Here is a 288,358-nt window from a genome sequence, read left to right on the forward strand (position 1 = left end):
AGCCCTTTGGGTGGGGCCTATAGTAGATAAATGGGTGTAACATAGCCCTGAGCCTATGACTAAGAAAGACATGTATACTATTGTAATAGGGTGTGGACCCAAAATATAGGATCACAAGGGCGGTAGCCCCTAAATGGCTCACTCAATTTTTATAGGATCTCGCAGTTAGAAGTGTTTTGCAAAACAGCAAGCTGCACCGGCAGTTGTTCCACCTGCCCACCCTCCCCCCATGCCGCCATCATATTCACCACCTCCTGTTTCCCCTACCCACGGGGATCAAATAGAAGTTTCTGTGTTAACCCCCAGAGGACAGGAGCCTGATTTAGTATCACCATCTAAGACTCCACAAGCCACCCAATTTGGACTGGGAGCCACATCCACAGCAGGGCAAGTTCCCTTGTGCGGACATCCTATAAGAGGCCAGGGGACTCCCTTGGCCTTGAGGCGTCCGATTCTAATTTCCCCACAGGAGCCCCAGGGAACTTTGACAGTGGGGAACGAGTTGATTGACTCTCCAATAGATACCACTCCCCAAACCCTCCCTGTTTATCTTAAGAGGCTTGTAAATATTAAACAAAGGGGAAACAAAGTCATCCTAGGAAAAACTTGCCTGTATCTTTGAGATGCAAATGTCCTTTCTGGTCTTCTCAGGAACTCTCATCTCTGCCATCTTTCTAAAATGCACCTTTTTGAAAGAGGGTAAAGTAATTTAGAAACTGACTTATCAAGGATAAATAAAAAACCTAAGTGTCTTTTCTGTAAAAATTCAGCCATCTAGACAAGTGAGTTGGATTTGTTCCATCTGCCAGAAACCTAATTTGAATCCAACCTCTTTTTCTAAACTGATGGGCTTCACATGGCTGTACCTGACTCAGTGCTGAAATTCTGAAATGACAACCATGACGTCTCTGTATGTTTGTGTCCTTGTATGTGTCTTTGTCTTTGGATAACATTGCTGAGGTTGATTTGTGGATGAGCTCTATTTAATTGGCTTAAAGAAAAGTAAGCACTTACACACCAAACTATTCTAAATACAAGAGAAACTGAGCTACATGAGCTTCAGGTTCATGTGAACTGGGAAATAGTCAGTATTAATTAAGACCTGGTATTAACGTTCGTTTGTTGATCTAATTAATATAGACATGCTGTTAGAGTCATCAACATTAAGTATAATACTTTTATTGTGCCTACGTTTAATATAAGCTAAATAAAATCTTGTTATATCTGTTGCAAATTTGTCAGCAAGGAAATAACTTGATGTGAAGAAACTTTTAAGGAAAGAAAAGGCAAATGAGGTAAGAGCTTTAGGTGAACTTTTTAAAATACTTATCTTTTAGGAAGGTCTATCTAAAATTAATCTCTCCAGATATTTGACCACTTGAAAGTCAGAATTGTGCTAAAGTAAGTGACAGAAGGTTTATGGAAAGTGGACCCTGAAAAAAAGAGTTCTGTACGTGGTCAGGACTAAGTTTAAAATAAGTTTAATTGAGTAAATACGTTTTAAAAGTAAGCTGGTGCACAACTTGAATTTCGCTTTTCTCTCTGTTAAGAAGACAAGGTTTCTTAAGATTTTGGACTGCCTTTGATACCAGATTTTAAGTTTTTCTACCTTTTAAGAGATCTGTTCTGTACTTGCCTTTGAAATCTTTTATTGTTACTTTGGCTAAGTGAATAACTATTGTTTCACAGTGACATGGGATCCTATCTGTTTTAAACCCTTTTCTTATTTTTTTGACAAAACTTCCCAAATCAAATTATAATGAAGTTCCTTTGACCTCTAGCTAACTTTGGGGTGCTTCAAAGGGCCCCTGAAACACCCCAAAGAGAGATATTAACTAATTAGGTTGAATGACACAGGAAGTGTTGTCAAATAAGCAATAAATCTTCTTAGGTTCTATTGTATGCCAAATGACACAGGTATTCTACAGATTATATGGAGTTCCTAAAATCTGGTATGTCCTGGTAAAATGTTACCAGTCAGAATTCTCTTTATTGTCTGAAAGTGTTGCATGTCACCGCAGTAACCACGTTACTTTCTCAATTGCACTGTAATCAGATTGAAACGTGCCTTCTTAAGTCTTTCACCATTGTACACAGTCATGGTTTCACTCTGATGCCTTTGCAAAAATGCTTCCTCTTCAAGAAGATTTATAGAAAGGACCTTTGCATAAATACAAGTTTCTGATTTTCAAACCATAAAGGTGAACTGGGTAAGAACTTGAAGAATTCTAATGGGAAACCTGATGGCTTCATAAAGCTGTTAACAAAAACGATTAGTTGCACATGCCTGGGTAAAAGGGTTATACTTATGGTTATAATTTTGGTTATAATTATGGTTATAATTTTTATGGTTTCTATCTGAAAAATGACTGTTTTAACTCTGTGTTTTCCATGTGTAAGCAAAACGCTCCCCTTAAACTCATTATGATTTACAGTCATTTGTTAAATTATACCCTTGTAAGCAGAATTGAAACATTTATCTTTTTCTCTCTACCTGGGTGATCCTGCCAGTAGCATATGCTTGTCTCAAAGATTAAGCCATGCACGTCTAAGTACGCACCGCTGGTACACTGAAACAGCGGATGGCTCACTAAATCAGTTATGGTACCTCTGGTCGCTCGCTATTGCAATTGGATTACAAGTAGTTATACTGATCATTGTTCTTTGTTTCCAGATTGTTTGCTCTTTGTGTCTCCCTGCTGTACTGTGTCTTTGTTAACGTTACTAGCTGCATTACTTATATCCTGTCTACTTTATAAGACTGGCGTCTCTTACAGTACCCAGTATGGAACCAGGCCTCCAACAATACTTCAATGGCTAAACATCTTGAGAAAATAGACCACATTTATAACATGAAATAATTGTAATAGTGTGATTCTAGGTATAGGAGGAAGCAACAAGGGAAAATGTCTCCTGGATCATAATTAGATAGAGGATCCAGAAGATCTTTAATTAGCAATAGGGCCTAATCCAAAAACTAGCACCTGGAGTGGCATATCAAGAATTCTCCCCTGACCTGGGATGAGCCTCCCAGCGCCGTGGGACAAAATTTGATCCTGAAACGTCTTCCAAATATGGGTCAAAATCCTGACCAAGAGGAGAGGATCTGAGAAATGGAATATTTCCTGACACATCAGTCATTAGCGACTGCAGCCCCCCAACGTGAGCCGGTGAGCCCTGACGAAACTCAGGATATGAGAATATAGGATACAGGCCCCGGATAGCTGAGGCACATATCAAATGACTGACTTCAGTGAGCCCAGACTCTGGCATCTTCCCGTCCATAGAAAAGTGCTGAATTCCTTAACTTGAGATGCTGCCTCCCAGGCTTGAAGCCCTCAAAATTCCCATCAAAGAGGTCGTAACTCTCAACTTTTAGGCTGAGAATATTTTTTTAAGGCTACAGGTGTAAAGGACACACTTTCCAGAGAGGAACAAAAAAAACAAAAACCCAACGTTTGGAACACTGGCACCAATGGTGGACACTCCCGGAAAGATCCATCTGATGAAGCAATTAGAAGGGCCGTCACCCCCTTTTATCCACAAGACTGTGGAATGGACATTGACAGTAGGGAACTGTAACAGGGAAGAGCCAAATAGGACTCCACATGGGATCTGTTCCTTTTACTTTAACCTTTGCCTTCTGCTGCTTTTGTTCACTAAAAGGATACTGTCTGTACCTGTACATAATGGCCTGCCTCGGGGAACCCTGTCCCTCTGTCTGAATGTTAAACCAAAGTGCCTTTGTTCAGGGAAACATATGGACTCCTTCCACCTGTGGATGGCTACAATTAAGAAGAAATTAACACATCTCCTCCCCGAGGCTGGCCATTCCAGGGGCTATTCGCACAACTTATGGCCTTCTTACTTTACCTCCTCATCTCCTCCCCGTCTCTGTATTATAAAAGAAACTGGCACCCAAACCCCGATAAGATGGTTATTTTGAGACTTTACTCTGCCATCTTCTCGGTCTGCTGGCTTTCTGAATAAGGTCATATTCCTTGCCTCAACACCTCATCTCCGATTTATGGCCTGTCGTGCGGCAAGCAGAGCAACCTTGGACTTGGTAACATCTTTACTCAGGACACGGTGTCACAAAGTGGGACACTGTTTTCTGTTTGTTTTGTTTTTGTTTTGGGCCGCGCCTAGTGGCTCGTGGGATCGTAGTTCCTCGACCAGAGATCCAACCCGCGCTCCCTGCAGTGGAAGCTCGGAGTCCTAACCAATGGACTCCCAGGGAATTCCCATGGGACACTGTTACCTGGCAGTCACGGCCCTCACCTTTGTGAGGCAGAGGTAGTAGTGTAGCAGGACTGAGAACGGTGTGACGTTTAAAGATTAGGTGGTGAAAGCAGGATTTCACAGGAAGTTAATCCAGTGATACTTGCGGAGAAATGTTGTCAATTCAGCGTTAAGAAGACTGTGGACAAGGTGTGGAGTTTGCAAATAAACTTCATTTTCTAGAGTCAAATCTGCCAAGGCTTCGACTAAATTTGCAGTTGTGGCTATAACCTTAAGACACCTGAGACAGGCAAAAGCAACTGAATCAAGTTGTATGCTGTAACAGGCAATAGGCCTGTGTTTACTACCATGCTCACACAGTTCTGCGCGGCCTGATTATGCCTTTCATGCACAAATAAAGGAAAAGGTTTTGAATAACCTAAAGTTAATCTATTAAGTAGAGATCTCTTTTCGAACTTAAAAGGGCTAATATACTTTGCCTCCAGTGGAGATCTCACCTTAAAGTATCCGGATCGGGCTTCCCTGGTGGCGCAGTGGTTGACAGTTCACCTGCCGATGCAGGGGACACGGGTTCGTGCCCCGATCCGGGAAGATCCCCCATGCCGCAGAGCGGCTGGGCCCGTGAGCCATGGCCGCTGAGCCTGCGTGTCCGGAGCCTGTGCTCCGCAACGGGAGAGGCCACAACAGTGAGAGGCCCGCGTACCGCAAAAAAAAAAAAAAAAGTTTCTGGATCAACCTGAACCTGATCATTTGGGTAACCCTAAGGCAGGCAGCTCTTGCAGTGCTTGTTTTAGCCTTATAAAAACCTGCTTGTGTTTATCTTCCCAAGCAAAGGATTCAGGAACTAAATCTTTAATAAGTTCACAGAGTGGAAGAGGTAACAGAAAAATTTGGAACCTAGAGCTTGCAATAACCAGCTAAACCTAGAAATCCACAATGCTAGCACTTAGTTGTGAGTCTAGGAAGTTCCTGTATCAGCCTAATTCTCTCTGGAGATAGCTGAATTCCTTCAGTGCTTAGATTACGTCCTAGGTAATGAACAGCGTCTACGGATAATTGTAATTTTTCCTTTGTTCTTTCTCAGCTAACTGTTGCAGCAAATAAATGGAATCTTTTATGAATGCCTTATGGAACCTTTACAGTAGCTGAGTACAGCAGGAGGTTATCTCCATATGGTAAAAAGGCTGATTTCTCAGGGAACTAGAGGGTACTTAAATCTTGGTGAAGTACTTGGGAGGAAAAAAGAAGGAGTCCCAGTGAACCCTTGAGGCATAAAAGTGCAGGTATATTGTTGATTGTTCCAAGTAAAGCCATGTAGATATTGGCTGTTGGGTCTCCGGGATGCTGAAGAAAGGTGAACAAAGGTCTCCAACTGTAAACCATTTCAAGTCAGTTCAAGCTTGTGACACAAGGGTGGCTAGGTTTGGAACAACAGGAAAACAGGGGAAAACTATTTTTATTAACAGCTCCCAAGTCCTGGACAAATCGCCATCCTGCCAGGTTTCCAACCAGGCAAGATTGGCATGCTGCAGGGACGAGTACACGAATGATTACCTCCTGGGCAATTAGGTCTTCTACAATAGCTATGGGACCTTGTATGACCGCAGGCTTTAATAGCTGTTGAGGAAACCTAGGGAGAGGTTTAGCTACATCTATCTGAATCTTTATAGGTTTGCATTTTTTTATTCTTCTCATGTTAACACTGTCAGAAGTAGCCCCCAAATTTGCAGGCATCCTGTCAGAAGTAGCCCCCAAATTTGCAGGCATCTCCATCCAATTAGGGAACTTTTGTTGAACTTCCGCTTTTAGGTCCAGGACAGATTGTAAGGAACATAACTGATCAGGTTCACGTTGATCAGGAAATTTTAAGGTGAGATCTCCACTGGAGGCAAAATGTACTGGCCCTTTGAAGTTAGAAAAGAGATCTCTACTGAATAGATTAACTGGGGCTATACTGCATAGCAGAAAGGAATCTTGGTTGAGATAAAAATTCTCTCTGAACTGTATTAGGTACTCCCACTATGGAAACATCCTCTTTACTCAGAGGCACCTGTTGTTCTTTGAGGGTGGGATTTAGAGTAGAAAGCACAGCTCTGGTTAGGGCTAGGGGTAGGGTGTTAAAGGGTTAGGTAATTATGTTTACAGTTAGGGTTAGAGTTTAATGTAGATTTCAAAGTAAAATATGAGAGTGGGGTTTCAAGTAGAAAGCATAGCTCCAGTATCAACTAAAATTTGGCCATTTTTCATTATATTTTCCTCTGGGCTGTTTAAGGTCATTGCTGCTAATAGTTTACCAGAGAACCTCTGGAGTTCTGCCAACTAGGGGAGAGGGTCATGGGGGGCCCTCCCTTTGAGACAGATATCAGAGCATTTGTGAAGAGTTTGCATAGGACCTTTGAGGACACCTCTTTTTCCAGTGTCCTCACTGATTACAAATGAAACATCAACTTTGGGTCATCAAATTGATCATGGACCCCTAGGAGGTTGTAATGGGGGAGGCCCAGGTGTCATTTTGTGTTCCTTGCCTTAGAGCTGTTGTAACTGTAAGGCTATGAGCTTGGTGGATTTCTGTTTGTGGTCTTGCTCCAAGGTCCTTTCAAAATGCTCAGCTATAGTCACGAGTTCAGTCAGGCCTATAGCCTCCCACCCTCTTTTCTGCCCTTTTATCAATCCACTCATCTCAGAAGATAATCCACTTACAAAGAGGGCAGTTAAAGCAGGCTGAGTGGCCTTTTTATTCCTTGGAACACCAACTGCTGTAAAAAGAGAGCCTCCAAACTGGCTCTAAAGTCTTCCACAGATTCACCCCTCTTTTGTTTGTATGAGTGAATAATAGAGCAATCATTAGGCCAATTAATAATAGACCAAGTGTGAGCAGGGAAGATTTTAGGAATAGCTTATAAAAGGTTAGTTGTTATTCTGCAAGCCTTTTTAGGTTGAGGATCTTGAATACCATCCTAGGGATTATGTCATTTTGCTTCCCACATCCATTCTGGGGCTTCCCCCAGTCCTACCAACATGTGTACAAGTGGATAAAGATCTAGCAGTTTGGGGACATACGCCCTGACAGTGACTCTAAGTTCTTTAAAAAATGTTGGGGGTTCCTCCAAGGTTTAGAGAATTCTTTGACTACAGCTCTCAGTTCAGTCTTTGACCAAGGGGTAAAGGACACCTGAGGGGGCTCACCTGCAACCTCAGGTAGTTTTACTTTAAATGGCAATTGTTAAATATTCTTTTTGGAATAGAGAAGTATTTCAGACAGGAAATGAGTAACACAAGAGTCCTCGGGTGACAACGGAAAGGGGGGGACAGTAGGAGGTGCGTCTGCAGTCACATCCGTCCTGCGGTCTTTTGTCTCAGGTACCTTTTGCCTCTTTAATTTTTCATTAGCTTTTTGTTCTAAGTCTCTAAACGAAGCTATTTTGGAATCTTGAAACCGTCTGTAAACTTTTACATACCAAGTAAAGCAGGCATCTCATTCTCCCTGTGCAATCTGTGAACCCGTGCTCTCTAGTGGTTTCCTTAAATGTACAATCTTGTCTAACTGGAACATGCCCCACAATGACCACTGTAATTCTAGATCAATATTAGTATAATTTTTCCATCTTTCTAAATATCTACAACCTCCAGGACCATAGTTCTTAAATATAAAATAAGCAGGTGTGCCAGAAGCTGGCATTCTCAACTCTTGGGCGATAAAGGATCTCATTTCCTTAGCTAGCCTTTGTCAACCCAAAAGAACACACAAAAAACCTGCGCCTTAATATATCAGCAGTAACAAAGAGATGTTACTATGTCCTGGACAAAAGAAGGCCTGGTATGCACCACCACCGATTCCCAGGGATCCTTGGACTGAGGAAAAAGATCCAAACGGCAAATCCCAAGGAAGGGGGACTGCAAACTGATTCCAAACAAAATGGAGAACTATAGCCACCACCAACAGCTCCAAGCATGGAAACTGGGGGCTGATTCCAAACAGATGGGCAAGTGCAGACTACACTGTCAGCAGTGCCCAGTGTGGAATCCAGGGAACAAAATTAGGGGCTATGGTTTACCACTCAAAAAATATACTGGCAATAACCAAGAGATGTTACTGTGTCCTGGGAATTTCCATCTGAAAGGCTAGGGGTTTGGCCTCAAGGAGAATCCTCTACCAGCCAAACTGACCTGCCCTGTAAAGGAAAGCCAGTTAGATTGGGAGCACAAACGCAAAGAGAATGGAGCTCAAACCAAGAGGAGCTTACCAACAACCTTCAGGAATGGCAAGAAAGACAGTGAACTCAAAGGAGTTGTGGGCACCACACCTGTTCCTCCTTGTCCCAAATGTTATCAGAAATTTGCTTCAGATCCCATCACTGCCACCAATATATTTACCTTTTTCTTTTTAAAAAGATAAGCATTTAATCATAAAATCATCTTGTTAGCAGTAGCAATCATAAGAGTGGATTTTAGAAAAGTGCACATACATATTTTTATACAGAACATTTCTGGAGGGATACATATTAAACTGTTAGTGGCCACCTCTGCATGCCCCCAATGTATTAAAAAACAAAATTTAACGGAGTAAATTGGAAGATTTACTTTGAATTTTGAATAAATTGGCCTTATTAAACGATTCATGAATCAGGCAGCATCTCATCTGATAGAAAGGGAGATACTCCAACGGGTTACACAACATGGAAGGCTTTCTTTTTTTTTGGCCATGCCACATGGCATGTGGAAATCTTAGTTCCCTGACCAGGGATCGAACCCATGCCCCGTGCATTGGAAGCGCGGAGTCTTGGCTGCTGGACCACCAGGGAAGTCCCAGAAGACTTGTATAGTAAGGAGGGTGGGACAAGGAAAGAAAGTCATCATCAAGGGAAAAAATGAAAGTTCACTGGAGGAAAGTAAAACTTCAGGTGACAACGGCGTCTCATTGGCTAAACTGCGGAATTTTCTATTAGCTATTTCTATTTTCTATTTCTTGTTGCTGGCCAGGAAGGAAGTCTTCCCTCCTCCAGCTGGGGTAGTAAAGTGGTTGCACTTCCTCTTTGGGGTCAGTAAATGACCTCTTCCTGTTGGGGTAATTGATGATGAGTGGCACGGCATGAGAGCTCCCTCTACGGGCCTTCCAGACTCCAATTCTAGTGCAGATTTCCTTTTGTTAACATTCACAGCATGTTTTATTGGCAGGAGGAGTCACAATGAGGGAGAAAAGGCCACAAGACTCACCATAAAGAAGGCTCAGAAATGCTTGGGTGGGTCCAAGGCAGGCACAAGGTGGCTGTGGGGTCAGCTGGTGGCTACAACGATCACATGGTTCCCTCTGATGGGTTTGCAGCTCGATGTGGAAGAGTGAATAAAAGGGTCAGTTCATGCTATCAGAGAAACATGAAACTGAGATAAGCTTCCCACTGCTAGAAGCATCTTGAGCCTTCAGAAAAGAACAGAGAACATGTCTAAAGGGTTTGGGAACATCAGAGCCACATCTCCTCAGAGTGGGACTCCCCAGGCTCTCCAGGTCTCAGTCCCCAACTCTCCCTCAGTGACAAAGCCTCCCTACCTCTGCCCTTGTCAGCTCAGTGATCCCTAGAGGTCCTGCCTATCCGTGAGGACTTAGGTTTCCATGAGACAGGTTGGTTGAGACCTAGTGATACAGTTGACCAGCCTGATATGCAACAGTTCCCACCACCCTGGGGCAGTTGGGCTCAGGGACACATGGCTCTGGACCCCATGTGGAGGGTGTCCTTGCACGTCCGCTGTGCCACAGAAGAGCCAGGAACGCCTGTAGCTGTCCAACTGATTCTCAGGGGGTTTTCCTGGGAGAGCCCTTGGTCATCTGACCTCCTATCCAGGAAGCCCCATGACTTTCTGATTGCTGCCTGTCATGCCAACAACACACCTGTGAAGGTTCTGCTCTGCATGGCCATCTGTCCGCCAGGCGCCCCCTTCTAGGGACCCAGATGCTAGGACCACACAAATGCTGAAGGAGTGTCCACCTGCCTAAGGTACAGACACCCCTGTATCCATCTGCATGATTTCTACTGGGAATCAACAACATTTGTGGGGATTCTCTGGCCCTAAAGAACAGACCAACCTGATAGGAGCAATGCAATGATTCACAATTACCAGGGTCAATGCACATATACAAGGGCCCATAGCCCCAGATGCCCCACTCACAATTCACATGAGGGTCCCATACGTACCCACCGATGCCCAAATATTCTTGCTTCATACATACACAATCCAAACACGCACATCAGTGGTACGCTGCTAAGTGCTTGATAAAAAGCTCTCCGAGAAAGGCGGGAAAGACTTCACTTATGGTATCTACATGGTATAAATATTCCCAGCAGGACCAATTTCAAGCTACCCACCTGACATCACTAAACACACAGCTGGGAAGAGATATGCACCATTGACTCTCCCAAGACAGTATGAACCAGTTCCAGCACATCCCATAACTTTTCCTGTGAATATGTGCACAGAATCCACTTACACCCCAAGGAGAACTCTCAACTCCCACCACAGATATATAACCAAAAGGACACCACATACACATTTGTGTTTGTACATATATATATATATATATATATATATATATATATATATCTCCTGAACACACACCCTCACCCTGAATAAATACACAAACAGACCACCTCTTACTACCTAAATTTTTACAGATGAAACCTTACTCACCCTGAATATTCACATTCCACTCTCACAACTATATATACACACACAACATGGGCCTGAAAACAAACATGTGCAACCAATATGCCATCCAGATGTACACACTGAGTACCTAAGCACACAGGGTCACCAAGTACACAACTGTCTCATGTGCAACCCAAAAAAAGACCCATATGCAATCCCACGGCCCTAAAATACATAGACTGCAGGACTCCTGCACACACACAGAACCCACACAGCCTACTGGTTTCCAAACACACAAACTAAACTCTCACGTCCCACAGAATACATACCCCAGAAGCCCCAGGAACTCAAACACACACACAGACACAAATAATCTATACTTATCAAAGACAGCTGACCCTTGAACAGCTTGGGGGTTAGGGCGCCAACCCTCCATGCAGTGGCTCTGCATCCATGGATCCTGTAGTAGTCCTGTAGTAGTTACTGAAAAAGAAATCCACTATAAGTGGACCCGTGTGGTTCAAACCCATGTTGTTCAAGGGTCAACTGTACATATAAGTCCACCTCACTAATACTGAGAACACACATACAAGCAACACCACTAAATTCTTCAGGCATTACATTTTGAAATAGACACATAGAGGACTCGAAGCCTCCTGCTACACTCACAAATCACAAATACACACATCCACAAACTACTCATGAGTATACACCCCAAATGCTCAGACACACTCAAAACAGAAAAACACCGACAACCTCTGCAGTCTTACTAAGATACATACACAATTCTCACACACCTATGGACACACACATGCAAATATTCCTAACCCCTGAACATATGGATCTCCTCCCAAACACTATACATTATGCTACCTCTCCAGAATACAAGCTCCCCACCACTACTCCAACATACAAACTGTATATGTGTGTGTGTGTGTGTATATACATTTCTACCCTCACCCTGAATATATAGACAGACCACCTCTTACTCCTACCAAACACATGTATAGACACCCTAGCGTTCTCCAAAGAAATACACTTTGAATACTCCTAACAACTCCATACCTTATGAACAAACTCTGATAATGCATGCACCTGATGATGGACACGCACACGGATTAGAATACACAAGTAAGATACATGGAAATATCTCCAGCAAACCATTTATGAAACAACTTCCATATATCAAATTATCCCTAGCTATCAGGAGCCAGCTCACACATATGCAAGTACTAACAAATACCCGTATCACATATTTCTAATACATACAAATGCAATTGTCCATCTTCCCTGTAGAAACATAGAACCCCACCTCTCTATCAGATACACATATACTCACTTCCCAAAATACATAAGCCTAAGAGGCTCCTACTGAAAATTACAAATGCACAGCCTCAGCAAATATTCCTCCAAGTGGCCATGCCCCTTGAATACACACACAAACTCATTTAACACACAACTCTCCACAAGTCCCAAATAGAACGACGATTACCCAGTACACTACAAATAGACAATAATGTCACCCTATACGCCCTTTGTTCCAAATACACATACAGTACCACACTACTGGCGTATACATAACCCCATATTCCCAACCTCTCACACAGAATGAACTCTGCCATCTTGCAGAATACAGGATCATACAAACACAACATACCTACACATTCAACATCCACCAGCCCCATAAAATAGTCACAGACTTGCCCTCTACACATCCAAATATACATACACAGCTCCTGAAAATGCACACCCACAAACACCCCATAACCATACAACATGCCCTGAATACACAAATGATCAGCCTACATTCCCCAAATATACAAAATTAACAGACTGGACACCCAAAGTAATATACACCACTACTTTTCCTGACATTGCCCTTACGCATATGCAGATAATCCTTCCAAATCCACCATTACACACACACAAATCCCCAAATTCAGGGGTGAAAAAAACACATGTAAACATATTCCCCAAACACCAAATTACAAACACCTAACCACCAACTCCTTGAGTATGCCTGCGTCATATCTCAACACCCTCCAAATACAACACTCTTACACACTCTCACAAAAACACAGGCATGACCTCCCTTCAAACACAAATATCCACGGACAAAACCAACCCACACATTTGACTACCTATCAGATTCCCACCAACCAATTAAGTATGTACAGACCCCATCTATGCTTGCAAATCAATCATGATTTGACACCAGACTACAAATACATGTTTATTACCACATTCAGCAAAGTTGCTCGCATCACCGACAAAAGAATGCAGTTTGAACCTAAGTGTTGACTGATGTTTTTATGATAAGAAGGAAGACACTAGTGAAACGATGAGTGTGTTCCTTCCATCTTCACTCATTTTCCAATCACCTGAGCTACACCTTCGGAACCAGATGAGGGTTTTCAACTCGCAAGAACTTCCCTCTAGCTTTTGGACTCTTCACAACGCGCAGACTAGAACGGCACCTGTTTAATAGCTCGCACACACTATTTAGCCCCACTGTAGGCCCCGCAATCACTGAACCCTTCATGCAGCCGGCTCCCCAGTGGTGCCGATAATCCTGGGGTAAACATCTCAAGGGAATCGAGCTCTATGGGGGCGTGAATCCACATTGTGGGGAGTCTCCTTACATGGACAAGGGCACAAATAACCCACAGGGTGAACAACAGTGCAGAGCGGTGACACCTGAGGGGTGAAAAGTCCCCGTACCCCTTACCTCAGGATTCCTAGAATTGACTCTACAGGCCGCCATGACAGGCCCCTCCCCCGCCGGACAGCCATTGGGGCCCCACCCTCCGCGCTCGCGCATGCGCTCCTGTCTTCCGGAGCAAACTGCCCCAGCAGACGCCGGGAGCTGTTGGAGGACGGCGGTCCGCCGTGCCCGAGAGCCCCGCCCCAGTGGGCGTGCGCGGGCGTGCAGGCACGGGGTGCGCGGGCCTAGGAGGTCTCTGCAGGAGAGGACAGAAATGGAGGGTCGGGCAAGCTGCGGAACTTCTCTGGCGACGCTCCTCGCTGGGAACCTTCGTGACGGTCTCTTCTTAAAACCAGCTCTTGGGAAATGTGCACTCGTGAGTTTTATATTGCACTCGTGAAACCCATGCACTTAGCTACAAAGAGTTCTGGAGAGCTCCGCTGTAAGCACAGTAGCCTCAAATTGGGGCAAGTACTTTCATGCCCTTTGGACTGCCGTTCCTTGGTTCTTGTTAATGCCTTTCAAAAAACAGTAGGTCCTTTCTCCTAGCACACCTGAAGTTTCCGTTAAAGAACAATGCTAGCAAAGAATTTCAGACCTGGGAAACACTCTTAAGATACTGTCTCCTGACTCCGTTCCTAGAGTTTTTCCAACGCATTTACTCTACTAGAATATTTTTTCTCCGTGTTCACAGGTGTTTCCTTTGTACGGTTTTGGGGTTTTTTTTAAAATAATTTTGAGAAAGAGTTGACAATCTGGGCCAATTTCAACAGGTAGTATGGGAACAATTTTATTTTCCCTCCCTCCTTTTTTATAATATCTTGCAGAATTTCAGTTGACAATAAAACAACAACAACAAAAATAGTAGCGGGATCAACTTACTGACCTGACTTTGTAATACTTCCCAAAGAAACTTCAATCATCAGATCCGCTTTCTGGTCAAATGCAAGATTAGAGCATTTCTCACTCAACAGGATGCCTCTGAAGACCCCTCACATGTAACAGCACTAAGCGCCTCCAAGTGCAGACTTGAAAACTCCACAAGACACAAACATGGTATCTCTTCGTTTCTTTAATGTTTCGTGATTGAGTGGAAGATCAACTGTCTTCTGAGGCTTGTGATGCATGTCCAGAGATGTTTTTTCTCAGTAGTCAATGCCCGCCCCCACCTTCTGTGCAGGAATAGTCAGAGATCATGATCCAAAGGACTTTTAGATACTCCCTTCTGTGACTGGTCTTCCCAAGTTACATTTGGGCTAATTTGATTATCTCTGTGGGGTGTAGGATTTTGAAGTATTACAAAAGTGATTGCAGTATTGGGACTGGCTAATTTTTGCACAGTGCAATTTTTGTATCAGTGGCCTTGAGAAGAGTCCTTCAAATACTGTATCAGAATTATGAGTGAGAATCTTGTAAATAATTGGTTGAATGACTGAACAAAGGGAGGAAGCAACAAGGAAGCCTGCCTTTCTCGAGTGCCTGGGTACAATATTTTGCCTCACCATTCCTCTAGTATGAAGTTATTGGTTGCAAATCATATAAGTTTTCCTTCATTATAAAAGCTCCAGGTGGCGCAGTGGTTGAGAGTCCGCCTGCCGATGCAGGGGACACGGGTTCGTGCCCCGGTCTGGGAAGATCCCCCATGCCGCGGAGCAGCTGGGACCGTGAGCCATGGCCGCTGAGCCTGCGCGCCCGGAGCCTGTGCTCCGCAACGGGAGAGGCCACAACAGTGAGAGGCCCGCGTACCGCAAAAAAAAAAAAAAAAAAAAAAAAAAACCTAGGTTGATGGATAAAGACGTGAAAGGAAGGGACTGTCATGCTCAACCTCGGTGCCGTGAATCAAAACAACAGTTTATAAACTGCCTAAAGAGGCACACGCCAATTGTGTTGCCACTGTGGGAGGTGGAAGGAACTTCCGGTTCTTGCCTACCTGCCAGAGCCCTCGTGGAATGTCCCCCCAGCGCACGCCACCCCGACCCACGTGCCCTCTGCCCCTCCCCCACCGCAGAACGGTTCAGCCCGCATTTTCCTCTTTACTTTCAAACGTGTCCCTCGTTGACTTGGATCCCGAGCGTTTGCTGAAGCAGGTCGCTCTCTGGCTCCTGGTCTTGACTTTTCTCATTGAGGCTACCAGGCAGCAGTAGTCCGTGCCCAAGCCTGCAGGATGGCTTCAATAGGAGGTAAGCCTATAGGCTGGGGGTGTGTTCTCAGAGACCCTGCCATCCTCACATCCTTCAGGTTCACACGTTACACTTAACTGTGGGCACCTAGTTGGACTGAAGTAGAGGGAGAAGAGAGCACTGGACGCACAAGGACATTTCACCTGGGGAGACTGGGGAGCCTGAAGAAACCTGAGACTGCCCTGGGGAGGAGGGGTCGTTGGAGGTGGATCCAGAGGAATTGCCCTGGCTATGGAGAAAGGATGGCAGCAGACAGTCTGATTCTTTCTAGAAGGGAGACAAGCCACTTTGAAACGTGTGTGTAAGGATGTGTGTGATGTCCTGGTGGTGACACAGGGAGGGTCATGAGGAAAGCCTAGAGCTGTATTGTGTTCCTGAGGCACCTGAAGCTTGCCTCACCGTATCTTTCAAAGGGGTTTGAACAGGAGCATACTGTATCTCAGGGGGCCGTGGGGAGAGATGGTCTTGGTGAGAAAACTATTCAATGGGGCTGTGTGTGGCCACACCTGCAGTGAAGTGTCCTCTCCGAGAGCTAGGCAGGGGGTTACTCTAACTGCCGCAGCCCACACCTCGTCCACTCCTCCCAGCCCAGAGCTCACTTGTCAGTTCAGGTAACTGTTGCCTTGGATTCAACAGGGGATGGGCAACCATTACGAGTAACTTCAGCCAAGAGAGGGCTCAGGTTCCTGAGTTGCTCTGAATTGTTCTTCCTTTTGTGGAATGGCAGTACTTCAGACCTACTTCATCTTGTCCAGTATCTCATGGTGGACCCTCAGGCTGCCTTGAGAGGAAGAGTTTGTTCCTATTTCAGGTCACTCCTTCATGGACAGGGAACAGATGTGGAGTGGGGTTGTTTCGGGTGGAATGTCTATGAAGCCTGCTTCCTCTTTTAAAGGGGGAAGGAGTGTAGCCCAGGATCAGGAAGATGATCTTCTGTGTTACTATTAAACGTCCTATGACATCTGTTCTGGTGAGTTAGGTGCACCGTGGTGTGTACCTTGTTCTCCTGAACGGGGATGTGTTTCAGACAACTTGATCGCCATGGCATCTGGCTTATGCCTGCATCTCAGATTGTCTCTCCGTTATTGGGAGCTGGAAGGGGAAGGACCACAGGCAGTCTATACTCCCACGACCAATGTAACATGACAATTCCCTGGCCCTTGTTTAATCCTCTGCAGCCATCACTGGCTGTGAAATGACAGAATCTAAGGGACACGCGCCTACTTCTCAGACCACCCCAAGCCCCTAGGAACAGAACTCCTGACTGATGACAGTGACTCTGGGCACTGGGGAAGGGGTGGCAGGACCTGGCCCATGTTACGTATCTGCTGTGGGTTGTTCGGAGATGCAGGTGCTTTCTGGGCCAGTGTCATGGGTTTGTATCAGGATTCCATTAGAGATATTTTCCAGCATTTTGTTTTGTTTTGTGAGGCTAGGAAAGAAAGAGGGGATTTATACTGAGCATCAGGAAAAGGAGGACTGAGGAGGAGGTGGGGCCCTAATATTTTACACAGTGCCTGTCCACAAAGGGCCTTTGGGGGCCTAGAACTTACCTTGCAGAAGGCCCCACCTGCTAGTACGCCGGCTGAGGGGCATTTCTCACAGAGCAGATGTCCACACAGCTCCAGGTCTTGGGAGACAGCCTGTGAGGGTGCCAGGGTGTGCCTTAGGGAGGCTCTCCAAGTGAGTGCTTGCTGAGGCAATTTCTTCTCGGCAGGCAGGGGTCAGGGAGCTTGGTGGATGGGCGTGGGGTCACCAGTGGAATAATTCTCAACTGGAGGTCAGGGCATGAAAATCACTTGAAGACATTTGCACGCTGCAGTTTCCCTTGTCCAAGAGTCTCTCATCTGTGGAGATTTACACTCTGATGCCACAGAAAGCCTCAGTCCCACTTGCCCATTCTCCTCCTCCATTCACTCCTTTCCTTTGCCTCAACAGCATCTGCAGTGCTGGGAACGGATGTCACCATGAACCCCGGTGCCTCCTTGTCTACTTTCATGGCAGTGTCCTTTCCTCCACCCATTCCTGGCACCCAGCACTGGCCACCCTGGGAGCAGCACCTGCCACCTCTCATCACCCCCGCATTCCCTCCTGGCAGCAGCCTGCGGCTGCCAGCTTTCCCCAGGATGCCTTTGGTGGCTAATGGTGGCTGTGGCCCCAGTGCCCCTGGGGCTTGCAACTTCACTGTACAAGTCAGGTCACAAGGGAGGCCAGTGCAGGCCCCCCAGACTCAGACCTTTATCGTTCCTCAGGGCCCCCTCAACTGGAGCGCTCCAGGGGCCCTCAGCGGGAGTGCTGCATGTCCTGCACCCATATTCTTAGCAACCCCTGCGATGGAGACCATTGTGACTGCTCCAGCTGTTGGAGTTACTCAGGCTGGCAAGCGAGGCTGGACCCCAGGCTTTCCTCCTCAAGCTCCACCACCAGCTGCCCAGATGGCCCCTAACATTCGCCCAGTGAACTCTGGGCCATGGCCACATGGCACTTCCAGGGAGGGCAGCCTGGACACCAACCAGCCCTATGCCTCGCAGGAGGACTGCTCTAACCACCAGAGCGTGTACAGTAACTTCCGACGGTGGCAGCGCCTCAAGCCACTGGCCCGGAGACACCTTCCCCAGAGTCCTGATGCAGAAGCTCTTTCCTGCTTTCTCATGTGAGTGAACGCTCAGGGGGTCATGAGCTTATCGGAGCTCTTAGATAAAGAGGAACTGGGGATGGACTCGCAGGTTAGGTTTCTAGGGATACTGGAAGCGAGGTGTGAGGGCGATGTCCACGCCAGGAGAAGGCACACTGTCAGTCATACGGGCGAGCCTGCCAGTCCATGACATCATGACTGAAATGTGCCTTATCTCAACTGACCCCACCCCCCTGTGAGTCTAGCCAGCTTGCTCTTCCATGATTCTCCTGGTAATACGGCCTGAAGACTTGCAGTCAGAGAGGGTCGTGGTGTAAGTTGAGGAGCCAAGGAGTGGATGCCACACTCTCCTGTGCTGACGTCTCCTTTCATACAGCACTTGAGTGTACGTGGCCGGGGGAGGTCACTTCGGAGAAGGGGGAGGAGCGCGGGGCCCAGGAGAGCGCTTCATGCACGCCTCGACTTTGTTGATGTGGAGAATTCCACTAGGAACAGGGTGATGGTAGAGCTCTCCTAAGGGCATGGGCTCTCTCCCACTAGAGCTGTGAGCCTGGCAGGCATTTCCATCCTAAACCTGCGGTCCCTCGTAAAAAGGGGACAATCACACTTCACCTTCAGAGGACCGTGCAGAAGACTCCTTGGGCTAATCTATGAAGTGTGAGCAGATTGCCTGGCACATGCCACGCCTCACTGATGATGGTGATTTTTATTATGAAAAGGCAGCCTTGAAGAGGAAAAGAGCTCCCCAGGGCACAGTGTCCCAGCTCTAGCCTGGGAGTGGATGGTCATCCTCGAGTGAGTGTGAGGCGGTGACAGCCGTAGCCGGGAAGCCTTGTCTCTGCTCTCCCAGACACCTGCCTCTCACTCTCCTGTTGCTCAGTCATGCTGTGTTGAGTGATGTGTGGTCCACATTGGTGGGTGGGGTCAGGCAGGTGGGGGCTGGGCTGGGCACAGAGACTGACCCCGAGTGCTTACAGCCCAGCGCTTCGATCCCTGGCCCGCCTGAAGCCCACCATGACACTGGAGGAGGGACTGTGCAGGGCCGTGCAGGAATGGCAGCACATTAGCAACTCTGACGGGATGATCTACTACAAGATGGCGCAAAAGTGAGTCAGCGTCCTGGGCCCAGGGGCTGCGTGGAGGGTGAGGCGAGTGGGTGAGGGCAGGGTCTGGCCGTGGGGGTGCTCATCAGAGAGGACAAAGGAGAAGGGCTGTCGCTCGGAACGGGGGGCCCGCAGCCCAGAGGCCCTACAGTCCTCCAGAAACCCCTCCCTCACCTTGAGAGTTTGGGTCTTCTGTCCTTCCTCCACCACGAGCTCTGCCCTCCCCTGAGTTTGACCTACCCTTGCCCTCACATGAAGGTCTCAGGACGGGGCAGGGTGAAGCTGTGAGTCCAGTAGGGGTCCAACTCCGGCCATATGGGCTGGGCTGGGGAAAGAGCTCCACCCGCCAGCCTGCTGCTTCCTTAGTGGTGGCTGGCTGGCGGCCACTGACATAGATTTGGGACCCCCTCTCCTCACGAAAAGTGGCCTGAGTGGGTACCCTGGCATCCCTCAAGAAGCTGGGGAAGCCAGCTGTCATCAGCCCAAGGGTCTCTGGCCCTTCCAGTGTTTGCTCCACGGTAATCCCCTCGGTTTAAGAAACAAAACCAAACAAACAAGCACCTCTCAGAGGAAAGGAAGGCCTGTCCTCTAAGCTCAGCATCCACATCGTCCAGCCTCTCCTGAGCCCTGTCTCCAGGTCTACGTTCCAGAACTCTCAGTCCCAACCCAGGGTCCTGGATTTGGGCAAGGACCCCTGTGGGGAACACATGCCTGTTCCAGCCTCTGGCTGTCAGCCCTTCATGTGGCTCTGGATGGGGGGCATGGGGACGGTGCCCCCTGGGTCAGCCACGTGTCCCGTTGACCTGGTTCAATGCAGCGACCTGGCTCTATGCTGTTGAATGCTCTCCAGTGCTGGTGAGGCAGGAAGGGTCCCAGATCTTGTATCAGTTCCAGGAGCAGCTCTCTGCTGTGGACAGCCCCAAGGCACATCCTCTCCCAATCCCTCATTCTTGGCTGCCTTTGTTGGGCTCCAGAACCCAGGCCATTTTCTCAGGATGGCCTGTGCCTCCGTCACACCCCAGGTTCATGCAATTTGAGGCAGAGGAGGAGATGCAGATCCAGCAGTTGCGGTGGATGCAGTGCGTGCAGGGCCTGCCTCCTCCAGCCCCACCGAAGCTGGATCCTCAGGGGCCCCCAGCCCCGAAAGTGGGCCTTCAGCCGGCCACCCAGGTTCCCAGTGGAGTTGAACGCACAGGTAACAGGGGCCCAGGGTTGGCCACTCTTCCCATGTGGATCATTTTCCTTCAAGACAGGGGCATTGGTCTTTCAAGCAAAACAGCCACCGAGGCGGGGGGTGGGGGGTGGGGTCTCAGATGCCCTTTGTTACTACGGGGTATTGACTTGGTCAATCTTGTAACTTCTCTCACGCCTCCCTGTCAAAGGACTGCACACAAAGTCTGCCTAAGAAGTGGGCTTGATGGGGACACCCCTAGAAAATTGGAGGTTCCCCACTTCCTTATATGTGACTCTCTTAGATGCCCCCTTACCTCCCCCCTCCAACTGTGCATGAAGCTTCAGGTGGTCCTGACCCCCCCACACCCACATCAATGTCCCCCAACAGTGCCCTCACCAGCGTGCGCTCGGTGGTCAGGAGGTGGACCGGGAGCCCCTCACCTTCCTTCCCTTCCTCCTGCTCTGCCGCAGCCTGTGCTCCCAGGATGTCCGGCCCCAGGGCCCAGCCCTCCCGCCCGAAGCCACACGGGTCCCAGCGACCCCCGGAGCCCAAGGCACCCGAGGACATTCCACCTGAGGCTGTGAGGGAGTATATGGACATCATGGAGGCGCTGGTGGGGCCCGTCCACTCAGCCACAGGCGACTCAGATGCAGAATGGGGAGAGGACGGAAATGAGCTGCAGCAGGAAGAGGACGGCACCTACTCGGACCCGGATCTCTTAAGCTGTATCGACAAGCTGTGTTCCCAGGAGGACTTTGTCACCAAAGTAGGCTAGGCCTGGAGACTGGGGTCTGCAAGATGCCAGGGCATGGAACTCTCAGCACCCAAGATCTGGGTTCTGCTCAGGCCGTTGGGACTTAAGCTCAGCTCCTTGTTCCTGAGCCTGGTGTTAGGGGAGGTTTACGCAGATGTTTGTGTGTATATGTTTGTGTCTATCTGTGTGTATGCCTTTGTGTCTGTGTTTGTGCCTCTGTATATGTGCTCTTTTGTGTGTGACTGTGTATGTGCATGTTTGCGTGTGTGTGTGTGTGTGTGTGTGCGCGCTGACCATCCCCGCCTTGTGGAGGAGAGTGGGGTGGGTCTCTGCTTTTCACTTTCCCTCCTGGCCTTCTTGTCTCACAGGCCACTCCTGGCCGAGGATGCTCACAGCCTCTTCTTTCTGTTCTAGGTGGAGGCAGTCATTCACCCTGGATTCCTGGCAGATTTGCTTTCCCCAGACCCACAGCTGGATCTCTTGGCCCTAGAGAAGGAGCTGGAGCAGGAGGAAGGGCTCACCCCCGAAGAAGTGAGACAGGGGAGGGAGAGGGACACTCAGGGAGCCAGGGGACCCCACGGGAGGGGGACCCCAGGTGATCCAGGGGACAGGGGAACCCAGATGACCCAGGGGAGCCAGAGGAGGGAGGGATCCCCGGTAGAACAGGGGACACAAGGGACACTCAGGAAGACCAGGGCACAGAGGGACCCCAGTGAACAGGGGAGAGGTAGGGCCCCAGAACAGGAGGGCCACATAGCGCTGTCCATCCCTCCCCTGCCTGGGACACCTGGCATGGGGAAGGGCCCGTTCTGGGGTGGGTGCAGTGCAGGGTGAAAGGAAGGAGAGGATAGGGAGCCGGGAGGGGAGGGAAGGTCACAAAGCTGGGAATCAGTTGCAGGAGAATGGCCGGACTGCCACAGTGTCTGTATTTGGATTCGAGTCCTGGGGTCGCCCATCCCCTCCTCCCCCCCAGGGCCATTGTCCCACTGCCCAGTGCTCCTCCTCTCACACGTGTGTGTGCAGCCGTCACTGTCCTCCTCCCTCCTACCAGCTGGTGCAGAAACGACTCCTGGCCTTGAAAGAGGACGACGGTGTGCGGGCAGCCCTGAGTCACAGTGCACCCGGAATGGCCTCAAGTCCTTCTGAGTCCGACGCCGGCCAAGGTGCCCAGAGGCACGACCAAGACCCCCATCTAGGGGTCAGTGATGAAGCCTGCCCACCAGAGATTGATTCTCAGGCTCTTCATAGGCTCATGCAAACAGACACTGCCCTGGGCAGGCCCGAAGTCTTTGTTCCCTCTGGAGGACGTCAGGAGTTCTCTATATTCCGGCCCGTACGGCTCTCCCCTCCCCAGGGTCAAAGGCGCACTGGCCCTCTACTGAGATCCAGGGATGCGTCTGTTCTCAGAAAGGCCTCTCCTCTTCGGGAGGCCCGAGTGCCCAGGGAAGGGTCCAGTGAGAACGAGGAGGTGCTCCAAAGCGTCTTCATCATAGACTCTCAGCATATACTGGTGCCTTTCGGGATGTCCCTCAGTCCTGCGCATGTCTCAGCCCTGGCTTCCTCTGGAGGTTGGGGGGCCCAGAGTGCTCCCCAGTCCCCCTCCTCTCAGAGAAGAGGCGTCAGCCCAGCTCCACCAGCCGCTCCCAAGTCGAGGAAGCGGGCTCTGTGTGGACGCCCAGCCGCTGCTGAGAAGCTGCCCATCCCCGGGGCTGGCCTCGGCGTCTCTGGGAGGCCAGCCTTGGCTCTGGGGCTGGCTCGCCCCTCACAGCTGAGAAAGAGAAAGCGTGACCCGTTTGACACAAAGAAGCGTGGGAAGAGGAGGAAGAAGCACTGCAGCCAGTAGGGAACAGCTGGGCCGGCCCTCCAGGGCGAGGCCCCAGGGCAGCCCCCTGGGGAGCCTAGGGGCTCCTCCTCCTCCTCCCAGTGCTGATCCTGGATGATGTGGGGGGAAGGGAGCGGGGCAGGACCACCAGGGTGGGGAGGGGGAGCGGGATTGTGGGGGGTTAGGGAGGTGGGGGAGGTGGGTGTGGCCAGGTGTGGGTGGGAGCAGGACCTTTGGAGTGATGTATGTAAATTGTGAACAAAGATCGTTTTCGTGGGAAATGCTCTCAGGCCACTGTCATCTTGTTGGTGTTGAGCTGCTCCACAGAGAGCGATCCTGAGAGGAAGGAAGGATGAGGGAGGTCACAGGAGCTCTGGGTCTACAGGTGGCCACACCTTTCCTCCACATAGACAAGGACTCCTCAGGCTGCCCCTGGGAACGCACAGCTCTCACTTTCCCCAGGGACCCCCTCATCAGCCCCTTCTCTAACGCCTGCTAGGCTAGGGCCCTTCTGGGGCATCTGTACCGTCTTCTGCATCCCTGAACCTTCTGGGGAGGCAGAGCTGCTCTTGTGCCTTTCAGCCCTCTGGACACTCACCAGTTTCTAGGATGGAGCCTGGAGACAGCCCTTGTCATTATGGAGCTTCTCTCTGCTTTCCTCATGTGGCCAGACGACGGCGCTGGGATGACCCTCCGCTCATCAAGGGTTTCCTGTGTGGGTGGCCTGACCAGAGACGAAAAGTCTTGGCCATGGGGACAGGACTGTCTGCCTCATCGTAGCGGGAGCATCCTCTAGTCCCACTGGGATTATTGCAATGTGGAGAGTGGTGGAGGCAGCTACCTCTTCATCCCAATGAGGATGCAACAAGGGGAATGGGTGTGGGGAGATTCATGGGGCCCCCGTTAAAGGTGTGTATAAGGGAAAGGACAGTCGGGCCCCTTTGTGGAACTTGTGGGATCTCTGTGCAGCAGCATCTCGTTCAACTGAGGGAGGAGGACCCATGTGGCTGTGGCCGTGGGGACTGGCGTCCGGGGCCTCCGGGTCTGCAAAGACACCCCAGAGCTACTGTCCCTTCCCTTTGCACCCATGGCTGGACGTGTGTGTGTACTGGTATCAACACTGGTTTGTATCCCCATAGGAAACAGGTCCTCCTAACAAACTATGACCACGTTTCACAAGAACAGCTTGCTCACAGGGGCGGCAGGGGGTGGGAGAGGTGTCTGTGGCCCCAGATCTGAGTGGGAGCTGGGATCCATGCTGAGGAGTGTGGAGGCCTCAGTCACCGTCCTGTGGGTGTCGGCAGAGGCTTCGAATCATCAGAGCAGGGGAAATGACCCCCTCATTAGAGTGAGACGAGCAAACAATGAGGGGCAGGGGGTAGACCCCTGCTGTCTCCCAGAAGTGCCTCCCCTCCCAGTCCGCTTAGCCTCTGTCACAGCCTGTGCTGGCCCACCTCTGAAGCCCCTTCCTCCTAAAGCACTGAGATGCTCTGATCTTTTATGGACCTGCCCTGGGCCTCACACCCCCTTCCCTGCTGGCCAAAGGCTCTTTTCCTGCTTCTGAGTTCTGATTCCTTCCCCAGGACCCAGGCAGGTGTTAGGACAACAGAGATTCCCCGAACATGACCCCTACACCACCAGCATGCAAAACTGGGGCCGCAGGCTTCCACAGGTGGCATGACTCTCTGCTGGACCCTGCAAAGAGCTTGGAGAAGAAAGGGGCTCATGTCTCTCCACCTCCACAGAATCTGTAGGTCAGCCTCACAGGTCCCCCTCTGTCCAGGTGGGCAGCACATGTGTGCTCCCAGCCCTCCTTGACCCTTTGTGAAAGAAAGTTTTTGCAGCTTAGTAGTCTGATATTAGGCAAGGTGTCTCAGGGCTTGTTCCTTTTGAAGCCCTACAGGAGAATCTGTTTCCTCTGCCTTTCTGTCTTCTAGAGGCTGCCTGCATTCCTTGGAATTAGTCCCTTCTTCCATCTTCAAAGTGCATCACTTTAATCTCTGCTTCCCTCATCACATGGTCTCTCCAACTCTGACTCTTCCTGTGTCCCTCCTACACAGCTCTTTGTGTTTATATATAGCCCACCCAGAAAATTTAGGATAATCTCTTCATCTCAAGATTTTTTACTTAGTCACAGCTGCAAAGTCCATTTTTCCATACAAGGTAACGTGCACATATTGTCATAGGAGGGGTTAAACACGGGCGTTTTGGGGGAACCAGAATTTACCCTACTAGAAGGAATCCACAAGAATACCTACCATCAGCATCCACATGAATAACAGACTATGACCAAGTGGCGTTTATTCCAGGGACGCAAGCCTTGTTCAATGGTAAACACTCACCAATGTAATCTACCAGATTGAGTCTAAAGAAAAAACACATACTGTTACACCAATTAACACAGAACAGGCACTGAACGAGATTCAACGCCCCTTCATATTAAAAGTGCTCAGGAAACTAGGAATAGAAGGGCACTACCTCAACCGAATAAAGAACCTCTACAGAAAACCTACTTCTAACATCACATGAAATGGTGAAAGAATGAATGCTTTTCCCTGAGTTCAAAACAAGGTTAGAAGGTCCACTCTTATCTTAGTTTTCAACTTAGTACTTTAGATGCTAGTCAGTGTAGTACAGCAAGAAAAGGAAAAAAGAGGCATACATATTAGAAAAGAAGAAATATAACTGTCATTCTTTACAGATGACATAACTGTCTACATAGAAAATTCCAAGGAAGGTATAAGTAGACTCATAATAAATTATAATAGCTTGCTTTAGCAGGATCTCAGAATATAAAATCAATACATAAACATTAATACACAACATTGATCATATTTCCATATACTAGTAACAAACTGAACAATTGAAAACCAAAATTTAAAACATATTAAATAGGTTCCAGTTCAAGATGGCAACATAGGAAGATCCTGAACCCACCTCCTCCCACAAACACACCAAAGCTACAGCTACATATGGAAAAATTTCCTCTGAAGAAAACTAAAAGATGGTGGAGCAACCCCTTCACATCAGGAAAACCAGAGGGAAACCACATCAAAACAGGTAGGAAAGGCTGAGACACAATTTTGCCATAAACCCCATCCTTGGTGTGGAGACACACAATTAGGAAGGAACTCAAAACCTGGAGCTTCTTCCTGAGAGGTGAAGGGTATGGACCCCACATTGGGCACTCCAAATTTTAAGGCTGGCACCTGAGAGATAGACCCTCAAAACATCTGACTTTGAAGACCAACAAGGCACATCCCATGAGACCCACAGGGCTGTGGTGAACTGAGGAACAGCTCTTAAAGGGCCTGTGCACAGACTCACCTGTCCCAGGGCCAAGTGTAGAAGCAGCCCTTTGAAAAGCACTCTGACTTTTGGTGAAAGAGACTCACTTCCCAATTTTAAAGCATTAATCTGAGGAACAGGGGCCTGCTGGAATACTCCCCAGGGACAGAGGCTGGCGGGTGCCATCTTCCTGCTCTCTCTCTGCCTTGATAAAACTGAAAGGTGCCATCTTTTTTCCCCTTTTTCCTTTCCTGCAGGTGACAGCTTTGTGCTCCAGCCAGCTGGCTCCTTCTTCCCTGCTCTTCCTCTGTCTTGCTATATATATATATATTTTTTCTTCTTTTCTTTTTTTCTTTTCCCTCTTTCCCTTTATTCAAATGGTGTCATCTTTGCACTCTTCCCACCGCCTCACTCAGCCAGTAAGCATCATCTTCACACTTTCCTTCTGATGTGCTCCAGAGAGCCAGAATCTCCAAGACAGGAGATCCCATTTTTGTGGCCTCCACTCAGGGGATGCTCCTTGATCACCTGGCTCTGGAGGCCAGGAGGGATTTCTTTTCTGGGTCCCATGGGACTGTAACAATTGGAGAGACAGTTCTTGGCAAGATACCACCCCCAGGATGTACCACTACACATCAGACTGAGACACAGCCCCAGCCTTTACATGAAAAAGGCCTATTTGCTAGTAGGGACAAGACTTAAGAGCAGGCTTCAGGTTCAGCACACATCTAGAGGCTATGGATGTGCTCTCGGGGAAGGTAGGCTGGGGGTGCCATCTCTCCACCCTCACTCTGCCTTACTACAGTCCACTGGTATCTCCCAGAATGGAGCTTGTACACTTATCTGAAGCACTGTTTTCTTGTGACTGCTCCCCAGGGAACACCTTCAGATTGCTTGCTTCTGGGGCGCAGCAGAGCTTCCACTTGCAATCTCACAAGACTAAATACATTTGCATTCTTTAAAAGCTGTTACCAAGTTTTCTGGCTTCCTATCAACCTGAATCTCGGTGCTGCCTGAGATCCTCCACTTTGGGTTGCCCATTTGTCTTGGCACACCCTCAACCGCTGGGATGGTGTGCCAGGTCTATTAAAAATAAACTGCTTAGACAATCACAAAGGTTTGAGAGGCAACCAAGAGTAGACGGGGTTAAATGACAAGGTTCATCTGTCACACAGCTCTTCAAGACTGGGAGATGTGGCTATTTCACTTAATGCATAGAAACCAACACAGAGAGTCAAGCAAAATGAAGAAAGGGAGGACTATACTCCAAAAAAAGAACAAAATAAAACCTCAGGAAAAAATCTTAATGAAATGAACATAAGTAATTTACTTGATAAAGAGTTCAAAGTTATGGTCATAAAAATGCTCACTGAACTCAGAAGGAAAATGGATGAAAACAGTGAGAACTTCAACGAAGAAATAGAAGATATAAGAAAGTTCCAAATAGAAGTCACGGAACTGGAGAATGCAATAACTGAACTTAGAAATACAGTAGATGAAGCACAAGAAAGAATAGGTGAACTCAAAGACAGGTCAGAGGAACTCATCCAATCAGAGAATAAGGAAGAAAAAAGAATGAAAATAATGAATATAGCTGAAGGGATTTATGGCACATCAAATGGAATAAAATTCACCTTATAGGAAACTCCAGAAGGAGAAGAGAAAACGGGGCAGAAAACATTTGTAGAAATAATATCTGAAAACTTTTCCTAACCTGGGGAAAGAAACAGACATCCAGATACAGGAAGCCCAGAGAGCTCCAAAGCAGATCAACCTAAAGAGATCCATACCAAGAAATATTAAAATTAAAATGTCAACGTTAAAGATAACAAGGGAATCTTAAAATCACCAAGAGAAATACAACTTGTTATATAACTTGTTATATACAACTTGTTATACAACTTGTTATATAACATCAACCTAAAAAGCTTCTACACAGAAAAATAAACAACAAAATGAAAGGGCAAGCTACAGAATGGGAGAAAATATTTGCAAATCATGTACGTGATAAGGTGTTAATATCCAAAATATATAAGGAACTCATACAATGGCTATATCTATATCTATATCTATATATAGATATAGATAGATATAGATTTTCAAACAATTCAATTAAAACTTGGGCAGAAGAACTGAATAAAAAATTTTCCAATGAAGACATCCAGATCACCAACAGGTTCATGAAAAGATGCTCTACATCACTAATCACCAGGGAAATGCAAATCAAAACTACAACGAGATATCACCTCAAAGAGACTAAGAGGTAACAAATGTTGACAAGGATGCAGAAAAGGAAACCCTTGTGCACTGTTGGTGGGAATGTAAATTGGTACAGCCGCTATGGTAAACAATATGGAGTCTCCTCAAAAAATTAAAAAGAAAACTACCATACATTAGCAATCCTGCTTTGGGTATATATATGTCCAAAGAAAATGAAATCACTATTTCAAAGAGATATCTGCACTCGCACGTTCATTGCAGCATTATTCACAATTGCCGAGAGATGGAAACAACCAAAGTGTCCATACATGGATAAATGGATATAGAAGATATGGTAGGTACATAGATGGAATATTATTCAGCCATGAAAAAGAAGAAAATCCTGCCACTTGCAACAACATTTATGGATCCTTGGGGCATTATGATGAGTGAAATAAGTCAGAGAGAGAAAAATAAATACTGTATGATGTAACTAAATTGTAGACTCTAAAACAGCCAAACCCAGAGAAACAGAGAATAGAATGGTTGTTGCTAGGGGTTGGGGTTGGGGGAAATGGGGAGATGTTGACCAAAGGGTAAAATATCCAGTTAGCACATGAATTTCTGGGAATCTAATCTACAGCATGGTGATTGCAGTTAACAGAACTGTATTATATACTTGAAAGTTGCTAAGAGACATCTTAAATGTTCTCACCAAAAAAAATGGTATTTATGCGAGGTAACGGAGGTGTGTTAACTAGCTCCGCTGTGGTAATCATTTCACAACATGTAACATACCAACAGGTTGTACACTTTAAACTCACACAATGCTATATGTCAATTACATCTCAATAAAGTTAGAAAAAATACAGAAAACAGACTGTTGCATAACATTCAAGCAAAAATACTAGTTTGGGACTGCTTTTTCTTGAATTTAGTCATTGTTCCTTCTTGAATCTGTTTTCTATCACATGATAGCAGACTCATACAGGCAGCTTACTTCTGATCAGGCGCAGCCAAAAAGAAGCAACTGATGGTATATGGAAGTTTAGGGATAAGCTATGAGATTTCTCCCTTTCTTCCTCTACTTTGTGAAGATTCTCAGGCAGCAACTGTGTAACTTCCACGGCTCCAACTCCAATGAGACAGAACTGCTATGGTCTGACATTGATGATCATTTAACCTGGCCCTGGACGCCTTTACAACCCTCTCCTTAACTTTGCCTTTCCAGCATAGGGGTACAAGTAAATTCCTATTCCTACTAATCACTCCATTATCTAGGTGGCCCTTCTTTACTTCTCAGAAGTTTCATCACTGGTGTTCTTAATACCCTGTATTAAATTTATTTGCAAAGACTTGAAACAATTTCTATTTTATTTGTTATGGGCAAATACAGTCTAATAAAATTTCCAAATATTAAAAAAATTAGAAGACACATGAAATCTCAAAATGGGGAAATGTTAGCCACGTTTAGGAAGAAAATGTACTAATATTATTGGAGGAGAGAATTCAGGAATTGGAAGATAACACTAATGAGTTTGGAAGGTATAAGACTGTGGAGAAGTTTGAATGGTGGGCTTCATGCCACAGGAAATAGGGAGTGATTCAAAGTTCTATAAAGATTGTGCTCACTTCAGCAGCACATATACAAAGTTTTATAAGATTAATATGAAAGTGGTAGGCAGTTTGGAGTATGTGATGGAGTGATGTCAAAGAAAAATTGCACCAGATGGTTAAACAGGCAAGGAGTACTTTACTCAAGATGATTCTGTAATAGGGGAGAGACAGTGAACTCCGTTCTGCTGAAACAAAAGGCATGGAAGTTTTTAGATGCCAGGATGAGCTGTAGGAAAAATAGTAGAGGATGCTGGGGAAGAGGTTGGTCAATATAATTAGACCATCTCTGTTTGCTTTGGCTCTTATCAAAGTTAGGCTCCTATACTCCCCACAGAGACTGGGAACTAGGGGCAATACCTTTCTTGAAGGTTATATTTCAAAGAGCTGACTCCCAGGTCCTTGAGAAAGACATTTCTGGGTTGGAAAATTATCAAGTGACTAGGAGAAAATTTACATCTCAAAGGGGCAGGGAAAGAATTTATAATTTCAAGCTTCTTAAAGTAAATGTTTTCAGAAAAGGGAGGTTAGGGGCCTATGGTAAAGAAAAATCCTGTCTGAAGTTTAGCCAAACTGAGGGACACATTAAGGCCATCTTGATCAGTAGTTAAAATTAGCATTACCTTCAGGAAGGTTATTTTATAAAGAAAAGCAATGCTTTAGGAACTTTCTCAGAAGAATCAAAAGTAACTGTCTGCTAGTTAGATACAGGTCAGGAATAATGAGAAAGGGCAGTTACCAAGTAAACTCAACTAATGTTCTCTGTGTTGTAGCTTTAATAAAGATGAAATAAGTAGAAAAAAAATAATCCATTGGTACACGGTGAGAGCCAATTGGATGGACTGCCCAATTAGAAATACTTCTTTATTTTCTAGTCATTATCAGTCACGGATTAACAAACCTACTTTTATTAGATATACTTCTGTCTAGGGATTGAGAAATATCAATTATTTAAACTTAATCACTACTTTATTTCTGTGAGATTTTTAAAAATATACTTTGGGGAAAAGTAATGGAAGAGTGATATAGCACTAAAACATTGAAGTGAATGACATAATAAGATCCTATCTTTCTCAATTTAAGGAGAAAAAAAGGGAGGGCAAAAGAAATGGGCAGAAAGTAAGTTTACCAACCAGTCATTGTGTCAAGTGTTTTCATATATTTCTCTAATTTAATACTCACAAAACAATGAGACATAAGGAAGATATTTATCCCATTCCATAGATGAAACTCTATTTACAAAGTAATATATCAACCATTTGTAGAGCTGACCCTTGAATTTAAGGCCTTACGTCTGTGGAAATGCAAGAGCCAAACCCTGCTAATACAAGGTGCTTAGAAGAGGTAGACTTCAGTGAGCAGGAAAATCAGAGCATGCGTGAACTGATGACAAGTTTTGCTGATCTAGTAGCTTTGTGAGATTTGTCTAGATTCAAAGGCCCTTGCTCTACTAAACCATCAAAGTAGAGGTGGTCTCCTTCTGAAACAACCAATATTTGCAGAGCTATTCAGACTTTGGGTCATGGTATTTTTTCAAGGATTAACTATTATCACTGGCTTTTCAAATTTTAACTTTAGAAAGTCCTTGCTTTTTTTTTTTTTTTTTTTTTTAAGTTTATTTATTTATTTTTTTAATTAGTTTCTGCTTTATAACAAAGTGAATCAGTCATACATATACATCTGTTCCCACATCCCTTCCCTCATGCATCTCCCTCCCTCCCACCCTCCCCATCCCACCCCTCCAGGCGGTCACAAAGCACCGAGCTGATCTCCCTGTGCTCTGCGGCTGCTTCCCACTATCTATCTACCTTACGTTTGGTAGTTGGAAGCAATGTTACATTTTGATGCAGTTGTTTGCAGGGATGAAACTTGGTCGCCCTCTGGAGGCTATTCTCAGGTCCGACTAGCATACCTTAATTTTGAGAAAGAAGTCAGGTCTTAACAATTTAACAAGTCATTTTAAATGTGTGGAAATTATGTATATACATTATACTTTTTTAGAAGTTACAAAACATTGAGTTCAAAATGCTCAAAATATTTTAAAATGCTGAATTAAACGATTTATGGCATAGCATGTTTTGAATTCCTGTTCTCCCTTTGGAAATGGAGATGGTCATCATTCTCCTTTTATCATGCAATATCTATACTGGGACTAAAACCGTTATTTTTTCCTCCCCTATTATAGGAACACATGGGCAATTAGTTCTATAAAATGAATAATAAAACATATGACACAATACTATACATTCAATTACTACCAAGATCTTCCATTTTAAGTTTTTAAAAAAAATCTCTAAATTTCCAATTAAAAAACTTTTTTTTCTTTCTCTCAGAGACAAAACATCAGAGCTTACAAGAACCCTTAAAAACAGAATGGCTCAAAGGATAAAAATGTTTTGCTCCCTAGTTCATTCTTGTTCAGTTTTCTTGTAGAAGGTGTATTATACCAGTTAGTGTAAATTATACAAGCAAAGTTCTTGCCATATATTGGTGACAGCTTTTCTACATAAAGTAAGCAGTTAAGGGGCTTCCCTGGTGGCGCAGTGGTTAAGAATCCACCTGCCAATGCAGGGGACACGGGTTCCAGCCCTGGTTCCCGAAGATCCCACATGCCGCGGAGCAACTAAGCCCATGTGCTGCTACTGAGCCTGCGCTCTAGAGTCCGTGTGCCACAACTATTGAGCCTGCGCTCTAGAGCCCATGCGCCACAACTACTGAAGCCCGCACACCTAGAGCCCATGCTCCGCAACGAGAAGCCACCGTGATGAGAAGCCCGCACACTGCAACAAAGAGTAGCCCCCACTCTCCGCAACTAGAGAAAGCTCGCGTGCAGCAACGAAGACCCAACACAGAGCCAAAAATAATAAATAAATAAATTTTTTAAAAAAAAGTAAGCAGTTATGAGCTGCTATAAACCTACTATTTCTTTACTTGATTTAAATGAATTTAATTCTTTAAATAACTGAGCAAGTAGAGAATTTAGACTCAGCCATTATTAGAGGTACCTTATACAACCAAAGTGGTATAAAAACCCTGTAACATGAAAGTGTTGTGGAGGTCCTTCTGGTCTTCTGAGACCGGGACACCTGTACCTTTATGTCCCATTTATAAATGCTCCTCTATAATGTTTGGGATGCTGAAATATTTGATGAGATAGATACCTCATGCCTATTACATGCCTTCCCTATATCTCTCTCAACTACATCCCTCTAATGAGTTGGTGCAGCTCCAAGGCTCTATCCAGTAACAAGGTAGTGTCAGGCAGTGCTTGTTGTACTCACTGGCTTTTAATCCTCCAACTGCCTTGTAATCTCCTCCTTCACACCTTGAGGCTTAGAAATGGCATATTTCCTGAGGAAGAGGTTTCTAGGGAGTCCTGTATACTTGCTTGAAATGGGGACAGGAGAATGGAGGAACAGAAGGGAAGATATACGGAAGATGAACGGATTTTTTTTAATATAAATTTTTCTGCCATAAAAACTATAGGTACCAAGCAAAGCAATCAGGGAAATTTATATTCATGCATTAATTTACCACTTACAACGATGAGTAGATAGAGGACATTAGATAGATTAAGGAAGTATCTAGGAGGTAAAATGGATAAGATTGATAATGGATAGGATATAGTGGCTGATGCGAGAGGCTGAACTCAAGGATTATTGTTAGGTGTCTGGTTTATACAACTGGGTGAATGGTGTCACTACACACTAAGACAAATGAAAATGAAGGAGGAGAGATTCGGCAGTTTAGGGAGACCATGAGTATTTAGCTTTATGTATATTTTAAATGAACAGATTTAGATGTTAATTAGGCAACTGGATTTACAGAATTCAGATTAGAGGTCTCAGGTACACAAATGTCCAAACTTGATGGAGTTGGTAACTGAAGCTGTGTGTTTCTGTGAAATCATATTATGAGTTCCAGAGTGAGAGGACATAATGGCCTAAAACTGAATTTTGAAGAATTTCAACATTTAATGTCTGAGGAGAAGGATACGTACCTGCAAAGAAGATAGAGAATGAACTGCCGCAGAGATGAGAAGAAAACCAGAGGAGTTTTTGGGTCAAGGAAAATCAAGTCTCAAAGACAGAAGCAAATCCTACTTACAGGTCAAGTAACTAGGAGATAAAATTTTCACATCGCATCCATGGATTTGGAAATAACTTATGAAGTACCTTTTTATTGGAGTAATAAAAGATGGATTCTATTGGGAGTGGGTTGAAGCATGAGAAGGAAGTCATAAAGTGAAGATATCAAATATAGATAAACATTTTAAAACAGCTTTATGGAGGTATAACTGATGCACAAAAAATGGCACATGCTTAATGTATACTATTTGATGAGTTTGGACATATGCATAAACCCATGAGACAATTAACACAATCAAGGTAATAGACATATCTGTCCCCTCCAAAAGCTTCCTTGTGTCCCATTTTTTCTGTGTGTGGTAAGAACACTTCACATGAAATTGACCCTCTTAACTAATTTTAAGTGCTTAACACTATTGTTAACTATAGACACTATTTGTACAGCAGATTTCTCAAATTTATTCATCTTGTATAACTGAAAATTCATACCTGTTGAACAACAGCTCCCCATTTCTCCCTTTCCCCAGCCCCTGGCAACCAACATTCTATTCTCTGCTTCCATGAGTCTGATTATTTTAGATACCTCATATAAATGGAATTATGCAGTATTTGTCCTTCTGTGACTGGCTTATTTACTTAGCATATTGTCCTCCAGGTTCATCCCTGTTGCCACAATGGTAGAACCCCCTTCTTCTTTTAAAGTTGAAAATATTCCATTGTAAATATATACTACATGCTTTGAACCATTCATCTGTTGATGAACATTTTGGGAAAAGCTTCTTGACACTGATCTTGGCAATGATTTATTGGCCATGACACCAAAAGCACAGACCACAGAAGCAAAAATAGACAAGTAGAACTACATCAAAATAAAAAGCTCCTGCACAGCAAAGGAAACAACCAACAGAATGGAAAGGTAACCAATGGAATGGGAGAAAATATTTGCAAATCATATATCTGGTAAGGGGTAAATATCCAAAATTTATAAGGAATTCCCACAACTAAGTAGCAAATAAACCAAATAACTCCATCAAGAAATGGGCAAAGAACTTGAATATACATTTTCCAAAGAACACATATGAATGGCCAAAATGTATATGAAAAGGTACTCAGCATCGCTAATCATCAGGGCAATGCAAATCAAAATCACGAAGAGATATCACCTCACACCTGTTAGGATGCTTAGTTTCAAAAATATAAAGGTAACAAGTACTGGGGAGAATATGGAGAAATTGGATCTCTTGTACACTGTTGGTGGGAATACAAAATGGTATATAGTCACTATGGAAAACAGTATGGAGGCTTCTCGAAAAATTAAAAATAGAACTATTATATGATTTAGCAATCCCACTTCTGAATGGATATATGTATATATATATGTATATATATATGTGTGTGTGTGTGTATATATATATATGTATAAGAGAACTGAAATCAGGATCTCAAAAATTGCACTCTCATGTTCATTGAAGCATTATTCACAATTGCCAAGATATAGAAAAACATTTTCAAGAATTATCTTAAAAACTGTGCCTTTGAAGAAGAGATAGTGTGGTAATTAGTAACAGAAGTCAGGTGGAGAAAGGTGAGTTTGATTTTGCTTTTCTTTTTTGCTTTACTCTTCTTTATTATTTTTCCCAATTTGGAAGATTTTAGAATGTTTAAAAAAGATAGTGGAAAAGATCCAGATTAGAGAAGGTATTGAACAAAATAAGGATCCTTAGAGAGTGCAAGGTGATGCAATCCAAATCAGGAGTAAGGGAATTGGGTTTAGTAGGAATAGAGCTCCTGTTCTGTTAAATTACCAAAGGAGATAAAGATGGCAGCAGATGTAGTAACTCTATTATGTTAATTAACAGGAAAGTTCTAATGTTTTTTCTTTTCTTTTCTGTGAATTAAGAGATTATCTCCTGATATTATAGCAAATGGTGGGGACATGCCATTTAAGAATAGTGCAATAGCTGAATCACTTTGTTATACAGCAGAAACTAACACAACATTGTAACGCAATTATACTCCAATAGAGATTAAAAAAAAAAAAGAATAGTGCAGAAAGAGAGAACAAAGTGTAAAGAGTGGGAAATGATGGGTCCAGATTAATGTAGCAGAATTAAAGGGCAATATTAAAGGACCTTTTAGGTTAGTTATCATGAATTTATAAAGGAAACAATCTAAACTATTATACACTTTACTTGGGAAGACTTTGAAAGCTGGAGATCAAGAAAAGAGAAAGCAATGGTTTGGGTTGATCCAGCATAATTAAAAGACACTGGAACAGGGCTAGGGACAAACACACTAGTAGATAATGGACATTGGAATGTAAGAGAGTAAGGGGAGATACAAAGGTAGTATCAGGAGAAAGCAAGGGAGTAAACAGACTTGCGTCAAAGTACTATCATAGTGGTGGGGTATTTGAACAAGTGGGTATTTGAACAAGTGAACTGGAATGTGAGAAGTTACTGTAAAGGGATGGCATATTTGTGTGAATAATTTTTAAAGACTATTTCTCTTTTTCCAGCTCTGATTTTTATTTTAGAGCACTGACTCCTGAAAACTCGGTTTCCCAGGATTCACTGACAACTAGCTTCCAATTAATTTTGAGTAAAGGAAGGACTGGTGAGAGTTTGGAGGAAGGGGATAAGGGAGAACCCAGAATGCCCTCTTTCTTTGAGTTGTACATACAACTGAGGCTTCGTCTCCCTCATGCGTCTAATTCCTGCTCAAGGGCTTCTCCCTCCATGTTCCCAGCACCCACCAGCAGTCTCTACATTCATTCCAGTTCTGCTTAGGGGATTCAGTCTTTCCAAAATCTAGGTTGCCTTCCTATTTCATTTGACTCCAGCTTTTATAACTTTTGAAACAAGCTCCTTTTATTAAAATCTACTTTCTAAACTTCCTGAAGCAGATTTCCTGTCCTGCATGAGTAATCCCAGGAAAAAGATGCTCAAGATGGGACTCTGGAATAAGGTTTTGAGCTTGAATGTAGTAGTGACTCCATTGCCAATGCAAAGACAAGTGCTTCTTCCGAGTAGTGGAAGCAATAAGTAAATTACCAGCAATATTTGCTTTGAACATATTGCCAGTTGAAGACAATACTTTTACATCTCAAGCAGCAGCTGATTTTGTCTATTACAGCAGTAATACCTACAAGCACCATGGGGACCATTAGCTGCTTCTTATAGCACCAGAGAGCTTACAAAATGAAAATGTTTACACTTAATGTTAAAAGGTGTTAGGTGTTTAAACTCTCAGATCGAGGCATGGGAAGACACAGAGAGCCACACTGAGGGCCTTAAAATTTTCTCATGTCTTAGAGCCACACAGCAGACATGGCTGAGGATCAAGTTTCAAATCTAAAAGTGTGGGTTGCAGAATGAAAATGCAAGTTCAACGTACATCTGTGCTAAGCCTCACAGATTAATATCAGGACACTGATCAGGAAGAGTTGGGTATTAAGATAAGGATATATTGAGTATTTAGGATAAGTGCAGGTAGGCAGACTCAGATTCATATGAAAATTTTTAACCCAAATCTTCCTGTGGTTTCCTCGCCAAAGGAAGCCACCCTTCTTCCTCCCCATTTGAGGAAACTAACCTTCCCTTACTTACTTAACATATCTCTAAAGACCTCATCTAAATAGGTTAGTTTTCAAGGAAATTTCTACTTTTCTCAAGACCCACCCACATCAGCACTTATTGCATCCTAATAACTACAGTCAGATTCTACCAGGCCCCAGTAGGCAAGTATAATGTCCACCCTGGTAGGAGTTAGCATATACATCAAAAGAAATGCTATATCCTGCTAACGTGTATCAGCAGAAACCTGTAGAATGTGTGTGTGGCATATTTTTTGGGGGGGTTTTTTGTTTGTTTTTTTGCGGTACGCGGGCCTCTCACTGTTGTGGCCTCTCCCGTTGTGGAGCACAGGCTCCGGACGCGCAGGCTCAGTGGCCATGGCTCACGGGCCCAGCCGCTCCGCGGCATGTGGGATCCTCCTGGACCGGGGCACGAACCCGTGTCCCCTGCATTGGCAGGTGGACTCTCAACCACTGTGCCACCAGGGAAGCCCTGGCATATATTTTATAAGTGTTAGACTGAGAAAGATCGAATATAAAGTTGCAAGGGGTTGAATTTATTATAAAGATGTTACCTGAGATTCAAAGTATTAGCTCTAGCTGATGGAATTGGCTCTAATCATTGGCTTGTTTGGCTGACTGAAACATAGATTCAATAGTCAGCAACATTCAAAGAGGGAAAGATGCCATAATTTATCTGACAGAATGTAGACAAAGGAATCCATGTACATAAAATGAGAATGTTGGAGTGGATTAATTATGTAAAACCCACTCAACTATCCCATAGTTATGCACCCACAGAGGTCACCGATAACATTCTTCTTCAAGACATTAAGACATTCTTTGATGAGAGAAATACAAGCATCCTTTTAAACCTCTGTGGCATCTGTCTTCTGTGGGCTAAAGATGACAATGCGGGATAGCACCAATGAAATGGCCCCCGTGCTTTTTAACAGGAACATTGGGTTACAAAGTAGCAGAGGTTAAGTGGTAGCATTTAATATGAGAAACAAGGTGAGTGCAATTATCATAAAGGTCAGCAGGGCAGAGTGGCAGTATTTTGACCCAAAGTGACTTCCAGCAGTAACAGATTAATCACATTTACACTGGGAATTACATTGATGAGCAGGCTTGAACTGTATAAATGAAAATAAAATTCAAGCACAATGAGCAGAAACCTGCATTGATTTTCCAGGAATGAAAATTACAGCCTCGCCCAGACCTAAACCAGAGATCAGGTGGCTACAACAGCTTCAGGAACTTTGCTGCAACACTGTCAAAAGTATAGAGTGTGATTATTTTTTTCCTCCAGGTCTACCTCAAAGGGGTTTACAATTTTCCAGGGGGAATGTTTAGAAAGAAAAGTGGAAAACTCAGAATTTTTCAGAGATTATTAAGATAAATTTATACACCTGAGGTTCCAAAACATCACTGTGGTCTTCAGGTCATAATAGGGCTTATGGAAGCCATGTGATAATTGGAATTTTGACACAAGTTCACCTCACTAGAAATCTTGTGCAGTGACCTACACTATATTTTCCCATATCTGAATGTATTTTTGGAGTACACATACTTGGAAAATGACAGAACTCTCAACCAAGGTCAGTGCTATTAAGAACGGCTACTGCCTGACATCCATTAGGATAGCTATTATTAATAACAATAATAAATAACAAGTATTCGCATGGATGTGTAGAAATCTGAACCCTTCTACATTGCAGTTCCTCAAAAAATTAAACAGAACTACCATACGATCTAGCTATTCTACTTCAGAGTATATATCCAAAGGAATTAAAAGCAGGGGCTTGAACAGATGTTTGTAATTTCACGTTCTTAGCAGCATTATTCACAATAGCCAAAAGATGGAAACAACCTAAATGTCCATCAACAGAGGAATGGATAAACAAAATGTAGTATATACATACAATGGAATATTAATGACCCTAAAAAGGTAAAAAATTCTGACACACACTACGATACGGATGAACTTTGAAGACATTATGCTAAATGAAATAAGCCAGAACCGAAAACACAAATACTGTGATTCCAGTCATATGAGGTACTAGAGTAGTCAAATTTATATAGACAGATAATAGAATGGTGATTGCCAGGGTCTGGGTGCAGTGATGAATGGAGAGGTGCTGTTTAATGGGTACAGAGTTTCAGTTTGGGAAGATGAAAAAAGTCCTGGAGATGAATGGTAATGATGGTTGCACAACAACGTGAATGTACTTAATGCCACTAAATGGTACACCTAAACATGGTTAAGATGGTAACTTTTATGTCATGCATATTTTGCCACAACTGGAAAAAAATACATAGGAAGGGCCAAGTGGAAGCTCCTGGAACTGTCCCTACATGAAAACGATACCAAAAAATAGCAATAGCACATATCTGGGGAATTGGCAGAGACTAAAATAACCATGCAGATGGGAATCTCCATCACCTGCCCCATTTAAATAATCTCTTTGGCCTGTAAAAAAGGCAAATAAGTCATGGACAATGATTGTTGATTATCATAAGATAATGAGGTACTAATTCTAATCAAAGCTGCTGGATGTTATGGGCCTTTTTTTCCTGGAACAAATCAAAACATCTCTTAACTCCTGATATACAGCTATTGATCTGGCGAATAGTTGTCTCCACATCAAACAGCAAAGATAATGGAGCAGTTCACTTCTATCTGACAGAGACAGAAGTACACTCAAACTCTGTCTTACTTAAGTGCTATGCCAAGTCTCCCGATGTCTATAATATTATAGTCCATAGGGAGATTAGTCATCTGGATATCACAAAAGCATTATGATAGTCCCTTGTATTGATGAGTTTATGGTGATTGGACATGAGAAAAGTAGGAAGTACTGAAGTTGTGTCAGTAAGATACATAGATGTCAGAGTGGGAAATAAACTCCATGAAAATTTAGGATGTCAAATATATCACAGCCTAAGTATGATAATGCACACAAACAGAAACCAACCTCCAGAAAGCACTGAAGATCATGTTGATTTGTTTTAAAGATGGAGGCAGCACACAGCTAGGATTCCGAAAGATTTGTTACACACTCCCTTTCCTAAATCCCATTCCTGATAGTGACTGCTCTTTCCTTTTACCTCTTCTCTCCTGTCCTCACCCTTCCTTTATTGTTCCCTATCCTTCTTACCCCTCTGCCCTCTTTCATTCTTCCTCATAGAGAATAGCCTGGGCTATTATTTGCATTCTTTACATTCTTTATATCTCTCTCCCATCCACCCCCCACCTCAACAAGGGCCTTGTACCAATTAAGAAAGTAAACATTTCAAGTCTTCAGAGTATTGAGAGGAGAAAGGTTATGGGGAAATAGCAAATCTTGACAATTTAAATATTCTCTATGTATCACATAAGTATATTTATTGTAAATAAATTCATACATGCAATAATAGTACAAATAGAAAATATTCACAAGCTACCAGACTGCCAAATTCTGCATGAGATACAAAATCACATACCTATACTATCTGCTTTTCAATTTATAATTAAAACCATGTTACCTCAGAATTTTAAAAATAGCATTTGGATAATTATAAAAAAAATTATAACTACATTAAAATTTTAAATTTCTGCACTTTTAAAGACACCATTAGAAAATGAAAGGGCAAGCCACAGATTGGAGAAAATATTCATGAGATATAGATATAGATATAGATATATACATAACATAGACTGGCATCCAGGATATGTAAGATGATCTTACAACTCCATAGTGAAGTAGTATTTGGGGGAAATACTACTTCAGAATTATAAGAAACAAATATTTGTGTTTAAGCCACCCATCCTATAGTATTTTTTATTGAGATATAGTTGAAATATAACATTATGTAAGTGCAAGGTGTACACTTGTTGGTTTGGTACATTTGTATATTGCAGTATGATTACCACCAGTACCATTAGCTAACACCTCTATCATGTCACACAATTATCATTTCTTTTTTTGTGGTGAGAATAATTATGATCTAGTCTCTTAGCAACTTTGAAGTTTATAGTACAGTATTGTTGACTGTAATCACTATGTTGTGCATTAAATCTCCAGGGCTTATTTATCTATCAATACCAGTTGCAAGTTTATATCATTTGACCAACATTTTTCCAATTTCCCCACCCCCAGCTCCTGGAAACCACCATTCTACTCTTTGCTTTTATGACTTTGGCTTTTTTAGATTCCATATATAAGTGATATAAGACAGAAAAAGACCGTCTATGGTATTTTTGTCATAGCAGACCAAACAAAGGAGTATTTGGGAGATGCCATATCATGTAAGCTTTTTAGTCAATGGTGAGAAATATTGATTTTATTCAATTACAATAGGATAGTGCAATGCAGAGTTGGGTTTGGAGGCTTAAACATGGGAGAAAAATGATCTAATTTAATTTTTAAAGATTATCTATGGGGGGAGGGCTTCCCTGGTGGCACAGTGGTTGAGAGTCCGCCTGCCGATGCAGGGGACACGGGTTCGCGTCCCGGTCCGGGAAGATCCCACATGCCGCGGAGCGGCTGGGCCCGCGAGCCATGGCCTCTGAGCCTGCGCATCCGGAGCCTGTGCTCCGCAACGGGAGAGGCCACAGCAGTGAGAGGCCCGTATACCACAAAAAAAAAAAAAAAAAAAAGAGATTATCTATGGGGAGTTTCCTATAGACAAGTAAACAAGGATTCAAGAAGAAACTTTAGAAGGCCCTTTTTAAGAGTCCAGGTAAGGGACAGCAGATTAAGGTGGTAAAAATAGAAAAACATTAACTAGCAATTAACTGAGAAATAGATTTTCAGGAACTAACCCCCACACATTTAGATAATTCATCTGAAACATGCTATTTGAAAATATAGCTTCTTAGGATGCATCATATCTCTGAAGGAAACGCTAAAATACCAATGGATTGATAGTCCAAGCAATGAAGATTTACTAAGTGTGTGTGTATGTGTGTGTGTGTGTTCCTCAACTGTCCTAGGTTCAAGGAAAGGCAAATAGAAATAAAACCTTCATGTTGGAATACTGTCCCACAGTGAGTAAAGGTATCATGTACTTTTAAAATTGTATCTATTTAAACAAAGCCTAATATAATGGGAAAAATAAACTAGACCTGGAATCAAAAGACCTGAGTTTGAATCGCAGCTTGATTAATTACCAGAATATTAAGTTCGGGCAAGTTGTCCACATTTGATCAATTTCAGGTTCCTTATTTACAAAATGGTAGGCTGGATGGAGTGATCACTAGGCTCCCTTCTTGCATGAGATTTTGTTATTCTACAACACCATATTGGTATTCTCATTAAAGTGAATTTCAAGTGTTTGGTCAAGAAGAGGCTCCGGCTTCCCTGGTGGTGCAGTGGTTGAGAATCTGCCTACTAATGCAGGGGACACGGGTTCGAGCCCTGGTCTGGGAGGATCCCACATGCCGCGGAGCAACTAGGCACGTGAGCCACAACTACTGAGCCTGCGCATCTGGAGCCTGTGCTCCGCAACGAGAGGCCGCGATAGTGAGAGGCCCGCGCACCGCGATGAAGAGTGGCCCCCGCTTGCCACAACTAGAGAGAGCCCTTGCACAGAAACGAAGACCTAACACAGCAAAAATAAATAAATAAATTACTAAACTCCTACCCCCAACATCTTAAAAAAAAAAAAAAAAGAAGAGGCTCATTCACTTCTTTTATTTCAAATTTAATAATAATGTAAGCCCTCATCCCATCAGGCAAAGAAGAAACTCTACCATTTCTCATCATTCAAGAATCCATTTCTTTCGTTAGGTCACATGAACATTCTAGAGGCTTAAAATAACCCTAGAAAGTGTGGGAGAGGCTCTGTATTTGGGCCTTAAACAAAAGATACATCTTGTTGAACTTTCATGGTGGCTTTAAATCTGCTGACTCTACTGCTTCACTGATAAACTGGAATAACAGGAAAGTTGGTGCCTGAACCCATATTACTTGCATGAAGTGCATAACCCCTGTTTCTGAAATCTTTCTGTACCTCTGGAGACATGCCCTATTTTCACATTGCCATAGTGAATGTTTAAGTTTTCTGCTACATGAAGATATGTCCCTCTCTCCAGCCTCGGGGACATCTATCCCTCTTCCTTTGGAGTCTCAATGGCTCTCCTCTGTTTCCTCTCTCTCTCTCTCACCTAACATTATTCTTTCAAAGTATTTGTGCTTTTCAAAGAACAAAGGAAAATCGGTCAATTCCAGGAAACACCAGCTTTTCACCCTAACACAAATCTCCCCTGAAGTAATTAACAGCAAAGGTTGACTACCATCTTGAAGTGGTGGTCATAGAGTTATTGGGGAAAACAAACACAAATTAGAGCTTCAATAAATTATACTGCCATAACTACAAATAATTAGCTCTTCAAGAAAACAGATTTATATATCGACAAAATCCTTGTTTTGGAGCCTCCTCACCAAATAGCCTTAGTCTTTAGGGGAACAATCAATGATCTGAAATCTATCCCCCACCAAGCATACTTTGAAAAGTTCATTCTACTATACAGCTCATTAGATCGAACTTGCAATAAATCTTAACAGACTCAGAGAAGAAAATGTTTACTTAAAGTGGTAAATTTTTCAAAACTTCACGTGAAGCCTGACGGGTATTTCCAAAGATCTGATTCCTGCATTTCGCTTCAGATCATCCCCAATCATTAGAGAGATCTCTATCCAAAAGGTATGTGTATCTTCTATGTTCATGTTGCCATATCTGACTACATATATATTCTTATTTAACACACACAAAAACTCATGTACACACTGTCTCTCGCTCTCTCTCTCACATACACACACAAACACACACACACACCCATCCCTTCAGTTCATATATTTGTAAACCTACATACTCTTTTTGTAACTGCAATTTATTTTTTAAATTCACATTATGTTATTATGATCCACCCATGTTAATACACACAAAAACATTTCATTCAATTTACCTATTGTATAATATTACTTTTGAGAACAAACCATAATTTATTTATCAATTACCTTTAAGAAGGGAATTTAGGTAACATCCATCTTATTATAAACAGCACTACATTAAGATTCCAATGCACCTAGCTTCTAATGTAGATAAATAAGAATTTCCTTAATGATAGAGAGGCTGACCTTTCTTTTATAAGTTTCGTGGCCACCCAGATTTATTCTTTTGTGTTTTTATTTGTCCATTTGTCTATACTGCTGTGGAAATGTTTCAATATGAATGTCATATAATCTGTTCAGCTTTTCTTCATACTTTGTGATTCTTTAAATGTTGTGTTTAAGAAACCTTTCCCTAACCTGACTTCATAAAGCTATATCCATATTTTGCTCCTAAAGTATTCATGTTTTTTCTTTCACATTTAATTTTTGATTTGAACTGGAATTTATTTTCTCATTTCTTTAAGATAGGGGTCTAATCCTTTGTCCATATGAATTTCCAATAATCTCAACACCATTTATTAAAAGGTTCATCCTTTCTCCACAAATCTGTAATGTTACCACATTAGTCTCTTTTTTAATCTATCTATGTTCCTGGGCCCTATATTCTGTTCAATTTTGTTTGTCTATACCTTTGCTGTGCCAGTACCACACTGTTCTAATTAATATGACTTTAAATGTTTGTATCAGGCAGCATAGGTTGCCCTTTCTTCATGTTTCTTAATGTTTTCATATCTTCTTCAGAATTTTTTGGCTACTTTCAACTCCCTACTTATACGTAATGGTCACCTTGGCTAAGACACGGTAACCAGACATTTGGTCAAACATGATTCATGATACTTGTGTGAAGAATTTTTTTAGATGAGATTAACATTTCACCCAATCAGTTGAAAGTCTTAATAGAAAAAAGACTGACGTCCCCTCAAAAAGAGGGAATTCTGCCAGCAGACTGCCTTTGGACTCACACTGCAATATCAGCTCTTCCCTGGGTCTCCAGCCTGTTGCCCTGCCCTGCAGATTTTTTGCACATACACATCTCCTATTGGCTCTGCTTCTGGTTCTCTGGAGAACTCTGCCTAATACACTTCTCTCCCATATAAACTTTAGATTTAGCTTGTCATGGCTTATGAAAATATCTATTGCAATTTTCATTGTGATAGCAATGCATACACAAGTTAGTGGCATGGTCAATTATAAAATATTGATTCATTTTTACAAAGAATATTATAAAGTGTTCCATTTAATTTTTTACATCCTTTAAGAAAGCATCATTTTCTCCATGAATATTTGACTCACGTTATGATATTTATTCTCAAATACCTGATATTTATTATTTTATTGTGAATGATATTTTTACTTAATAGTAAAAGTATTAATGGAATAGTATTTACTAATAGTAGTACATTTTCTTACTGGTTGTTGCTAATATTTTAAATTCTTATTGGTTTTTGTATGTCAGTCTTGTATCCAGCAAGTTCAGAGATTACAGATTTTCTTGTATTTTGTATGCAGACATTTTCCACCTCTTTTTTTGTTTTCAAATATATTTTCCACTGGCTTTTGCTTCTGTACATATAAATTAATCTTGTGTTAATATTTTATTTGGAATAGTTTTATTGATCTCTATAAATGGATGTGTTGTATATTTTATTTATTTATTTATTTTGGTTTGGCTATTGTATATTGAAAAAGTGAGTATACCCTCTTGTTTCACTCTCTGAAAAATTTTATATAAGATAAAAGTTAATTTGATCCCTGAAGGATTTGCAAAGCACTTTTAAAATGTCTGGTCCTGGTGTTTTTGTTTGCTGATTTCTAGACATTTGACCAGACTATCCTATTCATGTAAAAGTTGTTAGTATACTATGTTTCTCTATTTCCTCTTAAGACAATTTTGCTAATTTTATTTTTTAATTCAAGTTTTTATAAATTTTCATATTAATGGCATGATACTCTTTACTTTATTCCTATAATTAGTAAAACTCCAAATATATGTAAGTAAAACCCCTATTCTTTCATAGTTTTGTTTGTGCCTTCCTCTTCTATGAACATAAAAAAATACCATTCTTTATATTTTCAAAGAAACAAAATTGAAGTTTACTGATCCTATTGTCAATTTAGATCCCATTTTTTACTGACATATAATTCACATACCATAGAATTCACCTATTTATATATTTCAGTGATTTTGAGTATATTCACATATAAGTGCAACCATCATTACAGTCAATTTTGAACATTTTTATCACTTAAAAAAACAAATCTAATATTCTTTAGGCATCACCTCCCTATATTCCCACCCTACTTCCCACAAGCTCTAAGCAACCACTAATCTATCTTCTGTCCCTGTAGATTTCACTATTCTGGACATTTCATAGAAAGAGAATCATGCAATATAAGGTCTTTTGTGACTGACTTTTTTACTTAGCGTAATATTTTGAAGGTTCATCTAAGTGATAGCATGCATCAGTATTTCATTCCTTTTTATAGCGAAGTAATATTTCATTGTGTGGACATACCAATTCTGTTCATCCATTTATCAGTTGATGGACATTTTCGCTGTTTCCACTTGTTTGCTACTATGAAAAATGTTGCTATAAACATTCTTGTTTAATTGGTGTGAACATATGTTTTCATTTCTCTTGGGTATACATCTAGGAGCAGAATTGCTGGGTCATATGGTAATTTCATGTTTAATTGTTGGAGGAACTGCTTAGATGGTTTTCAATTGAGTGACGCCATTTTACTGTCCTACCACTATTGTTTTAAATAGTGTGAAGTGTGAGTCCTCCTACAAGTTGGAGATTATTGATACCCTCTATAGTTTGTTTTCTGTTTGTCCTACTTGTTTTATTAATTATCTCTTCTTCTATGGCACAATCTATTTAATTCTTATGTTGCAAACTTAATTTCTAATAAGTTTCCTTTCAAATATGTGTGTGTGTGTGTGTGTGTGTGTGTGTGTGACACAGATTACAAGTATTGATTTACAGGTTCCCAGCAAGGGTTTTTATAAAAATATTTATAAAAATAAAAATATTTTTATAAATATTTAGTAAATTCTGACAGAAATTGTCATTAAATAATAAAATAGAGCTTACAGTTTCAAACTTAATAGAGTCAAAGTAGACTGCTATAAATATTTCACGATTCCAGAAGAAAAAGAAAAATATGAAAGAATTTAGACAAGTAGGAAAAAAAGGAAGATTTAAACCAAATTAGTAACTACATTTAATGCAAATGGATTGGCTGCTCCAAATGAAAAGAAAATACGTGTCAGATTGTATAAAATTACATGTAACTATGTGCTATCTTCAAGAGACATACCCAAAGAAAGTGGAAGAAGTAAATAATAAATGCAAGAGCAGAAATTAATGACATAGAAAATAAACAATACAAATTCAAATGCTAACATTTGGCTCTTTGAAAATACTAATAAAAATGGCTATCTACTTGAGAGTCTTCTCAAGACCAAAAAAGAAAAAAAAAGATAGGACAAGAAGCCAATATCAGAAAGGTAAAAGGGTCATATATCACATACATGTTACAGACTTTACAAAGGAAAAAATGAACAGTGTTTTCAAATAAATTTTAAATTTTATAAAAATCACAGTCCCCTAGAAAAATATAATATCAAAATAGATTCAAACAGAAATAGAAATTTATACATACATTTATACATTACAGACACTGAATCAGCACTCACTACTCTCACCATGAAGAAAGCTGAAATCCAAGATTTTTCACTAGTGTGTTCTAAAGAAAGGAAGAATTCCAGTAGTACACAAACTCTTTGAGAATAGAAAGAGGGAACACTATTCAACTACTTTTTAATATTTTCTTCATTTCAAGACAGGAAAGGACAGTATAAGAAAGGATAATTAGAGGTGACCTTACCCAGGAAAACAGATGATAAATATAATATAAGCAAACTGAGTCCAACATAAAAAGCTAATTTCATGACAGACAACCAAAATTATTTTACATAAAAAAATTAATTAATAAAATTAAACATACAAAAAATTAAATCCAAAGTTTCTTATAATTTCAGCAGTCATGTATGATTTTACAAAAACCCGCAGCTAATCTTATCAAACTAGAAACAGAAACTTTCTTAAATGAAAATTAGCTATCTACCATAGAGTAACATTATAGATACAGGTGAGATGATTAAAGATTTAAAGATCAGGAAGAAGACAAGGATGCCCCCTGTCACCACTCTATTCAGTATTGTACTTGAGAGTTTAGCCAGTGGAGAAAGTCAAGAAAAAGAACTAAAATGTCTAAGGATTAGAAAAGAAAACACACAACTTGTTCTATTTAGATATGATATTGTTGTGTACAGAGAAAATACAAAATAATGTACAGGAAATTGCTAGGATTTGTAAGAGAGCTTCTTAAGATTTCTAGATAAAAATCAATAAAAATAAATTGTGTTTTTATATAATAGCATCAAACAGAAAGTGATAGTAAAAAGAAAGAAATCCTTTTAGATAGCACCAAAAAGCTGAAGTAGCAATAAATCCAATAAGATATACAAAGCCTTTACAGACAACATTATAATAGTTTTTCAAAGACCTTGAAGAAATCAGAAATGAATAGAGATATATTTTGTGTTTATAAGTTGGATATCTTAATAGTGAAAAGATGTTAAGTCTCTAAAAATTAAGTTATAGGGTAAGAAAAATCTAAGTGAAAATGCCAAAGATTTTGTTTTGGACCTGAAAAACTTCTTTAAAAATTTATACGGATTACAAAAGCCCACCACACACTTGAAGAATAATATAAATGTGGGAAAACTTGTTCTACTGAATATTTAGTGTTCTTATAAAGCTCTAGTAACAAAGAGGGTGCAGTTTTGATATAGAGACAAACAAATGAACCAAAAGAAGACTTAATAGAGACACAGAAAAACAAACCAAAACATATATTGTTAAAACAAAATCATATGTATATATATGTACACACACACACACACACACACATACATATGGCACCTCTGTATAACAGAGGTATCACAGCACCTCAACAAAGACATAACAAACTTTTCGATTAAAAAATGCTGAGCACTAGGGTATCCATAAAGAAAAAATAATTAAAATTGTATCATATTGTAAACAAAATTATTTCCAGATGGATTAATGACCTACATGTGAAATGGTACCAAATATATTTTAAAAGACAATATAGGAGGCTATCTTTAAGCCACAAAGTAGAAAGATGGAAAAAAGTATAAGCTTTAAAGGAAAAGATTGATGTATTTACCCACATTAAATTAAGAAATATTTTCCAACAAAAGAAAACACAAAGATAGTTAAAAGAGAGGTCATGCCACAGACCTGAAAAGATCATTGCAACATATAAAACCAATAGAGAGACTACTATTCAAAATATGAAAAGAACTTAAAAAGAATAAAGCTGGAGGTATCTCACGCCCTGACTTCAGACTCTAGTACAGACCTACAGTAAACAAAACAGTATGGTACTGACACCAAAACAGACATATGGAACAGAATAGAGAGACCAGAAATAAACCTATATACACTTATGGTCAATTAATCTAAGACAAAGGAGGCAAGAATGTTCAATAGGAAAAAGGTCTCTTCAATAAGTGGTGCTGGGAAAACTGGACAGCTACTTGTGAAACAATTAAATTAGAACACTTTCTCACATCATATACAAAAATAAATTCAAAATGGATTAAACACCTAAATACAAGATCAGAAACCATAAAACTCCTTGAAGAAAACATAGGCAAAACACTCTGACATAAATAATAGCAATATTATTTTGGATCTGTCTCCTAAGACAAAGGAAACCAAAGAAAAAATAAACAAATGGGACCTAAATAAACTTTAAAGCTTTTGCACTGAAAAGGAAACCACTGACAACATGAAAAGACAACCTACTAAAGGGCAGAAAATATTTGCAAATGATATGACCTATAAGAGGTTAATATCTAAAATACATGAACATCGCATAAAACTCAATATTAAAAAAACAATTAAAAATGGGCAGAAGACCTGAATAGACATGTTTCCAAAGAATACATACAGGTGGCCAATAGGCACATGAAAAGATGCACATCACTAATCAACAAAGAAATACAAATCAAAACCACAATGAGGTATCACTTCATACCTGTCAGAATGGCTATCATCAAAAAGACTACAAATAACAAATGTTGGCAAGGATGTGGAGAAAAGGGAACCCTAGTACACTGTTGGTAGGAATATGAATTGGTGCAGCCACTATGGAAAACAGTATGAAGGTTTCTCAAAAACTAAAATCAGAACTACCACAAGATCCAGCAATTCCACTCCTGGGTATATATCCAAAGAAAACGAAAATACTAATCCAAAAAGATGAATGCACCCAATGTTCACAGCAGCATTATGTACATTATTTACAATAGCCAAGATATGGAAGAAACCTAAGTGCCTGCTAACAGCCAAATGAATAAATAACATGTGGTATGATACACACACACGCACACACACACACACACACACAGAGAAATATTACTCAGCCATGAAAAAGAAAGAAATCCTGCCATTTGCAACAACATGGATGGACATGGAGGGTATTATGATTAGTGAAATAAGTCAGACAGAGAAAGACAATACTGTATGTTATCATTTATATGTGGAATCTAAAAAATAAAATGAATGACTATAACAAAACTGAAATAGACTCACAGTTATAGAGAACAGACTAGTGGTTACCAGTGGGGAAAGAGAAGGAGGAAGGGGCAAGATAGGGGTAGGGGATAAAGAGGTATAAAATGTGTAAAATAAATCAGCTACAAAGATATATTTACAGTTCAGGAAATATGGCCAATATTTTATAATAACTTTAAATGGAGTATAATCTATAAAAATATTGAATCACTATGTTCTACATCTGAAAGTAATATAATATTGTAAATCAACTATACTTCAACTAAAAAATGAAATAAACTCTTAAAAGCAAGAATAAAAAGGCAAATAACCAAATAGAAAAGTAGGCCAAAAATTCAATAGACCCTGCAAAAAACAGCAAATCCCAAAAGCCAATAACTATATTTAAAACTGTAAAATATTTATATTTTCAATAGTAATCATGAAAACTAAAATTCACACCATAATGAGGTACCACTACACACAGATTAGATAGGAAATATTAAAATAAATGATAACAACTAATGTCAAGGAATTTAAATATGAGTCACCACCACTGTTGGAAGTGTAAGTTGATTGGACCACTTGTCATTATCTTGTGGTTTAAGGACATATTTTCTCTGTGACTCAGCATCTCATTCCTGAAACTTCCCTGTAACCCAGTAGTTCACTCCCTAGAGAAACGTGTTCTCCTGTCTACTAGGATACATATATAAACATGTATCTTGTTCAGCATTGTTCATGACAGCCATAAATAGAAAACAACACAAATATCTATCAACAGTATTACAGGAATGTGCACATAAGTAATAAATCTACAAAGAAAAACAATGAATGGGTTAACATAAAAGTTAGGTAAGTGCTTATTGTTTGTGCTATGGGAGGGTTTTGTGATGATGCAAGGCATGGAGGGGATTCTTGGTTGTTGCCAATGTTCCATTTCTTGACCCGTGTGATTGTAACAATTGTTACTGCTTCATAATTTTCATTAAATGTACATAGAGTCTATAGATTTTCCATCTAAACTCACAAAGAGAAACAGCTATTGTGCTTACTACCTAGGGAGTTAAGTACACAGGAATGATGCTACAGATGAATACTTATGTCTCCACAGTGATGCTTGCTGGCCACAAAAGCTAAAGCACCAGGATAACTGCCTTTCCTTATTTTCAAATTCCAAGTCTCACATAAATGCACTGAGTTTGTGGAATTTCTTTTACATAAAGATCCCAAGCTGAAAGAGGGTTTGGGATTTTTTTTTCTTAACTTCTAACCTCTGCCTTAGGAAGGTATACTAGAAAATGCAGTAGCCCCCTTATCCTCAGGGTATACATTCCAAGACCCCAGTGGTTGCATGAAACAGCAGATAGCACCGAATCCTATATATACTGTGTTTTTTTCCTGTACTTACATACCTATGATAAAATTTATAAGATAGGCACAGTAAGAGGTTAACAATAACTAATAATAAAATGTAAAAATTATAGCAATATACTATAATAAAAGTTATGTGAATGTGGTCCCTTCCTCTCTCAAAATATCTTATTGTACAAATTTAATGCCTTTTCCATCTTAACTAAGCACTTACCATGCACTGTGGCCATAACTTTTGCAATTTGAGGTGTGACCGCAAAACTAGCATGAATTTATTTTTCCTTCTTCACAATTTCACATACAGAAGATTCATTCTTACCATAGATCTTAGCAACCTCAGCAAATGATTTTTTCTTTCCTTATTAAACCAAGAACTTTCACCTTTTCACCTAAAGACACTACTTTACAGCTTCTCTTTGGCATATCCAAATTGCCAGCATCACTCCTCTTTTGCTTTGGGGCCATTATTAAGTAAAATAAGGGTGACTTGGACACAAGCACTGTGATACTGAGAGTCAGTTCTATAACCAAGATGGCTACTAAGTGACTAAGGGGTGAGATATGCCAGACAAAGGGATGGTCCATATCCCGGTGGGTGGATGGATGATACAAGATTTCATCACGCTACTCAGAAATTTATGAATTGTTTATTTCTGGAAGTTTCTACTTAATATTTTTGGACTTCGGTTGACCGTGGGTAACTGAAACAGTAGAAAATGAAACCTCGAATAAAGGGAAATGACTATAGATCAAATAGATGCTGAATGCCAATCCACTTATTTCACTCTAGGAGTAATCTTGGATGAATCAATTATAATACCATCTGAACTCTCCAAATACCTTTAGTTCTTTCAGATTGGTAAGAAGTGGTCTTGTTAATGACATAGTAATTCTTTTTCCCCTTGTCAATAAACAACATGGTGCACATATTCACTGAAGTGTGTCAAAACTCACACCTGTTAAATGACATTTTCAAATTAACTTCCTTAAGGTGATCCTGCCCTTAGAGAAGTAACTTTTCTTGCTTTTTCAGAGTCCTTAACTCCAAGAATCAAGTTTATTATTTAACTATACCTACACTTCCAAATACTCTCACCAATAGCCACTGTCCACAAAGAGTTTAGACTCTAGTGTTACCCTGAAGCATTTTTTCAAAGGAAAAAAAATCTCCCTAGAAAAAAGTATTTATATTCTCTTTAGGTTTAGTCTTCCTATGGGTATCAAATAATATTCACTCCTTCCTTAAATCTAACACAGACAAAAAAATTCCTGAATCTATACCATGTCAACTTCTGAATTCTGAATTTGGGATACAGTAAATTAATGATTAATAGTTTCTTCTTCAACTTCCTTTAGTACAAACACACACACATCCTAATTTTCTTAGTCTTTTAAAATACCATCACAATTGAATAAGATTACTAACTTCGATACTACGATATCATAATATAGGATTTCCTACTATGGTACCATAAAACATTGATCTCTGATGGCTCAATCACACTGAAAAGCTCTACAAACTCTAGGGTTCTACAGCTGTAGTTCTCCTTTTGCACTGCTTATTGAGAGGAAAAATTTGTATTCATACCTTATAACTTCTCTTTAAACTTGCCTTCCATTCTTAGGTTACTTAAGATTTTGTATATTCAAATCTGTCCATAAATTGGAGTCAAATATTACTCTGATATTTGATTAGGTGCTAAAATCAGTGGAAAATATTGTTTAAGGGAGTAAAGTCAAAATTACCCTTGAAAATCTCTTAAATCAATCATAACATACACTGTCCACTAAATAATTTTTATCAGTTTCTCTAAAGCTTAATCAATTTCCCTTACCCATCCTCTCAATTAATTATTCAATGAATTATTTGAGAATGGCAGAGAATCATGAATTCCTAAATAATGCATTCTTCTTCTCACGTACCTACTGGCTGTCTTTTCACTAGTTTCAAGCCCTCTTTCAAATGTAGCTGGAGCCAAATACTCTATCAACTGCATTGCCCCCATCAATATTGCCATATCATTCAGGGACTTTTCCTCCGCCTTCATAAACAATCTAATTTCCCTTCTATCAGCCATTTTGGATGATGCAGACACACATATGACCTTCCCCAGACTTCTTCCCTCTCTTCATAGCCTGATAACAGCTTGTGAAATTTTCCTATGGGAAACTAATAAACTCACAAGAAAGCATTAACCTAGGCATTCATGTTAAACCATGCATTCTCTCCGCCAGTGCTTCCAGGCCAAGATTACTACTTTTCTCAAGTTACTCCCCTGCTGAAAGAGTATTCATTACATCAATTTACAAAAGCTGTGAGCACTCCCCTTCCTCAGCAACAATCTGGTAGTTTAGATAAACGGTGGAGTATTTCTTGGCTCATTTCTATGGTAGTCTTAGATGGAGGCACAGCCATATGTTATGTCACAGTACAGTAATCTCAGACAAGACCACAAGTATATAAATCCTTATTTATGTAGACTTGAATATCTGGAAGAGCATGAAAGTGGGTCTGTTACTAGAAGAAAAGCCTACTTTACAATACAAAACACATAGAGAACAGTGGAGAGCACGGATAGTGTTTTCCTCTTTTCCATTTAAAGTCTATACCGGTTTCAGCTTAAAGCTGCATCTCTGTAGGTTCTCCCTAACTTTTCTCCTCTTCACCATGACCTTGGTTTTTTCAGCTTTCTTCTTACTCTGCAAGGCTTGATTAGCAGTCAATAGGCTCCTTTCATCTTCTCAGCAAGATACGCTGTGGGAGAGGTCAGGTACCTTGAAGGTCCTACGGAAATATGTTTTAATCTTTCAGTTAAACATCTACAATCAAAATTTCCCTTGCAAATGTTGATAGCCTTTATTTGGTGTTATGATAATAGAGACTTTATTTTCTCATCTAAGCTAAGGCTCTCTTCTAGGAGGGGGAAATGACCAAAAAAAGGGAGGGGGGACTTGGAGAAAACAAATCTTGTCTTACTGCAGAACACTGAAGACAGGGAACAGAATTATATGGCACTTTTTCTTGAGGAGATGATGACATTGCACTGTGGTATTCTTTTTTCTTCTTTAATTAATTAATTTTTATTTATTTTTGGCTGCGTTGGGTCTTCATTGCTGCGCGTGGGCTTTCTCTAGTGGCGGCGAGTGGGGGTTACTCTTCATTGCGGTGTCTTCGCTTGTTGTGGAGCACGGGCTCTAGACACGTGGGCTTCAGTAGTTGTGCCATGCAGGCTCAGTAGTTATGGCACACTGGCTTAGTTGCTCTGGGCATGTGGGATCTTCCTGGACCAGGGCTCGCACCCATGTCCCCTGCCTTGGCAGGCGGATTCTTAGCCACTGCGCCACCACGCAAGTTCTGCACTGTGGTATTCTAATGAGAGAAGTGGAATTTTTTAAAATTGTTTTGCATAGAGGGAATTTACCACCATAGTGGTGATATCTGACTTCTCTTGTGTCTTAACTTCTGAGACCTAAAGCCATTCAGCAGTGTTTTCTTGGTAGCTCTTGAAATACCAGACTGTAGTAGAAGAAATTACAGACCTTTGTCCAATGTCTAAAGCCAGTTTATTAACCAGAAGCACAATTTAAGGACTCTGTACTTCAAATAAATCAAATCCTTATAGTCTCTAATTTATACATAATCTTTCAGTCCCATTATTTTTCATTTCCAAAGATAATTTTTTTTAAATCCACTAGGCTATATTTTCTACCTAAACTATATGTTCCATTAAAATAAAAGTATGGGGGTTGCTAAATGGGCCAAGATCCTCTCATGTTCTATCATGTATGTCATTAAAAATAATTTAGAAAGCAATGCCATGTTTATTATCAGATTATGTGTCTGTTATAAAAGATACATTGGAAAACCAGGTTAATCATATGTGGTTTGATTGAGAAATTCAATCTTGATGAAGTAAAGAAATTTAAATGTTTAATTTTTTTTCAGTAACTGCTACAAGGGAAATTTAATGCTTTTGCAGTCTAGACCAAAAACTACATCTAATTTTAAAGAATTCATTTAAGTCAATATATGGACATTTCATGTACTACTATTATTATGTTATTATTTTTATTGGGGGGATATTTGTTCAAAGCAACAACTCCAAATAGCCAAAAAGCTTCCCACATGCTCTTCTCTAAATTCCTGTTTTGTTTAATTATAACCCTGAGTTTAGAATTAAAAAGAAAAAGGGGAAAAGAGGGAGACCCTCCTCTGACTACAAGCACAATTAGCTGCCCATTAGCAGTTATGATCCTGGTCTTCTGCCTCTGGTATCAGTGGCCTCTAATAACATGGGATGGGTTCACTCTGTGGCTTCAGCATGGGAAGAGTTTATGGTTCATCCTCATTCTTGCCTCTTTTACAACAGAAGACACCCCAAAGTGGAAGCCGTGTCTTACTTTTGTCACTTCCAGCAATAACCCCCTCCAACTTATTCTCTGGGCTACTGTTCGACCACACTGAGTTCTCTTTTAAGCTCTCTGAGAGTGACACTGAACTAACTGGAGGACTGGTATTTTTATCATCTCTTACCCAGAAACACTGTTTCTTCTACCAGGTCTAACTGGTAGAACAAATGAAACAAATTTTCAAACAACAAAGTTTCAAACACACAAAACCTATCAAATGATTTGTTTGCTTTGTTTTGATCTCAATAACTGTAGCTTTCATCTCTAGAAGTTAAATTGGGTTCTTTTTTATATCTTCTATATTTCGACATAACTTTTTTTAACATGGGTGGTACAATTATAAAAGCTATTTTGACTTCCTTATCTTCTCATTCTAACATCTGTGCCAGTTTTGGGTCACTCTCAAGTGATTATTCTTATTATAGTTCATCTTTCCCTGACCCTTTGTATGCCTGGTGACCTTTGGTTGGATGCCATAACTTATTAATTTTGCCTTGTAGTAGTGATGAATATTTTTGTATTTCTATAAATATTATTGAGTTTTGCTCTGGAACATAGTCAAGTTACTTGGAAAGGTTTTCACCTTTTTGTGTCTTGCCTTGAAGATTTGTTCTGCTCTCAAAAACTTCATTAGTTAAATGTTTTATATCTATTGTTTAGATGATGAAAATGAAATTCCTAGAGAAAATGTAAAAGCCATGTACCTGGCTGTGGTAGGATCTCAAAAATTATCATTGAATAATTGGAATTCATACCCCTCTGATTCTAAAAACACCATGGTGTCACTCTTCACAACGTTCCTCTGTTTTTAATTAACTCACTTACTAGCTAGATGAAAAGTCCCTCAAAAGTTTCTTAAATATAAAATTTAAATACTGTGCTAAAAATATATATAATAATTTTCTTACCACTGGCTCTAACAATTTACTCATCTAATTCAGGCTTTTCACTTAACAGTAATTACATATGGTTATAATATGTGAGAATGTGCAACGAGAACTTACGTTGGAAAAATATCTGTTCTTACATTTCATATTATAAAAATGTTTTCACTGTACAGGAAAAGCCAGACATATTCTAAAATATTTATTTGCAGTAATGTCTTGGATATATATTTTCCTTTAATAATTAATAAAACTAAGAACTGACAATAACATTGATTGAGAAGGAGTATAATTTTGAGGTTCCTGCCTCAGAGACGATGTTAATCTTCATGTTCACACTTCATGTAGTTTAGTTCAGAAAAAAGTTTTCATTTTCCTCTTTGTAACTAAAAGAATCCCCATTCTGCATTCAGAACAGTCACAGTAAAAAACAAAGGCCTACTTTATATAAAGTCAGAATTTATAAACACACACCCCCATATATACATATATGTGTATGTGTGTGTGTGTGTGTCTGTGTATATATATGTGTGTGTGTGTGTGTGTGTGTGTATATATATATATATATATAACTTCCTTATTCTTGTTTCCAAAATATTATTGTAAAGAAAATTATGACTTATGTGGTATTTATTCATGAATAAACTCTAATGGAGAGCTCTACTCTTCGTTTTTGTCCAGTGTATGAACCCATATATAAGTTATGGAAATCCCCATCTTATGAGGAAGAATCTGTCTCTCGTTATTGAGATTGAAAATGCCAGCTACTTAATCTCTGAGTAACCTTTAGGGCCATAGGCTAGCATATGACCTTAGCTCTGACAATCAGTTATATCCATTCTGGAGACTGGACTAGAAGCTACTGACAAGAAGAAAAGACTGCTTAGAATATATTCTGGAAGTGGAAAGCACACACAGTTTTCAGTATCCAGAACAAATGTATCAGTGATTCATATTACTGTATTTAGCATCCCCTATCATTGATATTTGTAGTTCTAGCTGAAGTGTCTCTGCCCAGTGACTCTTGCACTAGGTTGTTCCCTGGACCAATTCTACAGCATGATTCCTAGGCATAAGTTTAAACTTCCAAACACCAATGCTGGTTGTTGAATCTTTTATTTAGAGATTCCATAAACTGTCCAATATCTTTTTAGTAGTTTATTTTCTACTTAATTAACCCAGAGTAAGTCATCTATTGCTCTAACATAAAAATTGATACCAGGAGAGATCAGAGACAACAGATCATTGAGGATATAGGGGAAACTGCCATCAGTTATCTAGCCTGCTTGGCACTGAAGACAGTAAATCCCTAGTTGGCAATAAGAAACAAATTGAGAAAAATTAACCTTAGAGTCTCCTGGAACTTAAAGCCTACTAGTGACCTGACTAGGGAAAATCAAGTAGTAACTCACATGTAAAAGGATGAAGGTCCTGGGACTTCCCTGGTGGTGCAGTCGTTAGGAATCCACCTGACAGTGCAAGGGACACGGGTTCGAGCCCTGGTCCAGGAAGCAACTAAGCCCACGAGCCACAACTACTGAGCCTGTGTGCCACAACTACTGAAGCCTATGAGCCTAGAGCCTGTGCTCTGCAACAAGAGAAGCCACCGCAATGAGAAGCCCGCACACTGCAATGAAGAGTAGCCCTCACTCGCCACAACTAGAGAAAGCCCGTGCACAGCAACGAAGACCCCATGGAGCCAAAAATAAATAAATAAATTTATCTTTTAAAAAAGTATGGAGGCCCTGAATATTCCAAATCTGTAGGGTGTCATGGTTACTTCTAAGGGCACTGGGAGAGCATCCTTTCCCAATTGTATTCTTAGCTCCTTTGTCAAAGATCAGTTGGCTGTATATGCATATGTTTATTTCTAGTCTCTCTATTCTGTTCCATTCGTCTGTCTTTTTGCCAGTACCATGCTGTTTTGAGTACTGTAGGTTTGTAATATATTTTTTGAAATCAGAAACTCTTATGCCTCCAACTTTGTTCTTTCTCAGAACTGACAAATGGTGTTGGTGAAATTGGATATCCACATGCAAAAGAATGAAACTGGACTCTTGTATCATACACAAAAATCAACTCTAAATGGATTAAAGACTTAAACATAAGATCTGAAACTGTAAAACTCCTAGAAGAAAACATAGGGGAAAAGATCCTTGACACTAATTTTGGCAATGATGTCCTAACTATATGACACCAAAAGCACAGGCAACAAAGCAAAAATGGGCAAGTAGAACTACATCAAACTAAAAACCTTCTGAACAGCAAAGGAAACAATCAACAAAATGAAAAGGCAGCCTATGGAAGAGAAGAAAATACTTGCAAACCCTGTATCAGATAAGGGCTTAATATTCAAAATTTATAAGAAACTCCTATGACTTAATAGCAAAAAACCCCCCAAATAACCCAATTTAAAAATGGGCAATGATGGGCTTGAACAGACATTTTTCCAAAGAAGATATATAAATGGTCAACAGATATATGAAAAGGTGCTCAACATCACTAACCATCAGGAAAATGTAAATCAAAACCACAATGAGGGAATTCCCTGGTGGTCCAGTGGTTAAGACTCTGTGCTTTCACTGCTGAGGGTGCAGGTTCAATCCCTGGTCAGGGAACTAAGATCCCACATGCCGCACAGCACAGACCAAAACAACCCCCAAAAAACAGCAAAAGAAAACACACAATGAGGTATCATCCTGAACCTGTTAGGATGGCTATTATAAAAATAAATAAAGTAAAGTATTGGTAAGGATGTGGAGAAATTGGAACTACTGGGTACTGTTGGTAAGAATGTAAAATGGTAGTTGCTATGAAATAGTATGGAGGGTCTTAAAAACCTTAAAAATAGAATTATCACGTGACCCAGCAATGCCACTTCTCTGTAGATAGTCTAAAGATTTGAAATCAAGATCTAAAAGATATTTCTGCACTACCATGCTCACTGTAGCATTATTCATGATAGCCAAGATATGGACAAAACGTATGAATACATTTTTAAAATGTGATATATACATACAATAGAATATTGTCCAGCCTTAAAAAAGAAGGAAAATCTGCCATGTGCAGTAACATAGATATATCTGAAGATGTTATGCTAAGTGAAATATGCCAGTCACAGAAGAACAAATACTGCATGATTCCACTTACATGAGATATCTAAAATAGTCAAACTCGTAGAAACAAAGAATAGAATGATAGTTGCCAGGGGCTGTATTATACACTTAAAAATGTGAGAGTAGATAACATATTGTTTTCTTACCACAATAAAATTTCTTTTCATACATTAATAAAATAAATTAAAAATAAAGACAACAGGATAAACCAATGTAATAAGAATGTAATATTCCAGTCTTAAATTCCCAGCTCAAGATAAGGCCAAATATCATTAACTTTCTGTGAATGTGATAAAAGTCTTACTTCTTGCATCCACAGGTTGAGATAGAATAACACTAAACATTTAATTCTGATGACTGCTTTATTATGAGAGTTTAATTGGCATCTTGGAATGGGGCACTGACTGAAAAAGAACTGGACTTCTTTGTAGTGGGATGAGGATATAATGGTAGATTCCAATAAAGAAAGGACTCTCCAACCCTCACTTGCCATCTTTCTAAAGAGAAGTCAATTTTACGATATATAGTAACATTTTTTTCGCCATGATTGGAGACATGTAATGACTTAGCCAAGACGAGTTACCTAGAAAATGGAAGTCAATTTTTCCCATCCCAACCTCTTTACCCTTCCCTGTATTGATTCTTGGTACCTTCGATACCACTATTCTCCACTAGTCAGGGTGGAGACATGAAGATGAAATGATAAATGGCAGTTTGACTTAAGTCTGCCTCCCAGTAGGACTACTAGGATGCCCCAAAATTCCATAAATATTTCACTAGTTTCTTAGTATATCATTAAAGTAGTACACTCAGCCACAAGCAGAATCACCATCTTGGCTGCATGTCTCAGGGAATAATATTTTTATTAGGAAGAGCTCAATAAAAGCCCCAAGAGCTTCCTCTATTTATTATAATAATATGTCAAAAGCATGATTAAATCCCTAAGAGAATCACAGTGATTAGTTTCACTACTGAAGATTTTACAAATTCAGGGTTGGTGATTTCTATCATATTCCCTTTTAAAATTTCAATTTGTCTAGTGTAGAAGTCAGAGTATTCAGGAGTAAAACAGAAGATTGTTATAAATTTGATCAGCTAGAGACAGCAAATTGAGGCCGTTGTTCTATATGTGGTCTCTTCACTAGAACAAATCAGTAAGGTTCTAAGGGACCTGCTTTGCTTTCTAAGTAATCAATAGTTATTGATTAGGCACATGCTTTTATTCCTTTACTCTAAAAAGCTGAGAACATCAGAACAATTTGCTTGCAAATCACAAGGCAGCAATATTAATTTCACTGTATTGTCTCAACTTTTTCATTCTACATCACAGCTTAGTTCATAGAGACCTTGACCTTCTGACATCACACTTATCCTCTATTTTAATGACATCATGCTCAGAGAACCTACAGATCAGTAAATAGACTATCCAAAGTGTCTTGGCAAGACCCATGTCTGCCTGAAAGTCATAGATAAATTGCATGAACCTTGTCCATTCCCTATGATTTAGGAATCTCCCCCTTTATGAGGCAAATCCACCTTTCACCATAGAAGCTAAACATCTCAAGTACTTGTTTTCTCAGCCTCCTTTGAAACTAGGGCATTAGCACAAAAACGGAATTCTATCAGTTGGATGCATATGCCCCAGATTTGCAATTAAAAGCTGCCAGTGAGTGAGTGGAAAACAGTAATTGTAGAGTCTATACTGGTCACACAAAAGAACCCTAGTGGAAGCAATACCCTCTTTCCAGCAGCATCTAAATTCTGTGTTTGTGAGCTCAGCATTACAATCTGCAGAGTAATCAAGTAATCCAGCAGTAGCGGCAATCTCGTCTTCACCACATCAGACCATGAAATAAGTTTAGACATTTCTCCTGGCTGATCGTTTAGACCCACGGTTCTCTGACTCTCCAAACCATTCTGTGAGCTACTCTGTATCACTGTAATAAATTCATTTTCTTAAAGTTATCTAAGTCATATCATGTTGCTTAAAACCAAGAGTTCTGCCGATACACCCAATTAGCATTTAGTAAGCATCTTCAACTGGCCTTATCAGACCCTAAAGGAAACTAGATAGATAGGATACAAACTCTGTTAGTGCATATGCTTGTGGGGGAAACTGTGATGGTGTTAGAGTACACACATATGTAATAAACCATGGGAGTATAGCTAAAATTTTGCTTTTCTTATGCTAATTGTGATTTCTTCTTTGTGGATTATTAAAGTAAAATGCTTAATTCCTGAACATTTGGATCTATTTTAAAATAATTTTTGTTACTGATTTCTAACTCAACATCTCAATGGTCAGAAAGCATATTTTATTGTATTTCAGTCTTTGAAATATGTTGAGACTTGCTTTATGTACAACCATATAAGTAATTTTGTAATATAGTCTATATATACTTGTGAAAAGTGTGATTTCCATCATTGTTGCATAGAGCGTTTTATATATTTCAAATTGATCAAGTTTGATATTTGTGTTAAAAATCTTCCATGGACTTTTGGCTGGTTGTTCTACCTACTACTGAGGGAGTTGTGTTAAAATCTCCCACGATGATTGTGGATTTACATATTTATTCTTCTTTTCCTGTCAAGTTTTGCTGTATGAATTTTTAAAAACATTACTGTTTGTAGGAAATCTTAGATTTATTACATTGTTTTAGAGAATTGATCTTTTAATCCTTATGGTATTTGAAACAAATTCTACAGGTAAGCCATTTGAATAAGATAATTTAACAAGGTTGCTGAATCCAAGGTCAATAGTTTTAAAAATCAATTGTATTTGTACAGACCAACAGCAAATAGGATATTCAGAAAACGATGCTCTTGATGGTAATATCTAAAAAGTGAAACACATAAAAATAAATCTAATGAGAGATACGAAGACTTCTATATGCAAAATTATGAAGCAGTACTGAGAAAAATTAACGAATACCTAGATAAAGGGATATACCATGTTCATGGACTGAGGGACTCAACTTATTAGAGAAATCAATACTCCACATATTAATCTCAGTTTCAACATAGTCAAGTCCCATTAATTTGGGGTTTTTTATTTTTGTTTTTGTGTTTGGCTGTTATATTTGTTGCATATTTGTTTGTCTGTTTGGTTTTTATTTCTTTGGGGAGATTAACAATGGTTTTAAAATCACTGGGAAGTGTGTCCTCCTACAATTTAAAACTGCTACTCTCTTCCTCATTGATGCTTAAAATTTCATATTTAGATATACATTCTATAACTTTACCTTTCTTTGCCCCTCTTAAATCTCACTCCTCACACTTCCCTGGGAGAGGCAGCACCTTAAGGCTTGTAAGCCATTTACATTTCAGTACAAGTTTGATACAAGTTTCCTAGAAGTTTTGGTAGGAGAAGGAGAGAACAGAGATAAAGAGGCACCAAAAAGGGCAAGGAAAAAAGAAAATGAGTTCAATAAAGACAACCACAGATTGGAGAAAGACCAGCCTTTTGCTATTTCTCAATCCTTCTTAGAACAGCTCTGTTGATTGACATTCAGAAAAACAGATGACTGCAGTATTTCTGCTTACTGATTTACTTTATATTCCAGTATAAGCCACTACCAATCAAGCAGTCATCATCTGCTTAATCCAAAGTTTTACTTTACAATTGTTTTTTATGTTGCTTTTTAAGTTGATATGACATCTGGATTCTAAAACATGACATTCTGTTCTCTTTTGGATACAGGAAAAAATATTTTGATGTTTGAGACTGTATGATTAATTTTCCAAATGGTGGAAAGAGTACTGGATTGAGAACAGAGATTTTAATACTTCTTAATATTTAATATGCAATCATCTATCTTTGGTAAATTCCTTAGCTAAGCAGGCTCATATTTTTCTCATTTGTAAAATGAAGGGACTCAAATATCTCATGAACCTGTTCTCAACCCCTTTAAGAGTACATGACTCTTAGTCAGATGTTCATTGGATCACTCAGCAAATTCTTTCTAAGAATAAGACAGTATAATTTTAGATGACACCTTTCTTTTAATAACATCAATTAATTTTTTCTCAAAAATTTCCAGTTAAGCAGTAGAGATAAATATCTTTTAGATATGGGGATATCAATAAAGACTGAAGTTTTACTAAGCTTACAGAGTTGAAAGTAAAAGGATAAGTAGTGTTAATATCAATATTATCATTTAGAAAATGCTTTTTACATCTTTTAGGTTTAGTTCAGAAACAAATAATGTTTTAAGTCATCTCCAAATGCTCAAAGGGCAAATAATTTATTCTATATATGACAATTATAATAACACAACACTTTGATTCCTTAAGTATGATTTGTAATTCAAACTTACCCCTCATTTATTATAAAAAAAAGTTTATTCCTTTGATCTAAATTTACTAAAATAGACATAAATTGTCTGTGTTACATAATATTTTCAAATGTAACTTCCTTGTCTTACAATACCCTCACTTGAGACAGGCAATATAATAGATGTATTATTAAAGTGCCTGCTCTTTCTACAATCTAATGGTTTTCAACATGACTTAGTCAATCAGTAAATACTTACATCAAAAGTTGCTGAGACCAGGGACTTCTCTGGTGGTCCAGTGGGTAAGACCCTGTGCTCCCAATGCAGGGGGCCCGGGTTTGATCCCTGGTCAGGGAACTAGATCCCGCATGCATGCTTCAACTAAGAGTCCACATTCTGCAACTAAGATTCCGCATGCCACAACTAAGAAGTCTGCATGCCACAACTAAGACCCAGTGCAGCCAAAAAAATAAATATTAAAAAAAAAGAAAAAAAGTTACTGAGACCAGGGGTTTTTAAATTGTAGTTCTTGGAGTTTGGGGATTTTGTCAAGGACATTTATGAGTTTATGAAAGAGCGGAGGGTACAAATAATCAAAGCCACACTTATTTTGTATTTCATAAAGTTATTGGGATTACATGTAAAATTTTGTTTGAAAGATGGGATATGTTCTATTAAACATCTGGATGTCACTGACTGTACAGACGCTTTTCAAATGTAGAGGTTAATAATAATAATAATAATAATGCATATTGAGCATTCATTAAATACCAGGCACTGTTTGAGTGCTTAAGACACACTAACTTATTTCATCCTAACATCAATCCAGTGATCATTATCTCAATTTTAAAGACGTAGAAACCGAGGCACAGAAAAATTAAATACCTGTCCCAGTTAGTAAATGAAAGAACAATAATCAAACTCAGGCTGTTTAACTCCAGTACATTCACTCTTACCCACAACATTAATTCACTTTCTTAGGACCTCCTTAGAATAGAAAAATGGACAATCTTAAAAGTCAGAAAAAAAGAGACAAAATAGACTAAATGAAGTTTCTGATCAGAAAAGCAGCAATACAAAAGTGGTATTAAAAATATTCATCTGGTAATTAATGTAAAATAAATAATAGGAGAACCTAACTTTGGGTATTTGGGCTCATTCATTTATTAATGAATATTAATTGAGCTACTTATCATCCTTTGTGATTAGGCTACATTAATGAACAAAGCATAAAGAAAATTCTGCCCCCTTGGACTTTCTAATGGATCCAGAGACTAGTTACCTTGGCCCAAAGACCTGGCCTAGGAGGATAGCAAGGAGCCTACAGAGTGTTAGTTGAAAAAACAGTCAAATTTTTTTCTATCTAAAGGCTATGGCAGAGATAGAAGAATGAGAAAATCAGAAAGAGGGACTAGGTTTGGAGAGAAAAATGATTTTGAATAGCTATCTTTCAAGGAACAGCAAGACATCCATTTATGAATATTTAGAAGGCAATTAGCAATACAAAGTTGGGGCTTTAGTGAGAGTACATTACATGGATACCCTAGCCATTTCCCACTGAGGTAATAGCCAATCCAATGGCAGGTTTTAGCTGGAAACATAAAATTCAATCAATAGTCTGATAGAGGAGAACCAGCACACAAAATACAGAAGTATGGTGAATTCCCAAAATAATGGAATGGGAAAAATCAAAAAGAAGCACTCAAAGTAACAAACTGATTTGCTAAATATGTGAAAAGAGTAACAGGTAGTACATAGTCAACACAATTACAGCAAAAAGATAAGAGTCATCTGTGAGGAGCAAAAAATCAAAGGCAATTGAGATTTTAAGGTAAATGAGACAGAAGAAAAACCTTTGAATTTGGAAATTATAAAGCCATTACTGATGTGGAAAATGAAATCTTGGTGCAATGTGGAATGAAAGCAGGGTGAATAGAGAACATAAAGAGTTCGTATATGTCATTTGTTTTGCACATATAGTACAAGGAAGGGGAGGAGTAGACCATTAGGAAGAAGGGCATGCTTCATTTTGGTGGTAACTGCATCAAGAACACTACAGGATTTTGAAACCACAAATTAGCTGATGACTAGAGAAAACTTTACTTAGCTTTGGAAAAGCTGTGCTTCAAATAGCTTACGGATAGCCCAACTAATTCCTTAGTCTTTCCACTACTATATGCTCCTTCCAATAGAGTAATACAAACCTGTCACTTGTTTTTAATAATGCTTGCTCATTTCCCCAGCAGTTTTCTCTTAATCTACTATCTTTGACTTCCTTGCCTTAGCTTACAGTAACATTTTAATACAGGGACTATAACAATAATGCTGGACTCATTTATAATTCTATCTCTTCAAACACACTTTCTCACATGAAATGTTGTTAGGATTAATTAAAAAGAAAGTAAAGTGACAAATAAGAAAACCCTCTTTCAAAAAGATTTTTTAAAAGACCTTTGCTCTGAAAGGCAGATATGAATCACTGACAGCAGACATTTGGATATTAGCTGGGTGTAATAAAGTTCTCACACTCTTTCACTCAAGCTTTGTTTCAGTCCAACTGTGCCCTCTACAGTCTTATCAAGTGAATGAAGGTGACTTTAGCTTGAAAGGAATCTGATAAGTCTCTGATACTCAGTCCACACTTTTCAGACAGGAAAGCAATATTTGATTCTTTATAAAAATTTCCGACCTATTTAATTTGGGGGAACTCTCTAAGATAAAAGGTAATTAAATTTAACAAGTGGATACATTTGCTTGGCTGTGTGATGACCACTGGAAGAGAAAATAAAGTTTTATATAGTCTAATTGTGTCCTTCGATACTGAAAACTATTATTAGTGACAATGTGGAATTTTACCTGAGCCCTCGAATCCTGGAAAACAGCAAAAGTTAAGATATCCCTCTGCCCTTTGTGTTGTGGAAAACAGCTTATTCCTAAGAACCACCACAGATGCCTCCTCTTGTTTACCTATGGCAATGCCAAAGATATTCCAAATTGCCATTTTTTTTGTCTCATAAATTATCATCTGAAGTGTTTATTCCTACTAATCAATTGGAACAAACTGCTTATTAATCCAACTGTAAAGTTTCACTCCTTCCTCCAGGCTCCAGAACTCGGACTCACTGTCAGACTGAGTCAACAGATAATCTCTCCTAAGAACAGGCTGACCTCAGGGTAAAATATTCTCTGATCTACCATCCACTCAAGCTACTCTTTTATCCCATTTGCCCACACCCTACCCTTAATACCCTTGTTACTTCCTCTCAAGAGAAGAAAAACCCCTTTTGATTAACCACTGAGAGGCTTGCAGATCTTAGGGTCACAGCATTCTCCCTAATGCGATAGTTCTCCTCCCCCAATTGCAATAGGCCCCTCCTCGCACTTACCCTTTTGAGTAAAGTTTCTCCTTACTATGCTGCTATTGTTTGGGTTTTTTTAGTTGACATTGGCAACTGATAGAAGAAGTAAATATTGCTGCATCTGGATATATGTGATAATGGGAGACTGAAAACTCTAAAATTTTTATTTGATTTTTATTGGAGTATAGTTCTTTTACAATGTTGTGTTAGTTTCTTGCTGTACAGCAAAGTGAATCAGTCATACATATACATATATCTGCTCTTTTTTAGATTTCCTTCCCATTTAGGTCACCACAGAGCACTGAGTAGAGTTCCCTGTGATATACAGTAGGTTCTCATTAGTTACCTATTTTATACATAGTAGTTATATATGTCAGTCCCAATCTCCCAATTCATCCCACCCACCCCTTCCCCCCTTGGTAACCGTAAGGTTGTTCTCTACATCTGTGACTCTATTTCTGCTTTGCAAATAAGTTCATCTCTACCATTTTTCTAGATTCCACACATAAATGGTACTGTACAATATTTGTCTTTCTCTGTCTGACTTACTTCACTCTGTATGACAATCTCTAGCTCCAACCACATCTCTGCAAATGGCACTATTTCATTCCTTTTTATGGCTGAGGAATATTCCATTGTATATATGTACCACATCTTCTTTATCCATTCTTCTGTTGATGGACATTTAGGTTCCTTCCACGTGCTGGCTATTATAAATAGTGCTGCAGTGAACATTGGGGTGCATTCATCCTTTCGAATTATGGTTTTCTTTGGATATATGCCTAGGAGTGGGATTGCTAGGTCATATGGTAGCTCTATCTTTAGTTTTTTAAGGAATCTCCATACTGTTCTCCATAGTGGCTGTACCAATTTACAGTTCCACCAACAGTGTTGGAGGGTACCCTTTTCTCCACACCCTCTCCAGCATTTATTGTCTGTAGATTTTTTGATGATGGCCATTCTGACTGGTATGAGGTGATACTTCACTGTCATTTTGATTTGCATTTCTCTAATGATTAGTGATGTTGAGCATCTTTTCATGTGTTTCTTGGCCACCTGTATGTCTTCTTTGGAGAAATGTCTATTTAGGTCTTCCACCCATTTTTTGATTGGGTTGTTTGTCTTTTTGATATTGAGCTGAATGAGCTGTTTGTGTATTTTGGAGATTAATCCGTTGTCAGTTGCTTTGTTTGAAAATATTTTCTCCCATTCTGAGGGTTGTCTTTTCAGTTTGTTTATGGTTTCCTTTGCTGTGCAAAAGCTTCTAAGTTTCATTAGGTCCCATTTATTTATTTTTGTTTTTATTTTCATTACTCTAGGCGGTGGGTCGAAAAAGATCATGCTGTGGAAAACTGTAAATATTAAATGATTTGGTTCATTCAGTGAATTATGAGTGTTAATGAATACATTAAACAGTCCACAAAGAGAGAGTCCTTTAAGCATCTGCTGTGTGCTAGGGTTTCCTCTACTAGGCCACAATTAGAAAAATCTGTTTGCTCAAAAAGCACATAGGTCAGTACAGAAGACTAACATAAAAAACCAGCATGAGATGCATTGATAGAAATGTACACAAAGTGCTATGTTTACATTTGATAAAGTCATTTACTATGAGTGCCTAGGGTCTATGGCAGGAAAATGATGTGACCAGAAAAGTTTTAGAGTAAAGGTGATATCTGAGAAGACCATCAAAGAATAAACACGACTCTGTCAGATGAACAAACTGTGAAGAATCTGTATTTGGCATTGGGAACAAAGTGATCACAAAAACCCCAAGTAATACCATGGTTCCTCTGGAGAGCAAAAGTAGTTGGAACTGACTCAACTGTAGCTCACATATGTAAGACAACTGAAGGGGAGCTGGAAAGATGAGCAGATACAAAGCAGCACAGCCTTTTACAACTATGAAAGTTGGGGACTGCACAACTCCAGTGGGTACCATTCATAATAATGTCAATGTGAATGACACAAGCTGGAGTTGTGTACAGCCCTGAGCAAGACCTCTGAGCAGGTACCAAATTAGTAGAGTATTTTTATGCCAAGTGTATAAGTTAGGATGCTTTTGGTAGCAAAAAAATGGAAACCCAATCTGTCTGTCTTCAACTTTAAGAGGATTTTGGAAAGAACATCAGGGCTCATATAACAGAGGAGGACCCTATGGGGCCTTCCTAGGATAGACCCCTCCCCCATATCCTCTACTTTAGCTCCTCTCTGAAGTACATAGATAACAGTATTTGATGCACATTTCCTGCTTTACAGATGCTAAAACTCCCACCAAATGGAAGGTTAACTACTTAATGACCATGAGCACATAGCCCCCAGGCCTACTGGAGCCAAAGAATTGATGACGTTAACCCCTGTGACACTGTCCTGAAACCTCACCATCAACCAAACAGAGAACTGTGCACAAGCTGATCACATACCCTGGGACTCCCCTCCCTCACCTTGCCTTTAAAAACACTTTGCTGAAACCCATCAGGAAAATGAGGCTTTTTGAGTACTAGCTGTCCGGACTCTTTGTATGGTGCCTTACAATAAAACACGGCACTTTAGTTCACCACAACCCAGTGTCAGTAGATTGGGTTTATTGCACGTGGATAAGTGGACCCAAGTCTGCTTCAGTGACACTCACAATACTGCTATGGGGCTTTTGCACAGCAATGGAAACCATAAACAAGACGAAAAAACAACCCTCAGAATGGGAGAAAATATGTGCAAATGAAGCAACTAACAAAGGATTAATCTCTAAAATTTGCAAGCAGCTCACACAGCTCAATATCAAAAAACAAACAAACTAATCCAAAAATGGGCGTAAGGCCTAAATAGACATTTCTCCAAAGAAGACATACAGACTGCCAACAAACACATGAAACGATGCTCAGCATCACTAATCATTAGAGAAATGCAAATCAAAGCTACAATGAGGTATCACCTCACACCGGTCAGAATGGCCATCATCAAAAAATCTACAGACAATAAATGCTGGAGAGGGTGTGGAGAAAAGGGAACCCTCCTACACTGTTGGTGGGACTGTAAATTGGTATAGCCACTATGGAGAACAGTATGGAGGTTCCTTAAAAAACTAAAAAAGAGAACTACCATACGACCCAGCAATCTCACTACTGGGCATATACACTGAGAAAGCCATAATTCAAAAAGAGTCATGGACCACAATGTTCATTGCAGCTGTATTTACAATAGCCACGACATGGAAGCAACCTAAATGTCCATCAACAGATGAATGGATAAAGAAGGTGTGGCACATATATACAATGGAATATTACTCAGCCATAGAAAGAAATGAAACTGAGTTATTTGTAGTGAGGTGGATGGACCTAGAGTCTGTCATACAGAGTGAAGGAAGTCAGAAAGAGAAAAACAAATACTGTATGCTAACACATATATATGGAATCTAAAAAAAAAGAGAAAGGTTCCGATAAACCAAGGAGCAGGACAGGAATAAACACACAGATGTAGAGAATGGACTTGAAGACACAAGGAAGGGGGAAGGTTAGGCTGGGACGCTGTGAGAGAGTAGCATGGACATATATACACTACCAAATACAGAATAATAGAGAGCTAGTGGGAAGCGGCCGCATAGCACAGGGAGATCAGCTAGGTGTTTTGTGACCACCTGGAGGGCTGGGATAGGGAGGGTGGGAGGGAGACGCAAGAGGGAGGGGATATGGGGATATATGTATACATATAGCTGATTCACTCTGTTATACAGCAGAAACTAACACACCATTGTAAAGCAATTATACTCCAAAAAAGATATTTAAAAAAAAGAAAAAGAAAATAATGGAGGGTTTGTAAAGAAAAGGGAAAAGCCAAAAAGTGCTGGATATAATTGAGGATTTCTGCATTAGGAATTCTGCAGCACTGTGAACTACAAGAAAATTGAGTAGGGGGATGAAGATTTAAGAATGTTCAACTTTTTATGAATTTAATTCCTTTTTTCACCTTTTTTTATGAGTAATGGTTAAAATTTGAATTCCTTTATAAATTACTTTTGGGTGATTAACTGTGTTTTTTAAAATGCATCTCTGTACAAAGACTCTCTCAAATTTATTATGGTGGCCTAAATAAATTAATACATCTTGAAGGTCTTAGTGGTAAATCACCATGTCTAATTCCAAGAGAATTTAAAAGGTAAAGAAAAATTAGTTTCAAAAATATTTTCAACAAGTTGACATTTATGAAAATTTTTGAAAGATGAGCAGCTATGGGCATACCACCTTATTTTAGCTGATGAACTAATGAATATAGACTTCACACATTTTCAAAGTACTGAACTGCCTTTTCTTCTATAGCAATCCGCAACATATACCAGGTTCAAAAAAACCAATAATCTTAAATCATGATTTCTTCCCTAAAATCCCCTTTCTACTCATTTATAAATCCTCCTTAATATTAATTTTTTCCTATCATATTTCTCAGCCTTGATTATTTCATGTATTTGATGTACAAATGTATTGAACACTTACAATATGTACAAGATACTTTTTTTTTAAAGCTACATGTTAGTTGACTCTTTCGTGCTTGGCACTGGAAGATACACTGTTGGAAGATTCAGCCCCTGCACTCAATTTCTCACAGGTTCAAGAAGATTCAGACAAGTAAATCCACAATTCAACACCCTACTATAAAAGGTATGAGAAAGGGTTGCCCAGGGGGTTTTGATTGTAAAGAGCAGGAGAAACTATCTTTTCCTGGGTATGGGAGGATTCCTAGAGATGTTACCTGAGAAAAGGAAGATGAGAAGAAATTGCTAGGTGAATAATGGATACTTTTTAGCTTTTATTTCTATTCAATTCTCACAAAAGAAGAAAAAGTCAAAAAAATAAATGAAGGTATGTGACTCTCAGAGCTCCTTAGGCTCTTTGGTATCTATATTTGTAGCTGGAGATACATGTGCCACAATTATGTTCTAAGTTAAGGGAGTCTGCGTGTGTCATGCATCAAGCATGTAGCACAAGCTCATGTTAATAAAAATAGCCAGTCAGGCATAATCAAGGTAGAAGAGCAACAACTCACTACATATTCACCGATACCTTTCCTCTAGTCTCCTCTCCTGTGTTCCTTTCACCCACCCAAATGTTTTGGTGTGTAAACTTTCCTCTCAAGACAATGGAGTCCACAGCATGGCCATCACAAGTTTGAGTGTTGAACAATAGGTGAGATCTCTAGTGAATAATTACACCCAGTTGGAGAAGACTAAACAGTGCTTGGAGCCAGGTGAGAGAAATAGCGTTTGGCTTATCTGCTCTGAAATAATATCTGAAAGACTCAATCCATAAAGTTTCCATATGGTTGAAAGCAAGTTGAAGAGTGAACACTGGGTCTTAACACGTACGTGTGTGTGTGTGTGTGTGTGTGTGTGTGTGTGTGTGTGTGTGTGTGTGTGTGTGTGTGTGTGTGTGTGTGTGTGTGTGTGTGTGTGTGTGTGTGTGTGTGTGTGTGTGTGTGTGTGTGTGTGTGTGTGTGTGTGTGTGTGTGTGTGTGTGTGTTTTGATTCATCAAATGTTAGGGAGAAACATTTTATGACAGAAAGAGCACTGGCCCCAGAGGCATGGGTTTAAAGTTCTGTATCTGTCACTCTCTTGACAGGCTTTTTAAAAAGCTCTTGTAATGACTCACTTAATGCTTTTTTACATATGAAAAAGAATGAGCCTTTTTCAAACTTAAAAGTTTGATGATTTCATGGTCACTTTTAGTCGCAGCTTTTTAAGATTCCCCATCTAAATAAACTCTTAGGCTCCATGACGTGTGCCCAACCTAGACATGCCGAAGGGGCTTTGAAATCCTGGCCTGCTTTCAGCCAACTTTATGCATTTATATCAGCTGATTTGTTACTTGATAAAAATGTTCAGGATAATGCAGTCACTTTTTTCAATGTTGTAGAAAAGACCACTTCAGAAACAGATTACAACAGCCATGATAATGGACCGGAGTCCTGAGGCATGGAGCTGAGAATTCCATCTCCCCCTGCATGAGAGAGGCAGGTTGTTACCCTCTACAGAATCTAAGTTGGGGATTTGATCCCTAACCCCCAACTCTGGCTAACAGCTTCCCATCAGCCTACCATCTGTGAATGAATCTGGACCTGCAGATTTATAGTCTCAGTTGGTACCGTGTCTTAGGATGTGGAGGACAGCTCGCTTATTATTCCCTAATGCTGCTGCTTCTCAATCTTAAGAGCTAACTCAAGATTTAGTGAATAATCTATACACACGTTACATGAGCTACTCAGATTCCCTCCCACATCGTGTCTTCCAGACTGAGGAGTTCTTCCAACTGCCTATTCTCAAACCCCCAACCTCACCCACACCTTCAGCTGAGGAGCTGCTTCCTCAGCTGCAATGGAAGGGGGAGGCTTCTGGAAGCCTTCCAGTGCCAAACGATGCAGGGGACACGGGTTCGTGCCCCGGACCGGGAGGATCCCACATGCCGCGGATCGGCTGGGCCCTTGAGCCATGGCTGCTGAGCCTGCACGTCCGGAGCCTGAGCTCCGAAGCAGGAGAGGAGACAACAGTGAGAGGCGCGCGCACAGAAAAAAAAAAAAAAAAAAAAAAAAAAACAGGGCCTCCCTGGTGGCGCAGTGGTTGAGAGTCCGCCTGCCGATGCAGGGGATACGGGTTCGTGCCCCGGTCTGGGAGGATCCCATATGCCGCGGAGCGGCTGGGCCCGTGAGCCATGGCCGCTGGGCCTGCGCATCCGGAGCCTGTGCTCCGCAACGGGAGAGGCCACAAGAGTGAGAGGCCCGCATACCGCAAAAAGAAAAAAAAAAAGAAAAAAAAAAAAAAAAAAAAAAACAAACACAGGAAAGCATTGGGGCAGTAAGACGGGCAGTGGACATGAACAGGCCCTTCATACAAAAACAGAAAGACACCAGTCTGAAAAGACCACAGAATGAAGGACTCCAACTACGTGACATTCTCGAAAGGGCAAAAATACACAGACAGTAACAAGACCAGCAGCTGTCGGGGGCCTGGGGGCACTGGTAGGATGTTCTGGTAGGGCACTGGTAGGGAAGGTGGCCCCCAGGGATGTTTCGGGCAGTGAAATGGTTCTGGGTGGCACTGCAGGGGTGGCTGCAGGTCATCACACCTGTCCAAACCTGAACAGTAGGACACAGAGAGTGAGCCTTGATATAAACTAAAGACTCCAGGGGAGAATTAGGTGTCAATGCCGATCCATCACTGAGATGACGCGCCACACAGGCCAGAGACGTTACCAAGGGAGGGAACCCAGAGGGACGGGTATAGGAAAGTGCTGTCTGCTGGATTCTGATTCTCCTATAACCCTAAAGCTGCGCTAAAGACTGTCCACCAATTAAAAAGAAGAAACGGCTTCTAAGCACGTGACAATACTCTCAACCTCATTCACGATTCAGAAAAACCCCGAGGGAACGTCCATACTGCTTACCGGGGCCTAGGATGAGCGGGAACACGCCGCGGCCTCGCCCCTTCCTGTCGGGCATCGCGCTGGAGCCCAGAGTCCCCCTGACTTGACCCACCGCACCCCACCCCGCGTTTCATGCCGTCCACAGTCTCTACACATGACATCTTTTGATCAGATGACTCACTGTCCCAATTACAAGGTTTCAGTTTCTGCACAGGAAGAAACCAAAACCAGCACAGAGGGGAGGCTCTTCAGTCAAACTCAGGGTCTGCCTGCCTTCACGTCCCACTCTTCCTGACGGGAGGCCCACATCCTAAGGAGGGAGGTCCTTACCAGCACCTCAGGAGCCTCATCCAGTCCACCTCACGCTGCTCTGAGAGCCTCGCCAACCTCTGCAGCTACCCAAGTCCTGGGCACTTGAGGGCCGTCCCCCTTCCCCGAGTCACTGAGCCACGTGCTCTGACAATGCATTTAAAACCAGGCTCTCGGACTTCCCTGGTCGCACACTGGTTAACAATCCGCCTGCCAATGGTGGGCACACGGGTTCGAACACTGGTCCGGGAAGATGCCACGTGCTGCGGAGCAACTAAGCCCGTGCACCACAACTACTGAGCCTGCGCTCTAGAGCCTGCGTGCCACAACTACTGAGCCCACGACCCGCAACTACTGAGGCCCGCATGCCTAGAAGCTGTGCTCCACAATAAGAGAAGCCACCGCAATGAGAAGCCCGCGCACTGCCACGAAGAGTAGCCCCGGCTCGCCGCAACTAGAGAACAAAGCCCGCGCGCAACAACAGAGACCCAACGCAGCCGAAACTGAATAAGTTAAATAGTAAACAAATAAAAAATTTAAATGAATGAATAAATAAATAAATAAAAGCAGGCTCTGCTTTGTCAGCACTCTGGAGTTCCCTATGTATCGACGGGCAGGATTCCCGAGCTCTCCTGTAATTATGTCTGTGAAGTGCCTTTCCCGAGGAGCACAGAAGCTCCTGGAAGCAGAGAATTGCTTCTTAAGATCACATGCAGAAACTGAAGACATTTGATGCTTATGTCAAAGATAAAAGACACAACACTAGATGGTGTGAAGGGTCCTCGAGGCCAAGAGCCAGGCAAGCAGGACACTTCCTCTGGGGACCCTTCCATCAGCAGAGAAGAAAATGTCCGTGGCCAGAACTGGCACTCAATTCGCTTTGAGCTGAGCAGCACCCGTGTAATTACACAGGCTCCCCAAAGAGTAATTACTCCCACATTTAAGAAAGGAGATGGCTTTTCAGGCAGGGAAGGCAAGTACAGTCTTCCCAGCTGGATGCACTGTGTGTGCTGATGGTCACGATGGAGCTGGGCCCCAGAGCTCTGCTCTCCCCTCAAATCCCCAACCTCACCCTCACCCTCAGCTGAGGAGCTGCTTCCCTGAGAACACAGAAGCCATCGGAGGGCTTCCCCACCTGCAACCCTGCTCAGCCATCCCCTCCCCACTCCAGGACCACGGGTAGCAGCTCTCCCCTCCCCCACACGCATCTACTGGATCATTCCCACTGTTATTTCTCCCATCACAACACAACACAACACAACACAACATCCTCCCCGGACCTCAGCTCCTACCCCAGCTACTGTCCAGTTTCTATTTTCCCCGTCACAGCAAAATGTCTTGAAAAAGTTGGGACCAGAACAAACACAGTTCTCCCACTCTTCTCTCCTAAGCCTCTCTGATCAGGATTTTACCCCACAGATCCATCCAAACGCATCATCGGCGAGTTAGGACCTCCCCGCAGTGCTGGGCTAGATGGTTATTGGCTCCGCGGAACGGCAACCTCGTTTGTCCAGTCACCCAGGGAACCTCTAAAGTGCTTCCCACATGCAGACAAAACGCTGTGATTAATATTTTAGGAGAAATACTCAGCGTGGAGAATACACTTGAGCTGCTGGAGGAAAGAGGTAGCGGCACAGAAAAGAAGTTTCTGTAACTACAGAAATGAACAGATAAGCTGTTTTAATGGTAGCAAGTATGGGATGAAGGAGAACGAATAAAAACCATTCAGAAGACGACATTAACAAGCCTCACACTACAACGTGGTAACAGAGGATGGAGAAGGCCTTTAGAATGAACTCATTTTTCTGGGCAGGTGACAGGCTGGATGATGCAACGATGAGCCGCCAGAGACAACAGGACAAGGCAAGGGGCAGGGGAGCTGTAAATAATCATTTCTGGATCTACTGGATCTAGTCATCCGAGGTGCCCTTTGGACAAACTCCATAGAGATGCTGGCAAGTGGCTGGACGGAGGCATCTGTCTGGTCCAGGTGGGAGAACTGACAGAGCTGGAGGTGAAAAGCACCAGAGGGTGAGATCAGACGGGGTGGAGAGTCATGGACCAAGGGTGAAACGACAACACACACAGAGGGCGGAAGACAGAGTCAGTCAGGAAGACAGCAAGGAGAGATCTGTCACAGAAACCAACAGCGCAGACTCTGCAGGTGGCAAGGCGACAGTGGTCTGAGGTGACGACTGGCAAATCTCCACTGCTTTGTATGCTGGATGCCAGGTCACCTCAACCGGATCAGGTTCCGTGGAGGGGCAGAACCAAGACCGCAGGCTGCACGAGACAATTCAGCTGGGAAACAAGAATCTTTGCCAGAGACCTCACTGCATGGTGTGTAGCGCGACCCTCTGAGATTGTAAGAGACAAAGAGCGCAATTTACTGGAAGGGTGACAAGGCTGTTCTTCCAGATGATCCTCATTGCATCCCTCGACTGAGCACTGAAAACAATGTACCTATGTGACAACGGTGTTCTACTGAACAGACAACTTATATGCACTGAGTGCTCCCTGGACAGCACGCTCTCGGCTTACAGGAAGCACAAGGAAGGCACCAACGTCAACACGTTAGGGGCTGTCTCTCAGGAAGGCTCGCGGCCTACAGCGGGATCCTCAGGGAAACCTTTTAACGCTCGAGAACAAAAGTGATTTGGCAGGACCATATAAGTCAAGCAAGGGATGGTGTTCTGCCACAAATGTCAAGAACACGAGGCTTGTACTGTGGCTCTAAGAGGATCGTGGGATCTACACGTAGAACTTGCCAGAAACACTTGGTGCTGACCTGCTCCTCTACACTTTATCTAACCACATCTTTTACCTACTCCTACTTTCCCATTTTAACTTTTGAACTATTCGCCTCCCAAGGTGTTATCACAAAAGAACAGCAGCAGGTAAATACGTAAACAGCAAAACTCACCAGAGGCTGACTCATTTTCCGCTGCTCTTGGAACAACGTGCAGGACTGTGACAGTGGAGGCGGACCTGGAGAAGGAAAACGCAGGCAGTGAAGCTACCACTGAAGCGGCTCGGGGTGCACGAGCACCCGCCCCGCGCTCCACAAGAGACACCTGTGGGAGACCCGTCCTTTCACCTTCAGAAGGGCCTGTGAGAATAAGGAGGGAGCAACCACCCTCAGGTCTGTAACTCCCACGTGACTCTGGTACCTGAGGGGATACTTTATTTTTCCATAGCGAGTGTACATTGAATCCTATTAAAATAAACCTCCGTCATTAAATATGAAATTAAAAAACGCTTATAGTTTATCTCTTCTCAGTCTGTTAACAACTTAGGTCAGAACATCCACAGGATACCCAGAATAAAGGGACACACTCAGGTGCGTTTCAGTCTTGCAATGATTTGTACAAACTTTACAAACTTAAGTGCGACGCTCAAAAACATCTTTTATTAAAGCTGACTTTAAGTGGACAGAACACCTGCCCTAGGAGTTTGGAGTCCTGTGAGCGACCCCACGTGCACACCCGGTGAGGGTCTAGGACAAGTCATCTCCTTTCTCAGGCCCCATCGCTTCCTTCCTCACCCGAGGCAGCAGGACAGAAGCCCTGCAGACTCATCCTGCACCGACTACACTGTGCGACTCCACAGGGCACAACCCAGGGGGGCGGCGGACGCTTACATTACACAACCAAGGTGCTGACGCGCCTTGAGACACACGTGCGAGATGCCGAGACGGCAACAGGAGGGGGAGGAGGAGGAGGAGGATCGGGGTTGGACGGAGGGGAGGACGCAGCACGTCCCGGCCGAGCCTGTGGACCCTGCTCCCCCAGGACACCCAGAGCTCACAAGTCCCAGGGGAGCCCCATCCGGAGCAGCCAGCCCTGTCCTCCAGCCCGGCCCCTCCACCTCCGGGAAGCGGTCAAACCCTCCAGGTGGCTCTACCGCGGGGCCCCGGGCGGACTACCCCAAGCCCTGCTCTTCAAGGGCCGCAGGCTCCACAACCAACTACAGGCCTGCAGACGCAACACCTACCCCGTCGGGACTCGCTCACCGGCCCCGGGCTCCCGAGGCTCCAGTCCGGGGGCTGCTCCTCGGGCGCGCTCCTCTCTCGGGGTCCCTCCGCTCCGCCTCCCGAGACCACTGGGCCAGAGAAGCCGGCGCTGGGCCCACGTCCCTCCCGGGACCTCGCTTGGCCCCGCGCTGCACATGGTCGGGCACTGCACCGCTGCCGGCCGCCCGGCCACTCCGGCCCAAACGCGGGCTCCGCGGCTCGAGCTCGGAGGTCACAGTTCCAGCCTCCGCCCGGCCCACGCGAACCCTCGCCCGCACAGCCCGCTCCCGCGGGCTGCCGGCCGGCCCGGACAGCGTACCGCCCCGCAGGCCCCCGAAACGCTCGCCCGCAAGAGGCCAAGGCGGGGGAACGACGGCCAGCGACGACCTGGGCACGCACAGGAAGCGAGGGCGGGGCGGCGACGGTGCGCGTGCGCCAACACGCACAAATCATGAGGCGCACCTGCGCAGGCGGACGCCCGAAGTCCGCCTGCCAAAGCCCGCCAGGAGCACGGGACAAGTACCCGGACTCCAGAAGCCTCCCAGAAGTCTCCGTGCCGTCAAGATAGTGAGCGTATGAAATGTCTCCTTCTCATCTGGCGCTCAAGTGCTGCTGTGCTGCGAGGGTGTGCCGCCTGGACCAGGGACTCCATTGCCCATTTGTCTTCACTCCTGTTAGGGATCAAGGAAAGGTGTGGCCTCAAGTGGGGGCTGTGTGATGGTCTCCAGGCTCCCTGGTCCTTTCCCGGCCCTGGGACATTTCGGGTTACATCTGAGATTCCACCACCACCAGGAGAGGGGAAGGAGGGTATCATGTTCGCTTAACTGAAACGCTACAACTTTCATTCAAATCCTAGAATACAATAAATGCCCAGCCATGACACAAACTAATATTGCCCACGGAAGGAAAAGAAAATAGAAACTGTAGCTGTTTAGATTACACAACCAACGCATTAAAAACTGTACGAAAATCAGAACGTACACACAAACCGAAAACAGAAAACAGATACCTGGGATCTTACCTCTTATACAGGATACTGTTTATGTCAGGTAAAAATATCATTTTTCAAAAATGGAATCAGAAGGGTAATGATTTATCACTATTTATCACTGGGGGTGAAATAATATAACTGTGTTCTTGGCCAACTGTTCCTTAAAAGCTGCTAGGGGAAAAGGTAAAAATAAAATCTCCAGGGACTTCCCTGGTGGTCCAGTGGTGAAGACTCCTAGTTTCCACTGCAGGGGGCACGTGTCTGACTCCTGGTTGGGGAACTAAGATCCCGCATGCTGTGCAGCACAGTCTCATTAATTAATTAATTAACGAACACACAAAATAAAAATAAAAAATCTCTCGCCAACCGAGAAAATCCTCTCCACAAATGTAGAGATAAAGAAAACGGTTTTACTGTTGAATAACCATTAAACCAGACTGTGCTGTGCACCCACAGGTGAACCACTAATGTTTGTGCAAATGAAATCAACCTCACCTTTTTTTTTTATAGCTCAGCAGATAAAATCTGTTGCATACAGGTTCTCAAGATAAACGGGAACTTGCCTCATGGGAATAGACTTGACACCACCATAAAAATGGCATACATTCTTTCAGAGTACATCCTAAATTCACCTGGTCATCTCGGTGGTTGTCCATGCTAGTTAATACCCTTTATCCAAAGGAGAAAGACAACTTCTCCTATCTCTAGGACAAGCACGTACTTATAGCTCAGAGGAAAGTGCCTAACACCTAGCCTAAACTCCCCTGGTGACAGAGAGATAAAGAAGATAGCTCTCAGGTCCTTAACATAAACATTCCTGGGTTGTAATGCTGGCAAGAGACTGATTTAGCTTTTAAAAAGATTTAGATACTTACGAAAGGGACAGAGGAAGTATTTCTATTACAAGCGTCTTGAGGAAATCCTCTAAAAACGGAAATAAGAAGTGATGATTCATGCAAATGAATAAGCACCTAACCCATTCCTGATTTCCCCAGCTGAACTGCCACATTAAATGAATCCTGCACAAAATGTGTGCTTCTCCAAAACTGCTCTTGGAAGTGGCTGCTTAGAGCCACGAATGGTCTTTTCCAGTTCTTGCTGCTGCTGACTGTGGCCTCTGCCTGAATTCTCACCGATGAAATGCTGCTTGTGTGGGAATGACAGCGACCACACCTCCTCTGAGCCTGAGCCTGGCAAACCTCCAGGGCGCATTTCTCGCATTTTCCAAGTTCACCACGTAAGGACATCAGCTACACGGAGTACCTTGCTGGGAAGCGCCTTGGAAGGGCAGTGCGCCCATGAGCACGCCACCAGGCCTCCAGTTCTCACCTCACCCACGTGCACTGACCATGTCTCAGCAGAAGACTGGGGTGGCCTGTGAACCCCAGCTGCTGTGCCCACCTCATCACCTCACTCTATCCCTCCAGCCCAGAGACATGCTGGGCTCCCCAGCCCCCTGCCCTGGACACTCTCTGGAAGTCTTTCTATTACAAGCTGTCTTCAGGAAATGCTCTAAAAAAGGGAATAATAAGTACGGAGTCATCCCAATGAACAGGATGTCCAGCAGTGAGCTGATGTCTCTCACGACTCACCCCTCTCTCCAAAAGGCGAAAAACTGTCATTTCATACATTTCCCCCTTTTTAAAGTTGTTGAAGCTAGGAGGGTAAACCTGGACCCTGCGATTTCACCTTGACCAGAAGCAGCAATGGCCACCTTTTAGTTTGCTTTCATTAAGATCTCTTCATATATATGGAGATTTACAATATAAAGCTTTCTCTTTTTGTATCTGCATTTCTATTAAATACAGATATTTTCCCTACTTTGTCACTTATCTATTTTTATTGAAGTATACTTCGTTTACAGTATTTCAGGTGTACAGCAAAGTGAATCAGTTACATGTATTTATGTAAGAATATATGTATTCTTTTTCAGGTTCTTTTTTCCATTATGGGTTATTACAAGATATTGAACATAGTTCCCTGGGCTATACAGTAGGTCCTTACTGTTTATCTATTTTACATATAAAAGTGTGTATCTGTCAATCCCTGTTCTTTATCTTTTTAACTTAATTTTTTACTCTCACATTCTGTTATACAGACACTTAAAAAGATATTTTGTGTTCAAATCTTTCACTTTCACTTCATACTTTTCATCAGCTTGGACACTGTACTTGAAGAAGCCTTTCCCATCCTGCATTTCCTAAGTAGTTGCCTGTGTTTTCTCCTGTTTATTTTGGGTCTCTTAACATACCAATTTTATCAAGATAACTGGCACCCATCTTCAGGATTTGTAAAATCATTTTCCTCTTAAAGTCTCTCAACCATTTTTTTCAACACTAACACATCTACCACAAACAGGAAACGCACTGTTTAAGAAGAAAACTCAAGTTTGTAATCTAACAGAAAAGGACAGGCTCTTCTTTGAAGCTCAGCGACACGTCTTAATTTAAAGGCAGGGGAGGGACTTCCCTGGTGTTCCAGTGGTAAAGAATCCGCCTTCTAATACAGGGTACGTGGGTTCAAAGCCTGGGAACACTGGTCCGGGAGCTAAGATCCCACACGCCACGGGGCAATTAAGCCCGCGTGCTGCAATTAGACACGATGCAGCCTAAGAGAGATAAATAATTTTTTACAAATAAAAATAAAAAAATAAAGGCAGGGGAAGCAGGAAAGTGACCGCCTCATGTGAATTCCTTCTTATTCAAAATACAGGTTGTAGCAGTTTACTTGGGCTGCGTCACAAAATACGACACACTGGCGGGCTTAAGCAACACAAATGCACTGTCCGACATTTACGCAGGCTGCAAGTCTGAGATCAAGGTGTCAGCAGGGTTGGTCCCCTCTGAGGGCTGTACGGGAGGATGTGCTCCAGGCTTCCTGGTGGAGAGGGCGGTTTCCTCACAAGCACATGCACTATGTATGTAGCAGGTAGGTGCCTGGGCTGAACTCCGATCCCAGGGCTGCTCATCCGCAGCAGCACCAGGCCTATGGAGGGCTTGTCACGGACCCGTTGGCAGGAGGACTGCAGGCTGACACAGACGTCTGCTCAGCTGTGGACCCATGGCCCGGCCACAGCCCTGCCGGAGGCTGCCTGGTTGAAATCCAGGTCACGGTTCACCTCCCTCCTGCTTATTGCATTCAACGATGCCTTGAAGACCCCCTACTGCACCAGCCTGGGTGGCACATCCCACCCAGTCATTTCCACATCAGAAGCATGTCCATTGAGAAGGTTAAAATTAGGCCCTGGCTCAGTGCTGTGGAATTAGAATCTGTGAGGCTGGGTCCAGGCATCTGTGTTGGAATATTTTCTCCACGGGACTCTCATGCCCAAAGGACTGTATTGACAAAGCCCTTCTGCTTCACCCCACTGATATTTCTGCACTAGAGCTACAGCCGTTGTTGTATTAAACTGCATCCGCAGGAGGAAGAGAGAGGAGGAGAGGTGACAGTTCTGCTGATCTCCAAACACGCTGTTACGGAACCACACTTGGGTCCACTCGCCCGCACGCACTAAAGCCCGTCTACGGACACGGGTCACGGTGAAGGAAAGTGCCGCGTTTATGGCGGGGCAACAAGCAAGGGGTCCAGGTATCTAGGGCTCAAAAGGCCCCCACTCCCCCGTGGCTTTCAGGGAAAGGTGTTTACAGATGGGGTGAGGCTGTTGGTGGGAATGTACACTGGTGCTGCCGCTATGCAGAACAGTGTGGAGGTTCCTCAAAACACTAAAGCTAGAGCTACCGTAGGACCCAGCAATCCCACTCCTGGGCATATACCCAGAGAAAACCATAATTCAAGAAGACACACGCACCCCAATATGTATAGCAGTACGATTTACAATAGCCAAGACATGGAAGCAACTTAAATGTCCATCGACAGAGGAATGGATAGGGAAGATGTGGTACATATGTGTGATGGAATACTACTCAGCCATAAAAAAGAATGAGATTATGCCATGTGCAGCAACATGGATGGACCTAGAGATTATCAGACTAAGTGAAGGATGTCAGACAAAGACAAATACCATATGCTACCACTCCTGTGTGGAATCTAAAACAGTGATACGAATGAACTTCTGAACAGAACGGAAACAGACTCACAGACATAGAAAAAAAACTTATGTTTACCAAAGGGAAAAGGTGGGGGAGAGGGATAGATCAGGAGGTTGGGGCTAACATATGCACACAACTATATATAAAACAGGAAATCAACAAGGACCTCCTGTAGAGCACAGGGATCTCTACTCAATATTCTGTATTAACCTAGGGAGTTCCCTGGTGGCCCAGAGGTTAGGATTCTGGTCTTTCACGGCCGTGGCCCGGGTTCAATCCCTGGTCAGGGAACTGAGATCCTACAAGCCACACAGCACCACGAAAAAAAAGCAAAATTCGGTAATAACCTAAATGGGGAAACAATCTGAAAAAGAATAGATATCTGTGTCCATATAACTGAATCACTTTGCTGTACACCGGAAACTAACACAACACTGTAAATCAACTATACTCCCAATATAAAATTTAAAAAATGTTTAAAGTGAATTACAAACGAGTGGGGTGAGGGAGAGGAGGTTGAGGGGTGTGTGGTCAGCTTGTGGACATTCTTCCGATTGGTTGGTGGTGAGGTAATCTAAGGTCAACATCATCAACCGGCTGGTTCCAGCTGGTCTGGGGTCTACGTGCTTGTGGGCAGCATGCAGTTACCTTCCTCCCCCCTGCTGGGGGCTTCAGTCTCTGCAAAACAGCTCCAAGGACGTGGCACAGAACAGTATCTACAGCCCTTGAGGAGGAACTAAAGGTCCTTGACTTTGTTTAACGGCTACACTAGTATTATTTGGTCTTTTGGGACTCTTTTCCTTTCTTTTGGCACTTTCTCCCTTCTCTGATTAAATTGTTTGTTTCCAACTCACGGAAGGCTAGGAGGCTAAAATTTTCTAAAGACAAGAAGCAGGCAGAAGACATGGGGAGAATCCGTCCCAGGAAGGCCCCACAAGGTCCTGCTCACTTACAACATCACATTCAATCTGGGCTGTTTACGCCATTTTGGGACAACATACCAACACATCTTAAGATGGGTCCCACCCGACTGTTGCACATTTGGACAAGGTGCGGTGGGGTGGGATTATGCAAATCCAGATCTGAAGACTAGATAAAGCAATCAGGGTATTTCACAGTATACAAGAGAAATTTTCATGGGGACAGAATACCAACCTTCTAATATTTGAAAGCCTGTTAGCCAAGAGGGAGAGTGAACTTCTGTTTTGTTATACAAGGACCCAATCAGCTGTGATGGTTGAAAGCATGATGAACGCAAATCTGAATTCATTTGCCTCCTAACAATGCAACGTCTACAGCAGAGGGACACAGGTCCTCAAGCAGCAGTGCTTTTCCCAGCAGTGCAGACCCTGAGGAGAGCCAGGCTTTGGCAGCTCTGGAGGACCTCAGACACTCTTTGCACGGCCTCTGAGACCTAGAACATCTCAGAAAGTCCACGAGTGCAAACCAAAGAGACACTCAGTCCCTGCACCTTGGATGAACTGATTTGACTCTACGTATGCATTGCTTGGGCTAATTAGAAATATGGAAGTGATCAGAAGACAGAATAAACCTCTGGGCACATCCTGAACAACAGAGATACTTCTCATCAAAGTCCAAACAATAATTCAAAAGCAAGATTCAGAGCCAAAATGTGGAAACAAACCAAGTGTTCACTGACAGATGAATGGATCAAGAAAATGTAGTGTGTATATTCACACAACAGATATTATTCACCCACAAACAGGAAGGAAAGTTTCTAATTGATACAAAGACCATTTATGTATTTTTCAAAGATTGACATTTCTTTGTATGAACAGTGAAAATTTAACAATTCCACTTTTAAGAGGAAAGGTTAGTGTTTCTTTGTAGAAACAATTAAGTCTCAGCAGTAGAGGCATAAGCACACACGTGCACACAGAGTAAACAGAAGAGCGCCCCGCTACCTCCCCGCAATCTGATCCCCCGATGAGCCCTGCTGATTCTCCCTCCAAATATAGAGAACCTGTTTACTTCTCTCCATCTTCTCAGACATCGTCTTCCTGGACTACCACGCCAAATTCCTAACCTTATCTGGGTCTCCCGACTTCCACTCTTACTGAATCCCCACCCCATCCATTTATGCAGCAGCCAAAATCAATTGTTCCTCTTTCAGTGCAAACTGGATCAGGACACCTCTCATTCACTGCTTTCCCACTGCACTTGGCAAACATCTGAACTTCTTCAGACCCACGGTTTTATTTCCTTCTCACTCACTGTGTACTGTCCACACTGGCTTTGGGGTCTAGGAAGGAAATTTTGACACAGGCTACCACACAGATGACAGGCGAAGACGTTAAGCTAAGTGGATAAGTCAGATACAAATGGACAAATGTTACATGATTCCACTTCTGTGAGGTCCCCAGATGGGTCAAATTCATAGAGACAGAAAGTGGAGTGGTGGGTGTCAGGGGCTGGGAGGGGGGTGGGGAGTCAGTGTTTAATGGGGACAGAGTTTCACTTGGACAGGATGAAAACATTCTGGAGATGGATGGTCGGGATGGTTGCACAACAATGAGAATTCTTGTTTTCCTTCCTTAAGATTTTTGTTTTACTTATTTTCGGCTGCGTTGGGTCTTCGTTGCTGGGCGCAGGCTTTCTCTAGTCGCGGCGAGCGGGGGCTACTCTTCGGTGCAGTGTGCAGGCTTCTCATTGAGGTGGCTTCTCTTTGCGGCAGAGCATGGGCCCTAGGCGCGTGGGCTCAGTAGTTGTGGCTCGCGGGCTGAGGAGTTATGGCTTGCAGGCTCAGTAGTTGTGGCGCACGGGCGTTAGGTGCTCCGCGGTATGTGGGATCTTCCCGGACCAGGGCTCGAACCTGTGTCCCCTGCATCGGCAGGCGGATTCTTGACCACTGTGCCACCAGGGAAACCCAAGAAAAAAGGCAAGACTCAGACCCCAAGGGGAGGAGTGGAAGTACGAGTTGGGAGGTTCAGAAGAAGCTTCCAGTGACACTGCATGACCCTGAGTTGGCTATTTTCTTCTCTGCATCTCGGCTACCATATACTTCCTACCCTCATAGAAAAATAACCTGTCTGGAATTGGAAATTTTTCCATTTAGTCTTTTTGTGCATGTGACATTTTTATTCAGAAGAATAATCTGTGTTGAACTGGAGTTTTTTCCATTTAGTATTTTGTACATGTGACATTTTTATTCAGGTAGTGAAATCTCTGGGTCAACAGTGATACCACATTCTCAAGATTTTGATAAGTAGACTAGAACTTCTTAACTGGAATCAAGGGGCAGGCTTTGGATAATCCATGGACTTTGTGACATCCAAAGGTGACCTTTTTGTGTGTGTGTGTGTGTTTGTAGACACCCTTTGAAGGGTGCGTGAGCACCTGTAGTTTTCTATGATTTTAGCTTCTCCAAATGGCTCTTGGACTCAAAGGTGCCTGAGGGGAGCGGACGTGTACTCCCCCAGTACAGAATTCTGAACGCAGTGTCAGTAAACATTCAGCCAAAGAGCTTTGCCAAATTGCGTGTTTTAACGTAACTTTTTAATCCACTGACTCGATGTACCTGGGATCTTTTTTTACATACTTATCTCACTCTTTATTTATTTTTTTTGGGGGGGTACGCGGGCCTCTCACGGTTGTGGCCTCTCCCGTTGCGGAGCACAGGCTCCGGACGCGCAGGCTCAGCGGCCATGGCTCATGGGCCCAGCCACTCCGCGGCATGTGGGATCTTCCCGAACCGGGGTACCAACCCGTGTCCCATGCATCGGCAGGTGGACTCTCAACCACTGCACCACCACGGAAGCCATTATCTCACTCTTATAAGGCAGAAACGTTGCTGCTTCCCCTAAGTTTCCTTGTCCCTCTCCCCACTCTCCCACCAGGCCGTGGAAGAGGAATGGGAGGGAGAGGGAGAGTCCACCAGGGAGAGGACAGTGCACCTGCTGGGAAGCGGTAAAGAGGGGTCCAGGGTGGGAGGGAGGGAGACACAAGAGGGAGGGGATATGGGAACAGGTGTATATGTATAACTGATTCGCTTTGTTATAAAGCAGAAACTAATACGCCATTGTGAATCAACTGTACCCCAATAAACTTGTAAAAAAAATTAGAACTACCATATGACACAGCATTTTCATTCCTGGATATATATCGAAAAAAATAAAACCAAAAAACATTAATTTGAAAAGATATATGCACCCTAATGTTCATGGCAGCATTATTTACAATTGACAACATATCGAAGCAAGCTAAGTGTTTATTAAGAGACGAATGGGTAAGGAAGATGTGATATATATATATATATACAATGGAATACTACTTAGCTAAAAAAAAATTTTGTTTGAATTGAAATTGTATCAAGTATCTTTTCCGACCTCAACGCTATGAGACTAGACATCAATTACAGGAAAAGAGCTGTAAAAAAATACAAACGCATGGAGGCTAAAGAATACACTACTCAATAACGAAGTGATCACTGAAGAAATCAAAGAGGAAATTAAAAAATACCTAGAAACAAATGACAATGGAGACACGACGACCCAAAACCTATGGGATGCAGCAAAAGCAGTTCTAAGAGGGAAGTTTATAGCAATACAATCCCACCTTAAGAAACAGGAAACATCTCGAATAAACAACCTAACCTTGCACCTAAAGTAATTAGAGAAAGAAGAACAAAAACATCCCAAAGTTAGCAGAAGGAAAGAAATCATAAAAATCAGATCAGAAATAAATGAAAAAGAAATGAAGGAAACGATAGCAAAGATCAATAAAACTAAAAGCTGGTTCTTTGAGAAGATAAACAAAATTGATAAACCATTAGCCAGACTCATCAAGAAAAAAAGGGAGAAGACTCAAATCAATAGAATTAGAAATGAAAAAGGAGAAGTAACAACTGACACTGCAGAAATACAAAAGATCAGGAGAGATTACTACAAGCAACTCTATGCCAATAAAATGGACAACCTGGAAGAAATGGACAAATTCTTAGAAATGCACAACCTGCAAAGACTGAATCAGGAAGAAATAGAAAATATGAACAGACCAATCACAAGCACTGAAATTGAAACTGTGATAAAAAATCTTCCAACAAACAAAAGCCCAGGACCAGATGGCTTCACAGGCGAATTCTATCAAGCATTTAGAGAAGAGCTAACACCTATCCTTCTGAAACTCTTCCAAAATATAGCAGAGGGAGGAACACTCCCAAACTCATTCTACGAGGCCACCATCACCTTGATACCAAAACCAGACAAGGATGTCACAAAGAAAGAAAACTACAGGCCAATATCACTGATGAACATAGATGCAAAAATCCTCAACAAAATACTAGCAAACAGAATCCAACAGCACATTAAAAGGATCTTACACCATGATCAAGTGAGGTTTATTCCAGGAATGCAAGGATTCTTCAATATACGCAAATCAATCAATGTGATACACCATATTAACAAATTGAAGGAGAAAAACCATATGATCATCTCAATAGATGCAGAGAAAGCTTTCGACAAAATTCAACACCCATTTATGATAAAAACCCTGCAGAAAGTAGGCATAGAGGGAACTTTCCTCAACATAATAAAGGCCATATATGACAAACCCACAGCCAGCATCGTCCTCAATGGTGAAAAACTGAAACCATTTCCACTAAGATCAGGACCAAGACAAGGTTGCCCACTCTCACCACTCTTATTCAACCTAGTTTTGGAAGTTTTAGCCACAGCAATCAGAGAAGAAAAGGAAATAAAAGGAATCCAAATCAGAAAAGAAGAAGTAAAGCTGTCACTGTTTGCAGATGACATGATACTATACACAGAGAATCCCAAAGATGCTGCCAGAAGACTACTAGAGCTAATCAATGAATTTGGTAAAGTAGCAGGATACAAAATTAATGCAAAGAAATCTCTGGCATTCCTATATACTAATGATGAAAAATCTGAAAGTGAAATCAAGGAAACACTCCCATTTACCACTGCAACAAAAAGAATAAAATATCTAGGAATAAACCTACCTAAGGAGACAAAAGACCTGTATGCAGAAAATTATAAGACACTGATGAAAGAAATTAAAGATGATACAAATAGATGGAGAGATGTACCATGTTCTTGGATGGCAAGAATCAACATTGTGAAAATGACTCTACTACCCAAAGCAATCTACAGATTCAATGCAATCCCTATCAAACTACCACTGACATTTTTCACAGAACTAGAACAAAAAATTTCACAATTTGTATGGAAACACAAAAGACCCCGAATAGCCAAAGCAATCTTGAGGACGAAAAATGGAGCTGGAGGAATCAGGCTCCCTGACTTCAGACTATACTACAAAGCTACAGTAATCAAGACAGTGTGGTACTGGCACAAAAACAGAAAGATAGATCAATGGAACAGGATAGAAAGCCCAGAGATAAACCCACGCACATATGGTCACCTTATCTTTGATAAAGGAGGCAGGAATGTACAGTGGAGAAAGGACAATCTCTTCAATAAGTGGTGCTGGGAAAACTGGATAGGGACATGTAAAAGTATGAGATTCGATCACTCCCTAACACCATACACAAAAATAAGCTCAAAATGGATTAAAGACCTAAATGTAAGGCCAGAAACTATCAAACTCTTAGAGGAAAACATAGGCAGAACACTCTATGACATAAATCACAGCAAGATCCTTTTTGACCCTCCTCCTAGAGAAATGGAAATCAAAACAAAAATAAACAAATGGGACCTAATGAAACTTCAAAGCTTTTGCACAGCAAAGGAAACCATAAACAAGACCAAAAGACAACCCTCAGAATGGGAGAAAATATTTGCAAATGAAGCAACTGACAAAGGATTAATCTCCAAAATTTATAAGCAGCTCATGCAGCTCAATAACAAAAAAACAAACAAAATCCAAAAATGGGCAGAAGACCTAAATAGACATTTCTCCACAGAAGATATACAGACTGCCAACAAACACATGAAAGGATGCTCAACATCTTTACTCAGTAGAGAAATGCAAATCAAAACTACAATGAGATATCATCTCACACCAGTCAGAATGGCCATCATCAAAAAATCTAGAAACAATAAATGCTGGAGAGGGTGTGGAAAAAAGGGAACACTCTTGCACTGCTGGTGGGAATGTGAATTGGTACAGCCACTATGGAGAACGGTATGGAGGTTCGTTAAAAAACTACAAATAGAACTACCATATGACCTAGCAATCCCACTACTGGGCATATACCCTGAGAAAACCATAATTCAAAAAGAGACATGTACCAAAATGTTCATAGCAGCCCTATTTACAATAGCCCGGAGATGGAAACAACCTAAGTGTCCATCATCGGATGAATGGGTAAAGAAGATGTGGCACATATATACAATGGAATATTACTCAGCCATAAAAAGAAACGAAATTGAGCTATTTGTAATGAGGTGGATGGACCTAGAGCCTGTCATACAGAGCGAAGTAAGTCAGAAAGAGAAAGACAAATACTGGATGCTGACACATATATATGGAATTTAAGAAAAAAAAATGTCATGAAGAACATAGGGGTAAGACAGGAATAAAGACACAGACCTACTAGAGAATGGACTTGAAGATATGGGGAGGCGGATGGCTAAGCTGTGACAAAGTGAAAGAGCGGCATGGACATATATACACTACCAAACGTAAGGTAGATAGCTAGTGGGAAGCAGCCGCGTAGCACAGGGAGGTCAGCTCGGTGCTTTGGGACCGCCTGGAGGGGTGGGATAGGGAGGGTGGGAGGGAGACGCAAAAGGGAGGGGATATGGGAACATATGTATATATATAACTGATTAAATTTGTTATAAAGCAAAAAAAATAAAAAAATAAAGATGAAGAAAAAAAAAAAGAATAAAATTTTGCCATTTATGACAAAAAAAAAGAGGGGTCCGGATACCTTGAGGGGGGTTTTGGAGGACGGGCAGAGGTTGGGTCAGTGGCAGGAGATACCATTTACCCCGATCCCTGGGACAAGTGCACGCATAGGTCTGACAGTTACTTGTGTTTTCCTTCAAACTTGTTTCCTTCAAACTCTGATGATGACATCAGAGGCTTCCGACCTTCCCGATTGGATGGACCAGACTCCTTGGTGCTTGGCAGCAGTAGTAGACAACAGAATCTCGCCAGAGCTTCTCTCCACTGACAGTTGCCCCGCAGCTTGGAGAAGGGACGACCACTTGTGTTTAGCCCAAGTCCAGAAGAAGAGTTGGGACAAAGCAGAGTCTAGGCTTCGAGGAAGGGAAGAGTCTGGGAGACATCAGGGACAATTGTCAACCGACTTCCCAGGCTGAGGAGCTGAACTCCCAGTCCAGCTCTTCAGGGTACCCCATGGAGTTGACTGTCTATGAAGAAAGCCCAGGACCATCAGGTGAGGGAGCTGGCATGAGAAGGAATTTCAGAGATTTGACCAGTAAGGAGGAAAGGGTACAGAGGTCGGGAAGGAGCACCTGCATAAGGTGCCTATGAAAGAAAGGAGACATTCAGAGAGCCAGGGATTGAGGGAGGAGAGCACAGGAGCTGGGGACACGGAACACCTGGGGAGCAAGAAACAGGGTTAGGAGATGAGATCCAAGGATGAGAGAAGAGGAGAGAGGAAACAAGGGGAGGGTTCTTTTTTTTTATTCCTGGTGGGAGAAATTATCTACCATGAGAAAGAGTTTCGAGAACGGGAAGCTGGACAAATGACAAAGAGTCAGGGGAGGGATAGGTAGATATGGACAGAGAAAGATGGAAAGATGACTTGGGGCAAGGTCAGCGGTCTGTGAGACTGGAAAGCACGGGGGGGGAGGCGGAGTCGGGGTGGGGTTGGGTGGTCACCAGTGGCTGGATTCCCAAGACGAGAGCGTCATACTGCAGTCTCTTCTCCTTCGTCAGCTCCCTGGGCTGGTTGCAGCCCCCCGCCTCAGCATCCCGGCTGTAAGAGGAAGAGGTCAGTGGCGTTCAGAGCGGAGGTGGAGGGCAACACGGCCGCTGAGGCCCAGGACACCTGGGTCGTGGAGTCGTTCAGTGGGCTCAAGATGAAGCTCAAGCGACAGCGGGTGTCTTCAGTGCTGCCTGAGCACCACGAGGCCGACACCTGGGTCGTGGAGTCGTTCAGTGGGCTCAAGATGAAGCTGAAGCGAGAGCGGGTGTCTTCAGTGCTGCCTGAGCACCACGAGGCCGACACCTGGGTCGTGGAGTCGTTCAGTGAGCTCAAGATGAAGCTCAAGCGACAGCGGGTGTCTTCAGTGCTGCCTGAGCACCACGAGGTCTTCAAGTGGATGCTTGGTAAGGACCCACCGCCCTGCCCAGCAACCTCCAATCCTATACTTGAAAAACAAACAAACCAAAACTTCCCATGACTACACTTTCCCAGTGGAAAAGAATTCCCTGCTACTTGGTGCGCTCTCCGTCCCTGGCGGACTGTCTACGGATAAAGGATACGGGGGACACATAAAAGATACAGGATGAGGTTAGACTTAGAAATGATACAAGACTAGGTTAGATTTAGAAATGATACAGGATTAGGTTCCCTTGGTTTCAACTGTACCCGAGACTCTAGCTCTTACTGGCCTTTTGAATCTTACTGGCATGTTCGGGGTGGAGGGAGGAGGGGCTGACAAGCCATCTTCACCCCCTGACATGACTGTCAATTGAGACATTGGCTGAGAGTATCTTGATGCCCTCTGCAGGTACGTGAATGCATGATGAAGGGGCATCACTCCCTGTCACTCGGCCCCCCCAGAAGGGGAGTCACCCCCTTTCCTCCCACAGTGAATGGTCTTCCCTCCCCTCTTTCCGTCAGCTTCACCCTGGGCCACATCTTGGCATTTCCCCAGGGGGGCGCGGTTCACCCTCTTGGCTCTGGAATGCTCCCACGACAGCCCTGTTCCCACTGGCGACATCTGCCCTTTTTTCACAGAGGATCCCATCGTTAAGAAATTCCTCGCCTGGGACAAAAACCTGGAAGTATCTGACAAGGTAAGTCACCCACTGAGATGGATTCCTGCTCCAGCGCCTGTTCTAGGTGGGCGCGCTGGGTGCTTTCTACACCCACGTTTCCACTCCCCTCCTAACCTCATGCCTTGTCAACACTTCCCTCCAGGGGCCTCGAGGTCCCCTCTGGGATCTGAGCCCCAGGAGTGCCCCTTTGGTGGTTGCTGCCTAAGTCCCCTCTCCTCTCAGATCCTGGGGACTCACCTTGGCTCCGGTTCATCGAACACCGTCCTGTGCCCGCGGCCCTAAGTCCACGCCCTCAATCCCACAGCCTCCCACCCTTGGAGCGCCGCCAACTCTGACCTTCTGTCCTCTCCCCTTCCCCAAATAATCAGGCTCACCCCACACGCGGGTCTCTCCTCCAAGTGGCACCACCCATTCCTCGTCCCCTGCTCCCTTCTCCCTCCCACTCTTTCTCCTCTTCCAGGATGTGACCTCTCTCCTACGTTTTTTCCCCTCTTTCCATAAGTATCTCCTGTCGATGGTGATAGCGTATGTCAGCCGGGCCGGCCTCTTCTCCTGGCAATTCCAGATAATCCATTTCTTCATAGCTCTGTGAGTACCTTGCTCCATCCCCGCCATCAATATTCAACACCCTGGGAGGGCAGAGGGAGAGATGTGGGGCTCTGACCTTTCATCTATTTTTTTAAACCCCTTTGTACTGACTCTAGGTGTGAAAATGACAGGATTACGGTACCGTGGTTTCTTTTTCAAACCATGTTCTGTTTTTTATAGCATTCATTGTCAAAACAAACTACCCTAATGTCAATTAAAACACTGAAAGAAACAAAGCAAAACGCGAAACTTTCCTAAGAGGAGAGGAAGAAAGAACTGACACCATCCTGCCCCCGAGTAACAGACTTGAGACGTTTCCGGTTCGAATTCTCCGGTCTCAGGTCTTCCGACATCAGCACCAAGTGTGATTATCTTCCGTTTCTGCATTCCCACGACAAATGCCACAATCGGGGCCCGTATCACATAGCGCGGATTTGGTGTCAAATGCTCCCCACTGATGTTTCTTCCAAGTCTCCCAAGCCAGTTGGCTCTATTTGCCTGAACATCCTTCCAAAACACAGGTCTGACCGCTTCACACAATTTCATTGGCTAATGACATGCCAAATCAAGGCCAGAGTTCTGCGTTGGGATTTAACTCTCTCTGCAATCTCCAGCACACCGTCCTGATACTTTACTCCTGTGTTTCACTGCTCCTTCCAAATACCCTGCCCTCTAAGTTTCTATTGAGCTTTCTATCCAAGTATCTTTGCCATACATTTATCTGAAGAAAACGACCCTATCCTTAAAGTGGGTTCAAACACCAAAACCTTCACGATGCCCGATCTCCCTAACTTCTGCATCCCAGAGGCACTTTAGTTCAAATTGTATTATAATGTGATGCTTTGCATTATAGTCATTTCTTATCTCCCCCCTTCCCCTTCCCCGGTCCCACTAGACTAGACACCACGTGGAAGGCAGGTCTCGTCAAAATGTCAATGCATTCCCAAAACACTCAGCACAATTCTTTTCATTGGGCAAATGTTTGTTATTGTGAGACTTCTAGGTAATCAGTATTGCATTTGGCCATGAGATAAAATGTTCATTCATTCATTCATTCATTCATCTAACAAACCTTATAAAGTACACCCTACATGCTGGGGAATATGAGGTGGTGGGAACAGAGATTCACAAAAGGCTGTTGAATTCATGCATCAATATGAACCAAGCCCTAAATGTGTCATTTGCTAAGAGAGGGATGAATGCAGAAACAGATCAGATCAGCTCCTGCCCTCAGGAACTGTACATGTACCTACAACATAGGAAGAGAGGTGTGTGCACATAAAACAAGTTGAAGGGAACGGGGGGTTTGGATCGTGTCCTCATCATCAAGGTGTGAGAGGCACCCTTCTGAAGGTCCTGCCTGGCAGTGGCTCCCTGATGACTGGGCGGCTCCCGGTGACGCTGGGCAGGGCTGGGTGGGTCGTGTGAGGATGCTCAGCCTGCCTCTTTTCTGGGAAGCTGATCTCAAGTGGAGGCCCTTCCTGTCCTGATGACAGCGACCTGATGTCTTTCCCCAGCTATGTGGCCAGCGACATGGAAGAGAACAACCAGGCCCCCAAGCAGGCCATCGTTTCGTTCCTCTATGGAAAGAACAGCTCCCAGCATGCCTTGTTCCACAAACTGCGTTCCCAGTTCATCCGATCCATGGGCTGGAAGACATGGGTCACTCGGGAAGAGTGCGAGCAGGTGGGTGGGCTGTGGCGGTCTCGGGGAGGGGGAGGGACGGAGAGGAGGTGGGGATCATGGGGGACTCGGTTTGGGACCTGGGGACAGACGAGAAAGAACCGGAGGCGGGGCAACGGGAGGCAGCGGCATCCTCATTGCCAGGGGCTGTTTGTCTTTCCAGATCCAGGCTTTTGATCCAGAGCTCTGGGTGTGGGGAAGAGATCGCGCCCTCTTGCCCCAGAGGCCCCAGGACCACGCAGGCCTGAGGTCATCGGCCTGCGCAAAGGTAGGTCTGCGTGCGCAAAGGTGCGGGTGGAATGACGTGTTGTCTACTGAGGAAATCGGAGGAATCCCACTGCTGGACCCACATCACCTCTCACGCTGTGAAGGGGGCCAGCCAGGCACACAGCCATGTGCCGACTCTGCGCCAGCCACGGACTGACAGCCACACACAGACACCAGCACCGCGAGGCCCGTGGGCACCAGACATCGGGGAAACCAGTTTGTCCCAGAAGCATGGGTCTCACTGAAGTTATTTCACCCAAAGCAACTGGGTCCAAATAACAGCTTTGACGAGATGGTGATTCTTTTCCATATACTGTGTTTCCAGTTTCTCTTTTTCATTCATTTTTGGCCTTATATCCCTCAGGGTTATGGGTTCTAGCATTTAGCTACAACAGAGTAAATGTCTACAAACAGGATATTAGATAGAACAGCCCACACGTTCAATAAGAAAAGATGAATTATGACTAGCTTTATATTCATCCAAATTTACTTTCAAATTGCCTATGGCCAGATCACCTGTGACTCTTTATTCCCCCTGACTCACCACTTCTGGACCAATGATTCCTCTAGTACAATTCACCTTTTCCCCCTCACGTTTATGGTCAAGGGGGTTTATCACAACGACTGAAGGTTAAGGAATGCCAGCTTCAGCATGGCTTATTACAATTGACACATTAGAGTTCTAGATGTGGGCAGAGGATTGAGCAAACATTTGGGTTAAGTCTTGCAAACTAGCTGTCTTAGTCCATTCAACCTGCCCTACTACAGACCGCGTTGCTTAGAAACAACACAGCATGGTCTCTTTTACAAGGGCAATAATCTCATTCATGAGGGCTCTACCCCATGACCTAATAACCTCCCAAAGACCCCACCTCCTAAGACCAGCACCTTAGGGGTTAAGATTTTAAGATTTCAACATAAGAATTTTGGGGGACACAAACATTCAGCACATAACACTAACCAAGTTTAGGGCTGAGTATTATTTAAACATTAGGATCCAGGGACTTCCCTGTTGGCACAGTGGTTAAGAAACCGCCTGCCAATGCAGGGCACACAGGTTTGAGCGCTGGTCCGGGAAGACCCCACATGCCGCGGAGCAACTAAGCCCGTGCGCCACAACTACTGCACCTGCGCTCTAGAGCCCACGAGCCACAACTACTGAGCCTGCGTTCTAGAGCCCGCAAGTCGCAACTACTCAGCCTGTGCGCCTAGAGCCCGTGCTCCGTAACAAGAGAAGCCGTCAGGAGAAGCAACAGAGAGTAGTCCTCGCTCACCACAACTAGAGAAAGCCCACACACAGCAACAGAGACCCAATGCAGCCAAAAATAAAAGAAAGAAAATAAGTAAATAAATGAAAACTTAATAATAACATAGACATTAGGATGCAGGGTTAGGGTTAGGGATCCGGCCTCAGGTCTCCTGGTCCATGATGTTGACTTGTCAGTGATGTTTGTAGTGTGCTTCCAAGTTCAGAATTTAAGTGGTGCCAAAGGACCAAGGTGAGTTAAGACTAAAGCAGCATTCTCCAAATGCCAGCTCCCTGAGCAGAATCACCTGGAGTCTGGGCTATAAAGCAGATTACTGGGCCTGACCTTGGGTGTATTCAGTAGTTTTTGGAGTCAGGGTCACCAAAGTCCAAGAATCGCACTTGAAAACAATGAATGGTTCAGGACTGGGGTTCAGAATGGAGAATTTGAGATAAAACTCCAATCATAAATGAGTCTCAATTCTGGTTAGAATTGACTAAGAATGTGAAAACCTTTATATCTGGACAGTTGCCACTTTGAAATCTGACATCCTTGCTCCTTCTCTTACTTCCAGATCACAGAGCCCAGGAGAGATGAGGATGTTCAACAAGAAGTCAATCCAGACACTGACGACAGCCGTGAAGAAGGAAGGGAGAAGCCTCTTGTGCAGATCATCGAGAAGAAGCCAGCATCTTCTAGAATGAGCGGAGGCCAGTTTTCGTGTTATACTCCTAGGAGCGGGGCGTGCTTCTAGGAGTCTGTGGCAGGACAATAAGAAAACAGGGTTTATTCAGATTCTACCCTTTTGGAAGGCACCACCTCAATTTTCAGATCATTTCATTTCCATCTCCCCTGAGACGAACATTGGAGGTCCCATTTTTTGTACACTTGTTTGCCCCAGTCTAGAAGCATTTGAAGGTGGAGTGTAGCGGCTCAGAATAGGAGGGAATAACATTAAAATATATAATTAGAAAAAAATATATATATATATAATTACAGCCACAGGGTCATGACTCATGACTTAAGTTTCACTGGCTTATTTTGAAAATGTCACCTATAAAATTATTGTATTTTTATATTTTATGTTTATATATTTATTTTAAATAGTTTTGAAATAGTCTTCATTTTGAAACATCTTATTACTACAAACTTTTGTGATGAGAACTGTAGCTGTTGTATATTTACACATATATACAATTTTACTCACATTTTCAAGAGAGATTGTTGATTTTATCTATTACATAATATTTCCATTCTACTTATGGCATAGTGGGTATTTCCTCCCAATTCTTGTAAGCATAAATTTGTATTTTCTTAGTTCTCATTATTGAATTGTGGGAATTCAGTCCTAATTTTTTAACTTGCCTCAGCATGTTTGTATGTTATTTTAGATTGTTCAAGAGTACTGTGCGATGCAGCTTTTGGGGAACTACAATAAAGATGAAAGTCTTCTCATAGTCAGGATGTGTGTGGTCATTACCAGTTGGCTTCGCCTCTTTGCTGTCCAACGAGGTGTTGCTTAATGGCGTTGTGATTATCCAACCACATTTCTTAACTCTGAAAAATAGTCCTCAATTATTTTTCATGTAGAGAAAACTACAGAAGATGAGGCAGGTCTTGCATCATTCAGGACTCCAATACTGAGAGACAACTCTTGGGTAAAAGGAAAGATAGCTTTATTGAGGAAGCCGGCAGTCCAGAAGAGAGGTGGACTCATGTCCCGAAGAACCAACTCTCCCCTCCTGAAGTTTTGCTTGAGGACTATACAGGGAAAAGAGAAAGGGGCTACATGTTGAAGAGAGGGTTACAGGGTGCGTGATCAGCTCACGGTCATTCTTCTGATTGGTCAGTGGTGAGGTAACGGGGACTCAACATCATCAGCCTTCTGGTTCCAACTGGTCTGGGGTCTACGTGCTTGTGGGCAACATGCAGTTAACTTCTTCCACCTGCTGGGGGTTTCAGTCTCTGCCAAACAGCTCCAAGGACGTGGCTCAGAATATTACCCAATAGCCCTTGAGGAGGAACTAAAGGTCCTTGACTTTGTTTAACAGCCAAGAGATGATTATTTTGTCTTGGCTGTTTTTTCGGCCTCGCCACGCAGCTTGCAGGATCTTAGTTCCCTGATCAGGGATCGAAAACAGGCCTCTAGCAGTGGAAGCGCAGAATCCTAACCGCTGAAGTGCCAGGGAGTTCCTGACAGTAGACTTTAAAATAAAAAAAAAAAACAGACCAAAAGGAACACAGTTTTAAGGAAGCTTAACTTTCTCAGAAATGCAGAAATTTTGTTGTGCATTTATTTTCTTTCTTTTTTTCCCCCAATACATTTATTTATATATTTATTTATTTTTGTCTGCGTTGGGTCTTCGTTGTTGCACGTGGGCTTTCTTTAGTTGCAGTGGAGTGGGGGCGACTCTTCATTGCGGTGCGTCGGCGTCTCCATGCAGTGGCTTCTCTTGTTCCGGAGCATGGGATCTAGGCACGTCGATTCCAGTAGTTGTGGCTCACGGGCTCTAGAGGTTTTTTATGTTTTGCAAGTATTCATCAAATGTTTATTGCTTGAATGAATGACAAATAATTTCTTCCAACAATCTTCAAACTGCTTAACACTATGACAATATTTAGCGTTTCAAATTTCACATGACCTTAGTCTTTCTGTGCTCTAGTTTCTAAAAGCACGTGGGATCTTCCCGGACCAGGGCTTGAACCAGTGTGCCCTGCACTGGCGGGTGGATTCTTCACCAAGGAGCCACCAGGGAAGTCCCTGTACATTTATTTTCAAAAAAATAATAAGGCCGGATGAATTCAGAACTAGGTGCAGAAACCTCTTCCAGTGAGATACAGAATCTCTGCTGTTTAGGCAGATTTAGAGAACAACTTTTCCAACCACTTATTAAAGAGACCAATACTCCATGAAAAAAATTTATCATTTGTACAGAGAGAAAACCAAACTCCAGCTTTGCATCAATATAATATTTACTACTAAGAGAACCATAAGCTCTTTTTTGAAAATCTCTGGAATAAACATCAAAACTGAGCTGCCTTCGGCTCAGACAAATAAAATTCCCTTTCTACCCGTCTCCTACAACTTTCTATACTCATTCAGGTTGTGTCCTTCACTATCCTCTTTCTGGTGCTGGAACAATCAGTCATTTTACTTTAGGACCAAACTATTTTTGTTCCTGTTAATAAACAAAACTACATCGCATTATCTTGCATACAAAGTTGTACCACTCGGTTGCTGGAACCAAGGAGGACCATGCAGGGCCCTTCCATGTCCCCTGCCTCTTGTTTGTAAAATAGCTGCAGTCTCCCAGGCCTCCCCTGAGTCACCAAAGAACAGGTTCAAGCAGTTACTGATTAGGACAACAGCAGTCACAGAATCTTTAGTTCCTCCCGAAGGACGTAAGTAACAGTGTCAGACACACACTCCTAACTTGTTTTGCAGATACTAAAACCACTACAAGAGGAGAAAGCTAACTGTATGATGACCAGACTGGAGCTATGACACAAGCTGCTCCATCTTGAGCAGACCTGAACCAATGGCTTACACAATTCCAGGAACTGGCCTCAAGGAAATGGGAACAAACCAACACTGGAATTGAAGATTAACTGTGCCTGAAACAATCAACATGACACTGACCACACCGCTGCATGACCAATTTCAAGAGGATGGTCAGAGCTGACTGTGCTACTCTGCATGGAGCCCCCACCGGCACAGCCCAGAGACTTCCCGTCTTTTCCCTATCAACCCCTTTTCCCTCTCATTGGCAACTGGGAGATGGTATTGGGGACACTAGCCCACCATCTTCCCAGGTTGCCAGCTTCCTGAATAAAGCATCTTTCTTCTTCCACCAACCCTTGTCTCTGGAACACTGACTTCTGAGCGATGAGCAGCTGAACCTGAGTTCTGTTCCAGCCGATAACATCACTATGGGTCAAGTCTCATTCATAGTATATTAATACTAACTTTGAACCAAAGTTACTTCCATTTCACAAAGAAAACTAGGAGTGAATGATTGACAACTGCCCATCACACATCAGCATTTCAGGCTAGCAGAGCTCATGAACACACATAACACAACTTTACACAGCCACAAACATCCCTTACACAACTTATTCAAGTGGCAGAGACAAACACATTCATTAACACACCCACAGACAGAGCCTCTAGGTAACAAGTAAACATATGCAGCAAGAGCATATAACTTGAGATTATGCTTAGTAATCAATGCCTCAGGTTTCTGTCTTGCTTACAAATGACCTCGGTATCCAATGATTATCCAGTAAGTAGCACAACTTAGTACCAGTTCAAGGGTTTACGTAAACTGAAGATCTGGGAATTTATCGACAAGCTAACACAGTAGAAAACATAGTTACTGTTGAAAGAAAGTTTGTCAGAATAAAAACTAAATGTGGTTAAACACAAACTTACATTTTTCATAACCTTAAACATTAAGTAGAAGTAATATGAGCTTAGTTGATGGGCACACCTATATAAATTTAGGAAGAACACACCCAAGTAGAATTGTTTTAAATGTATGCCTAATACTGATAAATAAGATACGAATAACTTTTTATTAAACCAAAAATATTAAACTAGCTTCATGTGTCAAAGATTTACCTAAATTATGTAAACTTGAAGTCTTTAAATTTCTGAGTTGATTTTTTTTTTTGGCTGCACCGAGGGGCTTGCTGGATCTTAGGTTCCTGACCAGGGACTGAACCTGGACCCTGGCAGTGAAAGCACCGAGTCCTAACCACTGGACCGCTGGGGAATTCCCTGACTTGATTTCAATAAGAATATTTTTCTAGCACATTTAAAGTATTAGAAGTTCTAATTCCTTTCTCTCTGAGAATTTTAGGGATATATAATTTTTATAAGCACATTTGTATCTTTGTAAGCCAATCAGGACAGAAACCCTTTAATTTAACAGACTCTACAATCTACTTTAATAGATCCAGAAGTAGGAAAACATTACATATTCGCACTGTCAGAGGTAAAGACCTTTTTGAATTATAGACACACAGACATACAGAGAAATGGAACTTTTACCTGCAGCTTTAAGTCTTAGACTTGGGTCAGGAATAAACACTCACCAGTCTAGATACTAAAGAGCCATTCTCATCCCATTGGGCAAGAGATTCTTAATTGATTTGAGCTTGTCAAAGTAGACAAATAGACAAACAGAAAAGACTAAGAAAAGACTAACAAACTAGATCCTCTGTTACCTCTCACCTAACTGAGATCAGTTCTGTAGAAACTTAATCCCTTTAGAGACCATCAAGTCTTCAAACGACAGAGCCAAACTCAGAACCACTGCTGCCACCAATGGGGAACCACTTAGCTGGAATCTGAGAACAAAGGAGAAACACAAAAGTAATAGAAGGGGAAACTAAAGAAACAGAAAGTGAGCCAAGTTCAAAGGCTGCTTGGGTTCACCCCTGGGAGAGGAGACAAGATGTACCTGGGCTTCACTGGCTCATGAAATACACCACTTGTTGCTGGGCTTTTACGGCTTTATTTACGTAGAACTGATATACAAAATCTAGCCCATGTTTAATGTATATAACTTGATGAGTTTGGACATATGCACACACCTGTGATACCATCACCACCATCACGATAATATACTCATCACTTCCAAAAGATTCCTTCTATCCCTCTGTGTGTGTGTATGTGTGTTAGAAAGACGTAACACAGCACCAGGTACATGAAAAGGTGCTCAACGTCACTAATCATCTGGGAAATGCAAATCAAAATCATCATGAGATACTACCTCACATCTCTTAGAATGCCTACAATTTTTTATTTTTTTTTAAAGATAAGAGTTGTCAAGGTGGTAGAGAAATCGTAACCCTTGCATATTGTACGCAGGAATGTAACATTGTGCAGGCACTGTGGAAAACAGTATGTAGTTTTCTCAAAATCTTTTAAATAAAATTTCCATATGATCCAGCAATCCCACTTCTGGGTGTACAGGCCCAGCTCAGAGACACTGCAGCTTCAGTTCCAGAACACTGCAATGAAGCCAATACCGCCATAAAGCGAGTCACATGAAATTTCTGGTGTACCCGTGCATGAAAAGCTTCTGTTTACACTATACTGTAGTCTGTTAAGTGTGTGACAGCCTTGTGTCTAAACAAACAATGTACATACCTTTATTGAAATATACTTTGGGGAAGAGAAATATAGATCAATGGAACAGGATAGAAAGCCCAGAGATAAGCCCACGCACATATGGTCACCTTAGCTTTGATGAAGGAGGCAAGAATATACAATGGAGAAAAGACAGCCTCTTCAATAAGTGGCGCTGGGAAAACTGGACAGCTACCTGTAAAAGAATGAAATGAGAACACTACTAACACCATAACACAAAAATAAACTCAAAATGGATTGAAGACCTAAAGGTAAGGCCAGACACTGTCTAACTCATAGAGGAAAACACAGGCAGAACACTCTATGACATAAATCACAGCAAGATCCTTTTTGACCCACCTCCTAGAGAAATGGAAATAAAAACAAAAATAAACAAATGGGACCTATTCAAACTTAAAAGCTTTTCCACAGGAAAGGAAACCATAAATAAGACAAAAAAACAACTCTCAGAGTGGGAGAAAATAGTTGTAAATGAAGCAACTGACAAAGGATTAATCTCCAAAATATACAAGCGGCTCACGCAGCTCAATATCAAAAAAACAAACAACTCAATCCAAAAGTGGACACAAGACCTAAATGGACATTTCTCCAAAGAAGATATAAGATTGCCAACAAACACATGAAAGGATGCTCAATGACACTAACCATTAGAGAAAGGCAAATCACAACTACGGTGAGGTATCAGCTCACACCACTCAGCATGGCCATCACCAAAAAATCTACAAACAATAAATGCTGGAGAGGGTGTGGAGAAAAGGGAACCCTCCCCCTGCACTGTTGGTGGGAATGTACATTGATACAGCCACTACGGAGAACAGTATGGAGGTTCCTTAAAAAACTGAAAATAGGGCTTCCCTGGTGGTACAGTGTTTAACAATCCTCCTCCCAATGCATGGGACATGGGTTCAAGTCCTGGTCCGGGAAGATCCCACATGCCGCAGGGCAACTAAGCCCGTGTGCCACAACTACTGAGTCTGCACTCTAGAGCCCGCGAGACACACCCACTGAGCCCGCATGCCACAACTACTGAAGCCCGCATGCCTAGAGCCCGCGCTCCACAACAAGAGAAGCCACCGCAATGAGAAGCCCGCGCACCACAACACTGAAGCACCTGCTCGCTGCAATTAGAGAAAGCCCGCGTACAGCAACAAAGACCCAACACAGCCAAAAATAATGAATAGATAAAAATACATAAATTTATACAAAAAAAACCCAACTAACAATAGAACTACCATATGATCCAGCAATGCCACTCCTGGGCATATACGCTGAGAAGTCCATAATTCAAAAAGAGACACGTACCACAATGTTCACTGCAGCACTATTTACAATAGCCAGGACATGGAAGCAACTTAAGCGTCCACTGACAGATGAATGGATAAAGAAGATGGGGCACATATATACCATGGAATTTGACTGAGCCATAAAAACAAATGAAATTGAACTATTTGTAGTGAGGTGGATGGACCTAGAGTCTGTGAAACAGAGTGAAGTAACTCAGAAAGAGATAAACAAATACCATATGCTAACACATATTTATGGAATCCAAAGGAAAAAAAGTGGTTCTGATGAACCTAGTGGCAGGACAGGAATAAAGATGCAGACGTAGAGAATGCACTTGAGGACATGGGGAGGGGGAAGGGTAAGCTGGGACGAAGCGAGATGGAAACCAAAGGAAAAAAAAAGTGGTTCTGATGAACCTAGTGGCAGGACAGGAATAAAGACGCAGACATAGGGAATTCACTTGAGGACACGGGGAGGGGGAAGGGTAAGCTGGGACGAAGCGAGACAGTGGCATGGACACATGTACACTACCAAATGTAAAACCGATAGCTAGTGGGAAGCAGCCGCATAGCACAGGGAGATCAGCTCAGTGCTTTGTGTCCACCTAGAGGGGTGGGAAAGGGAGGGTGGGAGGGAGACGCAAGATGGAGGGGATATGGGGATATAGGTATACATACAACTGATTCACTTTGTTATACAGCAGAAAGTAACACAACGCTGTAAAGCAATTATACTCCAATAAAGATGTTAAAAAACATACTTTAGGGACTTCCCTGGTGGTCCAGTGGTTAAGAATCCGCCTTCCTACAGGGGGCGCAGGTTTGATCCCTGGTCGGGGAACTGAGATCCCACGTGATGTGGTGTGCAGCACAGCCGAAACAAAAAGAAAATTAAAAATACTTTACTGCTAAAAAATGCTAACCATCACCTGAGCCTTCGGCGAGTAGTAACCTTTTTGCTGATGGAGGGTTTGAAATAGTGTGAGAATTACTAAAATATGACCCAAAGACAAGAAGTGAGCAACTACTGTTGGAAATACAGTGCCAACAGACTTGCTCAACAAAGAGTTGCTGCAAACCTTCAATTTGTGAAAAACACAAGATCCGGGAAGCACAATAACTATAATAGAATATAATGTAATAGAATATAATACAATATAATATAGCCTGTATATTCAAAGAAAAGGAAATCAATATCTAGAAGAGATACATGCACCTCTATAGTCATTACAGCATTATTCACCAGAGCCAAGGTAGGAAAAAAATGCAAATTTTCATCCACAGAGAAATGGATAAAGAAAATGGGGTATATACATAGGATATTATTCAGACTTTCCTATTAGAAGGAAATCCTACCAGTTGTGACAACGGGGATATAAACAGAACACATTATGATAGGTGAAATAAGTCAGTCACAGAAGGACAAAACTGTGTGTTTCCACTTATATGAGGTGAGGTATCTAAAAGAGTCACCCATAAATTGTCAGGGGTGGGGGAGGAGAGAATGGGGAGTTGTTCAACGGGTATAAAGTTACAGTTACACAGGATGAATATGTTCTAGAGAACTGCTGTATGACTAAGCATCTCTAGTTAACGAGGCACACTATTGTTTTCGTTTGAATTAAAAAAGTTTAATTCAAGTGTAACTGACCTACTACACTATGTTAGTTCCAGGTGCATAATATCAATATTTCTGTACATTAGAAAATGATCACCAAGATTAACTCTAGTTATGGTCTAGTTACCATCCGTCACCGTACAAAGTTATAATGCTATTGACTGTATTGCCCATGCTGTATAGTTCATTCCCATGACTCATTTATTTTCTAACTGCTTATCTGTTCCTCTTAATCTCCCTCACCTATTTCACTCATCCACCTACCCTCTTCTGGCAACCACCTGTTTGTTCTCTGTATCTATGAGTCTGTTTCTGTTTAGTGACATTAGTTCATTTGTTTTGTTTTTTAGAGTACACATACAAATGAGATCATATGGTATTTGTCTTTCTCTGTCTGACATATTGCACTTAGCATAATACACTCTAGCTCCATCCATGTTGCCACAAAATGGCAAGATTTCATTTTTTTTTAATTTTTAAAAATTTATTTTACTTTTGGCTGCATTGGGTTTTTGTTGCTGCATGCAGCCTCTTTTCTAGTTGCGGCGAGCGGGGATTTCTCTTCCTTGCGGTGCATGGGCTTCTAATTGCGGTTGCTTAGCTTGTTGCAGAGCATGGGCTCTAGGTGAGCGGGCTTCAGTAGCTGTGGTACATGGGTTCAGTAGTTGTGGCTCACAGGCTCTAGAGCGTGGCTCAATAGTTGTGGCACACGGGCTTAGCTGCTCCGTGGCATGTGGGATCTTCCCGGACCAGGGCTTGAACCCATTTCCCCTGCACTGGCAGGCGGATTCTTAACCACTGCATCCACAGGGAAGCCCCTCATTCTTCTTCTTCTTTTCTTTTTTTCTGGCTAATAGTCCATTGTGTGTGTGTGTACAGTTATATATATATACATATACATATATATGTGTATATATATATATATATATACGTATACATATAAATATATATGTATATATGACACATCTTCTTTATCCATTCATCTATGGATGGACACTTAGGTTGCTGCTATACACTGGCTATTATAAATAATGCTCAATGAACATAGGGGTGCATGTGTCTTTCTGAACTAGTGTTTTTGTTTTCTTCCGAAAAAATACACAGAAGTGGAATTTCTGGATCTTATAATTAGTTCTACTTTAAAAGTTTTGAGGAATGAGGTGCACTACTTTTGAAACGAAGTTTACCTGGTGATGTTAGGTGAATCCATCCAAGATCTCTGTGAAGACCTCCAAAACTGTTAAAACATAAGGGTAGGGACTTCCCTGGTGGTCCAGGGTTAAAGAATCTGCCTTACAATGCAGGGTACCTGGGTTCAATCCCTGGTCAGGACACTGAGACCCCACGTGCCACAGTGTAACTAAGGAATGGTGTGGAGGAGGTTAAGGAAAAGACCATGCCAAGCTCAGAGGCCGTTTCAGATGGCAACAAACTCCTGACATTGACTGCAAATCAAAGTTCTTTATGTGGAACAATCGAAGAGGCAGGATGGGTCCTGTTAGCAAGGTCCCCTGAGATGCCAGGTCACCTGACCCCCAGCTCCAGATGCAGAGATGTCTGGGACCCAGGCTTTGCTGGCCTGGGAAGGCTGAGGGTGCCCAGCTGCTGACAGGACACACGAGGTGGGGGGATGAGGGGGGCCGGGGGAAAGAGTTGGTTGCCGCCCAAGGCAGACAAGCGTCTGTGCAGAACTGCCTCGGCTCAGCCTCGAGAAGCCTGGCTCAGAAATCGACAGCAAGTCTTCCAGAAGCTCTGCGCATATTCCATTCAGGTGTCGCTGGTCACATCTGTGGCTGCCCGGATGAAGACTGGGGGCCCACTCGTTCACACACTGAAAGTTACTACCAAATGCAAGAGAGTGAGGGATCAGACCATGAACTACTCTAATTTTAATGCCTAAGTAGAATCACGCGCACCTTATTCTACTTTCCGGTTTTGCATTTGTAATTTCACAAAATGTGTGATTTGTGGGGCTTTTCTAATTGCTTGTCATTTTGCCTGATGCGAAAAAAACAGCACAATAAGAAAACATTATAGTTTTCACTGGTAATGGGCATAAAAATATACGCACTGTTCCTGCTTGAAAAGAGCATTAATGTGAACGTTCCAGATGATTTTCTATTTGGTGATGGGTTAAGCGGCTTGACCACATTCACTTTTATGTAAAGGGAAGATGAGAAAATTGCACTCTTCTTGCACTTTAAACTTTAAGAAAATGGATTTCGGGAAACCTGGATAACAAATTAAGAAAGCAATCAGAACTGCAAATATTTAGGGGTTTTAGGTTAGTTTCAAAACACAAGGGAACAACCCATGATGTATGTGTCTTAAAAGACCCCTTGGTACAGTAAGATTCCACAGACAGCCTTGTAATCACAGAACTCAGAACTGGTTACACATTTCCCACAAGCCACTTTCTCACTGTTAGGTTAACAGTGTCGGCTCACTCCCCTGCTTGGGGGCAGAGAGGACCGGTCTCCTTTCCTTTCTGAGATTCCTTTCATGAGTGGCTAGAAAGCTTAAGCACTGGAATTTCATTAAAGAAAAGGAGTATTCCTCAGAGGATTGTAAATGACACAACCCCAAGAGGACTTTAACAGCTGCGTCCCTGTGTCAGAGATCTCCCACGCATGGCTGGGGCCCAAATGACACAGAACAGTGGGGGCCCAAGGGCCGCAGTCCTAGGACGCCGCTCCCCAACCAAAAGAGTCCTCTTGCTCCTCAGGGAAAAACAAAGGTGTTCTCAGACACACACAACTTCTGGAGCCAGGAAGTGAGGACCCCACCTGCCTGGCCTATCCCAGGAGAGTGGCTGATGCAGTGCCCAGAACCAGCAAGGGGAACTGAGACCCAACAGAAAGGGAACCAGGAGACCGATGCATTCCTCCCCCCGCAAAGAAGCTGCACCCCAGTACTGACCCAGGAGGGTGCTCTTCAACTAGGAATCTTATCCACACAAATGTGCTGATTTTGAGAAACTTTTGAAATGCATGGTATTCAACCTCTCAAAGTAAAAAAAAGTAATGAATTATATAGCAATGCGGGAAAATACAGGAAAATGACAATAAACCTTGGAAAACAATGTTTACTAACAGGACCCCAACTGGAAAAATTTAGAAACATTTAAGACGACTCTGAAAGGCAGTAAGACAAGGAAAACAAAACAGAACAAAACAAAACAAAACAAGACAGTATTGGGGCAGGAAGACAGGCAGTGGACATGAACAGGCCCTTCATATAAAAACAGAAAGACACCAGTCTGAAAAGACCACAGAATGAAGGACTCCAACTACGTGACATTCTCGAAAGGGCAAAAAAACACAGACAGTAACAAGACCAGCAGCTGTCAGGGGCTTGGGGGCACTGGTAGGATGTTCTGGTAGGGCACTGGTAGGGAAGGTGGCCCCCAGGGATGTTTTGGGCAGTGAAATGGTTCTGGGTGGCACTGCAGTGGTGGCTGCAGGTCATCACACCTATCCAAACCTGAACAGTAGGACACAGAGAGTGAGCCTTAATATAAACTACAGACTCCAGGGGAGAATTAGGTGTCAATGCCGATCCATCACTGAGAGGACGCACCACACAGGCCAGAGACGTTACCAAGGGAGGGAACCCAGAGGAACAGGTATAGGAAAGTGCTGTCTGCTTGATTCTGATTCTCCTATAACCCTAAAACTGCTCTAAAGACTGTCTACCAATTAAAAAGAAGAAACGGCTTCTAAGCACGTGACAATACTCTCAACCTCATTCACGATTCAGAAAAACCCCGAGGGAACGTCCATACTGCTTACCGGGGCCTAGGATGAGCGGGAACACGCCGCGGCCTCGCCCCTTCCTGTCGGGCATCGCGCTGGAGCCCAGAGTCCCCCTGACTTGACCCACCGCACCCCACCCCGCGTTTCATGCCGTCCACAGTCTCTACACATGACATCTTTTGATCAGATGACTCACTGTCCCAATTACAAGGTTTCAGTTTCTCCACAGGAAGAAACCAAAACCAGCACAGAGGGGAGGCTCTTCAGTCAAACTCAGGGTCTGCCTGCCTTCACGTCCCGCTCTTCCTGACGGGAGGCCCACATCCTAAGGAGGGAGGTCCTTACCAGCACCTCAGGAGCCTCATCCAGTCCACCTCACGCTGCTCTGAGAGCCTCGCCAACCTCAGCAGCTACCCAAGTCCTGGTCACTTCAGGGCCGTCCCCCTTCCCCGAGTCACTGAGCCACGTGCTCTGACAATGCATTTAAAACCAGGCTCTCGGACTTCCCTGGTCGCACACTGGTTAAGAATCCACCTGCCAATGGTGGGCACACGGGTTGGAACCCTGGTCCGGGAAGATCCCACGTGCTGCGGAGCAACTAAGCTCGTGCGCCACAACTACTGAGCCTGCACTCTAGAGCCTGCGCACCACAACTACTGAGCCCGGGACCCGCAACTACTGAAGCCCGCATGCCTAGAAGCCATGCTCCGCAATAAGAGAAGCCACCGCAATGAGAAGCCCGCACACCGCCACGAGGAGTAGCGCCCGCTCGCCGCAACTAGAGAACAAAGCCCGCACGCAGCAACAGAGACCCAACGCAGCCAAAACTGAATAAGTTAAATAGTAAACAAATAAAAAATTTAAATGAATGAATAAATAAATAAATAAATAAAAGCAGGCTCTGCTTTGTCAGCACTCTGGAGTTCCCTACGTATCGACGGGCAGGATTCCCGTCCTCTCCTGTAATTACGTCCGTGAAGTGCCTTTCCCGAGGAGAACAGAAGCTCCTGGAAGCAGGGAATTGCTTCTTAAGATCACATGCACAACCTGAAGACATTTGATGCTTATGTCAAAGATAAAAGACACAACACTAGATGGTGTGAAGGGTCCTCGAGGCCAAGAGCCAGGCAAGCAGGACACTTCCTCTGGGGACCCTTCCATCAGCAGAGCAGAAAATGTCCGTGGCCAGAACTGGCACTCAATTCGTTTTGAGCTGAGAAGCACCCATGTAATTACATAGGCTCCCCAAAGAGTAATTACTCCCACATTTAAGAAAGGAGATGGCTTTTCAGGCAGGGAAGGCAAGTACAGTCTTCCCAGCTGGATGCACTGGGTGTGCTGATGGTCACGATGGAGCTGGGCCCCAGAGCTCTGCTCTCCCCTCAAACCCCCAACCTCACCCTCACCCTCAGCTGAGGAGCTGCTTCCCTGAGAACAGAGAAGCCATTGGAGGGCTTCCCCACCTGCAACCCTGCTGAGCCATCCCCTCCCCACTCCAGGACCACAGGCAGCAGCTCTCCCCTCCCCCACACGCATCTACTGGATCATTCCCACTGTTATTTCTCCCATCACAACACAACACAACACAACACAACATCCTCCCCGGACCTCAGCTCCTACCCCAGCTACTGTCCAGTTTCTATTTTCCCCGTCACAGCAAAATGTCTTGAAAAAGTTGGGACCAGAACAAACCCAGTTCTCCCACTCCTCTCTCCTAAGCCTCTCCGATCAGGATTTTACCCCACAGATCCATCCAAACGCATCATCGGCGAGTTAGGACCTCCCCCCAGTGCTGGGCTCGATGGTTATTGGCTCCGCGGAACGGCAACCTCGTTTGTCCAGTCACCTAGGGAACCTCTAAAGTGCTTCCCACATGCAGATAAAACGCTGTGATTAATATTTTAGGAGAAATACTCAGCGTGGAGAATACACTTGAGCTGCTGGAGGAAAGAGGTAGCGGCATAGAAAAGAAGTTTCTGTAACTACAGAAATGAACAGATAAGCTGTTTTAATGGTAGCAAGTGTGGGATGAAGGAGAACGAATAAAAACCATCCAGAATACGACATTAACAAGCCTCACACTACAACGTGGTAACAGAGGATGGAGAAGGACTTTAGAATGAACTCATTTGTCTGGGCAGGTGACAGGCTGGATGATGCAACGATGAGCCACCAGAGACAACAGGACAAGGCAAGGGGCAGGGGAGCTGTAAATAATCATTTCTGGATCTACTGGATCTAGTCACCCGAGGTGCCCTTTGGACAAACGCCATAGAGATGCTGGCAAGTGGCTGGACAGAGGCATCTGTCTGGTCCAGGGGGGAGAACTGACAGAGCTGGAGGTGAAAAGCACCAGAGGGTGAGATCAGACGGGGTGGAGAGTCATGGACCAAGGGTGAAACGACAACACACACAGAGGGCGGAAGACAGAGTCAGTCAGGAAGACAGCAAGGAGAGATCTGTCACAGAAACCCACAGAGCAGACTCTGCAGATGGCAAGGCGACAGTGGTCTGAGGTGACGACTGGCAAATCTCCACTGCTTTGTATGCTGGATGCCAGGTCACCTCAACCGGATCAGGTTCCGTGGAGGGGCAGAACCAAGACCGCAGGCTGCACGATACAATTCAGCTGGGAAACAAGAATCTTTGCCAGAGACCTCACTGCATGGTGTGTAGCGCGACCCTCTGAGATTGTAAGAGACAAAGAGCGCAATTTACTGGAAGGGTGACAAGGCTGTTCTTCCAGATGATCCTCATTGCATCCCTCGACTGAGCACTGAAAACAATGTACCTATGTGACAACGGTGTTCTACTGAACAGACAACTTATATGCACTGAGTGCTCCCTGGACAGCACGCTCTCGGCTTACAGGAAGCACAAGGAAGGCACCAACGTCAACACGTTAGGGGCTGTTGCTCAGGAAGGCTCGCGGCCTACAGCGGGATCCTCAAGGAAACCTTTTAACGCTCGAGAACAAAAGTACTTCGGCAGGACCATGTAAGTCAAGCAAGGGATGGTGTTTTGCCACAAATGTCAAGAACACGAGGCTTGTACTGTGGCTCTAAGAGGATCGTGGGATCTACACGTAGAACTTGCCAGAAACACTTGGTGCTGACCTGCTCCTCTACGCTTTGTCTAACCACATCTTTTACCTACTCCTACTTTCCCATTTTAACTTTTGAACTATTCACCTCCCAAGGTGTTATCACAAAAGAACAGCAGCGGGTAAACACATAAACAGCAAACTCACCAGAGCCTGATTCATTTTCCGCTGCTCTTGGAACAACGTGCAGGACTGTGACAGTGGAGGCGGACCTGGAGAAGGAAAACGCAGGCAGTGAAGCTACCACTGAAGCGGCTCGGGGTGCACGAGCACCCGCCCCGCGCTCCACAAGAGACACCTGTGGGAGACCCGTCCTTTCACCTTCAGAAGGGCCTGTGAGAGTAAGGAGGGAGCAACCACCCTCAGGTCTGTAACTCCTACGTGACTCTGGTACCTGAGGGGATACTTTATTTTTCCGTAGCGAGTGTACATTGAATCCTATTAAAATAAACCTCCGTCATTAAATATGAAATTAAAAAACGCTTATAGTTTACCTCTTCTCAGTCTGTTAACAACTTAGATCAGAACATCCACAGGATACCCAGAATAAAGGGACACACTCAGGTGCGTTTCAGTCTTGCAATGATTTGTACAAACTTTACAAACTTAAGTGCGACGCTCAAAAACATCTTTTATTAAAGCTGACTTTAAGTGGACAGAACACCTGCCCTAGGAGTTTGGAGTCCTGTGAGCGACCCCACGTGCACACCCGGTGAGGGTCTAGGACAAGTCATCTCCCTCCTCAGGCCCCATCGCTTCCTTCCTCACCCGAGGCAGCAGGACAGAAGCCCTGCAGACTCATCCTGCACCGATTACACTGGGCGACTCCACAGGGCACAACCCAGGGGGGCGGCGGACGCTTACAGTAGACAACCAAGGTGCTGACGCGCCTTGAGACACATGTGCGAGATGCCGAGACGGCGACAGGAGGGAGGAGGAGGAGGATCGGGGTTGGACGGAGGGGAGGACGCGGCACGTCCCGGCCGAGCCTGTGGACCCTGCTCCCCCAGGACACCCAGAGCTCACAAGTCCCAGGGGAGCCCCATCCGGAGCAGCAGGCCCTGTCCTCCAGCCCGGCCCCTCCACCTCCGGGAAGCGGTCAAACCCTCCCGGTGGCTCTACTGCGGGCCCTGGGGCAGGCAAAGCGAAGCCCCGCTCTCCAAGCCGCGGTCTCCCAAGCCCTGCTCTCCAAGGGCCACAGGCTCCACAACCGCCTGCAGGCCTGCAGACGCAACACCTACCCCGTGGGGACTCGCTCACCAGCCCCAGGCTCCCGAGGCTCCGGTCCGGGGGCTGCTCCTCGGGCGCGCTCCTCTCTCGGGGTCTCTATTTTTAAAATATTTATAAGTAACCCATTTTGTAGAAAACACCTATCTTTCATCATAAGAATTATGACACTTTATACTTTCATTCCACCCTAACTTTTAGACTCTATTTTCTACCATTTGGCAACTTATACCCTACGCTCTAGTCAAAAAGAATCTCATTTACAGTCACTTAAATACATTGTGTTGGTTCTCCAGTCCAGGATGTTCCTTCTGCCTGGTATGCCCCTGACCTTCTCTCCACGTGGAACATTCCTACTGACGTTCAAAACCTAATTCCAAGACCCCCTCATTGTTGGCATTCTCTTTAATATCCCCTAGAAGGGTTACTGACTCCAAGTTCTGTTTTACAAATTTATATTTTTATGATCTTTTTATTTAATAGCCTATCCCTATTCGATTGTAATGAGTTGTTCATGTATCTCTCACACTCTCTTTTGAGTTCCTCTGGCCTTTATTTTTTCTTTTATCTCTTACCCATAAGCACAGTGCTTGCCCCATAGTACATGCTCAACGTGTTGGCTGAGTGAAAAAAGACACCTTTTAGCTCTAATCATTTGTGAAATTTCATTTAAAATGACATCAGATTACCCTTTGTTTCCTAACTTAATTTCTAGTACTATAGAATGTACACTCAGAACATCGTCAGTGGCCTACAGAAACAGTGTTCTCACTGGACTTCATGCATATAGTCAACCCCCTTATAACTTTCTCTGGCATACAACTGCCAGACATGTTATTAAGAAAAAAAAAAAAAAGATGTACCAACCCCTCACCTATTAGAAGACTTCCAGAAGCTCTCCATTCCTTATGGTATCTTTTCTACTTGATTTTTCAAATACCTCTGTCTTACTTCATCTATTCAGAACTGCCTTTTCCACCTTTGGCTTTTCATTTTCAATTTCATTCATATCATTATCTGCACTTACCCATAGAACCTAAGCATATTTCAGTTTCTTAGGCAAGTTTCCTCACTAGAGGTCAAAGGGGCAAGGACTATTGTGATAAAATATTAAATAAATAGACGATAGAACTTTGTTCTATTGGTCTGGGAAAATTACTACCTGAAACAAAGTAATTCTGGAAACTGAAGGGATCAGACCAGTCAGCTTTGTTTACTTCAGACTCAAATCAATGTCTTGTCTTTACCTGAGCTCTGGTTACATTTAGAAAAAAGTACTGTAAATACAGTGAATGAGCAAGGCCACTATCTGAGACGTGTCTGGGTCCTTAGTATAGTAACTGGGGGAATGGTAAGCGTTGGTCAATGTTTGCTGATTGATGACTCAATACATCTGGTTAAGCCTCACCATCAGAATTCCAGACTTTTTAACAAGCTTCTCAGTCTTCTCAACCCAAAGAAAAAACTAAAGAAAACCAGATGACAAGAATTTCAAATTGTAAAATATCCTGGTTGTCAAATTTAAATAGGGATATCCTGTGCAATGGAGAGGCTGGCTGGTGCCAATTTCACATTTTGTTCTCTAGTGTCCGGACGAAGCCTGCTCTGCCAGTGAGCTGACAGGTCGAGAGCACTCCAGCTTCCACAGACACCCGAGAACTTTCTATTTTTCATGGTCTTCCTGCCTTACCTAAGGGAAGGACTATATTCACAATGAAAAGAGTTATGATTAATCAACAGTAGAGAGATTCTTCCACTTTCTGGGTGCCCACGTTAAAAGTCTGGTATAGTCAACACTCCCTCTAACATAGATCGTGTATTGAAATGAGAAAACTATCACCTAATATGGCCAGAGAGATGAAGGGACTTGGCCCAGCTGAGTCCAGGAGACACCTCTAATTCAAAACCTCAACCATTAACATAGTGATTGTGATCAAGGAGACTTACAGCACATAAGAGATTCAAAAAGCATATTAATCCACCTCCGGCAACACTGCCAGTTTCAAAGAATGATTAACCTTCTCTCCCACTTGATTCAACCTGGCTATGTATTATACCACTTAAATGCTAGCAGACTCTATGCTTATGGCTTCCATTAGGTAGCACTTAGTATACACGAAAACTTTCTTCAAGAAGTAATTACTTTTGAAACCATAAACCTTTCAGTTGGGAAAAAGAAAGGAGGTGCAAGTAAAGGGAACTAGGAAAAAATAAGAAAATACCCTCAAATATAAACATGTTGATTCAAAAAATAATTTAAAGGGGATTTAAACGATACTAGGTGAGCATTTATTCTGTTTCTGCTTTAAATAAAGCATTCTGTTCTATTTGTTAGGTGTTGTACTTGTTTAGTATCTAATGTCTGTTAAAAACCTCTCGAAAGAGATGTATTCATTCTGGTATCCTAAGCACCTATCTGGATGAACAGCACAAGCAATGGGAAGTCATGGGGCATAATGGACCTTGCAAAGGCTCTGGAATCCCTCTCTTACTTATGGTCTTTGAGACTCAGGCTCCTCCTCTATGTAGTGTTCATAAAACTTAGTGGAGATAGAACACTAGGGACACAGAAGGTCAAAGCAGGTATTTACTACGACTTTTCAAATATCTTCCTTTAGGAAAACAAATATATTTTATTTGCAATGAGGCTTTCTTGTGAATTTTATTCTTCTGAAGAAAAATATTTTTAGTGAACAGTTGATTCGTTTGCCTCCCTATGCTACTTTATTGACAATACTCAGGTAGGGGTGGTTTTCTCTCAAGCAGTTACCTCCATGTGATTTGTATTTCAGACCTTCCTAAAAGCATGTTTTCCTGCTCTTTCTTTCCACCCCATCCCAGCTCTACTTAAAATATTGTGATCCTCTATTAAAATGCACAGAACCCTATAAGGAGAAGCAAAATGTTTGTCACTGCCAGCTCTGGTATGCATATATCAGAGGCTAAATTATAACTGATGAAGACAGAAATGGGACCCATATCTGTCTCACTTCAGAAACCAGAAGTGTAGCTACTACAAGCTGATGAATTGGAACTCAGATCAAGGCCTAGAGTGGAGAGGAGTCTTCTGATCAGAAGGGGAAAGTAAACAAAGGGCAGCGTTTAATTATTTAATAAGAAGTAAGAGAATGACTATGGTGTTTTTACAGAACAGGATATAATATTGAAATAAAACCCCCCAAAGTGACACAGAAACATAATGCAATCCTCTTAAGCTACAACCCTTCCTAAACCAAACCATACCATTCTCTTCACACAGCCTGGAAAGTCAAAAGAAAGGGGATACTGATCTGCATCACTGGCATTAGAAGCAGATCTAGTTTTAATGAAGTTTTACTTCATGGACTGAAGTTTCCCCCCAAAAAGGGTAAGCTTTTTTCTCAAGAAACATCACTGTGTAATAATCAAGGAGCCAGGGATGGTGGTATTAATTGTTCTAAGTACAGGGATTTGTTTTGCAGAAAGAAGTACCAATCAGAAAGAGAACTGACCAATAATTAATTAACAAAACTGCTTCAGAAGTAGATTTCTAAATCTACTTTTAGATTAACTGATAGTTAGAAAAATCTTACTAAGTTTATTCATTTAGAGGAAATCTGTGCAAGCCTCTGAAACCAAGAGGTATTGTATCAAAAGAGATACGGTCACTAGACACTTATGTAAGAGCTACTTCTTCCTCAAATGGCCACCTTATAGTCATTTCTGACTATTACATTACCAAGAAGTAACAATGCACCTTTAGGAAACTAGTATGAAAGAAAAACATAATAAAATTTTTTGCAGGTGACTCTTTGATCTCATAGGTGTGTGTTAATTTTCCAAAGTTCGGACTGGATCCCGCCTTTACAAAATGCTCCTTGAAATATCGCATTGAAAATCTTCTCTTTTACTCCTTATTGTAAACACTGTATATGTTTTTAAGAAGACCAATAAAAAATATGGACTATGGGGCTTCCCTGGTGGCGCAATGGTTGAGAGTCCGCCTGCCGATGCAGGGGACACGGGTTCGTGCCCCAGTCCAGGAAGATCCCACATGCCACGGAGCGGCTGGGCCCGTGAGCCAGGGCCGCTGAGCCTGCGCGTGCGGAGCCTGTGCTCTGCAACAGGAAGTGCCACAGCAGTGACAGGCACGCGTACCGCAAAAAAAAAAAAAAAATATATATATATATATGTGTGTGTGTGTATATATATATATATATACACACACACACATATATATATGGACTATGAAATTATTTTTCCAGTAGTGAAATTATGGAGAATATGACTTGCATTTCTACTGTATTCCCGCAAAAAGAGGAAGACCTTTTCCACAAAGACTGTCATCAATGTTAACTCTGGGAGAAAAGTATTTGTAGTTGTCTCATGCTTTGTGGTGAGAGACTCGCACTTTTCCCCGTCTCTATTGTGGGAAACAGGGCACACTTTGGGCTGAGAATTCATGCTGTGGTCGGAAAAGAAAGAAACGAAAAATACCCTCATTAACACTGCTCTTTAACAAGTTCAGCAAATGGGCTTCAGGCATTCTAAACAGCAGCAATTAAAAAATAACTTTAGATTTCATACATTTCTTCCAGTAGGATGAAAAGCTGAGGTATGTTAACTTTAATTTTATGGTTTGGGTGAATACAGAGTTCGATTACTCCCTGTCAAAGCAGAAATCAGCCTTTTACAAGGAATAAGTGCTAATTAAGCAAAACAGAGTAAGCATGTTATATGAAGTATATTTGTTTCTTTCCTGTGCACTGTGGCTGCACAAGCTCTAACCACAGTTTCCGTAGGGACCATCAGTGCTCCCTAAGAATGCCAATGCAGTGTTCCGTCCAGTTAGTGGGGTGCAGAGACCACTCAGAATGCTGATGCTTTCCACAAAGGAGATGGGGCTAGGGAGGCAAATGCAATCAGGGAGTATTACCTCTGTCTTGTGTGCCTGCTACAAAACAGTGTCCTCTCAAGACTACTCTATCCCTTCTTTGCTTTATACGTGTATGTGTAAGTTTGTGTAGGTAAGCTTTACAAGTCTCTCATAAGAGAAAACTAAAAATGCCCAGGAAAAAGACAAAACTGCTTCAACAGAGAAAGGTCTCTCTGTTCCAGTTGAAGAGGATATAGAGTTAATAACAGGAAATATCCATCCCCTGAAACTGTAGGAAACACGGATGCTTCCACAATTTACTCAAGGTCTCACTGACCAGGCTGTAATTTTAATTATTATTTCTTATGATTATGGTAGATAAAAAGTCTCAGTAGTATGCTAAAACTCTTTAACACTTGTTGACCTTTTTTCTTGAGAGCTTTCCTCCTGCCAGGCTCCAGCCAACAGTAGCAGTAACAGATATCCAGATCTTAAGAGGATAGAAGTATAATGGTGCACTGAATATGGAAAGGAAGAACCAGTAATGGTTCCTATACATTCATAACGCGAATCAGCATCAAACTAAGGAAAAAAGCTTCCCCAAGAAGAAGTTGACAGCAAATAGTTTCGCCTCTTAATGCATTGAGGAAACAACTTTGAAGTTATCCGTAGCCACCACTTCTGAAGCGACCAGTAGCTTTGCAACTATTAGTTTACTTGTATTAGATTAATTTATATTAGAGTTTATTTAATGCAATTGCTCACAAATTTTAAACCATTTTGTAGAGTAGTGTTCTGTATCTGTTTAAATGAAATGCTTTCCTAAGCTCAAGATCAGTGTTTTTATGTTGTGTAAATTATGAAATTACTGTGGAATATCTGGTAAACTTGATAGGAAACCCCAGATGTCAGCACTTTGCTGGGCAAGATTTAAAGTGGCCCACACCATTAGCCCTCATCAGGAGCAGTAGCAGTAGGCTAAGTCATAAGGGCACGCCCATCCATTACATTCACCCAGGATACCGTGAGTGAGAATCAAAGGGCAGTGAGACAGAGACCTCTATGCTCAGATTCCACTGCCAAGAAATGGCCTAAGTCAGCTCTTGTTGTTGAAGAAAATAACCCTTTAGGAATCAGACTGAATCCTATTTTAAGTTTTAGAGGAGGAAGGATACTATTTAAACATTGATGAAATGTGCCTCTCTTTTTTTATCAGCATAGAAATTTATTTGAATTCAAAAGAATATGGTTATATTTAGCATAGTGTAATAATTATCTAAAGCACATATCATCGCTGGCTCTGAAACAGTTCTAAAGATGTCATTCTTTTGAAGTAAAAAATATGCAGTAAAAATGTACAAGGGAGCAAAAATATGAAAAAAACAGTTTGCTGAGTATGGGAAGTTGTTACAAGAGGGGCACACCAAGATAATTGTAACAGAGTCCAAATTACATAACATGCAGCAAGGAGTTCTCTTGCTTTAACAACTAGAAAATAAACCAGTAATCTCAATGCAAGAATATCACCACTGGGATAACAGGACAAATTTTCTGAGGCACACAGGTAGTAATTCACTATACTTCCCCTTTCTCTAATACCTTTTCTCACACCAATTTCTTTTCTTTCCTCGAGGATAGATTTTATCCTGTTGAAAACAATTTTAGTTTTATTTGTAAAGTGGAGTAAATAATATCCTGAGTGAAATAGGCAGCGTTTTAGCTGAAGATGCTCAGGAATCAAACTTTTGAAAAAGGCCAATCAGCTAGCTAGCTAGCAGTTACCATCAGTGGCTTGCAGAAAAAAAAATTACAGATGATATGTTTGTTAAATAGATAAAAAGAATAAGCAGTTTAAAATGGGTGAAAAATCCCAGGATCTACTGTGACCTAGACCAGAGGTCCCTAACCTTTTTGGAACCAGGGACCGGTTTCCTGGAAGCAAATTTTTCCAGGGAGGGGAGGCGGGGTGTGTGGGGTTCAGGCAGGCGGTAATGTGAGCCATAGGGAGCGGCAGATGAAGCTTATAGCTGGCTTGCTTGCGACTCACCTCCTGCTGTGCAGACCATTTCCTAAGAGGCTGTGGACTGGTACCCGTCCAAGGCCAAGGGGTTGGGGACCCCTGACCTAGACACTCAAAAGCAGACAGTTGACCTTTGATTAAGCCCATTTTCCTGTGGAGTGAGCCATAAGGGGCTCCAAGACACAGTTTGGTTTCAATGTTTCAGTGTTCACAGCCAGAGGGCAAACTCAGAATGTCTCCTCCTCTTGCAAAAACTGGACCACGAATGAGAAGTCTTTTTTAGAGTAGCCCTTCACGCACAACACCCCTGCAGATCTGATGGGCTTGACTGCCCAGAAGGACTGGGCTCTTCGTGCTGGTAGCAGAGCCTCATGCTAATCCCAGATCCTTAGCCATGAGTGTTGCTCAGAATCCGCCCTGATAGTAATTAGCCAGGTGAACTCCATCCATCACCCCAGGTACAGGATTGTAAGTGTCACTTGACCAACATCGTCCTAAGCTCGTATTTAGGATTTTAGCCAAGAGTTTTGGGTCAAGCCCTAACCTGAGTCCCAGATTCATAGCTTCAGCAGTTCCGATCCTACTAATACCTAACAGCAAGTGTTTGCCGATCTGAGAAGCCTGGCCAGTCCCGACAGCTCCACGATGCACCACATGGGAGCCCATGCACCACAGCAGCGCAACCCCTCCCATCCTAAGTGTGAGGTTGCCAGACCGAGCCATTCCCACACCACCAGAAACAGGGGCATCCGTGAAAACTGCTCCCATTTTCTCAACTTCTTTGGCCAATTCTCTCAAAACCATAGGATCAAAAGTACTAGAATCTATTAATAGTCTTTCTTCACTTTTTTTTGAATTCCATTTGCTCCAGTATAAGCTTCTAGCACATTGATGCACTGTAATAATTCTGTCACCTTTTTCGGCTACATCCGCTGCAGAAGACACTACCGGGTTCACCTGCACCTAGCAGCTCTTTGCATGCATCAGGGAACACATCAGCAATAGTGAGTGGCTAGCCATGTTTCAAGAGCTCTTTTGCCATTGGATTCCCCACGTTGCCTACTCCAATGAATCCAACTGGGGTCTTGGAAGCTACTGACCTAGAACACAGCGCTGCAAGGCTGGCCACCGACGGCTGCTGTGGACGACTCCCTGTACCAGAGGCACGAGGTGGCTCCACGGAGATGGAAGGAGGCTGACACGTTGCCCGCGCCCCTCCTTCCCACAGTGACCTCCTCGACTCCCGGCTCACCCACTGGCTGCTATAGGGTGCGTGGTGCGGAGGGCCGGCTCGGCTGTGGCGATTCTTAATACCTCTTTGGTACTAGGTTACACATACAATTTCACCTAGTGAGCGATTTAACAGAAGGAATTTTTTTCTACGGCATTTTTGTGGCACAGCAGATAGAAGCGAGGTCACTATTTCTTTGAAAAACTGAACTAAAAATTTATAGAAAGTCATGATTCATTCTACAAATATGCTGAGTCAAAGAAATGTGGAAATTGATGCAATGGAGGAAGAGCGCTAGATTTCCCTGATGCTCAACTGGGACCTTTCTTCTGGTGTCAGAACATGGTTGTGTAACTCCTGTAATCCCAGTGGATTTTCCAAAAATTCCAGAATCTTCAGATTTTGGTAGCCCCTGCTTACTGCCTTTTCCCCCCCCATGCCAAACCCCCACCCCACCCCGCACACATTTATTTTTTGCCAGTTGTCCTCCGGGGGGCTTTTCTTTATATAGTTATTGCAGCAGTTTGTTAGACTACTGACCCCCAGTGAAAATGACCCTCCCCCCCGTTTTCTCACCCTGTGTAGTTTTGTTCCACCTTGACCTGGGTTTGGTCACATGACTTGCTTTGGCCCAATGGCATATCAAGAGCTGAAGCTTGGAGAGTACTCGTGCTTTAGGGCTTGTCCTCATGGAAACCTGACATGTTAGGAAGCCTGGCTAACCTAGTGGAGAATAGGCCCAGGCCACAGCCAGCATCAATGGCCAGACATGTGAAAGCAACCAGCCCCAGTCCAGCAACCAGATGATGGCAGCCTCAGTAGTCACCTCAGGAGAAAGCAAGATAGATCCACCCAGGGGATCCCAGCCCATTCTGCTGATTCACAAATTGTGAGGAGATAAAGTGCCTGCTGTTTTAAACCACCAAGCTTAGGAGTAGTTCATCACACAGGAAGAGATATAACTATCTTCACTGTTAGATTATCTTCCCATTTTATACCATGTTTCCCCTCAAACGACTGTTCCTTTATCCAAGATTCTAGAAAAGAAATAACAACTGATGAGCCTGACAGAGCCTTAACATTTTTTAAACGCTTTATAAACTTTTAAAATAACTATGTTAATAAAATCAATATTTATTTGATCACAAAATTATTTTCTTCAGTTGCCTTAAGGAGTAATGCAGAATTGTACTAAGTTTATAAATCTGGAGGCTCTAAAAATGTGTTATTCCTTGGATTCAAGTCCTAGTGTACTTTATGTGGGCATTCACGTTTGCAAAATGATTCCAGGAAATTTGCGATTTCATTTTACAACTTTGGCCTAAGGAGTCTTATGATATTTTACCTGAGAAAAATAACACATTAATTCCACTTTCAGCTATTAAACCCATGGCTTCCTGTATTTTCTAAATTCCCTATCAGTAAAGAAGACTACGTATAGCGTACAAGACTGTCATGATTAGGAGGAAGGTAGTACAGAAAGAACCTGTCAAATTAGGCATTGCCCAGTCATGTCAGTATACTAACGTGGGGAGCCACAGGCAGCTTGAAGCCTGGAAAAAAGACAGATACAATGTAATGATTATCCTAAGGATCCGGATAATGATTCCTATGATTTTCTTTTAAATATTAATGGCAGAGGATTCTGGGGAAATGATGGTGGCTACAGAGAAGATTTTTATCCCTGAATATGCCACCCCTCCCCTAAATACACAAGCCCCCACCCCCACAAAGAAGAAAGAAAAGCATCTAGAATAGCAAGATCAAAAACCCACAGACAACATCTACAACAAGGTGTCCACATTAACTGCAACATACAGCCAGGTAGGAACAAATCAACAACAGGAAAAAGACCTACATATGTGTATCCCAAGGTGTGTGGGAGGAAGACGAGGGAAGGACTCTCTCTCTCTTTCAGGAGAGCCAAAGGTTACTATGGTTCAAGAACTCACTGAGACAAAAACTCATTGAGAACAGCGACAGAAACCGGGAGTGAACGTTGCAGGCTCCACCTTGCAGCTGAGTGCAAGAACTTTGAAATGTTCTGAGGATGCCAAGTGTTCTGGGGTCTGTGAAACCTTGACACCTATCATACCAAAGCACCATTCCAGAACAAATCCCCATACTCAACAAGGACAAGAAAGAGGAGCCCTGGGTAAATGGGCAGAGGAGGGCCGAGGAGGAAGATTTTAGAAATTTTAAGGTCATTTTTAAAAATTATGTTGTGAAAATAATAGAAGATAGTGAGCCCTGGAGTTCTGAAGCTAGAAATTATATTCTGATCTATGATTCCCTCCTAAAGTGGAAACTTATTTCATTTAAAAATGAGTGACAGAAGAGTATTCCATTCACATCCTGTAGAAAATCAGTGAGGAAAAAAAAGAAAAAAGAAGGGTGAAAAGAAAGTTCCAGCAAATCCTGAAAACGTGACAGAAAGACACGTCCACAGAACAAATGAAATTTATTGCCTGATATTGCGGAAAAAGTAAAAGAAATTTTAAAAGGAATAGAAACTGGTTTTAAGAAAAACATAAAAGAAATTAGAAAAAATCAGAAATGAAGTGATTGGAGAATAGCAAGATTTGAAAAGGTGAAAAAATTCAGTAAGTAGTTTGTTTAAAAAAATCATGTCTCGAGAGAAGGTTAAACTAGAAGGAACACAAGTTTGAATAAACACAGTGGATAATGCCTCCTTGGAGAAATAGCTGATTTCAAATCCAGCATAAGAAACGAACTAGATGTTCCTGTTACACCTTGTCGTACAAGAGAGCTGGGAAGACTTCAAAGACTACTGTGGTTGTGTGGAAAGGACTCAGGAGCCAACTTGAACAGGATCCGTGAACCTAAGAGGGGACCATCTCTGCATCGATATTTATAACAACCTCACTGAAAACAACAACAAAGAAAGAAAATGCCTCATTAGTCATCTTCGGAAGCTACTTTGCAGTCAACCTTTCTCTCTCCTGTTTTTTTCCTTTTTTTGTAAAACTGGTAAATAAAATAAAAGAAACATTTATTCTTCCTTTCCTAATTAAACTGTAACTCAGGGCAACCAAGTATTTGATGAAATAATGTTCTAGCTAATAAATGAATAATAATCTAATTAGTAGACTATCACCATTTGGTACCCTTAATAAATTAATGGAGCTAGACATTGATCATTAATGGCTGCAACATCACAGTAAGACAGACACTTTATAGTTCCTTTTGGAATTCATCAATATTATCTATGAAGTAAACCTGACAAAAAATCACACCTGAATTATGTCAGTGCTCTAGATCTATCTACCAACTGACAGTAAATACATGGGCCAAAGGAGCATGATAAATGTATAAGCATAAAGGGGATGCAATCAGCATAATCCAGACAGTTGGGAACCCTACTGGATGAATGCTTTGAATTCAATGACAAACACTTGCAAGAAAAATGAGCAAATTGAGTTCTTTTAAACCTATACTTTAAAAGAAATTGTGTTTGGATCAGCAATCAAATAAATAATGGTTATTAAAATAAAAATACATGTATAGGACAATCAAGGAAACATGAACTGACTGGCTATTTCTTGATATTAAGGAATTATTATTATTTGCGGATGTGTGATAATGACATAGTTGAGCTTACAAAGGGCAGTTCTTGCATTTTAGAAATATGTATACTGACGTTTTCACTGAGAAAAAGAAATCTGGGATTTGCTTTAAAATTGCTGGGGATTATGGCGGTAGTAGTCAGAGAGGGTGTAGAGAAAATGTATTGGCCTGAAATGGACATTTGATGAGAACAATTGATGAACGTTTCTACTTCTTTCTTTTTACTTCTGTAGATGTTTGAAATTTTCCATACTAAAACATGTTTTATAAATGTAGATGGCTTGCAATTTGCTCTTCTGAGCTCTCAGAAGGCAAAAAGCCATTCTTAAATTAGGAGCTTTCTTCTCTAGCCAAAAATTCTAATGATAATTGTGTCCCAACTGGCCAGTGCACTCAGATTGCTCTGAGATCTGTTGGTGGAAAAAAATAAAGAGGCTCTTTAGTCTTAGAAGAAAACAACAAAGAGTAAAGGCTGCTGCTAGGTCTAGGGCAATAGTGTAGTATCAGTATAAGACAAAATATTAGTTTCTTCCAAAATCCACTTGTTACTACTGTGTATACTTTTGCAGCAAAATATCTTTTCTACATTGTCAGCATTAAAGTAAATTTACTATTTAGGTGGCATTTAAATTATCATATGCTCAAAGCCTAGAAAGAATCCCCTAGGCTGAAATGACATGAAATCTTATTTTGGCCATTGTAGTGTATTCTCCAGTCCTACTTGCTTTGTCTATAACTGTCCTAAAAAGGTGTGAGGAGATCTGCCAATATGAATGCCAGGATTCAAAATGAGTTCTTTGCAGCTTGCTTCCTTCAGGATCTTCTGCCCTCAGACCCATGTATTTACTTAATGCCTCAGATTATTGTATATGTCACATCTTTCCAACTAGAAGACAAGCTCCTTTAAGGGCAGTGACGAGTCTCATCAACATCGAATTTACTCCAACACCAGTGCTTTCAAAATGTGTGTTGCTTAGTATATGTCTGACCGTAAGAAGTTATAGAAACAATTCTACTCTAACTAAATAATAATGATATTACTACTACTATTTCTACTACTACTGCTAATAAAATGTATGAAATAGAGTATACATGGGAAAATAAAGATAACACTGGAAATCCCAGACTATAAAATGAATGATCCCAAAGCCACTTGCCAATCCATTGACTGTAAACAGTTACTTGTGAATTGGTCAACATTTAAATGCATAATTGAGAGAAGGGTTAAAACAAATTTTATTACCAAAAAACACAATTTTTATACCTACAATTTTTGAGCTCAACTAACCTGTAGTTTTAACAGAAATAGATGAGATTCAAAGTATTCATTCAGGTTCCGAAATGATCCATTCCCTATCTTTCCTTATGAAACAATCAGTTATAACTCTAATAATTTGTCAAGGATTCACCAATCTCTACTTCCTTTATTTTCCAAGGTTTGGTATCATTACAAAATCAAGTCCTTTGGCGGAATGTAATAGTTTCAAAATCCCTCATCAGTATTATTCACTGGGATAAAATAATATGAAAATTTAACAAACACTGACTATGTGCTGAGAAATGATCCTTCAGTGATTCACTCCAGGTGGAGACTAGCATTCAGGCTGCACCTGAGGTAGAACTGTTGCCTGACCTCTGAGATTCTGCAAAGAGACCATATTTACATCTTTTGTCTCTTTTAACTTCCCTAGTCCCCTTCTCTACTTTCAGAATAGTGATTCCCAGATAAGGACAAAGAGTTCAAACAGTGTGGTTAAAGGCGTAATTAGTCTGCTCTGCAGCCAAGTTACTCACAGAAGAAATAAGTTGGCTTTCACAGTTGCTAGTTTCTTCCTGGGCTTTGTTTAGAGGGGTCTCAGCTCAAGCAAGCAGCCTGTCAGCAGCCTGAAATAACTCTGTGGAAATCTAATGGCATATATGTAAAATATGTCTATGAAACCTTTTATTCAATCTTAGGTGCATAATTTTACTACTTCTTTAGGCCTGGAAAAGGATATTCAGCTACAAAAGGACAGAAAAGAAAATGTGTATAATACCTCATGCCCTCCTCACACCCTAGAACCTTATTTTACCCGTTTCATCAGAAAATGATGTATGCTGTAAGAAACATTTTTAAAATTAGTTGATCAAATATTTAAGTGCACCAAGTCTCTGTATTTATTAAAGCAAATATAGTTACCTTTCTGTCCCTTTCTAAAAGAAAGCAAAAGATACAGTTCTTTTTTCTTAAGACTCAGGGTTTATGGATATTAATTATTACACTGTATTGACACCCAGACATGTTTATAGGAGGTTTTTGAGACATACAGAGCTAGTTATTCCCATACCAAATGGCACTTCTTTTTCCTCTGCCTTCTGCTTGTATTTTTTCTGTTGTGATTATATCCCACTGAGGCTGCTACATGTCTTTCTTTGATTTGAGGTTCTAAAGGTAAGACTGTATAGTCTCCTTTTTACAGAATAATAATGGGTTTTATGACTGTTTGCCTTCAGAAGCCTCCTTTTCCACTCATTCTCATTTCATATCTATGGTGAGGTGTCTAAAACAGATGAGTTAGTTCTGAACTGGTGATATATAAATCAATTATTATTTGATTCATATTCAAAGCAGCTCCTCCTAAAATAGTGGTCTTCCTGCCTGTGGGATGTAGTCTAACCTACTGCCTGGATTTACACCCACCAACATCCATATTTTGTCTATTGTTACCTTGGACACTTGTAGGAACTGAGTGAGTTTCTGTTTCTATAGTGTCCATTGACAGACAAATGAATAAAGAAAATATGGCACATATGTAGAATGGAATGTTATTCAGCCTTAAAAAATAAGGGAATCTTGCCATTTGCAACAACTTCGATGAACCTTGAGGGCATTATGCTAAGTGAAATGCGTCAGAGAGAGAAAGACAAACACTGCATAATCTCACTTTTACGTGTAATCTAAAAACACTGCTCTCACAGAAACCGAGTAGAATGGTGGCCGTCAAGGGCTGGGGAGTGGAGGAAATGGGGAGTTGTTGGTCAAAGGGTATAACCTTCCAGTTGTAAGATGAATAAATCCTGGGAGTCTGATGTACAGCATGGTGACTATAGTTAACAACACTCTATTGCATACTCAAAAGTTTCTGAGATAGTAGACCTTACATGTTCTCATCCCACACACACACACACACACACACACACACAAAAGGTAATTAATTGTGTAAGGTCATGGGTGTGTTAATTAACCTTATTGTGGTATAATCATTTTGCAATATATACATGTATCAAATTATGATGTTGTACACCTTAAACTTATACAGTGTTACATGTCAATTATATCTCAATAAAACTGGAAAGAAGAAAAAGATTTACATGGAGAAGGGTGAGGCTGGTAGAAAAAAGCCACTGCTTTGAGCAGTACCGAAGTGGGCGGAAAGCCGTGGGGCTCTATTAGCACTGCTGGGAAGGCTCTGCTCCCACGTGTGGGGAGGGGGTAGGACAGCACAGCTGTGATCCTTATTGCAGACCCTAGGCAGCCTCAGGCAACTTTTCAAAGTTAGATGCTGAAAACCAATAAATGAAATTATAAGGAAGAATTACATAAATGTCTTTATTCTACTTCTGGTCCTCTTGGCAACTTTTTCCATCTAAAAGCTGCGCCCTGCAGTTCTCAAAGCAGGAACATTAACATGGATCAGAAGTTTCCAAACTTTTCATCATCAACCCCTACACCAAAAGAAAAGTTGAAATTTTATGACCCCTAGTATATGAAGTATCTTGTGTGTTTTTAATATTTATCAAGAGAACATTTAACAGTTACCTACTATGTGCCAAGAGAAAATAAAAATAAGACGTAGACGTTAAATGCAGATTTTGTTCCGGTATTATTCTTCCTTTTGACTTCAGTATAAGAACTATTGAGCTATTTGCTGTCCCAGTAAGGGGGTAAACAAACAATTACAGAATCCTGTGAGCTCTTCCCAAGTTTGCAACTATAGGGTTGGTCCTAGAATTGCTCAATAGCTTTGTATTTTGATTTAAGGGGAAACTAAAAGAACTTCCTGTCCCAAAGTAACTCTGCTTTGTGGAGACTGGAGGTGCCGTGCAACTGACTCAAGATACTGTTTATTTGTTTAAACAGTTAAATGAGTAGTTTCTATTTAACAAGTGAGCACAAATTTTCACAACAGTACCTACCCCATGACATAGCTCAGACGAAAACTCTGAGGGAAAGGAAAACTATATGGGCAAAAAGTCCAGGTTCCATCCACTGTACATGGGATATTGATAGGCTTGTCAAACTTACAGAGGTACCTGGGGGTACCCAGGAACCCTGGGTATTTAGTACACAGATCAGCAAAGGATGGTGGAAAATAAGACGACACCAGGTCAGGGGACAAATTAAGCAGGTGAAGCTGGTCCTTTATACTCTTTATACTCTTTTCCCTTCTGATATACCACGGCTCTGTGCAGAATATGTTCTGTATCCTCAGTAGACCTACACACACACACACACACACACACACACACACACGTGTAACACACAAACATGCATGCATGCATGAATGTACACATACATGGAGTCCCCAGTCTTCTCAGTTAAAATTCAGCTTGTAGTAACTAAAGAAAATGTATAATGCCCTATATTTTATAGATTTTAAAAATACTTGCACTTTAAGAGAAAACTTTTAATGTCTGAAAATCCCTTCTGACGAAGGAAGTTATTTCTGATATTGGAGGTTGACAGTTTCACAGAGAAAACTTCAGGAGCACAGAGACATGCCTGACCCTCTCCCCACGCACCATCTGGGGAGAATTCACCAACACAGAGGCTCAATCCCTCTGCTAAGTCAAAATCAAGTATACCAACATCATTATTTCACAGAGAATACCCTACCTCATGTTAGGCATTCATATGTATTTTATTTGTTGAAGAGAGGAAGAAGATATAAAGGAGGGAATCATCCGAAATTACAGAGGACAGCATTTAAGTCAATATAGATATTTAAATTTAAGGTAAAATTCAATGATAATTTGAAATTATATGTGGAGTTTTATTTACTAAAGAGTATTTTGCAAAAGTTCAACTCCTATTTTAACTTATATTTTCAGAGAAGGTATTTGGTCCAAATGAAGAATACCTTCAATTATTGTTCTTTTATTGCAAGCAAAAAAGGATTTATACTTCTTTTCATGAAATATGCTTGTTTGACAACAGAAGGATAAATAGTTTATATTTTTAGAAACAACAGTCAGGCTACTGATATTCTTAGTTTTAATAAATATGAATGCTTCTTATCATCTACTCTTTAGCTTGTACCTGAGGAGTTGAATACCTCCGGGAAGATATGTGCTCCAGACCCGTAAATATGCAGTTCACAGAGCCCACTACCAGAGGGCAATAAAGAAGTCAAATCTTGAAACCATGGAGTGAAAATAGTGGGAGTTTAAATAAAAGCAACATTTCACAGTATGCTTTTCTGACCAACGTTATATCTAATAACTTAATGGATTGTATGTACATGGATTCTGAAAAGTCAGCAGCACACTTCACTGGTCAATATTCTATGATAAGGGGAACGTAATTGGAGTGTAGAAAAACAGTATACTTACATCTTAAAATTCCACCCCTACAGAATCTACTACTCACTACTGAAAAACGGTAAGAAGAATAGCTTTCTGTGTCTCAGTCACCAGTTAACATTTTCAAGAGTAGAATTTATCTTCCTATGATGCTCAAATACACAGGAAAAATGCATATCTAGGACAATGGATAAACTCTATATGACATGTGAAGATAATTCTTCAAATGGAAAAAGTAAAAGATTTACAAGGAACAGCTTTATATGCATTAGTGTGGATATATACATAAAGAGGCTCTAAGAAACATAAAAATCACTTCCAGGAAGTAATTTTAGGTAGAAGAGAATTAACATGGATGAGGAAGAAAAGAGAGTTGGTTTTAAGATAGTTTCATTTACTTGTTTTTTTGTGTTTATTTGTTTTATTTATTTGGTCTTTGGAATATAAGGCAACAGTGGCTTTCACATCCGTATCCCAGTGGAACAAAGGGACCGAGGTCTATACTGGAGCCCAGCCATTGTTTGACTAGCTTGTAATAATACTGGTGAAATACAGCCAAATCATTTGAACTACAAGCATCCTCTCTGACAATAATCTTAAGACATCAACATTATAAATTAAAGAAAGGAAAGAGAGAATACTGTTTTCTTTAGAGAGAAAATACAGATTCTGGATCAAATCAATAATGTCAGCAAACCTCATGGCTATAAAATATTCCGCTGCCTATCATTTAGATCATGCCTCTAGAAGAGGGAAACTGGGTGATAATTTCCCCAGGTTTTATATTTAATTCAAATATTTTAGATAAGAGGCATCTCTAGTAAAACACTGTATCATTGATTTTTTCCAAAATGATAGCTCACAGGAGTTCCTCTTTCCTTCTCAAATACATATGGGGAAATGGAGGTGGGTGGGTTAGAGGAACTATCTAAATAGAGCATAGTAATCAACAGTTTGTTTTTTTAAAATAGAAATTTCTATTTAAATTGTTTCCAGAGACAGAAACACACAGAGACAATTCCATGTGACAACAGTGGAAGAGACCAGAGTGATGCAGCTGCAAATCAAAAAATGCCAACACCAGTGATTGATGGCCACCACCAGCATCTGGTTAAGACAAAGAAGGATCCTCCCCTTGAGGTGTCAGAAAGAACATGGCCCTCTCAACACTTTGAGTTTGATCTTCTGGCCTCTAGAGCTGTGATAAAATACATTTCTGTTCTTTTAAGCTAACAAGTTTGTGGTATCTTGTTATGGTAGCCCTAGAGATAACAGTATTTGATTCCTGAGATGGCAACTGTATTCTGACTATGTAATGACTATTCCAAGATGATCAACAGACACAAAGATAAAGAAAGGCAAAACTGAGACTAAGCCCAGTTCTTTGTATTCCCAGAATAATAAATGATTTTTTAATTAATTTAGATCTCTTTGTCTAACCCCTCTGCTTTTCAAAAGACTATGTGCGACCAATCAAGTAGTAATATGTTATACTTTCATTTTAATTCATCTCAAATTATTTCTAATTCCCCTTATGAGTTCTTACTTGACCCATGAATTATTTAGGAATATATTGTATAATTTCCATTTGTGATTTTCAACAAATTTCTTTCTGTTAACGATTTCTTATTGCATTCTGTTGTCATCTGAGAGCACTCTTTGTATTGTTTATATCCTTTAAAATGTACTGAAATTTGTTTTATGGCCTAGCATATAGTATATCCATGTGCATTTGAAAAGAATGTATATTCTGTTGCTGTTGGGTGGAATGTTTTATAGATGGCTGTTAGGTCTAGTTGATTGATAATGTTGTGCAAGTTTTTTTATTTTCTTGTTGATCTTCTGTCTGTTCTGCTATTGAAAGAAAGGTATTAAAGTATCCAACTATTATTGTAGAACTGTCTGTTTCTCTTTTCCGTTGTGTCGATTTTGCTTCATTGTATTTTGAAGTTCTGTTGTTAGGTGCATATAAGTTTATAATTATTATACATTCTAGATGGTATAATCCTTTTATCATTTTAAAATACCTTTGTCTCTAGTAAAAATTTTCATCTTAAAATATATTTTTTCTGATATTTTCTTAGCCACTCCAGTTTTTTTGTTGTTGTCTTGTTTTGTTTTGTTGTTACTGTTATGGTATATCTATTCCAACCCTTTTACACTTCACCTATATATTTTCTTGACTCTAAAGTGGGTCACTTTCTTGTTGATGTTATATACATATATAACTGTATATTACATATATAATAACAAATTATGGCAGACTTTGAACTGGACCCTTTATTTTTTTCGGTACGCGGGCCTCTACCGTTGCAGAGCACAGGCTCCGGACACGCAGGCTCAGCGGCCATGGCTCACGGGTCTAGCCGCTCCGCGGCATGTGGGATCTTCCCAAACCGGGGCACGAACCCGTGTCCTCTGCATCGGCAGGTGGACTCTCAACCACTGCGCCACCAGGGAAGCCCTGAACTTCACCTTTAAATGAGTATGATTTAGACAGTAGAGCTTCCCTACCAAATGCAAATAACTCACTTGAACTCTCTTTTTTGTAAAGGACAGACCAATTCTGCCAAGGGGAATTCTTGAACTCATTAGATATGTGATATTCATTATAATTCGTTGCATTTAACACCACAGAAAGGACTTGATCAAAGGCTATTTTACTCTTTTCTTCCTCACTGGATGATTAGCTAGGTTCATTTTTAAATGGAAGATATACTCTAGATATTTAAATGTAGGGCATCTCTTCCTTTCAAATCTCAGAAGAAAGGTGTGCTTCAGTTTCCCTGCAGAAAGCTCTAGTATCTTACCCCCTTTTGAAAGAGGAACTAATCCTTCTTTCTCTATTCTTCTTTGTCTTCTTCCCTTCATCAGCAATGAGCCTCTTTATCATTTTTGTCAGCCCAAAGAATAATTTTTCTCTTTCCAGGCCAGTCAAAAATTGTATACTACGAAGTAAATGGAAAGAGCTTTATTTATAAAAATAAAACAGCTATGGCATTAGTTCTTAAAGAGTATAAAATGTTGATCCCTCATTCCAACAAAAAGTCTTGTTAGCATTTAGGGTTCAATGAGAGGCAATAAACAAAAATGTTTTGGTGACTCATTTGACATCTTTACTAAAAGGTTTGAACTCATAATGGTGAATATCAGACATATTTGTGTTAGGCAATTAAAATTAAATTATATCTAGACGTATTTTAAATTACCATATTAACATTAACAAGTAATCTTAGAACTCATATTGAAAGTAAAAGGTACTTTTATACTTTATAATGAAAAAATCAATAAAATGTGCCTTTATGAAGAGAAAATGTAATTATAATACCAATTAATGTTAACTGGTCACTTTTTTATTGAAGTAGAGTTGACATACAATATTACGTTAGTTTCAAGTGTTCAACATACTGATCCAACATCTAAATACATTTGAATTGGTCACCATGATAAGTCTAGTAACCATATATCACCATACAAAATTATTACAGTATTATTGACTATATTCCTTATGCAGTAGATTGCATCCCCAAGACATTTATTTTATAACTGGAAATTTGTACCACTTAATCCCCTTCACCTATTTCTCTCAGTCCCCATCCCCCTTCCCCTCTAGTAATCACCAGTTTGTTCTCTGTATCTACAAGTTTGTTTCTCTTTTGTTTTCTTTGTTTTAGTTTTTAGTTTTCACATATAAGTGAAATCATACAGTATTTGTTCTTCTCTGACTTATTTCACTTAGCACACACCTAGTATTCTAGGTCAATCCATGTTGTTGCAAGTGAAGATATTTCATTCTTTTTTAGGACTAAGTAATATTTCATTATATATATGTGTATATATACACCACACCTTCTTTATCCATTCATCTATTTATGGACACTAGTTTCTTCCATATCTTGGCTAGTATAAGTAATGCTCCAATGAACAGAGGGGTGCATACATCCTTTCTTATTAGTGTTTTTATTTTCTTTGGATAGATACTCAGAAGTTGAATTGTTGGATCATATGGTAATTCTATTTTTAACATTTGGGGGAACCTCTGTACTGTTTTCCATAGTGGCTGCACCAACTTACATTCCCACTAACAGTGCACAAGGGTTCCCTTTTGGATGATGGCCATTCTGACAGGTGTAAGGTGATATCTCACTGTGGTTTTGATTTGCATTTCCCAGATGATTAGTGATATTGAGCATCTTTTCATGTGTCTTTTGGTCATTTGTATGTATTCCCAAAGCAATGTAACCCCTATCAAAATACCAATGGTATTTTTCACAGAATTAGAACAAATAATCCTAAAATTTGTATAGAATCATCCAAACAAACAAACAACCTCCAATAACCAAAGCTATATTGAGAAAGAAAAACAAACCTGGTGGTATGACATGCACTGATCTCAGACTATACTACAAAGCTATAGTAATCAAAACAGTATGGTATTAGCATAACAACAGACACATAGGTCAGTGGAATAGAATAGAGAGCCCAGAAATGAACCCACAGTTATGTGATCAATTAATCTACAACAAAGGAGGCAAGAACATACAATGAAATAAAGACAATAAATGGTGTTAGGAAAATTGGACAACTACTTGCAAAAGAGTGAAACTGAATTATTTCCTTATACCATATATAAAAATAAACTTAAAATGGATTAAAGACTCACATTTAAGACCTGAAACCATAAAACCCCTAGGAAAAATACATTGACATCGATCTTAGCAATATTTTTTTGGGGTCTATCTCCTCAGGCATGGCCAACAGAAGTAAAATTAAACAAGTGTCATTATATCAAACTGAAAAGCTTTTGCAGAGAGGAGAAAACCATCACAAAATGAAAAGGTAACTTACTGAATGAAAGATTTTTTCAAATGATATATCTGATAAGGAGTTAGTATCCAAATTATCTAAAGAAATCATACAATTTAATATCAAAAACCCCCAGATATTCCAATTTAAAAATGGGCAGAGAACCTGAACTGGTTACTTTTTAAAGTGTTTGATACAGTACTTAGATGCATTATTTTTTCATTAGCCTTGAATATCAATACTCTTAACATCTCCGTTTATAAATGAAGAAATTAAGGAATGGAGAGATAAATGACTTGTCTAAGGTACAAAGCTTATTACAAAAAAGATTATACTAAATCAGACCTCTGATTCAGATTCCTATACTTTAATCATTATGGCTTACTGCAGAAGATTAGAGACAGAATTTGACATTGAAAGCTTAGATTCCAGTTTTTAATGAGACTTCTTCACCATGCCTTTATGTCTAAGGGAAAAAATTCTGGTCTGTACTGCCATTAATGATAATACTGCTTTAGAGAAATGTTCTGGAGGGAAAGGATATTATTCAAATTTATTTTTAAAGTGTTTTTTTTGGTTTGACTTTGTTTCTTAATTTTCTCATGCTAGGATGGGAGGGCAAACAAAACCTAAACTAACAATACCAACTATACGTGTGTGTGTGTGTGTGTGAGTGTGCCTGTACTTATAAGTATGAAAATACAACTTACAAGAAAAGGCAAGGCCAGAATCTATAAGGCTAAGGATTTTGACTTTATCTTAGATGCAAGAGAAAGCAATTAAATGAAAAGATAGTTGTGTAGATACTAGGCTGTTCAAGTAGAGCAAAGGAGAAATGGTAGTGGCTAAGATGGTGGCAGTGAAGATGAAGAGAAACATTATATATGTGATGAGAGAGAGAGAGAGAGAGATGAGATTCCAGAGGACCTAATGATGCAGTCTATGCAGAAAGTGAACAAAAGGAAGGAACTGAGGATCATTCCCCGGTTTTTGCATGGAGTTACTTTTTGTGTGAATCATGGCACCATTCACTGAGGAAGAAAAGATTTGCAGGATGGAAAAGTTTGGAAGAAGGAATAATTGAAGTTTCATTTTAGACATCTTAGTTGTAGAGACGTCAAGCAGTGTTCCTCATATTTCTCCAATGAAAAGAATCACCTGGGGATCTTATTGCACATATGGATTATCACCTTTTCTGCTAGAACTTCTGGTTTGGTAGTCTCAGTTGAACACAAAGTACTAGATTTTCTCACACTGCAGAAGAAAAAAAAACACACTGAAGGAGGTGGGAAAGAGCTAACCTAAGTAACTTTGGAAAACAGTATTTTAATATACTGTAATTAACCATGCACAATATATACTGAAAAGCTAAAGACAAAAAGAAATGTACACAAATATTGAACTTGTTAGTAAATTTATTTTTCACACGTGTACAGGTTAATGATTTTTAAATATTTTATGTGTATTCCAGAATTGAGCAAATGAATAGACTGCAAATAATGAGAATCAGGTTTCTAATTGTTAAAGAGTGACAAATAAGGAAAGGGTAAGGGAGGCTAGAATAAACCCTGTGCTGTTGGATTGGAATCAAGGTATCAATTTGAATTCATATATCAATTTGAAGTTATATATATATGTAGATAGACAGAAGATAATGTGTGTGCATGCACACATGTGTGTATATACACACACACCCAGATAGATAATATGAAAATAGAGATACTTGTATATTTTTATGTATTCGTATATATATTTTTAGCTCTCTCTGCTGAAAACACAATGAGGTAGCTTGGATAGTGATAAATCCACCTCATACCAAGATTCTGGTTTCTGAATACCATTATTAATGCAAGGAACAAGAACTCCATGGAGAAATGACTGATTCAAGGCTGAGACAGAGGAAAGTAAAAGATGGGCCTGGAGCATTTTGTGGTGTCAGAAAGTAAGATATTACTCCAAAAATTGTATGGCCATGTAGGAAAAATATAGGAGACAGCTGGAAGGAGTACCAGTGACCAAATATGGAACACTTTGAGAAACAAAACTATTAATGATAGTAATAAATTTTAACCCGTAGAATAAAATAATTATCCACAAGTTCACACTGATGTATGTATATATATGAACAAATAACCAGATAAATACATAAATGAAGGAGAAGAACAGCTCTTTCTTATACTCAAATTATAGTTAATAAATGTAGAGGGAATGATGGAAATAGAAAATGAACAATCATCAAACACCACAGTAATGGGTGGAGTCAAAAATTATTGATGGATGCTAAAATTAGTATGGGAAAATTAAACAAGAAGCAGAATATTTCAACAATCTCAAATAATTACAAAGGGAAAAATAGTGATTTTGCAGCTATCATTATAACTAAGTCATCAAAGTTAGCATCCCCAGTAGTGAGACATACAGATTTGTTTGTACCTCTAATATGTACTGAAAATGGCATAATATCTCTCCTGAAGTGTTCTTGTCAAGAAATACATATCCTCAGTCTAACCATGAGAAAATATCAAACAAACCCTATTTGAGAAAAATTCTACAAAATGACTGGCTAAGATTTTCCATTAGTTCAAGGTCATAACAGACAAAAAAAGACTGAGGAACTATCCTAGATTAGAGAAGAATGGGGAGATATGACAAGCAAATGCAATAAGGGATCCTAGATTTGAATCTGGACCACAAGACAATAGGCAATATTTGAATACGAGTCTATAAATCATTAGTAGCATTGTGACAATGTAAACTTTCTGCTTTCAATAATTATACTCTAGTAATAGAAAATGTTAACATTTGGGGAAGCTGAGTAAAGGGTATATGGGAACTCATACTGCTATGTTTGAAGTTTTTTGATAAATAAGATTTGATAACACAGTTTTATAAAAACTTAGTTTGGACATTTCTGAACCTCTTTTTTGTTTCCTTATGGAAGAAAGTTGCTTGTTTAGGGATAATACTAAATCAATGGGGGTAAGATTTACACAGGACCAACCCTAACATTCATAGTGTGTGGCGCAGGAAACAACTCTGAATGGCCATTTCAAGGAACAATATACTTAAGTGTATACAATGAGTAAAATGGATGAACTACACAAATTAATGAGTTGAAAAACCATAGAATCATAGAATTTTCTCACTGTAAAGGCTCTTACTTTCATAACTTTTCAGTTCCTATGGGTAAATACCAAAGAGCAGGATTACTAGATCACTGTATGGTAAAAGTACGTTTATTTTGTAAGAAACTGCCAAGTATCCCGCTAGCCACAAATGAGAATTCCAATTGTTCTGCATCATCACCAACTTCGGTATTTCAGTTTGGGGATTTTAGCCATTTAAATAGGTGTGTAGTGGTATCTCATTATCGTTCTAATTCAAAATTCACTGATGACATGGAATGTGTAGCATCTTTTCATATGCTTATTTGCCATGTGTCTATTTTCTTTGTTTAACCATAGTAGTTTTGTTGTTGTTTTTTTTTTAACCAAGGCCTGCTAACTCTTGTCCTCCTATGTCTATTTATGTTGTCTTTTTTCTTTCTTTCTTTTTTTGAACTTTTGATCATTTAGTCTTTTTCCTGGTTATGTCCAATTATTTTTTATACTAAAATTGGGCTTAACTTATTTTAGGAAACTATAAAGATACCTCCACATTCTGGATGTTGTTATCTTTCTCTTCAGAAGATTTACTTTGGCCCATGGCAGACAGTTACTATAGGGACTGGTAACCTTAGTCCATTCTCAGTTTGAGCTCATTCAAAGCCGTTTTTCAGTCTGTGTGAAGGTTGGTCTATTCCTGTCTTGTCCTTCCTCTACGGGTGTTGCCCTTTGGGATTACCATGTGAAAGTTTGGATTCTCCCTATTCCCAACTACCCTTGTATTTGTTAGGCTTTAAATGTAATGTTTCCCACAGCCCTGTGAGACTAAAGATACACTTAGCTTGTCATTCCATTAGTTGTTGCCTTTAGCTTGAGCTGTTGCCCATTGGCTTCTGTGGTTAGAGTCTTTTGAACTCCTTGGCTTTTCAGTTCGTAGGCTGTAAGATTTGAATCAGCAAATGCCCAAAGGAGAAAAGCTGCACCAAATGTCAAGCTTGTGTATGTGTTTCCCTTCCCTCCACAACTTGGCCCACGTCTTGGTGTCTCTCTAACATTCAGATGGCAGCGAACAGATGTTTTCTTACTTTATCCAGCTTTTCTAAAATTTCTTTAGACTTCCCCTGATCTTATGTTATTATTGAACTACCATCTCAATTACCCCTAGGAAGAAAATTGACAATTTTATGTTTTATTTTTTTATTTTCTATATTACCTCAGTTTCTGTAGAGACCTTTTACCTCACTGTTCGGTCTAGTTCCTGTGTTAGCAGTTAAGATGGAGATAAGGTGGAGGCTAAGAATACTGGGGGGAAATCACTGATGAATGATATGTCTCATTCTTTTTGTTTTTCCTCTCCTTATTTATTACTCTGGCAGCCTACACCTGCCTTTCTTCATTTGACCCAGTTGCCCAAATAAGAAACCCACTCTGGTAAAGACCAGACTTTACTCTCATAAATGTCTGCATGTTAGGATTAGCTAGATGATGAACACCATGACAGAGTTCTTTGTGTGAGACTTTTGCAGACTTTTGTTAGCCCTTTAGTTTGCCTCTTGCAAACGCTGCTCAGATTGTTGAGGTTTTCTAAGATTCTGGAGGTCAAACCTCTCTACCTGCATACCAGATGAGCCCTTCTCTCTTTCCTGACTTCACTTGTGGGAGGTTAGCCCTCGGTTCTTCTTTTTCCTCATCCAATCATAATTGTTCATGAATTCCAAAAGGCCCTCAAAGTATCTGTCGTCCCTTTCTCTCTTCTCTTTTTTATCAACACTGTTAAATATTAACCATATATTTGCATACCTCTTTCTTACTTACAGTGGAATATTGGAAGGCTCGATCATTAAGTGTGAGCCCCACCAAACTAGGACTCATACAACACTCTCCTCCAGGCCAAAACTTTTGATATCCACTGGGGTTTTTTTAATACTATCTTATATGTATCTAAATTTGTAAGGATTTAGTTAATGCCTGAGTTATGTGACAATAAGAAATCAGTCAAATTAGCACTACAGAAGTGCAGCTTAGACCTAGGGACCAGAACCAAGGACCACAAAAACCTGTTAACCAATAAGTTTCACTTGTACTTCATGTTTAACAACTGCTGAGGGTGAATGGGAAGTGAGGGAAAAAGAGTTTAACTTCATATCACAGAAACTTGCACTAAAATGAAGAGGAAAATGACCCAGTTCCTGGTTCAAGTCACTGTAATCTGCTTCAATAAAGAATAACAGCACACAAGGAAAACAAACACTATATGATAGGAACAATGGATAATTAATTACCAGATCAGGGAGGACAGATTACACTTGCTATGGGATTTCATTAAAGAAGTATTCCAAAAAGTACTGGCTTCTTCTGAGAAGACTTCTCAGAACAGGTAGCATTTAAACTGAGTCTTGAACAAGTATATAGAGGGTAGGGAACAGGCCTTCCGGGCAGGGAACAGGCACAGTGTCAGGAATGGCACAAAGGGCTTATGGAATAGGGGACAAAACTGGCTGAACACAGGAGTGCTACGTGTTGGGGAATATGGGGGAAGGCTGGCTGAGGTTGGTTAAATGAAACATAATTAGACGGAAGAGAAAGTAGGTGCAAAGACACATGGAAGACTGTAGAAAGCCCCTGAAGATGGAGGTCAGCATAATAATATGAAGAACTCAGTGGTACTTTGACACTGTATGAATGTCTAGGTTTAAAAAAATCAGGAAAACACAATAAAAGAATAAACTACTGATATAATGATATGTAACCAGAGGCCAGATACCAAAGAATACACACTGTGTGTTTCCACGTATGTCATATATGGTGATAGAGGTCAGCTTACGTGTTGCCCTGGGAGAGTATGGAACAGAAAGAAGTAACAGAGAACCGTGTAGGGTGTTAGAAATATTTTATAATATCTTGATCTGGTGTTGGATACATGGGTGCATAGAGATGTAAAAATTCAGTTATTAGCAATGCAGTTAACCTACTAGAGTTTTTTAAATATATGCGTACATTAAAAAAAAAACTCTAGTAGGTTAATTAGGCTGTCAGTTGTATAAAGTAAATTTTGGTCAAGGAATAGCCAAGGTAGTAATGCAGTAATAAGTTATAAATGTACTCACTGTGCTCTAGAATGTCACAATTGGAATACAACAAATATGTGTAAGAAAAAAGACAAATATTCAATATTGATGGTTGGATGAGCTGAATAAGTTAGATCACTCTACTTTCAATTTAAGAACTTGGCCAGTGTTTGGATACCTTTGAACAAAGAAAAAAAAGAAATACAATTTTTATTACGCATATGCTATGTATCAATCCCTGACTTATATTTTGACACATATAAACACGGGAAATATTGCACCTTGTAACTGAGACAATGAAGATGAGTGAGGTAGCTGGTTTTGACACTAGAGGCTGAGAAAACCATCAGCTCATAATTGTAAGAAGTCTGAAGTCGGAGGAAAAGAATCAAGAGGAAATAGTGGTAAGTGCCAGGAGCTTCTGGAAACTACATCAGAGATGAAGACTCCAGGATTGTTGAGCTTTCTAAGAGTCCCAATAACTCAGATAAAAACAGAGGGCTTAAAACTGAATCCTGGGGATATATGTATACATATAGCTGATTCACTTTGTTACACAGCAGAAACTAACACAACACTGTAAAGCAATTATACTCCAATAAAGATGTAAAAAAAAAAAACAAAAAAAACTGACGCCTGCAAAGTAACAGTTGTTAGGACAAACAGTAAAGAATTATAAGAAAAATAATCACATGCCTGTCCCAACAGAGAAATATCCTAAGCTCCATCTCACCATTTCTCCGACTGGCCTTTCACAAAATACAGTCCCATCAGCTGAATATAGGTTTGTCAAGTAACTGTGAGTAAGACTGAATTAAACAAAAATAAATCAATTCCTTCCTCCAAAACTTTTCAGAGTATGTAATGTAACAAAGTGAAACTTGAATTTCATGTCGGGATGTAGAGTACAGCTCTTCCCAAATGCTTGTCTTGTAACTACATTAACATCATCTAAAACCAGTGTTCTGCAGGACAGAGATTGTGAAACGCTGCTCTCATCATGTAAGATATCAAGTCTTTCTGAAAATCCATTCTTCCTTCTGCCCTTTCTCCTGTTGTCCCTGTCACCTGGAATGTCTGTCCTAAGCTCCACCTGCCAAAACCCTACCCATTTTTAGGATCCAAGAGATAATAAAAGGCTTACATTACTGAAAGGCAGAGAAAGAAATCCCTTCCTAGGGATCTACATTTCCTTCCTAGGGAAAAGAAAAATTGTAAAGTATACCACAGTGACCTTAAGTCTATGAATGTAACTATGTTGTGTTACTTTGAGTTCTGTAAAAGTCAATGTGCTACAATATACATGGATATAAATGTTTGATCTCTTACAAGTAGAACTTGCTGATAACTTTCATCATGAGCGAGGTTAATGATTAAGGGAGCCATTGTATTTGGCTCAGCCCTTATAACTAGGGAATATTAAAATTGGAAAGGTCCCTAGATATCAGCAAATCTATCCACCTCACATTCTAAGTAAGGAAACTGAGACCTTCATAGATTGGATACTTATGTTAACAAAGGAAAAGGATATAAGATTGGCAGACCTACCTTTTAGATTAAGAATTTTGAGATTTTTATAGACTACTAGGACATTATGTCCACTGATATTGAGACAATGTGTTTCTTAGTCATCATTTCCTATTGCACTGACCAAGCGAGGTGGCAGTCAGTAGTTGTACAAAGGGAAAAAGAAAACTTTAGAAACTCCCGATTTATATACACAGGGAAATTCATCATTCATGTTATTTAAGCTAACTGGATGCAGTTTATCAGCTACATTGAGGAATGGTGAAGTGAAGTGTCTTTACAATTAACATGTTAGTTTGTGTCATGACCTCCCTGGTGTTCAAGTGAGTTAACGGTTAGCACTCAACTAGGCACTTAAGAGTCCATTATAAATCTGGACTAAACGTTTATTTGTGGCATCTTTATTCTTCTTTGGTGCCCTTAGGCAGAATTAGCCCTCTTATGTTTTGATAAATTCAAGTATTAAACAGGGCTAAGGTTTCACAAGTTCTTTGGCCTAAACATGGGGGTAAGGGAGACCAATGAGCTGGAGTACTTCTAGATTTAAGAATGGTCAGATTGAGGAAGAAGAGTCTTATGCCAGAGGTGAAAGAAGACTGATTATAATTACCTATTTTTAAAAATTCCAACCCTTTTCAATGTTCTAAAGTGACCAGGAAGTACATGGGTATGCTAGGAAGTAAGGGAGTCAAGCAAGAATATTCTCTAAGAGTTTGTGGATGGCAATGAAGAGGAAAGGAAGATAGAGACAATCCTGGAAAAGGTTTTGGTTGGCCATAATAATGAAGTCAGAAGGAGAAGAAGAAGAAGAAGAATGACACATGAAATGGGAAAGAGAAAGCAAGAATAGAGAAGCAAAAGGGAGAGTAGAAAAATGAGACAAATTTGGAGAAGGAAATGAGGAAGAAAACTGGGTGAAAGAAGGAAGCACTGATGGTAGACCACCTGACACTCAAGCATTAACACGATGCACATTTAAGATGTGTCATCAATGGCCATGGTCATTACCCTCAAATAGTTTACAGTATGTGTTTCAGAGACATTTATAAATTGAAAATGCTATTAAAATAAGTGCCAGGGTATAAGTATTCATGGAATTGTATGGGAGAATAAAAGGTTCCCCGTCAAAGAGCCTTCTGAGACATCGGAAAAAAAGGAAAAACCTAAAAAGCATAAGACTCTTCCTATTTTCATTTCCAATGATACATACCAATCTTGATGATCAATCAGCGATTTAAATATCAACTATAAACACAGTATTTTATGAGCTGCTATGCAGTATACTATACTAGAGCAATAGAACAGAGAGGACCTCAAACCCTCTGTTCCCTCAAATTGAAAGGCAGTCTTCCTGACCTCTCCAGACCACTACTGGACACAGGGAACACACACTAATGTTTCAGGACCCCAACCAGCAGTCACCTGCTTAGTGATTACTTCCATGACACACCCTCACTAACACCACTGACTTTCCTGCTCCTACGGGACATGACATAAATTTCCTATTTTAACACATACCACAGTGCATTATGATTGCAGGTAGATGTTCTAACAACTTAAAAGAGAATGATGACTTTTTTGCTCTTTACATCTTGTTATTTCCCTACTCATAATATTTCTTGAAGAGAAACCATAAAAATATAAACAAACACAAAAAACAGATAATATACAAAACGTGTGCTTTGCACCTTAACGCAAACTTAAGTAAAATTAGTTCTGACAGTATCCAGCATGACAAACTTCCATGGTACAAATGAGAATGGACCAAGGTTTGAGCAGGTACAGGAGACAATCCAGGCATGAACAACACCAAGGAAAGGTAGACAGGAAGTAACATGGTGCGTAGGAAATCACGAGACCAGTCTGATGGGAAGAGACTTAAACAAGACTGAAACTCACTTTCTAAACCTCCATCTCCAATTGGACAATTCACAAGACACAGGTGCACCAAAGTGGCCAAATAGTCAATCCCTTTAATGGGGAGGAACAGTTTAAAATTTTATCGCTTTAGTTTGCCCAAAAGCAACTATCAAATGTTGGCAGGACACAATGAAGGCTTACCTTTGTTAATATAGTTAAGTCTCTCTCTCTCACAACTAGCCCACTTGGCTCCACGTTCCTTAGCGCACCCGATGCACTTACACAGCATTGATGGGCTTTACACAACTGGAAGGTCACATCTTTATTTCTTATTGCAGGAACACAACATCTGGAAACTTTATTTCTATCGGAAGCTAAAGCAAGATTATTGTAAAATGAGTCATTTAAACCATACATTTTATCACCGTTAAAAAGCATCTGCTCTGTGCTAAGGATTAGAAATGACTCCTGTCCTTAAAGCCTCATTAAGGAGGAAGATCTATAAACTCAAAATTTCAATCACATGAGATAAAGAACCATAACCTTTAAGCACAGAAGTGCCTATGGAGGCCAAAAGTTATATCTAAGTGACGGCTTCATGATAACTCTGAAGTACAGTCTAGAAAGATGAGGCTATGCAGAGTTGGAGTAGGAGGTGCATTAACTGCACAGGGAGCACCTGTGCAAAGACACTCAAGCCTGACACCTGCTGGGCACTGTAAATACTGCAGGTGGGGATGACTAAAGACCAGGGGTCCAAGTGTGAGAAGAGACAGAAATAAAAATAGAGATGTTGGCCCAAGCAAGCCTGGGAGAGAGCATGGCTTGTATCCCACAGGTGATGAGGCCTGGGGCTACCACTGGCTGAGTAAGGGTGCCTCCGCTGATTAGAAAAAGGCGCCCCGCTGCTGAAGGACCAATTAGATAAAGGGAGTGATCACAAAAAGCTCCCCTTCCTCAGGGCCAAAGAGCCCCAGGAGGCTTGGCAAAGCACAGTTCAGATTACAGGCCTCTGTGCAGAGCACACACTGGGCGGCTAGTATGCACTAACTCTGTGTGGGCAAGCCATTAGCAGCATTATTTTAGGCATATCTTGTCGTGTTAGAAGATCACTCAACCCGAGTAGGCAGATGAACTTAGAGGAACTGAGACCAGGGGCCGCGAAACCACCCAGGAGTTTCTGCCATAGTCTGGGCAAAATGTAATGTGGATGAAGAAGCAAATTTAGGAGGAGGCCAAAATTTACAAGCTAGACCCACTGGATGAAAGTCATAAAGAAAGTTCAGTGAAGGAATTCTGAAGAGAATGGGCTCTGCATTTTTCTTACAATCAATGTAAAATATTAGGCAAAGTTAAGTACAGTGGCTTTTAAGGTCCCTTCCAGCTCTAATTTCTTTTGATTTCTAACTTATTACTCTGGTTAAGTAAAGTCCCTTCAGAGGTACAGAACAGTTCCTACACCTGAATGGGATGCAAAGTATAATGTGACTTCTCTTCACCAGGGGATGAGTTGAACTGTCCTTGCAGAAGAGGTAACACATGGTGAGAACCCCAGATCCTAGAAAAGGGCCAGGCACACGATAAGTATTCAGCTTTTTGAAAACAAATGAACAATCATTTCCTCTCCTAGATCCTCACACCCTTTCTCTGCTGGCTGCTTTCTTTCAGCTTATAAACTTCCTCAGTATACCCACTTAAAAAGCCCTCAGACCTATGATTCTTTGGATCTTCTTGTGGGTAACCTAAGTCTCTCCCATGCCTTCAAACACCTCTCCTCCCCAAAAGCCCAGATCTGAACCTTGGGCCCAGACCTGTCTACCAGGCCCCTCTAAAGCACTGAAGATGAAGTAAGATCCTCTCCCCACCCCCAATACCTTCCTACTGTGCTCTGTATCTCACAAAAAGATGCAGCTGTAAACTGTCACCCACGCTTGCTGCCCTCCCTTTTCTAACTGGTCACCAGGCCCCACCCATTCTCTCTCAGATCTGCAAAATCCAGTCCAACCTTTTATAACTTAAGTGGGACCCTCAGATTACAATTCACCCTGCACCCAATCAAGTGCCTTGCACATGGAGGTCCGAGAAAGTCTCTAAACCAGAAGTCCATCTCACTGTTCTTTAGGGTTTCCCACAGCCTTCAGGATAAACATCTAAACTTCTGACAGGACAAACAAGGCCCCGTTCTGTTGGGCCCCACTAGGTTTCCAGTATCAACTCTCATTTCTTTCCCAAACCCTGAGTTCCAGTCCTATACCTTAGTTTTGCCATATTTTCTTATATTTCTCAAACTTTGACACACACTGCTCCCTCCTGCCACCCCAGGAGCTTCTACATATCCTTAGAAAGGATGGCATCTCCTCCAAGAAGCCTACCCTGAACTTTCCCTTCCAAGATACTGTGCTCTGCAAAGGGGAAAGGTGGGGGGGTGGATACATTAGGAGTTTGGGATTAACATAGACACACGACTCTATATCAAATAGATAATCAACAAGGACCTACTGCATAGCACAGGGAACTCCACTCCATAGCCTGGAACAAACTGTATGGGAAAAGAATCTGAAAAGGAATGGATATATGTATAACGGAATCACTTTACTGTACACCTGAAACTAACACAATATTGTACATCAACTAACCTCCAATATAAAATAATAATTAAATTAAAGAAAAAAGAGATTCTGTGCTCTATAGCACCAGAACTCACTTCTTCCAGAGCACTGACTACTGTGCTTGTGTTTACCTGCCGCCCAGTAGAAGGGGAGATTACCTAGGGCAGAAGCATCATCTCCAGCAGCCCTTGGTTCTGACAACTCATTCAAGTGCCAGGATACTTTGCACACATAACCTGCTTAATTCATTCTAAGAACCCACAGAAAGAGTGGTTTTTAATGTCATTTTACAAGTGTGGGGATTGTAGTGTAAAAGAAGCCTGCCCAGGCCACAGACAGCATAAGCCCTGGAATTCAAACCCTAGGCTGCCTTCACACCAGTGCTCTTTCCACTATATGATACGACTACTGAAAAACAGATTTTTTTTTCCTGAGCCCTGTTTTAATGGAAAGGAAATGAAGCTGGGATATACCAATTTCCTAATCGCTTTGGCGCGTACCAGGCAAAGTCGTTCAACAGACCAGGTAACATCTGTGCAACAATTAACGATGCTCCAAACTGTGCTAAGTGTTCTACTTTGTAGAGTCTACAAGCATTAACACAGTGCGACCTTGTAACCTCCAGAGAGAGTGAGTCCTGTTCAGCCCACGCTACAAATGAGAACACTGAGACCTAGAAGCCTTAAGGCACTCGGCCGGGGTCACCGAGCCGGCAGGAGTCCTAGGCCGCACGCCCCATCTAGCGCACGCACACCCGGGCACTGGGCACCGGTTCTAGTGCCCACCCTCCACCTTGCACTATCTAAAACCCCGCTTCGCAGCGCCCACACGAGAGCCCCTGGAAGCGGGAAGTACAAAGCTGTCTCAAACAGATGAACCAGTTTGCAGGGCAGAAGTTGAGACACGGATGTAGAGAACAAACGTATGGACACCAAGGGAGGAAAGCTGCGGGGGGTGGGGATGGTGGCGTGCTGAACTGGGCGACTCGGATTGACATGTATACACTGATGTGTATAAAACTGATGACTAATAAGAACATGCTGTATAAAAAAATAAAATAAAATTCAAAAATCAAAAAAAAAAAAAAAGAATACTGTCTACTGTCCTCCGCGCCCCCTGGAACACTCACTGTAAATGTCCAGGAGGTGTTTGCAGAATGAATGAATCCATGAACAAACAAGCTCACTCATTTCAAACGTGCAGTCACATGCGAAATCTGACCTTCTGAGAAGTGAAGCTTCTGGAAGGAGCCCATTTTCTTAATGTATTCAGCATCGAGTCATCACAAAATATGAATTCGTATAAAGTACTGGCCCCTCACTTCCCATGAGAAAGCAAAATTCCTCAGCAGGGAAATGGGAGGGTAGCAGACATTACCCGCAAAGCTTTAGGAAGGCTGCGGCTCGCTGAGCACGTCACTAGGGCCCCTGACCGCCTGCCTGGTAGTAGGACAGACACACCAGGAACGGCTGCTGACCGGCAGAAAGAGCGCCCGGCCAGGCGGGCAGCACACTCCGCACCCTGCCAAGCGAGGTCTGGCCAGCAAGGGAAAGACGCTCTCCACTGCAGAACCGCCCACCACTAGAAAGCCAGGTCCTGCCAGGGTCTGGACACACGAGGCCTTCCTTACAAGGGTTACACATCTGTGGCCTCGCTCTGCCTCGAAGAAAAGACAGTGACGGCGACAACGTGACCATCTCCAGATGAACTTTCAACTTCGTTTCAAGTGCCTGGGTGCTGGGTCACAGTGGATTTCTAAACTCTTCCAATATTCAAAAATACCAATTTCTAAGATGCAGAAGGGTTGTTAAACATACACGTAGCACAGACCCCAGTCCCACTCCTGAGTATTTTCTCAAGTGAGGTAAAAACCCAAGTTCACATGGAAACCTGCCCTGGGATGTTTACAGCAGCTTTATTCCTGATCCCCTCAAAACTGGAAACATCCCACAAGTCCTGCCACCCGCCGGCGAATGGACAAACGGAAAATGGAATACAACACAGCCAGAAAAAGGAGTGGCTTCTCATACCCGCAAAAACAGGGATGACGGACTTCCCTGGTGGTCCAGTGGCTAAGACTCCACACTCCCAATGCAGGGGGCCCGGGGTCCATCCCTGCTCAGGGAACTAGATCCCCCACGCCGCAACTAAAACATACTGCACGTGGCAATGAAGATCCCATGTGCCACAACAAGACCTAGCACAGCCAAGTAAATAACTACCTAAATAAATATTTAAAACAACAACAAAAAAAACAAACCCGGGAGGAATCTCGCATAGGTTTTGCTGAGCCAAAGCAGCCAGAATCAAAAAGCTACATGCTGTTGTTCCGTTTATCTGACTTTCTAGAAAAGCCAAAATCTTAGGGACGGAGAGATTAGTGGCCAAGAGGCTAGAGGCACCCTGGCGCCAAAGGGCAGCAAATGGGATGACAGGATTGCTCTGCCGCCTGATGGCGATCAAAACTCCTACAACTGTGCACTACAAGTGAACTATGCTTCACGGCTACTAAGGATACACAAATTAGTACATTTTGAAAAATGTGCCGGCCAGCCATCCCCTGCATGACAAATGCAGTAAGAGGGGCGGGGAGGCGAGGCAAGTGGATCAGCTGGAGTTCTGAAGGTTCTCCCCACTTTCAGTTTCCCTCCCCTGGCATGTCTCCCCGCCCGGCCCACTGCTGCTCAGGCCGCCCACCCGGGCCGCCTGGAGTTACCCAACCGGAAAAGCCAGAGCCCAGGCTCAGCCGCGCCTCCAGGCACAAGAAGGGCAAAAATAGAAAGCGCCAGTGCGCAGTGGAGGGCTGGAAACCCTCGGACCTCAGATAACTGCGGAGAACCGGGGCTCGGAGTCAACATCGGCTCCAGGCGGTCCCAGCGTCCCGACCCCGGCCGCGACACACTTTCCACAAAACTGACACACACGCGCGGGTCGCGCGGGCTTCCCCGCCGGGTCGCCTGGAGGCCGGTCCCCCGCAAGCTGAGCGCACGAAAGGGCGCCCCAAAGGCGCCGGCCCAAGCCGCCCGCTGCGCTTTCCCTCTGGAAGGTGGGCTGCGGGGCCCAAGCGTAAACCCTGAGACAAGGTACACGCGCACCACGCCGCCACGGGGCACGAGAGTCCGGGCGCCCACCTGGCCGGACACCCTCCGTTTCTGGAATCACCGGACGCCTGTGTAAATTTCCCTTTGGCGTGTCATTTTCCAAAGGCCACTCAAGATCAGGGGACAGCACGCCTCCTCTCCAAGTGTCCTGCCAGCCCACCCACTCAAGATCAGAGGGACAAAATGCCTAACTAAAACAAAACAAAACAGAAACACAAGAAACTGGAGAGAGGGAGGAAAGGGTGCCCTCAAAAAAAAAAAAAAAAACAAAAAACAAAAAACCTAAGCACGTTGACAGCGCTAAGAATAAACTACCAGGCAAAAGAAACCCTACATGTCAAATCCTAAAGTACAGAAGGGCAAGCCCGCCGGCAGTCCAGGCCCGGGGAGACCGGGGTCCCCAGCCCTGCAGAGCCAACCGCAGACCGGCTCGGGCGCCCCTCAGAAGCGCGGGGTCCCCGCGGCCGAGTCTGCGCCCCCGGCCGGCGCCGGGTCCCCTCTGCCCACCCTGCGCGCGGGGGCTGGAAAAGGCCGCGGAGAACCACGGCGGGGCGGGAAGGGGGGCTCCAAAGAAGGTCTGGCGACTCGAGTCGCTCCGTTTCTCGGTGGGCTCAGCGCGCGCCGTGGGGGAAGAGGGGCGGGGGTCCGGGAGGAGGGGATGGGTGGCACTTACGTAGACCGGCAGCGGCCAAGGGCAGACGGCGGGCTCGGCCCCCACGAGCGATTCCAGCCTCAGCTCCAGCTTCTCCCCCATGTCTTCGCGCGCCGCCCCCGCACCGTGCTAGTCTGGCGGTTGGGGGAGGGGCGCGGCGCCGCCGGCGGGGGCGGAGCAAACAGGCAGGCGGGCAGTGAGGGGAGGGGGCCTGGCCTGGGCCTCAGCCGCCGCCGCCGCGCTCCCGTCCGGCCCCCGGCTCCCTCTTTCTGGTCACAAGCCCCGGGCCTCCAGCGCTGCTGCGAACTCAGGCCTGCGTGAGGCGAGCACAATGAGCCGGGGACCGGGCCGAACCACTCGCGGCGCGCGCGGCCCACCCTGTGGACACGCCCGCTCTCACGCACGCACGCACGCACGTCTTCGGCTGCCCCCAGCCACACCCACCGGCCCGAAGTGGGGACCCGAGGAGACCCCTCGGGGCCTGGGGTGGCGGGTTCGACTCCCGCCCTTGAACCATGACACCCCCCCCCCAATAAGAAGACTATAATTCCTCATTAAATATGACAGCTGGAATCCCGGCTTCTGTTCACAAAAATGCCGTGTATTTAGCCTATGCTAGGCACCAGACCGCGGATGCTCAGTACTGGCAAAAAAGGAAATGCCCTGCCCTCATGGCACTGCCATTTTAATTGGAATAGTAGGGACAATGTTCAAGGGAGAAAATAAAGTGTCATCATCGCCACGGGGATGGTTAATCTCATGTGCACACTGCTTGGGGCCCCGGCAACCACAAACATTATTCCAGATGTGGCCAGGAAGGTATTTTTCAGAAGAGATTAACACTGAAATTGGTCCACTTTGCGTAAAGGAGACTGTCAATGCCGCGGCGTGGGTGGGCCTCGTCCATCAGTTGAAGGACTGGAGAGAAAAATGAGGTTCCCTAGAAAGAGGGAACTGTTCCTCCAGTGGCCTTGGGACATCAGCTCTTCCCTGTGTCTCCAGCCCAGAGTCCTGCCCGGACTTGCCTGCCTCACAGCCACATGAGTCAACTCCTTAAAACAAAACTATATATGTAAAAATACTGAATATATACAAGCCTATTAATTTGTATATGTGTGTATACATATTATATATATGTATACACATGTTTATATGTGCGTGCGTTTGTATTATATGTGTAAGTACTATATACAGTATACATACAAGCCTATATATTTGTGTGTATATATTGTATACATGTATGTATGTGTATATATATAGTATACATATTATAAATGTGAACATGCTGTATATATACACACACCCATATATTGATATATGGGTGTGTGTATATATACAGTAGATGTACGCTGTACGTATGTATGTATACAGTGTATATTTATATATAGGTGTGTATATATGTTGTAAACCTGTATGTGTATATGTTGCATAGGTATTATATGTATATATGTATATACTATATATAGACACACTTGCATATGTATTTATATGTGTATGTACATGCGCATATTTACATATAGGTGTGTATGTGTGTGTATACATTGTGTATATGTATGTGTATATATCTTATATATATGATATATATGTATATATATGATGAATTTATATGTACAGTACATATATATTTTTATGCTACATGCTTTTATATGTAGGTGTATATATGTGTCTATATGTATGTACGTGTATTGCATATATTATATATGTATGTATACTGTATGTATACACATCTAAATATCTTTGTATGTGTGTATATATGTATGATATATGTATGTACCTAGGTGTGTCTATTGCATATGTTATATGCATGTGTACATACTGTATATATACAAACTATGCATTTTATATGTGTGTATGTATAGTGTATATGTATATGTGTATTGTATGTGTGTATACATACTGTATATATACAAACGATGCATTTTATATATGTGTGTATATATGTATGTGTGTATGGCATATACTATATGTGTATATGTCTGTATGCATACTGCATATATACACAGCTGTATATTTTTGTATGCATGTACATATGTATGTGTGTGTATATACACACACACACCCTATGGATTCTGTTTGTCTGGAGAAGCCTCACTGATACGGACACTTATGACAATTGAGCACCTGCTCTTTGCCAGCCAGGGAGCCAAACGCTTGTCTTTTTGGTGTCTCCCTTAAGTGTCACAAGTCCCGGGAGGGAAGGTGATGCCGCTCCTACCAGTTGAGGTGCCTCAGGGTCAGAGAGGTGCACAGGGCGGGGGGCTGGAGCCTGGTGGAGCCCAGGTGGAGTTCTAGCAGCAGTACAGCCTAGCAGTGCCACTTCCCCAGGTGCTTCTCACAAAGATGCCGAGGGAGAGACAGCGTCTGAAAGAGTGGATGAGGAAGCTTCCGTGGGTCCGCAAGCCCAGACCAAGGCTGACTCGTCAAGGGTGTTAGAGGTCAGGACTGTGGTTTCCCTGGGGGTGGGGTTACACAGAGCCATTCCCATTCTGAAAAAGTATCCATTCTGCTCTTGTTTGTATGTTTACCCCCCTCCCCCAAATCTTTTAAAAACAGATTCTCTTGGCCGCTGGGAGCACACATGGGGAAGTTGTGTGTGAGGGGGTGTGATCCAGGGGACAGGGAGGATAAGCCCCCCACTCGTAGGGCCAGGAGTGGCTCAGCTTTGTGAGCTAAGGATGGCCCGCGAGGTCCCAGAGAGAAGGGTCCCTACTCCGTCCCTGCTCCGTGCATCCCATTCCCAGCCTGAGAAGCCCAGAGCTACCCACAAACACACACACCAGGGAGGAGAGCCAGTCACCCTGGCTCACAGGCTGCGGCTCCAAGGCTCCTGGCACTAGGAGCTATTTTCAGCTTTCATGCCCTAGGACAGGGCCAGAGCTATTGTCTCCGGAAACTCTCTGTCTGTCTCTCGCCCGCCCTCCCTCCCTCCCTCCTCCGCCTCTTCCCCTCCCGCTCCAGCTGTCCTGCCCTCCACCCTGCATTTCTACACAGGATGGCTCACAGACAGCTGCTCCCCATGTCCACCCGCCACCATTCGATGGATGTCAAAGCAAGCCCTGGGGACTTCCCTGGAGGTCCAGCGATTAAGACGCGGAGTTTCCACTGCAGGGGGCGCGGGTTCGATCCCTGGTCAGGGAAATAAAATCCCACATGCTGCACGGCACAGCCAAAAAAATAAATGAATAAAAAATAAATTTATAGTGATGAAACAGCCCTAGTGGTGCAAGGATGGGACATATAGCTCTATGGTATAGAATAAAGGTCCAGAAAAAGATATATGAGAACTTGATATGACAGAAAGTGGGGAAATTAAGGAGTTTTCAATAAATGGCATTCGGACAATTGCATACCCATGTGGGAAAAAGTAAATTAGAAAAAAAAAAAAAAAGCAAGCCCTGGTCAGGTGTGACCTTGGGCCCAGGGCCATTGGCACACGTTGTCGTGTGGGATGTTCTTCCTTAGACTCCTCCCTCCCTCCTGTGTCACTTTCCCCGCCAGGTAAGGAACTCTGCCTGGTCAATAAGACCCTAGAGGGCTTCCCTGGTGGCGCAGTGGTTGAGAGTCCGCCTGCCGATGCAGGGGACACGGGTTCGTGCCCCTATCCCGGAAGATCCCACATGCCGCGCAGCGGCTGGGCCCGCGAGCCATGGCCGCGGAGCCTGTGTGTCCGGAGCCTGTGCTCCGCAACGGGAGAGGCCACAGCAGTGAGAGGCCCGCGTACAGCAAAAAAAAAAAAAATAAAAAAAAATAAAAAAAAATAAGACACTAGAGGTCCTTGGCCATTGGTATTGCAGTTGGAATTGTTACTGTGTTTACATAGGGTGACCAACACCCACCCCCAGTTTGCCCAGGACCGCTCAGGTTTGAGCGCTGGAACTGTGGGGAAACCCTCATTCCCGGGGACCCCCAGAAGGCTGGTCAGCCTATTTAGGATGGACCTCTCACTTGATCTCCCAACCCCAGAGAGCCAGAAAGGGAATCTCCCCCCTCCTTCCATAGTAACCTTCATTCATTCATCCACTCATCCCTTTATTCAACTCCTTTATTCAGCAAGTATTTATGAAGCATCTACTACACATCAGACACTCCTCTAGGTGCTGGGGACAGTAAACTGAGAAGGTGTGATGGATTACATGGGGATGATGACTCGAAGACCACTGCAGGTCAGCGGAGGTGGAAGAAGGAAGGGGCAGTTCTAAATGCAGGCTCCGACGGGATTGGGGCAGACCTTGCCCTGGGCCAGGCTGGTTGCTTCAACACAGCTGTCCTCACCCAAGGCCATCCTGCCCCCGCCTCCCCCAGTTTTTTGGTGATGTCTGGGAAAATCTGTGGTGGTCACTACTGGGGTGGAGAGGCCCCTGGAATCAAATGGGTGGGGCCAGGGATGCTGCTGAACCCCACACAGTGCCCAGGAGGGGCCCCCAGCAGAGGATGACCCGCCCCAAATAACCCCAGTGCCGTGGGGGAGACCCTTCACTAATATTATTCAGACCCGCTGGTGCCCCTAGATTCCTGCACAGGCAGGGACTCTAACCGGGTCACCTCTGTATGCCGAGGTGACCTAGAGTGGGGCAGCCAGGAGGGCTGAGTATTGGGGGTGAAATGACAAATCTCTGTGCCCACTCTCCCCGCCACACCCCAGGGTCGATGGCCTCTATCTCCTCCCTGTGCCAGTAGCTTTTCCCTGAGCCATTTCTTCTTGTCAAGGTCCCTGTCACAGGTTGGGTTCCCCGAAGATGACGTTGAGAGCAAGGATTGGAGTGCAGGTGGTTGATGTGAGATGTGCAGAGAACAGATACAGCTGCCATAGGGTCCCGCAATTCCACTCCTGGGCATAGACCCGGAGAAAACTCTAATTCAAAAATATACATACAACCCTGGGATTTCCCTAGTGGTCCAGTGGTTAAGACTCCGTGCTTCCAGTGCAGGGAGCATGGGTTCCATCTCTGGCCAGGGAACTAATATCCCACATGCCTTGTGACAAGAAAAAAAGAAAGAGAGAAAGAAAGAAAAAGAAAGAAAGAAAAAAAGATACATGCACCCCAATGTTCACTGCAGCACTATTTACAATAGCCAAGACATGGAAGCTACCTAAATGTCCACTGATGGATGAATGGATAAAGAAGATGTGGTACATATATACCATGAAACATTATTCAGCCATAAAAAGAATGAAATAATGCTATTTGCAGCAACGTCGTGGATGGACTAGAGATTATCATACTAAGTGAAGTAAGTCAGAAGAGAAAGACAAATATATGATTTCACTTATATGTGAAATCTAAAATACGGCACAAATGAACTTGTCTACGAAACAAAAACAGACTCACAGACACAGAGAACAGACTGATACGGGTTTGGGTCTCTCAGGGCCTTGGCTGTTTTATCAGTTTATCAAGCCTCTCATGAACCATGCTGAGTCTGAAGAGTTACTACGATACAATTTGATTTTACAGCACTATCCCCAAAATTTAAAAACAATCTCAAAAGCAAGCCAATCCCCCACTCCTAGAAGAGTGAAACTAGGCACATTTTTGTTCCCAGAATCCAGTACAGAATTTAACCAAAGAACATAGCAGAAACTCAATGGCATTTGAGAGAAAGAGAAAGTCTCTTTGGTTTTAGCCTCACTAGAATGTCCATTAGTCTATGCCACTTCTTTGAAATTTCTGACCTGCGAACTTCGAACCAGGAGGAATCTTTTAGCCTGACGTTGATTTGTCACTATGAATTTGCCATGTGCAGTGCACAGCCCTGAGCATCTATCACACGTGGACTCTTGAGCTATCCTTCCTGTTTGATGACCTTGTGGTTCATACTGCAGTACTGAACTAATTATGGGTTCTGTCTAGTGACATTACACCTCCAGTGCTGAGGCGTAGATTAGACAGTCCTATGCTGCCATGGCCATTTTCACTGCCTTCTGCTATGGAACTGCCTAGACCAAAGGCAGCTGCCTTTAAGAGAACATTTCTTTCTCCAACGTAATTGACAAATCCAGTGTCAGCTTGGGTCCACATGTAAGGGGAGTCACTTGAGCCTACGGTAGACCATATGTGTCAATGCCGACAAGTTCTATAAAACATGTTTTCCTTACAATTGAGTCTTTGTCTCAGTCAAGCCTGCTTGGGAAAAACTGTACCTGAAGGGTACAGTTGGCTGTGGCTGCTATTGCAGCAGCTGGCTGATGGACAGCTGCCTGAGACTTTTCTGCCCTGTAAACTCCTGCACACTCTCAAGTCAAGTGCCAGGTATACTAAAGACCCTCCAGGTGCCTTATTCATTCCACTCCAGGTATTGCTCAGTCACCTGCAACTCCCTAAGGCCCCTTTTCTTTATGTCAGGCCTTTACTTAAGTGGCTCGAAAGAAACAGCCACTTTCCCACACCATAAGCTGCAGCCATCAGCCAAAATCAAAGTATCTTATGGCTGGTATAGTGGGTTGGATGGTGGCCCCCAAAAGGATATATCCATGTCCTCATCCTTGATGGTTACTTCATTTGAAAAAAAATGTTTTTGCAAATGTCATTAAGGATCTTGACATGGGATTTCCATCCTATATTATCTGGATGGGTCCTAAATAGGATGACAATTGTCCTTATTATACAAGAAGGGCAGAGGGACATTTGAGACACACAAAAGAGAAGATACAGACACAGAAAGGGGGTGATGTGAAGACAGAGACAAAAACTGAGTGATGTGGCCTCAAGCCAAGGAAGCTGGCAACTACCAGAAGCTGAAAGAGGCAAGGGATAGAATCTCCCCTAAAGCATCTGTAGGGAGAGCAGCCTTGCTGACACCTTGATATCAGACTTCTGGCCTCTACAACTGTGAGATAGTAAATTTCTATTGTGTTAAGCGTCCAAGTTTGTGGTAGTATGTTACAATAAGCACGGGAGAATAATACAGCATGTCTTAAACCTTTTCTAGGCTTCAGCAGTTTACTGCACAAACTTAAATATTTTCAAACAGTCAAAGGTCCCAACATCCCACCATACATTAAAGACCAAGGCACTGGAATACCTTCCTTGGCAGTACCAAAGTATTTTCCACGTGGGCATTTTCCTCTCCAAAATGTCTGCTCCTTTCTTTTTATTTCTCAGTGTTCCCAGGTAGTGCACCGAATGTTAGGGCCTTTTAATTACCTTTCAGCAGCTACAATGCCTTAATTCCATTTGGTTTGGCATAAATTAGAAAATAAGAGAAAAGATGGAGGGCCGAATATTCCTGTTACTGTTGATAACCCTGGCTTGAGAATCCAGTTTGAATGAAATGATCACATAACTGAACCCCAGAATGGGGCAGATTTACTAAGTAGTAATACACAGAATGAGAGAAACAGAAGACACTTACTCACACTCTCAAGGGAGAGAACAGAATTAGTCAAGGCAAGCATGCACGCTTAATTCTTTTCAAGCTTTCTATATAAGTCACTTGATCACGCTGGGGCAGAGTCAGTAAAGAAGCAGCGCTGATAGGACCCTACGAGCTCTCTTGACAGGACTAAAACATCAGGAGCAGGAAAGGAACATTCCCTCACTCCCCACCACCACCACCCCCAGCAGTAAAAAATGATCATCCACATTGACAATGTAAAAGAAATCAGAAGCTACGTTAACTCTGATTTACTCTTAGTATACCAAAAGCTTATCAGGAGCCTTGTGCAAAAGCATCTTGATTGGGCTTCTCCGGTGGCACAGTGGTCCGGGAAGATCCCACATGCCTCGGAGCGGCTGGGCCCGTGAGCCATGGTTGCTAAGCCTGCATGTCCGGAGCCTGTGCTCCGCAACGGGAGAGGCCACAACAGTGAGAGGCCCACGTACTACAGAAAAAAAAAACCCCAAAAAAACCCATCTTGATTAGTTGCTAATAAAAGTCTTTAGAAGCAGAACCCTCCACATGCAGCAAAGGGAAGATGCAGACCTGTATGCTTCAGGATTTTCTCACCAAAACCCCACACAATTTCTTTACTATTCCAGCCAAGTATGGCCTAGCCCTACCCTTATCCCTGTTTTTCTTGGTGTAGTAATAAAGAAACATAGATGGAAATAAAGAAGACATATCAGGTAGAAAGATATAAAATAGTGGGGAAAATAATATGTGAAGTCAAGTACCACCACCATTTACTAGCAGTGAACTTTCAGCACCAACATTAATATTTTTTCCTGTTATATCTGTAAATGATAATAACTAATATGTACATAACAATTTTCAATTTAATCAAATCTCATTTTTATAACTAACTACTTCACAACAAGTAACATGCTAAGGCAACATCAATAGATGAAAAAAGGTAGTCCCTGGCCCCAAGGAATGTTGCCCAGGAGAAGACAGAGATATGTAAAAAATACAATTATAATACAGTGTAGCGAGTGCAGCAATCAGGCATGCAGAAGTGCAAGGGTAGCAAAAAGGAGCGTGTGATCACAACACTAAAAAGAAGACTGCACAAAAGACATAATATGTAAACTGAGGTTTGAAAACTGAAGTGGGTTTCCCAGGTGCTCCATAGGGAGGAAGGAATTCTTGGAGGAGGGAAAAGCATAAAAGAAGACAGTGAATTGTTCATATAATCCAGAAGTGAAGTAGGCAGTGGCAGGAGAAATGATTGGCCACAGGCGTCATGAATACTTGCAGGTCTGCATTTTAGCAAGTCCATTCTAAAGGAAACTTTGAGGATCAACTCGGGGGCGGGGGACAGTGGGGGGACAGAGCTAGTCATTCCTGCCAGAAACACTGGAACCAGTTTCTACCAACCCACCAATAGAACGACTTCAAAGGCAACATGGTATCACAGAAAGGGCTTGTTCTTTTGTTTGTTTGTTTTTAGTTCATTAGGCCTCACTTAAAATTCTGATTCCACAATGCATCTGCTTTGGGATCTTGAACAACGCTCATAACCTCTGCAAGTTTCAGTATAGTAAGTTTATGTGATTACCTTCATCTGTAATATCCCTGCGTTGCAATCTTAATGGAAACTCAAGTTCAGGTCAAAGACAAGTTTCTCTGTGACTTCTCCTCTGAATTGATTCAAAAGCCGTCTCTCCCATCCTCATATGGCTTCTCTTGTGGAATCTCATAAAAACTTCTAAGACCTCTTTGGTTTTTTGTTGTTGTTGTTGTCTGTTTGTTTGTTTTTTAATTTAAGTATAGTTGATTTACAATGTTGTGTTACTTTCAGGTGTACAGCACAGTGATTCCTTTTTCACATTCTTTTCCCTTATAAGTTATTACAAAATATTGAGTAGAGTTCCCTGTGCCATAGAGGAGATCCTTGTTGTATCTATTCTATGCCTTCTTTGAATGACCGTAGCACTTGTTGTCTGTATCAGTTTTATGTCTCTGGTTGCTTTGTGACTGAAAATGAAAAATTTCTATTTGTTCATGTCCTGGCCCTTCCTTAAAAATGTGTTCATTTATGTATTTCATATTTATTGACTACATCTTAGACACCTTGTTAACTGCTGGTTCTAGATGTTAGTAAAATATAGACCTTCCTGCTCAAAAGGTCGCAGTACTTGTGGGAAAACAAAAAAATGAACAACCTATGTCTCAAAGAGCTTTGTACTTCCCAAAGAGAACACACCTAGTAGGTACAATAAATACATGTATCATACATAAATGTATAAATAGTTAATAGGATTGAAAACTAGAGATAACTGCTTTTCGATTCTGAGGAAATGATGATTATATTTCACCAGGAGCTCAATACCACTCTGAGAATGAGGGCTTAACCCCCGTCCTGACTCACTGCATCACTTTTCTGTATAAAAATACACAAGCCTGTATATACGCTCTAGAAAAAGGCTTATCTGGCATGAATTTCAGATAGCAAGAAGAAAACTTCAAGAGGTTCAGAGAAGCATCCAGAAGCTCAGATGATTGGCACTAATACAACTTGCTTGACAGGAAAATAGAGCTGTAAATCTCACAAAATTAGATGATCTTTGAAGAATTTCAAAACCTCCTGCTATTAATTGGAAATCCTAGAAGAACCACTTCTTTTAAAGCATACTGATAATATGCTTTACAGCTTAATATTCAGAAGCCTATGTTTTGGCTAAGTGAGCTTCAGGAAAGAAGGAAACTTGTGGTTCAGTTCCATCTACTCTGGAACCTCTGGTCAAAACATTTACTTCTGTGCTCAGCCATCTTATCATCTGTAAAATGGAGGCAACTCTAAGAAAACATAGTTACACAGATGTTGCACAGTTTCATGTGTCATTGTCCTCATTTGTTTCAGAAAACCAATAACATCTAAGCTACTACTGCAAAGAGTGCAATGTTACTTGGGGTCATCTAGTGCAGCTCTGTCAAAGGAAAGAAAAGGAAAAGGGCCTAGAATAACTATAATTTTCCCAAGAGGACACTATTATTTTATGGTAAATCTGAGTCAAGAACGCTGATCTCTTTGATGACATTCCATTGTTCTTTTGTTGGGTTCTGAACAACCCAGAGAAAGAAAGAGAAAGAAAACTCCAATGTGCTGTGTCACTGGTACAGGACGTGGCAAGATTGGAATTGGAGAACTACATATTAACAGGTATTTGGGAAATTCTTCAAACTAATTAAGATATATACCAGGTCCATAAAAAACAGTATGTTTTCTCAAGATGATTCTGTGGAATGAACAGAACTGGTAACTGAAGGTGTCTGTGTGCTGCAGTTCCAAACAGGATGGGTGAATGCTTGTCTTCTGGCACCTTGAAGACTCCACCCCAACATACACATTAAAATAAAATTAACATTTCAACTGGGTCATAGTTAATTCTGCATGTTCTTGTAAGTCAGCAAAATATTCCATATATCATTTAAGTTGTCACTCACTTTTTTTTTTTTTTTTTTTTGCAGTACGCGGGCCTCTCACTGTTGTGGCCTCTCCCGTTGCGGAGCACAGGCTCCGGACGCGCAGGCTCAGTGGCCATGGCTCACGGGCCTAGCCACGCCATGGCATGTGGGATCTTCCCGGACCGGGGCACGAACCCGTGTCCCCTACATCGGAAGGCGGACTCTCAACCACTGCACCACCAGGGAAGCCCCATATCTGATTTTTGTATTAGGACTCGTCTAATTTTTTATATACATTGGAAAATAACTCATTTCTTTCTAAGGTGTGTATCTTTGATTATATTTTCTATTTTCATAAAGCTTCTTGTATTCTCTACTCAAAACAGGTATAAATAATGGCTGCATGGAACTAATCAATAATCAGCCATTTTGTCCAGATTTTCAAATGTGTTGGTATAAAGCTACCATAGTATTCTTTTGTAATTAAAAAAAAATTCACTCTGTTTTATAGCTAGTCCCATCTCTATCATATTTGCCAAATATTGCTTATTTTATTGGTCTTTCTAAAGAACAAGCTTTTGGTTTTATTTGTCAAGTTTACTGCTTTTCTTCTCTATTTTTGACTTTTCTCTTGATTAATTTTGTCCTTCCACTCTTTGGGACTTACCTTGTTCTTTTTCTATGTCTACTGTCCATTTCCTATAGCTTCAAGAGCCATTTTCAACAACTCAATGAGTTCTGCAGGCTGTGTCATGGCCACTTCATCATATGCCATTAAAACTTAATCTCATACACTGGGTGAAGACTCAGCAGTCTTATTTTGCTTTCAAAATTGTTCTACAGCCTGGGATCCTTCTTCTTCTCCTAAATTAGCACTATCATCAGGGAAAATTCTAGTGGGCCTAGAATTCTAGGCTTGCCTCTCCTGTAGTTTCATAATCAAAGAAAAAACATTTCCACCCTTTTTTTGATGTTGATCGAAAATTTAGCAACACTTCTTTGCACTGTATTCAAATCCCAAAATATAAGCAAGCCTTCATGCACACAGTCTCACTGAAATGTCATAATTTTAAACTTTGTATGACCTGGAACAATGACCTTTCCAAATACTCCACACTCTTCCTAGGTGTTCAGACTTTTTCATTCCTACAACATCTTTTACACATGGTCGATTTGTGTCATAAGTTCTTCCTCACTCCCACTTCTGAGTATATATCCAAAGGAGACATCATCATGATTTGAAGAGATATCTGTACTCCCATGTTCATTGTAGCATTATGCACAAGAGCCAAGGTATGGAAACAACCTAAGTGTCCATAGTAGATTAATGGATAAAGGAAATATGGTATATATATACAATAGAATATTATTCAACCTTAAAAAAGAAGAAAATCCTATCATTTAAGTCAACATGGATAAAACTGGAGGACACTAGGCTAAGTGAAATAAGACAAAGACAAATAGTGCATGATGTCACTTATATGTGGACTCTAAAAAAATAATGAAATAAATCAACTCTTCCCTCCTTGGACATTTTCCTCAGCAGAATCTAGCAGCCTCTGCTATGAGTCTTATCTTTTTTTTTTATTGTTGTACCAGATCACAACCCCAGGGAACCTATGTATTTACCGATGTATATCTACATTATAGTTTACCATTGTTCTTTTTCTTTGTAATTCATTCCTTCCACTTCTGGCATCAGAACCTCATTTTTACTTTGGAGAAGTCCTTGTGATTCAGGTAGGCTGTGTGTCTCCTCCCTAGGCTGTGTGACTTGGGGCTGGCTAGACACAGTGTTTTACATATACTCTATATGTCTTAAGTACTTATTTCTCTGTTTTCCATCATTTTCCCTCCAAATTTTTGTGTAGTTATTTTTTAATTGACATTTGTAATCCTTTCTTTTGTTTGACTAAGGTAATGTTCAACCGATCTTCTGAGTGCTTAATTTCAGCTTTTTTAATTCTAGAAGTTTCTTTTGGTTGCATTTCACAGATCATTTTTGCTTAAATTGTACATGTTGTCCTTTTCTTAATACATAAATCATAATTTTAAATAATAGTTTCATTGAGATATAATTTACTTTCCATATTATTTAAAGTGTACAATTTAATGTGTTATGCATCTACCACAACAATCAATTTTAGAACTTTCATCCACCCCCCAAAAGAAAAAGAATCTATTATAGGTCACTCACTCCCCCATTTCTCCAAACCCTAGGCAGCCACTAATATACTTTGTCTCTACAGATTTGTCTAGACTGGACATTGCATACAAATGGAATCATACAATTACTTAGCATGTTTTCAAGGTTCATGCATGTTGTAGTATGCATCAGTACTTGATGTCTTTTTATGGCTGAATAATATTCCATGGTGTGGATATTACTATGTTTCATTTATCCATTCACAGTAAATGGCCATTTGGGTTACTTCCACTTTGGGGCTCTTATGAATAATGCTGCTGTGGTTGGATTTACGTGCAAGTTTTGTATGCAGGTCTAGATTTGTTTTCTCAATTAACAGACTATTTCGGAGCCGTTTCTGGTTTACAGAAAAATTAAGCAGAAAGGACAGAGTTCTCATACCTCCTTACCTCTCTAGCCAGTTTCCCCTATTATTAACATCTTACATTAGCGTAATACATTTGTTATAGTTAATGAACCCATATTGATACATTATTACTAACTAATGTCCATGGTTTACTTTAAACTTCATTCTTTGTTTTGTACATTATATGATTTTTTGACAAATGTGCAATAACCTGTATCCACCATTACAGAACCATACACAGGAGTTTCTTTGCCTTTAAAATTCCGTGCTTCACCCATCCTTTTCTCCCTCCCCACAACCTCTGGCAACCACTGATCTTTTGACTGTCTCCACACTTTGGCCTTTTCCTGAAGTTCATATAGCTGCAATCATATAATATGCATGTAGCCTTTGCAGATTGGCTTTTCTTCACTTAGCAATATGCATTTAAGCTTCTTCCATGTCTTTTCATGGCTTCATAGCCTTTTCTCTTTATTGCTCAATGCTATTCCTTTGTACCGATATACCATAGTTTGTTTATCCATTCCCCTATTGAAAAACATTTGGTTGATTTCAAGTTTTGGCAATTATGGAAGAAACTGTTATAAATATCCATGTGCAGGTTTTATGCGGACATAACTTTTCAGTTCCTATGGGTAAATACCAAAGAGCATGATTACTAGATCACTGTATGGTAAAAGTATGTTTAGTTTTGTAAGAAACTGCCAAGTATCCTGCTAGCAGCAAATGAGAATTTCAGTTGTTCTGCATCGTCAACAACTTTGGTATTTCAGTATTTGGATTTTAGCCATTTGAATAAGTGTGTAGTGGTATCTCATCATTGTTCTAATTTAAAATTCCCTGATGACATGGAATGTGTAGCATCTTTTCATATGCATATTTGCCGTGTGTCTATTTTCTTTGTTTAATCATAGTTGTTTTGTTTTTTAAACAAAGCCTACTAACTCTTGTCCTCCTTGTCCATTTATAGTCTTTTTTCTTTCTTTCTTTTATTTTTTTTTTGAGCTTTTGATCATTTAGTCTTTTTCCTGGTATGTCCAATTATTTTGTATATTAAAATTGGACTTAACTTATTTTAGGAAACTATAAAGATACCTCCACATTCTGGACGTTGTTATTGTTCTCTTGAAAAGATTTCCTTTTGCCCATGGCAGACAGTTACTATAGGGACTGGAAACCTTAGTCCATTCTCAGTTTGAGCTCATTCAAAGCTGTTTTTCAGTCTGTGTGAAGGGTGCTCTATTTCTGTCTTGTCCTTCCTCTACGGGTGTTGCCCTTTGGGATTACCATGTGAAAGTTTGTATTCTCCCTATTCCCAACTACCCTTGTATTTGTTAGGCTTTAAATGTAATGGTTCCCCCAGCCCCGTGAGACTAAGGATACGTGTAGCTTGTCATTCCATTAGTTGTTGCTTTTAGCTTGAGCTCTTGCCGTTTGTCTTCTGTGGTTACAGTCTTTTGAACTCCTTGGCTTTTCAGCTCCTAGGCTGTATGAGTTGAATCAGCAAATGCCCCAAGGACAAAAGCTGCACCAAATGTCAAGCTTGCATCTGTGTTTCCCTTCTCTCCAGAACTTGGCCCACATGTCTTGGTGTCTCTCAAACATTCGGATGCTGGTGAACAGAGGTTTTCTTACTTTATCCAAGTTTTCTAAAATTTCTTTAGACTTCCCCTGATCTTATGTTATTATTGAAGTATCATCTCAATTATCCTTAGGAAGAAAATTTACAATTTTATATTTTATTATTTTATTTTCTATATTACCTCAGTTTCTGTAGAGACCTTTTACCTGATAGTTCAGTCTAGTTCCTGTGTTACCAGTAAGATGGAGATAGGTGGAGGCTAAGAATATTGGGGGGAAAATCACTGATGAATTATATGTCTCGTCCTTTTTGTTTTTCCTCTCCTTATTTACTCTGGCAGCCTACATTTGTCCTCCTTGATTGGACCCAGTTGCCCAAATAAGCAACCCACTCTGGCAAAGACCTGACTTTACTCTCATAAATGTCTGCATGTTAGGATAAGCTAGATGATGAACACCATGCCAAAGTTCTTTGTGTGACCAGTCAGAATGGCCATCATCAAAAAATCTACAAACAATAAATGCTGGAGAGGCTGTGGAGAAAAGGGAACCCTCTTGCACTGTTGGTGGGAATGTACATTGATACAGCCACTATGGAGTACAGTATGGAGGTTCCCTAAAAAACTAAAAATAAAACTACTGTCCGACCCAGCAATCCCACTACTGGGCATATACCCTTAAAAAAACATAATTAGAAGAGACATGTACCACCATGTTCATTGCGGCAGTATTTACAATCGCCAGGACATGGAAACAACCTAAGTGTCCATCGACAGATGAATGATAAAAATGTGGCACATATATACAATGGAATATTACTCAGCCATAAAAAGAAATGAAATTGAGTTATTTGCAGTGAGGTGGATGGACCTAGAGACTGTCATACACAGTGAAGTAAGTCAGAAGGAGAAAAACAAATATCGTATGCTAACACAGATATATGGAATCTAAAAAAAAAAATGGTTCTGAAGAACCTAGGGGCAGGACCGGAATAAAGACGCAGACATAGACAATGGACTTGAGGATATGGGGAGGGGGAAGGCTAAGCTGTGAAGAAGTGACAGAGTGGCTTGGACATATATACACTCCCAAATGTAAAATAGATACCAGTGGGAAGCAGCCGCATAGCACAGGGAGATCAGCTCGGTGCTTTGTGACCACCTGGATGGGTGGGATAGGGAGGGTGGGAGGGAGACGCAAGAGGGAGGAGATATGGGGATATATGTATATGTATAGCTGATTCACTTTGTTATAAAGCAGAAACTAACACAGCATTGTAAAGCAATTATACTCCAATAAAGATGTTAAAAAAACAAAAATTTAGAGACTAAAAAATTCAAAAGAATCAGCCACACTCCTCCAACAGATTCTCTAACCTTTAGCAGAACAGAATTCACACTGAATCTGGTTTATGAGTAAAAGACAAGTCAACTTTAAAGTGGATCAGAGATGACAACATTTCTTTTCCATGTGCCTGCTTTGGAGCCATATTTATGCTGACCACTCAAAACCTTCCTCTTGAGTATTCTGTGATATATTAGAACCAGGAATAAGGGGTGTTAGTGCTGCAAGGGTCAGCCAGTGGTCTGCGATTTAATTCACATATCCTTTCTGCACCAGACTCTTTAAGATCATTGAGTTAGCCTAAGAATTTTGAAGCTGTAGAATTCAAGACAGTACATTACAATAGGCCAATATTACTATTCTCCTGCTCTGACATTCTCCACTGATGGACAGATGAAGGAGAAGGAAGGGCAGTCACCAGTAACTGAGAGTAAATGAAACTGGAATATTGTAATTCAGTATCATCTGAGTGACTGCATTGGCTGGCAGAGTGTTCTCCAGTTAAGGGTGAGGGAAGATTAATTCTGCACATGACACCACTACTGTATTTATACAAGTCTACTGGGACAGTTGTTTGCCTTCAATTGTTTTCTTCATTCATTTCAGTCAGAGACTTGTGTTGACTGATTTTCCTTTTTGATGTATGAAATGACTGTTTGACTGAATTTACCATTTAATTTACACTAATGCACTGTAAAAATGATACATTAGTCAAATTGGATTGGCAGGTATGAAAATGTTTACCCCAGAACTAGACAGAAATATAATATTGCCTTCTACAGAAATTAAGTCATATGCCCTGGATTTTGGGGAAATGTTTCAATTTTAACTATTTTGCCATGTTTCAAAAATGTAGGGTCACTGATCCCATAGTAAAAATAAGATGATCTGTGAAGTCCAGAAAAACACAGTTTTGTGTGACTCTGACAATCACATAACACAAAAGAAAAAACTACGATGAGATAAATTTTACTGAGTTTCATACTTATCAAGAGGTGTTTCTATGTTAAACCTCTGAGTCTTATTCTAGAAGTTCTTTAGGAACGAACACTTCAAATATATTCATAGAAAACCCTCTTTATTTGTAATTTCATTCTTCCAATATTTATAGTTACTATGACAGGCCATTTCTCCACGTCCCATCCCATGATTCTCTGCTCCTATTGAACATTTGGAAATTCGTGGCATGAGCAGGAAAGTGAAGCAGTTTTTGAGATTATTGAATAATGCTGATTTTATAAAGACTGCTTTGTTCCATAGTTGACAAACTTATAATGGTACCGATGGTTGGATACTACTCTTAGAGATGAGAAAGCTCCTAAGGAACCTTCCGTATTCCATTCACCAATCTGTGTTCTTGTTCAAAGCAAAATTAATTCCTTTCAAAATTATCATATTACCTTAATTTTTAATCTTAAAATAAGATTAAAAATTAAAATAATTAAAAATTAAAAATAAAATTAAAAATCTTAATTTTTAATCTTAAAATAATCTATCTGTGAGAATGGGAATTTTGGGTAGGAAAAAGTGACAGAAGATGGGACAAAAAGAGAATTCATAGAAAGACAAAACAGAATTGTTTAAATGGTGGGTACAAACTTCTGTTTCCAACTATATCAGTTTACCTTAGGGAAACGTACTAGAAAGGCCAAATAAATCATAAGCAACATTGGACTGTGAGAATTAGAAAGCTACTGAGGTAGCCATGACCTAGAAAAGTAAAATAGAGAAAGAAACTCACTGAAGTGAGAACAATATTCTGCACATGCTTTTCTAGCCCAGTCATTTAGAAACTACTGATGAAGAGCAAAAGTCTGAGAAACCAAATGTGGCTCCTAAGAGGTAGAAAAGCCAGTAGATCTTAGGACAATGTCATAGGACTAAGGAAACCAGAGTTGGAATTGAGAAATAACAAGGCAGCTAGAATTTTAAGGACCAAACTCACAGAGAGAGTAAAGATTCAGAGAACAGAGCTGGATTCAGCAACAGTGTTCCCTTGCAGTATTTTCCATGTATAATAGGTAGATAAGGCAAGATGCTAAGAAGTCAAACAAAAGCTAACTGAAGTCAAAGCAAAGACTTAGTTGGCTCATAATGCTGAAGAGACAAAATTGGGGTTCAGAACCTATGAAAGATTTGTGGCCCAATGGAAAACGAATGATATGAATTAGGACATTGAAAGTTTCTACACATGTGTGTGTGTCTGTGTGTGTGTCTGTGTGTGTGTGTGTCTGTGTGTGTGTGTGTGTCTGTGTCAGGAAGGTTGATGCAACATCTACACTGAACCTTATAAAGAAGGAAAATGAGTATGAAGTTGGTCCAGTGACTGAGGTGATCTTCCCCTCTGCTCCCTACCTAAGAATAGGAAATTCTCTCCTCAAGAAAATACAGTTGACCCTTGAACAAGGTAAGGGTTAGAGACACTGACTCCCTGTACAGTCAAAAATCCACAAATAACTTTATGGTCGGCCCTTCTTATCTGTGGTTCTGAATCTGAGGATTCAACCAACCACAGATCATGTAGTACTGTATTACTTATTGAAAAAAAATCCATGTATAAGTGGATCTGTGCAGTTCAAATCCAGGTTGTTCAAAGGGCAACTGTAACGTCATTCAGGTTCCCTACAACTTGTCATATCCCAAGTTTGGTATTCACTGAAGAACTACCAAGACTACCAAGAAAAGGAGAATTAGAATAAAAAACAAAACAGAATCAGAATCATAGATGACCTAAACATTAAAGTTCATACATATTTTGGTAAATATTATCAAGTTCAAGAAAATAGATGACAAGGTGGAGAACTTAACTTGACAACTAGAAACTATAAACTGATTGAAGTTGAACTGATAGAATTAAAAATTATACGAAATTTAAAATTCGGTAGTGGATTGGACACAGGTAAAGAGAGGTAAGTGAACTGGAAGATAGCGTAGTAACAATATTAAGACTAAAACATGGGAAACAAAAAGAATAAAAAGTACACAAAAGCGCATTTGAGACATATGGGCCACAGTAAACATTTTTATCATATGTGTAAACTGGAGTCCAAAGAAAAAAGGAGAGAGAGATTGGGATGAAAACAATATTTCAGAAATATTAACAGCTGAGAGTTCTCTAAAACTAAAAAGAATATGTGGAGCCATAAATTCAATAAGCACTAAAAAATGCAACAAGAACAAATACAAAGAAAACCACACCTAAGATCACCACAGTACAATTCATGAATAGTAAAGAAAATCATGACATCTTAAAAGCAGCCCAGGAAAAAGAGAGAGATTACTTTCAAAGGAACAATAGGATTAAGATTACAGCTTTCTTCTCAATGAAACTGGATACTAGAAAATAATGGAATAACATTTTTAAGTGCTAAAGAAAAGAACTGCCCATTGGGAATTCTAGAGGCAGAGAAAATGTTGTTTGGAAGGAAAGATGAAATAAGAAATTTGCAGACAAACAAAATTTAGAAAATATGTTCTCATCAGAACTGACTTAATTAAATTATAAAGGGAGACCTGCAGGTAGAAGGAAGATTATCACAGACGAAAATAAGGACTTTATAAAGAATTATGTATAACAGAAAGGATAAATAAGTGGATAAACCTAAATACAATCTAACAGCACAAAAGAGTAATAATAAAATATATCAAAAATTAGAATGCATTAAAACAAATGGAAGAGGAAAAGTAGTCAAAGAAATTCAAGATCTCAGCATTGCTTGAGAAGCAGTAAAAGAGCTAATAAGTCATGGTACATGTGTAACTGCTACTTATGTAAAAATAACAAGCTAATACAAGGGAAAATGGAATTTGAAGAAATCTAAAAGGAAGAAAGAAGAGCAAAAAGAACATAACAAGGTGGGACAAATAGTAAACGAGGAGTAAACGGTCTATAAGAAAATACATTAACTGTAAATACTCAAATTAAAGGACAAGAATTATTGAAACACACAAAAAGCCTAATTTTATGCCACCTACAAGAGACAAGAGTCAGATTGAAAATTAAAGGATTCAAAACTTATGTCCTAACAACAATAAGTAAAATTGAAGAAGATTTTTTAATGTTAACATAGATTTGAAAGCAAAAAGTATCACTGGTGATAAGGCAGGATAATAAAACCCACTGTTACTTTACAAGGAATATATTATAAATCTAAACTTCAATGCAATAGATGAAGGGAAATTCCAAAAATCTAAGTAGAAATAGAAAAATCTAAATTACCTAGATCAGTAACGTAGAACCACAAGAACAAATGAGCAGATTAGAGAAGATCTGAATACCATCATTAAAAACTTTGGCCTACATTTACATAAAACACTGCACCAACAATGATGGAATATATATATTACGCAGAAATTTTTAGGTGCATATGGCACATTTATAAAATTGACTATATTCCAGTTATAAAACAAGACTCCGAATAAGCAAGAAATTTAAAAATATATAACCAATATTTTACCAAATAGTTGGATATTAAAAACATACTTCTGATCATTATGTAGGTCAAAGATAAAGTCGCAATGGGAATTAGAATTTTATTAATTGAATGATAATGAAAATATGCCATAATAAAACCTGTGGGTTGCAAATAAAGCTGTGGTCACAGAGAAGTTTATGTATTCAAATTAGATTCTCTAAATGTAAAAGGGACAGGAATAAAGCAACTAGAAGATAACCTATCACCCTGAGGTAGGCAGCTCCTGGACTGTACCTGGTGGGGAAGGCAGGGCAGAACTTCAGGAGGCCAGCTGAGAGCACGGTGAACGCCACGTCAGGAGCAGTCTCCAAGAAAGAGCACTTAATGTACAAAGGGATGACTAAAATATATTTCAGAGCTAGCACCTGACTCCTCTTAAGGATGACTTAACGTTGCTGGGGAAAAAATAAGAAGTGCTGGGTGCAGAAGGTGAATAGCTTTATAATTCCCAGGAGAATCTTGGTACCAGGACCACACAATGAAGAACTTGGAGTCCCCGTGGCTAATCCAGCAGAGAGAAAAGGAGAAACAGAGATGTGAGAGAAACTAAAGGGAACTCTTGGTGCAATTTGGTGCTGCTGCAGGCCCAAGTCCAGGTATGTGCTCTCTAGCTCCCCATCTTAAATAAAAGCCACCATGTTCCTTAGTCTTTCAGGTACTTAGAATTTCTCTTTAGAACCTGAAAATGGGGTCAGGTTTCCTGTCTGCATTGCTACAGTCCAAAATAGAGGCAGGATGGTTGAAATAGTTCTCTATCTGGCAGAGGAGGCCTTGAAGCTGTGAGCCACTCACTGCAAACCAGCAGGACATGAAGGATTCTTGGGCAGACCTGAAGCTACTGGGAGGCCTTTCAGGAGTTAAATCCCATAGTAAATACTGTACCTTCATTGGCCCCTTCTCCCTCTCTGTCCAGTCTTCCTCCACTCCCACGGGGGCCCTTTGGGGTTAAATGAGCACTATTTGACTTGTACTTGGTGGTCCCAGAACTTGACTTGGGCCTGGAGACTTCCATGAAAAGTCTGCCTTCCACCTACTGGCTTGGGTTTCTTGGTCTCTGTGCTCCAGGCTAATCCCTTCAATCTGCTTTTTCCATTTCTGCCAATAATCCCCCTCTCCAGACCTTCCTAATGCTCTTCTGGGGCGGGAGGAGACTTACTGAGGGCAATGTTTATTTCTAGAGGGAGAGGTGACCACATGACTTCACAGTGGTCGTCCCCTTGATTACTCAGTTTCTGTCTAGATTAGTCGTGGATGTCTGTGCACCCCAGCCTCACCCCAGGAGGCTGTAGAACACTGTCCTTATCTCAGCCCTGAGCCGCTCTCTATCCTCCTTCCCTCTCTCTCCTTACCCTTCTTTACCCACAGACTGGCAGGCTTTCTGGACCTCTGAGGAAGATAAGCACTTCACAGAACCTCTGCTACAGAACCAAACATACTGAAATGACTCTTTACAAAGCTATTGAAACAACAGAAAATGAATACATGAGGATTGTTTCTCCTGAGCGTTCAATTACCTAGGGGGCCTTTAGCAAACTTTGATTGATAAATCTAACCTTTCTTTCCTTGGCAATAGTTGATCACACTGTGAGGAAAACAAGTTAGAGAATGGAAAAATAATATTTGGATTTCAATGAAATAATAAAGATGCAGGGACTATCTTTGACTTTTGCAAGGTGAGAAGAGAGTTTACATTTTGATTATTGATGGCAGGAATCCCTTTTAAAACAGGGCCAGTCTGCATGATGCATTTAAAAATCAACCTTTTCAAATATAGCCATAGCCCCCCCAAGATCTCTTGATTTCTCTGGGGTCAGATAAACCATCACATTTCACAGTGGTGCCCTGTATATGAAAGTGATAAACATAATCTGGAAGCATGGCAGTGGCTAAAAATATGGAGCTGGCAGCCACACGTTGAAAGGATTTTTTGCTTTTAATTCATTGCATAAAATGCTAATGTCCAAATTCAGGCAGGTAGATCTTACCAACCATCAAGAGCTTCAACCCTGCTAACAGCTAAGTATGCACTTTTAAACCCTACTTTGACTGCTCCAGAAACTTATTGGGTTTCTTTAATGCCTCTGTTACTATTTCCTTTGTGTCATTTTGTTTTTCTTTAAAAACATAGCTGTGTGACCTTGGGGAAGTTAGATTATTTCCTTGAGACTTGGTTGCCTTCTCTGTGACTATCTGGGTATAATTTTAGTATTGCTCAATAGAATTTTGGGTGATAATGAAAATATTCTATATCTGTACTATGCAAAGCAGTATTCAATAGCTACATGGAGCTAATAAACATCTGTGAAATAGGGCAAATGCAACTGAGGAACTGAATTTTTAATCTTATTTTTAAATTTGTTTACATATAAATAATGCCACATAGCTAGCATCTGTTGACAGTACAGATCTACATAATATTTTAAGGACACTCTCCACTCAAAAACTCTACCATTCATTAACTCAATCTAAATATTTTTGCCCTCTGACAAACAGAAAATAATTTATGTTTCCCTTGAAATTATCTGTCAAGACCTTTATCAGTTTGGGGACATTATATTCTTAAAATTGACTTTGCTTTATGAAACTTTAATAATGTTGGAGTTCCCTGCCCTTGGTATCACCTTTGTGATGATGGGAAATATTGTGGATGATGAAGGACCATTTCAAGAGATCATGGAGAGAAACCTCCTTCTGGATTTAATTTCATTATGACGATGTCAAAATGCTTAATTACTTAAAATAAAACCCATACCGTTTTTATGCTGTTATATTCTACATGTAGCTGGAAAAATGTTAAAAATATTTTTAAAGAACTGCACATCTATTTTTGAAGCTGATTTGGCTGTTCAAGGCTTGCTAGCACTTTATCCATCTCAGTACTATTTCACTTAGTAAACCAATGCAGTTGCCATAATTGCTGCACATGTGTCTGTGTTCCCTTCTAGGTTATATGTTTTTGAAGTTAGAAACTATATTTATATCACAGCCCCTATGTATAGCACAATATCCATTGCTAATTCAGATTGTGTTTTAAGATATGAGACAAAATTTAAGACTTTTATTATAGTCATACACATCTAGCAAACCAACCAGAAAATAAAAGCTAATTTTCAATTGGTTGGCCAAGAACAAAAAAGAGAGGAATACCTAGTGCGAAACCATATCTCTAATAACTACTGTTGGATTTAGAGCATGCAGATGCTAAACTTCTTTTAAAATATCTTCTTATCAAAGGTTTGAGGTTGGACCTGAAAAAATTATATCAAAAGTGAAAATAATCATGTGGTCTGACCAGCTTGGATCACATAAAGTTAAGTGTATACTATATATAAAGTAGATAAACTACAAGGTCCTACTGTATAGCACAGGCAACTATATTCAATGCCTTGTAATAACCTATAATGGAAAAGGATCTGAAAAAGAAATATATATATCTGAATCACTTGGCTGTACACCTGAAACACAACATTGTCAATCAACTATACTTCAAGTAAACAAAACAAAACAAAACACAACAAAGTAAGTGGAAAGGGAAGTATAGTTTTATAAATTCACCTCTGATATCCAATGGACCAACTTAAAGACAACAGAAACTACAACTTTCTAGGAGACAGGACATGGCCAGCAAACCAGGCCGTTACCCTCGGCCATACCTGCCCAAAAATATACAGACTAGCCTGCATTCATGAATACATAGGAATTCTTCATTTATCTGGCATTATTAGGCAATGAGGTATTGTATGTTAGGAGAAGTTTTTTTTTAATGACAAATTTAAGAGGAGTTATTTTAACCTTCACTTGGTAATTTTTTTCTAAAATTAAGAAATGTATCCACTGGTGTATCTAATGTTTCCGTGATAACTCGGGGTCATCAGTTCAATCAACGTTTGCATGAATAATGCAAATGGAAACAAGACAGGCATGCTTACTGAAACTGAAAATGACATATCACTGGCTGGAATAACTGAGGAGAGAGCAAGAAAACAAAAATGAAAACAAACCGTGATCAAGAAACAATCAGTCAAGTTCTGACTTTCTGTACTTACTTTCAAAAAGAGATACCACAAATCCCAGCGAGAGACTCCAGCAGCCTTAGCTGTCTTTCTCCTTTGTTTCCACCTTCCTTTCCTTTTCCTTCTACCCTAGATTGTTCCAGGAAATGGTTATAGCTGCTTCCAAGACAAATTCTAATACTTTCTCTCACACAAACTTCACAATATTTCCATGGGATAAGTAGTGTGGAGGTAAAAGACAATTCATCACAGGGACATCTCCTATGAAAATAAAATTAGAAACTAGCTTCTAAACATGCAGAGAGAAGGGCGTGGTGTCAGGCACTAATTTCCTTGAGAATTCCTCTCCATTTCTAATAGACCTTCTTATTTACCAAGATCCCTTTTTATTGGTGTCCTATTCCAGACTGTTCCACTCTGCCCATCCTCATCCTGTCAAATACATTCACACTCTTTTGTGACCCTACTTATTTGCCCATTAAATAATCAATCATAGAACTGTCGGAATTAAATATAGAGTGAAATTAAAATACTGGAGTCACTTGGAGGGTTTAAGCAGCTCCACCAGAAAATACTGGGCATGGATTTAAAGAGGCTGTGCGGGACTTGCTCTTGTCCAAGTTCTTTCTCAAGAAGTCTCTGAAATAAGCCTAAATTCAGAGTTAATCAGATTGGCCTGCTTTCTCAGGTGGACTGGAATTCACTGCTCTTTCCCCTCAACTCCCTGATGTCAGTGGCACTTTCCGGAGATGAGGTGGACTTCTCTGCCTACTGCAGAAGCTCAGTTCCCCCCGGGCCCACTCCCTGTCTGAATCCCACACTTGAGGCCAGATGCCAGCCTTCCCAGAACATTCGTGGTCTCATTTCCATTTTTGACCTGCTCAGATTGAGTCCCTGTAGACTCTTTCTCAGCTTGAAACCTGATCTTCAACCCCTTTCCCTGACCTCGATGGTTACCTTCCTACATTAGGCCTCAGGTGCTTTAGCTATAAAATGATATAGTTGCCCTTAATTCGAAAGTCTTCTTCCTAAAGCTCTACAATGTGCTGGTTCCTTGAAAATGTTTCTCTTTGCTGGTTTTAATTTTGTAGAGAATTAAAACCACAGCTACTCTAAAAGACAGTAAGTTACACTGGATAAGGAAAGTGTGCTTTTGTAGTTAGATTAACAGGGATGGAAGACGACTTAGTATGTTTTAAGATACTCATGATCCATTCTCGTGAGAGTCAGGGGAAGAAGGGCAAGGGAGTTAATAAAATACCAAACGATTGTGACAAATTAAGTTCACAAAGATGTAGCTGATTAGTTACTACTTGAATAAGCCACACATATCCAATTCAAGTTTTCCTTTATTTTTCTAAGAAGGGATCCCAGTGAACTGAGTCCCATGTTCAGGAACTCCACGTTCAATGGCTTAGTCTTTAAAAACTGTTCTGTTGCTGGAAGGTGAAATATTGCCCATCAGTCCTAATTGATGTTTAGCTATCACGCACATTTGAAATAAATTTATTACTTTGCCTGATCTCAGCGTAATACATTCCAAAGGGGCAAAGAGCACACGAAAATTTATGGAGTCTCCATCTTCTACAATAAAGTGTGCCATAAATTACATATTATTTGGCCATGAAATTCACAAGCCATAGAAACCACACCATTAGCAATGTATACAGTGGTAAACAGCAGGTAATGATAATGATATAAAACAAAATAGACTGTGTATGTTGGCACTGCTGCCAATAAAGCAATCATTAAATACATTCATATGCATCTACGCTAGGTAAGCTCTTTGAGGGCAATTGCTATGAATTCTACATACCTGTCAGGATATTATATATAGCCCAGTTTCTATGGCCCTTATTCAGAGACCCTGAGAAAGGGTTACTGTGGGTCAATTCAGACCTTTTCTCAATATAGAATTTGGTCAACATGCATTCTGAACAGCAAAATTTCACACTGCTTTCAATTTTCCTACAGTAATTGCCACCTCAACAAATGCAGGATTAAGTAGAATGGATTATAAGAAGTTAGAAAGGAAAGATGGAAGAAAAGAAGGAAGGTAGAAAAAAGGTGGGTATGGAGTACTTCAACATTTACATAAAGAGTGGACCTAAAACTAACCTGAGGTTACCCTAAACTATTAGCATATGCTATAGAAACTTAAATGAAAAAATAAAAAAAACCCAGCAAGGGAAACTCAAAGATTTTTTGTTTTTTTCACTCTATTGCATATACACGTCCAACTTAAACAATCTATATGCTCATGTGCAATAAGAGAGCATTGTTTTGCAAGGCTATTTGGGTTCTATCAGCATGTAAAGGTCGGACAACTCAACTTTAGCAGAGCTAGCCTTCAGGTGAATAACTGCTTCTTTCAGGTTGTGAGCATCTGAATTTTCTGGAAATATTTCCCAAAAAATGAAAACTAAGAGTCCTAGGACAGCATCCTTTAGAAGTTTTATAGTATCAGAGTTTTTGGAGGAAGAGTATCTTTGTCGATTATCAACATGATGATTCCAAGCAGGTCAATTTATGCTGAGAAGATTATATAACAGAACCCACTTCACCTCCATTATACTGACAATGGTCTTCCTTACTTCAACCTTGTGCTTCTTAGTAAAGTTGAAAATACTAAGCCAAGAACAGACAGTGCCAATGCCAGAGACTCAGATGTACCTATAGGTGCCTTCAGACAACATCGCCACCCAGGCTAAAGTCCTGGTTTAAAACATCCCAACATGAATGACTCTCAAAAACCGTATGCTGAGCAAGTGAAGCCAGATCAAAAGGGCACCTACTGGGGCTTCCCTGGTGGCGCAGTGGTTGAGAGTCCGCCTGCCAATGCAGGGGACACGGTTTCGTGCCCCGGTCCGGGAGGATCCCACATGCCGCGGAGCGGCTGGGCCCATGAGCCACAGCCGCTGAGCCTGCGCGTCCAGAGCCTGTGCTCCGCAATGGGAGAGGCCACAACAGTGAGAGGCCCGCGTACCACACAAAAAAAAAAAGGGCACCTACTGTATTATTCAACTTACACAAAATTCTAAACTGGGCAAAATTCATCTCTAATGATAAAAAACAGATCTGTGGTTGCCTTGGGTTGGGAGATGGGGATACTTTTGCAAAAGCCTAGGAGGAAACTTTCTAGGGTTTTAGAATTGTTATCGATCTTTATGGGGGTGGTAGTTATACAAATGTATACATTAATTAAAAGTCACTGAACCGTTGACTAAAAATGTCTGCATTTTATTGTATGTAAATGATACCTTAATAAGGTTGATTACAAAATGAACCAAAACCAAAACAAAGCAGAAGAAAAACCTCTCAAGACCTCAAAGGAAATACACTGTTTTCTTCCAGGGTACCAGATTGGAAATGAGGCATTGGTCTGTTCGACCTCAGATTATCCCTAGGATTATCTAGTCTATTTTAAAGCACTAGAGTCCCGTATCAGAAAACTCACCCCATGTTTTATTACTTTGATTTCTTCTCTGCCTCTTCTCCCAACATGGTGAAGTCATTTACGGAAGAAAAACCCGCTTTTTCCAACTTTGCATCATCACATATTCTTTCCAAAGCTATTATTTATGGAATAAAATTTGGCTACACTTTGTAAAAATCTAGCTTTTTGAGCCTTACAACTCTTAACAGTTAACCTATTGCCTCCATTGGAATTTGGAAAAAAAATATTTTGAAAATGAATAGCTGAGATTTGACATTTTTGTTTTTTGTGATTTTCTCTTCCCCTAAGTGACAAGTGAGTAGGAATGAGAAACACATACATAAAGAAAAAAAATTATCTTGCTGCCTTTGCATGGTTATAATTTATAGGACGCCCTTTTCAACAATAATCTATTATCAGAATCAATAAAATATAATCTCCATGAAGCCCAGGCCAGGATATTTGTCTCTTTTTCAGCAGATTGCAATACAAACCACATTCATGGATTTGCTTCTTGATGATCTTTGTAATACTGTAACAGCTGACCATTTCCTCATGCCTCTTCACCTTAACTTAAACCTGGTTTTTCACTAATGACCTCACATTTCCTTCTCTATCACTTGGTTGTCGGCCTCTTTTCCAACTCCAACTCCAACTCACATTTCACTCTGGAACCAAAGGAAGACTCCCACCTTCCTGCTTTTTAGTGATACCTCAAGGTCATTACCATATTGTGATCACCCTGAAGAATAGCCAGACAATTGCTATTGCAGAGCCATCTGACAGTTTGTAGCTCTAAAAATTAACTAAGGACCACATTTGTCCAAAATATCCTAGTTTAAGATTTTGGCAATACAGCAACAGTAATTCCGAAGTCGTTTATGACAATCAGTGTGGGAAGCACCCTCCTCCAGGAAGATCCTTTGCTGTACAATACTCTTTCCCTGTCAGGTAATAAGGAAGCACGGCCGTGGAAAGTAACCTCCTGTGGAAAGAAATACTTGGCTTCGAGACGGCTTGAAGTTCATACATTTTTCTTGAATTAGATTCCCCATTAGTTACTTTATCCACAAAGAGGTAATTATCAGAATTCTGTAAGCAATTAAGGAGATGCTACTGCACATTCTTTCAGCTTGTTGACCTTTCTCACTTTATTTCATGTGGCTATCTGAAACATCAGTGATTTACATGTCTTTCTTTTTTTTTTTTAGCAGATTTCTGTGTGTGTGTGTCCCCATGATGAAAACATCATTAAAATAAGATATCACGAATAGACTCTTAAGAAGCAGAGTCTACTTAAAGTCCCGGAAAATGTGAAAGCACTAACATTCATGGACAACACTACATTCTGAAAGTTACTCCAAATTTTATTGATGTCTATTTTGTCTAGGAGTTTTTCAAATTTTCTACCATGATCATTTGTTAGTTTTATAATTACATAATAAAGGCATTACATCATACGATCTTTTGTAATCCATTGCCGTTTTAAAACTATTTGTTTCTTTGTCCTCAGCAGATGTGTCATAGATTATTAGTACACAAGCAAAGACTTTCAACATAACAGTACTTTATAGTGAGAAGAACTATACTGAGCTATCTCTATCCTAAGACAATGCACTAGGAAAGCACTAGGAATTCTTAAGCACTAGGAATACAGACACGATCAAGGGGCAAGTTCCTTGCCTTCGAGTATACATAATCATTATAGCAAATGCTTAAATAGCACTTAGTATATAACTCACCACAGCAGTCTTATTATACTCCTTTTTAATAGGGGAGCAGAGGAAGCCACAGGGAAGTCATAGGGTAAAGCCAGAATTTGAACCTAGGTAGACTATAGTACACTCTCCACTGCTTTAACTACTACGTTAAAATATGTATATATAAAAGTTATATATATATATATATATATATATATATATATATATATATATATAAAACTCCAAGTATTTGAAAGTTACAAAACACTTATCTACCAAAACTCAAAAAGGAGCACACAAACTTGCATAGAAAATAAACATGTAAAAGTTCATGAATAAACCACAATATAACCTGCTCCACATAATATACTGACTGCAGTGTCCTGGGCCTCTCCCATCCTTAGGTAGCCGGAAATTACAACAAAATAATACTTTTCACCTTTGGAAGCCACACCATCTCTCATACCAACCAACCATTTACTTCCTTAGAGAGAATAGGAAATTAACCTGAATATCATAAATATATATATATATATATATAGCATTACTGATGTAGAATCTTTGTTTAAAGACAATAACTTCAATAGCAGAGGGAACTTTACCATTGCAGGCTTCAGATAACCTCTATATTTCTCAGATTTTATGCTAAATCATAAAATGCCATATTGTGTCTGAAGCTATTTTTTCAATAGTCCATTTTCTTAAATGGACTAGCAAAGCAGTAAATACTGAGGAACATTTTGGCTCCCAAATCCTAACAAACAGTAGAGTAGGGGTCAGTAAATTATGGCTGGTGGGCCAAATCTAGTCCTCTACCAGCTTTTACAAATGAAGCTTTATTGGAACACAGCCATGTTCCTCAGTATATGTATTGTTTGTGTCTGTTTTCACATCACAGCAGCAGAGCTAAGTAGTTGCAAAAGAGATTGTATGGCTTGTAAAGCCTAAAATATTGACTGTCCGACACTTTATGGAAAAAGGTCTCCAACGCCTGCAATAGTATAAAGTGATGCTATGTAACATCTAAGACTAGGTCATAAAAGGTCATGCAGCTTTTGCATGATTCTCATGGAATGCTTGAACCCTGGACACTCATTCTTGGGATACTCTACCTTGAATCCTAACTACCACATTATGAGAAGTCCAAGCCACATGGGCAGCCATCTATAGGCACTCCAGTCAACAGTCCTTGTTGGGCCCAGTCTTCAAGTCATCCCATCTCAAGGGCCAGAAATGGGAATTAAAATTATCTAGATGATTCCAGCCCCAGCCATTTCAATCCTCATGAGCTGAGGTTTCAGACATCAGTCATGGAGTAGAGACAAGCCATCTCCTCTGTGTACTGTTTGAATTGCTGATGCACAGAATCTGGGCACATATTAACATTTTTTTTTGTTTCAACACTAAGTTTGGACTTCTTAATTATGTAGCAGTACATAACTGTGTTATCTATTAGATAACACAGTTAGATATCTATTATCTAATAGATAATATAGCACTGTGTCTGTACACAGGAGATCTACATTTCACAGAGCACATACTTTTAGATGTGAATGTTGACTGTTCAATTTCTAAGAAGAACGTATACACACATCTAGGTACAAAATGTTTATGTATATGTAAATATTAGACCTATATAAACTAATCTATATTGTCCATAAAATGAGGGGCCCTTGATAATGGCTAACATTTCTTTCTGGTATTTTTTGTGTTCCAAGAACACAATAAATTCTTTCATTGTATGAATTTTCTCTTTTAACCCTCATAGTAACTCACTGAGAGAAGTAATGTTATCTCTATTTTATAGATGAGAAAACTAAGGCAAAAACAGATAACATGCTCAAGAGTACTCAACAAGTAAATTTGAGAGTCAAGATTTGAACCCAAGTTCTCAAGTTTTAGATCCCTATCTCATAGTCACTAAGCTATATACTGAGGAAGGGGATGAAAGCTGAAGCCATTACCTCATGCTCAAGAAGTTAGACAGAAACTTAGCAGGTATGGTTGAAAGAAGACAGGACTTGGAGTCATAAGTCCAGAGCCTGAGTGATGAAATGACTTCTCTTCTCCTCTAGATCTAGGTTTGTGTTTAGAAAATGAAGAAGAGCACTGCACAGTTTGATTGTTGATTTCTGGACTTAATGATGACCAAAGAGTGGACGTTTACCAGGGAGCTAGTTTGCAATGACATAAATTATTGATTCAAAATCAAACCTTTATTATAAATTACTGATTCAAAATCAAATCTTTATCATGTCTCCCTTGCATCAGAAGTCTTTCCCACTCTTCATTTCTTTTTTTTTTAAATCTATTTTTTTTTATTAAATCAGTTATACATATACATATGTTCCCATATCCCCTCCCTTTTGCGTCTCCCTCCCACCCTCCCTTTCCCACCCCTCCAGGTGGTCCCAAAGCACCGAGCTGATCTCCCTGTGCTATGCGGCTGCTTCCCACTAGCTATCTACCTTACATTTGGTAGTGTATATATGTCCATGCCGCTCTTTCACTTTGTCACATCTTACCCTTCCCCCTCCCCATATCCTCAAGTCCATTCTCTAGTAGGTCTGTGTCTTTATTCCTGTCTTACCCCTATGTTCTTCATGACATTTTTTTTTCTTAAATTCCATATATGTGTGTCAGCATACAGTATTTGTCTTTCTCTTTCTGACTTACTTCACTCTGTATGACAGACTCTAGGTCCATCCACCTCATTACAAATAGCTCAATTTCATTTCTTTTTATGGCTGAGTAATATTCCATTGTATATATGTGCCACATCTTCTTTACCCATTCATCCGATGATGGACACTTAGGTTGTTTCCATCTCTGGGCTACTGTAAATAGGGCTGCTATGAACATTTTGCTACATGTCTCTTTTTGAATTATGGTTTTCTCAGGGTATATGCCCAGTAGTGGGATTGCTGGGTCATATGGTAGTTCTATTTGTAGTTTTTTAAGGAACCTCCATACCGTTCTCCATAGTGGCTGTACCAATTCACATTCCCACCAGCAGTGCAAGAGTGTTCCCTTTTTTCCACACCCTCTCCAGCATTTATTGTTTCTAGATTTTTTGATGATGGCCATTCTGACTGGTGTGAGATGATATCTCATTGTAGTTTTGATTTGCATTTCTCTAATGAGTAAAGATGTTGAGCATCCTTTCATGTGTTTGTTGGCAGTCTGTATATCTTCTTTGGAGAAATGTCTATTTAGGTCTTCTGCCCATTTTTGGATTGGGTTGTTTGTTTTTTTGTTATTGAGCTGCATGAGCTGCTTATAAATTTTGGAGATTAATCCTTTGTCAGTTGCTTCATTTGCAAATATTTTCTCCCATTCTGAGGGTTGTCTTCTGGTCTTGTTTATGGTTTCCTTTGCTGTGCAAAAGCTTTTAAGTTTCATTAGGTCCCATGTGTTTATTTTTGTCTTTATTTCCATTTCTCTAGGAGGTGGGTCAAAAAGGATCTTGCTGTGATTTATGTCATAGAGTGTTCTGCCTATGTTTTCCTCTAAGAGTTTGATAGTTTCTGGCCTTACATTTAGGTCTTTAATCCATTTTGAGCTTATTTTTGTGTATGGTGTTAGGGAGTGATCTAATCTCATACTTTTACATGTCCCTGTCCAGTTTTCCCAGCACCACTTATTGAAGAGACTGTCCTTTCTCCATTGTACATTCCTGCCTCCTTTATCAAAGATAAGGTGACTATATGTGCGTGGGTTTATCTCTGGACTTTCAATCCTGTTCCATTGATCTATCTTTCTGTTTTTGTGCCAGTACCATACTGTCTTGATTACTGTAGCTTTGTAGTATAGTCTGAAGTCAGGGAGCCTGATTCCTCCAGCTCCGTTTTACGTTCTCAAGATTGCTTTGGCTATTCGGGGTCTTTTGTGTTTCCATACAAATTGTGATATTTGTTGCTCTAGTTCTGTGAAAAATGCCAGTGGTAGTTTGATAGGGATTGCATTGAATCTGTAGATTGCTTTGGGTAGTAGAGTCATTTCCACAATGTTGATTCTTGCCATCCAAGAACATGGTACATCTCTCCGTCTATTTGTATCATCTTTAATTTCTTTCATCAGTGTCTTATAATTTTCTGCATACAGGTCTTTTGACTCCTTAGGTAGGTTTATTCCTAGAAATTTTATTCTTTTTGTTGCAGTGGTAAATGGGAGTGTTTTCTTGATTTCACTTTCAGATTTTTCATCATTAGTATATAGGAATGCCAGAGATTTCTGTGCATTAATTTTGTATCCTGCAACTTTACCAAATTCATTGATTAGCTCTAGTAGTTTTCTGGTAGCATCTTTAGGATTCTCTATGTATAGTATCATGTCATCTGCAAACAGTGACAGCTTTACTTCTTCTTTTCCAATTTGGATTCCTTTTATTTCCTTTTCTTCTCTGACTGCTGTGGCTAAAACTTCCAAAACTAGGTTGAATAAGAGTGGTGAGAGTGGGCAACCTTGTCTCGTTCCTGATCTTAGTGGAAATGGTTTCATTTTTTCACCATTGAGGACGATGCTGGCTGTGGGTTTGTCATATATGGCCTTTATTATGTTGAGGAAAGCTCCCTCTATGCCTACTTTCTGCAGGGTTTTTATCATAAATGGGTGTTGAATTTTGTCGAAAGCTTTCTCTGCATCTATTGAGATGATCATATGGTTTTTCTCCTTCAATTTGTTAATATGGTGTATCACGTTGATTGATTTGCATATATTGAAGAATCCTTGCATTCCTGGAATAAACCCCACTTGATCATGGTGTATGATCCTTTTAATGTGCTGTTGGATTCTGTTTGCTAGTATTTTGTTGAGGATTTTTGCATCTATGTTCATCAGTGATATTGGCCTGTAGTTTTCTTTCTTTGTGACATCCTTGTCTGGTTTTGGTATCAAGGTGATGGTGGCCTCGTAGAATGAGTTTGGGAGTGTTCCTCCCTCTGCTATATTTTGGAAGAGTTTGAGAAGGATGGGTGTTAGCTCTTCTCTAAATGCTTGATAGAATTCGCCTGTGAAGCCATCTGGTCCTGGGCTTTTGTTTGTTGGAAGATTTTTTATCACAGTTTCAATTTCAGTGCTTGTGATTGTTCTATTCATATTTTCTATTTCTTCCTGATTCAGTCTTTGCAGGTTGTGCATTTCTAAGAATTTGTCCATTTCTTCCAGGTTGTCCATTTTATTAGTATAGAGTTTCTTGTAGTAATCTCCCATGATCTTTTGTATTTCTGCAGTGTCAGTTGTTACTTCTCCTTTTTCATTTCTAATTCTATTGATTTGAGTCTTCTCCCTTTTTTTCTTGATGAGTCTGGCTAATGGTTTATCAATTTTGTTTATCTTCTCAAAGAACCAGCTTTTAGTTTTATTGATCTTTGCTATCGTTTCCTTCATTTCTTTTTCATTTATTTCTGATCTGATTTTTATGATTTCTTTCCTTCTGCTAACTTTGGGATGTTTTTGTTCTTCTTTCTCTAATTGCTTTAGGTGCAAGGTTAGGTTGTTTATTCGAGATGTTTCCTGTTTCTTAAGGTGGGATTGTATTGCTATAAACTTCCCTCTTAGAACTGCTTTTGCTGCATCCCATAGGTTTTGGGTCGTCGTGTCTCCATTGTCATTTGTTTCTAGGTATTTTTTAATTTCCTCTTTGATTTCTTCAGTGATCACTTCGTTATTCAGTAGTGTATTGTTTAGCCTCCATGTGTTTGTATTTTTTACAGCTCTTTTCCTGTAATTGATATCTAGTCTCATAGCATTGTGGTCAGAAAAGATACTTGATACAATTTCAATTTTCTTAAATTTACCAAGGCTTGATTTGTGACCCAAGATATGATCTATCCTGCAGAATGTTCCATGAGCACTTGAGAAAAATGTGTATTCTGTTGTTTTTGGATGGAATATCCTATAAATATCAATTAAGTCCATCTTGTTTAATGTATCATTTAAAGCTTGTGTTTCCTTATTTATTTTCATTTTGGATGATCTGTCCATTGGTGAAAGTGGGGTGTTAAAGTCCCCTACTATGATTGTGTCACTGTCAATTTCTCCTTTTATGGCTGTTAGTATTTGCCTTATGTATTGAGGTGCTCCTATGTTTGGTGCATAAATATTTACAATTGTTATATCTTCTTCTTGGATCAATCCCTTGATCATTATGTAGTGTCCTTCTTTGTCTCTTCTAGTGGTCTTTATTTTAAAGTCTATATTGTCTGATATGAGAATTGCTACTCCAGCTTTCTTTTGGTTTCCATTTGCATGGAATATCTTTTTCCATCCCCTTACTTTCAGTCTGTATGTGTCTCTAGGTCTGAAGTGGGTCTCTTGTAGACATCATATATATGGGTCTTGTTTTTGTATCCATTCAGCCAATCTGTGTCTTTTGGTGGGAGCATTTAGTCCATTTACATTTAAGGTAATTATCGATATGTGTGTTCCTATTCCCATTTTCTTAATTGTTTTGGGTTCGTTATTGTAGTTCTTTTTCTTCTCTTGTGTTTCTTGCTTAGGGAAATTCCTTTAGCATCTGTTGTAAAGCTGGTTTGGTGGTCCTGAACCCTCTCAGCTTTTGCTTGTCTGTAAAGGTTTTAATTTCTCCATCAAATCTGAATGAGCTCCTTGCTGGGTAGAGTAATCTTGGTTGTAGGTTTTTCTCCTTCATCATTTTAAATATGTCCTGCCAGTCCCCTCTTGCTTGCAGAGTTTCTGCTGAGAGATCAGCTGTTAACCTGATGGGGATTCCCTTGTGTGTTATTTGTTGTTTTTCCCTTGCTGCTTTTAATAGGTTTTCTTTGTATTTAATTTTTGACAGTTTGATTAATATGTGTCTTGACGTGTTTCTCCTTGGATTTTTCCTGTATGGGACGCTCTGTGCTTCCTGGACTTGATTAACTATTTCCTTTCCCATATTAGGGAAGTTTTCAACTATAATCTCTTCAAATATTTTCTCAGTCCCTTTCTTTTTCTCTTCTTCTTCTGGAACCCCTATAATTCGAATGTTGGTGTGTTTAATGTTGTCCCAGGGGTCTCTGAGACTGTCCTCAGTTCTTTTGATTCTTTTTTCTTTCTTCTGCTCTGCAGTAGTTATTTCCACTATTTTATCTTCCAGGTCACTTATCCGTTCTTCTGCCTCAGTTATTCTGCTATTGATCCAATCTAGAGTAGTTTTCATTTCACTTATTGTGTTGTTCAAAAAGAGGAAAAGATGGGCCTCCCTGGTGGCGCAGTGGTTGAGAGTCCGCCTGCCGATGCAGGGGATACGGGTTCGTGCCCCGATCTGGGAGGATCCCATATGCCGCAGAGCGGCTGGGCCCGTGAGCCGTGGCCGCTGGGCCTGCGCGTCCGGAGCCTGTGCTCCGCAACGGGAGAGGCCACAACAGTGAGAGGCCCGCATACCACAAAAAGAAAAAAAAAAAAGAGGAAAAGAGGAGAAAATCATAAATCTTGCTCTCAAAGTCCACCTCCTCAAGTTGGGATGATTCCTTGTCTATTCATGTATTCCACAGATGCAGGGTACAAGTTGATTGTGGAGCTTTAATCCGCTGCTTCTGAGGCTGCTGGGAGGGATTTTCCTTTCTCTTCTTTGTTCGCACAGCTCCCGGGGCTCAGCTTTGGATTTGGCCCCGCCTCTGCATGTAGGTCGCCGGAGGGCGTCTGTTCTTCGCTCAGACAGGACGGGGTTAAAGGAACAGCTGCTTTGGGGACTCTGACTCACTCAGGCCTGGGGGAGGGAGGGGTACGGAGTCCGGGGCGAGCCTGCAGCGGCAGAGGCCGGCGTGATGTTGCACCAGCCCGAGGTGTGCCGTGCACTCTCCCGGGGAAGCCGTCCCTGGATCCCGGGACCCCGGCAGTGGCGGGCTGCACAGGCTCCCCGGAAAGGGGGCATGGACAGTGACCTGCGCTCGCACACAGGCCTCTTGGCGGTGGCAGCAGCAGCCCCAGCGTCCCACGCCCATCTCTGGGGTCCGCGCTTTTAGCCACGGCTCGTGCCCGTCTCTGCAGCTCCTTTAAGCAGCGCTCTTAATCCCCTCTCCTCGCGCACCAGGAAACAAAGAGGGAAGAAAAAGTCTCTTGCCTCTTCGGCAGGTCCAGACTTTTTCCCGGACTCCCTCCCGGCCAGCCGTGGTGCACTAACCCCTTCAGGCTGTGTTCAGGCTGCCAACCCCAGTCCTCTCCCTGTGCTCCCGACAGAAACCTGAAACCTGAGCCTCAGCTCACAGCCCCGCCCGTGCCGGTGGCCGATCAGACAAGCCTCCCGGGCTGGTGACTGCCGGTCGGCACCCATCCTCTGTGCGGGAATCTCTCCGCTTTGCCCTCCGCACCCCTGTTGCTGTGCTCTCCTCCGCTACTCCCAAGCTTTCCCCCTCCGCCACCCGCAGTCTCTGCCCTCGAAGGGGCTCCTAGTGTGTGGAAACCTTTCCTGCCTCACAGCTCCCTCCCACTGGTGCAGGTCCCGTCCCTATCCTTTTGTCTCTGTTTATTCTTTTTTCTTTTGCCCTACCCAGAGTGCATGGGGAGTTTCTTGCCTTTTGGGGTGTCTGAGGTCTTCTGCCAGCGTTCAGTAGGTGTTCTGTAGGAGTTGTTCCACATGTAGATGAATTTCTGGTGTATCTGTGGGGAGGAAGGTGATCTCCGCGTCTTACTCTTCCGCCATCTTCCCCCAGGCCCCTAAGGAGTTTTATTAGCAAGTAATCAAGATGTTTTTTCACAAGGCTCCCGATTAGCTGTTGGTATACTAAGAGTGAATCAGAGTTAGCGTAGTTTCTGATTTCTTTACATTGTCAATGTGGATGATCATATTTTTACTGCTGGGGTGGCGGTGGTGGGGAGTGAGGGAATGTTCCTTTCCTGCTCCTGATGTTTCAGTCCTGTCAAGAGAGCTCGTAGGGTCCTATCAGCGCTGCTTCTTTACTGACTCTGACCCAGGGTGATCAAGTGACTTATATAGAAAGCTTGAAAAGAATTAAGCGTGCATGCTTACCTTGACTAATTCTGTTCTCTCCCTTGAGAGTGTGAGGGAGTGTCTTCTGTTTCTCTCATTCTGTGTATTAATAGTTAGTAAATCTGCCCCATTCTGGGGTTCAGTTATGTGATCATTTCATTCAAACTGGATTCTCAAGCCAGGGTTATCAACAGTAACAGGAATATTCGGCCCTCCATCTTTTCTCTTTTATCTTATTTCCTAATTTATTCCAAACCAAATGGAATTAAGGCATTGTACTTGCTGAAAGGTAATTAGAAGTCCCTAACACTTGCTGCATTACCTGGGAACACTGAGAAATAAAAAGAAAGGAGCAGACATTTTGGAGAGGAAAATGTCCATGGGGAAAATCTTTTGTTACTGCCAAGGAAGGTATTCCAGTGCCTTGGTCTTTAATGTATGGTGGGATGTTGAGACCTTTGACTGTTTGAAAATATTTAGGTTTGTGCAGTAAACTGCTAAAGGTTAGAAAACGTTTAATGCATGCTGTATAAATGTGCCGTGCTTGCTGGGAGACTAATAAACTTGGAGGCTGAACACAATAGAAATTTACGATCTCACAGTTGTAGAGGCCAGAAGTGTGCTGTCAAGGTGTCAGCAAGGCTGCTCTCCCTACTGATGCTCTAGGGGAGATTCTATCCCTTGCCTCTTTCAGCTTCTGGTGGTTGCCAGCTTCCTTGGCTTGAGGCCACGTCACTCAGTTTTGGTTGTGTCTTCACATCACCCCTTTTCTGTGTCTGTATCTTCTCTTTTGTGTGTCTCAAATGTCCCTCTGCCCTTCTTGTATATTAAGGACAATTGTCATTGCATTTAGGACCCATCCAGCTAATACAGGATGGAAATCCCATCTCAAGATCTTTAATGATATTTGCAAAACCTTTTTTTTTCAAATGAGTTAACAGTCAAGGATTAGGACATGGATATATCCTTTTGGGGGCCACCATCCAACCCACTACACCAGCCATAAGATACTTTGATTTTGGCTGATGGCTGCAGCTTATGGTGTGGGAAAGTGGCTGTTTCTTTCGAGCCACTTAAGTAAAGGTCTGCCATAAAGAAAAGGGGCATTAGGGAGTTGCAGGTGACTGAGCAATACCTGGAGTGGAATGAATAAGGCACCTGGAGGGTCTTTAGTATACCTGGCACTTGACTTGAGAGTGTGCAGGAGTTTACAGGGCAGGAAAGTCTCAGGCAGCCGTCCACCTTGCCTTACTCTTCAGGTACAGTTTTTCCCAAGCAGGCTTGACTGAGACAAAGACTCAATTATAAGGAAAACATGTTTTATAGAACTTGTCGGCATTGACACATAAGTTCTACCGTAGGCTCAAGTGACGCCCTTTACATGTGGACCCAAGCTGACACTGGATTTGTCAATTATATTGGAGAAAGAAATGTTGTCCTAAAGGCAGCTGCCTTTGGTCTATGTAGTTCCATAGCAGGAGGCAGTGAAAATGGCCATGGCGGCATAGGACTGTCAAATCTAGGCCTCAGACCTGGAGGTGTAATGTCACTCGACAGAACCCATAAACAGTTCAGTACTGCAGTGTAAACAACAAGGTCATCAGAGAGGAAGGATAACTCAAGAGTCCATGTGTGACAGATGCTCAGGGCTGTGCACTGCACATGGCAAATTCATAGTGACAAATCAATGTCAAGCTAAAAGTTTCCTCCTGGTTCAAAGTTCGCAGGTCAGAAATTTCAGTTAAATGGCACAGACTAATGGACATTCTAGTGAGGCTAAAACCAAAGAGACTTTATCTTTCTCTCAAATGCCATTGAGTTTCTGCTATGTTCTTTGGTCAAAGTCTTTACTGGATTCCGGAAACAAAAATGTGCCTAGTTTCACTCTTCTAAGAGTGGGGGATTGGCTTGCTTTTGAGATTGTTTTTAATTTTTGGGGATAGTGCTGTAAAATCAAATTGTATCTTAGTAACTCTTTAGACTCTTTAAAAGCATGGTTCATGAGAGGGTTGATAAACTGATAAAACAGCCAAGGCCCTGAGAGACCCACACCCGTGTCAGTGACAGAAGTCCAAGCTACAGATACTGAAGGAGCCCTCAGTCCCATTCAGGCAATGAAAGCCCTGTCACTGAGAATGAACCAAATGTACATTTGGGAGGATTGTTTATGGACATTTAGGACTTTGCATTTTTAACCCACAGTAACAAGGAAACTTGATTTCAAAATTGGGATTTAATACTTTGGAACCTTAATTCATAAGAGTGTGTCATGTGTGCCCTCTTAATTTGTCTGTGAAGAATTTGATACTGGCAAAGGTGTACTTACAAATTTGCAACATTTCTATGATTTCTGAATTGTATTACTGGATGCTTTTATGTATTTAATCTTAGTTTGTCATTTGACCTCATCAAATGTCTATGGCTAGCTATGTTGTGGATGGCTGGTAGAACAAAAAGTTGTTTCTGATCATTGGATATGAGTAGCCTTGGAGTTCATTTGAATTAATGCAATTTCTCACCCATATCAGAGACTTCTGGGATGAAACTCTAAGGCATCCACCAGCAGTTCCTGGAGGCCACTCAAACGAGTAGCCCCATAAAAGTGTGAGCAGGACTGTCCTGATACAGGTCTATTCTTTTTCCTGAAGGGAGAGCCATATTCCATTAATTATAGGCTTAAAAGCATCGTTGAGTGGGTTAAGAGATTGAAAACACCAGGGGAGCATTAGTGACAGTTTCCCTTCTCATTCTTACGGGTACCAGCATGTGAAGGGAATTTGATTAGTATAACTTTTAACCTCCCTGCTCTTATGTTCACTGACACTGGCTAGGTGAGGTGACCTACCTGACGGGCAAAGTTGGGAAGAATAACTGGCCATGCTTCGCTAAGCTCTCCTTTCCTTCATCTTGGGAGTGAGTCTGGTGATAGAGAGACAGAAGTTCTCTGCTCCACTGTGGACATGCCCCTCTCACCTGGGTTTGCCTGGAACCAACTTGCTGCAACAAAGTGGGTAAGTCTGGATAATTCTAGAATTCAGTTGACAGACTCACTTGGCTATGTCATGAAGCCCCATTTTCCAACATGGGCTCTAACGGTAACAAGTGACATAATGTGTGGGCTCCAGTGCAAAATGAAAATATAGTGCCTCTTGTTCAAACTGCAAAGAAAAAGTCTTGTTGAAAGTATTTGTACTGGGGTGCATAGTGTCCTCCCCAAATTCATGTTCACCTGGAACCTGTGAATGTGCCCAAGTAAATTCTTTTTTCAGATAGAATCGAGATAAGATGACATCATACTAGATTAGGATGAGCCCTAAATGGGTTCTGTGGGTTGTTCTCTCTTCTCTTTTTCATACATGTCATCTTTTTCAGCAGACTGTTTGGCTAATATTGGGAAGTAACACGAGTAAGAAAGGATATGATAAGATTCCTTGGACATTCTTGTTTCTTAAAAAACAACGCTTTCTTTCTGTGTCAGAAGTAAGTTCAGATTCAAATGGAAAGCATGGCCTCCGCATCTGTTAACACCTTCACTTAGTCTTAGATGTGACCAGTAGCACAGAATTCTGGTGGAACACAGCAAGACTCCAAATGGGTACCAAATAAGCATGTCATGGAAAGCACACCACAAGCAGGGTGAAAACTAGATGTGAATGGGGCAGCAGGAATGGTGGCAGACACACATATTGCACATGTCTCCTCTGCTCATGCGTATATTTTATTGTCCCATAAACTTTAGTTACAGAACGTAAGTTCAAAGATAAAATCATTAAGAATATTAAGACAGCAATATCAGAGCATGAAACCAAGCAAGTGTGGGGGGCCCTTCTGAGCATGGTTCATCTGGGACTTGATAAACTGGTAAAACAGCCAAGGCTGTGAGATACCCACACCATGTCAGTGATAGGAGTCCAAGCTACAGATATTGAAGGGGCCCTCAATACCGCTCAGGCACTGAAAGCCCTGTCACTGAGAATGAACCAAAATATAAATTTAGGAGGATAATTTATGGACACTTAGGACTTTGGATTTTTAACCCACAATAACAAGAAAACTTCATTTCAAAAGAAAGTGTGAGGTCTTCAAGTTTGCTTTCATTATTGAGGGTCCTTTGTGGTTACATATCAACTTTGGAGTGGTTTCTTCTATTTCTGCAAAAACAGGGGATTTTGATAGGCATTGCATTAAATCTGTAGATAGCTTTGTGTAACATGGACATTTTAACAATAGTTCATGAACATGGGATGTCTTTCCATTTATTTATGTCTTCCTTAATTTCTCTCAATACTGCTGTAGTTTTCAGTGTACAAGTGTTTCATGTCTTTGGTTAAGCTTATTGCTAAGTATTTTATCCTTTTAGATGGTATTGTAAATGGAATTGTTCTCCTAATTTCTTTTTCAGATTGTTCATTGTTAATGTACAGAAATGCAAGTGATGTGTGTATGTTGATTTCATATTCTGCAAACAAACTTTGCTAAGTTTATTCTAATACATTTTTTGTTCTAATAATTTTTTTGTGAAATATTTAGCACTTTCTACATCTTTTTCAATAGTTTCCCTTTCAGCCTAAATGTATCCTTAAATCTAGGGGACATTTTGACCTCCATCTTAGGCTTTCATCTTATTTCTCAACTTATTCAGTCTTAGTTATTGAGTGTTCTCCTTATTGTTTGCCACTTTGGAGAATCCAACAAAATGTTCTACTCAAGGTGAGACGTCTTTTCTCTTCCGCCTCTGAACCTGAATATCACTTATTACTTACTTCATTCTCTTAGCACTTAGCATTCGAAGTTTCACGGGTGATCTTTCTTAAAGGAGGCCAATATGCTCACCGAATTCAAGACCTCTGGTGAGTTGTGTCAAGTGTATAGGAATCATATTAACTTGTTGGCTGTTAGCACCCCTGGAAACATTTCTAAAGTGGCCTTTGACATTGATATTCAGGTATATTGAGCACCACATTAAAGAGTTTAACAGAATAAGAGTAGGCTGGTCTTTCCTAAAGCAGAGTTTATTCAAGGGTGACCTTTTAGTAACCTGCATCAGGCTCATCCGCATTGAGTCATTGAGTGCCCTCAACCCCCCTAAACTGTAAACTTTTTTTTTTTGTGGTACGCGGGCCTCTCACTGTTGTGGCCTCTCCTGTTGCGGAGTACAGGCTCCAGACGCGCAGCACAGGCTCCAGACATGCAGGCTCAGCGGCCATGGCTCGCGGGCCCAGCAGCTCCGTGGCATGTGGGATCCTCCCAGACCGGGGCACAAACCCGTGTCCCCTGCAAGGCAGACTCTCAACCACTGTGCCACCAGGGAAGCCCCTGTAAACTTCTTATACACAAGAATTATGTTTTATAGCTCTTGTTCCCCTTCCCTATACCTAAACATACCTGGAATAGAAGGTGCCTCTACGAACAGGTGTTGCTTTAGTTTAAACTACATTAAGTACAAGTATATCTTCATTTCCCTCTGGGAAAGGAGGCTACTTTCCACAGGATTCAAATGTCAAGCCTTTAAACTTCCTTGAACCCATAGATATATAAATAGTTGCATAACTATCCTCCCTCTATACAACTCTAAGATGATCATATCAAAGTATGGTCATTAATTGTTTTTAATTGCAAACAGATAATAAGCAAAGTGTAAGGAATTTCTTCCACCAAAGTAAAGGCCGAAGTTCAAAAAGTCAAATTAATATGGGATTTGTTACTATTCTAAATAGTAAAGAACACTGACAAGAAATAGCACAGTGCTGGTTGCTATTATCATCTTTTCATTTTCCATGACTGTTGTTTATATTATCTTCATGGGATTTCACTGAAATTATCAAGGTTTTTTAATAGTCAATAAAAAGCAAAATGCCTTGAAATGCCAATACAAAGAAAAATGAGTCAGAACATGAAAAAATGTTTTAGACAAGTTGATGACATATATTCTTTGCTCATTTCTCTTTTTGAGACAACTTCCATCTTATTCACACCCACATGTACAATACACTGAATAAAATACAAGCCCATCACTCGATGGTGATAAAAAAAGGAGAGATAAGCCGGTTCCAGAAAATCCCTCTATTCCTAGTATCTTGTTGCATCTGGCAAAAAAGAGCATTTTGAAATATTCTCTAAAGTTTTGTATTTTTTTTTTTTTTTTTTTTTTTTTTTTTTTGCGGTACGCGGGCCTCTCACTGTTGTGGCCTCTCCCGTTGCGGGGCACAGGCTCCGGATGCGCAGGCTCAGCGGCCATGGCTCACGGGCCCAGCCGCTCCGCGGCATATGGGATCCTCCCAGACCGGGGCACGAACCCGTATCCCCTGCATCGGCAGGCGGACTCTCAACCACTGCGCCACCAGGGAGGCCCTAAAGTTTTGTATTTTATTTTATAATAATTTACTTATTAATCTCAATGTAAATATTAAAAACGCATGAGAAATATGTTAACATTCGTCATTTGACTATTCTTATCTATTTCCTTAATGTTTCCTTTGCCTCCTATGATGATCTTTTGGGATAGACAGCACATACCACTCTCATACTCCCCAGACTCTACAGCCCCATACACATGCAAAATAGCTTGTGTGGGGATGTGTTAACATACACTTGGTTGAGGCAGGAAGGCTGTAGAGTACATCGTTTTTACACCTCAACATTTTAAGAGTTTTTGGAAAGTAACCCTAGTTTGAGTGCAAGTTCCATCAATTTATCAAATGCATTTCAGGTATACCTAGGTATGTCCAGTCTAATGGTAAGGCTATATCACTGGGAGACTATTTACATGAGCAAGTGAAAAGAAATCAGTGAAAGAATATATTATAACCAAGAGTCAGATATAATAGGTCAATCAAATAGGATGTAGATCCCAGGAACATATCCACACATATAAGGACAATTGATTTTTCAACAGAGGTGCAAAGCCAATTTTGAGGAGAAAGGATAGTCTTCTTGACAAATGGTGCTGGAAGCATGTAGTACATGGATATAGTGCCTAGGTAGCCATATGCAAAAGTATGACCTTTGATCCCTACTTCACACCATATAAAGAATTACCTAAATGTAGATCAAAACATAAATCTCTAAAATTTGGACACAATCTTTTTGACCTTGGGGTAAGCAAAGATTTCCTAGAGATGACACCAAAACTAAGATCCATAAAAGAAAAAAACTAATAAATTGGGTTTCATCTTTGGAAGCCATTATTAATAAAAGAAAAGCCACAGGTTGGAAGAAAATATTTACAAATTATATACCTGAAAAGACTTGTGTCTCTAACACGTAGAGAACTCTCAAAACTCAGTAATTAGAAAAACATTTTTTAATTAACAATATGGGTAAGAATATTTAAAAAGAGATCCTGCCAAGGAGGTGTACGGACGCAAATAAGGACATGAAGTTGCTCAGTGTAATCCATTATTAGCTCTATGGAAATGAACGCCCCAGGCGATACCACTACACACCTACTGAATGGCTAAAATTAGAAAAGTCCAACCACACCAAGTACTGGTGAGGCAGTGTAGGAACTGCGCGGCTTTTACATGCTAGTGGGAGGGCAAGAGTGCAGTCACTTCAGTCCGCAGTTTGGCCGTTTCTTCATAAGTTGAACGTACACCTACCGTATGACCCAGCCTTTCTGCACCCGGATATTTACGCAAGAAAAATGAAAGCATATGTGCACACAAAGACTTGTACATGGATCATCATAGCATCTTTATTTCTAATAGACAGAATTGAAACAACCTCGAGCACCCATCAACAAGAGGATGAATAAATATACTGTGGTATACCCATACAGTGAAACACTATTCAGCAAAACAAAGTGATAAACTATTGACACCCACCAAAACATGAATTACTCTCCAAATAATTACATTGAGTGAAAGAAGCCAGATAAAAGAGTCCTCAGTGTGTGAATCCCTTTATCTAAATTTCTAGAAAAATGCAAACACGTCTCTAATGAAAGAAAGCATATCAGTGCTCACTTGGGGATATGGAGGGCTGGAATGTGAGGGGAAAAAAGGAGCTTTATGAATGAGGCATAAACACTTGCAAGTGATGGATATGTTCCTTTTCTTGATTGTGTTGGCAGTTCCATGGGTATATGCATATTTCAGAATTTAAATTGTGTTTTTTTTTTTTTTTTTTGCGGTACGCGGGCCTCTCACTCTTGTGGCCTCTCCCGTTGCGGAGCACAGGCTCCGGACACGCAGGCCCAGTGGCCATGGCTCACGGGCCCAGCCGCTCCGCGGCATGCGGGATCCTCCCGGACCGGGGCACGAACCCGTGTCCCCTGCATCGGCAGGCGGACTCTCAACCACTGCGCCACCAGGGAAGCCCTAAATTGTGTTTTTAAGTATGTGCAGTGTACTGTGTCCGTTCTATTTAACAGAGCCATTAAAAAAACGCTAAGAACAGACGTTTGTCTCAACAAATAAATGTAACAAAGAACAGAAAAGTCAACTACAGTATGATCTCTGTCAGTTGAATTTTCCTGTAGTTTATTTCCTCAAAAAATATATCCCAGTTCTTAAAAGAGATGGGACTCTTAATAAATGGTTAAAAAAACCCAGCAAAGCCATCAGCAGGGTGAGCTCCGGCTACTTTTCAATTGTGAGACACTAGGTGCACAGTGCAGACATGCTAGGATGTTTGTTCTTCCTGCCCAATATTTTAGAGAGGAGATGAAACACCGCCGTTAAGTGCCTGCAAGTGATGCCCAGAGTGGAGTTTGGAGAATGATGGCTGTGATCTTTAATATGGTTGTGCCTTTGTAAAGAATCTCACTCAGAATTTCCAGGGTAATTTTGGAGTCAATTTTTTTTTGTTTTTTGGATGATATATATGTAACTCACCTGAAGAATATACCCACGTAGACTTGAAGTTAGGGACCAGCTGGTGTAAATCTGTGTGGTTATCTCCTGACCTAACCTTTTTTTTTTTTTTTTTTTTTTTTTTGCTGTACGCGGGCCTCTCACTGCTGTGGCCTCTCCCGTTGCGGAGCACAGGCTCCGGACACACAGGCTCCGCGGCCATGGCTCGCGGGCCCAGCCGCTGCGCGGCATGTGGGATCCTCCGGGATAGGGGCACGAACCCGCGTCCCCTGCATCGGCAGGCGGACCCTCAACCACTGCGCCACCAGGGAAGCCCCTGCAGTTTTTGTTTTTTGTTTTTTTTTTTTTTTTGTTTTTTGTTTTTTTTTTTTTTTGTTTTGCAGTACGCGGGCCTCTCACTGCCGTGGCCTCTCCCGCTGCGGAGCACAGGCTCCGGACGCGCAGGCTCAGCGGCCATGGCTCACGGGCCCAGCTGCTCCGTGGCATGTGGGATCTTCCGGGATTAGGGCACGAACCCGTATCCCCTGCATCGGCAGGCAGACTCTCAACCACTGCGCCACCAGGGAAGCCCCTGACCTAACCTTTTAGTTTCTTTTTGTTCCTTGATTGTAGTTAAGCTTCATCTTGCCTCAGGGACTTTGTATTCGCTGTTCCCATGTTTTGGAAATATTATTTCCAGAAAAATTTTTTATAACTGATTCCTTTCTATTCTTTGGCACTCATCTCTTAAAGATATTTTTTCCTTGATTGTCCTACTAGCCTAACTCAGTCCCAATTTAACAGATTACCTTACTTCTTTCACAGAATAATAATCAAACCAAATATTATCTTTGTTGTCTCTTTGTATTTAGATGAACTTCTTCCCAAAGAACTCAAGCCCCCCAGTGACAGAGGTTGTTACCTTTCTTATCCCTTATTCTGGGTCTTAGAACTGTGTCTGGCATGTAGTAATCACTCGAGGTCTGTTGACTGTGTAAAGAATATGTGAGTAGATGAACAGATTTGGAGTTATTTGAGGTCGCTCTTAAAGATGGCTGGTGTTGGTGATTAAATTAAGGTTGTAGGTTTTAGAGTTGGAAGTGATCTTGCTGAGTCTCACAGTTAGGGCAAAACTCTCCCTACTGTAGCATCCCTGACAGATGATCAAGTCTGAGCTTGAATAACTGCATATGAAAGACCCTAACCAGGGCACCCTCCTAGCTCTGCCAGGTCAGATAGAATTTTGGACTATTCTGTTTCTCTCTCTTGTAGACAGCCACTGTCATTTGGTAAGCCATAAGCCTCCCTTTGCTTTGACTGTGGTTAGTGTGTTTGCCGGATTTCGAAAATATATTTTTAGTGTTTACTTGTTTAGATTGAAAAGATTGGGCTATATTTTTAAAAGTTGATCCCTCCATTTTGGAAGGCCTTTTAAGTTGTGATATTGCATGCAAGAGAGCTAAGGGAATTCTGGAATCCATATTTTCGTTTTTACCTTTTTTTTTTTTTCTCAGACTTTGAACTAACAATGGCTAAGAATGAGAGGCACTCAGACCCGAATATTTTTTCCCTTGTCAAGCACAGAGAATCTGGGAAAGAATGAAATTGGGAAATTGTTTTGCTCCTCTTCCTTTCCTCCTTTTTGGTCAGTTACCTTAGTTGTCCACCTCACTTTGTATTTCTAGCCTGGCTTCAGAAGACCTGAATTTGATGAACTACACACTGTTGGAGTAGTAGATTGCTAGAAGGAATGGCGGCTTCACAGAATTATTTTCAAGAAGGATGGTCCAGCCAATTTCCTCACTTCCATTGTGAAAGGAGTTCCCTATTCCTAAGAAAATGGACCTATGTCCGACTGACACAGAAGATGGAGATTTATCCCAGTGCATGCATATATGTATATCTATTAAATTTATGTATATATATATAAGGCCTAATGGAAACATCTCAGATGTTCTCTTTGGTATTTTTCTTTAATTTTACTTATAAAATTGTGACCATTTTTTAATTCAAAAGAGGAGAACCTTAAAAATTAATTAAGAAGACATCCTCAGTAGTCTAAGGTTCAGAGTGACTTGGCAGAGAAAATTGCTGAATGGTTTGATAATAGTGCTGGTATGCTTGGCTATTGTAACACTTTACATTTGAGTTTCTCTTCCTTGAAATTACAAGAACTATATGACTCAAGAGAAAGATTGATAATTAGGAATATTCTGCTTGCTTTATTTTATTTATTTTGTTGTTGTCGTTGTTGCGGTACGCGGGCCTCTCACTGCTGCGGCCTCTCCCGTTGCGGAGCACAGGCTCCGGACGCGCAGGCCCAGCAGCCATGGCTCACGGGCCCAGCTGCTCCGCGGCATGTGGGATCCTCCTGGACCGGGGCACGAACCCGTGTCCCCTGCATTGGCAGGCGGACTCCCAACCACTGTGCCACCAGGGAAGCCCCTCTGCTTGCTTTTTATATAGCGTATTGAAGAACATTTTAATTATTTGGAGGTCATAGGAAGGAACCTTCATGATCTAAGTTTTGAACAAGTAGTGTTGCAACACAAAGCTATGACTTAAAAAGGAAATTTGAAATGACCTATTTCTTTTGGCATCTCAATCCAGATATCTGTCAGTAAAATGAGTCACTTTTCAGTCAAATGGGTGGTCAGCAATATAATTTTTTATTGAGAAGCTGAAAGACACCATTGCCAAGCAGAGCACCTGCAGTGTTCACATCTATATTTGAGCATCTTTTGGTTTCCCAAGGGGTGCAAGTGAAGAGAAGGCAGGCAGAGAAATGCACTTGAATAAAGCTTTTCAAGATGGATAGAACAGAGAGCATTCCCAGAGGCAGGTCAAGTTCAACCCAAGAACAACTCTCTCAGTGCTTTCACAACTAGGTAAAATACAAGACCAGTAGTAACTCAGCTCTCAAATCAGTGCTGAAATCCAGCAGAAGGTTGTTAATATTGATACGGTTAACATACATCAAATAGGATTACTGAATTTTCTGAATCCAACTGAACTCCCAGGATTGTTTGGTTTCAAAGGCTGTTGGGCTCAAGACGCATTTGGTTTTAAATAATCCTTCCTAAAATGTTCAGCTTTCAGTCTAATATGATTGAAACCCAGCTTGAGTGTGTCTTGTAATACACTGGACTGGAAAGACTATGGGCATTGAATTATTCAAAACATGGCAGGCGAAGGAGTGATATGTGGGGAGGATGTGATCATAGAAATGAGTGAGACTTGATATGTCTTGTTATCTCATTTGATTTACCTGTTAGAACTCTTCCAAATATTAGAGGAAAGAAATCAATATCAATTTTCACCTGTCACGTTCCACACTTCAATGATGAATGAATGTCAAATTTGACCACAGTTTTCTGTACCACCTGCTCTGAAATAATATTTCTGGACCTTTATTAAAAAGGTAAAATTGTCATTGAATTTCCAAATATGATTCTGCAGTAGCTAATTCAGCTTGTTTTATTAGTAAGCAAGTTCTGATGAGTAATACTAATTTAATAAGCCTGCATGTGAGGTTAAAGTGTCAACTATTCCTGCCGAAGGTGATGAGATATGACTGTGATGTGGTGGTAGGACACTCACCTTCCTGAACGAACCCTGCGAGCACACAGTTCTTGGGAGAAACCAGTACTGCATATAGTAGCAAATCTGATATCATTTTGCATGTCTCCTGTAGCAGTGGGATGCACACACATACAAACATGATCATGGGTGAAAAAACACACATGCGCACCTTAGAGGCTTACATTAATTTCTGAATATAGTTCTCCGGAAAGAAAAAGCTTTACTGATGATTTGTATTTTTATAGTTTATTGTTTTATCCATACTAAAACACTTCATGAAATCACTTCCTGTTTTGTTGTCCATGGAATCCTTTCAATTTTGAGATGCTAAATATAAATCGAAATAATGATTATAGTCCTTGGCCATGAAAGACTAAGTTACAGAGAACCCGGTGACTGGAGGTCAGAGCTGCCACGGAATTATTCTCTGCTCCAGAGACCATCAGAATATCACTGTGTACCCACTTAAGGATAGAATGCTGCTATTGAGAAACGAGCTCTCTTTTATTTCTACTAAAAGGAGAGAACAGTAGGGGACCTTGGCTGCGCGAGTGTATGAGACTTTCTCTGTTTTGTACAATAAGCCCAAAACAATACATGAAATAGCCTCACGCCTTTTGTCTTTTGTACCCAGCTCCTTCCTGTATTGCTCCTGATCCATTACACTTAAATCAACAAGAGTTGCTTGAACATTTTGACAGTTATGTTCCCCATACCCTGAAAGGGTTACTGAGATAAAACTATTTCAAAAATACTCCCCCCAAATTTTTTCAGGGTGGCATCAATGAAAGTAACTTAGAGGAAAACAACTTACCACTCTAAGGCCAGGCAAGCATAAACCGTCATAGCAAAACCTAAGTTTGCTCTCAGTTGAGAATTTGGTTTCCACAGTCTTATATAAAAAGTATATGGAGACTTTAATTCCCTATAAGCCCTTTCCAAAGAGTGAATACAGTTCATCATTCGTAAGAGATGATGAAAGTTACAATTTTGTTGAATAGGTGGAATATATATTACATATAATATACATATTTATTTTTAATATATATATATAATATATATATAAAGTTACTATTCAGAGTCCTAAAACGTGGATTTTTCTTACTTACCAGGAATGAACAGTAACTTGATCTCTAAACAATAAAGCACCTGGTCATAACAGAATCATAACAAATATTTGATATCAGAATGAATTCACTGTTCAGGTGTAAAGAGGGAGTAGCTTCAGTTTTCCTCTTTCGTGCACCCTATTATTGCATCCTGGACAGAGGGGATTTTCTTGATTTTAATCTAAAGGAGAAATGGTCACTTTTGTTGAGATGGAAATTGACAACCTCAGTAGGCAGAGGCACTGTTTTTATTTGGCTGAATTCATGTTTCTAGTGATAATTCAAGGTGTAATAGGGTTTTCTCAGCCACTCCAAAATCTGAAAATGATAAGCATCTCACCAGAGTTTCAGGATGGCCCATTACCTATTCTGTGGAAAGGATATTCAAAACACAATGCTTCATCAATATCTTCTTTGACTTATTAATGAATGGACAACTACTGAGTTAAGACAGTGTCTTATCCTTGCTTCAAAAAAATAAAAACAAAAAACCCCCACAAACACAAAAAAACTGTTAACAATGAAAACTTATTATGCCAGGCCTTAGTATGGCCTGACTTGGAAATTTAGTTTCAGAGGCTTTTGTGAATATACCAAGGAAAGAGGACCTAGGTGTATCTTATTCCCACAGACCGCCAATAAATATTTGCTTAACGGACAAACAATTAATATATAGTATAGGAGAGAACCTGACAGATGCTTCACATTATTGAGTGATAGCAATGCCCAAACTCATCTGTGATCAAACACTATGAAAGTATCCTCCTAAGGATAAACTTATTATAAATAAGAAGTGAAAATTCAATTATGCAGATACTTTCAGTGTCAGCTCCGATATGCAAAAAGCATGGAAGTTGTCACTGTATCTTGTCCTTACAAGATAATGCTGTACAAAATGAAAATCAGTGACTTTTCTCAGACGTGATTAATAAAACATGTAACTATGAAAGAATTTTCGAACGGTAATTATGTATGTGTATATATGTGTCTCTGAAAAATCTGTGTCAAAGAAAACTGAGGCTATCAGTATAAACTTCTTTAACTTCTATCTCTTCTTACCTTTATTTCCTCCCAAACTTACCAGTATCCATCCAGCTCGAAGGATACAAGTGATTTTTATATACTGTGCAAGGTGTTTTTTTCTTATTCATATGTCCATGTTTCCCCAATTCTCTAAATTATTATCTACATCTTCAGGATCTCCTTTATTGGTTCCTTCATTTCAACATGTAAAATAGAAGTCCTTCTCATTCTAAAAAATTCTTTTTTGCTCATCATTTTCTCTTTTCATCCACACTCCTTGAGAGCAGCCTATTCCCACTGTCCTCACTAGCCCCGCCTGGCCCCGACAGGCAGCCCTACGCCCTCAGTTTATTGCCATCTGGCTTTCTGTCCACCACTTCCCTGCACTGCTCTCAGGTCACTGGGGACCTAACTGCCCAAATCCAATGGACACTCACAGTCTCTGAAGGACGACGCTGGCATCTCCTTCCTCCTTCTTGAAACTCTAGCACCTCTCTCCTTCCCAGAATGCTTTCTCTGCTTATCACTTAAACGTTGTCAGGACTCACAATTCTCTGACATCTCATCCATTTTCATGATTTTAATGACTGCTGATATGTGCTGAGGACATTCAAATTTTTATCTTTCCATGTCTTCACGTGCATGTCCAGTTATCTACCAGTTTGTCTTCTGAATTCTACAGGTGCTTCAAAATTCTACATGTCCAGAACTAAAGTCTTTTCCCCACTTCAGTTCTTTATCCCCTATTTCCAAACTCAATGATACCACCACCCAACCTTAGTCACACAGATGGGGGTTCAGCCTCCGCCTCCTACTTCTTCCTTACTTCCCAAGGTCAAGTCTTGCTGGTAATTTCCTAAATACAATTAGAACTTATTTCCTCCCTTCATTTATACCTTACTTCAGACCCCTTTCTTCTTGCTATTACCTGGTCTAGAAGTTACGAAATTGCTGTTCGGTGGAACCAGTTGTTAGACATTCTATTAAAAAAGGACTCTAGGGTCAAATAGCTTTGAGGATGGCTGTGTACCATACGCCTGCTGTGACGATCCAGAATGAACATTAGCCTACAGCAGCCCCGAGAAGCTGTACAGTAAAGGAACCTGATTAACTTTACTTAAGCCAGGTTGTCCCTTCTGCCGGCCTATAAACCTTTCAGTAGGGACAGGAGAGGAGGTGGCAGCGTGAAAATCCCACTTGAAAATATAAAGCACTGCTCCTCAGAAGAGTGGGGCATAATTATCTCCAGGCTTCTTCAGATTCCTCATCCATACTGACGTCAGTGGTCTAAAATGCCACCCGAACTTGTCCTTTCCATTCTTAGCTATTTTCTGAGGAAACCAGCTCCATGCACATGGATGGTTAAGACCTGCTCTCCTCCTCCTCGCTGCCTCCTTTAGGGGCACTTGCCGCTGCCTGGGGACACTGCACTGATCCTCCAGAGCCTGTGCCTGTGGCTCCGTAACACACCCCTCGCACACTCACGTCTCTGGACTTCCGCTGTCCACTCTGCCTTGAGTATCCTTGCCTTTCACCGGCTGACTCACCAGTTTCTCACGAGTCCTTTAAGACTTAGCTTAGGGACTGCCTCTTTTGATGACTTTTCTTTGCCTCACGGCTCCCCCTCTTCTTCCACAAACACTGACTAAACGCCCTGAATATGCCCGTCACAGCAGGTCACGTGCAGGATGAGACATCTGCTGTGCGTCTTCCCCTCTGACTCCACTGCTAAAGGGCCAACACTACATCTTGCTCATTGTTTCACTCCTCTAACACTCAACCCATGACTAATGAACTAACTAGTACTGTAGTAGCCCTCTTAGTAACAATCAGGCAGGACCTTCTACAAGAAATCTGACACTCCAGCTTTTCTCTGATCTCACCTTTCACTCTGATTGAACTAAAGACTTATCTGTACATGTTTTACCAGGGAGACATCATTTAATCCAGAGATGTGCCATCACATACTCTTACATACTCTGCCATTTAAAAATTCTGCTCACGATGGGGGAAGGAGACAGGTGTGCTTTCTGACAGCCCCACTGTTTTTGCACTTCTAGTGGTCACTGGCTTCTCTCTCAGTACCTTCCTTAAACCCTTCTTCTCTTAACAACAAGGAAACAGAATAACAAAGTACTTAAGAGCCTGGGTTCTGCCTATCTGTGAAACTGAAACATAACCAAGGACATAGAGAATAGACTGGTGGTTGCCAAGGGGGAGGGGGTGAGAGAGGGTTGGATTGGGAGTTTAGGATTAGCAGATGCAAACTGGTGTATATACAGGATGGATAAACAAAAAGGTCCCACGTGGGACTTCCCTGGTGGTGCAGTGGTTACAAATATGCCTGCCAATGCAGGGGACACGGGTTTGAGCCCTGGTCCAGGAAGATCCCACATGCCGTGGAGCAGCTAAGCCCGTGCGCCACAACTACTGGGCCTGCGCTCTAGAGCCTGCGAGTCACAACTACTGAAGCCTGTGTGCCACAGCTACTGAAGTGCATGCACTAGAGCCCGTGCTCTGCAACAAGAGAAGCCACCACGGTGAGAGGCCTGCACACCGCAAAGAAGAATAGCCCCCGCTCACCACAACTACAGAAAGCCCGCGTGTAGCAACGAAGACCCAACGCAGCCAAAAATAAAATAAATAAATACATTTATTTTTAAAAAGTGGATGTATTTTAAAAAGGTCCTACTGTATAGCACAGGGAACTATATTCAATATCCTGTGATAAACCATAATGGAAAAGAATATGAAAAAGAATGTATATAAATGTATAACTGAGTCACTTTCCTGTGCAGCAGTAATTAACACAACACTGTAATTCTACGATATGTCAATAAAAAAATAAAAATTTTAAAAACTGCCATAAAAATCATCACATAGGGGCTTCCCTGGTGGCGCAGTGGTTGAGAGTCCGCCTGCCGATGCAGGGGACACGGGTTCGTGCCCCGGTCTGGGAGGATCCCATGTGCCGCGGAGCGGCTGGGCCTGTGAGCCATGGCTGTTGAGCCTGCGCGTCCAGAGCCTGTGCTCCGCAGCGGGAGAGGCCACAACAGTGAGAGGCCCGCATACCGCAAAAAAAAAAAAAAAAAAAAAAAAATCATCACATAAGGGGGACTTCCCTGGTGGTCCAGTGGTTAAGACTTTGCCTTCCAATGGAGGGGGTGAGGGTTCGATCCCTGGTCGGGGAGCTAAGATCCCACATGCCTTGCGGCCAAAAAACCAAAACATAAAACAGAAGCAATACTGTAACAAATTCCATAAAGACTTTAAAAATAGTCGACATCAAAAAAAGTCTTAAAAAAATCACATAAATCAGAAACAAATGAAACATAATAAAGTCCATACATTAAAAAAAAAAGAGCATGGGTTCTGTTCTGGTCACATCCCAGCTTCCCACTTAGTTATAGCTGTGTAATTCTGGGCAACTCACATAATGTCTCCTCAGACTCCTCATCTATAAAATGGGGATGGTAATAGTTCCCTACCTCATAGTGTTGCTGTAATCCATAAACACGGTTAAGTGCCTTGGTAAATGTTTGATGCTCTCTGGTTATTGTGAATTAAAATATGTCAGTGGCTTCTGGCCATACGATTTATAATAGTTTGACAGTTAACCAAATGGCAAAACGATTCCATTTATTATTCCCATCTCTTTTTACCCCTTACCCTGTTTTGTTGTTTACGTTTTCTCCCACCACAGAGTGTTAGTTCCAGGAGAGTAAAGGCTTTATTTTGTTCACTGATGAAAGCAATAGCACCCAGAAAAGTACTGTACATATGAAGCCCTCAGTAAACACTAGCTGAATGAATGGTGCAAAGTGTTACAAGGAAAAATACACCAAAACTTTCATTATAATAAAAAAGTATAGATAAATGTTTCTCGAATGTCTTCCAGTCAAGTATTTCAAAACACCATATGCTATAATAAAAACATAAGTAATTTATTAAAATTTGAAGGCAAAAACATAATTTTAAAAGATTTTAAAAGATGTAGACCTATGTTAGGCGTGATGGAATATGGATGCTTTCTGGAAATTCACAATCAGATCCAAGAGTCTCACTTTCAGAATGTTCTAGTAGACTGAGTTTACTTTTAGTTGTCTTTGATGACACAGTCACTATTCTACTCTCTTTCTTAACAGAAATGTGTTTTCTCGAAGACTCACTTTTAATTGGTTTATTAACCAAAGAATTATTTTGCCCAATTCCTTTGCTTTTCTGCTTTACAGGTGAGTCAGAGCAGGAATGCAGGTCCTTCCCAGGTTGTTTCTTAGCAGAGTAGTTTTTGGTATATTATGCTTTGGTCATTTTCTCTGAAGGAGACCTGCTATTTCTAGGTAATTCCTCTTCTTTTCTTTGACTTCCAGTTCCAGAAATGACATCTGCTGAAGGAGAACATGTTCTAGCAATGAAATCTTCAAAAGACTCCTGCCGCTGCTCTGTGACTGCGACCCCCAGGTTGTCTTTGGAAGTTTCTAAGGCCTCCTGAGTAGAGACTGGGACATGGAAGGAGTCGACAGGCAAAGGAATCCCAGCATCACCTGTAATTTTCTGAAACTGGAGGGGAAGACAAAAGACAAGACAAAAATTCAGTGATGAACAAAGCCAACCATTAAAAAGTAGAGTTCAAAACTTCAATGTTACTCTGTAATCTTATTACTAACACAGTCAATTGATTAATCAGAAGATTTCAGAGCCAGTTTTTTTTGTAATTATATCTTGCCAAGTGATTCTCAGCTTAACCTAGCTATATCCAAGGCTACGTCCGCTACATTTTCAGACTTTGGTGATTGGGGTAGTTATTACCCATTTCCTTTCCCTCACTAAAAATAAAACCCTATTCTGTAGGATAATTAATGTCTTTTCTATCCTCCAGGCACATGTAAACCGTATATAGTTTGTGACCAGACTGTGTTCTCAAGCTGTCAGTTCCCAAGACCACTCTGAGATGGGCTGATGGGGGCTCCAAGTAAGGCTGGAGGAAAAGCTGACAGGTTTTCCCCTCCCATTCCCATAACCAGGTGATTCACTCTAATATGTTACCTATTAGCTATGTCTGGATTACTTATTTTAAAAATTATATCAGTATGTGTACCTTCATTAGTGTTCCTTCATTGTAAGCTGACTGCATACAAATAGAAACCTAGATAAAATATGAACAGAACAGACATTTATACCATTTAAAATTTGGAATATTTTCTGTAATGTTTTCTTTCTTCATTAAGGAGAGTTTGCTTTAACTCATACATTTTCTAAAGAACTTCCAGTTTTCTTATGTACAACAATACAGTATCATGAAATGGGCCCACATTTACTAATCTCAGATTTGGAGAGGACTCCAGAGTCTTCTGGCTCCCAAGCATGTGAACTACTAGAGACTGACCATGGTTATTTCCTCTCTGACGTGGTCATTTCCTGTTTGCTAATCACTCTTAGAATCATTAAGTGCTGTCCTCTCCACTTACTTGGACGTTTTGCGTAGGTCCTGGGGCACTCTGCTTTGATTCTGATTTTTCCTCTTCAAGTGCCTTCTTTTCTTCTTTAGGTGGACTACTAACAGTAGAATTCATCTAGGGACGACCTAGTAAATGAAAATCTGACTGATCTATACCAGCCATTGTGGCCAACTGCCCAAGCCTGGCCCAGAGGAGGAAAGGAGAAAAGACAAAGGTTATTAGAATCACAGAAGAGCAGTTTAGATTTCCCCAGAGCTACAGTCATGAAATACTTCTAAAATCTTAAAAGTCAACATCCTACTCCAGACTACAAGCCTCTCCCCCAAATTCTCAGCCCTTTCCAGGTTCATCCTCTAGACATCCCACTGTCTCACTAGCAGCTTCAATATGTACCATGCACCCTGTCCACCGCCTGTCACACCTCCATTCCCACACTTCTTTACCACCTTTCCTCCAGTTTCCAAGAATGTGTTTGTTCCTTCCTTCCCAACACCAACTCATTCACTGACAAAACACCACTCCATCAACTATCCATCTCCACTTCCCTCTTTCAGCAAAATTGCTCGCAGTTGAGAACCACTGACCTATATCTTCCCTGAAGATTAATAATAATTTTTATGTCTAAGACAAAAGTAACTTTAATTCAAACTTATCAAAAAAGCAAAATAAATGAGAGGAAAATTCTTATCCATTCCCGAATATTTTCAATGAAAACTGCCTTCAATTTAGTCTTTACAAAAAACTGTACCTACTAATTACTCTGTCTACAGGTTACTGTTTTATAATGGGCTCCCCACTCTACCAAAGCAGGCTCCCCTATTTGCATTTCTTTTTTTTTTTTTTTTGCGGTACGCGGGCCTCTCACTGTTGTGGCCTCTCCTGTTGCGGAGCACAGGCTCCGGACGCGCAGGCTCAGCGGCCACGGCTCACGGGCCCAGCCGCTCCGCGGCATGTGGGATCTTCCTGGACCGGGGCACGAACCCGCGTCCCCTGCACCGGCAGGCGGACTCTCAACCACTGCGCCACCAGGGAAGCCCCAAGAGTAATCACTTTTAAAGCAATTTACAGTCAAGCACTGTTCCTGGAGTTCCCTGGGCATTAAATAATCTAATCATCAAAACCCTAAGAGGGGGCTTCCCTGATGGCACAGTGGTTAAGAATCCGCCTGCCAGTGCAGGGGACACGGGTTCGAGCCCTGGTCCGGAGAGATCCCATGTGCCTCAGAGCAACTAAGCCCGTGCGCCACGACTACTGAGCCTATGCTCTAGAGCCCCCGAGTCACAACTACTGAGCCCGCGTGCCACAACTACTGAAGCCTGCGCGCCTAGAGCCCGTGCTCTGCAAAAAGAGAAACCACCGCAATGAGAAGCCCGCACACCACTACGAAGTGTAGCCGCCGCTCGACGCAAACAGAGAAAGCCCGTGAGCAATATCAAACACCCAGCGCAGCCAAAACTAGATAAATAAAATAAATTTATTAAAAAAACCGTACGAGGAAAGAACGATCACTAACTCCATGTTATTTTACAGATGAGGGAAACAGAGGCAGAGAAGTAGAGTAAGTAGAGCAGCACAGCCAAGGTCACACCACTAAGTAGCAGAGCCACACTGTGGACTCAGGAAGCTGGCTGCCATTCCTGCTCACCGAGGTGGTAGTCTTCCCTTCACCAAGGTCACTGTAATAAAATGAACACTGATAAACTATCTTAGGAGTTTTAGGAACTAACACACTTCGGTCCTGGAAGTGGGGACACTGCTTGCAATAGGCAGAATTCTAACAGAGCCCCTAAGACTCCTACTTACTGAAGTACACAAACCTTCCACTTATCCAATCAAACTCTAAATCTAGGTGCTGCAGTGAAGGGATTTTGCACATGGAATTAAGGTTCAAAATCAGTTGATTTTTTAAGATAGGCAGATTATTCTAGGTGGATGGGACCTACTCAGGCACCCCATGTAAAGGACCTGAACTCTTCCTGAATTGAAGTACAAAAGGGACAAGAGGGAGACTCTCCATTGCTGGCTCTGAAGAAGTCCTGTGCTGTGCCAGGGAAGGCAAGCGAGAGGCCTCTAGGAGCTGAGACTGTCCCCCGACTGACAGCCAGCAAGGAAATGGGGACCTCTGTCCTGTACCTGCAGAATCTGAATTATGCCAACAAGCCGGAAGAAGCCTGGAGGCTTTCTTTCTCAGAGCCTCTGGATGCTAACACAGCCAGACTGACATCTTGATTTCAGCTCTGTGACCCACACAAACTAGGGTGAACATCCAACGTTTGGGGCTCAATGTCTTACACTTAAATTTCATGTGCTTTAACACACTCAGGAGGGAACTCACATGTTCCCGTGTGTATCTGAGCAGGAAACCCAGTCACGCTGTGCCTGGACTTCTGACCTGCAGAACTCTGAGCTAGTCAAATAGGTATTGTTTTCAGTCAGTAAGAGTGTAGTAAAAGAATCAATATCCTACTCAACCTCCAGGTTCGTGAACAAAATAAATGATTGTGATTGTTTTAGGCCACTGTTTCGGGTTGGTTTCTTATGCAGCGATAAACAATCAGAATTCCTATACTTATGAAAGCAGTATGATATATTTATACCTTTTAACTGCTTTGAACAATCACTTAAAGAATGAGGAACTCTATTATATGCCATCATTGGGAGAGGAGCTGGTATCACTTTCTGGACAGCAGCTTTTGGTACCTAACAACAATCCTACATCAGGAGTTTACCCTAAGGAAATCAAAGATGTGGGCAAAGATTTATCTACCAACATGATGTCATGAGATTGTTTATAACCAAACCCTAGAAGAAAGCTAAGAGCCTCCAAATTGGGACCGCTTTAAATAAAAACAGCTCACCGTCTGAAGGAATGCGCTATGAAGCCACTAAGAAAATGACAAGAGGTCTCAACCAGAGTTAATGAATGGGCTTCAGGAATTCTACATTCAAAATATATCTGTGCGTTTTTCCTGGGAGATGATGCATAAGCTTAATCAAATTCTCTGATGTGGAAGAGTATTTAGTGACATGGCAAAATATTTCTGACACTTTTTTAAGACAAAAGAGCAGATTAGGTGTGTGTACATGCAGAGGTGGCTTTTATTTCCTTCAAGAAGTTGTTCATTGTTTTCAAACATTTGCTCAATGAACATATATTTTTATATTCAGAACATGTTTAAAAAATTGAGAGTCTAAGAACTTCAAATTCTTTAATGTTTCATTACTAAAGCCAGTCAAGTTTTCAATGGGGAAAAAGGGAAAAAATTGCAAAATTCCTCTACTTTTAATATAATGGTTTAATCAATCATCTAAAACTGATTTCAAAGAAATTCTAAACAAATAAGCAAACAAACAAAAGACCCTCACCACGGTCAGAGGAAAGTAGACTAAAATTCCTGATTGGTTCTAAATAGCACATCAAAGTGCAGTTACATGCAACAGTTTCTCCCCCTAATGGAGGGAATTAGAACACAGTGCTAAATTTTTGTGAAAAAGTGTACCCTCCTCCTACAAAGTATTCAGAATTCATGTCCCTTACATGGAAATATGGAACCAAAAAAGTTAGAAAGTAAAATTGCTTGATATTCTATTACTTAAGTAAGACTAATGATGAGGCTTTGGAATAATTTTCCTTCCTGCCATCTGCTCTCCCACCCTTCTGTACACCGGCTAGGGTGATTTTTCTGGGACAAAGCTCCCATCATATTGGATATCAAATTTTATGTTCAACTTTTCTCCATTTAACATTGAAATCAATCATTTCTCATATAATCAGGGGATTCATAACCTTGATTTTTTTGTGTGGGCTACAAAATATTCCACTGAGTGGGTTTACTGGTTAACCATTTTACACATTTAAATTCTTTCCAACTTTTCAGTATTATCAGACAAAATAACCGTTTTTATGCATGAAGGCTTTTTTCCATATTGAGAATAACGTTCTTACAATAAACCCATAAAAATGAGTTTGAGATCAAAGCAAATGAACATTTTTAAGGCTCTGAGGTACCTATCTCCAAACTTCTTTCCAAAAGATTTCTGAGATTTTACACTGCCATCAGCGATGTATCACTTGGTATATAACCTCTACTATAACTGTTGGCTTACTTCCTCACTTAGAGTGCAAGTTATTTGAAGACGGGGTGTATTTTATTAAGTGTTTATCCCCAGCACCTGTGCCTAGCATAATGTAGACGGTCAATAAATAATTGCTTAATAAGGAAAATCCCTGCCAATACAAGATGTACGTGTGTGAAAGACAGACTGTGTTTTTCTCTAACTGGATAGATGAAAATTTGTCATCTTCTTTAATGTGCAATTTTTTTTGCTTATAATTAGTCATTAAATTTCTCTTTTAGATTATATTGTAAAAATTCAGCTTCTCTGAGGCAAATGGGCCTGGCACTACCCATTAGCTATATAACCTTGGACAAGTTCTATAACTCTAGGCCTCAACTTCCTCATCTATAAAATGGAGATAAGCTCCCATATCACAGAGCTCTTGTGAGGATTACATGAGCTAAAACACATATAAAATTAGAAGAGTGCTTGGTACATAGAACATGTGCAATTAATGCTGAATGAATGAACATGCGAATGCAAACAGCAGTGAAGGGGTTAAACTGAAATTTTCTCTTTAAAAAGAGAATACTTACATAAACACTACTCGAATCTGAAAGTATTGATACATGTCAGCATCGCAAAACCCCCGCCATATCCTTTTCTCATCACAAGCTCCTTCCCTCTTCCCTGTTAAACACCATCCTCACTTCTTGACAATCATTTCCTTTAACCTGTATGCATCCCTAACAAAAGAGTTTAGTTGTGTCAACATCTAACTTTATGTAGAGGATCATAGTATATGAAGTCTTTTCTATCTTATTTCTTTCTCTCAACATTGGTTTAAAAAATTCATCCACATTGCTGCCTGTAGCTCTAGTTCATTCAATTTTATTGCTGGAGAGTTTTCCCACTGTACAAATACACATCATTTATTTAATTTTTGACTCTTAATGGACATTTGGTTTGCTTTCAGTTTGTGCTAATGCAAATCATGGACAGGAATCCTGCTGTACCCGTTATTCTGGTGCATTTACACAGGGCGGGGGTGAGGGCTGCTGGCTCACAGGCTATTTATATACCTTCAGGTGATGGAGAGGGCTAAATGCTTTCCAAAGTAGTTGTGTCGATTTATACTCCAGTATAAACAGGGTAGAAGATTCCCATAGTACTTCAGGTCTACAATACCTGATACTACCAGACTTTTTATTTATGTATTTGTCAATCTGATTGACATGTAGTTTCCTTGGTTTTGACTCACTTTTCACTTGTTACTTAATGAAGTCGTACACTTTTCTGTGTTTACTGGCTGTATGGATTTCCTTTTTTATGAGGTTTACGTCAACTATTGTTATTTTTATTATTTTATTATTATTATTTACTTTTGGCTGTATTGGGTCTTCGTTGCTGCGTGCAGTGCAGGTTTTCTCTAGTTGCGGCGAGCGGGGGCTACTCTTCATTGCGGTGGCTTCTCTTGTTATGAAGCACAGGATCTAGGCGCGCAGGCTTCAGTAGTTGTGGCACATGGGCTCAGTAGTTGTGGTTCACGGGCTCTAGAGCACAGGCTCCGTAGTTCTGGTGCACGGGCTTCGCTGCTCCGTGGCATGTGGGATCTTCCCAGACCAGGGCTCGAAACCATGTCCCCTGCCTTGGCAGGCAGTTTTTTAACCACTGCGCCACCAGGGAGGTCCAACTATTGTCATTTTGAATTCTTCTGCATTTCCAAGTAATACTCTCACATGACTATTTTCTCACTAAATTGGAGGCATTATCTGTTCACTTTCTAACTTACTAATAAGTAAGGGTTTAGTTCCTCTACACTCTTTCCTATGTCCACACTGCTCAGTAAAGTTATGTCATCATGAGTTATTCCACTGCTCATGATCTCTTTGACATGTAGTGATATACTTAAAAACCTACATTGTTGATCAACTAGAAACTCTCTCAACGTCACGCTTTGTAAAATGAGGACATTCATACCATCTTCCCTTTTTTCTGCCTCCTGTCTACCTTCCAAACCTAGCTCTTACATTGTCAAGGTTGAAATTTATATTCTATTCTATGTGCAGTTAATTCTTCTGTTATTTGAGAGTCAGTACAGAGTAAGGTTTAAGAGAACAGGCAGAGAGCCTAAACTCAAAGGCTCGATCCAACCTTAAATTAGGTACAGCCTGGGCAAGTTCCTTCCCTGTCTTAGCTTCCTGTTCTCAAAAGTGGGAATGATATTAGCACCAACCTCATAAGGCTATTCAGAGGATTAAATGAGTTAATATATGCAAAAACACTTAGAGCCTAATATATACTAAGTACATACTAGTACACAATACATTTCAGTACATACCAAGTTAATACTAATACATACTAAGTATAGTTTACTTTAGTTATTTGTGATTACATGCACGTTGACAATAAAAGCTGCAAACCAAGACAGTATTGCCATTATTACAATGAAATTAATATTGCCCACTGCAGATGTACTGTGTCTCTGTGTATAGACTACACCTCGTTCCATACTGTGCCAGTGTCACTGCCCTTGTGCAGGGTGACCACATACCCCAAGCCGCCTTGGGCTGTTCCAGTTTATACCTGTTGTCCTGATATTACAGCATTAGAGTGCCTCCTTACACTACTGAAGTGTAAGGAGTTTGGACAAGGTCTGGTTTGGACAACAAATTAGATAGGTGGTCATTACCCCTGTGTGTCACTGAAAAGGGGGACATCTGTAGTGTCAGGTTGAAGTGGATTCTTCCCTTCCTCACCAATAGTAGGTTAAAAATCAACCATAGTTTAGTGTGCTTCAGGTTTATGTCCGTATAGCCTTTTCTCCTCTGGAGTTCAAGTTCCTTCTCCTCTTCCTCTCCCTCCTCCCTTCCAACAGTGCCTAACACCTAGTAAGTACGATATGCCTCAAGGTGTTTCTAAGCTCTCAATCACACAATCAATAGAAGCCTCTCCACTCTAGACTACCTGCAATCTACACTGAATCCCCTATTACCTTCCTTCTTGGTTTATTGCCTCATTTTGCTGGATTATTTCTATAAATAGCTTAAGGTGTAGCACAGGAGGTCAATTTTTCAAATTTCTTTGGGTACAAAATATCTTCTTCAGCCTCCACTTATGACTGATAGTTTGGCTGGATACAAACCCCTAGGGTGAAAATTATGTGCCTGAAAAACTTTGGAGGTATCTTTCTAATGCCTTCCAGGATCCATGGTGCTCATGACAAGTATGATAAAGTCAGATTGTAACCTTTTTTTTTAGGTGACCAGTATTTTTCTCTCTGGAATGGATGTATCCTCTCAGTATTTTATTCTATTTTAATTTATTTTTTCAGTATTTTAAAGTTTCACAATGAAGGGTGCCTAGGTATGAGTCTATTCTTGCTCGTCTTGCATAACTATTTTCAATCTGAGGCCTGATGTCTACTTTCAGCTGTGGGGAATTTTGTTGCCCTTTGACAGCTTCCCTCCATTGTTTTTCTGGGTCTGGAGTTTCTAATAGTAACATGTGGGATCTCCCAGATGCAGCCTCTCTAACATATTTCTATCACATTTTCCATTGTGTCTTTCTTTTTTATATATTGAGAAATTTTTTAAATTCCTACTGAATTTATTTCAGCAACCATATTTTCATTTCCAGGAGACCTCTCTTGCTTTCTGACCATTCTCCTTTTCATTAATACCCTAGTCTTATTTTATAGTTGCTAGCTCTTTTTAAACCTCTCTCAGGATACTAATTAGGGTTTTTTCTTAAATTATTCTGTTCCCTAAATTGTCCCTGGTCCTACTAAGGATATGTTCTCACTCTTTTTCCCCCCTCTCTCATGTTGTAAGCTTTATTCAACTAACAGGCAAATGACACTTATTTTCTATTTAAGAATGAGCGCAGAAAGCTCCCTGAAGTCAACGACTGATTGGCTTCTTATGCAGGAAGAAGCAGGCAGTAACTGTAATAGGATCTCCCCCAAACACAATTTTCTAGGGTGTAAAAACTCACACTAGCTGCCCCAGTTCTCGCCAGTTTCACTGTTTTCAAAATGAAATCATCTCATTTCAGGAGGGTGAGGGCGGGGCTGGGAGTCCACTCCTCCAAACACAACCCTTCAATGAGCTCCCCTATCTCAGTCACACTTTTAACTAACTCCACACTCTCTCCTACATGCGCATCAAAGCACGGAGCTACTTCTGCAGGTGGGGTCAGAATTCTCCTCAGTTGCAGGTGGTCCCTGTGCATATTCTAGGTGATGCTTTTCCCTCTGTTCTACTGCTTCAGTTTCACACTCTTCCACCTGTCTTCTCTCTTTCAAAACTATGTTGAAATCTCTTGATTGTTGTGGGCATATATACTTAAACACTTTGATACCATCATTGTAGTGCCTTGTCAAAACAGAGAAGAGCTAAAAGGATTCTCAGTGCATTCTGAATCTGCTATTCTGTGGTCCCAGTGTTTAAACTTCTTGGACTTCCCCAGTGTCTATTACTGCTTTTACAAATACAATCTCGTGGTCTATTCGTGAAGGAAATGAATACACCACATCTAAAATAACAAGGAATGCGGGTTAGATGCTCTAGGGTCTTGTCATACTCTGCCATTTACTAATAAACCACTTACGTTCTACAAATTGTAGGTGCTCATTTATAAAACGAAAGGGAGTAACTCTACATGAACTATAGATTTCTCCTACTCTAACATTTCATAATTTTCTAAGTTCTTTTCTTAAAATTTCTCTATATTATCATTAATTTTAATTAAAAAATAAAAATCTAACTCTTTTGAAAATCAAAGAGTAATTCCCGTAGTCCTACAATAATGGGATAATTAGTTCTGAAACCTGTCAAGTGTCATGTTTCATATGAAGAGAAAATCATATTAAATAATTTAAAAAAATTAAACATGGACTTTGTAGCACAAAGACAAGGTCCCCCACAAATGGTGTTCCTTTATTTACTAGAAATGTTCAGCTCTGCATTAAAGTTGAAATAAAATAAATATATTAATTTTGAGGTGCAAAAATTTCTTATAAAAATCAATTTTTCTTTTCTGTCCATACAAACAAAAGTATGGAATGACATTAGAGGTCAGGTTTATTTGGTAATAGAATGTAGCTTCTTGATATTTTTGATTTTAGGAAAGGAGACTATCAACATCAAAACTTTTTTCAACTTTACTTTTATTTAAAATGAGGCCATATTTTCCTCTTATAAAAAGAGAGTTCAACTAGAACTGTCCATTTTCTCATCTGTAAAACAAGAGCACTGAATCAGCTGACTGTATTCATTCAGAACTCAATTTCCTTATCTTATGATCACTAAGCTTCTCCCTAAATCTAATATACTAAGGTTCTAAGGAAAGGAAAATATATTACTAACGACATGTTTTGATTTTAGTTTCTTAGAGTTCAAATGTCCACCATTCACCTTGGTCTAAGCTTAAGGAACCATTCAAGGGGATACAATGCAGGTGGGAGGAGAAAACAGAACCCTCACACAAGCTGTGCTGTATTGCAATCAGCCTTCCGTTTGAAAAATAATCTTCTCTATAGCTTTAAAGTGATAACTTTGTACCTGCAATGCTTCTTGTTTCAAACGGATTTTCTCTGGCTCTTCCTGAACACGTTCTGAGGAATCATCGACCTCTTCGATTTCTGAGGAGGAAGGACTCCCTACTGTCACCGTCACAGGAAATTCTGATGGACCTGAGTGTCACAAGAAGAAGATAGGAAACCACAGAGTTGTTACACTAACGTGCAAAGAAAGAAGACAAGATTGTATAAAAGACAACACAAGCCAGATACCAAATATCCAAATATTAGAGGACATTTAACAAAAGTGATCTGAGGTATCATTATTTATAAATGTCTCTCACTGCCCTTTAGTGTAAAACAGGCAATGACTAAGTAAAAGTACAGTAACTTATTTTTGCTATGTTACTGTACAGACCTCTGTTGTACGTGGTTAGGATTAGTAATGGGAATTGCCCATATTATTTTATTAAGTTTCTTTCACAGAAGCCAAGTGAAGATCGAAGGTAAACATCTTTTCTCAGATCAACTTTATACTGCAAATGAAAAATTTATTCTTCACCATCAGACAAAAACAGTCTGGAAGAAAATGTAGTTTTTCAGAGGAAAATACATCAGTAAAGGGACTGATGAATAATCAGAAAGTCAGCATATCTAAGCTGTGAATAATAGACATTAGAATTTCAAAAATTAAATCACATACACATACACAACTAAAACTGACCCATCAAAAATTTCATCTTCTCACCACCCTTAAGCCAAAACTAGGGCAACAATTCTCCCAGCAAGCTTCACTGCCACTGCAATGTTGTTCAATAGGACATTTCCAAACATTTAAAAACTGACCTGGCCACAACCCCATAAAAGTCTACAGATCATAAAGAACTGTGCTGGGATTATATAACCACGCAGAAGACAAGTCACTAGGACATCATTTTGACAACAAGCAGCAAACCCTGCAGCATAGGAAAACCCTAACAGGAGATCGAGGTGCACACCCCTCTCTCTGGGAATGCAAGGCCAGGACTGACACCCAAGATGCTCTTCTCTCAACCTCAGCAGTGGTGCCTTTCACAGAGCAACTATGCAGTCTCCCAAGACAACTGGGAAGGAGAATCTGATACTGACAGTATTCGCTTGCCACGAGGCCATAAGCGAGGGAATGTGTGTGGCCTTGGTGAGAGAGCAGAGGTTTGGGAGATGTTGCTTTATATTGGCTTTCAGATCAGGAATTTGTACATATAGCCCGCAAACAACGTTTCTTGAAAACATGTGAACATTCTTGAGTATGACAGCTCCATGTGAGGGGTCAGAAATGGCAGTCAAGTTCGTTTCACTGGGTAACAGCTGATTTGCGGACTGGAAAACAGGATTCCTTGTTTACAGACATCACCACAAGGCTGCCCGTTATGTGCCAAATCCACACAACTACACAGTTGCATTGGGAGAGCGACCAAACATGTTTTACATGGATTTATTTCAGAGAGGGAAATGCTTCTTGGAAGGCTCTGTCAGTTTAAAAAGCAAGAAGAATGACCATCCACCTTTCCCAATTCAAGCCCTATATATCATAAATATGATAGCTACACACCACCAACTGATTACATACATCACGAGCTTTGATGAATGGAAAGCCCCTAAAAAGATAGCAACAAAACGAAGTTAGATCTTCATGTAAATACATCACCAGTTAAACCCAGTTAATACAACTATTTAGTAGTATGAACAGTATCCATACAGAATTGTGTATAAAAATAAATAAGCTCAAAACAAGGACCTGGAGGGCTCTGCTACGGAGAAAACACAACAGAATTCAGCCTACTGGCTTGGTAATAACTCTCTGAACTGCTGAGAGGCCCCTTCAGCTCCTATGTTCAGGACGGTTGAGATTTCAGCCTCTCTTCTTTAAATGGTGATATTAATCGTTCTCTAATTTACCACCCTGTGTGACGAGGATGGACCTGCAATTAAGTGTCTCAGGAAGAAGACAGGAAACCACAGAGCTGTGAAACTCAAGTGCAAACACTGGGGATTCAACACTATAGTTTATGCAACAGCAATTCACATTACCATTTGCAAAAAAGTAGTCGGTTGTCCAGTGGGGATTAGAAACATCCATTTAACATGAGCAACTGAACAGATATTTTACACAGGAACTACTTCAAGTACTATTTAAAATCAATTCTCTTTGTTTTCTTAAGCAATTGTTAATCCCCAATTTCCTGATTACTACCAAGTAAGTCACCTGAAGATCATCTAGAGCCATCTATTTCACTTAGCAAGCCTAAAGCTATAATTCAACCATTTTATTTACTGTTCTGTGACAAAAATTACTATGAACAGCTATCCCCTGGATAAGAAATCAGGTAATGCTAGTTTGACTCACTAAATCTGATTTACTGAGTTAATAAGCCAGTTGATTTAGAAGAGGTCTAATGCATATTTTTCATCCATTCTGCATTAAACTATTTCCCATGCCTAAAATGTCTTTTTTCCCATTCGTACGTATCCAAATTCCTACTTCTGTGCTGTAGGGCTTCGCTCAACTACATCTGCCTTTAATGAAACTTTTCTCACATGCACAATTGGTGATCATTTTAGTCTCCTCAAGACTCCCACGGAGTTACCTCTGTTGTGACACTTGAGAAACAACTTGAAACTCCCAATTACTTTTAATTTTTCTTCCTTAGAAGGCTCATTAGGCAGAAGCCATGTGTGAGTTACCTTTTTTCCCTACACAAAGCACCAGAGACCACCCACATAATACAAGTTCCAAAATAAAGAACTCTAAATGACTGAAAAAGACAGGGAATGCAAACAGGTTACCTGTTGCTTTTTGCACTTTCTGCAGGACACAATGGCCGGAAACCAGACACTCCAGGTGGTAGCGCTTCAGGAGGGTAACATTCTTGACCAGCAGAGTGTTTCCTTCCATTACTTACAGGCTTCTTTGTGGCCAAGACTACAGTTTGACAAAGCATGAAAACAAGGAATCAAGATGCACCAAAGGTCTACAGAGCAAATGTCACACGTGCACACGTCGAAAGGAATCAAAAAGGCACTTGACAATGATGCCAAGCCCATTAAAAAGAGGATCGGTTTTGTACAAAGGTTTTACATAAGCCAGCATTTTAAAAAAAATATAAGTTCTCTACAGTAACAAGTTATTTTAACTAAAACAAAAGTATTGAGATGTGCAGAAATGCAAAAATAAAAGTTTTAAAAAAATCCCAAAGTATGATACATTTTATGTATCATGTAGAAACACTCAAGTTTCCTGAATCGTAGAACACCTTTGGCATTTCTGAATCTCAAGGACACAGAAACACAGATACACCCATGACTTCTGCCAAACAGAATCTTCAGAAGTAGACCAAAAGTTAAATTTAAGATGAATTTTTCTATGTAAAAACAATACAAGTTATAAGGCTGCAAGTTGCTGGGGGGTAGGTGAGTCAATTTTACCCTCCTATAAGCCTGTCAACCTTCACTGCTCCTTTGATTTCATATAGAAAACACACAAAAAAACAAATGAAACCCACTGGATGAAAGAGTGAAATGTGGAGACTTACCCTATATTTCAGTAGTAAAGAGGCATTTGGTTGCAAAAACTAGACCTACGTGTTAATATTTTACTTAGAACAAACCATATATTAAAATTCACATTTAAATATTTAATTTGAATTTACTGAAAACAAACATCATAGGTTAAAATGGTTATATTTATCCTTCAAAGCTACTGTATTTTATGTTATTTTATTTATTTATTTTAATAGATCTTGATTGGAGTATAATTGCTTCACAATTCTGTGTTAGTTTCTGTTACACAACAAAGCGAATCAGCCATATGCATACACATGTCCCCATATCCCAACCTCTTGAGCCTCCGTCCCACCCTCCCTATCCCACCCCTCTAGGTCATCGCAAAGCACCAAGCTGATCTCCCTGTGCTATGCTGCTGCTTTCTACTATATTTTAGCAGCATTAGGATGCAGGGTAAAATGGAGTGTATGCGGTAATATAGGACAAATATTTCATAGAGTGTAGCTTATTGATAATCAACACACGATCCTGTGTGATTTACATGCCTCTTAAAAATATATAGGAGCTCAGTTCATTTTGTGCTATTTTATTGTGTTTTAACTTAATTGCCATCAAAAAAAATGTTTGTATGCATATGGTATGTATGTGTATACCCTTCCTTTCCTTTCAGAAACTAATGCAAATACATTTGTATTAAAATTTTTTTAATTACACTTTTCTTGTTAGGAGATTAAAAAATTTCTAATAAAAGTTCCCATCTTTTATTAGGCATACATAAGTACAATATAAATGTGACACAATTCACACCATTATTTCACCCCTATACTCACCTGGATCTAGGTATATACCCAGATACTGATTTGGCTTACTTCTATGTCTCCAAATAACTGAGGCAAACACAAAAAAAAGCCCAAGAAATAAAATTACTCTTAAAAGAGCTCAATGAGTTTGTATACTTCAGTTACATTTCCACTTTGTTTAATCATGCTAACTAAAAAAAAATGTTTAACTGTTCTCATTCCATGATGCCCTATTATTCTGTACTAGTTTTACAGAATTCCTAATATGTTTTACATATACATGTTTTATTTATATAGATTTCCATTTCTAATATCATAGCAAAAGTCAAGGTAGCTATTTTAAGAATGCTTTACATATGATATAAATTTTTAATAATAATATCTAATTAGTGTGATATCACAAATCTTAACTTCTTTGAATGTACTATTTGATTATTAAAATATCACTCTCTTGAAATAACAATTGGCAGACGATCATAAGCTTTTTTTTGACTTCATAAACACTCTTAACAACTTATTTAATACACTGTTGTCCAAGCAAGTTGATGAATAGAGAATCAAAAACATACAACTTTAAGTAGAAAAAAAAAAGCTGTATTTATGAAGATGTTTACAATAGTTTATTTTAGGTTATTTCCAATTTTTCACCAATTTAAAAACTTGACCAACTCAATGAAACCTTGTGAATGCAATGTTAAAAAGTATAACTATGAATTACAGAATTGAAATTTAGTATGAAAAGATAAGAATTGCAAATTATAATGAAGCTATGTGGAACTATGTTTATAGACAGCAGGAAGAGAAAATTAAAATGTAAATATTGCTTGATAGGATAATGGGATTAGAGGTGGTCTCTTAAATTTTTCTTTTTTATGCTAATACAATACCTTTATAAACCCCAAAAATCTTCAAACAACACATTTTTTAAAAATTGTGGTAAACGACACAAAACAGAAAATTTATAATTTTAACCATTTTAAAGTGGACCGTTCAGTGATATGAAGTCAACAAAGTTTTAAAACTTTCAGAGGGCACCTGAATAAAAGATGTGTTGTCCACTGGTGATTTTAATGTATCTGGTATATAACTAAAGTCACCACAAAACTCTTTCTGGGAAATTGGCAGATCATAAACATAAACAATTTATTTTGCTTTTTATTAAACCTTATTGTTTTGCTGTTTCAAAATTCAAATTTACTCACAAGAAAGAGTCAGTTTCATATTAGATTTGGTTTCACAAATGCTGCTCCTGCTATTCATTCTTATCTCCAAAAAAAAAAGACTATTGTGACTAACGATAATATGTTACAGAAAATAAGAAGTTAAAAGGTTTTCAATCTGCATATCTGGGAACCTAAATTAAAGCATCACACAACATTTTCAAAAACAGAAAAGCCATTTGATTTGACTCAAATCTTAGTTTTAAGATGGCAGAAAGTACCTTGATAATTTTCTTTTAAGAAAGAAAGAAGACCAAGCCATTAAAGAGGAATTCTTCCGAGAGAACTGAAACATGTTATATACCTCTGACTTGGCACTCCTTCCATCTGGAGAACTTGTTTGGTAACTGTTTTCATCACAGAATGATCTAAAGTAAAATGAATTGAAATTAGAGTAATTATTTTCCAATGAGTGGCTATTTCCATTTAAAACCAAAAGCCAACTAATTATTGCTTTTCCCATACATTTAAATATGAAATCTACATTATATAATTATACACTTATTTCCCCCTTTGTGTATTCTAATTTCGTCCTCAGAAACCTAAGATGCCATCTTGCAGACTGCCCACAGTGGCTACTATTTTGGCAGCAGCAAAGGTCAACTTGAAACATTTTGCATCTGAAGTGGCTTTGGATACCTTTGGATACAAAGTACAGTCTGAGCACCGTCCAGACGCTTAGATACCTAAAGAGCATCTAAGATATCAAACCAGGGCATCCAAGATAACAAACCAAGTCCTGATATTCCCTCAAAAGCTGCTCCTCCCATCAGCCCCCTTCTTCTAAGTGATACTACCCAGTTGCACACATAATCATCAACGACTTGTCTCCTTGTTACTATTTCCTTCATACCTCACATCTATCTGCAGGTCTTGAGAGCTACACCCTCAAAACACAACCTGAATTCAACCACTTTTCACTTGCTGCAAACTTCCAACCTAACCTAGGCCATAAACATCTCTTATTTGGAGCACTGTGATAGTCTCCTAACTGGTCTCCCTATTCCTCTTTATTTATTTATTTATTTATTTTGCGGTACACGGGCCTCTCACAGTTGTGGCCTCTCCCGTTGCAGAGCACAGGCTCCAGACGTGCAGGCTCAGCGGCCATGGCTCACGGGCCCAGTCGCTCCGCGGCATGTGGGATCTTCCCGGACCGGGGCACGAACCCGCGTCCGCTGCATTGGCAGGTGGATTCTCAATCAGTGCGCCACCAGGGAAGACCCCTGTACCTCTTCTTTATCCTCCCAAGTCCCTTCTCTATACCAGGTCACCTTATTCAGATACGATTTGGATCATGCCTTTTTCCAGTTCAAACCCCTCTACTCATTTAGAATAATCCACATCTTTACTCTGGCCTTCAAGACTTTACAAGAGCAGACCCCTGGCTAGCTCCTTGACCTCATGTCCTACCACATTCTTCTTCACTCAGTACTCTGCCCAGATTGGCCTCCTTGCTTTTCCTTAAATACTCCACCCACCTACATGCCTACATACTCATTGCCTCCTTGTCCTGGAATGTGCTTACTCCACATCTTCCATGGCTTGCTCCTCTCTTCATTCAGGTCTCCGTTCAAATGCCACTTCTCCAGTGAAGCTGTCCCCTAACAAACCTATCCAATGGAGTCCTACCTGCTCTCCCTCACTCTCCTTACATTAAGATATTTTTGCACTTCCTACCCTCTAAAATTATATGACTTATCTGTTTACTCATTTCTATCTGATCTCCTTCACTAGAATGTAAGCTCCATGAGGGCAAGACTTTTGTCTGTCTGGTTCACTGCTTTATCCGTGGTCCCTAAACCCATCTCTGGCACACAGAAGATGATTACAAAATTACTTGTGAATCTGACAAATGAATAAAGTACTCCTGGCAAGAATTCAGAGGCTGCACAGGAAAGAAAGAATGCTCTTGGTGGAAGCAGGCTTAGTATCTAGGTTCACCTCTATTCAGAGTAGAGATAAGAAAAATTGACAAGTATAATTCACTTTAATTAGTACAGTAGCTGCTAAAAACATAAGGGAAGTGCAACACTAGAAAAGTACAGTTGAAGCTTGAACAACATGGGTTTGAACCTCGCGGGTCCACTGACACACGCATAGTTTTCAGTACATAGGTACTATCGTCCTACATGATCCAAGGCTGGTTGAATCCACAGATGTGGAACCACTGACTATAAACTTATACCCAGATCTTCAACTGCGTAGGGGTCGACACCCCTAACCCCACGTTGTTCAAGGGCCAACTGGATATGATGAGGAAAGTTAAACACATTAAGTTTTAAAAAACTGTCAATACCTGAACAAATTCTTTTTGTTTTGCTATGTGTTTATCAATTTTAAAAAAGTGACCACATACCAACCAGCAGATTTTTTATTATATCCAGAACGAGCAGAGTTCTGTTGGTTTCAAGGGCCTTTAGTAAAGCCTTTGCTCCTTCACTGGTGAGGCCGCACTGCTGCAGGTCAAGTGCTTTCGATGAAAGACAAAAGGTCACTTGCTAACTCTACAGATTTAACATATAGACAACTCTCATTTTCTCACGTGTGGAAGAGTCCTGCACAAGACAAGTCATGGCAGGTTTGTAATTTTGGGTATGGAAAAAAACAGAGACATATACGCACACACATAATGCATAATCCAATTTAAAAACCTCTTCTTGGATGTGCAATGATAACCCTGGCTTTAGTACCAATAGATCAGAGAACAGATTTTACAATTACAGAACTGAAGAATAACTGTATATAACCTATGAGCAAAAAGCATCACAAAATGAATCTCAGTTCATAATTAGCAAGGGCGGCAGGGGCATGTAAACCTCACAAGCAAAACCTGGTGGAGCTCAGAAATGCACTGCATTCTTTTGATCATGATCTTCAGCTCCAAATCACACTTGAAACTAGTTCAAAGGGGAAAACAAAATAGAAGAAATGTAATAACTGTTAGTTTTAGAGGAAAAAAAGACAAATCTAAGAGGATACAAATAATAAAAACTTTCAACAATGTGTGAATAGAGAATACATACTAAAAACCTATCATGAAAGTAGGATGGTCAAGAACCCTCGCAGTAAAAGGTCAGACAAAACCCAGAAAAACTGATCATGAATTCTAGTAGTTCTGGGGCTGAACAACCTACTCATTTAAACCAAAGGGATCATCACTAAAGCACAGGGATTAAAAAATATTACATGAAAGGAAACTATCATGAGTCTTTTCTTTAAGTGTTGTGTGGACCATCACATTAAAATAACTGGAGTCTTTCAACACCCCCATGACAGACAGAAATAGCAAGTCAGACATACGGATCTGACAGGATATGATACAACCCTTACAAACTCTCACTACAGAAGAATGGACACAGGGTATAATTAACCAAATAGCCAAATTAATACAAACAGCCAGTAAACCTCACCAGTCAATCAAATGAATACAAAATAAAACAAAATGTGGTTATTGTCCTATCAGATGAAGCCACGATTCTGTAAGAAAAGCCTTTAAATAATGTCTATACCCTTTGGATCCAACAACTCTCTTTCTAAGAATTTAACCAAAAGAAATAGAGATATAGGTAAGGATATATATCAGAGTACTCTTTGTAACTGAAAAACTGGACAAAGCTTATATACAAGAATGGATAAGCTATGTGCACTGTGGCATATTCATATAATGGAATACTGAACAATCACAAAAAATGATGTAGGAGATGCAAATTTACTGACTTGCTAAAATGCTCATACTAAATTAATTGAAAAAAGTTATAAAATTTGGAGTAATCCCACTTGCATAGAAAATGGAGAGGTACTCATTTTTGTAGTTTCACATTTTTTTACAAGTGCTACAGGCCAGTGTTTGTGAGAGGCAGGCTTCCCATCTACTGTTGGGGTGGACTACAAATTGGCATAGCCTTTCTGGGTGGTAATTTGGCCATGTGTATCAAATGTCTTAAAAATAGGTCACACTTAGTCATTCCACTTGTAGTACCTTATTCTACAGAAGTAATCCCGATGGACACAGAGATGTATATACAACGTATTCACATTGTTTCTGACAGGGAAAAGCAAACTGTCTAAATAGAATTGCAAAGAATTGATTAAACTATGGGACATCAATACGACGCAATACTACATGATACATCATTAAGTGAAAAAAGCAGGCATATGAAATAGCAAGTATACTACAATTCTATTTTTGTAATCCCTAAGTGTACATATATATTTGTAGAAAAAAAAAGACTGAAAGTATATACACCAAAATGAACAGTGATTATATCTGGGTATTAAAATTATAGGTAATTGTTCTCTTGTTACTCTGTATTTTCTGTAAAGGATATATGCAACTCTGAGAGAAAGTTGAAAAGCAAAATAAAAGCTATCAGTAAAATGAGGCTTTAAAAAATCCTATCACAATAGTATCATGCCAAAAGCTAAGCATATTTCATATTAAAAATTCAATATTTTCAATTTTAGAATTTCCCTCTAAGCCATAAATCCTCACTAAGAGATTCTGCCAAAGCACTTGCACCCAGGTCACCAATGAGCGTGTTGCAGTTCAGAGTGATGCGCCTCAAACCAGCCATGCAGTCAAGATCACGTCTCCTGGAATGAGGACTCTCAGCCCAGGTTTCTTCATGCCTTCTGGTAGTCGGATACTTCAAAGATTTAATGGGATGAAATTAAGATGCTTGAATAAGGAAACAGGGTGTGCCTGAGTATGGCTTATTCTGTCAGAGATTTACACACACACACAGATCAAGCATATATGCCAGGAGCATCAACCTGAGAAATTCAACAGTCACTTCTGGTTTACGAGTCCAGTGACCCAGATTCTGCTTGGTCAGTGATTAGATTCTAGCCACTGCATTTCCTGTTTCTGAACACTTATGCAAAGTTGGACAACTCAATTACAGTCTATGAATTATTTTCCTTATCTTCTAAGTCAGGGAATTGGTTCTAAATTCTATCTTTGCTGAGGCCCTATATTTCATCATCCTGTCCTCCAATGGCCTCCAAACACCTGACTGGGCAAACCATAAGAAAACTTTTTAATATGCATCTTATTTATTAACAAATTATATACACAAAGTTCCATACCTATAATTTATGTACATGATAAACTACACAGATTTTTAAAAATAATACAAAGGTAAAAATGTTCTAATATTTTCTTTTCCTAACTCCTAAGGCATTATTTTATTTTACTTATTTTTTATAAAGATTTATTTATTTATTTGTTTGTTTGTTTGTTTGGCTGTGCCAGTCTTTAATTGCAGCATGCCGGATCTTTTAGTTGTGGCATGTGGGCTCTTAGTTATGGCAGGCACTTGGGATCTAGTTCCTTGAGCAGGGATCGAACCCAAGCCCCCTACATTGGGAGCACATAGTGTTAACTGCTGGACCGCCAGGGAAGTCTCAAGCATTATTTAAAAAACTATATTTACAAAATGTATCTCACATGCTACCTAGGGTGTGCACACAAGCTTTAGAGGCCTGGGCTATGCAGAGCCAGTTTGATGTACCTTGGGAAAATAATGGTTTGACATTTAAGCAAAAGTACTGTCCTGAAGACATTCAATTCTTTATATTCATAAAGTAAATTTTGGTAACAGGGAACACTGACTGTCAATGAAAAAAGTCTTATTACATTTCTGAAAAAGTAAAAGACTCAAAGTGCCTTTGTTACTCTAAAAGGAAAATCATTAGTGTCATTTTTCTATTAACAATAACTTATTAAAACTCCAAGCAGAAACAACAGCAATCACTTACACAGCGCTTAGTATGTGCCAGGCACTATTTATACAAATAAGTGCATTTAAACCTCATAAGGAGGCATAGAGGTTAAGTGATTTGCCCATGGTCACTAGCTATGAAATGGGAGAAAGGGGATTTGAACCTAGGCCATTTGGCTTCCGCACCCAAGTTCCTGACTGTTTTCTACCTCAGGGGTCAATGCACTTGCCCTGTATAGGCTCAAAGAATTTTTCAATTTTTAAAATCTAAATTTAAACATTTCCAGATTTGTGGGCTGTACAGTTACTGTTGCAACTACTCTGCCCCACTGGTGTAGGGTGAAAGGAGCCATAACTACCATGTAAACAACGGGTGCGACTATGTTCCAGAAAAACTTCCTTTACAAAGCCAGGCGACGGGCTGCATCTGGCCCACCAGCCAGAGTTTACCTATCCCTGATCTGCACCATCAAACTATTAAAAAGCCTTCATGTCAAATTATTAACTAACTTTAGGCCTAAATACAGTCATTATAACCACTGTAAAGTTGTTAAGGCATTATTTTAAAAACTGTATTTACAAATTGCTGATGTACTGACTTTTATTAGTTTAAAAACTACAACAGCTAATAAACACTTGATTCATTTAAGTCTTGAAGACTAGAATGGCATAGTTTCTTCAGAGTATTACAATAAAAGTTTTCAGTAAAAAAACATTCATAAAAGTATTATTAGGTATTATATATTAAATCTATTTCTAAAATTAAGTGGACTATCTTTACTAAATGGTAGAATCGCAAACTGAAAACTGGTCACATTCTTTCAGCAAAATGAAAGCTGCGCTCACATGTATCAAAAGACAAAAATTAGGGCTTCCCTGGTGGCGCAGTGGTTGAGAGTCCGCCTGCCAATGCAGGGGACATGGGTTCGTGCCCCGGTCCGGGAAGATCCCACATGCCGCGGAGCGGCTAGGCCCGTGAGCCATGGCCGCTGAGCCTGTGCGTCCAGAGCCTGTGCTCCGCAATGGGAGAGGCCACAACAGTACCACACACACACAAAAAAAAGACAAAAATTAACTGCCCTCTGTATCAATATATTAATGTGTTTCAATCACATATGTTTTCATGAAAGTTTAAACATAAAATCACCTTTAAGATCTAGGCCATGGGATCGGCTCCATGCCATGACAGAATACACCCCGTGAAGTTTACTTAACTTGTCTTAAGTGTGATAGAATTCTTTATACCTTGACAAATAACTAAAAGGAAAAAAAAAACCCACACACACAATAAGATGAAGAGCCTATACATTTGTCAATCTTGACTTATTTGCTTTTCTTGAGTCAGTTGGAAGTTTATAGCCACATTCTCAAAATCATTAACTACAATCTTCCCAAACAGGTAATTGACGAACAGATGCATTCTAAAACTTGTCAGTAACAAAGTGCTATTCCAGTTTACAGCAACAGTTTAATTCTACTTAGATACTAAAACTGAATACACTGAATACTGCAAACTTGATTCCCAACCACTCAGCAAAGTACTACATACCTTTTCAGATATAGGAAAAAAAAGAAAAAGCATACGATTCTTCCTATTTTCATTTCCAAAGATACATCCCAATCTTAATGATCAATCAGCGATTTAAACGTCAACTATAAACCCAGTATACTGCTGCTGTGCAGTGTACTAGAGCAATAGAAGAGAGCGGACCTCAAACCCTCTGTTCCCTCAAATTCAAAGGCAGGCTTCCTGACCCCTCCAGACCACTACTGGACACAGGGAAGGCACACTAATGTTGCAGGACCCCAACCAACAGTCACCTGCGTTGTAATTACTTCCATGACACACCCTCACCAACACCACTGAGTTTGCTGCTCCTACGGGACGTTACATGTATTTACTATTTTAACACATACCACAGTGCATCATAATTATGATTGCAGATAGATGTTCTAACAATTGAAAGAGAATGATGACTTTTTTGCTCTTTACATCTTGCTATTTCCCTTCCCATAAAATTTCTTGAAGCGAAACCATAAAATATACACAAACACAAAAAACAGAAAATATACAAAACATGTGCTTTGCACCTTAACGCAAACTTAAGTAAAATTAGTTCTGACAGTATCCGGCATGACAAACTTCCATGGTACAAATGAGAATGGACCAAGGTTTGAGCAGGTACAGGAGACAATCCAGGCATGAACAACACCAAGGAAAGGTAGACAGGAAGTAACATGGTGTGTAGGAAATCACGAGACCAGTCTGATGGGAAGAGACTTAAACAAGACTGAAACTCACTTTCTAAACCTCCATCTCCAACTGGACAATTCGCAGGACACAGGTGCACCAAAGTGGCCAATTTATTCAATCCCTTTAATATGGAGGAAGAGTTTAAAATTTTACTGGTTTAATTTGCCCCAAAAGCAACTCTCAACAGTTATGGCCTCTGTCGTCGGAGCTTTGTATGAAATTAAGTCAAAGTGTGGAGCTCCTTTGCCTTTTTTTTTTTCTCCTTAAAAAAGAAAAGAAACAATTGTTCCGAGTAAAAACAAACATATTCCAAAGCATGTGTACATTGAAAAGTAAAGAAACTTTATTAACAACTTCATAAAAACTGACTTAAAATTTTAAAAAGAAAAAAACATGAAGTCCTTCCGACTGGAGTCGTGTCTCATAGTGTCCTTTCTTTACAGAAATAGTCGTATTACGACACATATGCACAAGGATTAACACCATGACACACTGTACACGGCGGGCCCTGGCGAGCTCACCAGTTGTCGTCTGAGTCCAGGTCTCTGGGGAGGATCCACTCCACGGATGAGCCCAGCAGAGTCTGAAGCTCGTTCGTGAACTCCACCAGATCTAAGAGCTCCTTACTTTCTGGATTACAGGACTCCAGGTCTTTGGGGCAAGAGAATAAGAGACTTGCTGACACTTGCCGGCAGAACTCGGCCTCCGCGATGGTGACGATTTCCACATTTGGGAAATTGCAGCGGAATATGCAGGAGGACATTTGCAGTTTCTTGAGCAGGTCTGAGAGCAACAGCCAGTTACGAGGCCTACACCAGAGAAAGGACAGTGGTTTGAGTTTCCGGCAAAATTAGAGGCGCTCCCAACTATGAACTACCCGTCTCCTGGCGGTGAAAGGGCCTGCTACTTCCACTTTGATTACCCCACCCCCACCCCACTTCTCACTGTCCTTAGAAGGTCTACTTCTTCTTTTTCTTTTTTAATTTTATTTATTTATTTATTTTTGGCTGCATTGGGCCTGTTGCTGCGCACGGGCTTTCTCTAGTTGTGGCTCGCGGGCTCTAGAGTGCAGGCTCAGTAGCTGTGGCGCACAGGCTTAGTTGCTCCGTGGCATGTGGGATCTTCCAAGACCAGGGCTCGAACCTGTGTCCCCTGAACTGACAGGCAGATTCTTAACCACTGTGCCACCAGGGAAGCCCGGAAGATCTACTTCTAGCGGGGGAACTCTGGACTCATGTGCATGTGTTAAGAGACCACCTAGGGCAGACCAGCCAACTTAGACAAAAGCAGGAGCAGCGCCCCTGAACGAGCCTCGTTGCAGGCCACCCCAGTGCTGCCTTGGCTCTGGTCACAACTCAGGTCACCCCTCTCCAAGTAAGTGCACCCCGTTCTAGTCACTGGGGAAAACCAGTCTGTATGCCAACCCAAGGGAGATGGCAAACACCTCTTTGACCTCTCCTCTCCTCCGGCCCTCATGGAGAGAGCATGAGAAACACTCGAGGTCACCTGGCTTTCCTTGCCTTTCCCACACCTCCAACCTGCCTCTCAATGCTGCCGGGAGTGAGGCTTTTTCGAGAAGGGAGGTGGTACAATCCTTCCTGATACCCTGCCACGCTTTATCATCTCTATCCCGAATAGAATGTCACCACAAGGGCAGACACGTTCCCAGCCTCAGAGTCCAAGGAGGATGCTACTCCTTAAGCACCGGGGTCAACACACAGCAGAGCAAGGTCTCCTGATGTGTTCACTCCAAAGGGTTGGTCATGGGGCACAGTGGCCCGACCGTGGGGACAAGACTCGATCTATGCAAATCTGAAGACACATAAGATCCCAGGTGCCACATACGGCTTTCTCTAATCTTATACGAGAAGCGGGTACACATCAGTATCGTCCCGTGGACCTCACGCGCCTTGGAAGGCCCCTATGGTAGCCGTTTGGGGAGGATCCCTTCCCCAAGAGTTTACTGACTGAAACTGTGCAATTGCAGTCGCTGACTCCCGTGTCCTTTGGGCTCTAGGGGTGTGTTCCAATGAGGGCAGTTGGCTGGGGAGCCCTCCCACCCCCAAACTTTTCTGGAAAAGTTCCACTGCATTATGTGAGGTCGGTGGACACTTGGTGAGGAATTCACTCACCCCCCAACCCAGCCAACCTCATCTACTGAAGGGGATTTCTAACTCCTGCCACCCCACAGAGCAGCTGGGCTGGCTCTTGACCACATGCTGGCCACGCTCACCCCTGAGCGACGGACACCTGGACGTTATAACACGGCAAAAGGGGGTCTTCGGAAAATTCAGATTCCAATAGGTCACCATAGGCCTCGTTGCTGTCATCCTGGTCCTCCGGTCCTGGGGGATTTGCTAAAACATCATAACCACTTTCATCATCTGGTTCTAACCGGGGGGGCAAACAAGAGAGAGGTCAGTAAGCTGGAGCAAGATTCCAGCTGTTCGCCAAAAAGGACTCTGGAAAAATTCTTTCCCAAGCAAGTCCTGCTCACAGCACCACCACCACCCCCAGAAGCCCAACTGAAACGAACAAGGCTGTTCAGCACACACAGAGCTGCCAGAGAACTCCGAAGAGCAACCGGGGCTACCGTCGTCAGGAGCCTGCAGGTTATTTAAACCGTCTGCAGAGGTGGCGGCGGGGGAAGAGAGAGAGAGAGAAACAAGATAACGCCTGCTGGTAAGAGGCAAATGCTGCTGGAGTTCGGGAACATCTCACGCTGGGGCTGGTGTCACCTCCTGACAAGTCCCACTGCACACGCCTCTAGGTATCTGACTGAAACCTCCCCACGCGTCCACCCGCCTTCCTGAGGGACTGCCCGCCTCACCGCCCCAGCCTGCCAAACAAAAGCTAGCCTGGCTAGCCAAGAGTTTTCCAGCCCCCCACCTCGCAAAATTCAAAGTACGTATCTCTTCTTTGACAGACTAACGTTGGGCTGCTTTTCCCAGTAAAGGGTCACTTAGAGTAAACGGGGGGTGGGGGTAGGGGGAACCCAGGTGAAAGGCTGTGAAGTCACCGTCTAGATGCTTGAACAAGACCGTGTCTTGACCTCTGCCGTACCTGTTAAGAACTTCTCCAGAAGTTCGCTGTGGTTCACTTTCTTGATGGTTCTACCTGAGTACGTAGCCAGGGTAGGAACAGCACCGTAGGAGAGGAGCAAGCGGACAATTTCGAGATGATCATTCTTGACAGCATCGTGGAGAGGCCTAGGAGAGGTGCGGGGGATTACACCCGTGCACGTGACGCTTGCTTCTAAGGACACGGGGCAAAATCGAGCGTGTGCGGCCAAGCCTCGTAGGCGCGCTATTTCACCGAGGAGGTGAGTGTACGGTCGCTGCGACAAATTACTCTGTTATTTCAACACATAACCCTTTACGGGACAGGTGAAGGGACCATCTCAGGCCTAATTCTTCAATGCAAATCTCTCTTAATGCATGGCCCAAGGAGGAACTCAGGCCACGATGAAAATGTTTCCAATGAACTTAAATAGTGACAGACTGTAAGAAGGTAACATACGGCGGGGTGGGGGGAAGAACCCCAGCACCACGGAAGCAGATACGAGAAGCCATTGTTACACCATTACAAACAAAACCCAAAAAGTGCAGTTGGTAAAAGAAACTAGGGGCAAAGTGGAACCTCTCCTGAAACCAATTTGGAGATGAGTGATCAACCCTCTCGCCCAGAAGCAGTCGACAGGCAGGGCGAGTTCTCAGGAGGATACAGAGTCCTCCTGCCCGTGTCCGCTGGGGTCAGGAACACTGTCCGCAGTCCCATCCAGAAAGGATGCTATTTGGAAACCATGAACCACCAAATACCTTACGGTTTTGCTCATTTTATGACCGTCAGGAAAGCCCCAGTGCCCTGCCTCGTGGTGGCATCCCAGGTACAACCAGGAAGATGCTTGGGCTGACTCAGACATGGGCCTCTGGCCAATAAACCGAGGTCAAGGACAGAGTGGGGGCCAGGCCCGGGGATGTGGGTGGACACGGCAGGTCCTATCAAGCCAGTTGCCACTGGACCTGTCTGTACTCCTGCAACTTTCAACTCACATATATGTTCAAGATTGAGATTCAACAGACGCTGGTGAAGAGTCCAGGGTCTTAAAAGAGAACACCCCTGATTATTCATGCAGGCTCAACATTTTCAGGGACTTCTGTCCATAAGAGCGTCACAGAGTTTTAAAGTTCTATGTAAATTTGCCAGAAAGATCTGTCCGATTCCATTCTAGAGGACTCCGCCACCAGTGTGCTTAAATGGCACTCACTCTCCATCTTTCCTTCTGGGGTTCCCCGCACACCCTGAGAACCACTGCCTATGCCCCAGCAGGGCCACGCCAAGAGCAAGACCGCCACTGACCCGGTTCCATCCTGGGCACTGCAGTTGACATCGGCGCCATATTCAAGGAGGTGTCGTACGATGTTGAGCCAACCTCTTGCACAAGCCTCGTGCAGGGCACAGTAACCCGCGTTGTCGCGGTGGTTCACATCACAAATCTTGTTCTCCAGGCAGTACAAGACCACTTCCTACGGGGAGAGGAGAGGAGAGGAGAGGAGATACCATCAGACAACCATACAGTGAACCTTGTAAGGGTGACCTCCCCATAGCTTGCCGGTGCCCACTTTCAAAGGCATACATCCTTGGGGCCAAAAGCCCACCATGGCGCGGGGAGGTGGCAGGCATCCTGGTGGGGGGTGAGAGTGCGTGAGAAGGGCTTGGAGATGCAGACAGTGTTGTCTAAGGCTCTGCTGCACCAGTGGCCTGGCCATGGGCAAGTTACCCTTGAACTTCTCCAAGCTTCCACAGGGCTGCTGAGAGGACGCATTCGGATAGCGATGGAAGCCCTCAGCCCAGGGGCCGACGTGACCAGTACAGAGGTGTCACGGCTGCTAACATCTTAGATGACACATTGCCAAGCACAGACCATTCTCACTTGATGGGTCTGTTCAGTCAGTGGCAGTGGACGATAACACAAGTTTAGATCAAAGTATGGATGACCAACACTTAAAGAGAGCTTAAATCAGCCAGAGAACATTCCCCAGCTTAGAGAAGCAGGGACACCCAGGTCACCTACATCCTCGCAACCCTTGTTAAGAACCCAAATCAGAACCTGGGCCTCAGATGCTCTTGTCTGTATGTTAAGTGGAGTTAAAGAGAAGCTCTCTCCCTCCATCCTCGAGGAATGACACAAAATGCCTCCAATAACCCCACCCTCTATTTTGCCTCACTCCACCCTCTCAAGTAAATATGAAAATTTTAGACTGATTCTGCCCCAAGTTAATGACAGGAACCTGATACACCACAGGCTGCAACCTCCACATTTCAAGAATCAAATAAAACGTTCACCCCCGCCCCCGGAGATGTTCTGTGTCAACACTGTGCATTAGAATCACTGTTATTAACCTTATTTCTTTGGCTTGTTAAAATATTAATATGAACCACTCCCAGTAAGCAGAGCAGGAACTTATTCAATGTTTTATTACCTTAAGAAAGTTTTCAGACACATCGAAAGCATTTGCCACCAGAAAACACGTTATACTGTTAATACTGCGTAAGTCGTGCCCAGCAGAGAGCCGTCAGGTTCTGAGAGCTGGGAGTAGGCAGAACGTGCATGTGGCCCAACACATGGTCTGCTGGGTAAGGGGGGATGGGATGGGGGTCAGAACAGGCCTCCTTGTGACATCTCTCAGGTAACTTATCTGTTAAACCTAAAACGGGGGTCATTCTAGCTGCTCATAAGTGCGAGATGGGTTCTGTAAAACCTTTTATGCCCTTTGGAGGACACGCCAATCAAAGGTGACCACTCACTTGGGAGCAAACTAGAATGTTCCATTTGCTTACCACGTGAACCCAATGGGGCATGCTGGTAAACCTGGCCATCGGGGCCCTGTTACTTCAGGTCACTGCAGCAGCTCCCTTCCAAAACAAGAGGAGGAAGAGAAAAGGCACGCCCACGAATGCGTTTCTCCGTTTACATCCCAACCTGCCAGAAAGCCCTCAATCCTCTGGGCTCCCAGGCCACCTGCCCCGAGCCCTGGTATCCAGGATACCGCATGAAGCTGCTGCTCTTTTAGCAGGCCCTCACTAGCCAGACTTGAGTGGACGGCTGCAAGCTAATGAGTTGTGTGCCCCAGCCAGGGAGAGGCCCTGTCACGTGGCTCTGGGATCAGGTCTGAACGCCACCAACTGCTGTGCACACATCAATTTACTCAACGCAGGGTTTATTTGCTGTGACAATCATGGCCTTCACCTGGAAACCTTCATCACTACTAGGGCAGATTCAAGGGTACCTAGAAATGAAAGGCCGTCCAAGCTGATGGGTAAGTCAACTCTCTTCTCCCGGAAGATGGCAGCAGAGGCAGCAGTAGCCCCACGGCCAGGTCAGACTTTTTGCCACGGGCTGTCCTAACTCAACCACGTTGATCCCACTATTTACACAGTGCTTCTCATTTCCCCAGATGAGGACGTCTTCTGTCACCCACAGGAACCCAGGAGCTACCAGGAAAGGAAGGTAGTACCATCCTCATTCAACACTTGGAAACTGAGGCCCAGAGATATTAAACCCCAAGTTCAATTAACATCAAGTACTAGACCTATAACTCAGGTCTTTGGTACCTGGTCAGCTGGGAAGATTCAAAGGGCCCAAGAGGGCCCCAGTTAGAGGGATGCAATGCAGCTGTGACGAGCATCCCACAGGCCTTCTCTGTTGGGGGTCAAGTGGGCTAACTACACTATCCTAACTAGGAGGGTGATGGCCTCTAAATGGATGGCAACCATCGCCACCAACACTTTCTCTAACTGAAAGGTGAAGAGGCGGGGCGAGTCTGTCGACGCAACACATTCCTTGGTTTATTTTCTCCGCTAGAAATAAACGGGAGTGTCTGAAGGGCAGCCCAGCCATTCCCAAGCAAAGTCAAACTGCTTTTGTCGGACAGCTCTCTGTTCAGCGGCTATAAGCCGAATGCCATTACCCGCAAAATGTAACCATAAAGGCCATAAGCCCGACGTTGTTAATTAAATGCCTCATTAACTTTTTGAAAAACATGACTTAATCAGTTCATAGAAAATTTAACCATCACCGCTAAAGGCACAAGCATGTGGTTGCACACGGGCGTTTCAGCCTAAGAAATAGAAGCCTTTTTCCCAGGAGGGAAAGGTTTGAGGTCTTTGGCCACGCAAGTGATCTATTTAACGCGGATCTGAAGCCAGAGTGTGTTTCTAAACTTCCAGAACCACATTATCATGACATAAAGCTCAGACAGCCTTTATACTGCACATGGTATCTCTGGCTAAGCAGAAGAAAATAACCAAGAATGCTGAAGACAAAACTTCAGGAAAACCCTCCCAAACCACACCCTTATCTGCTTAAGCAAACTGTCCTTCAATTTGAAAAGGTTGAAGCTGCCACATCTCCCAACTGGGCCATCATCCCAACATTTAAAATTCTGCCCAGAGAAATCCCAGAAATTTCTGCCCAGAGAAATCAAAGTTGAAAGCGTTCATCTACTTGTCACAATGTTCAGCATCAACACTGGTGATCTGTGGAATCTACATATTGAAATTTACATTTGAAGAAAAAAACAAATCCGACCGTAAACATTCCCAAGGCTTCCTGTGCAATCAAAGGCCAGGTAGCCTAAAAAAGTATGGATCAAGTGCCCCTTGGTCCAGGCCTCAGAGCCACCAAACCAAAATGGAAACTGTCTTAGAGGACCAACGAGGGTCTTTTGACGTCTCTGGTCCCAAAGGGAGGCTGCTGGAAATGATGCCAAGTTCACAGGTGGGGCTCGGAGCCCCGCCCTCCACGGCGGGTGCAGCAGCACCCCGCCCCCCCATCTCCAGCATTTGCTGGAAGCGGGAGTCTACTTTCTCAACCCTAACCCAAAAGTTGGGGTTAGGGGTCTCCCCCCGACCTCCAGCGTTTGCTGGAAGCAAGGAGACTATCTTCTCAACCACGGGGGGGTCTAGCTCAACACTATGTGCAACATCTGCTCTGTCCTCCTAGGCGCCCGCTCTCAGCTCTTGGGAAACCAACTGGGTGCTCCTTGGACTTCACCTGCAAGTAACTGCGCTAACTACCACAAAGTGCTCTCTAGCTAATGGAGAGGTCTCCAAGAGACGTGTAGATAGAAACAACAGCACATTCAACCCACAACAACAACAAAAAAACATCCCAAACTAAGCATAGCCCTAGTGCTTCCAACTACCCACCCACAGTCATGCCTTAGGGCCAAGGCAGGCACACTTCCAAGGGCTCACGGCACTATGGACCGGGGTGGGGGGACACGACGGGAGACGGGGGACAGGGGCACAGAGCTGGCTGAGGGTGTGGGCGCCAGGGCTCCGGGCCAGCCTGGGTCCTGCCACCCCAGTGCTCAGCCACACCTCCACGCTCAGCCTGCTGCACCGCGTTTTACTGTCACCATTCAACTCCCAGAGGGCTGATGCCAGCACAGAAAAATGCCTTTGCCCTGTGGGCTATTACATCACAATTGCTACTGACAAGTATGGTGGGGGAACTGCACAGGGCAGAGAGAGTCATCTGTCTCACAGAGGTTTTGAACTGTCAAAAGGGCAATTCCAGTGTGAGCCAGTCTTGCTGAGGAGCGTGGTGGGCTCTGGAGCAATGCTGGATTGCTACCTGTACGGGTATCAGCTAACCCCTCTGAGGCTCAGTTTCCTCATCCGAGAGTGGGCTAGTACTCGTTACTCCCAAGTGAAGATGTTAAAAGGGTGAAAGGACTTACTACAGATCACACGGGCTTAGGCAGATATCAGTTATCTTTCTATGTTGCTCTAGCAATAGAGGCCATCACTGTCATCAGCCGTGCTGGGTTGGGATACAGCAGTGTGGACAGGGAGTTTTGTGCAAGGCTCAACCCCTGCTCCCCGCCCATCAGCCCTCGGCTCCCGTGCCCTCTCAGAAAGAGACTGCTCAGGTCTGCCCCACTCCCACCCCTACTCTGCACAGACACTTCCCACCCGCTACCCCACAGGGGCATCACTCTGCCCCAAACAGCACAACTTAGTAGAGCTAATAACTACTCTCCTTCTTGCTATTCAGAATCCAAAAGGGCTCATTAAAATTCCCCTGGTCGCCAAGCCCTGGGTTAGGTCAGATTTTATATCAGAGATAAGTGAGCCGGACTGGCCGAAGCAGCCTACCTGCCTGAACGGGAACGGAACATCAGAGAGGCCTGCCTTTCTTTTCACACCACGACTGAACAAGCCACCAAAGAGCCCGCAGTGTGAGCGGGAGCCAACGCAAACACCCTGCTGGAACACCCAGCCCAGCCCGCCACGTGGAGGGGGCTGGGCTCTGAGACCCGCCCCCCATCCCCAGCCAGTGTGTCCCCCACCCAAGGAGCAGCAGCCGGTGGATCCTGATCCGGGGCACCCACAAGGATGCTCACCTCGTAGCCAAGCCGGGAGGCCTGCTGTAGGAGGGTGTCGCCTGCGTTCTTATTGACAATAAGTCTCCGCGCTTCTGGTGGCATCGGGCGGGACTGGGTGGTCTCTGGAGGGGAGCTTGAGCATGTCAGCTGCGAGGCCTGGGAAGATGGTAACAATTGCTGCAAACGGTCCAAGGGCTTCTGGTCCTGCTTGGCCGGCGAAAGATCATAGTCGGAACTGGGCTCAGGCCGCTCCTGAGTGGAGGAAAGCACTTTTCCTCCTCTCTGTCTGAGGGAGGCGGGGCGCGAGGAAGGGGCTGCATTTTTACTCGCTGGGAACTTCACCGCCACCCAGGAGACACGTCCCCTAGGAAGGGGCAGGGACGTTTTGGGGGGAGGGGTTCAGGAAAAGGAAAGCTTTGTCCCCAGAAGCAGAGAAGTAGGCAGGCGGGATGTGCCTGCAGAGGCCCGGGGGGCGGGGGAGAGCCAGGGGCAAGAGGTACCTTGCCATCCGCATTGTCCACCTAGGAGTCCCCTGGCAGCGGCAAGCCCCGCCTGGGCTCCTGAGGGATCAAATGCTTGGTTTTGCACGGTCGCTTCGCGGATGGTTTCTCGCTGTTGTCGGTGTATTTCTGCGGCAGGGGCGAAGGCTGCCGATCCATTTCTTCGTCCATGCACAGCACATCTGTCAGGGGGAGAAGCAGCGGGCGTTACACAGTTGTAGCCGGTGAGGAAAGAAAAGCCCATTGTTAGCACTGATCGTTGGAGCAGCTTCAGTTTTTAAAGATATACCAATTATGTTTTCAAAGCACTAATATTTTAATTATCCCACATTCAACCGGCAAATGGGCTAACCCACGAAACGCCAAATGGCAAGTCGCTTCAAAGGGCCGCAAGAGAGGGCAGAAGCCAGCCCTTTTTGCGCTCCCGTCCCCACCAATGGGGGGCCTGGGTGCTCGGGACAGGGCGACTGGGGACAGACAGCCTGAGGCTGGAATGAGGGCACTGACAAGCGCCCGGGGTCACCCAAGACTTCCCTTCCTGCCCAGCCGCGGGCTGGGTGATGAGGAGCAGCCCAGGAAGTCGAGCTCCCACCTCACTGTCCATTCCATAAGAAGTGTGCAGGCTGAAAGGACCTCATGAAGAAAACTCCCCGCTCGCCACACGCTACTCTTGTCAACTTGGATGGCCCTCAGGTCCCCTCCAGGGCCGTTTCCCACAGAGGGCGGGTGATCCACCCTCCAGGAGCGCCCCCCGCCCCGTGCGTACCTTGTTCATTGTCACTGCATTTAAGGGACTCCTCCAACCAGCTTCTGTTGCTTTGGGCCTCTGCCCTTTTCCTGCCAGGTTTCTCTTCGGAGATGCTATTGCCCTGGGGGGTGACCGCAGGCTGGACCACCTGGGTCACTTCCTTCCTGCCCTGCCGGCCAGGTTTGCTCTCTGCTGCCGACACCTGCTGCTTCTGCCGTTCTCTAAGGTGCAGCAAGCGGCGCTGCTTTCTGGGATGGAGCCCTGTTAATTCAATGCACACCTCAGGTTGGTCAGCTCACTATAATGTGGCTCTTCTAAGTGGTTAGAGGAACTGTTTGTCATTTCCCTCTCAGGCCAGTCAGCTAATGGAGAAATAACTACAAATTAATGAAGAAGCCCCCCAGGGCGGGGAACGAACTGTCTTACACATCACTAACAGGAGTGGGGGAGGGGAGGGGTGTGGTCACTGTGTTGGCTGGAACTTGTCACCAAGTCTCGGGAGGGGGTCTATTTGCCTTTGGCCACCTTTGGGCTCCAGCCCCGCCACCTGGCTTTGGGGGGGTGGGGGGTGGGGAGGTGTGAGTGGCTCCCCCCAGGGCTCCAGGGTGGGACTGGAACTTTCCACTGCTCCGCTCCAGGACTTCCGTAGGGTGCCCTGCGGGCCGAAGCGAAACCGAGCTCACCTTTGGAGACCCGTCTCGGCTTGGCTTTCAGCAGAGAGTTCTCCGGGAGCACAGTGGTCTCAGTGTGCTTCCTATTGCCAGAGACCTTGCGCTTTCTGTTCAGCCGGAGGGTGGGGCTGCGTGACGCGTCCGGGGCCGTCTGGTCGGTGAGGGACTCTCTGGGGGGCTCCGTGTCCATGTCCTCAGGAAGATCACTGTCTTCTGGGGCTTCGAAGGGGTCAGGTTTGCTTCCATCATAACACTCCCCTAGGGGAGGGGAGACAACCCGGAAAGGAGGGAACAAAGGTCACCAGGAGCAGGCAGGACCCCCATGCCCAAGGCAATCTGCTACCAACAGACCACCCCCCTTTGGAGACCAGGGGCCTCACACGCTGGAAGCACAAAACCCTCAGAAAGACGTCCCAAAGGAAGGACAGCTGAACACAGCCAGCAAAGAAAGCAGAAGATGAGGCGTGTAGCCCACTCACAATCCATCCTTCAAGGGTCAAGGTGAGGCATCTACACTCTCTCTCTATAGGCATGTGAGATAACTCCCTAACTGCTTAACTCTCCAAGGTGGCTTACTTTTAAAGGGGGGGTGAGTGACCTCACAGTAAGATCCAACCAATCAGGGCGGAGCTACAAATGACTATCCAACCAATCAGGGCGGAACTACAAATGACTATGGAAACAGCTGCTAGTAAACAAAAAAGGCTGATGTCATCAACAGACCAAATAGCCCCCAACTGCCATCTACACAGACATAGCACCAATGTTCACTTGGGTCAGCAGGGGCGAGGGTGAAGAAAAAGGGTACGGAAAGAATGGTGGGAGGCTGGGAAGCTGGGGAGACCAAGGCAAGAGGAGCCTGGCAAAGGGAAAGGAAAGGCTTCCTGGTGCACACACAAGGGTCAAGGGCAATTTCAAAGAACTCAACCAGATTGCTACAAGTCCGTCTGTCCTCCTTCCACACCCGTGGGGGGAAAAGCATTTCACTGCCATCGAGGGGCTGCTCCTAGTTCCTGTCTAGGAAGAAGGCCCTCAGTGACACCAGTCACCCACCTGGCACGTCTCCACGCCTTCCTTCCCAGGCAACAAGCATCTAAGGACATTTCAAAGACAAGACTCCAACCCCCTTCATGGGGGGGCGGGTGGGGGGGCGGCGGGCAGGGCTGAACTGCTCACACCCCAGCTCCGCCTGTGTTGCTCCTGCCCCCTCTGCTCAATCTAGCATCCACTTGGGGCTTTTCCTCCAATCACCCCAGCCTAACATTACTCCTCGCTTTTGCTCTAGCCAAAGAAACAGTTCAACTACTTTGCTAGTCACATTGTTTCTAACACAAATAATTCCATAATGATCACTGTGCTGTTAAAGAGTTCCCCGAAGATGACCCTGTGTCCATCACCGGCCGGGGGTGGGGGTGGGTGTATGAGTTTGGTATTTCGTTAACACCTGAGCTAAGCTCCCACAGCCCGTTTTTCTAGATGAAATCATGGACACACCCCTCACATGCTGCTCGCATTCCTCCTCCTCTCCCTAGACCACTTCAAGTATCACTCCCACTTCTGCCCAGCCGGCTGGTCCCCTGATCAGCCTCTCTTGGGGGGCATTCCCAGCATTTAATGGCAGCCAGTTGTGGGGATGAACCTCACCCTGGCCTGGGCTAGCCTGACCTGTGTTCTCAATGGTGGAACACACTTAGCTTTTCTCCAAGGGTATCCCAAGGTGGGAGAGATCCCCATCTACTCTTGCCGGAATGGTGGAATCACCCCAACCGCGAGGGTCTCCTGCCATGGCAGCAGGAGAAACCCCAAACTCCTGGCCTGTGCTTACGGGTGATGCAGCCCAGGCTACCGCAGGCCCGGTGAAGACGGCGTGCTGCAACTCTCACTCGGGCTGCTCTGTGACCCTCTTAAACACTCGGGCAGGAATGGCGCCGCTTTACAACTCGGCCCCCTTCACTTGTAAAGTGGGAATGTTACTGCTAGCCTCCCTCCAGGGTGGGCTTCATAATCACGGGCCGGGCTCAGCACAGAGAAAGGCTGGAAAAATCTCTTTAACCAAAAGATGCCAAGACTTTCAGACCAGCCTGAATCTCAGGCCTGAAATGTAGGAAATTTTAAGAGGTGAGCCCTGCTGGTTACACCATTGGACTTCTCTGGTCCAATCAGCCTTCCCTAAAAGCTCCGTGGGAGGGGATCCATGGAGGAATGGAAGGGCTACCTTAAGAACCCCCATGTCCAATTTGAAAGTTTCTTTTTCCAAACTAGGTCCATCCACCCTTCCCCCAACCCCGGAGCCTTTTAGGGCAAAGATCTCAATTCCCCTCAGCTAAGGCCCCCCAAGACCTTACGCTAGTGTGACCTTACCCAGGCCAGTAATAACCCTGAAGGACGCCCACCCCGACTGCCCAAGATGCCCATGGCCACCAGCTATGGGGTAGAGGCTCCGTGTCACTTGGAGCTTCTCAAAGACTGTTCTAACCACGACCCACAGGAGGATGACCCTTGAGGGCAAAGGAGATGGGGAGATAAATAGATACACGGGGATCCTAACCATCAGGCTTTGCCATCATTGCTACTTTTGGCCCTTCTAAAAGTGGGAAGCCATGTGCCCTTGGTCACCCAGTCTAAGCAAGATGTGAACGTGGTCCCTGCAGCATGGTCCTATGACTCACAGCACATATATCCCAAATTCATTATGATTGTACCATAGCATCACCTCACAGAAGCATCACCACAGCAACATTTACAAGTCACTGTGGCAGCAAAGCACCCTCCCCACTGTTGAGCCATGCCCAGTGAGGCCTAAACAAGGTGAGAGGGTTCTGACTTGCTGGAAGGCTCCCCAGGATTAAAATCCCCTTCTCTGTAGCTTAACTATAATAGCACCTCAAGTCAGGGCTAACCTTGTTCAAAGTTACACCTGCTACAGAAGGAGTGCAGGGGATCTCTGTTCCAAAGTAGTTTACAAACGTGCAAGTGCTCAGCTGGAAGAGAAGTTCCCTGAGCAAAGAAGTTTCATGAAGCCCCTCGACTGAGGCTTCCTCCAGCTCCTGGCCAGGCACTGCCACTGAGCAGGTCCTAGGCCTGTCCCAGCCAAGTGCTTGGCAAGGGAGATGGTTACTCCAAGTTTGAGAAGGAAGGGACCAGTGCCACCTTGCCCCGCCCCATCTTCAAATGCCACTGAGGGTTCCTAGTGATGAACTTCCAAGTCTGAGGAACCTCCAAACTCTGGTGAACTTCCAAAATAAAAATTTCACTCAGCCACCCATGTGATCATAAAGAATAAATGAGTATCTCGGCCACTGTGTTTTCAAGTTAATTCCTTTTTTTAAACAAGCCCCTAGCAACAAGATGCACCCGCACCAGGACAACCAGGGCCACGCAAACAGCACCCACCACCTTGGAAGCTCCTGGGCCCTCCATGGGTAGGGGCTGCCTCAGAAGGGGGAAGGCATCTTGAAGGCATCCTGGACCCTCTCTGGGACCCCTGCCCGCTCCAAATCCCCGCCCCAGCTCCCATGTGCTCACAGCTCGGCTCTCGGCCACACCTACACCCATGAGAAGGACCTGAGCCCATATCAGCTCAAGACATGATGGCCCAAGAACAAGAAGGCCCATTCATATCCAGCTGAATGGAGTGAACACCTGCTGGGCCTTGGACGTGGAGGCCGCAGTAAGAACAGTGGCCCCTTCAGGTGACCTTTCCTGACCAGCTATTTACAAACCCCACGTTTCTACAAGACAGAGGGTGGGTGGGGAACCCACCTCCGTTGCCCCAACCTTTCAAACGGAGCCCCTCACCTTCCCCAACCCTTCTCCTGCCCTCCCATGGTGGCCATTCATGGCTCACTGGGCCATGTCCCGGGTGCTCCAGGAAGAGACCCGTCGGTCAGTCTGAGATTGGAGGCAGGCGGTGGGGGGAGGGGGCTTTCGGAATCATCTGGGGCTCAGGCCCTGCTCCCCATCAGCCACACCGAGTTCTCGTCTCCACGCTCAGCAGGAAAGACTGGGAAGGACGCACACAAACGTCTCTGGGAAGAAGGGCGGGTGAGGCCACTGAGACGTGAAGGGCAGCGGCCACCCTGGGTTTGGCCACGTTGCTGGAGAAAAGGGCGAGAAGACTCGAGGCCGGTTAACTGCCCGCTGCCTTCCTCCAGCCTCCCTCACCGTCCACCCAGAACAGGCAGATCCCCTCCTCAGAAAAGTGCATCCCCGTGAACTTGGCCTTGCCCACTTTTACCACATCTCTCTGAGAAACTTCCCAAGAGCTGAGTTATGAGGCCACTCGGGAGGGTAAGGGCTGCATGTCAGCTGTGAGCACAGGCAAGGAGGGAGGCCTTCTTGCTGCTTCACTCCAGGGTGGCCTGGACCCTCCATTTTTCATTCCAATCCCGAGGGGGAGGAGCTCGGAATCGTCTACTCCAGGCACATCGAGAGCCCCATCCCTCGGGTAAGGCCGCCACTGACTAGCCCCAGAAATCCCCTTCTACGGGAGCCACGTGGGACACACCGGTCCCAGTGTGGCTTACCCAGAACCCTGGCCACAGGCCTTTGTCTGACCCCAAAGATGAGCTGGGGGAGGGCAGTGCTCCAAGCAGCAGAGAGAAGCACACGCTGCTGCTGACCACAATTCTCCCGAACTGCATCAGGCACCCACGACCTAAGCGTGCGGGCCAACGCCGACCCTACGACTGGGTCCAAGGGCCTGGGCCTCCCAAACGTGCCCACCACCCCCGACTGTCCCGTCTCAGGAGGATGTCACGCCCACCCTGTCCTCGACGTTCACCGAGGTGCCCTCACTCACCATCACCGGTAAGGTTTCTGGGGTCCGGAGCAGGCTGCAGGCCACAGGCCACCAGAACGCACACTGAAGAAAGCGGGAGAAAGACCTCCACTTGCTGCCAACGCATCTCATTAGCCCAGGAAGTCTCGAGGGCCAAGCCCGAAGTCAACCCCAGTGGGGGAGCAGCTGAGGGGACCGCAGAGTGTGACTCGAGGCCAACACGAGCTTTCTCTCCAGTTCGGCCTCCAGAACAGAACACACCCGTCTGGTGGGAAGAACGGCCTTGTTGATCCCACGGCCTCGGAGCGTGGTGTCAGCTCCTCATGACTGCAAACGAGCCTCCACAGAACACGATGCTCATCTCTCTGGGGCCTTCATCAGCCCTCATCGCACTTGAACGAAACCTCTGCCTTTGGAGGGAGAATCCGAGTACTCTCCACTCCCTCCCACAGGAGACTGTCACTCTGGATGGTCTGGCTCTGGCTGCAAGTGCCATTCCACTGCTACCAAAAACCCGTGTCCGTACCTGCTACAAAACAGAACACATACCTGCTACGCCGGAGGTCCTGCACTGCCATTCCTCTGCTCTACTGTATCAGACTATTACTAACTACAGGACTAGCATTGCTCCGGAAAAAGGAGATGCGTGCCAGGGAACAGCATTTCATAGGTGCTTCACTCCTGGATGCCGCAACGCTCCAAAGGACAACCAGCCTTGCAATCCACAGCTGGGAAGGGTGGCCAGAGCAGCCCGTTCTCCGAACAGCCAGCACCCAGACGCTGGGCCGTCGGAAGCGTACTGTTTCCTCTCACCTCCCTCGGCACTGGGAGCGGAAGCGCCCCGTTCCCACCGACGTGGTACCACACGCGAGCCGCCTGGGTTCACTTACATCTCTCACTGTCGTTCTGGTCGGCAATGGCCTCCTCCAGGGCGACCGACTTTGGCTTTTTGTCCTGACTTCCTTTCAGCCTTTCCCAGTCAGTGGGGCTGAATTTGTGCACCTCAGAGTCTTTGGTCGTGGGGTGGCCACCTTCTCGCTCTTTCATCTCCAACTCTGAGAAGCGCATCACTGCACGCTACAAAGAGAACGGAGATGGAAAAAAGACACACCTTACCACCAAAGCTATTTCACTGCCCTTACCTTAAAGGAAGGTATCTTCAAAGAAAAGTTTGCCCAAAACCAACCACAATTTATGATACAACTGAGATATTTTAAAATTGAACGATAAAAACGTAAGAGTGTCTATGTGTAACTAGTCACACACTCTTTATTCCTAAAGCCATATGTATGTAGAGATATATGTGGTGTGTATGTATAGCCATACATACACTGTGGCATACAGACAGACATTCTCTTTCGAAGGTAAATAAAACAAAACAAAAACACGATGCAAAGAAAGCGAAACAAAAACACAACAGAAAAGAAAACAAATGCACAGTGAATAAAGACGACCATGGCCCACAAACTTCCCTTTGTATATTTGGAAATGAAATTTAACTCAAAAGGTTTATGGAAGATTCCAGTAATAAAAATTTGAAGAACTGACCTCACAGTAAGCAGCGGGTAGACAAAATACTGTCCTCTTGTAATCCTTCCATGTATGTAATTAAAATGGGCACTCAATGGATCATTTAGATAACTTCATCCATTTTTATAAGCATAAACCAATTGTTTTCTTAACATTGCAAAACAATTTGGCTTTATTTGTCTTTTAATTAAAAGTAAAATATCTTAAGGAAATTCCTATACAACATCTATCATTCACTAGCAAGTTAAATACATACTCTATCCCTTTAAGCAAGGTTTGTGTTTTTGTTTTGTTTGTTTGTTTGTTTTTTGGGTGGAAAAAAAATTGCACGAATCTCACAGACATGCGGCCGCTACACACCTCCACCAAGTATCACGTAAGGCACTCTAAGCAGCGCTTTTAGGTATATTTGTTAACGTACAGTAACGGCAGAGAAATCAAAGCGATTGATAGGTAAATGTCATGCAGTCTTTTAGACATCCTTCGCAATAATTAAAACTTCCGTTGTCAGCATTCGAGTGGAGTTCGCTTAAAATCTACAGAATAACTTAAAGTATCCACTTACGTCCCCTTACTGGACACATTTCAAACATTTCAATTATCCTAAGCTTCATTAACCAAATCAGCCCGGTGTCCTGCCCTATCATACCCCCGGCCCCCTCCTCTTCACACATTAAAAAAACCTGACAACTGGTCAAGCTCCTGAAATTCGGGTGTGTGGGGGGGCTCACCTGCAATGCCCGCTGCTCCCGGCCGAGCTGACTGGAGTCTGCGTACAGTCCGGTAGCGACACACTTGAACCGGTCACCCACGTAACCAGCGGAGTTTGCGATTCTCTTTGCCAGCTTAGATGGCTTCGGGTTCAGAACTTTGCCATCGGTTGATCCTGCCTCGTCAGCTCCGTCTTTGGTGTCGGTGGGGGTGACGTCCACACTCGGTGGGGCACTGCCCACGCAAAATGGTTTGGGATCCTCTTGGGTTTTCCCGAACGTGACCGCAGAGCCGTCGCTCCCCAGGGTCGGCTCCAGGAATGGAGTCGAGACCGGCGTCGCCAGGTTCTCCTTGTTGGTTACCGCTGGAACATTCTCCTTGCTTAAGCCGGAGACTGGCTGGCCCGGAGCCTGTTTGAAAGTATAGGCTTCGTGGAAGTCACTGATGCGCCCCAACTCCTCTCTCAGGGCAATGAAATCCCGGTGTGGCTGTAGAGCCGGGTCAGGTGGGGGTTTGGTGGGCTCGGCACTCTGGCTGACACTCTCAGCTGTGAAGCCGGGTTTGGACACGTTAGCGTCGGTTTTAGCATCTGGCTCTTCCCGGAGGAGGTCTACATAGACAAGCTTGTCACTCTTGACAACGGTCTTCCCTTGATTTCAGCTGGTGCTGGGCTTTAGGTTCTTGTCCGCGGGGACTTCTGGATGTAACTTGGTGCTGCCGGCTTCCAGTATCTCAGAAAACCGGTTCCAGAGGCTTGGGTCCTCGTTGCGGGTCCTCTCGTGGGACCGGTACCTCCTCTCCGGCTTCTCCTCTTTAGTGATCTCGATGGGCGTATGAGGTATCAACATGGGATGCACCATGCCCAACCCCAGCGCGTCCTGGTAGGTCACAAACTCCGGCCCGCCCATGGGTAGCCCGTAGGGCAGTCCCGGCTTTGGGGCGAGGTGCCCAGGAAAGAGACTGCCATTGGGCAACACCGGGTGAGGGTAGACAGGGCCTTTGCCGTGTAAGGAGAGGGGACTTATGGCAATGCCCTTGGGCGCTGGGTAAGGCAGGTAACTCCTGGGGTAGGGGATTGGTGGGGACCTGAACGCCTCGTTTGGTGACAGAAATACTGAGCTCGGCGGGAGGCCATTCTCATTCGCTTTGAAGCTCGGCTCTGGGTTGCTGGCTTTGGCGCCCTTGCTGCCGGTGCCGCCGCTGTGCTTGGCAGGTGTGGTCGAGGGATTCGCTTTGAAGCTCGGCTCTGGGTTGCTGGCTTTGGCGCCCTTGCTGCCGGTGCCGCCGCTGTGCTTGGCAGGTGTGGTCGAGGGCTGGCCCACGTGCTGGATGACGGATGGCGTGGTATCCACGGAGCTCCTGCTGGTCTCGCTGCCCTCGGCGGTGGCATTTGGGGCCGGCGACGCAGAGGCTGGGCGGCCGGCGCTCGAGACCGACCCCGAAACGTTAGTGACCACGGTGTCGGCGGCACCCATGCGGGGACATGAAGAACTGCGCTGCTGCGGGATGGCCCAGTCCAAGGCCTTGTTTTTCAGCGGCAGGCCTTTGCCATTGTTCTCTTCGTTAGGACTTGGCCCGGGCACCACCCAGGACGAGGGAGCCGTGCTAATGATCTCAGATCTATAGATAGCACAGCCATTTCCTGGAGGAGACAAGAGTTTCTTTCGGAATCTCACTTCCGGAGAGCACTAGGCCGCTTCCAGCTCTGCTGTGAACCAGGACGGTGGGAGCCATCTTTTTCACGTGGTCAGCTTTGGAAGCATCTACATCCACCACTTTAGAGGACAAGTCTAGTGGCTTATCGGTGACGCCTTTGGTAACCGTCTGCTTCTCCAAGAGAGGAGGTGAGCTGCCATCTTTTCTGTCTTCACCTGCTGTTTTCCGGGCGTGCCCGGGAGCTGGCTGGGTGCTTTCGGCTCCTTCTGGAGCCTTTGGATACTTGCTGCTGCAGAGCCTGGCCGCGGGGAGCTCGCTGCTGACCGTCATGTATGGCTTCGACAGGGTGACCGAGGGCGAGGTGGACATCCTGGCACAGTGCTTATGGAACGCGGAGTAGGTGTCCGCAGCGGGCTGGGAGGGAAGGTGGACGCGGGGTGAAGGCCGAGGCGAGGGGGGCAACAGGAGAGCCGTGTCCCCCGGCAGGCCGCTGGTGACCGCCTTGGCAGAGGGCACCCTCGGCTGCTTACTGTTCTGGATGTGGGGATACGAGTGGGAATCGACCGGGTTCCCAGGACTGACGCCCATCTTCCAGGGCAGGCTTTTGTCTGCGCAGTGGACCAGAGGCGGGATGGCTGGTGAGGCCGAAGGCGTCGAGAGTCTCATGGGCGAGGCCAGGGATGATGGGATGTGGGGACTGATGTGGTGAGGTGGCGGCAGGTAGAGAAATCGCTCCCCATTGGTACAGACCAGAGAATACAGCGGCTGGGCCACGCCGTAGGACTGCTGAGGTAGCAAGGCCTTGTACGTGTTCAGGGAATACTTCTTTGGCGAGTCGAGAAAAGGGTAGATGGCTGGCGTGGCCCCCTCCATGTAGGGATTGACCCAGGGCAGCCGCAGGTAACTAGCACCATTGATGTTGAGCGGGCTCTGTTTGTCGCTGGCAGGTCTGTCCAAGCCCAGTGTTTCTGCCGTGGGGACAGCACTTTTTTGTATTCCGGGTGGCGTTTTGTATATAGCACTGAAGCCATTTGGGGGCTTTCCGGAGACAGCGGAGGCCTCCACCATCTCGGGTGTATTCGGTTTGAACTGCATCTCTGGGTTTCTTTCGGAAGAAAACCCCAGACCACCTATGGTTGTGGCAGCCTCCCGCCCTTTCTCTGAGCCCAGTCCACACGAGCTAGAATAGACGATGTTTCCGGGGACACGCAGCCCTTCCCGGATCAGGCCGGTGCGTGCGGTCCATGCTCAGCGCTGCCAGGCCATCGATCCGATGGGCCGTGGTCGCGTCCACCTTCGCAGAAGAAGAATATGGGTATTACCGAGGACATGCCTTCAAAGCAGCCCATCCCAAAGAGAAACCGCGGACTAGCTCAATCGGACATCAGCCTCAACATCTGAGCCGAAACGGTTAAAAACTAAAGGATTCACAAGGTCTTTGGCCCCCGCTTATCCAGAACCCTCCTCTGCCTGCCGCCTCACCGTTGTCCAACTAGTGTCCTCAAAGCACGGAAAACGTTGGTCCCCTTAGACTTGAGGCCCCTGCATTAATCAGTCATCTATTAACTCTGGAAGATCCACCTTCTCAGCAGAAATTCTTTGCTGCAACTGAGGTGATACCAACTCCACTGCTCTCAGAACCACCCTCATGGGGTACAGAACTCGGACTCACCCTCCCCAGGCCCCAGTCAGGTTAGGGCGGGGCGATGTGCACTGCGTTTTCCCCGGATGGAGCGGGGAGGCATTCTTTAACATAACAAAAACCAATCTTCAGGGGGACAGTAAGGAATGAAGGACTTGAGCTGTCTCATTTCTAAATCAATAAAGAGGCCATGGGTCAAACTGTAGTTGTGTCTTTTGACTTCCTCTCCCTGGTATCTGAAGACAGCTCTGTTTCATATTTTACTGGGAAGGGAAACCCTAAGGGTCTACTTGGAGGCTACACATTTATCCAGCTGGGAGCACTGATGTGGCACGTAGCTTATCGAAGAAAAGGCGGCACGTATCCCACCAGTCACCAGGGGACGAGGACGTAAATGGCGAGCACAGCCAAGAAAGTGAGCCAGGAAGAAATTGGGTGAGGCTTCGTCCTGCGGCCTAGGCTTTCTACTCAGCCCTGCCCTGAAACACCCCGCCCCGCCCCCAAAAGGCCCTTTAATGGTAGGCAAATGAATGCACGATTGATTACAGATCACTGATACTCAGCACATCAACAGAAGCCATTAACCTCTTACCACGTTGTGATTCAAGGGGTTGTCTTCCCTTAGTTCCAGTACGGCCTTTGAAGTGTCACCTTCGTTTACAGGAATTTTCCTATTTAGAAGGACACACCAACTTCATGAAAGCATTCCTCACTTAATCCATCTTTCATAGACTGCCCCAGAATAGACCAGTTTCTAATAACTCCGTTTTTCCAACTGCCCTTAAAAAAAAAAAAATCCTCCCCAATGGCCCATATTGAAAGTTGTCCCCGAATGGTGATTCAACGGGACTGGGAAAAACAAAGGAAAGGCAGGGCAACAGGGATGTGAAATCACAGATGCTACGTCCTCGAGGTGGGTAAGGCAGGAAGTCTGCACAACCACGTCACCCTCACAATTCTTCCTCCAGAGAGGCCGGGCAGGACAGTCCGGGCTCTGCTGTCCTAGCAGACCCTTATAAGCTCTACCTGAGGACAGGAATGAAGTAATACAATGTCCAAAGCCAAAGTGGGGACCTCAAGGCTGGAGTCTGCGAGCTGGCTACATCAATCACTTCTGTGTTACCCGTGAGGACAGGCTTTCAAAACTTTTCCCCAAACAAAGTTAGGTACCATGTCCTATGAAACTGGTTTCCATGGTGATAATGAAGCCATATTTGACTGCCTCTATCAAAATGATGGGGGATAACACACTAATATCATACAAATGTCAGCTGCTCCAGGGGAAGCCACACATCTGTGCCAGGCTGCTTGCGGCTGCCCCTGGAACTTGTTATCAGAGAGCATCGATAAAGAAAGTGCTTGGTGCCAACTTCCAAATCCCCAGGATAAAATCACTGACAAGCGGCAGAGAGAAGTTTCATCATTACCCGGAAGAGCAGCTTCAATTATCTACTGCTTAGCTGCCTCTACCCCGCACTCCAAAATTACTGATGAGGAAGCATAACAGAGCTGCCGGGTGACTGAAACCAGGAGCCAGTGGCCTCGCTTAACAGGTGGCGGAGGACGCAGAGAAACCCTGGGCTTCAATGGTGTGAAGGGTGGCTATCGTCCCATTTATTACTGAGCAAACTATTTGTTTTAAAAGCACATCGAAGGCCGATCCACCTGGGCCCACACTCCTGACATTTAGAGTTAAAGCAGCATATAGACTGGGATTAATTCTCCTTCATAAATATGAAATAATAAATTAAGGACGAAAGTGCACTGAAAGGCCGCTTTAGGGGCTAACCTCTTAAAGGGCGGCAATGCTTCGCTGAGCCAGGTTGCCTGTTAAAACTGTAAATCAAGGGCCACCAGCTAGGCAGGAGATCTCCCCCCTACCCCCTTAGGGCCCACTCTGGCTGTGAGGACATGAAGGGGGGGCTCTGCTCAGGAGCCCTGAGGAAGGACCCACGCTCTCCCCAGGCCTCAGCCGGACACGCGCATTTACCTGTTGTCGCTGATCCCACACATGCGGACCCTCTCGCTGTTCATCCAGCTGTGAACATTCCCATATGGGGCGGGGGGGGTGTGTGCTGAAAGCATGTCGTCTTCTTGGATGGCAGCTTTTCTTCAAGCGTCTAGTCTGTTTAAAACAAAAAGAAGCCCAGGAGGTTGAATAAAAAAGGAGCCAAAGAGGGAACAAGAGAAACCCTCCTTCTAGGCACTTCATACAGAATGCACTTGGGAAGGCAGACCCTGCTCCACGTTCTACAGATGGCCAGAAGCAAAGGAACACACCTGAGCCAGAGGTTCAAGGAGGGAGGTGGAACTTCCCTGGCAGGAGGCGCTGGGGATGCAGAGAGTTCAAGAGCCACAGGCCACACCATTCAAGGTACAGCACATGACACCCTTAACCTGCCCTTCTCCCTTCTCCCTTCCCCTTTCCCAGCCTTTTGGAGAACACACTTGGATCGAAAGTGGACGGTGCTAGATTCCAGGGAGCCCCACATTGACTCTTCTTGTGGCTGAAAGGATTGGGGACAGGGGTGGGGTGTGGGCTAAAAGGCACAACAGTCCGGTGTGGTGGCCCAAACTACGACTCACTTCCACGGCTGCGGTGCGTGTGACTTACAGATGGAGGGGTAAAAAGAGTCAGTGCACTGGCGAGCCACCCCACCCGAGCCCTAGATTAGATTAAGCCCCAAACCTGGGTGGTTTGGCCTGGGAGCTGCAGAGGGAGGGGGCTGAGTAATTCAATGACGCCTGCTCGCTGGGGACCAGCAATCAGGAGCGAGTGCAGAAATCGGAGCAGCCCAGGCTGCCGGGCTGGGGCTGGGGCTGGGGCTGCAAGATTCCGGCCCACGGGGAGCAAGCAGAAGCCACCCGTTTTCCGTCTAGCGGGAGGAGGGGGGAGGCTGCTGAGGCACAGGGGAGAGCCCCGCCCCCTCCTTAACTTCCCGGCCCACCAGCCCCACCCACACCACATTCTAGTTTGCTGCATGAGTGAAGGGTCAGGACAAGCTGCATTTTATTCACAGGATTATCACGGTGCGTGATTTATCCTCGTGCAGGATTTTAATTGCTCTTTGGAGGTTGAGCCGTTTCTTTTGACTGCGCTTCAGCTCCATATCCTGCTGTTAAATGCTGGGTTAATAAGTAGGGGAGCCTTTAATGCCTGGGACCGATGGCCCTAGGCAATTCCCCTGCTCAGACTCCCTTGTCCGGGGCAGGGTGGCGGGGGAGGCCCCCCCCCCAGCCACGGCCTCTTTACACAGGACCCAAACCTGAGTGTGAAATCACTGGTGTGCAGCTCATGGGGGCAACTTTTCTTTCTCCTCCCTCACACACCCACCCACACAGCTCCCGAAAGCCCAAATGTTCCCCAAGTCGACACATTTCCTTTGTTAGCAGGAAAAAATACGCAAATGCTTGCTTTTACACTTTAGCACACGGAGCTGACTGCCAGGGCTGTTGGGTGGGAGCCACCAAGGACTGGGGACTCTTTTTCCGAGAGTGACTAGGGGTGGGGTCGGGGAGCACCTGGGAGACCTGAATCCCAAAGCCAGCCAGGCTATCCCTCTGCATTTCTTTGTCCTAACACAGGCTTTTGTCCACCAGCATCCCCCATCGGCCCCTATACAGAAGAGAACACCATCTGTTCATCAAGAGCCCCACGCCGCGTAGTTAGAGCTCAACGATGAAGCTGGAGGAGAGGCAGGGATCTCCCAGTTGTGTCCGGCCTGGTGGGATTCTAGAGAAGCTATTTCTTTAGGAAGCGTCCCTTTCTTTAGACAGACTGGGGCATTTCCAGTGGCTGGCCACAGTGCCCCGAAAAGGTGGACTCAGATGGACTTGGGCATCAAGGAAGGTTCTGTGGGGGGCTCACGGGCTGTTCTTCCATGTTTCGAACATACAAATCAAGTTGGGGGCAGGCCACCACTAGTGCAGGGCCGACCAGAAGGCACGTTCAACAAAGTGTCCCCTCCCTAACCCCTGCAGCCCCTTCTACAAAAGGAAGACCAAAAGGAAGATGTCCAGGGAAGCCTCATCTAAAAGGTGGAGGAGCAACATTCCTCGGTGCAAGTGTCCTGGCCGTGGCTGCAGCGGGAGGACCACACCATGCCACCCCCTGGCTGGGTGTCATGATGAAATTTGGACATTATACCAGAAGCCAAAGGGTCACTCCATCAAACCCTTAAGAAAAGGATGAGGGACGAAGCGTGTGTGCCCTCGAAGCCCCAATCTTCTTCTGGTGCTCCAGTCTTCAAAACTTACACAAGCTGCCTCTTACATGTCTCCTTCAGTTGTCACCTTGGGACAAGGACCTCTGAGCACCTGACTGAGGAAACAGAAAGGCCCCTGCCACAATCATCCTACTGAACCCTCTCCCCTCCCCTCAAAAAGGGCCAGCAGCCCCCTTCCCTTGAAAGGGCTTTTCTTTAGAAAGGGCGGCCTGGACTTAGCATGAGAGGGGAATGCACTTTAGAGACACCTGGGACCATGGGGTGCTTTCAAAGCCTCTCCCCGCCCTTCCAGGTCTTGACTGGTGGGGTTTTCAATATTAACGCCGCACAGATAAATAACACCCAGTGGCAGGATGAAGTGTTCTTACGTGCACAGGGTCAGATGGAGGGTTGAGGCCCCGAGCGTGGTCCGTTGAGGCCCCGAGCGTGGTCCGGTGTCACGGGAGTGGAGGCGGGGCGGGGCGGGGGGGCTGGCCGTGAAGAAACAAGAGGAGGAGGGGCAAGGCTCAGTACTGGATCCTGCTGACTACACCCACACACACACACCCACACCCACACCCACACACTTATAAACTTTAGCTGCCCCATGAACTTTTTGTGAACTGTTTAAAAGTGGAGGTCTGTTGAACAAACAGCGGCGCCACTGCCAGCCATAATTTCATTGCAACGAGCTAAAGACTTTTAACTCTCTTCCGGTTCCGGGCCAAAGATGGACCTGAGTGGAAAGGGCCAAGGAGCCGGGGGCCCTGCCTGGCGTGAGGCCCTTCTCCAGAGTGACAGCCCAAATCCTGGGCAGGAACACCCTCATCCTGGGCAAAGGCCATACTGCGTACACCCCACCATCACTGAAGAACGGGCCCACCCCCCATCTCTCTGGGATGTAGAACTAAACTAACTAAGGGGATCGTGGGCGCAAGGGACACAGAGATAGGGTCAGAGACACCGCCACGCTCACCCCATTCCTCTTCTAGAAGCGGCTATTGAAATAGTTGGGGGTCTTTCTTACTTTCTTCTTCTTCTTTTTTTTTTAACCTCCAAGGAAAAGTTCTTCAAAAGTGACTTCCCTGACCCTTGGCTGTGGGTCATGCTGCAGGGGGCAAATGACGTGATTTAGATGACAGACACAGCAGGCGCTTTGCTGCTGTATATAAGAGGCTCATCTGCCCTTATTTCTCAACGACCCCCCCCCTTTTCTTCCACAGGTGGGTGATGCTTCTGGAAGTGCCAAGATGTGTGAAGTCAGTCATGAAAAGCACTTTACAAGCACCAACCTGTTTCCAGTGGGAGCTGCTAAGCTACACCCTGGCTCTGGGTTTTAACCCTTTTTTCCAGCAGTGGAGAGAAGGGGGCAAGGATGTGGGACAGGGATGAAGAGGGAAGGTGGCCAAGAGAAGGGGTCAGCCGGGGAGACGGAAGAGCGTCTGGTTTCTGAAGAACAGACCAGGAATTGTGGTGGCTGCCCGCTGAACACCCAGTTCTGGGAGAGACCCGGCTTGCAAAACGCAGACTTGCCGCGTGGTCTCCGGCTTTCGGTCTGGCCCTAGGGGCAAGCACAGGAGAGCTTGAGTCTCCCTCGACAGACTTGGGCAGTCATCTGGTCCGGGAGCCAAGAGTTATGATTAGCATCCGAGCTTGGCCTGGACGCTGGGGAGAAGAGCCTGATTGGCAGAAAGAGGTCAGAGGGACCAAGATTAGGAGCTGTCCCCCCAACCTCGGCATCCCTGAGCGAGGGCACTTTGGCCCTCTGTGAAAAGACACGAGGGGGCACACGGGTCCCCAGCTGCACCCACCACCGTTCTGCCGATTCCTGCCATGAAGACACCATTATGGAATGAGGAGAAGGAGAGAACGTTTGTTTTGTTTTTTTTCTTTAAAGGCGACTTCCCTTGGCAGGCAACAAACAGGCTGCAAAGGAAGGAGCAGTGGCCGTGAGAGGCTGGCATGAGCGCAGGGAGGAAGGCAGCACCAGGCCACTCCTGCCACCTCTCCTTTCTCTCCACCCCAGCTCCTCCTGGCACCGGGCCACTTTCCACTGCCTCCGCCCTTGAGGCGCTGATGGATTGGTTCAAGTCTGCACAGCACGCTTGTCAAGTGACAGCGACGGAATGGGAAGCAGTGCCACCAAACCATCCCAACTCCACTCCAATACGAACGGTGCCCCTTCCTAGGGCCTCACTCTCTAGGCACCCCATGCCGCATCAGGCATTTATCCAGTTAGTGACCAAGAAGACCTGGACGGGTTTTGGGGAGCTTCCGGCTCAGAAGGCCGGGCAGACGGCAGGGCTCCCAGCCAGCATGCCATGTACCACGGTCCTCCGTAGGCTGGGGACCTCTTCGGGGAAGGGGTGTCTCTTGCTGCACCGGCATGGCTGGTTCTCTGTGGAGGACACGCGCGCGCGCGCGCAGTCACCACAGCCTCCCAGCTCCCACTCTCATCCACGGCGTGTCTCTGGGCAGGTGGCCGGACCTCTTCAACTCTGGCCCCCTCATCTGTAAATATTTGGCACCGTGTTTTCCAGAGGATTAAACTGCACTATGGACTCGAGTTCTGCCTGGCAATAGCTGGTGCAGGCCACATCTGACCCATTAAACAGCATCTGACTCCACTAAACATTCTACGTAACAAACCAACCCCAGAATGGCTACATAGTTTCCTTGCGGCAGAGGGAAGGCTGAGGCAGGGACACAGAGGGGGCCAGGGAGGGGTGACCTTCTGCAGAGTGTGTGGCTTTCATGGAAGCCCAAAGCTCATGGCGCGGGAGCCCTTCCTGGGACTGCTCCAAGCGCAGACTGAGTCACACACAGACACTTCTCTACTGGTGTCAAGGAAGGGAGGGAAGAAGAAGTTCCTATTTTAGCACTGGGGGCCGCGAGGAGGTGGGAGATGAGAAAAAGCGGTCCAGGGTGTGCAGCGTTGGGGCAAGTCCTCCTGGGATGTTTTCCCCAGTATGTGTAGCAGTGGGGAGAAGGGAACCCCAAGGATGCCCCCAGGTCGGGGCGAGGGTCGCAGGCGTCCTGGGGTGTGGCTGAAGGAGGTCGCCCGACGGGTCCTGCAGCCGGGCATGGGTGCTGGGGGGGAGTGAGGAGTGGAAGGAGTGATCCAGCCTGCCCAGGCGCTGTCTCTTGGCACACTCCAAGTCATGGCTGTCGCCGCCTCCAGAGGCGTCCCCACTCACGACCCAAGTTTTGCATTAGTAACAGAGCTGCGGAGCAGGAGTGCGGGTGTGACGGGGTGGGGGACGGGAAACTCACGCGGCTGGCCCTGACCTTTTGAGCAACCAGAACCTTCCCTGCCTCCTCCCAGGGCGCCAGGATAGCGCCGCGAGCCACTCGGGTCAGTCGGGAGTGAACTTGGCCCGCAGCGGCAGCGGCGCCCCCTCCCCCGCCTCAGCCCCGAGCACGGATCGGTCGGCAGCAAAGGGATTTTCTCTCCCACCACACACACCCGCGCTGCCGCAGGCTCCGCGCCCCTCCTACGCCAGGTCCCCGCGCGGGGCCGCCCCCCACCACGCACCCCCCGCCTGACCTTCCAGGACCCCCGGCTCTCTCGGCCAGCCCCCGACCCCAGCTCACCCCGCCCGCGCGCTCCTCTGGGCTCCCCCTTCCCAGGCGCCTGCCGCTGAATCTCTGACAAAAAGCAACTTTGGGTGGGCGCACGGAGAACCCAGGATGTGCGGCGGCGCGCCCCAGGGGAGTGGGCACTGACTGGAGACCGCTCCGGCCCATCGTCCTGCGCTCCCTTCGGCCAGTCTGGAGTGTTCTCTCCGTGGAAGCCTCCCCCACCTTCCCCGATTCAAAGATGCAAGCCAGGTGTAGCCAACTGTAAAAGGGGGCTCGGGGGCTTGGGGAGGGGGGCACCAGCAAGGATCGACCGGGAGAGCCGCTGCCAAACCGGGGCTGCCCGCCACACACCCCCTTTCCCAAAAACAGAGCCGTGGCCCCCCGTCAGCTCTTGGACCAACCTCAGACACTTCCCCTTCCCCCCGCCAACCCTCCCGACGCCAGGCCTCGGCTTTTTGTTCCTTTCACTTTCTTTCACGGTTGTGCCACACACAACCACGCGTGTATGCAAGAGGGGGCCCCATTTGGAAGCTGGTGTCCCTCAACAGGAGGCAGCAGCCCAGGACAGGAAACCTCGGTTGAAAGCAATCAATCAACCTGACTCCTCTCCTCCCCGCCCACCCACCCTCCACACCCCCTCGGGTCTGGTCCCTACAGGCTGGGTTCCCACTTGGAGTCTACACAACCTGGAGGCAGATCCAGAATAAACGATCCATAGACCACGACTCTAGACGGGGTGTCACTGCACTGCAGCCTCCATCAGGGCTTTGTAGAAATAAAGTGAACTCACTGCAAACTCCTCCCCCCACAAGGAACAAGCTAGACCAGAAAGCTATTAACGACAGCTATCATTAGTACACACAGGAAGCACAAAGGAACTTTTTACGAATAAAAGATGCATAGGGGCTTCCCTGGTGGCGCAGTGGTTGGGAGTCCGCCTGCCGATGCAGCGGACGCGGGTTCGTGCCCCGGTCCGGGAAGATCCCACATGCCGCGGAGCAGCTGGGCCTGTGAGCCATGGCCGCTGAGCCTGCGCGTCCGGTGCCTGTGCTTCACAACGGGGGAGGCCACAATGGTGAGAGGCCCGCATACTGCAAAAAAAAAAAAAAAAGATGCATAAAACACAGGGTCCTGTGACCTGCACCCGGCTTCCCTGCTGATTGTGTGCAGCCTGGGAGTCCTGGGAAGGCTGGGGATGAGGGTCAGAGGAGGACAGGGGCTCCCACTTTCTTTACGAGGAACAATAGGAACCCCACGTCTGTTCATCTTGGAACCCGGAACACCCCAAACAAAGCTGTGGGAAAACTGCGGTAGACGTGGGGGCCCGTGAATTTTTCTAGCTGTTCAGAGCTTAATTACTCCTCCTTGACCCGTGGGACCAGACACGACACCACCAAGGTTAAAATGCCCCAAACAGCGCCCAGCAGATGTGAGCGAGCTGGCAGACGCGCCAATGAGACCTGCCTGCCTCGGAGCACGATAACAAGTGACTCATACGTTGCATATCGTTGAAAGAAAATTATTTTTCTCTAATTTGCATTTGCTTCGGGGGAAAAAAAAGCCAACCAGAGTCCCTCTTCACAAGCACGAGTCTAATCCTGGAAATGCAGCCCGGCTGCTTTAAGAGAGCTGGAAGGAGGGAAAGACTGCCAGCGCTTTGGCGTCGCAGGCTTGTTTATCTTTCCGCCTTTCCTCCAAGGCGAAACTCGTTTTGCAAGCAACATTCCTACAGAAAATGGCACACGTCCTAAAAAGAGACCAATTTATAGAACTGGCACCGAAGTTCATGTATCATTCCAGAAGCATCTCCCAGCTCCCCACTAGGGAACCCAACTAGATGTAGAAGTCCACATTATAACTCAGAGAGTAGATGTGGGGGCAGGGGGGAGCGGAGGTGGACCCGTAATTTGCAGATATCCTGCAAGCTGTACACTCAGGGGCCGAAATCACACAGAAGGGCAGGATATAGAATTAAGTCAGTCTAAATGATCCTCCAAAGCCCGGGGGCCAGGGTTGCGGAAGCCTTCAACCTTGAGGTTGGGGGGAGTGGTGCTTACCCCCAGCTTGCCCCAGGACAGCCCAGGGGCAGGCCCATCTTCTGGACCATCCTGAGGACCATCCTGAGCCTGCCAGCTTGGACCGGCCCAGCGGGGTATTGCTGCCACCCACCAACTGTTTTCCCTCCCACCCTGGCGCCTCCCCGCAGTGCCTGGCAGAGGACCAGGAACTCAGAGAAGGCCGGGCTGTGGGCATCTCGTTGATTAAGTCACAGAGTGGGTGGCGCTGTGGGCAGACCTCAAGACAGCACCGCTGGTCCTGCAGCTGAAAGGCAAGTGCGCTCTTAAAAACCGGGAAGGCAAAGGGAGGCGGGTGATCAAAAGCCGACTTGCACCCCTCCCCACCCCCATTCACCCCCCTTCGGGTCCTGAACCTACACACTTGTGTTTCCAATCCAGGAAACGGGGCCGAGGGCATAGAACACAGCGGCCGCCTGTCTCTTGAACTTGTCTGAATAACAGGGCCATTTCAGAGGAAGAACAACGGCCTTCAGAGCCTCTGCAATTTCCAGAAAGCCTTCAGTTAATACATTCTTTCCAACAGGCTTGCTTTAGGGTGGAAAGTTACTTTCCCAAATCTTAACAACCCGGTCACAAGCCACTGAGGCCCCAGGTCAACAGATCCCGGCCAAACCCCTCCAGACAGTTGACACTCATGACCCCGCAGGCCTTCTCCTGCCACCTCTGCCTAACAAGTTCCCTAATCCACAACACACCAACCAGCGCGCACGTCCACCACGATCCCAGGAGCCAGAAAGATGCGTGTCGCGGGGTGCGGGGGTGCGGGTGCCGCCGCCGGAGGGCTCTCTCGCAGCGCATCCGAGGGCTCCCGGGCCAGCAAGGGGCGGCCACCTCTGCAGCTCTCCGTGGGCCTGCACAGTGCACGCATTGTGTGAGCGCCGAGGAGGCACAGCGCTGCTCCTGCACCAACAGCTGTCACATTATTTGCACTCGCTGTAAACAGCCTTCACATTCCCCCCTTACCACACAGTTAAAGCCAGACTAACAATCCAGTTAGAGATCAAACCAACAGCAGCATTGTGTCTGCCTTCGCACCAAGCCCAGCAGCTGGCAGGTTTCTCCAGAACAAGAGACCCCCCCTCCCCCCACCCTTCCAGGCTCCAGCCAAGGCTAGCCTAGACAGCAATGCGTGTGTCGCTGCTGATTGTTAAAGCAAGAGAACACAGCCATTTCGCGCAGAGTTCTGTGGGGTTCATCAGCTCTCTCCCAGAGTTTCTTCCTCTCAGGCCCCCTCCCCCATTTCCTCAGCTGGGAATAAAGGTTGTTCAGACTCCCAGGGTCGGTTTCTCTGCTCAGCAAAGCGTGGGTCGGCCTGCCCCGGCCAAGCCTGGGGTCCTGCAGCCCTCTCTACCGTGGTCCCAGAGGCTAGGCAGCTTGGCACTTTCTGCAGCCCAAAGCCTCGTGTTTCGGAAAACCGTCCAACTCCCTGAATCCTTCCTGGTCGCCCCACTGATCAAAATGTCTCCTTTTATGATTTTTGGTTAAGTCGAACATTTCCATCATCGTCATTATTAGCGCAAATTACACGCCTAATCGGTCCTTAAATAGATTTTAATTAAATAATCATACAAGGCTCATTTTATGACTTAAGAAAGGCATTAGTTTTCCTTATAAACTTTCCACCAGGATATAGAATAATGATAGCAGACAAATACTTATTCTTTGAAAAGCACCAATAACTGATGGGCAGAGTATTGGGAAAGCAGACCCTGCTTCACACCTTCTGGAATCCAAGTGGAGACTAGACAGACCACATCTGCACAACTTTCCTCCGGAGAAGGGAGAGGGGATTTCTTCCTCCAAAGCATTACTTTTGTCTTCTCTTTGGGGCCAGGAGAAAGGAACCCCAAATGTTCCTTTTCCTTGCCCATCTGAAGAGATGTCTCCAGCTTAGAAGTCTCTTCTAGAGACCACTCCTCGCCACCCCCATCTGTTTTCCACCCCTCAGTCTGCTGAGAGCTGTGGTGGAAAGCAGGCAGGCTGTGCTTGTTAAATGCTCTGTAAAATGCTGTTAATAAAATAATAAATACAAAGGATGGAGGCTGCTGGTTCCATGGGTGTTTTGACTGGAAATGCCTTGGCACTTGTCATGTGTTTACGGGAGGGCAGACAACTCTAGGAATTACATAGTTTGGACATCTCTGTACTTCATTTATTCTTTCCTAATTGACGTAGGCCTAGAGCTATGTCAAGTTTGCATTTGTACAGAACTGTTAAATGCCTAAGAGTTTCTCCAATTAAACCAAGTTTTAAATCAGACCCAAGGCTGGAACGTACTCTCGGCCTCGCCCCACTCCACCCCTCTGCCTCTGTGGCTGGAGAAAACAAACAGACCCTCAACAAGATCCCCTGTCCTTGCTCTCCCCACCTTCACCACCCCCACCCGCGGGGGGGCACCTAGGGCAAAGGTTAAGGTGTCTTTCAGATTACAGGCAAGGCCCTGGCTACACACACTGGAAAGCACTGCAGTTGGGCGCATCCTGGGCATACTCGAACCTCTAAAATAGTGAGCTAAGATCGGGGGAAAACTGCTGGCCTGGTAAAACCCACTGTTCACAAAACAATGTCAGCAAAGACTGGAAGGCATTCTTTAGAGAGGTACCAGGGACTCATGCCTACTGAAGCTCTTTCAGCACAAAGGCTTTTAGGGGAAGAAGGGAAAAGGGGGGTGGGGGGGAGGAGAGAAAGGGAGGGCTCCTGTTTCAGAGCAGGCATCCCCAGAGAGTCAAGAACCAAGTGTAGCTTCAATCAAACGCTGACTTCCCCTCTGGGAGTCTAGTAGGAAACCTGATCACAGTAGCTTACTACCGGCCTGGATCCATACAGGTCTGGTTTTCTTCTCATGCTAGTAAAGTTTTTAAAATACATATCCATAGAAAAGAAGCAATCCCTGACAGACTTTTATTGAAAACCACACTGAGACCTCATAACATCCGGACTTAATCCCTATCAGACAAACCACAGCACCTCTGGCCTCTGCAGCGGGCCAGACCCTTTCACCTCTTCCCACCAGGTCTCTCCCCTCCAGCCGCTGCTGTTCCCTCCCCCCGAAAGAATGACGGGAGGACTTGCCAAAGAGCACCTAGATACCGGTTCTGGAATCAATTCCTAACCATATAAATGATCCCACTTAGGGGGAGAAAAAAAAATCCCAGCCTTTTCATATGGATTCCTTTAAAGCCCAGAATGCAAAGAACTGTAACAAAGGGAAAGAAGGAGGAACCCACGGAGGCAGACCTGGAGGAATAGCCTCAGGAATACCCTTGGAGGGGAGCTTAACCTGCAGGTTGGTCCCCAGACACTGGCCTACGCAGGTCTTGCGGGGGGAGGGCGGCGGGCATCTCAGGGGCAGCAGGGAACGGAGAAGCAACCTATAGGAATCTGACCAGTCATTCAAAGCAATTACTAATCCTCCGGGCCTACTATGTGCCAAGTATTCTTTGATCCTAAAGGTGGAAAATTATACCCAGTCTGACAAATAAGAAACTTACTGAGGCTCAGAGGCCATAAATAACCTGTCCCCAAGGTCACACAGCTAGTAAAAATGGGCCACGGTCAAACTCAGTCCTGGAGTTGCGGAGAGGAGCCAATTATCGGTCAAATTGTGCCATCCAGAATCCCCAAGAAGTTCGGAAGGCTTCCTTAGCCCTTGTACTCCAATACAGAGTAAAAGGATAGCACTTAACACCTATGAAATTCGGTCCACAAGGAGCCCGCATCCTAGTTTCTCCTACACCCAGAAATCTCTTGGTCCATGTGAAGTCTTTCGAAATTTCTGCCAACATCCTACCCATCTCCCTACACTGGAACACCCTGCTGTGAGGCCAGGGATTCCCAACAAGGCTCCACTTTCCCCTCCTCCAGGAGCCCAGAACAGGCAGTGGGAGGTGGGTGCTACTCTTAGGTCTCTGGAAAAAGTGCTGACACCTGGAACTACAAGAAGGCTTGCCACACTAGTTTTGCCACATAAAGCAATCAATCAAATTATCTAGACAGAGCAAAAGCCCTTTGGAAAGACTGCCTACATCTACCTTTCCTAGGACTTTAATGAAAAACCCAGGGACCAAAGTGGGCTGGGGAGGCAACTGAGGGGGAAGCGGCTTGCAAGATGCTGGACCCTCCTGGACTCCTGGGGGTCCCCACAAAAAGCCAAGTCCCGAGACAAGCCAGAGGTTGGGGTTCTCTCTCCTCTCCAGAACTTCTCATCCCAGCAGCGCAGGGTCAGCGCTCAACATCCCCTCCCCACCCCATCTTCAATTTCCTGGTCTGCCCCGGGCTTTCAGAAGCTCCGGGAACCATCCACACCCGATGCCACAGACGCCACAGGCTCCACGACCCAGGGCCGTCTCCAGCTCAGCTCGGTGGGAAGGGGAACGGGCAGGAGCGCCGGACACTCAGCCGCCCCTGCGGCTTCCCGGCCCCGGGCGGGTGGCTCCTCCAGTGGCCGAGGCTCCGGATGCGTGAAATGGCTCCAGGAGCGCCTGGGGCAAGCCAGGGCCTCCGCAGCGGGAGGGACCGAGGCGATGGCGGGGCCGGGTCCTCACCCCTCTAGTCAGCCAAACACGCCCCGGCGGCCCGGCAGCCCCTGGCTTGCAGCCAGTGGCTTTCTCTCTTTTTTAAACTTTCCGGCCTTGGCGATCACCGCCGATTGGGACAGGATTTCCAGCCCCCGCCTTCCCTCCTCCACACCCTCCGTGCAGGCCCTTCCAACCTCCAGGGAGGTGATCCCCCCACCCCCGGCACCGTGAGTCCCTGGCCCCGGCAGACCCTCCCCCGCCCCCGCCACTTGGGCCACCTGGAACGAGCCGCTTCCCAAAGCGATCGGCGTCCGGCCGAGTCTGGGGCTGCTGCTGCTGCGTCCGGGGAGGAACTCCCGCAGCCTCCAAACGTCTAGGTCTGCCCGCAGCGGCATGCAGAACCGCCCCCTACTCGCGGGGGGGGGGAGGGGGGCGGGGAAAGTTTAAGGCCTGTCTTTAAAAAAAAATGTAACTCTTCAGATGCAAGAATTTGGGTGCCCTTGGCACGGTTATAAGCGCTCGGGTAGAACAACAGAAATGGGGGGTGCCGGAAATGGTGCAGGAAGACCCCTATAACCCTATAAACCTCTCCTCCCCCCTCGCAGTTACTATTAGCATTAAAAGATCCCAGTGCCTTCAATGCAATAGTGCCTGTTTATAACTTTTCCCTGCTGGGTCCCCATACCCTAAACAAGCCCGCTCCTCACGTTTTGAAATCACCAGGGCAAAGATCGCTCCCAAATCTGTGACCTCCCGGAGCTCTTGGGCCTCTCACCTGCTCTGCCCCTGGCACCCTGACTTCACTCACCCTCTTCCCCCCAGTAGTTCCTCTGGTTTGCACCTAGACAATAAATTTAGTTTCATTTAGCTTCCGGTCTTTAACTTTAGCAGGTCTCCTTTTTGCATGCAAATCAATATGGCAATTACCATCTAAAAGCTCGCCCGGCCCCGGGTCAATGTAAATTGATCATTGTCCGCCTTCCACAAAATAACACCGGGAGTCTGTGATGCATAACGAGATTATACTGGAAACTGTCTTTTAGATCAAATTCTATTTAATGCTGTCAGGATCTTCTCCTAGCGGACTTCCCCGCTAGTCTAATCACGGGGCGCCGGAGCCCATGGGTGCTGAGGGGCGATGGCTGGCCGGGGAGACATGGTTCTAAGAAATAACAAAGTGCGGGGACGCCCCCACCCAATTCCAACACCCTCGAATAGGGGCCGGCGGAAATGAGCCTGCGCTGGGAAAGGGGGCCTGCTACAGAAACGTTGCGGGGGTGGGGGGAAGCTCATTGGTTAATTCCCATCCAACAGAAAGTCAGCTATCCCTTCCGGAGGAACACATGGCGGGCAACCAGCGAAAGCCGACGGGCCGGGCTGGAGGTTGGGGAGACGTCCCCGGCCAAGTGCTCGGGGCACAGGCGGCTTGGCTGCCACGGGGGTGGCCTGAGAAGACCTTCCACTCCTGCCCCGGCTGCTTCTCAAGCCAGCGCCACCATCCAGGCCCCGGCAGCGCAGCCAGCCTTGCAAACAGACGGAATCCTGCCAGCCGTTCACTCGGGCGAGGCAGCCCGGTCGGGATAGGCCTCCCCTCCCCTGCCTGGGCGAGGCCCCTCCAGGCCCAAACCGTGTGAGCCGAGGGCTGGAGGCCTCCAGCCAGGAGAAGGTCCTCCCGCCCCTGCGCGGCCCCCAGGGTACGGGTGTGACCCTGGAGCTTAACAGAGGGCCTTCAGAGCTCCTTTCGGCCTCGGGCTGGCGGGGGAGCGGTGGGGCTGGCGGGGGAGCGGTGGGGCCAGCGGGGAGAGGGGCGGTACGGCGGCCCAAGTGGACCCGTGAGGCCCCACGCCCCGCCGGGCTGGGTCTGCCGGGCCCGCCGCCCTCGAGGAAACCACCGAGGTGGCATTGCCGGGGCCGCTGGGCACTCCCGAGGACCGTCCTGGGGTTCGGGCGGCTCGGAGGCCGGCGAGCCTCCTGCCCAGCCCCGGCTGTCAGTGCCCAACCCAGCGCGGGCTCCACCCGAGTGCTGTCTTCCCAATAAAAGCTGGAATTCCCGGCTGGGCTCAGACAAAGAAGGACCGCGGCAAACCGACGCCACGCGCAAACCAAACCCAAGCCGAGTTTACGCGCGCGTCTGGGGTCACAGAGGCGCCTGCTAATCCTCTCTACGCTGGCCGTCCCCGCACGGTCTCCTCAAGGGGGAAAAAAAAAAGGGAAAGTAAGCATACCTCCCCTTGATTCCGCCCAGAGGCCGAGCTTCGTACTTCTTTCGGTTCAGTCTCTCTCAGTTCACTAGGCCCTGCGCCACCTTAGCAAACAGGGCTTAGAGGAGCGCAACATCCCTTGCTTCCGACCCAGAATGCAAAGCTACTCCTTTTTCCTCCACCATCCATCCTCTCAGGGTCCAGAACTCAAAAATCTTTCAGAAATCCTCCTACCTGCTCAAGACATACTCTCTTCCCCACTCCAGATGGGAAGAAACTATAACCAGAAGCAATCTTAGTAACCAAGGGCCATCCACCCTTAGCTAGGCACCGTCGCCCTCAGTTTCCCTCTAGCCGAAGACACAGTATTTCCCAGTGAATGAGTGTGCGAATGTGGTTGTGTGGCCCACACTTCCGTGCCCTGCTCTGTCTCACCGGGCAGGAAAATCTTCATCAGGCACTGAGGAGTTTTTGTCGTTCAGCCTGTGTATCTAAGCATGGATGTATGCATGTGAATGCTTTTTGTGTTTCCAGGTGACCCTCTTCACACCTTTAAATGGGCTTTTGTCTCTCGAACGAACTTACAGAAATTCTGCTCCAGTTGCCAGCTCAACAAAGTCTGGGATTTTCTCCTAGGATCTCGCTCTAGGTCTCAGTATTTGCATACCCATGTTTACATTCCTCGCGGCCAGTTCTTTCTCTCTTCTCTATCTCTTGTTCCATGTGGGCACCAGAGCCCAAGTGTCTTGATTTGTCTCAGCACATGTCATTCAGGCGCACATCTTAATCTGTGCATTCCTGTCTAACACGTACACCTCCCCACGACTTACATTCTTGCTTTGCCTATAATGGGGCTCGTTCCCAGACCAATATGGGGTTGCAGTTTAATGTAACTAGAGGATCCCCTAAGACTACAAACCCTAAAAGGAAGAGGAGGGGGAAGGAGAGAGGAATGTGACTAATGATTCATTTCTCTATAGGGTAACCCACCTACCTCAGGGGTCTACCTCAGGGAAAGAACGAGACCAATGCCTGCAGAGTTGTATTAAATTTTTAGACCCATTCAATGTTGACCCCATGGATGTGTATACAAATGATCGATCTTGTACACATCGCTGTCCAACTCCTGTTTGGAGGCTGCCTCCCTGCACATATCTTATTTGAACTCTCCACAAGTTCATGGTTAAAAGTGTTTTTATTTACATAGACAACTCAAGGACCCCTTTGCTCTCTCCGACGCATACCTGTACGCAGTGGACAGGCATTTCAGGCTTGGGTCTTTGGTAGGCAACACTCTCGGTCAGAGGCCCCACTGACTAAAGCTCTGAGCAGACCTTCACATACTGGGCCGCTGGGAACGGTAAGGTCTAACCTCTGCATCTCCCCAACTCACTTCCTTAAGTGAGGGTGCCCACTGTGTGTGTTCACACCTTCCCCATTGAGAAGTATCGGGTCAAATTAGATCACCTAGCAGCTGCGTTTGGTTCCTCGAAGAATCCAGCCCAATGTACCAGGATGTGAGATTGCATACACAGAAGAGAAAGGAAAACCCTAAGCCCAGACTCCCGCCTCCTCTCCCCAGGGGGCTACTTTGCCTCCAGGAATTGCTACTACACTCCCCACCCCCACTCTCCCTATCGTCTTTAAAGGGTTAAGAGAAACCCTCGCAGCCTTGCCTCCACCCTGGTCGCTGGGCCCAAAGGCTCGCTTGCTCACGGGAGTCTGCCGCCGCCTCCGCGGCCCGCCCCCAGACAGACAGAACGCTGGAGCGTGACCGCGCCTGCAGGGTCGGGGTGGGACTCTACGGGCTCGGGCTGCCCCGAGCGCACAGCGGGTCCGCCCCGGCCCCGGCCCACAGCGCTCCCGCCAGCCCGGCTGCCGGGGCACAGTCACAGCTCTGCGCGCTGGGCAGTCCGATTTTTATCTTGTCTAATCCCAAACTGGGCGGGGAGCACAGGCGTCGTGCTTAGAGAACAAGAGATAGGCAAGGGAGGCGGGGAGGAGCAGCCAGGCAGCGACGTGAGCGGGAGCGAGTTAAAGACACAGTCGAGGCGACCGAGAGCAGGAAGAAAGAGCGGGCTGCGCGGGCCTCGAGGCGCCGCACGCAACGCGCCGCCCGGCCAAGTTACACTCACCTCCCGGTCGCCCCTCGCCGCCCATCCCTCCCCACTTCCCAGAGGCGCTCTCCGCAGCCCGGGCCGCGGGGTCCCGGCCTGTGTGGGAGGCACAGGCCCGGCCGGCCCTGCAAAGGGCTGGAGAGAATCGCTAATAAGCTGTGCGGCCCATTGATCCGGAGAACACTTCCTAATTAACTCTCAGTCACCTACTGGTGACAGTGCCTCAAAGCACAGCGCTGGGGCCGTCCGAGCCCCAACCCCGACCTGCCCGCGGAGCGCCTGGCGCCCGAGCCCCACGCCCCCCCCCACTACCCCAGGCAATCCCGGTGAGTGACGGCGTAAACCCGCACACTAAAGGCCAGCCTCGGATTAAACCTGGACGGCATATTAATCACCGCCATCTCCCCGCTTCCTCCTCGCGGTGAAATCATGCCCATAATAAACACGGGAACCGACACTGCAAAGCCCAGACCAGATAACGGGTCGGGGGTGGAGTGGGAAGGGTCGAGAAGCAAATGTGTTTTCCAAGTGTCCACGTACAGGAGTCTCAGAGGCCGACAATTAAAATGCCTTCCACACAAGCAATTCTGTTGGCCAAACCGAATCCAACACCTCCTAAGGATTAATTTCGGCCCGCGGTGTCCGTTTCCAGTGCCACAGCAAGTGTCACATGGCTACAAATACCCAAGTCTGTCTGCGTTCACCACCCACCACCTTCTGGGGTGGGCCATTTCCTCCTCGTTTTTATTCCTAAGTCATTTTACGGATTTTTCTCCAGAGACTACCCCTAGAAGCAAATACCACTACCCCTCCTCTGGCCTTCTCTCAAAAAAAGAAAAAAACAAACAAACAAAAAAGCAGCTAAAACCCTGAGCTGTCTACTCTAGACACAAGAGGCTGTACGAATACCTATTTGAAGCGCGCTGGTTTCTTTTTTTAAGGTTTGTTTTTAAATACACATAACCCTCCCCCCTCCTTCGCTCTTCCATCCCCGCAACCCACCAACCCTTTAGACGCCGGCGGCGCGCGCCCTCGCGCGCGGGCACTCACAGCCTCTAGCTGGAGATCGCGGACTTCTGGAAAAGATTCATTAACTGCAAATTAAGCCTCGCCCCGGCTTCGGCCTACACGAGGCCAGGCTCAGCCGTCTCAGGGACCCGGGGACGTGCCCACTCGAGAGTGCAGGCGGCGCGAAGCCCGCCGGGACCACGCGTGCCTCGAGCCGCCCTACTCCGCACACGGCGCCCCGGGGCTTGCTTGGTAAACAGCAGGAGCACGTCGCCGCCGCCCCGAGCCCCCTAGTTGGCGGAGGCTCTGCAGCGCAGCCGCCCGCCTGCTCCGAGCGCGGGCCCCAAGGCGCAGCGGCGCCTCGCCCTCCCCGCCTCGGCCGAGGATCGCGCCCGGGTGCGCAAGTTCCTCTTCGCCCTCAGCCTCTGCGCCGCACGCCCTCCGAGTGGGACCAACTTCCTCCGGCCGCAGACTCGCACACGACCTACAGGGCTTTCCACCAGACTCCACGCTACCCAGAGGAGGACCCAGGTCTCGCCCCCCCGCCCGCCGCCGCCCCGCCCCCGCACGATCTACCCCCACCCCTGGGGTCTCACAACTTAAAACCAACCCCACGACGTCGCGGGGAAGGTGGGGGTGGACCAGGGTGGCAGATTACAATTTTAAAAGAACATTTACAAAACAAAGCGTCTGACCTGACTGGCTGGCTGGCGGGCGGGCAGAGTCGGAACCCCTCGCTCTGCTCCATTTCCTAGTATTTTTTTTTTTTAATCCACGTGATTCACGCTTTGGAGCAAGCCAAAGAAAGCCAAAACAACAAAAAACCGGGACTCCCCTCACGAGTCGCGCGGCAGCGGCGGCCAGGTCGAGCTCGGCTCGGGGCGCCCGCCACACACACCCTCGCGCACGCACACGCCGTCGTTCCACGAGCAAGAACGAGCTGCCCCCGGAGAGGCGAGACGAGGCAGCGGCGGCTGGGGGTTTTTACAGTTCTTTCCCGAGTCGAAAAAGAAAGCAGACGGGAACCCGCCGCCCTCCCTTTCCTGCTAGCGAGCTAACGACGAGCCGAGCTTCCCAACTTCCAGCCCAGCTCACCCCCCCGCCCCCCACGCCCGACTCGCGGCACTCAGCGACGACCGCGCTCCCGCGCACACAGGCACACACTGCCTGCAAACTTCCACTCCGCGAACTCCCTGCTCTCCTCCCAGCCCCCAGGGGGGCGGCAGTCCGCCCCCGCCGCGCCCCTCCCTCCCCGAAGCCCACGCCGGGCCGCTTAGGTTGGCTGCATTTTTAATAACTTACAGCTAGGAAATAAAAACGAAAGCGAGCAAAGCAGCCAAAGTGAAGCGCGAGGCACAAGCTTCGAGGGGTACGCGAGAGTCAGAAGAGCCACCCGCCGCTAGTCTGGGCCCCGAGGGAGGGGGCCGACTGCAGCCCGCCGCACGCACGGCCGCCAGCCCGCGCGGCCTCCGCGGGGAAAGGTGTTCCGGGCACTGACCTGAAATCCCCAGCCGGGGAGTAAGCAGGGAGCCTGCGATCCGGCGCTTTGAAGTTTTCCCCGGAGCAGAGTCGAGGCGGCGAGGAGGAGCGACAGGAGGTGGGGTGGGTGGGGAGAGGTGTGCGGGGTTGGAGGAAAGTGGGGTGGCGACGTTCGCGATGGGAGAAGGGGCCGGGCCGGGGAAGCGCGGCGAACAGCAAAGTTTGCCGTCCCCCGCTGCCCGCAACCCGCTCGCCTCTCTCGCTGTCTGCTGCGGTCGGCCCCGCCGAGGGGTGGGCTCTGGGCCGGGTGGGGGCGGGGGCGGGGCCGGGCGGGGCGGGCTCAAAGCTTCCGGGCAGGTGGCGACAGCCGCGCGCTCGGGCAGGAGCCCCAGCGCCATGTTGACGATTAGCCGCGAGCGCCAGCTCGGGCTGGGTGTGTGAACGTGTGTGTGTGAGTGTGTTGGCCAAGTCTTCCCTGCGCGGCGACAGCGCGGCTTGGGCTCCCCGCCCGGCAGCTTGCGGGCTCCCCCTCCGCCGCCGCTGCCGCCTCGCTCCCGCTCTCGGTCGCGGCCTGGGCTCCGGCGCGTCTTCCCCGCTGCCGCCGAGCTCGGTTCGCGTTCAGCAAGGAGCGTAGCTCCGCCTCACCTCGCCGCTGGGAGCCCAGGCTCCGTCTGACGCCGCGCGCCGCGATCCCAACGCGTGCCCCCTCCCTGGTTCCCTCCTCTTCCTCCTCCCCCTCCCTCCCAGCAGCCGCCTCCCCTCCCCCCGCAGGCGCAGCGCTCGGGCGACAGCCGCCTGCCCGACGCCTCCTCCAGCTCTCGCAAGTTTGAGCTCCCCCAGCCTCCGCTCACCCTCCGCTCACCCTCCGTTGCAGCGCCTGGGCGGTGGGGTGTCGGAGGGGTGACTCCCCAAGAAAGGTTTGCCCGAGTTTCCCCAGCCGTCATCGATTCCCGGCGCGTTTCGCCTAGCTGGGTCCGAACCCCAGACCACTTGGGTGGCGTCCCCCTCGCCCCATGTCCTCCCCTCCCCCGCTTGGACCGAGTTGGCTGCGCACACCCCGCCCGGGCGCGCGCCCTGGGCGAGTGAGAGACCGACTTGGGCGGCGGCGGCGGCGCGGGCGGCCCGTTGATCCTGAGCCGAGGGGATGCGGGGCGGCGGGGGCGGCTCTCCCAGCCGCGCGCCGAGACCCGGAGAGTTACAGAGCAGGCGTACATTGGAGAGAGCTTTCCTATATAGGAGAGCCAAGAATTTGTTACTTCTTGAGGGGGGAGCATGAAGGTAGGGGACCCTATAATGAGAATCCCAGGATTGCTTCTAGATTTCTAACTTGGATAAATGACAGGACGGTACTCTTTGGTGAATACTAAAGGAACAGTAACAGCAGCAAAAGTCTAAGAATGGAACTTTAACATATCACAATGCCACCTTTAAAGTAAATTTGGCATTCTCCTCCTTTTTGAATAAAAGAAAATGCATTAATTAAAGACATACACATTCACACACCTGCTAATATCTGCTCTTCTGCAATCATGTGTTTTCTGTATAGTGTCTAAATATCTATTCCAATTGAAGTAGTGCTTGAACACTTCAATATGCCTCTTTCCATCCAAAAAGAAAAACTGTCTATGACTGTTTCAACGTATTTTAAATATATGTATAATCATTGCCAACTTATCTGCTTTGCAGATTCTCGTTTCCTATACAATATTCAATATCTCCCTTTATTGAAAATGTCATTGCTCAGTATTATGATTGTTTTTCATTTTTATTATATGTCTGAATGTTAGAATTATTGATTAATCTCTTTATTAATGGAATAATCTCAGCACAATGTTAAATACACTTCTTCTCTACCATTATATGTTATTTTAACGATTTTCCACACAGTTACTTTAAATGGGATTTTCAGAGTTTTCAGGCTTTTTGAAGTCAGTGGGATAGGCTCCAGTGAGTAAAAGAAATGCTGAAGAACAACAATATGAATTAAACAAATTTAAGTAGTTAAGAAAGCACTAATCTAGTCATTGAGAAATATATACTAATATTTACATAGTATGTATATATAAATCAATAGTTTCAAAATGAGATAATCTACTGAACAAAATATCTTAAAATGTGAATGAAAAGATGTTGTAAAATCGCTATATGATTAAAGTACAAACATTTTTATAAGCTTGGAATATCAATAATAAGTGCATTTTTGTCTGGGAGACAAGTTGTTATCTGGGAAACCTCAAGACATTTTGTAGATTATCGAAATCACTTTACTATCAATCTTGAGCATTTCTCCTATCAACTCTATAATTAGTATTGGAAATTAGCATGATGACTCTATTTCACCATCAGGAACATTGAAGAAACTATTTAAAGTGCTAAACATTGGTTTTAACAAACAAAAAACAATTCATCTGAAGAAGATGTTACAATGAACTGAGGAATTAAAAGATCTCAAAGTAGAGAAATTTCACTGACTGCAGTATAAACAACTTGAGGGTAGAGAGTGTCTGTTTTTCCTGTTTGCCCTCCAAATTTGGCAACAGTGTTATATGCACGGTGCAGGGTAATAAGCAAATATTTAACAAATGAAAAGTACTGAATTCATTACCTTGTGGTACAAATTAGGATTTCTTTTGTACTGTAACTAGAAGATTTTAACTTCAGCATTATGAATTATTAATGTCTTTATCTGATTCCCAGTTCTGTGTCAACCAAACTTATTTGAGTGATAATTAGAGGACTTCATGTTTATCCTATCTTCTAGGATTTCACTTTTGCATATCTGTTAATTCATAATTTTGACATTTTTATAGCACAACCAAAGACTATAAAAACACAGAGCAAGCACTTGCCAAAGAACTCTAAATAAAACAGGTCTCAGATATGAAATTAGAGCCAAGCTTGGTTATACTTCTAAGTGCTTCATCTAAAGAGAAACGTGCAACACTGCTGCATGAATTAATCACCTAGGGTGACTTTTAAACCTATCAACAGCTCGCCCCTCTATCATATCTGATTTTATTCAATAGTCTAAGTGATAATAATTTTTTGATCAAGAACTTTGTTTTACTGGTTGTAAAGGTGCGCGCATGCACGCGCACACAATCCCCAGTGCTTTTAAAAATTGTGGGACAGAATTAATCATAACTATTGAGTTTAAATATCATTTATCAACTTATTAAAGTGCAAGCACACAGGGAAAATAAGCTAAAGACAAGACTTTCGTTTTTCAATTTATTTTTAAAAAGTCTTGTAGAAATCTTTATGAAATTAACACAAAATGGTGGTACCAAAAATCTTTTTGCTTTGTTTATTCCCTAGTCTGTGGCAATGTAAACAGTGGAAGTTAACCCGGAATTTAAGTTAAGGAAAGCTATATTGTATTAAGTTTAGCCAAAATTCTCTAACTTGCCATCATATTTTTTCCAATAAATAAAATTTCTATTCTCTTCCCTCTCTCCTCATCTCCCTTAAGGTATGTCAACTCTAACCCCGACCCCCCCCATACACACACCTTGTTGCCTCTGACATTATCTCTTCTACTAGACGCGCTTTTGTACTTATTGCTACACAATAGTTCAAAATAAAATGTGATAAATGCAGGCAAAGGTGTTTCAAGAAAGAAGGTAAATGTCCTTACACATTTTCAACATAGAAACAGAATTTTTCAAAAATGAGTTACTAAACAGCAAAATTAAAAAAAAATAGTTATAGATAAAGTTTGCAGATAATGTTGTCATCCCTCTTAAAAGAAAAGGGATAAGGCACAGAAGAAATGTAGTGTTGAGGACAATGAAAATCAGCAGTTATTGCAATCTATTTATGCTGCATTCAATGGATTTAGAAGACAGAGGCTTGAGTGCTGTCGTTACTGCTTGTTTGCCATTTGATGGTGGGCAAAATATTTAATTTCATTGGGTTTCTCTTTCTATGCCTCTAAAATGTGGATTCCCAGGCTAAGAAAATATTTCAAATCTTTTCTAGGTCTAAAAGTCACAGACCTTAGTGTACCCTTTATAAAGGCCACATTTTCACAAAAGATAGCATTCTTGTAAAACACCTTTATAGAAAGAAAAAGCTATATTTAGAAAGTCCACTCAGTGTCCAGGGTTTTCTGAAGTCGTACTGCTGTTTTTAACCAGGTGTAGGCCAGTAGGACAACACATTTGCTTTAATAACTGTCCAGATTTCTTGGAGTTAAAGATAAGTTTTTCATTATTCTAAGTGTTGACCTAAGAAATTATTGAAAATAAGAATTGTTCTAATTTACTTCTTGAATTGCCCAGTTCTTACATGGCCTGACATGAAAGGTGATTTAAAAGATTGCATTTAAGTTTGGACATACAGCCTTCATCCTGCTGTTTCATCACAGACCTCTTACAGGATAAACACGTGCAACCATTTTGAGTTTCTGAATGGGAGTGCTCCTTATAGTATTTTCCCCTTATAAATTTCTTGCCAACTTACTCCAATTTGAATGCAGGTAGAAATTTATAAATTTCTCCAAGAACTTATTTTTATTTTTATGAATCTTACTGATTTTGTGTTAATACCGAGGACTTTATCAAATTCATAGACATTTGATAGAATAAAAAGCAAAAGCATAATTAGGAAAAATCCAAAAACCTCAAATAGAAAATAAGATGCTATGTTGTTAGTAACAGAAATTAGCACAAATAGACTGCAAAACTGACCACCATTGTAAACTGAGCTTTTAACTATGGGAGTCGCCAGGAAAAGGAGGGTTACCTGACTCAGGGGTCTTCTCCTTTGTTTGACTTCTTTTAACAATCTCGAAAATTAAAGAAAGGTTGAAATGACAATAAAAATAATTTATTTCCCAAACCATTTGAGAGTAGTTGCCAACACAATGCAATGTCTCCCCCAAATCCTCTAGTATTTCCTACAAACATATATCCAACTATAATCATGAAAATCAGGAAATTAACACTGACACATGACTACAGAGCTACTAATCCTCAGACCCCTTTCAAGTTTTGTCAATTATCCCAATCATGTCCTTCATAATGAAAGGATCAGCCCAGTGTCGCATGTTGCATTTAGTTGTCCTGTCTCTTTAGTTTTTTATTTATTTATTTATTTTTTCTTTGTGGTACGTGGGCCTCTCACTGTTGTGGCCTCTCCCGTTGCGGAGCACAGGCTCCAGACGCGCAGGCCCAGCGGCCATGGCTCAAGGGCCCAGCCACTCCGCGGCATGTGGGATCTTCCCAGACCGGGGCACGAACCCGTGTCCCCTGCATCGGCAGGCGGACTCTCAACCACTGCGCCACGAGGGAAGCCCTTTAATTTTTTTAATCTGGAAAATTTTCTCAGGCTTCCCTTGAATTTCATAAACTAGAAAATTTTAAAGAATATGGATCAGCTATTTTGTAGGATTTAGCTGTTTGTATTTGTCTCATGATTATTCAGGATATGTGTAGTTGGCAGGAATAACACAGTGGTAAAGCTCTCTTCTTCTCACTGCTTCCTATAAAACAATTTTGGCAAACTTTTAACTTGTAACCTTACTGGAATATTATTTTACTCATTTGATTAAGGTGTATATCACCCAGTCTTCTCCATTGTAAAGTTATTTTTTTCTCCTTCATTATTAATAATTTTTGTGGTAAGGCACTTTGTAATTATGTAAATATCCTGTTCCTCATCAAACATAATTTATTCAATTTAATTATTTAAATCAGTATGAACTCATAGACTCCTATTTTATTCAATTGACTATAATACGTTTCTACCATTATTTATTTTGAGGCTTAGATTGTTCAAGATTTGTCCAGTGGAAACCCCTTCAGTTTGGCTTCTATATCCTTTGATGTTTCCCAATTATTCTTTGATATCTCCCTTCTTCTTCTTTTTTTTAACATCTTTATTGGAGTATAATTGCTTTACAATGTTGTGTTAGTTTCTGCTTTATAACAAAGTGAATCAGCTATACATATACATACATCCCCATATCCCCTCCCTCTTGCGTCTCCCTCCCTCCCACCCTCCTTAACCCAACCCTCTAGGTGGTCACAAAGCACCGAGCTGATCTCCCTGTGCTATGCGGCTGCTTCCCACTAGCTATCTATTTTACGTTCGGTAGCGTATATATGTCCATGCTGCTCTCTCACTTTGTCACAGCTTATCCTTCCCCCTCCCCATATCCTCAAGTCCATTCTCTAGTAGGTCTGTGCCTTTATTCCTGTCTTACCCCTAGGTTCTTCATGACATTTTTTTTTTAGATTCCATATATATGTGTTAGCATACGGTATTTGTCTTTCTCTTTCTTACTTCACTCTGTATGACAGACTCTAGGTCCATCCACCTCACTACAAATAACTCAATTTCGTTTCTTTTTATGGCTGATCCCTTACTTCTTGAAACAATAGTATGTTCTAGGGTCATCTTATATTTTCCCTGTAGTGGTTCTAGAATCAGCCATTTCTCCAAAGACCTTTAGTTCCTTCAGTTGGAGAGCTGTATTTAGAAACCAAGATCTGGACACTAGGTGTATTCATTGCTCTTGGGAAGCAGTGGTCCCAGGTACTCTCAATAGGCAGAGCTAGGGGATTTATGTACATATATACATACACACATATGAAAACACATATTCATAACCATTTACACATATTCACAAACACATTCATAAACATATGCATACATATAGTCTATGTTTATTTCTATAATGTCTCTACATTGAAAATCATATGTTCACATTAACATCCTCCATTCCCTTTCAACACCCTTTCATTCTAGTTTTTGCCCTTTTCATATTTTAACTCCCTCCACAGATATTAAAATAACACTGATTACCATATTCTTAATATCCTTAATTATTTGATCAATCTTCCTGTATTTAAGTAAATTCTTGTAGCTGCCACTTTCCCATCCACACATTTTCTCCACCTGGCACGGGTTATGACAATCTGTACAGAGTGGTTGCCAAGGCCACTTCCTCATGTGGATGCCCTTTCACACGAATCAGATTTCAGCAGTCAACTCCAGGCTCCCTTATGCAGACATCCTCTCCCCTTTCTCAGACTCTGAGACCCAATGCCAAGTCATGTGGTTCCTTGAATGCCCACCTCCCCCATGCTGACAAAGGGTTATTTTACCTCACTTAATGGACTAATTTGTTCAAGAAGGGAAGGGATCACAACACTATAAAGCAGTTATACTCCAATAAAGATATAAAAAAAAAGAAGGGAAGGGACAAGGAAGGGGATGAAGAAAGGGAGGTGGACAGGGATGAACAGGCATCTTTTCTTTCTAAACAATATTTGAAGAGGTCCTTCATTTAGAAGTTGCAAAGACATTATGAAGTATCAGCTGAAGAACTGAAACAACGACATATATTTACACATCTGTATCCCTACATCTATGACACACAATGTACACCTAATTTTATAGCAACCAAAATATAATTTAACAAAACTTATGATGCTTAGCCATACACTTTAATACTCAGCAACTTAAAAAAGTATGCAGTGCCATTTGGCTGTTAACTATCATCCATTTATATGAATGGATTTGTAAAACTCCTCGCCACAAGTGCTTGGGATAGCGTCTCTACTGGTCCTTACTGGATCCTCTTCTTCTTTTGTCACTCTTTTCAGTCATTTGTTGATTCTCGATTGTATCTCATTGGTGACTTGCATGACCATTGGTAATCATATCTGGGCAAATACCCCAGCTTGGTGTCTCTCAAAGGGCTGACTGAAAACCATCTGCAACAGAATCAACTGTGGTACTAGATAAAATTCAGGTCCACAGGCCCTGTTCTGATTTCCTGCTCAGAAGCTCTTTAGAGAGTAATGAGTATTTGGAAAATACCTTAGCTAATTCTCACACATTAACACTGAAACCATGGTGTAGTTTGCATGTCTACAATTCCTCAAAGTTCACGGTTTAAAACACATAGGTCTCACCAACTACAGTTCTTTTATTTTAGTTTCATCAATTCACATTTGTTATTTAACCAACTTGGAAATTGCCAGATGTGTGAATAGCCGCCAAAGTAAAATGTATCAATCTTCTGCAAAAATGTCTTCTACCAAATGTCTCTCCAAAATGAAAGGTAAATACCTTCTAAGATCTTGCTTGGAGGAATCTTACAGATTTTTAAAATCTTCCAGGTTTTAGGGAATAGCAAGTGCAAAGGCCCTGATGTTGGGAAAGCCACTGCAGAAAGAAAATCTGGATGTGTGTGTGAGAGAATAGTAGTAGTAAACGAGCTTGGAGAGTAGGGCAGAAGAAATACTGAATAAAGCATGTGGGACAGGTAAAAAGTTTAATTTTTATTCTAAAGTGATGGGAACAGGTTTTGGGAAATAATGTAATATGATTCATGGTTTTTTTGTGATTATTCTGGCTATTGTATTGGTTAGAGACTATAAGGATTGGGGCAAGAGGGGAGGAAGCAAGGAGGTTGTGGAAGAGGCTGCCTATTGCATTAGATGAGGCAAGCAATGATGGCTTGGAGTAAGAAAAGACGGCAAGAGTAAGGTGAGAGGTAGGTGGATTCAGGATGTATTTTCAAGTTAGACTGGCAAGAATTTCTGATGGACTGGACATAGGAATTGTGGGAAAGTGAGAGTTTAAGGATGAATCTAACATTTTTGGCCTGAGCAACTGGATGAGTTATGGAGCCAGGAAAAACTGGAGTGCAATGGATGGATCAAAGCAAACTATTTAGTTTTATTTGCTAAGTTTGAAATGTCTATTATGCATAGATTGGAGATATTTAGTGGGAAATTGGAATTAGGAGTCTGGAGGTTAGGTGAGTGCTTAGGGCTAGAAGTATGAACTGGGGAGTCATAAGTCATCTTCCCATTAAAGTAATGGGACTAGATTAAAACTCATGAGTAGTTAAGGTAGATGGAGAGTGAAGGGGGCCAGGAATGAGCCTTAGGGCATTCTAACAGACGTTGAGGGATGGGAGGCATCACCAAGGGAGGCTGCCAAGGAATGGTGAGTGAGAGGGGAGAAATCTAGGAGAGGATGGT

The 288,358-nt window shown here is 43.2% G+C and overlaps 4 protein-coding genes and 1 long non-coding RNA gene across 18 annotated transcripts; 2 read left to right on the top strand and 3 right to left on the bottom strand.

The window, feature by feature from the left end:
- Positions 1–530: 530 nt before the first annotated feature.
- LOC308619859 lies at positions 531–155,120 on the bottom strand. 12 transcript variants are annotated; one of them, XR_014016248.1, is made up of 8 exons: positions 154,646–155,118; positions 115,562–115,626; positions 105,745–105,830; positions 104,735–104,850; positions 81,276–81,423; positions 79,664–79,728; positions 9,457–9,602; positions 531–685 (listed from the first exon to the last, which is right to left on the bottom strand). It is a non-coding gene; the product is annotated as an uncharacterized lncRNA (long non-coding RNA). The 12 variants fall into 12 exon arrangements; XR_014016249.1 differs by having other exon boundaries at positions 104,728–104,850; XR_014016250.1 differs by lacking the exon at positions 105,745–105,830 and having other exon boundaries at positions 154,646–155,117.
- Positions 18,661–23,588, top strand: LOC308620065 (NUT family member 2G-like; the record flags this gene model as incomplete). Its single annotated transcript, XM_081239403.1, has 3 exons — positions 18,661–18,672; positions 21,846–21,962; positions 22,483–23,588. The coding sequence occupies 3 exons, from the start codon at positions 18,661–18,663 to the stop codon at positions 23,272–23,274; spliced, it is 921 nt and encodes a 306-aa protein (XP_081095529.1). The 3' UTR covers positions 23,275–23,588.
- On the top strand, positions 93,844–98,449 carry LOC308620066 (speedy protein E4-like; the record flags this gene model as incomplete). The annotated part of the gene is made up of 7 exons (XM_081239404.1): positions 93,844–93,963; positions 94,058–94,139; positions 94,646–94,867; positions 95,673–95,731; positions 96,216–96,301; positions 97,819–97,987; positions 98,148–98,449. 7 exons carry the CDS (start codon positions 93,844–93,846, stop codon positions 98,406–98,408), a joined length of 999 nt encoding a protein of 332 aa, XP_081095530.1. The 3' UTR covers positions 98,409–98,449.
- Positions 155,121–212,064: 56,944 nt separating the features above from the next.
- LOC308619850 (centrosomal protein of 78 kDa-like) lies at positions 212,065–228,953 on the bottom strand. Of its 3 annotated transcripts, XM_081239071.1 has the most exons (6): positions 228,861–228,953; positions 227,367–227,423; positions 225,820–225,955; positions 223,037–223,167; positions 213,053–213,100; positions 212,065–212,508 (listed from the first exon to the last, which is right to left on the bottom strand). In XM_081239071.1, exons 3-6 carry the CDS (start codon positions 225,926–225,928, stop codon positions 212,251–212,253), a joined length of 546 nt encoding a protein of 181 aa, XP_081095197.1. In that variant the 5' UTR covers positions 225,929–225,955; positions 227,367–227,423; positions 228,861–228,953; the 3' UTR covers positions 212,065–212,250. The 3 variants fall into 3 exon arrangements, with proteins under 3 accessions (XP_081095197.1, XP_081095199.1, XP_081095198.1); XM_081239073.1 differs by lacking the exon at positions 227,367–227,423; XM_081239072.1 differs by lacking the exon at positions 228,861–228,953 and having other exon boundaries at positions 227,367–227,672.
- A 7,631-nt stretch (positions 228,954–236,584) lies between these two features.
- Positions 236,585–280,069, bottom strand: LOC308619857 (BCL-6 corepressor-like). Its single transcript, XM_081239083.1, is given in 20 exon segments — positions 236,585–237,345; positions 238,770–238,926; positions 239,600–239,745; positions 240,896–241,062; positions 245,950–246,204; positions 246,432–246,452; positions 246,456–246,613; positions 247,198–247,440; positions 247,863–248,108; positions 253,521–253,707; positions 254,892–255,527; positions 255,531–256,526; positions 256,528–257,763; positions 257,765–257,821; positions 258,762–258,840; positions 260,160–260,294; positions 262,317–262,490; positions 262,764–262,865; positions 263,345–263,482; positions 279,376–280,069. Coding segments are annotated over 16 exon segments (4,971 nt in total). The 5' UTR covers positions 260,255–260,294; positions 262,317–262,490; positions 262,764–262,865; positions 263,345–263,482; positions 279,376–280,069; the 3' UTR covers positions 236,585–237,053.
- Between the last annotated feature and the right edge of the window lie 8,289 nt (positions 280,070–288,358).

Source organism: Mesoplodon bidens (genome assembly GCF_964165515.1).
Source record: "Mesoplodon bidens genome assembly, chromosome: 7".
Lineage (NCBI taxonomy): Eukaryota > Metazoa > Chordata > Mammalia > Artiodactyla > Ziphiidae > Mesoplodon > Mesoplodon bidens.

What these genes read in the sequence shown, in the direction of transcription:
- LOC308619850 (XM_081239073.1), bottom strand. Translation starts at nt 225,928, where the DNA reads ATGGAAGGAAACACTCTGCTGGTCAAGAATGTTACCCTCCTGAAGCGC. An exon ending in TGAAACAAGAAGCATTGCAG is followed by an intron (nt 213,101 to 223,036) that starts GTACAAAGTTAT and finishes TATTTTATCTAG; the next exon opens with GTTTCTATTTGTATGCAGTC. An exon ending in ATGAAGGAACACTAATGAAG is followed by an intron (nt 212,509 to 213,052) that starts GTACACATACTG and finishes CTCCAGTTTCAG; the next exon opens with AAAATTACAGGTGATGCTGG.